This window comes from Panthera onca, chromosome F2 (genome assembly GCF_046562875.1).
Source record: "Panthera onca isolate mPanOnc1 chromosome F2, mPanOnc1 haplotype 2, whole genome shotgun sequence".
Classification (NCBI taxonomy): Eukaryota; Metazoa; Chordata; class Mammalia; order Carnivora; family Felidae; genus Panthera; species Panthera onca.
In genome coordinates, this window is record NC_138356.1 from 67,104,093 (window position 1) to 67,329,802 (window position 225,710).

General features: G+C 44.3%; 1 protein-coding gene across 2 annotated transcripts; it reads left to right on the forward strand.

Annotated features, from left to right (window-relative positions):
* The first annotated feature begins 33,135 nt into the window (after positions 1 to 33,135).
* On the forward strand, positions 33,136 to 197,901 carry FER1L6 (fer-1 like family member 6). Of its 2 annotated transcripts, none has more exons than XM_060611264.3 (41): positions 33,136 to 33,239; positions 69,624 to 69,706; positions 73,998 to 74,118; positions 76,827 to 76,881; positions 76,963 to 77,094; positions 80,621 to 80,683; positions 84,184 to 84,262; positions 85,749 to 85,905; positions 86,498 to 86,684; positions 88,341 to 88,533; positions 96,342 to 96,694; positions 101,942 to 102,050; positions 102,811 to 102,994; positions 107,958 to 108,078; positions 110,627 to 110,727; positions 114,712 to 114,802; positions 117,516 to 117,635; positions 119,340 to 119,492; positions 126,608 to 126,785; positions 130,373 to 130,497; positions 135,450 to 135,584; positions 138,884 to 139,033; positions 148,433 to 148,543; positions 148,806 to 148,967; positions 150,139 to 150,319; positions 152,856 to 153,082; positions 154,757 to 154,879; positions 156,090 to 156,129; positions 157,299 to 157,411; positions 158,674 to 158,805; positions 159,701 to 159,826; positions 164,265 to 164,392; positions 168,459 to 168,629; positions 171,053 to 171,213; positions 173,006 to 173,148; positions 175,733 to 175,821; positions 176,308 to 176,406; positions 179,058 to 179,299; positions 180,736 to 180,899; positions 193,692 to 193,792; positions 195,946 to 197,901. In XM_060611264.3, exons 1-41 carry the CDS (start codon positions 33,217 to 33,219, stop codon positions 196,127 to 196,129), a joined length of 5,610 nt encoding a protein of 1,869 aa, XP_060467247.3. In that variant the 5' UTR covers positions 33,136 to 33,216; the 3' UTR covers positions 196,130 to 197,901. The 2 variants fall into 2 exon arrangements, with proteins under 2 accessions (XP_060467247.3, XP_060467248.3); XM_060611265.3 differs by lacking the exon at positions 33,136 to 33,239 and adding an exon at positions 57,142 to 57,222.
* The last annotated feature ends 27,809 nt before the right edge of the window (positions 197,902 to 225,710 follow it).

Below are 225,710 nucleotides of genomic sequence, written 5' to 3' on the forward strand. Positions count from 1 at the left end.
TGGAAAGATGCCTGTCTGTGGTCACAGTGTGACTTGGGACGATTCAGGTGCCCCACTAAGAGTCAGCGTCCGCACTTCTCTAACACGAGATGCAACGGTTAAAAGTGTAGGCTCTGGGGGCACCCAGGTGGCTCAGTCGATTGAACGTCCAATTCTTGGTTTCAGCTCAGGTCACGATCTCATGGTTTGTGAGTTCAAGCACCTCAACGGGCTATGTACTGACAATGTGGAGCCTGCTTGGGATTCTCTCTCTTTCCCTCTCTTTCTGCCCCTCCTCCACTGATGCTGTCTCTCTCACTCAAAATAAATAAATAAACTTAAGAAAAAAGTGTAGACTCAGGAGTCAGACAACCTGGGTTCAGATCCTGACGCCAGTATATTCTATCTGTGTGACACTGGGCAAATGACTTATCTAAGCTTCGTTTTCTTCATCTGTAAAATGGGGACAACTTTAGTACTTGCCTCATAGAGTAGTTTTTTGAGAATAAAAATGAGTTAGTTTTTCACTGAGCAAAGAGCTCAGAACAGTGCCTGGTATGTGGGGACTGCTCCTTAAAGCTAATACTTCCCACAATATTTGCATGTAGTTGTTTTCATAAAGACGCATGCTATTTCCCTTTTTAAAAAGAATTTTAACAAGGTACAATGTATTTATAGAAAAATTTGCATGCCATAAGTGTGCAGATGAACAAATTCTGCCAACTGGAACTGACCTTCATCATCAACATCCAGATCAATATCCGGAACATCCCCAGGACCCCTAGAGTCCCCCTTTGCCTCTACCAATCACATTCCCTCACAAAGGGTAAACCATTATTCTAAATTCTAACAGCGTAGACTCTTTAATGCTTGCTTTTGTACTGTGCATACATGGAATCATATAGCACGCACTTTTTGTGTGTCTGGCTTATTTCATTTGACATCATATTTATGAGTTCTATACCTCTCCTCTCCTCCCTTCTCCCCCTCTCCTCGTATGTGGGGAGGGAATAAGGTGCTGGTACAGAGGGAAAATACATGGGTGGTAACTTAATAGGAATTTTTAAAAGGAAAATATGCTACTTAGATTAAGATTTGGCTGGGGTGCCTGGGTGGTGCAGGCAGTTAAGCATCTGACTCTTGATTTCAGCTCAGGTCATTATCTCATGGTTTTGTGAGTTTGAAGCCTGAGTCAGGCTCTGCACTGACAGTGCAGAACTTGCTTGGGATTCTCTCTCTCCCTCTCTCTGCCCCTCCCCTGCATGTGCGTGTGCATGCTCTCTCTCTCTCTCTCTCTCTCTCTCTCTCTCTCACACACACACACACAAAATAAATAAATAAACAAAAAAAGAGAGAGGAGGATGTGGTGAGCTTTGCTGTCTTATTTAAAATCTGACACTTAAGAATCCCAAGTGTGGTAAGTTTTGAATTAGTGATTTGGGTTTTGAGGAAGGACACAAAGAATGAGAGTCAGGAAAAAAAATACTTAGCATCTTCTCTAGGCTGTTGCTGGATGAGATGCCAGTTTAACAGAGTTGTTTCATCTCTACAATTTTTTCCTGATAATTTTATGCATCCTAACCGAGGTTCATTCCTTTATGTAACAAAAACACATTCTAAGTACAGCATGTTTTCCATTCCCGGAAAAATGATCCCTGCTGCCTGTGCACACTTTGTGAGTTGGCCCTAAGTGACCCCACTGCTTTTTTCTCAAGCCCAGGTCCCTGCAGGCCAGTGGGTACGGTTGTGTGAACAATAAATAAAAGTCTCTTGACTTGAATGGATATTCATCTTTACTTTTATACTCCAGTAGGAGTCATTGTCTGCTTGATTTCAGGACACAGATGTAATAATTTGTCTCTCTTTTGCCATAGCTGCAAAACCAATTCTGAGCTAATGCATCAATAAGGCAGGAAGTCACCAAAGAGTCGGCAGACATTTCAAGAGGGGTATAATATAAAGAAAATAAAGAGTATAACTCTATAGAGGACTTCATGAGTAACTTAATCAACAATTCAACCAGGGAGGGAGAGTTGAGGGTTGTGACTTATAGCTACAACTGCATCCAATTTGTGGCTGAATTCGGGATTGCTGCCAGGTGAGATAGAATGGTTGTTCGAGGTGGTTTAGAGTAATAGGCAGGAACGTTTTTCCTAAGGAAACAGTGAAGGAAGTTGCTGTTGGATAGGGAAGTGAAGCAGGTAAGATCTGAGGGTAGAAAAGACAACGGACTGGACTAGTTTCTTTTCATCTTCACAAGAGTTAACTTTACTGTCACATGTCATTGTAGAGTTGGCCATTTTGTGAGTTCTTAATAATTGCCCATATATGATCTCCCTGTTTCCTTGTACACGCTCATGGCTTCAACCATTACCTTGCACAGGTGACTCCCAAATTCAAATCTTTTTTTTCTAATTTTTAATTTGTTTTAATGTTTATTTATTTTTGAGAGGGAGAGAGACAGAGCACGAGCAGGGGAGGGGCAGAGAGAGAGGGAGACACAGAAGCAGGCTCCAGGCTCTGAGCTGTCAGCACAGAGCCCCATGCAGGGCTCAAACCCACAAACTGTGAGATCATGACCGAGCTTAAGTCAGATGCTCAACCGACTGAACCACCCAGGCATCCCCCTCCAAATCTAAACCTTGAGCACATCCCATCTCCTGTGCTCTGAATCTATAGAACCAAATGCTGGCTGGGCATCTTCATCTGGATGTCCTGTCATCACCTCCATATGCCGAAAGAAGTAAGTCCAGCATTTCTACTCCTTTGCTGTCAAATCCATTTCATATGGTGTTATCTGACTTGGTAAATGGCACTACCCACTTGTTCAAGCTCAAGGTATAGAACTGGAAGCCAACTTACTCTCCTCTCTCTATTTCTTTTCACATATTCCGTTATTTCTGAATCTTGCCAATTCTAACTTCTAAATACTGCTTGAGTCCAACTGTTCATTCTTTCAAATTCTCATCACCTCTAGGGAATTTTGATTCCTTTCTACTTCTTAATCAAATTGTTCTAATAGTCTTCCAATGGATCATCTGGTCTCCACTCTGACCAGATGAGCCTCATCAGTCTACCTTGAACACTGATGCCATAATGATCAATATTGAAAGCGTATCTGAGTCTAACAACGTATACAAAAAACTATACTCAACAACCAAGTGGCATTTATTCCAGATATGCAAAACTGGTTCGGGAATCAAACATCAGTCAATATTACCTACCATATCAACAAGCTAAAAGAAGAAAAATCAGGGGCATCTGGGTGGCTCAGTTGGTTAAGCGTCTGGCTTTGGCTCAGGTCATGATCTCATGGTTTGTTGGTTCGAGCCCCATGTCGGGCTCTGTGCTGACCACTCAGAGCCTGGAGACTGCTTTGGATTCTGTGTCTCCCTCTCTCTCTGCCCTTCCCCTGCTCATGCTCTGTCTCCCTCTCAAAAAAAAAAAAAACATTAAATTTTTTAAAGAAAAATCACATGATTATACCAAATTGATGCAGAAAAGGAATTTGACAAAATTCAACACCCAGTCATGACAAAAACTAAGAATAGAGAGTGACACCTTTAACTTGATACAGGACATCTACAAAAACTCTACAGCTAACATCATACTTAATGATGAGAGACTAGATGCTTCCCTCTAAGATCAGCAGCGATGCAAGGAATGTCCTCTCTCCCCACTCTTATTCAACATCCCAATGGGACTCATAGTTAGTGGAATACAAGAAAAAGAAATAATAGTATACAGTTTGGAAAACTTTACTTCATATAATATTGCAAAACTTTTAGAAGAAAATATAGAAGAAAATCTATGTGACTTTGGCTTTGGTGATGAGCTTTTCAATACAACAGAAATGTGATCTATGAAAGAAAAATTAGTAGGTTGAATTTGATTAAAATTAAAAACCTCTGCCTTGGGAAAGATACAGTTAAGAGAATAAAAATACAAGTGACAGACTGGGAAAAAATATTTGCAAAGCACATGCCTGATAAAAGCCTTGCATCCAAATTATACAAAGAAATTTTAAAACTCAACAATAAGAAAACAAACCACCCAGTTTTAAAACTGAGCAAAAGATCTGCACAGCATCTAGTAGAAGGAGATACATGGATTGCAAGTGAGCATATGAAAAGATGCTCAAAGTCGTTTTTCATTAATGAAATGCAAAATGAAAGAAAAATGAGATTCTAGTAGTTATCTATTAGAATGGCTAAAATCTGAAAAAGTAGCAAAACCAGATGCTAACAAAGATGTGGGGCAACAGGAACTCTCATTCATTTCTGGTGGGAATGCAAAATGGTATAGTCGTTTTGGAAGACACTTGGGCCATTTCTCACAAAGCTAAACATAGTCTTCATAGATAATCCAACGATCGTGCTTCTAGGTATTTACTCAACAGATGTGAAAACTGAGGTGCGCACAAAAACCAGCACCGGAATGTTTACAGCAGTTTTATTAAATTATCAAAAACTGCGAGCATTTAATGTGTCCTTAAATGGGTGAATGGATAAACAAAGGTGTGCTACATCCATATAATGGAATTTTATTCAGCAATAAAAAAGAATGGGCTATTGAGCCATGCAAACATGGATCAATCTCAAATGCATTTTTCTTTTTCTCTTTCTTTCTTTCTTTCTTCCTTCCTTTCTTTTTTAATAAATATTTTTATGATCTCTGAGGAATGACAGCCATTTTATTTTTTAAAGTTTATTTATTTTGACAGAGAGATAGAGAGCAAGTGGGGGAAGGGCAGAGAGAGAGGGAATCCCAAGCAAGCTCCCTGCTGTCAGTGCAGAGCCAGATGTGGGGCTCGAACTCACAAACTGTGAGATCATGACCTGAGCCAAAATCCAGAGTCGGACGCTTAACCAACTGAGTCACTCAGGCGCCCCTCAAATGCATTTTTCTAAGTAGAAGATGACAGTCTGAAAAAAACTACATACCGTATTATTCCATTGGTGTGAATGGGAACAGCAAAACCATAGGAGTGATAAGCCAATCAGGGTTTGGGGGGGGGGGGTAGCATTAACTAGATGAAACACGGGGATTGTTTTAGGGTGCTGAGACTATTCTGTATCCTACTTCAGTGGTGAATACATGATACCACATGTTTGTCAAAACCCATGAAACTTCACAGCAGAAAGAGTGGACCTTCATATATGCAAATATTAAAAAGTTACTTAAGAGGTTAGAGGATCCCAGGTTGGAATGCAGAACTTGACAAAATAATCTAACTGTATTAACATGTGCAGAACAACCTCACCGAAGGGGTGGGGGTAAAGATGTTGGCCTAAGTAACTTTGGACATGAGTGGAGTCTATAAGACTCAAGTCAAAAGAAGCTACATACACAGTGTACTTTAGGTGAGAATGTTGGTTCCCATCAGGTATGTGTTAGTGCTTCTAAAACCCCTATACATGTATATGAGAGTTTAGCAATTAAGTAAATGAACGGTTGATGGTGGGAGCCATTTTCTCACTTAGGGAGTAAACCTTGGCCATTGGGACCTCTTTCACTTAGATCTTTTTTCCCTATTGACATATCCTTGTGGGTATTTGGGGCAGGGGGTGCACTTCCTAACTTTTTTGCACTACAAAGTGTTCCAGGGTCATCTTGTACAGTTTCTGCATCAGTCCTAAAATCTGCCATTTCCCCCAAAGTGTTCCTCTGCCTCCTCTTATTGGTGGAGATGTGCTTGTTACTACCAGGGTGTTATTGTTTCTATGTCCTTTCTGCGGACAGAGTATATTTATGTACACTACCCCATGTATATGCACATATGTTAAAATATTTCTGCATGGATCCATCTGTATCTGCTTTAAGCTAAACATGAGTCCATTCTGACGTGTCCAGCTTTAGCCCATCATCACATGAGCAACTATCATAGCCAAGAGGAACCTAAGGAGACATGACAACTAAATGTAATGTACCCTGAATGGGAACCTGGAACGGAAGAAAGACACTAGGAAAAACCTAAGGAAGTCAGAATGAAGTGTATAGACTTTAGTTGATAATAACGATCAGTATTGGTTCGGTAATTGTGACAAGCATAACATAGTATAATAAGATGTTAATAATAAGAGATTTGGGGTATGGAAAATATAGGAACTCTCTGTACTTCCTTTGCAATTTTTCTGTAAGTCTAAAACTATTCTAAAATTTAAAAGAAAATTCCATTTCACAAAACATATCTGATAGGGTCATTCCCTGCCGGAAACTTATTTCACCATTCAAGTCACTGCTTCTCTTATAGCCCCATCAGTGACAGCCTTTTATTACCCTTAGTTTCTTCCGTATCACTAGGCTTTGAAACAGGATATTCTCCTTTCTTCTCACCGATGTTCCACATCACTGTTTCCTTCTCCTTCCTGAAATCTTCCAGCTTGAAACTTATGTCATCAGGTTTAAAGTACCTGCTACACTTGTCACTGAAATCATTTACAGATCATATCCCTAACCCCAGGACACTCCTCTTCATTCCTTGAAGATTTAGATCCGGGCTCAGCATCATTCTCTCCGACCCTGCTTCTCATAATGCCTGGTGATTTCAACGTCTGCATGGATGGTTTCTGCAGTATCCTGAGCTCTCAGCCTCTTACCCTGCTCTCCAGTGACCTTGTTCTCTGCTCGCCCTCAGCTTCCCATTCCCAAGGCCATGCCCTAAACTCATCAATATCTGTACTTGCATCCCCTCTGTGTCTCCTTCCACTCAGACCACAGTCTCTGATCTTTATATTTTTGTCCTCAAATACCCCGAATCCAACAATTATTCAAGCCGCTGGCATCCACAATACCTTGACCTGATCATATTTTCCCTGCTGCCTTTTCCCCTCATGTCATCACTTTCCCTCCTGTCAGTTTCAGTTCTGTACTGACCATCTTATACTTGCTACCGTGCACACAGCCTTGGTGCTTTGCTCTGATTTCCTTTTTATTGAGTTCACGTGGCCAAGTTCCAGCCACGGTTAATTACAACTTTCCATCTTTCTTGCATACCATATCCAGTCTATGAGCAAAGCTTGCAGTCCCAAATACATCCAGGAGCTAACCATGTTCACCACCTCTGTCGCTACCCTTCTGGTCTAAGCCACTCTTGTCTTTTGTCTGTGTTAATAGATTTCATGGCTGTCCCCATACTTTCTCCTCTGCAGTCTATTCTCCACTCAGAATCTAGAGTGATCTTTGAAAAATGTAAGTCAAATCATGTCACTCTGCTCAAAACCCTCCGGTGACTCTCTGTGTCCCTCAAGGGTCTAGTCATATTCCTCCCTTGCTCTTTATTGAACAGACCGAATAAGCTCCTACCTCAGGGCCTTTGCACTTGCTGGTTCCTCTTCCTGGGATATCTTCATTCCTATTTCCTGGATAGCTGTATGGTTTGCTTCTTCCCTTCTTCAGGTTTATTCAAATATCATTCTTTTCTTTTTATTTTCTTTTTAATTTTTTTTAACATTTATTTATTTTTGAGACAGAGAGAGACAGAGCATGAACGGGGGAAGGTCAGAGAGAGAGAAGGAGACACAATCTGAAACAGGCTCCAGGCTCTGAGCTGTCAGCACAGAGCTCGATGCGGGGCTTGAACTCATGGACAGTGAAATCATGACCTGAGCCGAAGCTGGCCGCTTAATCGACTGAGCCACCCAGGCACCCCCAAATATCACTCTTTTAGATAGTCTTTCCTCAACCACCTTACAGAAAATAGTGACCTCTTCTCCATTGTCACTCCATCACTTTCTATTCCCTTTACCCTGTTTTCTTTTTTTTTCATATCCTTGTCAGCATCTGACATAGGATATAGCTATGTATTTTTGATATCTTCCCCCAACTAGAATACAGGCTGCATGAGGGCAGGGACTTTGTTTTGTTTTGTTATGTTTCACTTAAAAAAGCCTTAGAATCTAGAAGAGTCCTTGTCAGTATTTGTATGGGTAAAAGTTCTTTACCCTTCAAGGCTCAGATTCCATGTCACTTCTTAAGGAAAGTCTTACCTGATCCTAGGTCCCTAAGGCCTCCCCCCAATAAGTTGTCCATTCCCTCTCTGTTCCCCATACCCTGCACTTAGAGCTTTGTAATGGCATGTGGGTCCCTCTGTCCCATCCTCAGTCCCTGCTGGTCTGTAAGACTTTCTTAGACCAGGTCTTCCTTCTCCTCCTCATACCCTGGTACCCAAAGCACTTGGCCCCTAGAAATGGTTACTGATAGGGTCAGCTGGCTGGCTCAGTCAGTGGAGCATGTGACTCTTGATCTCAGGGTTGTGAGTTTGAACCCCACATTGGCTGTAGAGGTTACTTAAAAATAGAAAAATCTTTAAAGAAAAATTATATACTCTATGTGAGAACATTTGACAAACATCCAGTGGTGTCATTCTTTTATTTATTCTTCATAATTTATTTGGTAATGTTTCATCGGGCCTGTCTGGTACTACTAGCCTCTTTTTGGTTCATGGCCATGGTTTTATCCAACCCTTGTCTATTTAGCAGATTTTTCCACGTCCAATTTCCTCTCTGCTCCCAAAATAGCAGTATAATTTTCTCCGATTGATGCTGTTTCACTGTACAAAACAGTGAAGTTCTGGGTTCACACACCTGAGTTCTCTGGGCTCAGGAGGGGTTCAGAAGGACACTTGGGAACTCAGCTGCCCACAGATGAATGTGCTTGGCATCAGAGGAAGTATGGGGAGCGGTAGAACACTTTGGAAGGGCAGACATGGTAAGGACCACTGTCCCTCTGCTGCTCTGAACGGCAGTTTCCGGACCTGTTCTGTGAGTACCTTGCTGGCAGCCTCATCTCGTTTGAATTTCCCTCTCTCGGGATTTGAATTAGCATTTTCATAAGATTTCTCCAATGATAGGAAACTCGATCACATGTTATGCAAATAATCCTCTAGAATACACATGTGAAATAAGCCTCCTTTAATTTTGTTTACCTGACGCTGCAAAGAAAATGAAATCATCATCTCCCATTAGATTGGACACGGAGTCAGAGAGCTGACAGGGGCCAGACTGAGCAGGACCTTGTAGACCATTGGACACACCTCCCATAGATCTTTCCTAACAAAGCTTTTACCATTAGGAAGGATTACCAGGCGTCGTGGAGGTTGACAAGTTATTTTGGTTCTTTGCATCAGCAGATTTATCTAGCCAAAGATAGTTTTTGCCTTTTTTTTTTCTTTTGTGGTTGTATCTTATATTCATTCTAGTTGGGGGAGAGGACGATAAAGGAAGGGAGCAAGTAAGAGAGAGGGAGCTCTACAGAAATCTTTGTATTGTGAAGAATCTAATGCTTATTAGAATCTATTTTATTATTGTTATTTTTGGGAAAATGGAGGGAGTCCTTTAAGAAGTCAGGCTTAATACTGTCGAGCCATCTTGTGTCACTGTCCCAGAGGGAGCAAAAGTCTTTGCGACGAAAAAAAACAGCTTGCGGGCTGGGGTCACAGCCACACACCAGCCCAGGAAAGAGGAGAGGCGGGAAGGGCGCTGAGAATTACTGCAGGGAAACTGGGGGGGGCTCACTGGAAGCATTTTGCACCCAAATGTGCTTCTTGACCCTTTAATGGCCCAGGAGAAGCTGGCATTCATAGAGTCAAAGTCCTAAGTTAAAAGGGGGGTAATGATGGAGACCTGGATCTCTTCATGATAACCTCGACCCACCTCCCCTCCACTGCCAGAGAGCCTCTGTCCTCCGACTGCCTGGCACCAGCTCCGTGACCTTGTCTGAGTTTTGTCATCCATCAGGCTTATCCCCAAGATAGACAAGTTAATGTCTGTGAAGCATTTGGTATAGTGCTTGGCACATGGCAAGAGTTATGTGTACATTAAATAAAATGCTTGTTTTGGGTTTTTTTTTGCCTTGTCCAAATACTATTTTTTCTATTACTTTTCCATAAACTTTTCCATTTCGCTTTATCTTAAAAGGAAACTTTGTCATTCTTAAAAATGGATAGGCTTGCTATAAAAAGAAAGTACTTAAAAATAAAAACAATGTTATTAAATGATAGCCATATTCTGTGCCCTGCTTCAGGCTCTGAGCCTGAGGCCTCCTTCTCTTTGTGAGATTAGCTATGCTTGGGCATTAAAGATACAGGAGCACCAAAATGAAACTTTCCCTTTGGTGTAATCACAAGGGTCGAGGGAGACAGTTATGATAATTTGATTGTAAGGTTTAATAATATTTCATATCACCTAAAATATATATATTTTAGACATTTATTTATTTTTGAAAGAGAGAGAGAGGGACCGAGGGGGAGAGAGAGAGGGAGACACAGAATCCAAAGCAGGCTCTATGCTCTGAGCTATTAGCACAGAGCCTGATGTGGGGCTCAAACTCACAAACCTTGAGATCATGACCTAAGCCAAAGTCAGACGCTTAATCAACTGAGCCACCTAGGCGCCCTACATCTCACCTATAATAATCTCAGGAACATCAGTATCCTGTGGCCATGTGTCCACCACTATGGGAAACATTCAAATACACACACACACACACACACACACACACACACTTTGGTGCCCAGAAAGAGGAAATGGAAAGGCAAACACACAGCACTGTCTCTTTCCTTGTGCTGGTTTGTTTAAAAGCAGGAGATGGTTCTGCTCCTGCCATTGAAATGGGAAAACCTAGATTCCCTGCCTGACAAGTCCGAGGATTAAGTATGATACAGTTCTGGAAGTTTTGCCTAATGCATAAGAGGACCAAGTCAAGGGATTAGAATGCCCTGAGGTCCTACTCCGTGCATGGAAGCTGGGCTCCATTGCCTGTCATCTGCAGTTTGACTCTAAAACCCTTCCCATAGTTCAACTTCCCACACTGATGGAAGATCTCTTGTGAAGTAATCACATCGAAGTAGCAGTGACAAGTCACAGGAAATGGGGAATGTTCATCTCCGGAGTCATTTCAGACAGTTATCCTTTGCTTATTTACTTTCTAGATTATTGTATTAGTGTCCACTTTTAAGAAATACAAATACCAGGGGTGTCCGGGTGGCTCAGTCAGTGAAGCGTCCAGCTTCGGCTCAGGTCATGATCCCACGGTGCATGAGTTTGAGCCCCGCGTCAGGCTCTGTGCTGACAGCTCAGAGCCTGGAGCCTGCTTCGGATTCTGTGTCTCCCTCTCTCTGTTCCTTCCTCTGCTCATGGTCTCTCTCTCTCTTTCTCTCTCTCAAAAATAAAGATTAAAAAAAAGAAATACAAATAAAATCTTTCTTTACCATTAGGATATTAATGTTTTCTCACAAAGTGCATTAAAATTAAAAAAAAAACTGGGAATAAGAGAAAGAAGAAAATAAAAGACCACTACCTGTAGAGATTTCCACTCTTCCACTGTCTTCCAGCTGAATCTCGGTGAGAGGTAGGGGGGAGGGGGGAGGGAGGTGGTGGGAAAGGGGGGCAGTGGGGGGAGGTAGGGGGTGTTGAGGGGAAGGTAGAGGTAAGACCGGGGAGTTGGGGATAAAAGGCAGGAATGCAGAATCAGCCTGATTCACTTAGGGCCCAAAACGGGAATGTGTTCTCTGTATTTTGATGTTACAAATCAATTAGTGTGATTTTCCTTTAAGATTCTGAGTATAGATTTACATGATGTCCGTGTAAAGGGTAAGTTCCTATTTCCGAAGATGAAACTGAGAGAAGAATCTTTCCTTCTAAAGAGTGGCCTTTCATCCAGAGAACACACACTTGCCAGAGGTGCCTAAAAGGGAAAGTGAGCTTTAGGACCACCTCCCAGCCACCGCCGGGGCCATGAGGCCCGAGGAAAGGGTTACAGCTGTCAGCCTCCCAGACAGACCCAGCATGGTCCTCCTTGATGCTGGGCCTTCACCCCAGAGTGTGAAGGTCCCCGAGGAGCTGGCTCAGCCTCCTTCCGGGAAAAGGTACAATTCCCCCCAAGGGCACGGCCGACTTGGCAGCAATGACATGGACTGGGTGTCACTATTGCATCAGAAAGAGAGTCGCCATAGGTCTCCTTCTTTGTTGGCCTGTTGGGCACATTGCTGGATGTCATCTGCAGCTGCCTGGCACTTAGGGACTTTAAGTGTCACTAGCCTGCCATCTGCCTCACATCATCGCTGAAAGCCAGTCATGTTACACACCTTTTCGATCACTGCTTTTGTATCAAAATTCAAAGGCTCCATTATAACCAAATTGCATCGTCCTTCTTGTATTTTTATGGCCTACAGATGACAACTAATTGAGGCAGTCCTTTGGGGATGAAAGTAAGAAAATCTCATGTGAATGTGATGTTTACTTCAAGGGCATTGGATTCCTGGGGCGCTGGGTGGCTTAGTAAGTTGAGTGTCCGAATTCAGCTCAGGTCATGATCTCGCCGTCCGTGGGTTCGGGCCCCGCGTCAGGCTCTGTGCTGACAGCTCGGAGCCTGGAGCCTGTTTCAGATTCTGTCTCCCTCTCTCTCTGCCCCTCCCCCACTCACGCTCTGTCTGTCTCTGAAAAATGAATACACCTTAAAAAAAATTAAAGGACATTGGATTCCTAAGGGGATTACCTTAAAACCCCACCCAATATAGCCCATACTGCATTTTGTTTTCAAAGCCTCTAATGACCAAGAGTGTTTTTTTTTAAGACTTTTTTTTTTTTTTTTTTTTTTTTTTTTTTTTTTTAGAGCAGTTCTAGGCTTTTAGGTTCACAGCAAAATTGAGCGGAAGGTACAGAGACTTCCCATAGGCCTCTGGCCCCCACACTCGCACAGCCTTCCCCATTATCAACATCCCCACGCCCCCGGTACAGTTGTTACAACTGATGAACCTACAGAGACACGTCATTATCATCCGAAGTGCAAGGTTTGTGTGTTCAGAGGGTTTGGGCAAACGTATAAAGACATGAATCTCACATCACAGTATCATACAGGGTAGTTTCACCTCCCTAAAAATCCTCTGTGCTTTGCCAAGGGCGTTTTGAAATAGATTCTAGTGTAGATTTGTGTAGTCCCGTTTAGAGCAAAGGAATGAGGCGAGACCCCACCTGCGTGAAAACCCCTCGGCTGCCTGTCTCCCTGATGTCTCCCTTCCAAGCCCTTAAAAGGACAAGTTAGTGCAGTTGGTGAAGAATAGTTAGGGTGGGGACCAGGTGAAGATATGCTTACATGGCTGGGAGCAGAGGTTCTGATCTCTCCTTGAGAACAGGGCCCATGTCTGTTCGACTCGTTCGTTCATTCGTTCACTCAAATATTTATGGAGCACTGACGATGTGCTAGGGGAGCACAGTCATTAAACAGGGTAGACAAAGTGTCTTCACAGAGCCAGTAAGGTGGGGGTGGTGAGGGTGTCAAACAATAGCTACATAAATAACACAATTTCTGACGGTGCTAAGTGTTACAGAGGAAATAAAATAGTCAAGAGTGACAAGGGGAGAAGAGGGCTATCGTAGATAAGGTGATCAAAGAAGGCCTCTCTGAAAAGACTTTGAAGCTGGGACAGGAACAGAGAGGGGTGAGGTGGGAACCCAGGGTAAGTGCTTTCCTGGCAGAGGATGGGCACGCCCAGGAGGAAGGAGGTGGGAGCCGCCAACGACACTTGTGTTCCTGGGGTCTACTCAGGGCCCTCGCTCTCAGGAGCTGCTCTGTGAATGCTGGACTATGTCCAGCTTTGGAGGATGCCCTGAGGAAGGAATCAGGGCGAACAGGCACGGTCATGCGGGTGAGACAGGGCCTCCCGGAGAGTCTGCTGGAACAAATCATGACTTTTAAGTGGCCTCTGAGGCATATAGGAGGAGACATATAAACACTCCATGGTATTTGTTAACACCTGGTGGCACAAAATAATGGTGGTTCAGATTCAGGCTAATGTCTTTCCAGGTCCTCTTACACATTAAGTAGCGTTTTGAACGCACCCTTATCCATCCCCTATGAGAAGCGTGCCCTGGGCAAGACCGGTGCGCACCCTTGGAGCACATGGTGAGTTACTCGAGCTGCAAATCACAACAGCACTGTTTGATGCTCCGATGTCCCTGCCTCGGTGCTCCCGTGTCATTCACAGAGAACACGTGTGTGCACTGTCCTGGAGGTGAGCAGTGCTGTGCCCCTGGGTGGGTGTCTCAGGGAAGGCAGGACATAATATCCCTGTAAATGGTCCTCCAATCTTGGGATGGAGGTATGATTATCCACTGCAGATTAGGAAACTGAGGCAGCAAGTGGCCTGCTCCTGACCACGGAGATAGTCAGGGACAGATCTAGGATCCACACCCAGGCCCTCTGCCCCAAGGCCAGAGCTCTACCCTGGGCCACACAGCATGGCTGGGTGGGGGCCGGGGATGGACAGAGAGAAGGGAAGGGCAGAGGCGATCAGTCAGCTGTCATCCACAGCGTGGTCTCTGCAGAGTGTTCTGGAATTCCTCCACAGCAGTTTGCTTCAGTTTTTCTTGACCAGGGGATCCTTGATGTTGCAACTATCAGTCAGGGTCCCAGTCTGAACAGATGGCATGCTCAGAATGAAGAGAAGTTTAGTAAGGGGACTATTTGTAAAGACACAGGCAGGATCTAGGGAAAACCCAAGGGTTAGACATACCCTCTGGTGCTAGTGAGGGCTCTAGAAGGATCTGGGGAGACAGAGAGGGTCTCCTGACAGGAGCTGTGGCCCTTGGACAAAGATAGGGCAGCCTCTGCTGACCTCACGGGGAGGCGGCTGGCCTGGCCTTTCTCTCCTTCTCCCCACATCTTCTGTTCCACTGCCCCAAATGCTGTGCCCACTTCCCCTGAGTCCCAAGTTTCAAAAGTGCAGTGGATTGAATAGCACCCTCTAAAACCTGGTGTCCACCTGGAAGCTCAAGATGTGACCTTATTTGAAAATAGTCTTTGCAGATGTAATTGGGTAAGGTTAGGGTGGTCCCCAAATCCTCTGAGAATCTGCGTGTAAGAGACAGAAAAGAACAGAGAGACCCAGAGGAGAAGGCTAGGTGCAAACGGAGAAAGAGATCGGAGTGATGCATCTCAAAGCCAAGGATGACCAAGGATTGCCAGAACCACCGGAAGCTAAGAAGAGGCAAGGAAGGATTCTGCCCTTGAGCCCTTTGGAGAGAGCAGGGCCTTGCTGACACTCTGATTTTAGGCTTCCAGCCTCCAGAACTGTGAGAGAATACATGTCTGTGGTTTTAAGCCATACATTTTGCTATAAGTTGATACGGCAGCCCCAGGAAACAAACACAGGTAGTGAGGTTTTCTCCTTTCGCTGTCCTCTTGATCCTCTGTTTCTTCCCCAGTAATAGGCAACATGTATATAGTTTGGATCTAGTGATAGACCCTGTTATAATTCCTCCATATGTGGGTTAGCTCGTTGTTATTCTCACAACAACTCAATGAGGTAAGTCCTACTATTATACCCTTTTACAGACGAGGGAACTAAGGCACAGAGTGGGTAAGGAGCTTGTCCAAGGCCACACAGCAAGCAGGAGGCAGCAATGGGACAAACTGAAATTGTATGCCACCTGATAAGGTAAAACGAGAAGATTGCATTATCACTTCTGTGATATTTCTGCCAAAGATGCGTGCAAATTGAATCAGAGGAGACGTCAGACAAACCAAAACTGAGGGACATTCTACAACACTGGTGACCTGCCGTCTTCGAGAATCTATTGAAATACTGACAGCCAAGGAAAAATCGAGGAACGGTTCTGACTGAAGGAGAGCTGAGAGACTTAACAACAAAATGCAGAATGTGATGGTGGCCTGGGTCCTTCGGCTACCAAGGGCAACAGTGGTATTGTCAGTGAGACTTGAATGGGGTCTAAGGGCGAGGTCACGGTGATTCCCTTTGGGTATGTCTTACGCACATTTACTCCTTTAATCTTCATATTCACCCCATGAAGTATTGATTTCACCCCACGAAGATGAGACAGATGAGGCCCAGAGAGGTTAAGTAACTTGCCCAAGGTCACACGAGCTAGGGGGTAGTGGAGTTGGGATTGCCCAGACGGAGTCTGGGATCTTATCACCGCACTAAACTGCCTCTCAGTACAGGAACAAACAATAAACACACAAATAAGCTAAACATACCAAGATGCAGAGGGTGACTGATGCTAACGGAGAAGATTAAAGCAGGGAGTGTGAGGGCTGGCTTTTGACTGAAGCAAGGTATTCAGGGGTAGACCTCACTCAGCAAGAGAGTGCTAGAGCAGAGACCCGAAGGGGCGGAGGGAGGAGCCTTGGAAAACCATTCATCTGCTCGTCAAGTCAAGCTTAGCAAAATTACAGGATGTATTAGCTCTGATGTATGAGCCACTGCTGCGTTCAGTGTAATAAGATACTGAGAATCAAGTTACAAAGAATATATTGATGTTCAGTGCTGGGAAATAGAAATGAGAAGATCGGGACAAACAGGATGGAGAATAAGGATGGTTTCTTAGCCTTCTCGTTGCCTGGTTCCAAGTGAAGGCGGGGGAGGTTATGGTGCACACAGCCCAGGCTGCCTGTGGGGACAGGGCTTCCTGGGGCCCAACAGAGGGCTCAATCTGGAGGCAGCACCTCTAAGATGGATGAGTGAGTGCTGTCCTGGGAGGAGGAGGAGGGGCAGGGTGGTCCCGCAGGAGGTGACAGACAATGAAACCCAGCAGAGGAATGGCAAAGGGCCATGGGGGCTGTGGGTGATGGAGGAGAGCGAACTCAGCTCAAAGCCTTCCCTATTTCAGTGCTAACAACACACTCGCCTTTATGTGTTATTCATTCCAAGTCGAACTGTGAGTCCTTCCCAGAGAAAGGGCACCTGGGTGTCGTATTTGTGACTGGTTTGTACATCAGAGGAAGCCTGGCTTCTTCCTCGCTTCTGCTGGGCAGCTCGGCAAAATCAGGTGGGACACATGGAATTTATTCTCATCATGGTGTTTCATTATGTGTTGTCAGGAGAAACCCGAAACCGTCCTGACTTGACTCCTTTGCAAGGGCTCTGCCCTTCTGCTTTGAATCTAGAAAGATTTGGGGGAAGGATGTGTCTTGGCAGTGATGTGTTGCTTTTCTTTTTGCCTGAAAGGTCACGAGTCTCTCATTTTCTCTTTCATCTTGACGTCCCCCTGCCACTGCCCCTATTTTGCTTTTTGAGTATTGCCCTGATTTGTTTGTTTTCCCTTCTTGAAGACTCAGAAACCATGTTTGTAGTTCTCACTGTATAAAAGTAGTGTCTGAACTAGGTAGAAAATAGTGGTTTTAAACACCTGCTTATGCTGATGACCCAGTCGCAGCCTCTCCCTGAACTCCATGCTCATATATCCAACTGGCTGCTCTACCAAGGTGTCCACCATCTTGGAGACTGGCATCTCCAGTCAGTCCATTACTCAGACCGAAAATACACCTGAGCATCCTCGACCAAACTCTGTGTCATACGTCTCAGAGATGATCCATTAACAAATTGCAAAGTCTCCTCCATCATGGTGTATCCCCCACCTTCCCGCCACCTTCGCTGCCGCCTGTTTTCTCTTCCCTGGAACAACCCAGTAGCCTCCCTCCCAGGCTTATATTCTACCCTTATCCTCTTCAAATACCAATCAGAATGTTCCTTTCAAAATGTGAGTTCAATCACGCCGTCTCCTGATATTCTAAAGCTCCCAGTATTTCTTCTCGGTTCAGACTGTTGAAGTTTTCCCATCTGTAAAATGGGGCCAACCTTGTCTGCCTCATGGGTCTGTTAATGAAGGGAGGCACTTTGGAAAGTGCTAGACCTGCCAGTAATACATGCAGGGCTTGGGATCAGTTGACGAGTGGACCTCCCCATCTCACATGTCTCAAGATTTAAGAGTTATAAGTCAAGCCAAAACCTGGCTTTAGTGAAATATGTTCAATGTTTATATCTTGACACATTTGCCTTCATCCTGATCACAGCAAAATATGTAGGTAAGATGACTGTTTTTATAGGACTGAAATTGGCACAATATCAAGGACAGCTGAATTTAATGGACGATTTTGCATGTCCAAATGGTCTGTTGACAGAGGGTGAGCGATCCATGGAAGGGTAGATAACTCACAGCAAGCTACTTATTTATTCAGCAACAGTTGCTTTTCTTTTTTTCAACGTTTTTTATTTATTTTTGGGACAGAGAGAGACAGAGCATGAACGGGGGAGGGGCAGAGAGAGAGGGAGACACAGAATCTGAAACAGGCTCCAGGCTCCGAGCCATCAGCCCAGAGCCTGACGCGGGGCTCGAACTCACAGACCGCGAGATCGTGACCTGGCTGAAGTCGGACGCTTAACCGACTGCGCCACCCAGGCGCCCCAACAGTTGCTTTTCTTAACCTGGTATCAGCAAACTCACTCGCTTTATTGTTATGATCAAGAGTTTCACATAATTTGTGTTCTGTTGACAGTAAAGCAAGAATTGGCAAACTTTCTGTAAAAGATCAAACGAGAAATATTTTAGGTGATACGGGTTATTTGTCCCCGTCCCAATTACTCAACTCTGCTGTTGGAGCAGGAAAAGACCATGGACAAAACATAAATGAATAGGTTGACTCTGATCTAGTGACACCTTATTTACAAAAACAGGCAGTGGGCTGGATTTTTGCCTGTTCTAAAAGACTAAAAGAATAAAATGCAATTTACTCAAAATATAAAAATTTGAATATATTTTAATCAAAATGTTGCTTAAGGTAAGTGTAAAAATAAAAAAAAAAACCCCTGTGTTTTCTACCTGTTTTAATAGTAATTTTCTTTTTTTAAATGTCTACTTACTTTTATTTTGACAGAGAAAGAGCACAGCAGGGGGAGGGGCAGAGAGAGATGGAGAGAGAGAGAGAGAGAGAGAGAGAGAGAGAGAATCCCAAGCAGGCTCTGCACTGTCAGCACAGAGCCCCACGGGGCTTGAAACTCACCAATCATCAGACCATGACCTGAGCCAAAATCAAGAGTCACTCTGGCACCACTTAACAGTAATTTTCTTCTAAAATATTCAAAACTATTAAAATTACAAAGCAGAATACAAGTACGATTAATGACTATCCAAATTGTAAGTCAAAACTATTTACACAGAGCTGAAAATTTTAATTTAGTGTTTTGAGAACGTAATGATTTCTCATTATTAAATGTATGAAAAGGACACCGTTGGCAAGTTTAACATTCAAAGTCCAGTTAGCTGCCAATGTGAAGAGTTAGCATAATGTCTCAGTGTATGGAGTCTACACTTAGATATGTGCAAGCTTAAGGCATTTGGATTGTTTCACGTTGCAGAATGTTCTCTAGGATCCATGTGCGGCTGTTGGTAATATTGCACTGAATCAGCAAGTACTCCTGGACGGGCAAATTAGAGCGCAGACAGGAGCCAGACAAGGGATGCTGGGCGCCACTGGAAAGGGATACTTAGTGATGCAAGAATCTCACGTTCCCCAGGAGCAGAGATTTGACAACTTAATTAACTTACCTTTTCTCCTACCTAAGCACGGCTGCCACTCAAACGCTCCCCACGCTCCACAGCAGCAGTTGCGGTCACTTTTGGTTTGAAGAACGTAGGGCAGTAGATGTGTGGCAGTGTTGCCCTGAGGCCTGGAGTGATGTGAGTGGCATGAGAAAGGATATGGTATTTGAGAATATGATTCTTGCTGTGCCAGCACCGGGTGCTGCTCTTGAACGACAGAGGCATCCGTGGAATCTTTAATAAACTCTGTGTGTGCGTGCGCGCGCGCGTGTGTGTGTGCGCGCATGTGTGTGTGTGCGCGCGCGTGTGTGCGTGTGTGTTTTGGGGGCGGGAGGGGGACGTGTGGGCTAAGTCATGTCCTTTCTTGCTTTGAGTCTACAGGCGAGGTTGGAAAGCGCTTGGCACGTGTGTGAAAATATAATGGAGTAGACCCGGCCTACACTGCGTACCCGTGAGCTCCCATGCCCGAAGCCCCTTCCAGTAGGGGGCGGGAGAGTGGAACCGGGGCAAGCAACTGCTTCCGAGAGCCACATTCCACAGGAGGTGTGGACGGAGCCCTCGTAGGTTGAGAGCGAAAGGCCACCCGGAGGGCAGCACGCTTTGTAAAAGTAGGGCTGTTATTTGGAGCAATAGTGACTATTTCAACACAGAACAAGGAACCTTGGAAGGTGGTGAGCTCCCGGAGACCAGAGCGTTCAGCAGAAGGCCATGGGGATGGCCTGGAGGGGTCTTCTTGTGAGGAGGTGGTGAAGTCTAAACACCCTCTGAGGTCTCACCCCAGCCTGGGATTCCAAGAATATAAGATAAAGTGCTTGCAGCAGCAAACAACACAGAGAAACAAGAAACAAACAGGACATGGGTGTCCTGGGGTGCTGGAGGCAGCTCATCCCGCCTTGCAAGCGTCAACTATTTATTCAGGAAATTTGAGGAGATGGCTAAACCACCGGTAGCTTGAAATCAGCCATGGTGGGAGTATGTGCACCATGGAAACTGGCAGACACTATAGTTCGGGACTTCCTTTTTCTCTGGAGAGCTGGCTTACCTCTTAATGTCTGGGGGTGCCTGGGTGGCTCGGTCAGTTAAGCGTCCTACTCTTGATTTAGGCTCAGGTCATGATCTCACGGTTCATAAGTTCGAGCCCTGCATCAGGCTCTGTGTTGACAGGGTGCAGCCTGCTTGGGATTCTCTCTCTCTTCCTATCTCTCTGTCCTTCTCTCCCTAACCCCTCTCAAAATAAAGAAATAAATAAATAAATAAGCTTAAAAAAATGCATAGTTGGTCCAGCTATTCAATTTTATTTTAGCTAGCATCTACAAAACTCAGTCAGTAACACTCCCTCTAGCATAAGAATACAGGAACTTGGAAGAAGAGTAAAGCGTCAAGCCCCCTGGTTTGGGGCACAGACAGACCTAGTACTAACCAGCCGCGTGGCCTTGGATTACTTGGCCTCTCTAAGCCTTAATTTTTTCATCTATAAAAGGGGGATAATAATGGCATTTAATAGGATTGTTGTGAGAACGACATGTGATAATTCATGAATAATGATTAACATGGTTCCTGTCACATGATAATCTCTTAACAGATTAATAAATAGCTGTTATGATTATTCTTCTAAGCTATCCATTGGTAAAAGCTTCAGAGTCTTGGGTTTAAATGGCGCAAACTATTCCTGTTTACATGAAGCAACAGTTGATTGAGAGGATATGGCGGCTGATAGGCCTGATGGAAACGCAGAAGAGGGAGGGTCAGACAATAAGCAGGAACCAAGAGAAGCAAGGGGGCTGGAAATTCAGGCAGAATGGTGCCGCAGGGACGGGCCTGGGTGATTGGCCTTGCTCTTGGCCCCATGGCTACCACTGTTTCTGCCTCTCCCAGGACCAACTGTAGGAATGCAGCATCTGTCCCTGTTTCTTTGCAGTCTTCAGTGATAAGGGAGCATAGGACAAGCTGATGGTCTGCAAACACTCCCCCCCCCTCCCCACCCAGGTGGGATGTGTGTGATATTCCTCTGGCACCCCTGGCTGCCCAGGAACAAAGGAAAGGGGAAAAACAAATGGTGAACTGATAGAGATCGTAGTCCTGCAGGACCTAAGTCTCCATCACCCGTCCACAGTGATGTGGGAAACAAAGGCAGAAGGAAACAGATAGAACTAGATTTCCTTATAATCTGCAGCCATTGACAAACACTTGAGGCTGACAGATTGAAATGTTTCTCTAGGAACTCCCTACCGTCTTAATGTTAATACTTTGTTAGAGAGAAGAACAACCCTACCTTGACAATAGCTGGGCCTCCAGTATCCTGGGAGTCTTCTTTAACATATGAAAATCTCACTGGCAACTTCCCCTGGAGTTTACCTACCCCCATAGTATATAACCAGTCTCTCCTCTTGGTCCTGGGGCAACTCTTCCTGCCCACAGGTCCTGTCCCTGTGCTTTAATAAAATCACCTTTTTGCACCAAAGTCGTCTTCAAGAATTCTTTCTTGGTCATTGGCTCCAGACCAAGCTGGACCAAGCCCCAAAAACCTCATCATTAAGTATCAGATTCAAGGTCATGGGCAGATTTGTCCAATTGATCAGTCCTAATCTGGTACCAGTGATTATAAGTTTTGGGGGGATGGTGGGGTTCGTGGGGTCTTGAGACGTCTTTGGTCCAAAAAGGTGATTTTACTCAAGTTAGGGGGACAGGACGCTGTGGGCAGGAAGAGCTGAGCTGGGGTCCTGAAGAATGACTGGTTATATACTATGGGATTGGAGGAGGTAAAGACAAAAGGGAGGCCTCCAGAGGGACTTTGATGTGCTAAAGAGGACTCCTAAGATACCTGAGGCCTTGCTAGTGTCACGCTAAGGTTGTTTTCCCTCCAGTAAGTATTAACATTATGAAAGGAGGGGGTTCCTGGAGAAATGTTGTAGTCTATATTTGTGCCAAGTATTTGCCAATGGGCTGCAGGTTATAAGATTATAATTTTAATTTTACCTGCCATTTCCTTCTTGCCTTTGTTCCCCATATCACTATGGAGGGGTGATGTTGGGGCTTTAGGAAACGGAGTCTATAGGTTTCTGGAGATTAGGCTATTGATAAGACTGCCTTTTCTTGTAATTTATTGAGATATTTGTAAGCTGATGGAGACTCCTGTGTCACTGTGATCTCTATTAGTTAACCATTTGTTTTCTTTCTTCTCCTTTGTCCTTGGGCAGCCAAGAGTGCCTGAGGAATATTACACATATCCCACTGTGGGGAGGGGCAGAGTGTGATGGTGCTAGCTTGTGCTTTGTCCTCAGCTTGCCTTATGGTCCCATATCATCAGCACCTTAATTTCCAGAGGTATTGAATAAAAGTAAGCATCTGATGTTTTCAGGATCTGTTCTAGAAGGTGGGCTCTATCTCCCACCAAAACTCACATCGTGGCTCATTTCCAAACATAGGAAAAATCTGGGCAAGTGACACATGTCCGATACGGTTGTATCCATTTAGGTACCCTGCAGTCTTCCTCCCGTAGTGTTAAAAAACAACACCAGACTGAACACAAATATAAAAACATTCCTCCATTTAGTGTAATTGACCAATCTGAAAACACTTGCACATCTGAAAACACTTTAACCCCTTCTCTAAAGAGAGACCAACGAGTCTCCTGAGTTAATGTCCTGTTCCAAGTCCTAGAGGTCTGATTCAGGCAAATTCTTCCTTTAGTTTTTGGGGCTCCCAACCAAGTAGATCAGGGGTTGGCAAACTTTTCTGTAAAGGACCTTAAGATATATTTTTTAGACTTTGCAATTGTGATATTGTGATTTACAATAAATATTTATTTGGTCTTTGTCCCTGACCCAGACACAGAGGCTCTAAAATCCTTGGAGTCTCCTAAGTGATGAGAGGGAAAAAGGTATCTTTTGTTATGTTAACAAGGTGACTTTGAGGAAGCCCTGGTTACCATGGGAACCAACTATATGAATAGAAGGTTGGAATAGCCAATGATTTAATCAATTGTGTCTAAGTAATGAAGCCTCCATAGAAACCCAAAAGGATGGGGTTCAGAGAGCCTCCAGACTGGTAAACAAGTAGAGATTCAAGGAGATTAGTGTTGCAGGATCTTTTTACCTCAATGTCCAGGGTTCATTGTCTCACCACTTCAAAGGATGAAGAGGTGGGCAAAGAATAAAATGAGCAGCAGGCAAAAGTTTATTCCAGTGTAAGATCAGAAAGTAAGAATAGTGTGAAAACTCTCTTTACAGAGAGGGGGCATTTGAAAGTGAATACCCACGGACGGTAGTCAAGGGACTTTGTTTCTTAGGGTTTTGGTGGGTCCCTTCCCTTCCCCCTTGTTCCTTCTCAGGGGGTAAGCTTATTGGCTAGCGTGAGAAGGGAGATGATTCATTTTCAGAAATGCCAAATAAAAGCTGTGCCATCTAATCAACAATAGGTTTACAACCTATTGGAAATATGTACGAACCGTCCCCCCCTTCCACACACACAATGGAGTCTAAACCCCTTAGACACTTCACTTCCTGGTTCTTCTACCCACTCTCCATTTTTGCAGGCTTATTTTCATGGGCTTTGCAATGAGGATGTGCCAAAGAACAAAGGAGGGACTGAAAGTTTCTGTGTCTCCTCAGGAAATGTACATTTCTTCCAATCAGACTACTTTTTGCCTTATATGGGCATAGATGATGTTCCGGTGAGGCTGTAACTTCTGTAGTGCTCAGCCAATGAGGAACCAGGGGAGGGACTTGCACGCTAGGAGATAAACTGTCTGCTGTAACTGCCTGAGTGTGCCTGTCCATCAGACACCCTCTTCTGCAAGAATCTTGATTAAAGCCTCCCTTCAGTGTGCTCCAAGTGTCCGCGTCCCTCCTTTGATTGGGTCTATGGGCTTATTTCTAATACTAGATAATTCTAAATGCCTAGTCTTTCCTTTGTGATTGGCTTGTTTCCACTGTGTGAGGGGTCATCTATGGCCATACCGTTCCTCGTGGGTCATATGATTTATGGTCCACTACTTATTTTTAGTTAGGTCTTTTGTCAAATTCCTGAGGGAAACCTATGGGGGAGTAGGTGGTGTCTGTTACTTTCTTAAGAGGAACCTTAACCCCCAAAGGGGTTTGCTGTGGTCAGACACTCCCAGCATTGTCCCCAAATATGTGTTTTCCCCCACCCAAGGACCTCAGGTCCTATCCTTTCCCTCTCTGCCTACTGAATCCTATCTTTCCCTATCATAATGGGCACCTCTGATTTACATCCAGTTCGTCGGAAAGACAAGGGACAACGTGGACCTGCTATTGGCATCTCAAGTGGGGGACAAGGGCCAGTCTTACAGGACTAAGCTCTTAACCTGCGGAATCAGATGCTATTTCCAAGCAGATAGTGTCAGAATTGAGTTGAATCGTAGGACACCTAGCTGCTGTCTGCAAATCGCTCAGTGGGGTAGAAAAAACAGATACATAGGAACTGGTATCAGAATTGTGGGAATCTGTGCAGCAGGAAAGCAGCCATAGCCGATCTGTAAATGAATGGATGTGGCTGTGTTCTAATACGACTTCATTCATGAAAACCTGCTGTAGGCTAGATTTGGCCTGCAGTCTGTCGTTTACCAGTCCCTGGGCTAGATTATAAAGTTTGCTATCGCCAGCACACTCTGGGTGTAATAATCAGGCAACATAAAGGGAGAGGGGGCTGTTATCTGTTGTTGTATACACAAACACACACCTAGCACTAAATGCGGGAAGGAAGGACGTAGAGGCACAGGGAAGGGCTATAAGCCCCACTTCACCGAGAGACCACAAAGTCATAGCTGCTGATATCCTTTCCTCCCCTTAGGGCCCTTGCTGTGTCCCCTTGTCAGTCAGCAGCTCAACCACTTGTGGCTCATTATCTTATAGAGCGGCCCAAGTCTCTGTATCGTGTCCAAACTTTCGTTAATTCTGCCTGGGTGGGGTTGGAGTGGTCAGCCAATGACTTTCTCGCAGGGCATGATTGTGTGAGAGGCAACCAGGGGAGTTCCTGCGTTTCAACCATATTCTTCGCACTCTGGGAGTGGCAGTCTCTATTTCTCCTTGACACTCAAAGCTTAGGAAAGAAGTTCAAATGGTCGCAGGGTGAACTGGGGAGACCCTGGGTCCTGGGAGGAGTCACTGAAGGTTCTCGATCTTGTCGCGAGAGTAAATTCAAGGACAGACATGCAGCACGGCAGATGAGTGACATGAGCGGGAAACCTTATTAAAGCGGAAAGTACACTCTTGAGATACGAGAGTGGGAGAGCTGGAGAGCAGAGCTGCACACCCTGGGGGTTGGATCTCTATCTGTTATGAACAGCTGTTAACTAGGGGGTGGGATGTTTATTACTTAAGGTGGAAAGCAGGTTTTCTCGCTTTTTCTTCCCAAGTCAGGGGGTTTCCTGGCCTGGTGTCCAGCCGCTGGGTCTGTCTGGTTAGACCCGGCTTCTGGTGGTGAAGTGCTTCCAGGATGGGACTCAGACCTTCCCAATAGCTGGAATGTTCCGGTTGCTGGCCTCCAGGTATCCTGTTAGGACCTAACTAATTGCCTCCTCTAACACGACTGCGGGCTGAGAAGTAGGTTATAAGTGCTCACTACATAAGCTGGATGTCAGAGTGGCAGTACATTTGCAAAGACTGCCTCCCACATGCATGTCATTCACGATGGATGGGGTGGTGAGAGTCTGCTCTGTTTATGGGTGGCATTGACAAAATGTCCCTAAATGATTTGTTTCCCCATTAGGCTGTGATCCTCCCAGGACATGAGAACAACAGCACATACTTATTTTTGCCAGAACAAAGAATATTTGTTTTGCCCAGAACCAAGCACAGTGCCTGATAAACCGTTAGATGTTTGAAAAATAAATGTTATATGAAAGGGTAATATTAGTTAAAATGTTAACATCCAGAAATATGAGGCAGTAGCTCGTAAAAATGTAACTTGCATGAAATAAGAGGACAACGGTTTTTCATGGACAAATACCGTATGTAAGAAACATGTACTATTTGAGGAAACCGTAGTTCGAGAGTAGACCATGATGTGGGGTGATTGCAGTCCTCACGTGAGGGTGGAGATTGGGGATTACTCTTTCTTCTCTTGAGAAGACCTTGCAAAATACTCTGCCTGTGGGGAGTAGTACTGGCTCAGGGCCAAAGCAAATTTCCTGCTTTTGCTTTTCCTTGGAGGATGATTTATTTAAGAGTTTAAACTTTCCAATCAACAGAACTTGGAAAAATAGTTTGTTTCCTCAGTAGATAAGCAGGGGCGAGAAGCAGGTGGTATTGGGACTAATAAAAGCTCAAGTCTGGTTGAGGAATGGGAAAATATGATTACAGAAGAGTTGGCTTCTGTTGGAAAGTTTAAATGCCGATTGGACTAAATTAAACTAAGTTCATGTCAACAGATATTTTTTGAACATGTCCAAAGAATAAGACATGGTATTAGGCAGTATGAGGGTACGCGCTAAATAAGAGTTTTTGCCCTCAAATCCATTGTAATCTAGTGAAGTCCTTTATGTGGTCAAGCACCGATTAACACGTTTAAGGAAGAAGAAGAGATTAATTTGCATTCAGAGAATCAATATAAGCTTCATGGAAGAATTATTTGAGAAATGACTAATATTTTGAAAGAAGTATATGGGGAAGTACATTTCTGGTGGTGAGCACATAAAGCAAAGGTTGCAAACTCAAATGTCTAAGGGGTCAAGCATAGCACAATCATGAGTAAGCCAGTTGGATGTAACACAATAGGGAGTAGTGGGGATTGTGGCCAATTGGAGAGGGTGTGCCCCATTTAAAGGGATTAGCCACTTGTCAGGTTCAGTTGATTGTTAACCTTGATCTCTTACTGGAAGATCAAGAGAAGCTGGAAATTTTCCTAATGTTGCCAATGGATTAGATAAAACAAAAACCACTATAACATCATGTGATCCAAATCCATCTAAATCCAGTGTGCAGACGGTAATTTACATAAAGACGCAGAGGGAGAAATTTTCAAGCCATCCTTGGGAGCTGGCACTGCTGAATGTGTGCGAACACGAGTGGTCATGAGCAGCGGCAATAAGGCAAAGAGGTGTAAGAACCGGATCTCCCAAGACACTGAATTCACCTTGAAGGAGTTCAGATCTTCTTCTGGGGGCAGCAAGAAGCCTGTGATCCTAGAGGTGATTTGTTGAAAACTCTGTCTTTCTAAAGACTTCTCTGGCTGCCTCTGGAGGAAGGAATCGAAAAGGTTGATGAGAGCAGGGAGATGGGGTAAGAGGATGCTGAGGCAATCCAGGGTGAGAATTGATGAGAGTCTGAATCTGGACTGAAGGAGACTGGTGAGATATAGTAACTGCCAAAAACTATTCCTGATTGGATAGAAAAATAAAGGTTGCTTTCTCTTTCTTCAGATGTTGATTTAGGAAACTGAAGTCTAAGTCCCAGACAGACCACTAACTAGTTTTGTGGCCTAAGGCCACTCATTGTTCTTAAACTTTAGCTTTTCCTCCATCAAATGGTGACAATAATAACCATCTTGTCAACACGGGATGCTGTGGCAATCGAGACAAGCGGAATACCCGAAAGAGCAGCCGCCTCTGTAAAAGACTGTATCCGTGGAAGTGACTTTTATTGGTGTTGTTATAGTCAGCTCTGGGATTCCACATCAGTTAGGACTTTGTAAACATATGGAGGCATGAAACGTTATCCAAAAGTGACAATTTTTTTTTAAAAGATTTATATGAAATGAAAGCATCTGGAGAGGAAAATTTTACTTTCTTGATACTAGCATGATAATCATGGCACATGCTGTGGCTTACAGCCCCTTCTAAGTAAAATGGATCTACCCACTACCTTAACTGAGGGCCCAACCCAAGGCATGTTTGACACCTCAAGCTACGCCTGACCCAGCAGCAGTAGATTCATCTGCTGACCGGTGGTCCAAGATGTGCCCCGTATCAAAAAACCTCTTCCAAAGGGGAGTAATTGTAATTAGCTGAGCCAGGAAAGTCGTTTCTGCAGGGAATTTCAGTGGGGAACTAAAGAGTAAGGCACCCAGTCTATGGCATAAGGACAAAGGGAAAGATGAGTAATATGGCAGACCGCTCCATGGTACAATGGTTGATGGAAGATGGCAAGATGGAAGGACCGCTAAAGATCCAGTGCCTTCTGTACTGCTGACACTGCTTGAAGTCAACAACCACCATTTATTCCCAGTTTCCATGACGCCATGTCAACTTTTATAATTTTGTTCAATAAAATCCCATTCAGTGGGAATCCTTAAAATAATCTTCACCCTTCACTTGACTTAGTTCTTTTTTGCAACCAAAACACTCTCCTACAATACTGTCCCTATTCCTTGGAAATTAGAATAACCTTTTCTTAGGTGTTTGACTTTAAAAACAGAGGTCATCTAAAATTTGATCTGATGTCTTCTAGTGGGAAAAAGTGGTTGAATTAGATGGCATGTGACTGGGTAGACTCCAGAGTTAATGTTAAACACTTAAGAAATGCTGCACTTCAAATTCCACATATATGGAAAGATGGTTGCTTTAAAAAAAAAAAAAGAAAGAAAGAAAGATGTTTTATAACTAGTCCAGGCAATGGCTGGGGGGAAAAAACCAAATTAATTCATGAAGTTGATGGAGTGGAATAATCATGAGCTTCAGAGTCAGAAGCCTTAACCAGAAGTCCAAAACCTGTGACTTCCTGGTTGGATGGATGGACACTGAGATCTCAGGTAAGTTGCTCATTCCTGTAGGATCCTAGGTGTTGATGAATGGAGGCATGATGGTCATGGTGGTAATGATGATGATGATGGCAGTGAAGGAATCCATGAGATAACACATGTGAAATTCCTCATGAACTAAGCTATATGGTTTGCTATCATTAAGGAACTATAGTGTTGGCAATGAAACAGTGACCACATTGAAAAGCAAAAGCAGTTATACATGGGAGAAGGAAATTGACTAATTTCAGACAAGTTACCAGTGAAGAGTTGATATTCTTATCTGACCCCACATGACCGTGATATAGTAGGATGTTTTTGGGTCTTCACCTTTTAAAAGAAAGGTAATATTGGGGCACCTGGGGGGATCAGTCGGTTAAGCCTCTGACTCTTGATTTTGGCTCAGGTCGTGATCTCACAGTTAGCGAGTTCGAGTCCTGAGTTGGGCTCCCACATGACAGTAAAGAGCCCTCTTGGAATTCTCATTCTCTTTCTCTGCCCTGCCCCTGTTCTCTCTCTCTCTCGCTCTCTCTCTCTCAAAACTAATTAACTGACTAAAAAAGGTAATATTAATAATGATGACTGTGATAATGATGCTAATAATAATCACAGCAGGCACCACCTACTAACATTTCCAATGGCCTGGTTCTTGATATTCACTGTCTCCAACCCTCCAATAGCCATGTTATTATCCCCATTCTGCCCATGAGAAAACCAAATCTCAGAGAGATTAAGAAGCTTGATCAGGGTCAACCAGCCAAGGATTCGAACCTGGGTCTTTCTTACTCTGCATCCTGTGCCCATCGTGCTGTTGGCCTAATTAGCTCATTCTAGAACGGTGTAACAGAGGGGCTGCATTGATCCTTGGAGAATGTCTAGCGTAGGCCCTTCTTTTGAGAGAACAGGAAGAGGCCCAGAGAAGTGAAATGGCCTGTCCAAGGGCACACAGCCAGTTACTGGTGAGATCAAATTCTCAGACTCATGGCATCTGACTCTCAGAGCAGTAGGCTGATGTCTACCCTGGGCTGCATCTCTGACGTGCAGCTATTTTGAATACCGTGCACCCTTGCAAACAGTCTGTTTGCTTTATTCCAGAGAATTACAGGGCAAATGTATCCTTCCTGAGGGAACAGCTGGCATGCATGCTGTGGTGTCTTATCACAGCACACCCTGGATTTATGGTGGCTTGCCTCTGGCTTCTGTTGGCTTTAGGGAAGCTATCTGTCATGGAGTGAGCAAATAAGGGAGTTCACGGAAAATCAATCCCTAGATTCTTGTTTATTAGCCACCTCTAGCATAAATGTTACGTGGTGCCTTACTAAGGTGGGAGCGAGGATGACACATTAATATACTTAAAATAGGCAGCCTTTATGAATGTTCATTACCTCCCAAGGTCCTCTGATGCTCATGGTTAAGCTCCAAGTTAATGGATTAAACCCATTTAACAGATGAGAAAATCGAGACCCAGAAATATCAAGAATGTTAAAAAAAAACCCCAAAACCTAGTAAGTCCTGGAGCTAGGTTAGAGCCTTCAACCCCGGGCATGTCTGACACCAAAGATGACATTTGTAATCAACACATGTACCTGCACTGCACCTATAAAGCTTTGCAACTATACGGAATGGGGGTGGTTGGGAAATAAAGGCAGTCTTTGCCTTCACAAAGTTTATAGTCTAACATGGGACATGAGCAAGACTAATTATAATACCCTGTCTCAGAGAGAGCATTAACTTACTCTAAGGCACTCTTCGAAGGGATTGATGAGAATCATCTTTACTTTCTCAGAATGGCTATGTAATGAATTTTTATCCCCATTTTACAGGTAAGAAAACTGAGGCTGACAGAGGTGAAGCAAATACCACACTTTCTGTAGTTAATAAGTATTAGAGTCTGGATTCAGTCCAGGGTCATAGTCACCGTGGTCTAGTTTACAATAAATAAATACATAAAATTCTATGAGAATCCAAAGCGAGAAGCCCATAAAGTTGAAGGCTAATTACACTAAATCCTTAGAACTGACTTAAGTAAATTTTCCTGCCAGCCCCAGTGATCTAGAAAAGCAGAGCAGTGCATGATATTGGACGCAGCATGGTGCAATTAAAATAGAAAGAGGGAGGGGTGCCTGGGTGGCTCAGTCGGTTGAGTGTCCGACTTTGGATTTCGACTCAAGTCATGATTTTGTGGTTTGTGGGTTCGAGCCACATATCGGGCTCTGAGCTGACATGTAGAGCCTGCTTAGGATTCTCACCCTCTCCTCTCTCTCTGTCCTACCCCCCTGCTCTCATGCTCGCTCTCTCTCTCTCTAAAAATCAATAAATAAACTTAAAAAAATAACATAGAAAGAGGGGTGCATGGGTGGCTCAGTTGGTTGAGCATCTGACTCTTGACATCAGCTGAGGTCATGGTCTCACAGTTTGTGGGTTGGAGCCCTACCTTGGGCTCCAAGCTGACAGCACAGGGCCTGCTTAGGATTCTCTGTCCCTCTCTCTCTGCCCCTCCCCCCACCTCTCAAAAATAAATGAATAAATAAATAAACACACACACGCAGACACACACACATACACAATACAGAATGGGAGTCCGAGCTCTGGGTTTAAGACAGTCTCTTCCTCAGGGTGAACTTGGAGGCCATTGTAACCAAAGAAAACGCCTTGGCTCTTTCTTCTGTGTCCTGCTTCCTGTCACTGATAGGAACTCTCAAACCTGGTTTATTTTTAAGAGGCGATTTTTGTTTTATTACTTGTCTCTGGAAGGATGCCCTCAGATGTTAATGAAGACTGGGGAACCTATAAAAGATTCAGAAAATTCTCAAAGGTATTGAGTTTCACTGAAACACGAAAAGGGCTAGTTCTATTTTCCTCATAGCTCCTTCACAGGCATAATTATGTAATTTTCATCAGTAAATTTATTTTTTACATTGCAAAAATCCTTTCCTTCTATTCTTTGAAGTTCCCAATAGAAGGAAAAGCAGAGAGGTATTTTCAATTCAGCCAGCTGTGTCTCCCTTGGGATTTTCCAGCTCTGCTTCTTCTCTTTGAGCTTTGTGGCAGAGTGAAAAGAGCATTGATCTGTCAGGCCAACTCCACTGTTCCTTAGCTGTGAGATTTGGACAGGTCTTCTCCTTTCCTGGGCTCCATTTTCTCTCTCTCTCAAATCAAAGGGTTGAACTAAGCCATTGGTTTTTACTCTGAGTTGTGCTCTCTTGCAAAAGACAGTCAGGGGCTGTGGATTATTGGACAGGATCTAAGAATCCATATGTTGAAAAAGTCTGAAGGCTAGATAAAATCATACCTCACACACATCCATTCTATATGTATATGGAGATGCTCTTCTAAGTAATAAAATGCAATTTAAAGGGCTATAATTTTTGTCATTATGCTTTTTGTAATTAAAATGCAATTAAAACTTATTGAATCACTAATTTTGATCATCATGATTTTCCTAATTGAAATGTAATTTCAAATGTTAGTGAAGTTTTGCTAATTTTGGTCATTATGATGTTCTTAATCAACAGATACTAAATATTCCGTTAATATGAGGAAGATCTGAATGTATCTTTGCTAGTAAGAGTGGAACTTAAAAATTGCACGGGTTGAGAATCACAGGTCCAGATGATTTCTTGGGTTCTTTCTAGGTCTGACATTTTGGGATTCTAAACTAAAGTGTCTAAAACAGTAGACGTGTGGTTTAAAAAATCTATTCAGTTGCACTAGCCACATTTCAAATGCTCAGTAGTCACATGGGTTAGTGCCTACCATATTGATCAGTGTAGATAATGGAACAGTTTCATCATCATGGAAAGTTCTATTAGACAGCCAGATGAACTAAATGATTTTACTACTGTGTTTTCCTTGAGGTGAGAGAGTCTTAACATACAATTCTCAGAAGAATATGAGTTTGAAGCTTGAAGTCGTTCAGCCTTTAGTCCTGTCACTGAAGGGAGTGGGAGAGGGGCATGGTTATGAAACCTGACAGATTGATTCACTCTTCCTGGGCCAGTTTGCCTTTGAACCTTTGAGTGTAATAGGTAACATGATGCTCAGAAGAGCCATGCACACCAAGTGTTGATTCAGCCACACCCCCAAATACTCTCACCCACCAGATTATTCTGAAACTCAGAAGCTTGTATCCAGGATCTGGATATAGCCAGACACCAGGATTTTGCTGGTTCCTAGCCCAGAGGAGCCACTAAGAAGAGGAAGAATGGAGAAGCCATCCAAAGCCAAGTAACATATTTTCTTCTCCTAACAGGAAGGCTTCTGGGTGTGACTGGAGCCAAAGGGCTGGGAGCTGGGGGCAAGGGTCTCCCTTGAAAAATTCTCAAGGGTTGGGGCACCTGGGTGGCTCAGTCTGTTAAGCGTCCAACTCTTGGTTTCGGCTCAGGTCATGATCTCGTGGTTCATGAGTTAGAGCCCCGAGTCTGGCTTTGTACTGTCAGTGCAGACCCTGCTTGGGATTCTCTCTCTCTCTCTCTCTCTCTGCCCCTCCCCTGCTTTCTCTCTCTCTCTCTCTCTAAAAAAAAATCCTCAAGGGTTGTTAACTAAGACTTAACACTTAGTAGGCAAAGGCCAGGGGCCAGGAGGCATGATGTTTTTAAGAGACACATTTCTCCTTCTGATGAGAAAATACGTATATACTATTCATTGTAGAAAATTTAGCAGATACAGAAGCTATGAGGATTTTAAAAATCCCTCATAATACAACTGGAAATAGCCATTGTTAACATTTAAGGCGATTTCCTTAATTCATTGAGCTGGACTATAAAGGGTTTATATTTAAAAGCTTTCATTTTCTGAAACCAAGGCCTTTCCTTATTTAAATGCACTGACCTATAAGCCAACTTAAACCTGGTTTCTTTTCTCTAGCCATGTTCTTCTGCTTAAAGGGTCTCTTTTCTCCATTTGTAAGTGACAGGTGAGGTTTTTCAGGTCATTTTGCAAGAATGATGTCCACTGGCCTCACTCATAGACTTGCTGAGGGAGCTCCTCTGGGCTCAAACTGTCCCCTTATGACCATAGTGACCTTGGGGGAGTTAGTCATGTGACTTACAGCAGGCCTTGGCTTTTTATTTGCTTTGGGGCTGGATAAAAGGGGTCTGGGCACATTTGTATTTTTCATCTGCAAAGTAATTTGGTAGAATTACACGGGTATGTGGTCAGCTCAGACTGGGAGTAGCTTTGGGTTTGTGGTATAGAATGTCTGCTGAATCATTAAAAACTTCAATCATTTGATAAATATTTCTCTTATGAAGATAGCGCTTTACTAGGCCCTGGGCTCACAAAAATTCATCTAAACAGATTATTCTCCTAGAGTGCTTATGGATAAGTATTGATCAATAACAACATGGGTGATTATGATTTGGGTGTTATAGGTGTTATGATGGGGGTATGCTCTTGGTACTGTGAAAGCCCAGGTGAGGAGAACTCCATTTGGGGAGCTCAAGGAAGGCTCATTAGAAAAAGTACACCTAAGCTCAGAAGTGAAGGATGTGGAAATAGAAATGAAGGTGAGGAAGAATGTTCCAGACAGAAGAGACAGCACCAGTAAAGAGTGGGACATGAGAAAGCATGATGCATTTGGAAATGACATGTTCAGGAAAGTGTGTACGATGTTCATTTTATATATTTTGCTGGCAAATGTCTTGAACAATAATGTTTGCTTCAAGACTGGCCTATGCTGATATCTGATGACACATTTCCCTTCCTGCACAAGTGTAAATACCACTGGTATTCTGAAGAAGACCCAGGTCAAGGCCACCTTCCTCAGGAAGTCTTCCTCAATTTCCTCTGGTGGAAATAAGCTCTCCCTCCTCTGAATTCCCACAGAGCTCTTGTCCTTTCTGACCTTTATTAAACAGTTTATAAAACACTTTATAAAACAGTTACTTACAGATGCCTCTCCTTCTACCTTAACTATGAACGGATCGGGGTCAGGGAAAGTCTCCTTGCCTTCCAGAATCTTACCTGGTGCCGGAGCAAAAATGCACTTAAATAACATGTGTGTAGTCAGAGAATTCTGGGCTCCTGACTAGAGCTGGTCTTTTGTGCTGTGTCTCATGTTTGGTTTTTTTGTGTTTTTTTTTTTTTTTTTTTTTGAGATTTTAGCACATTCTCTCTCTCACCGAAATTATTATTATTATTTTTCCAGGCGCCTTCCCTGATACCCTACCATAGTTAGGCTCAGGATAATTTTCAGAAGAAAATAATGGCATTTGATTTCATTTATTCATGAAGAGTGAATTCATTGGGATGAAGGTTTTAAGTGGCATTACGAATAGTGCCTGGAATAAGGGTTCTGCTGTGAGAGGACAGAGAGCAGAATTTCTCACGTGGGTAGCAACCGTTCTAAGTGTTGTGGAGGGTTTTTAGCAAGGCTTAGAGGCAACCATTATGTACTTGCATGGCTGCCTTTGTTGTTAAAATAATGAAATGGTTTCATACCAGCAGGTGAGTAGCTCTTGTCTTAAGCCCACTGAGTGCCCTTCTGACACCCAGTACCCACTTATATCCAGCAATGAATGGGTTAATGCCTGGCATAGTGGGAGGTCTCCAGGCTCGTGCACTAGTGACACGATTGGTGGCATTTTGGGAGGTCAATTCCCATGCCCTTGACATTTTGACTATAACTCCTGATGATCAAGTATATGTCTGTCAGTGATTTTGAAGTACTTCCTCCTGAATAAAACAGGTTTTGGGTGCATTTTGGATAAAAGAGAGCTGATTAGGAAACCAGTAACAGCAATGATTCCAACCATTGACTCTATCATTTACTAACTATATTACTTTAGGCATGTCACTTCCCCTCTGCTTCTGTTTTCTTGTCTGTAAAAGAGGGAAAAGAATGCATTCTTTTATCCACCCACCCATCCATTCATCCATCCATCCACTCATTTATCCATCCAACAAACAACTGTGCCAACCCTAAGCTGGAAATGTTGCCTGACAGTGACCAGACAGAGATTTAGGGAATTCTCTTTGGGGGACCAGTCACACATCTAGTTTTGAAGGTCAGACAAGATTTAAGATTTCTTTTTTAATGTTCATTTATTTTTGAGAGAGAGAGAGAGAGAGAGAGCATAAATGGGGGCAGGAGGCAGAGAGAGAGGGAGGCACAGAATCTGAAGCAGATTCTTGGCTCTGAGCTTTATCACAGAACCTGACGTGGGGCTTGAACTCATGAGCTATGAGATCATGACCTGAGCTAGTTGGACGCTTAACCGACTGAGCCACCCAGGTGCCCCTAGGTCAGATGAGATTTTAAAAGTGAAAGCCTTTAGAATCTGTACAGGACTTCATTGACACGGGTGTTGTCACATTAATAGCAGCATTAATTCCTTTGTACTTACTTAGAGAACAGTCTACGGCCTTTTTTGTGTGCAGTATAATATTTTAGTAAGGCCCTTTGGCACTTATTCATGACATTTGTATAAATCCTGCATACAATTCCAAAAGGACTGTGAATCAGTTTCCATTTAACTAGTATTTGACGAAAACTTCCTTGTTCCCACTGCTACTTTTTTTTTCCAAATCAAAAAGAGCTTCACACTTTTGGCTGAATGAAAAATACTGCGCGGCCCTTATAAAAATGTGAAACAATACAGAAAAGGATATAAGTGAAAGTAAAATGAATGCCAAATCCCACCTGCCAATCTTTTTGATGAAAAATGGCCTCAGAAATCTTCCCATGCCCTTTTTTTTTTTTTTTTTTTTTTACATAAACATAAATCATATCGTACGTAGCGTTCTGCAGCCTACTTCGCTCTGAATGGTGTCAGCACACACCGGAGGTTCTATTACCAGGTAGACGATTGAAAAAGAAGTGTTTAGCATTAAAAAGTGCTGTGATCCCTGTGACTCCCTTCATCACAGCACTCTAGAGTTCTCTGGGTCGAATCCTTTTCTTGCAGTTTTTTTCCCCTGAACTACCAAAGTTTACGTCTGGGTCTTGTACGGACGTACTTTCTCAATTCAGTAAATACATAGCTGCACCACCCTTGTCAATGAGCACATGGAATTCTGTGGTATGCACAAAATTATTTAATTAGTCCTCCGGGGACGGGTTTTTGAGTTATTTCCCATTTTCAGCTAATGCAATAATTTTGTAACAAGCATCCTTCTGTATTCAACTTTGCCCAGTTGCAAACTTCTGCCATCCAACCTTCAGGGTAAACTCCTAGAAATGAGAAGACTGAGGTCAAAGGTTTCTAGGCTTTAATTAAGGGACTATTCGGGGACATGAGGGGTGTATGTTGTGGAAGCTGGAGATTCAGCTGGGGTGGTGGGACTTAAAACTCACAGCACACCTTGAGAACAGAGCAGAAAGTGTTTAGCAGAGAGGTGAAGAACGAACGCTGTTGACTGAAGGGGTCACTGAATGTGAAGTGACCTTGCTTTTGAGTCCCTGAAAATAGCCTGGGCCCTCATCCATGAGGGTATCTCTTTTAGAGAGAGTCTTCAAAAAAATTTTTTTTAACATTTATTTATTTTTGAGAGAGAGACAGAGCGTGAGCAGGGGAGGAGCAGAGAGAGAAGGAGACACAGAATCTTAAGCAGGCTCCAGGCTCCAAGCTGTCAGCACAGAGCCTGACATGGGGCTTGAACCCAAGAACTGTGAGATCATGACCTGAGCTCAAGTTGGATGCTTAACGGACTGAGTCACCCAGGCGTCCCTTATATTCTTTTTAAAGTCAGTTATTGGGGAGCCTGGGTGGCTTGGTTAAGTGTCTGACTTCGGCTCAGGTCAGGAGCTCATGGTTCGTGAGTTTGAGCCCCACATCAGGCTCTGTGCTGACAGCTCAGAGCCTGGAGCCTGCTTTGGATTCTGTGTCTCCCTCTCTCTCTGCCCCTCCTCTGCTCACACTCTGTCTCTCCAAAATGAATAAAACCTTAAAAAAAATAAAGTCAGTTATCTAGGCATAATAATGATGGCGGTGGTGATGATGGTGGTGGTGGTGATGATTATGGTAATGATAGCCGATAACTTATGGAGCACTTAACACATGCCGGGTCCTGTGCTAAGCACTGCCCATGCATTATTTCACTTAACCCTCCCAACTATAAGGCACGAACTAGTGTCATCCTCATGTTACAGACGAGGAAGCTTAAATTTAAGAATAAGAAAGTGAAAACACTCAGTTAATCAGAATATCCAATTAATCGCGACCCTCAACCAGACTACCACGAGAAGGTGAAGTCCTGGTGCTCAGAGACGGCCATCACATGTAGAGAATTTTCTCTGCCCTGCATCTAGAATGGTACCCCTGGGAGAACTGAGAAAGAAGCACAGATCATTTTCTGTGCCTCGTGGCTCTGATGAACAACATTGGACAAGAAAGGCTGCTAGATAGTGCAGGCACCTGTTCTTTCCTCTCAGTTCTGTGTTTCATTCTCCTGACTATTCTCTCACAGCCCCTGTCAAAACTGAATGCGCTGTGTGATGTGGTGCTTTTTAGGTTGTTTTTTTTGTTTTGTTTCATTTTGTTTTGTTTTGTATGCCTCTTTGTTCATAGAAGGTAAGCTTTTGACTTTGATCTAAAAGTCAGTGGGATGTCTAAAGTTCAGTTCTCTCCAAGTGAAATCTTTAGGTTGTTTTAGTTATATACTCCGTTACTGTTATTTGTTATTCATAAATTCTATTCTTGTTTTAAGGTATTGATACATTAGTTAGGATATTGGTTTGGCTGCATGTGATAGACACTAAAAACTGTGGCTTAAATTGATAGAAATGGACTTCTCTTTCATAGAATAGTCAGGAGGGAGGCGGTCCAGGGTTGAAATGGCAGCTCTGATCCACGAGGGTGCCCAGGGATCCTGTTTCTGTCTCCCCTGTGGTTCTGACATGCTGACAGTGTTTCATTCATCTGCACAGTCTGCTGAATTACTCATGTTCCAAGTGGCAGAATGGGGGAAAAGAAAGGGTACAGCATGACCCCTGTCTTTAAGGATGGAGCTGGGTTACAACATCACATTCACGACCCTCCTACTGGCTGATTCAGCTTCAAGGCACCAGGCTGCAAGGGATGCTGAGAAATATAGTTTTGTAATTTCTGTGGCTATAAGCCTAGCTAAAAATTAGTAATTCTATTACTATGAAATAGAAGGAGAAAAGGATAGCAGGGGACAGTATTCAAAAATAAAGCTGAACAGCAATGAGATAAAAATATATAAATAGAAGTTTTAATATTTCTTTTCTGCATTTCAGTGGATGGTCTTGTCCAGACCCCAGAATGTATCGACTCTTCCTTGGAAGCCATTGCCCTACAGGGTTTTCTGATTTTCCAACACATTGGAAGGAGGTCTCTGAAAATAATAGAATGCTATCCTTAGAAACATAAGCTCCAGGACCAGGTACATTATTTGTAATGAAAATACAGGATCCTTCGTTCAAAAATGATTAAGAATTTCAAGATGGAAAAACCAGAAAAAAAAAAAGTCAGCATGCAGCTTGTCTAAGAGCATGGCACCCAGTGCAATGACATAGGTCACATATTCATCATGAGGCTGGCCCAGCTCAGCTGTCACTGGGGAGTGGCAGAAAAGGTGTTAAAGCTCCCACTGACTTCTTACCGTTGTCACATAAGTTATGGCAGTCCACGCTTATAACACAGTGCGGTGTAAATCAACACCCAGAGTGGACCTCAACAGCTAAGTGGTAGAGTGTTGGGGTGACCACTGGTGGAGGCTTTGGGAATATTCTCAGACTTGGGATGCCAGTCATACATTTCTGCAAGTTAGAGACAATCTGTCTTGTGACTTCATTAAATGTTCTTTGCATGACTTCCCCTGAAGGTAGGTTAGTACTATGTTTAGTAACCTGGATGACCTACTTTTCTCTGGGTTCTGGGACAAAGGCTATGCCCATATGCTTTGGAAATAGTCCGTCCATTCACTTTGCCTGCTTCGGTGCACAGTGACCAGAGTGCACACTGTGGGAATGTTGAGCTGGGGCCAGCTCTGGGAGGTCATCACAAGCAGGGCTAGACTGGTGGGATGTCAGTTCAGGTTATGGTTGAGGAGGGGAGACTTGCCAACTATTAGGTCAAGGTTTTAAGAAGGCAATATAAACATGGATCAGAAATTCGAGTTCTAGGAGATTGCAGGTAACAGAACAGACAGAGTATAAGCTGGCTCACAATCCTGTACTCACAATTCTTAAGTCCATACAGCTCTGAAATCTGAGAGTTTTCTCTAGGTTTGGTACAGACTCTTTTGTTGTAGAACCTGATATGAGGCTACTTATTATCTTTATCCCAGTTAATAGGAACGGTTATATGTTTTGCTATAGAAATATTAATACATTTGATTATGCAATGCTGGGCCAGACTCTAATGGGAAATTATTTAGCACTCTCTCGTTTTCTAAAATCAGAAACATTTTGAATTTGTAATACACTGGGATCCAAAGATTTGGGGTTATAATATATAGCATTTATTGAACATACATTATGTGACAGACATTATTCGGAGCACTTTACATGTCTTAATTTCTTTAATACTCATGGTATGCTATGAGATAGATACCAATATTTTCCCCACGTGACTGGTAAGAAATCTGGAGCTGAGAAGTTTTGTAATTTGCCTATAGTCATGGATAATCAGTAAATGACAGACAGCGACAAAGGTGAATGTCTTGGGGGCCTACTTTTATATCATGGAGGTGAGTCATCTCAAGAGGCATGAACGCCAATCTCATTTTGGGCAAAAAGGCTTGGCTGAAATGACTGGGAAAATTAGTCATAATAGTGAATCTATTTGTTGGGTGAGATATGAGGCTTAATGAAAAAGTGTTCTTTCTACTATTTCTGTAGTGAAACTATTCAGGAACAGTTAAAACTGTACTAATCCTTTGGGAGAATCAAGTGACCTTCGGGTGCTAAGGATTCATTGATAGAAGTCATACTTCTGGGAGCACCTGGGTGGCTCAGTCTGTTAAGCATCCAACTTCAGCTCAGGTCATGAACTCGCAGTTCGTGAGTTCGAGTCCCGCGTCGGGCTCTGTGCGGACGGCTCAGAGCCTGGAGCCTGCTTCGGATTCTGTGTCTCCCTCTGTCTCTCTACCCCTCCCCTGCTTGTGCTTGCTCTCTCTCAAAAATAAATAAACCCTTAAAAAATAAACAAAACTTCCTTATTTAAAAAAAAAGTCACACTTCTTTATTTAAATATCCAAAGGGCAACCCAATTTTTATGTGTTAAATTGATTTTTGGCTTCGATTGTAACAGACATACTACATTAAAAACATCTTTACATTAGCTTTTGTGAAAGCACCATTTGTCTTAGTAGAAATCTTACTTTAATGCTTCTCTCAAAAATTGTACTTCTGGATAATAGCTGGGTGGGTCGACTGATAGTATCTTGCTTTATTGAAGCCCACATTATTCAAGGCAGATTCCCAATCCCTGACAAAATAAAAATAGATGACATCTATTGCTTCTTCTAGATGTTCCACACTTGTCTTGGTAAGAGAGATGAATTAGATTAGTTTGACAGGATTTGTTCTTTGTGAGACTTTAGTGACTATCTTATACCTCTGTATATCACTGTGTTTCTACCCACACAGTTTTTGTCTGATAATTTCTTTCCACTGATTTTTTTTCTTTTTGGAAATGGATGCAATGTGTGTATCATGAATAATGGATGGTTTTATTTCTATAATTGCTACAAATGATGATAGGGGTTAGACAGGAGTATTAATTTCTCCATCAACACTTGAATATGAATCAAGAATTTTGTTCATTTGTAAATTACCTTGTAATGAAATTTGGAAAAAAACTTTTCTCATCATAGTTTCTCGATAGATTCTTAATACATGCTTACTTTTGCATACAAAAGCATGAATATTCCAACATGAATAAAAGCGTATTTAATTTTTTGGTGCAAAAATGATACTTAGATGAACTCTTATCACAGCAGCCTGGTGGAGATTCATTGAAGCTTTTTATTGCTGGTAGAATGGAATTTTTCTTTTCTTTTTTCTTTTTCTTTTTGAGAGAGAGAGAGAGAGAGCGAGCTTGCTAGTGGGAGAGGAGCAGAGAGAGAGGTTGCTGGATGATCCAGGGAGGCTCTGGACTGATAGCAGAGAGCCTGATGCAGGGCTCCAACTCAAGATCGATGAGATCATGATCTGAGCTGAAGTTGGATGCTTAACCGACTGAGCCACCCAGGGGACCCTGGAACTTTGCTTTTCTTTCTGACTGCTCTGCATCTTTAAACATCCTGTCCCATTTGTAAATTCTTTCCAAGTAAAAGATACAAACTTGCCTTCCCAGCTTCTCTTGTAGCCGGGATGCCGGCATGTGACCAGGCTGCATCACTCAGATGCTTGCATTTGAGGTTCTGGCTTGAAAGCCAGTGATACAAATAAGCATCAGTGACATCCTGATGAGGAAGAGGGCAAATAGACCCGTTTTCTCAGAGAGGGCAGTTGTAGAAGTTCTGGCAATGCCCTCTTGTTTCCGATGTGGCAGATAAGCTGAAGTGTCTGTGTCCAGAATGGGGTCTATCTAGGGGCCGTCTGTGGTGTGAGATGGGCATAGCTCCTTGCTTTTTCATATTCAAATTTGATTCTCTGGGCCTCTTCCCAAATCTGGAAACTGTCATTCCTTTTCTGTTTAGTCAGGGAGGGTTTCTGTAATTTGCAATTAAATTTCATTGATGCAGCTGAGATATGAGAATAATGACAAGGAAATAGGATTCTTTTGTGTGTATCTCCTTCCAGCTGTTGAAAGATATGGGTAGAACAAGACTCTTTGCCAGGTCATTCTTACTGTCGTCATCATTTACTTAAACTGATTCACTGTTGAGAACAGCAAACTGTAAAGAGTGATGCATATGCAGGCAGACTGTTTCTAAGGAAAATGGAAGATGACTTCATGCTTGTGCAATGACTGGCTATGAGTCTGGAATTTACCAGTGGCCTTAGTTAAAAGATGAGTCATGAAGAGGTCCTGGATAGAGATCTGGAAGGTTCCAGGGTCTTAGTTTGAGATGTTGGTTGGAACAAAGAATACATTTCACTAGAGGCCCATGATTTAATTCTTCCATTCACTTATTCAGTACATATTTATTAAGTCCCTTCTCTGCACAATGCACATGCAAAGTATTGGGGAAACAGTGAATCAGCTAGGGCCAGGCAGATCTTTGTTTGGTGCTCTGGGGGTTCCAAGTATTTCCATACAGACATGAGGAAAGATAACGGGTTTTTTTTTTAAATTATTTTTTGTAACTGAAGATACTGAACAGTGGAGACCTTACATGATTTATCCACAATCCCGTTCAGTAAGTAGTAGAACTAAGAATTGAACTCAATTCTTCTGGTTCCAGAATCCTGTAATTTTTCCAGGATACCAGCCACTTCTTACCTGCCATATCAACTCTCATATCAACTCGGAGAGTCAGGTATCAAAATCTTGCCATTTCTCAAATTTCTTCCCATTTCTAGAAAGGAAACCTGAGCCAAGAAGGGGTTAGACTGGTAAATAAAAAGGTGGGTCTCCCCTTTCTATGGCTTGTAGTCCCTTTACTATCCTTCATTTCTGCTACCCCAGGCTGCCTCTGTCATTTATATGTTGATTGGGAACATGGTATTGAGAGCTGTCCTTGTTGGATGATATGAAGGGAAAATATCCACATCAATAGTACATCTCGAGATGAGGGTCAGGTGCCATAGAATATAGTTAAGTGTGAGAACTGGGGGGCAAGGGTACGAGAAAAGGAACTCTACCTACTTGAGCATTTGTTTCCTAGGGTTGTGGTGTTACAAAAGACAAGGTCCCCACCCCTACTTAACGCCAGAATCTAGTGGGCAAGATCAGTATGTACACAGCTGAGTCATCCCTATTATTAGGTCTGTGCCTCTTGTGTTATTTATGCTATTAGAGGACATGGGTTTCTTTCTTTTTTAATTGAACATTTTGTTGAGATCATTGTAGGTTATGGAGACATGTAGATAACACACAGCTGTAAGAAATAATACAAAGATCTCCTGTACCTTTTACCTAATTTCCCCCAATGGTAATAGTTTACAAAACTATAGTACAATATCACAACCAGGATATGGACATTGATACAGTCCACTGATCTTATTCAGATTTCTCAAATATTACTTGTACTCCTTGTACTCGTGTGAATGTGTATATGTATGTGTGTGTATTACTTGCGCGAATGTGTATATGTATGTGTGTGTATTTAGTTCTCTACAGTCTTTTTTTTTTTAATTTTTTTTTTTTTACATTTATTTATTTTTGAGAGAGAGAGACAGCATGAGCAGGGGAGGGGCAGAGAGAGAGGGAGACACAGAATCAGAAGCAGCCTCCAGGCTCCAAGCTGTCAGCACAGAGCCCGATGCGGGGCTCGAACCCACAAACTGTGAGATCATGACCTGAGCTGAAGTCAGATGCTTAACGAACTGAGCCACCCAGGCGCCCCTCTACAGTCTTATCACCAGTGTTGGTTGGTGAACCCAACACCACTGTCAAGACACAGAATAGTTCCACCATCACAAGGATCTCATGTGTTGTCCTTTTGTATATTTTTAACCACACCTCTTCTCTCCCTGGTTTTATTTATTTTTGTCTCATGTGTCCTTGGTATCTATAAAGTTACTTAATAAATTCCTATTATATGACTAAATCAACTTAACAGTGCCATAAGAGATTAACATATGTAAATAATGTCTTCTGGAGGGCAGGGAGCCATGAAGACAGAGAAAGAGGAGAGGCAGAATGTAACAGTGAGTGGGCATTTAGGACTTGGGCTGGACAGCACAATGAATAATCTCGAGAGGAGCTTCCTGGGTTGGAAGTCCCTCTCTATCACTTACGTCAGAGGTTGCCTTGGGACAAAGGCAATGGCATGTGTACTACCCCGGCCAGGGCTTGCTACATGGTGAGACTTACCTCAACAAACAGATGCTGCTCTGAATAGTCTTGGTTCTCGTTGTTTGAGAGGAGTCTCCAATGACTTAGAATGGAGATCCTGTCTAAATCTGCCTTTGTGAGGAGGTGTGGACTGAATCTTCTCCTCAAGGCTGCTATGGGGGAGGGGGCACTCAGCTGGTGGCCGAGCATGGCTGATACCCAGCCACCACCCCTCTGTGGTTCGGTCATCCTTGCCCCTGTGGCCACTCCCATTGAGGCTCTGGAGACACTGTTTGCATTTTTCACATCTTTTAGAACTTTCTATGGGGGAAATGACATGCCAATGGGCAGTTGTGAATCTGGGGATTAATGAAGGTTCTGGGAGGTTGCTCTCCTGAATAATCAGAGTCTTGTGTACCAAAGACCCCACCAAAACTTTGCACGGTCAGTAGATGAGTTTTACCCCAGCCTTGACTTCTTCCTAAGAAGGGTGTACACAATAATTTACAAGAATCAGCTCCCCTTCCTGGCAACTTCCTCTTTGTGAGATTGGGGAGGGGTGTTGACTCAGGATCTGATATGCGTTGTGTCTGGACCTCTCTTGGTTCCACTGAAATTCCCTCACTGTGTACACAGCTGTTGTGAGAAAATAAATCCCTGTGGGTTACAAGGCTAGAGCACTATCCAAGTTAAGAAACCCTTACAAATCTCCCTGCCAACTATCAAGCCCACTGCGGTAGGCCACCACAGCAAAGGCCTGTCTGGGTTGCTGCAGAGACCATATTCTTTTCTTTTTCAAGATTGGAATCGAACAGAGCCTGGGAAAGTTCCTTCCATCCACAAATTTCTTTTCAAGTGGTGTCATCAACAAAATTTATTGCTTGCTATCCGATATTACTATCTCCATCTTTCTTTGGAGCTTTTTATGAACTCATCAGGTCAGGGATTTAACACATTAAGTATGCACAGTGCACACTTAAGGGTAGGGTGGATAATGAACTGTTTCCCAATTAACAGACACAAGACTTACACTGCTGTTTGCACAAGCCATAGTTTTACGGGGCATGGGGACATTGACACTAAACAATATTGGATCACGAAGAAATCTGTTCTCTTTAAAATTATCTTCCGTTTCTGCTTTTGTCAGAGAAAACATCTTTAACAGCTCTCTAAGATTTGCCAATTCTTTTTTGAATGAGAACAAGCCTCATACTTAGAATCAGTTACAGCTATGGTGTAGCAATAGTGTTTCCCCCACCCAATTTATTTTTAAAGTCACTTTCTGTGAAGGCATGTGTTACTAGTTTACCATTTAAAATAAAACACACAGTATTATTTCATTATACATTTATTTGGTTAATAAATGGTGAGCTAATTTTTTTATTTTTATTTTTTAAATGTTTATTATTTGAGAAAGAGACGGAGAGCAAGCAGGGGGCCAGAGAGAGAGGGAGAAACAGAATCGGAAGCAGGCTCCAGGTTCTGAGCTGCCAGCACAGAGCCCGACGTGGGGCTGGAACTCACAGACCACGAGATCATGACCTGAGCTGAAGTCAGACATTTAACCGACTGAGCCACCCAGGCACCCCCTGGTGAGCTACTTTTAAAAATTAGGGTCAATGATTAAAGAGAGATGTGGTTTTGGCATTTCCTGAAGGTGGCATTTCAAATAGCTGAAGTGGGAAAGCATTGGTGTAATGGAAGGAAGTTTGGACTAGGTGAGAGGAGAACTGGCTTTTTTTTTTTTTTTTTAATGTTTATTTACTTATTATGAGAGAGAGTGTGTGTGTGAGTGGGAGAGGAACAGAGAGAAAGTCCCAAGCAGGCTCTGCGTTCTCAGTGCAGAACCTGACGCAGGGCTCAATCTCACAAACATTGAGATCATGACCTGAGCCAAAATCAAGAGTCAGACACTCAACCAACTGAGCCACCCAGGTACCCTGAGCACTGACTTTTAGAATTAGATTCTGCAGCAAGTATAATAGGACCCTGAGCAACTTACAGCTTCACTGGGCTTCTGTTCCTTTATCTGAAATTTCAGTGGGTTTGCACCTATGAAACCTATTCCTCAAACACCCATTGTCTGCAAAATGTTGTACTTATGAGTGTGATGCTACAGTGATGACCATGGGGTGAATCCTTCTCTCGGGGAGTTTACAGACTAAAACAGAACACAGCCCAAGTTTGATGTGTTAGAGGAGGAGGCAGATAGCCAGCTACCAAGGAAAGCAGAGTATGGCTGAGTTCCGGCTCTGGCTCTGCCAGTTATGACCTGGTTTTCACCAGTCATTCAACTTCTCTGAGCCCCAGGTTCTTCGTTTTGTTTGTTTGTTTTTGTTTTTTTGCTTTTGTTCTTTTTTACCTCCATTAGCTGAAGTCTTTTTTTTTTGAAATTTTATTTTTTATTTTTTAAAATTTACATCCAAATAAGTTAGCATAGAGTGAAACAATGATTTCAGGAGTAGATTCCTTAGGGCCCCTTCCCCATTTAGCCCATCCCCCTTCCCACAACCCCTCCAGTAACCCTCAGTTTGCTCTCCATATTTATGAGTCTCTTCTGTTTTGTCCCCCTCCCTGTTTTTATATTATTTTTGTTTCCCTTCCCTTATGTTCATCTGTTTTGTCTCTTAAAGGCCTCATATGAGTGAAGTCATCTGGTTTTTGTCTTTCTCTGACTGACTAATTTCACTTAGCATAATACCCTCCAGTTCCATGCATGTAGTTGCAAATGGCAAGATTTCATTCTTTTTGATTGCCGAGTAATACTCCATTATATATATTATATATATATATATATAATATATATACACACCACATTTTCTTTCTCCATCCATTGATGGACATTTGGGCTCTTTCCATACTTTGGCTATTGTTGATAGTGCTGCTATAAACATACGGGTGCATGTGTCCCTTTGAAACAGCACACCTGTATCTTGTGGATAAATGCCTAGTAGTGCAATTGCTGGGCCGTAGGGTAGTTCTATTTTTAGTTTTTTGAGGAACCTCCATACTGTTTTCCAGAGTGGCTGCACCAGCTTGCATTGCCACCAACAATGCAGAAGAGATCCTCTTTCTCCACATTCTCGCCAACATCTGTTGTTGCCTGAGTTGTTAATGTGAGCCATTCTGACAGGCGTGAGGTGGTATCTCATTGTGGTTTTGATTTGTATTTCCCTGGTGATGAGTGATGTTGAGCTTTTTTTCATGTGTCGGTTGGCCATCTGGATGTCTTCCTTGGAGAAGTGTCTATTCATGTCTTTTGCCCATTTCTTCACTGGACCCAGGTTCTTGGTTTTTAAACCAATGGCCCTCCTACCCCTGCTCTGTCAGAGGTTTACTTTTCCCTGGGGAGGAGGAGCATCTTTCAGCAAAAGGTGTAGGTCTGGCTGCCCCAAACTGTTGGCTTGGAGGTCTCTGGACACCTCTGAAGCCGATCACCAAAGGTTGTCCCCAGAGCCATTGATGGATCCTGTAAATGCAGTATTCCAAACTGGAGCAGAAGGTACCTTTTCCTTTTGTCGAAATCCTTTAGTCCTTTAAAACAATGTGAATTTCTGGGACCTCGGAGAAGCATGCTTTCTCCTCTGTGTCCTATTCTGACTACTGGATCACTCCCTTGTGACATGTTATGCTGTATTACAACATATTGCATCGTGTGTATATGTATGTGTGTGTGTGTGTGTGTGTGTGTGTGTGTGTGTGTAAGCCTCACACTGGCCTATGAACTTGCAGAACACAGGGACCAGGTCTGCACTCTTTCTGTCTCTCTAACACATAACTCAGTATCTGGCACATAGTAGGCAATACCCAGCTCTTACGTGAATGTGTGCACATGTGTGCATGTGTGTGTGTGTGTGTGTATGTGTGCATGTGCATGAATGTTTTGGTGGTAAAAAACAGTCATAAAATTTGGAAGATAGTTGAATAACAAAGCGTTTTTAAATCAACTTTTTATAAACAGCCTAAGGACAAGTACACAAAACCAAAATAACAACTCAACAAATGATCACAAAGTGAAGTCATGTAAATACCCCTCAGATCTAGAGCTAGAACATTGTGTGCTCTGCCGGCCTTCCTTTCTCTCAATCTTGTCCAAGTGTAACTGCTTTCTTCACTCATCTTTCTTGTAGTTTTTTTTCCTGTGAATTTTTATTTGGAAAAACTTGAAATCTACAGATGAGTTTCAACAACAATGTAACAAACACGGACGCTTTTACCTTGAGAGGGTAATTAACACCTTGCCATCTTTGGCATATCTTTCTCCATATCTTTGTTTTTTGATTGTTGTTGTTTTTGCCTTTTTTCCCCTGGAAACATTTGGGAGTTAGTCATAGGCATCATGATACATAACCATCAAGTATTTGATCATCATCATGTCCCAAGATCAAAGGTATTCTCTTAACTACCATACAACCACTACACTCAGGAAATTGATACAGTACTACTGATATTATGGCTGTAATACTATTGTCCAACATGGTACCAGTTCAGATTTCTCCAGTGGTCCCAAAAGTGCCCTTTAAAACCCTTGAAAGAATTGTTTGGGGGACCCAGAATCCAGACAGGGAGTCTCACACATTGTACTTAGTCATGTTTCCAGGCTCCTTTAATATAGGGTGGTTTCCTGACCTTTTGGTTTTGTCTTATGAAATTGATGTTCCTAAAGACCCATTATTTTGCATATTTTTCTCAACTTATACTTGTTTGATTACTTCTTCATGATCAGATGCAGGCTGAACTTTCTTTTTTCAGAGGAGCAAACAGATAATGTGCCCTCAGTGCATTACTAGGGAAGGCACGTGATATCCATTGACTCATTATTGTTGGTAAGTGCGATTATTTGGTTAAGTGGTGTCCACCAGATTCTTCCCAACAGCCTTTCATCCAATGGTTTTAGCTCCATGGAGATTCTTACCTAATTAATGATTGCTGTAGGGATTGCAAAATGGTGATTTACGATCTTTTTTTTTCTATTATTACCTTTATGTATAAAAAGAGATTTCTCACCTGCTTTTCTCTTCTAACCCCCTCCCCCTCTTTAGCATCAGTATCAGTTTATAGGTTATTTAATGAATCATAATCCATCCCTGTGTTATTTATTTTGATATTCAAATTGCCCCATATTTTGCCAGAGGGAGCCCCTTCACATCGGCTCCTGTGTCCTTTTTACACGTCCCCATGAGCTTTTGAGCACTTTCTTTCTTTCTGGCATAGTAATTTGTTCCAGGTTTATCATAAGAGAGAAACTGAGGGGCTCCTGGGTGGCTCAGTCGGTTGAGCGTCCGACTTCAGCTCAGGTCATGATCTCACTGTCCGTGGGTTTGAGCCCCGCATAGGGCTCTGTGCTGACAGCTCAGGGCCTGGAACCTGTTTCAGATTCTGTGTCTCCCTCTCTCTCTGCCCCTCCCCCACTCATGCTCGCTCTCTCTCTCTCTCTCTCTCTCTCTCTGTAAAAAATAAATAAACATTAAAAAAATAATAAAATAATAAAAAAAGAGAGCAATTGAACTGCCTATTTAACCTCTTATGATTAAAATGTTAGAAAAAACAGGAAGGTGAAAATCAATGCCCAGCTTCCTCACTAGCGAATACAGCCCTGAGCTTTGACAAAACACAGCAGGTTCTAGAGTAGTCTTCCTAATCATTGAAGCCCCAGAAATGGGTTGTGGCAAAGTCACTTGTCTGTGAGAGGCTGCTGGGTACAGACCCTGCTGGTGATGGGCAGGCCCATGGGCTCAGCCGAATGTAATCTCATGAATGCCTGGTCAGCACTGCTCAAGTGTTTCCATGGTAATGGATGACCCAAAGCACATGGTAATTAAAACCACAAGTAGTTTTCAGTCTTGCTTCATGAACAATATGAGAGCATCAAACCAGTTGTGAAATTATGTTTGCTTTGCATCCATTTAAATTTCATCTGCCCTCTCATCCGTAGAGACGAGGATGCTCAGAAAAGGGGCCGATACAAGGAAAATGGAGAAGATGATGAGGTTAAAAATCTCCCAAACTGGTTGATGCAAGGAAAAAAAAAAGTCAAATGTGAAAATGATCCTCCCAAGCAGAGACACTTAGGGTCAGGGACTTCTAGATAGTTTGCATTTCACTTGGCAGATGTCTCTCAAACAATTGTGCAATGCCAGATGAGTATGTGAAAAGAAATAAATATACCTGTGATTTAGGATGGGAAAGAAAGTAACCTCTTGGTCAGAGGTGGCCACGGAAACCTGATATTGCAATAGGAAAAATGTTATTATGGGATGTCCCCAGTAAACTGTCCACATGCTTTAAAATTGCTCTGCACCTGCCCAGTTGTTGTAAGCACAGAACCCCAGAAAATAGCCCACACTTCTTACAGGGCAAGTTCAATGAGAAGGCCAGATCCTGGGGAAGATATGAACAGCAGCTGATTTCTATCCCACAGTGCGTTGCCCTACTTTTTCACCAGAGATTTTCCAGGTCCTTCAGTATTATTTACTGAGTTAATTAAGATGTTTGCCCTCCGCGTTTGGAAAGAGCATTGATATTTTTAGATAAAAGATGGTTGCAGGCTGACCTTTTAAATAAACAGCAGTGAATTTTCTAAGGCAAAATAAGAGTACTGGGACCTCTCATCCACTTGGACCCAACCACCCAGCATTTTCTGGTCTTCCTATTAATAAAACAGATATGTAGAATTCAAGCTTTAAAAAGTCAACTTCCGGAGGATGTTCAGGAGTTGAGCCATTAAACACACAACACTCTTCTCTACCTTGCCCGTTACAGACATAGGTAATCTGCCACAGCTTTAAAACCTTCTGAACCACTTCTGCAGGGAGCCACTGACAACTGATGGGAGCTTATGTTTATTGTAACCCAGATCAAGTTAGCTCCAGCTCACTCTCTTACCTTTTCTTATATCTGCCTGTTGCTTGTTGAAATAATGGCCCCGGTGCAAGATTCCTAACTACCAAAGAACATTCGATAATGTTCACTCTATCCTAATTGACTGAACCAAGAAATAATCTAGTCCAAATATCATTAAAAAAAACCACCAAAAAACAACACCACTGTTTCATTCAAGAAGAAAGGCCACATGCTAAGGCAGAAGGAGTGCTAGATGACTGACAGGCAGAGATCTTGGGTTCCACTCTGAGTTTGACCCATGTTTGACCTGTGTGCCGGCGGGGGGGTCTGATCTGGCCCTCAGTTTTCCTCCAGAGGGAAGGTGTTGGGCTGAATCGCTAAGTTTTCTCCCGTGTACATTCTGCATTTAAAATTTTTGTGAGTGCATGTGCGCTGTATATTATTAATTGGATACACACACTGGACGGGATGCTGAGGGCAAGAAAAGTGAACTGTATCCTGTCTCCATCTCCAGGAGCTTTCTGTCACTTGGTCGTGATGATAATTGCTTGGGGGTCCTCCCTCAGTCTATCCACATGGAATCGAAATCACCCACTTCTTACTGTGTGCAGCAATAGTGGCATGAAGATGCCCTGTTTCTCCTGGATATTTCAGAAGATGATAGTACTTTCCAGAAAGAAACCTGTCCCTTAGCCGCTTTTGGTGATGATTCCCCTGTGCGTTTTGGTGTTAAGTATGATTTGGGCTCTTTGAGACTGCACAGAACAAAATAACATGCAGGTTACCCCCAGTAAGGGAAGCTTGTTCTACGGATACATTGAATATGGGAGAATAAAACAAGGAAGTGTAGAAGTCAAGGGCAAAGGCGTCAGAGGCTCGTCTTGGCTCCACCACCTGTAGGGTGGGGGATTCTGGGCAAATCCCTTGGCTTCTCTGTATCTGTTTCTGTATCTGTATCTGTAAAATAGGGATAATAGTAGCGACCTTACAGAGTTGTTCTGAGGATGAAATGAAACAAGAACATAAAAGTGCTACAGCTCCTGGCATGCCATTCACGCTTAAGTATTAACTTGAGTATTAACATAATTGCCATTATGATTATGATTATTTGTTGTTACAAGCAGAATGGATTCCAGCAGGCAGCCTCGTGAAGGAGCGGAAAGCTCCGTACAGGCCTCCTCTTAGGGATGGGAGCACCACCGCTCAGGAACCAGCAGGCCATTCAGGGCTTACATTGGCAGGGGAGGTCTGATTATCCCTAAGTCCCCAGCCCCCCCCCCCCCCGCCCCCGCCCCAGGGCACCAGCCTTCCTTTGATTCTTTCTTGCATGATCACATGTAGATTTCACGACTCTGTCTCTGTTTTGACTGCTGCTATCACCACCAATTAATTTCTTTCTACCCCTTCCCTAAATTGTGACTTCTGTTGACTCATAGCTTTTGAAGCCATGTTGCTCCTCCCTCCTAGTGGCCTCAGCAGGCTGTCTTTCCCCGCGTGAGTTTGGGCTTCTGCCTTCTGGCCCTGCTCCCAGCATCTCAGCTCTGTCTGACTTGAATTTAAATCTTTTCAGCCATCACTTTTATGACAGGTCACCTCCCAGACTGCTGAGTGACCAGTGATTGACGTCACATGGTTCCGGAATGGCCTGGCCCCTGAGATGGGGCCTATGCGGGTCACAGGCAAGCTCAGCCTAGTCTTTCCAATCCTGTGGACACAAGGGTGAACAGAGACCACCTAAGCTCACCAGTGCTCTTCACACCCAAGTTGGGAAAAGGATAGGAAGGAGTTACAATCTAGTATAATAATTATAATAGTACATATATAGTATTATGTACATATATATAATGTAGCTTTGTTAATGCCTTTCATTTTCCCTTCTAGAATGTTAGCAACTTTAGGAAAGGAATTATTTCTGGTCTTTTGTGTGTGCTTGTGGCCTAATACGGACAACTGGTCAGTAATACAAGTCTAATTTATTTGCCCTTTATTTATTATTATTATTATTATTATTTTTTTTTTTTTTTTTTTTGAGAGAGGGCACAAGTGAGCAAGGGGCAGAGGGTGGGGGGAGAGAGAAGTGGGGCTAACCCAAAGCAGAGCTCATGTTTTGTTTTTGTTTTTTTTTTTTACCTGAAGCCAGGCATGGGCTCACCTGAAGGGAGGCTTGAGCTCACCTGAGGTGCGACTTGAACTCATGAACTGTGAGATCATGACCTGAGCTGAAGTTGGATGCTTAGTGACTGAGCCACCCAGGCGCCCTTAGCTGCCCTTTCAACAAATGTTTAGTAAATTTGCTTCACTTTTCCTTTTTAGAAAATGTTTTTCTACTATCAAAGTAATTTAAGGGTCTCGTTGAAAAGTTGCAATACACAGAGAAGTACGGGAGAGAGGAAAAGAACCAAGAGATTACAGATGACAGAATCAGACATAATTCTAAGGGGTGTTAAGAAAGGTCACTTGCAATCTCTACCATCTTGTGCCAGTGGCTTTCCTTCTCGAATCCCCTGTTTCTTCATCTAAAAAGAAATGGGGCTCACGGTCCTACTTACCTCCTAGATTATGAGGGCTGACTGACACATTTGTAAGGTGCCTGCTATGGTATTTGCCTATTACCTAATGGGAGACAAAAAGAGTGATCGGTTCCCCCATTCTATCTTACCAAGAACATCTTTTCATGACTGGGCTTCTCAAGGAAGGAGAAAAAGGAAAACCTGTGAAGTGTAAGAAGACCGAACCCCAAATAGACTCATTTTTAGGCCTCTTGCCCCTGAAATGACCCTAGATTCCTCTTTCAGGTGCATCTCCTCTAACTGTTTACACAAGGAACGCCTCCTTGGTACACAGAAAGGCATTTGATTTTCCCACCAAGCTTCGAACATGCTGAGCTTTTGCACTGCCAGGGATTTTACAGAAAAGCTGTAGAATAATTTGTGTCACGGATTGTTTCCTTTTCATTCAAGTGTTGAATCATGAAGAGGAGTTGAGGTCCAATCACTGGCTTTTGACACTGAATGGAACCATTTTAATGTTAATTCGCTGAGAAATGCCTACAATAATAATAGGGTTCAATATTCAAACCTGCAGACAATTTAGAATTCATAGCTTATGGTTGAAAGCTTTTCGGTTTACCCATCTCTTGAAGATGAACCTGTTCTAAATCATCAAAATCAAACCATTTTCTAAAAATAGGAATAAAGCTTTAAGGTAAAGGATAATTAAGTTCCTGTTCTTCCAGGGAAGATTACATTGTTGGAGGGTTGCTTGGGTCACTTGCTTTTTCTGCCCATTTTTTTCACCATATTATGGCCCATACATTTGAGCATAGCAAAAGAAGAAAATATCAAATCATCATTTTGAGGCCCTTTGAGCAATGCCAAGGAAAGAATAGGTGTTTCTTTGTTGGAGAGTGAGGCTTAGCAGCATTTCCCAAATTGTGGTCTGTGAAAAACCAATGTTTCAGTCTCCAATTTGGAAGAACTAAATAAAAGTTGTTGTTGTCAAATCAATCTGGGAACTAGATTCTGTGGTACTTTTGTACTTTGGAGGAGTCAATTACACATTAGCATCTTGTTGAATCCAGGAAGTCCTATGAAACTGGGTTTACCCCAGAATTTTCCAAATGTATTTTAAAATGGAATCTCTTTATTGGTGGAATCCATTTGTGAATGACAAGGTCTGGATTAGAGTTCTTTAGGGTGAGTCCTCCAGAAACCAGATTCCAAGATGGCATTGGCCTGCTCAAGATTTATTGGAGAAACAGCTGGGAAGGATCAAAAGGTAGGAGCAGGAGGAGGTGAGGAGAGTCTTTAGACCGTGATACAGGTCTGACATCTGTGACAGAGGGCAGAAAGGAAGGGGAACTTGGGAAGGGAGAATCTTCTAAGAAAGTGTCCTCCAGGTTGATAGGGATTCTTGTGGCCCAAGTCACCCACTGGAGGAGTTCTAGTCTTGCAGGAAGGGCCTGAATTAGTTCACTCACTGTGCTTAGTCATTAGCTGGGAGTAGTCCACGGGCAGCAGGGCCTCAGTGTGGCATAGTAGTGGATTAAAAGGTGTGGGAGCTGGGGCCGTCAGTTAACTGAGTTTCCTGCAGCTGGAGATCTGTGTGGTGCTTTTTCATGACTGCCATATTTTCCAGTTGTGCCCCTTGTTAGCCCTGCAACCTTGAGTAAGTCAGTAGAGGCTTCTGGAACCTAAACAGTCAATCTACTAAATGGGGGCGGGGGTGGGGGTCTGTCCTTCCTGTCTCACATAGCTGCTGTGACACATAGCCACATATGAAAGCTGTTTGTATTCTATGAAGCATTCTAGAAATGGAGAAGATTGTTATTATGGTATTATGGGGAGGTGATAGCCTTTTTCAAGTGCATTAGTTGCTAGAATCCCATTGTAATGCCATCACAGTGCTGAATCTCCCAAGCCTTCTACAGTGCTGGGCATCCAGTAGGTACTGAGTAAATGTTTGTTGAATCATGATAATAAGTGTTGTGAGTTCTCCAAGGAAACAGTCCATGACTATGGCTGTACGTGGGATAATGATTGTAGACATTGCAATGTATGTCCTCTGGCAGGAGACCACATGGTGAAGGCAAAGCACGCAGGAGGGTGGGGGGTGATGCCCGTCGATTCGATCTATACTTGTATCTGTAACCAATATAGCAGCTTCATGGGAAGGGCGCTATTCTTCCCAGAGCGGGGAGGGCTGGAGGAGCGTTGCTCAGCCTTCTCACTTGGCAACATATTCTCTCTTTTGCTTTTCTAAAATAATTCTGAAGCTAATTGAATTGCAAAGACAATTCCCAAACTTCATTCTAGATAATTGTATGGCATCGCTCCCCTGAAGTTCATTTTCCAGAGTTGTTTACCAGTTACATTATTGACTGCTTTGAGTTTTTTCAACTCCTCCTTTGGGGATGAGCCAGAGCTAAATGGTTAAGAGGCAAGCACAGGAAAGAGGGTAAGTGAGGCAGCAGAGGTGATTTCTGACCCCGTCATTTCGTAGCTCATCTATTTGACTCTGCTGTCCTGAGGGGTGGTAGCTTTGTCTATTCCTTCAGCAGCTCAGCATTTTGTTCAATAAATGTTTGTGGAACAAACCAATGAATGAATTACATGTGTATGTGCTGGGTGCTGGGGAGATAACGGTGAATCAGCTAGACAGAGTTCCTGCCCTAATGGAACTTTTTGTCTGATCGTGGTGAACACAACTGAAAAGGAGTCATACAAAAATAAAACTTCGAATTAGGATAAGCAATGAAAAGAAACAGCACCTGCTGGACCTGGGGAAAAGGCCTCTGACAAAGGATGTCGTGACCCCTGGAGGCTGGGACAGCGTGACACTGGCAAAGAGGTGTGCGAAGCTGTGTGCCTTCCAGGCACAGAGAGGAGCATGCGCAGAGACCCGGAGGGCGGGGCAGATTCTGGTTACGCCGCCGAAGGAAGTGGGTGTGGCCGGGGCGGACCGCAGGCAGCAGGAGATGCCGCAGAGAAATGAGGCTTCGAGCGAGCCAGCAGGTTTGTTCATCCGGCATTTCCCTGCAGTGAGCAGTCAACAAACATTTGCTGTAGGGGGACTGCTGTACAGCCAAGTGGTGTGTCCGCCGTTACGATGCGGGCTGGTGTCTGAATCGGACGCAGCAGCCACGTCGGCCACGTCGGCGGGGCAGGGTATCACTCCGCAGACAAAGCGCTAAGTCCAAATTTTAGCAGGAGGGAAGTGAACTTTAGCAGGAGGATGTTTTGGGCTCAGGGCTGCTGAGCTCTAAGGGTCGCCACGACACTCTTCCTTTGAGAAGAACAGATCAGATGCGAGGAGGAGGTTTGGTTCCTTTGCAAGAATTGGGGGTCTGGAGACAGGTTCCCTTCTGACCGTGCGTGATTCTGCTGTGCCACTTGAGCTTTGTGGTCATTGCTTTCCCCGTCTGGGACACGTGAGGCTGGGGCTCCCTGACTTCCGACGATCTTTACTTCTGATTGGGATCAACTATACCATGATCCAAAAACGGGAGGAGGATTGCACAGGAGACCCGCTCTCTTGTGTGTGAAGCCCTGGGCCAAGGCCCATTTCTCTGGGGACAATGAGCAGTCGGCTGGGGATTTTGAATGAGGCCTCCTTGTGGATTACTATTCAACCTGCTCAGTCCTCACCTGCAGAACCTGCTTCCCAGCCTCCTGGCCCACGCTGGGGACCGCCTTCCTCCCTTGGTGTCTGTACCTTGGAGGCACTTATGTCACTGCCTGGCCCACAGGAGCTGACCTCGCGGCCTTCTGCATGAGGCGCTCAGTGCAGCGAAGCCGACGTTCTCTCCTTTTCCGTGGTGCCAAGAAGTGCAAGACAGCAGGGTACCAGTTTCCTAGGGCTGCCATAACAAATTACCACAGACTTGGGGGCTGAAAACCCCAGAAATTTACCCTCTTACGGTTCTGGAGGCCAGAGGTCTAAAATCAAGGGGTGGGGGGGCACCTGGGTGGCCCAGTCGGTTAAGCCTCCGACTTCAGCTCAGGTCATGACCTTGCGGTTCCTGAGTTTGAGCCCCTGCATTGGGCTCTATGCTGACAGCTCTGAGCCTGGAGCCTGCTTCAGATTCTCTCTCTCTCTTTCTCTCCCTCCCTTTTCCCCTCCCCTGCTCATGCCCTCTCTCCCTCTCTCAAAGAATAAACATTTTAAAAAATTTAAAAAAATAAATAAAATCAAGGTGCCGACAGGACCGTGCTCCGTCTGAAGGCTCTAGGGAAGGCTCCTTCCTTGCTTCTCCCAGCTTCTGGTGGCTCCAGTGTTCCTTGACCTGTGTCCATATCGTTCCAATCTCTGCCTCTGTTTCCACATGGCCTCCTCCGGGTGTCTTCTCCTTTTCTGCTTCTCCTAAGGGCACTCATTGAATTTAGGGACCACTCAGATAATCCAAAATGATCTCTTGAGATCTTTAACTTAATTTGCATCTGTAAAGATTCTTTTTTTTTTTTTTTCCAAATAAGGGCATATTCACATTTTCTAGAACATGGATATATCTTTTGGGGTGCCACCATTCTTTTTTTTTTTTTTTAATTTTTTTTAACGTTTATTTATTTTTTTGAGACAGAGAGAGACAGAGCATGAGCGGGGGAGGGTCAGAGAGAGGGAGACACAGAATCTGAAACAGGCTCCAGGCTCTGAGCTGTCAGCACAGAGCCCGACGCGGGGCTCGAACTCATGGACCGCGAGATCATGACCTGAGCCGAAGTCGCCACCCAACCGACTGAGCCACCCAGGCGCCCCTGGGGTGCCACCATTCAACACACTATAGGCAGAGTTTCTGAGGCGTTTGACATGAAAATTTCTTCTTTTTGTTTTCTTCATTTTTATAAACTTGCCCTCTTTGAAATAGGAGCAGGACACAAGTCCCAATGAAATGCCACAGAGCAGAGACCGCAGGCCAGAGGGCCTGAGGACACAGGCTCTGAAGTCAGGTGGCTTCAGTTCAACCGCCAACTCTGTGGCTGAGTTTTGCCATCCACACATTGAACACAATAACAGTTTCTACCTCTGAGAGCTGTTGTGGGACTTGAATAGGTGAAAGCCCTAAGTTAAGTGCTTAATAAATGTTAATTATTATTAAATGAACAATGGGATGTATTATAAATGAGCAGGGGATGGTGTGAAGGATTAGAAGGGCAGGCTGGATGGCTGGATGGTGGCTGGAAAGCATCCAGGGATTCGATATCACCTGGAGCTAGGGTTCTTCTGAGCCCTGATCTACATGGGGCTACCTGACTTGGAATGAAACACATCGGTAGCCCCTCCTCTCCAGACCTGCTCTGAGCTGCTGTGTTTGCTGATTGATATCTTGGGATCTGGCACTAAGCCACGTGGAGAAGTTCAGAGATAGGGAACTGCCGGCAGCCACACACACAGGTGGAAAGTCATTTCCTGGGAGGCACCTGCCCCTTGCAATGGGTCAGCCTTGTGCCTGATACCCATTCCCCTGGGCCGCTGCGTTCCAGAGAGAAGCTTCTCTCTTCCCAAGACTGGCTGGTCGCTGTACCTCCTGCCCTGCTGACCTGACGCGGGTCCAAGAAGTTAGTGAGCGCGAGTGCTTCTGGGCACTGTTAGGAGCCCTCTCTGGTCAAGGTGAGCTTCGGGTTCTAATTGCTGAGCCTCACCCGCACCCTGTGCTGCAGTCTGGGCCGCTGGAAGCCCACAGGGATCTGCCGCTGCTCCTCTGCTTGTTCCTAGAGAGCCGGGCCACCACGGTGAGGCTCCAGAGTGCAGAGCCTGGGCTTCGGTGACAGATGGCTGTGTGTCTGTAGGCAAGTTAGCAGACCTCTCTGAGCTGTGGTGTGCAGCATCTGGGAAGTGAGGATTGCACAATACTTGGCTCTAGTTAGGTGCTTGCAAAGCTGCCGTTTGGGAGGTAGCAAAGAGTGGAGTCTGCCAGGCCAGAGTGAGCTTGCAGCTTATGGCTGTGGCATCTTAGGCAGGTTATTTGACCTTCCAGGCTTCGATTTCCACATCCGTAAGGGAGATTGAACACGTCTATCAGATGGTTGTTGGGATGCCTAAGTGAAAAAAACGTCTGTAGAACCTTAACCCAATGCCTGGCTTATCCTACATGCCTAAGGGACGGTAGCTATTATGACTGTTCCAGAACACTTGGAATAACGATAATAAAATGAATTGAGTAAATTGTACATTGTACAATGGATAACTAAATATTGGCTCAATCCCAGTGTGGTCTGGGAAGAAAAGCATTCAGCTAGCTGTGAGGAAACAGTCTTGGAATGGCCTGAACTCCTTTCTTCCAATATGTTACATTTTTGAAGGCAGCCAAAGAACTTCCAGTGAATTCTTGTGGAGCTTTCTGTATGTGTGCTCTATCTGTCCATCTGTCCATCCATGTGTCCAACAGTCATTGAGCCCTGCTCTGTGCCAAGCGTTGTGCCAGATCCTGAAGGTACAGACATAAACCAGACATGGTGACTGGCTTCGAAAGCTCGGCATGTGGTAAAAGAGAAGGATCTTTTTCAAGTAATTATTATGAGCCATGTGATTAATGCTCTAATAAGGATAAGAGCAAAGTGCTAGGAATTCAGAAGACCGAGTGACTTGTTCCTCCTTGCCAAACCAGAGAGCCCATTGTATAAGAGGAGGTAGCTAAGCTGGGCCTGGAAAAATGGTGTTGGCAGGTAGACGTGGGAGAAGTAACCTTCAATGGAGGGCCTGGAGGGAGAAGAGTTTCATGGGCAAGAGTGTGATGAATTCAGGAAGAGCTGCCATTTGGGCTAATCACAGACTTTGGGGGGTGTCAGGTGCTGAGTTGGTGAGCTAAGGGACATTCATAGAATGTTGCATTAAATTAAATTTAATTAGCATGTGTAGGGTACAGCACATTAGTGTTTACCAACAGAGTGTTGCATCTTTTACCTCATTTGATCACGGCAGCTGTAAGACAGACATAACTTACTTTATTTATAAGGGACATTTTACAGATGAAGGAAATGAGGGCAGAAAGGTTAAGGATTTGCTCAAGATGACATAATTAGTAAGTGACTGAGTTGATATTCAAAGCCAGGGTTTGGGATCCCCACATCAATGCTTTTTTTTTTTTAAGTTCATTTACTTATTTGGAGAGGCAGAGAGACACAGAGAGAGCAAGCGAGCACAGGGGAGGGGCAGAGAGAGAGAGGGAGAGAGAGAGAGAATCCCAAGCAGGCTCCACATTGTCAGCATGGAGCCTGATGCAGGGCTCAGTCTCACAAACTGTGAGATCATGACCTGAGCCAAAACCAAGAGTCAGACACTTACCCAACTGAGCCACCCAGGCGCCCCCAAATTGATGCTTTTTAAAAGTTAAACATTTTGTTGGAGCATGACACATCCAGGGAAAAAACACACACAGATCATAAACATGTAATTTGAAAATTTTCACCAAGAGGAGATAATATAAATAATAATCTTCAAATCAAGCTGGAGAAGTTTGACACCTTCCCAGTATTGCATTTTCCAGTCTATGAGCATGGAATATCCCTTATTTTATTTTATTTTATTTTATTTTATTTTATTTTATTTTATTTTATTTTTGGTAACTTCCAGTGTAGAGGTCAATGTTTATTTTTATGTAATTAAAAATTTTTAAAAAAATTTTATTTTAATTTTTTAAAAAACATACACTGTTCTGTTAGTTTCAGGTGTATAGTATAGTGAGTCACCAATTCCACATAGAGGTCAGTTTTTTAGAATGATTCCTAAGTTTTAAATTTTTGATCCTATTATAATTTTTATTTACGGTTTTAGCTTATAATTCTTTGTTTTTGGTACAAAGAAGTACACTTGATTTTGTATATTGACCTTGTTTCTAGATATCCTGCTAAATCCACTTAGCAACTCAAACAATCAAACTTTATTGACTGGGTAAGTGCCTCCAGCACGGTGTTGAATAGAAGGGGTGTTAGTGAGTATCCTTGTCTCATTTTTTTTTTTAATCTTAAGGGGAAGTCTTTCAATATTTACTATTTTTTTAAAAGTCTTATTTATTTTGAGAGAGAGAGAGAATCCCAAGCACGTTCCGTGCTGTCATTGCAGAGCCTGACTCTGGACTTGATCTCACAAACTGTGAGATCATGACCAGAGCCAAAATCAAGAGTTGGACACTCAACCACTGAGCCACCCAGGCACCCCTCAATATTACTATTGATATGATATGAACTCTAAGGGTTTTTGTAGATATCCTTTGTCATCTTAGGAAAGCTCTCTGCTCTTCTATTTTGTGAAGGTGGCTATGGAGTGGAGACTAGTTTGCAGGAAGGAGAGAGAATGGAAGCAGGCAAACCAGTTAGGTGTTGCTCTAGAATAGGAGCAGTGTAGATGCAGAGAAGGGATGTCCTGGGCTATTTCCTCAGTGGTTGTCAGTTTTTCTAATTTTTATTTAAATTGTAGTTAACATACAGTGTAATATTGGTTTCAGGAGTAGAATTTAGTGACTCATCACTTACAACACACAGTGCTCATCCCAACATGTGCCCCCCTTAATGCCCATCACCCCTCAGTGGTTCTTACTTAATCACTGCTCACCTCATAAAGGTTTCAAAAGAGAAAAGAGCACTAAAGATTGCCAGGGCTCTCTTTCTCTGGGCATTCCACGTAGTGTTCTTTAAGATATTATCAGATGTTTTATGATAAAGGTGTGGTCACGTTAATGTAGAAAAATCTGAATGCTGTGTCATCCCCTTGGAGTGTCACCACAAACATCAGCATTACTAAAGGGTTTGAGACCCTACAGCAAAGGTAGTTATTTAGTTAAGAAAAAAGTTTTTAATGTATATTTATTTTTGAGAGAAAGAGAGAGAGAGTGAGTACAAGCGAGAGAGAGAGTGAGTGAGAAAGTACAAGCAGGGGAGGGGCAGAGAGAGAGGGAGACACCGAATCTGAAACAGGCTCCAGGCTCTGAGCTGTCAGCACAAAGCTCAACGTGGGGCTTTAACTTGGGAATGGTGAGATCATGACCTGAGCCGAAGTCGGACACTTAACTGACTGAGCCACCCAGGTGCCTCCTTTTTAAAAAAAAAATTTAAGGTAGTTATTTAATTTAATATAGCACCATCCTTCTGTCTTCAATGTCCATGGCACCAAAAAATGAGGTTCAGAAGGCATTTCCTGTGTCCTTTCCTTACCCATCATGGAGTTAATGACTCTCACTTGTACGTCAGTGTAGTGGCATCCCCGAGGTTATAACCAAGCCCTTCTCTCTCACTGTTATGTTCAAAACCTATTGAGACATAGGCCCACGCATCAAATAGGGATCAAAATATCATGTCTATTGATGGTAAAGCTAGATTGGAGATTGGAGGAAGGTGTATGGATTGGAATCCAGGTTAGTTTTCAAATAGGTTACTGAGAATCAGATGAAGTGGTCCGCCCAGGTACAGAGGGAAGAAGCCCTGCCTCAGCGACTTACTTCCACTTGACGTTAGGGGCAGAAAATAGAATACAGATGCGACAAGGTGGACCCACAGAAGGGAAAACCACACGGGAATAGGAACCTTGGACCTTAACACAACCCAAGAGCGGAAAATCACATGATGGATGCCATCTTCTTGCCATTCTGCCAAGATGAAATCAAAGAATGTATGATGAGAAGAGGAAGGTTCTGGAAGTAAAGGAAAGGAGAAAGCCTGGAAAGGGAGGGAGTTTGAAGACTCCTTTATGCGGAGACACAGGGAGAGAGAACTGCTTGTTTCAAGAGGGAAGCTGCCTGTAGTCTATTTTTGAATTAGAGGTTGGTTCTTTTGTCTTTAAGACAACAGAGATCAGGGCTCTAATTAGCCTGGTTGTAAAGAGGATGGAATAAGAAAAATGAATATTTTCATAGGGGCCCAAGCAAGAGAAAGTTTGGGGCTGGAAAGAATTCAGCAGCCCTATTTATACTGCCTGCCAATATTTATTTCTGTGGTTTCCTTGCGTTCTGACCAACCCGGTCATGTGCCAATCTTAGCTATAGAGGAGAAGGAATAGGACATCAGTGGCCACAGGTTGAAAAAGGCTCCCCCAACCCTTGGAAGATGGCATCAATAGTGGGCCCTGTTGGCATCCTGCGGGATGGGCAAGATGCATGTGAGGGAAAAGTCCCCATTTCCCTGAGGCAGTCCTACAGCAGCACCCTTCTACCTTGCCCTTGAACATTTGGCAAAGCTCTCTGAAGGGCTGTCAGAGGCTGGCTTAACCAGGCTGGCTCTACACAAGGTGGCTCTGAATTATTCCTGAGTCATCCTTGGTTCAGAGAAACCACTGGAGGAGGGATTCAGTAGCATCCTTGGAGGTGCATTTCCTAGACTCAGCTGACTCTTGCAGGTGAAATATCAAGGTTCTTGGTGATTGTCTGTGGAGTTGGTGACGTTTGAATCTCCTTATGATGGCCTCTGAGGCTGGAATGTACAAAATGGGGGCCTAACAGAGAAACATTCATTTACCGCAATGAGGTAGGAGATTGCAAATCACAGTAGAGAAAACTGGTTCCCATGAGATTGGGAGTCAGGGCCCAATCTCTTTACGCCATTGTCTGGGACACTTTGGACCCAAATAGAGGACTGATCCTTCTCTGTCTTAAACTGAAGGACTCAGTTCCTCCAAGAATGGGTTGATCCTGTGCAGAGTAGAGAAGGCAACCAAATTGTGGGCCAGTTGTCAGGATGGGGGTTGAGTGGAAGACGAGCTGGGGTAGGATGATAAAGTCCAGCCCACCAAACAGATTCACCAAGTGCTCTGAACTTCCTAAGTTTCACTGCCCCCCTTTGATTAAAAATTTGCCTTTGAACTTCCTTTAAAAAACGTGCACTTTCTCTTTGTGAGGAGAGTTCACTGGCACTAATTACTTAAGTACAGGGATTTGCAACCCTACTTCACATTAGAATGACCTTGGGAACCTAAAAACTACCAAGCCATTGGCCTTGCTGCTGACCAGGGAAATCAGATTCTCCGGGATGGGATCTGGCCGCAGTGTGGGAGACAGTTTTAGAAAGCGCCTCATATGAGTCCAATATACAGCCAAAGTTGACCATCATTGCCTAAAGAAATAAGATATAGAGCAGGCAAGTTGCTATAGGAAGATTATGGGGAGAGAGGAAGAAACATTTCGGTCTTGGCAAGGCAGGAAGACACATGGATTTATATTTTAACAATCTTCAGTCAAAAGCCAACATAATGGCTATTTCTATATTTGGTGATTTGCCTTTAATGAATATATCCCAGGCTTAAAAGTAAGATGAGTACACAGATCAGATATTCCCAAGAAGGTATTTCTCCGTAGGCAACTGGGTATTTATCCAAGGCTCTCTGGATGACCTCAGAATGGTGGTAAGGCTTGATTTTGCTTTATTTTTAAGGTAGTCCTGATTCCATACAAAGCCATTCTTTTAATAAGGAATTTTAAAGTTTATAAGAGTTTGCCATATAAATCAATTCATAAATCAAAGTTGTTTTTTCCACACTGGATGTTATGACTCTGTGTTTGGAGGGTGAGGTGCACAGATGACCTGTATCCCGTGACCTTAGGTGGGAGGAGAGCAGGAGGGGCTAGTAACAGACACATTGGTTGACTCAGCTTCGTGTTTGGTTGTTGGGCCTGAGCTGCTTCTGTTCCACATTGAAGGTAGAAAAGGTGACTCCGGAAGGGGAATTTTGTGATGCAAGTGGAAAACCACATGGAGACCCTCATTGTGAGCCATTTCCTAATCTGTGTCCAGTGAGCCATGGACATGAGATTAAATTAGTTATTTGTAAAGCTCCTAACCATTCAGCATGAGCACTGAATGGGGTCATAATACATAACATCCTACAAGAAAAGCAGAGTTAATAACTTTATTGCCACTTCCTGCAGAAGAAGAGCCTGAAGCTCAGAGAAGTCCCATGGCCAGCCCCACTGGCGTAGTTAGAAAATGGTAGACGTGAGACCCAAACTCTAGTTGTCCAGCCCCTCTTTCTGTGTGCCAGGCCGGCTGCCTCCCCGCGGGGCCGGCTCTGTGGTTCAACATGGAGTGATGCCCACCTGGAACAGATGTGCTGAAGCCAAAGCCTAACACGTGCACTGTTGTACGCTCTTATTGTTTGGATACAGATATCGGAGTCATGGTAGCTTTCACCCCGAGGAGACCAGGTTGGTATGGGGGTTTCTGTGTGTCTTGACTTACCTTGGGGTGGCCCTGGGAGGAGATTCAATAGTTCTGATACCAGAGAGCCGCATCGCTTTTGTAAAGTGGGAGGGTTCCCTTGCTAGAGTCCTCAGCAAGCCGAGAAGGAGAAGGGCGGTTTGATGGCCGTTGCCCTGGGGACTTATTTCCTCATTTACTGTCCGATCCCAACATACTGGCTAGAAACCCCTGACAACCTCTTGTTTGTAAAGATGGATAATAATAGCATCCGTCTCGCGGTCTGTTGGGAGAACCCTAGGAGATGGTGTGTGTAAAATGGTGCTCCTGGCACATAGCGTTAATACATGTTTAAAAAATATTGAACTCAGGGGAATAGTGCAGCACATTTCCGTGTCATCAATGTTGTAATGCAGCATTTTGCAGTGGGTTTTACACTTTCCAAGCCTTGTTTCCTATTTTAACGCCACCCTATGAGTTGGGTAAGAAATGTCGTTGGGTCATGTGGGAATGAACCATGCTCATCTGGGTTAAGTGGCTGGTCCTAAATTCAAGAGGTAACAGGCGATTCAAGCAGGCCCGTGGGCCGTCTTCTGTCACTGGTTCACTCTCTGCTGCCCAATCTGCCCATGGCCGATTATTCTGGGCTGCTGAGCCATGCCTTCTCTCTACTGCAGATGTCACAGGGCTGAGGAGGAAAAATCAATTTTCATCAAGAAGCCTTTCATGCTGGGAGTCATGCTGGGAGTGCCCTTGATGACTGACTCAGGGTTTCAGGCAAACAACCTTGTGCGTTTGTGAAACAAACATCAAGCCATCCAGGGGAGCTGAGCTGATAGTAAATCCGTTGGGCATTACTGAAAGGCTCTGCGGCTTCCTTGGTGGCTGGGTCTGAGCTGTGCCTAGAAAAGAGCTTCTCAGCATTGGGTCTTCTACAAAGCAATTACAAATTTCTGAAAGTGGCTCCAGACATTGGTATGTTTTAAATTTCCTGAGGTGCCCCTAGTGGTCAGCTGGGCCAAGAGATCTTGGTTTCAGAGGGGGCAGGGGCATCTGTCTTTCTCTCTTTTTCTGCCCTCGCTAGCAACCTCGGGCATGCTTCAGTGCCTCCGTCACAAGCTGCCTGATGGGAGATGCAGAATGCCAAGGCCATCTGTGATGAGGATGTCAGCTTCCTAAAGGAACATCAAGTCTCCCTGTGGTAGATACTGTCATTTATGAGTAGTGACTTCCTGTTTGCTGATGGAAGAAATTCAGCCTTTTCAAATATGCCTCCATGAAATGATCAAGGCATTGAGTCGCTGGGGACCACAATGGCAAGTCAGGGTTTGGAAGGTGCTGGCTTGGGCCCTCTGGTAACTCTCTTTTGAAAACAGGAAAGTTATTGGAAGTTGCCTTTAAGAAATTTCAGAAGAGGGAAATCCTCCTTGTGTATGTTCCTCTGAGATTCTTGGGATACTTAGAATGATTTGCATCACAGATGATGGCAAACCAAAGAGGGGGAAATGCTACCTGCAAAAAGGGCACATTCTAGCACTTTCTATATACCAGGCACTGCCTTCAGTGCTTTGATGACTTCACCTCATTTTTAGTCTCACAGGTCTGTGAAGCAGGTACGTTATTATTCCTTTCCATAAATTTGTACCCGTGGGGAAACTGAGGCAAAGAGAAGTATGTGACTTGCCCAATCCATCGATGTCTTGCAGGGTTCCAGAGCCTGTTCTTTCCATTCTACTGTATCTCAGGGTCTTAAAGGACCCCCAAGATCCCATAAACCACTCCCCCTCTTCTGATGTTTGTTCTCTCTACAACATCCTTTTCTGGTGGTCACCAGGCCTTTGCTTGCCCACCTCCAGGAACAGGGAACTCACTGCTACCCAATGCAGTCCATTTCACTGTTCAGACAACACCAATGTGGGGGGCTTCTTAATTTCTCAGTTGAATTAAGGCAGAACATAAAAAGAGTAAATAAATAAATAAGTAAATTAATAAATAAATAGAATGAACATCTGTCACCTAGTAGCTTCCATTCATTGGTCTTAATCCTATCCTTTATGAGAAGAACAAGAATACTAACATTTATTGAGCAACCTGTATGTTCCATGTACTGTGCTAAATGCTTTACTTTTCTTATCTTGTCTCACACGTGAGGGCCCTAAAGTGCAGAGAGGGTCAGCCTGCACAGATAGCACCGGGACTAGAACCCTGACAGTCTGATGTGGAATCCCTGCTCTGAGCTCCTCGCGAGTCCTACCCACATGAGCAGCACACTGGACGTCGTTGATGGCCCTCCACTCTCTTCACATGCAGGACTGCAGGATGTTCCCTGGGAGGCTTTGCTGCTCTCCCCTCCCTTCTCCTTTCTGCCCTTTTTCTTCCTTCTCCATCCTCTGGGGGGCCAGCTCACCAGCCTGCCTGACTCAGGGCCAGGACTTCCCTCTGAACTGGGTCCATCATTGTACTGTCCTGTGTTCGGTCCCCCTCAACTCCAGAAAGGGCTCTCTCAGGAGGAGTGTCCAGAATGCTTCTGTTGTCTGTCAAGATGGAGAAGCAGGGCTCTTTCCTGGGATAGAGGGAGGCCCCAAGTAGCTTCTGCTCACAGCTAATAATGACAGTAATAATAGAAGCTAATATTCCAGGCACACACCATCAGTGTCAGCTGAGCTGTGCACTTGTGGTGGGACCTCACAGGGTCTCGACCTTGGAAATAGTATGGGAGCGTGGCTCTGGAGAATGTGTTCACTCTGCTCAGGGAAACCTGTTCAGGCCGCCCACTGGCTCTAGTCTGGGTTCTGAAATCAGACAGACCTGGGTTCTGGGTAGCTTTGATGCTCAGAGCTGTGTGACCTTAGAAATACTACCTACCCTCTCTGGGCCTTGGCTCTTCATCTGTAAGATGGGTGAGAGGGGGGTTGCTGTGTTGGCTAAGTGATGTCATTCATTTTGAGTGCCTGGTACAGGGAAGTGAGGAGAAATGGTGAAATACCAGCCGGTGGTGTTAGTATTCATATTCTGCGTCATTTAAGTTCTAGGTGGACCTCATGATTTCTGGTGAGGTTTCATGGTTTCTGCAAATGTAGAGCTGTCTGAAGAGCTTGTTGGTTCTTCCTGACTTGTCTTTTGATCCTCATCCACCAGGGTGAAAGAGGAGGCTGGTCAGCTTCCAGGAAAACTCAGTGTGTGTGTGTGTGTGTGTGTGTGTGTGTGTGTGTGTGTGTGTGTGTGTGTTTTCTCCTAATATGTCTGAATGACTTGAAGTTACTGTTACAATGTGGTTTAGTTTTTCTTCTTCTTTTCAGAAAGGGGATGTTTGGGCTCAAGCTGAAGAAGAAGAAGAAGAAAGCAGAGAAGGGGTTAACATTAGCCAATAAGGCTGCTCAAGGTGAGGCTTTTGGGGGTGGGGGAAAATGCACTACTCTGGCATTGGGAGCCTACAGGTCTCATAGAGTTGACACCTCCTTGGCTGAGAATGGAGCTGTCCCTCCGTGGAAGCGTGGAAGCCAGGTGGGGGGTGTGCTACCTGCTGGGTCTTCAGGCCCTGCTGGTCACAGGTGCAATCCACCCCAGTGCTGCTGGTCACCTGGTCATTGGGCCCAACAGGGGTGGGGCGGACACCTGCTGGGCCATGGAAGGGGACCCCAAGGAGACGCAGTGACAAGGTCCAAGCTCCTGTTTCTCTTCTCATTTGCTCTGTAGCCCAGGATAAGCCACTGCACAGCTCTGATTCTGTTTCTTCCTTTGTCAAGCGGGTACGATATGGGTTGCTGGGCTGACCTCACACACCATGGGGAGGATCCAGTGAGATTTTAAAAATAAGGGTGAGGACAGCAGCTGCTACGGGGGAGGCTCTGCATTTATTGTCTCATTTGACCCTGCCATCATCTTACCAGTGGGTGTTGTTATCCCAGGTTTACAAATGAGGTTGCAGAGATGCAGAGAGAGTAAGTAAAGTATGGGAAGGACAGCGGCAGAATTTGCAGGGCCTAGTGTATGAAAATAAGAACGCAAAGCCCTTGCTAAGAAATTATTAAGAGTTTGTGGGTGGCAATAGCAGAGTGCTGAGCTCAGTGTGACAAGGTCCTTCGGATCACAGGACCCTGCGTGGAGGCACAGACCCCACAAGCCTCTCAGGCTGGGAGCCCAGAACCAGGAAGCAGTGGCGTTGGGATGCACGTCCTGGCTGTCGGACTTGTCGCCCTCAGAATGGGCGGCTTGCTTCTTCGAAAGAACAAATAAATCCCCAAGTTACAGTGTGAACCGTACGTACCGATGGGGCCAGGCCTGGCATCAGGTAGACACACGTTTGTTGAGTCAAATAGGATTAACTGCTTCCGATGGACAGGTCTGCGGTGGTCTTCCAGAGACTTCTGAGTGGCCCTGACAACAACCAGCGTGAGGCTAGCTTTCTGGAACATTTACGAGCCCAAATGGTGCAATGGGTCTGCTGTGTCTTCACCCCTCTCGTCTCCTTGGAGGGACCCATTGGGATGGGATGGGAGAGGCATTTTAAGTGGAGACAGGACTTAAAGCTTAAAGAAATACTTGTCTGTTCAGTCAAATTGAAGGTATCAGGGAGTAGGTAGAAAAGGCTTTTAGGTCTTTCCTGGTGTCTTTGAAACTGTGACCCTACAGTAGGTCCTGGGGCACAAGGTTGAATGAAACAGTCCCTTACTTTCACGGTGTTACGAAAAATAATATTTATGACACATTTAACAAGTCCCTGCTGCTTTTTATTTGACATGCATCATTCATGACTCTGAAATGTAGGTTCTTTTGCCCCTATTTTACAATAGAGGTTCAGAGAGGGTGAGTGCTTGCCCAAAGTCACACAGCTAATAAGTGGAGAAGCCAGCTCCTGAGCCTAGGTCAATCTTATACACGGGCCTGGGTTTTCCTATTCCATGGGTCAGCCTCCAGTTAGGAGCCTATAATGACCACGTAGGGAAGGAAAGAACAAGGTGGTGGAGATTTAGGGCAGTCAACCTCAGGCATTTCAGAGAAGCTGGCTCCTATGGCTCATTCTAATTAGAGTTGTCAGCCCAGAAAGCAAACAGGGCAGAGAGGAATCAGACCCTTCCTAGAAAGTAAATAGCATTCATCCTGCTGACTAGGGGCTTGCCCTGTGGGAGACTGACAAAACAAAGTCCATAGAACTGAGTACACTTTGGTCTTTCCTTTTGGGACTATCCTGGAAAGTTAGGCTCTTCTGGATGTAGCATTTGGAGATTCTCAGAGTCAGTGGGTCTCATGTCTGTGTATTTGAGGCATAGTGGCTATATCTTAATTTCATAAAATTCCAGTGATCCTAACCCATCCTTTAACTAGTTATCCAACAGAGTTTTTGAGTACCTCCCATGATCTTCCATTCATGCGTTTACTCAAGAAAGACTAACGGAAGTTCCAATGAGTGTTGGGTCCTGTGCTAGATTCTATTCTATATGATGGTGAACATCGGATAGATTAGAGAGGGGCTAGCCCTGTGTAGGACTCTTCCGTTTGTCTTTCCAAATCAATTCTCCACCTGTCCTCAGCCCCAGGAGGCTGACCTGTATTGATGCACAGCCCAGGTCCCTTTCCCGATGGGGCGCCCCAGCAGGAAGTTTGAGGGACGGAGGAGTGTGAGCTCAGGATTCATGGTTGGATGTGCCCCTCAACGAAGGGGATGGTTACTGCTCTTTATAGGGAAGCCAGCTGGACCTGACTTCCTCTCCTTCCAGGTTCTGGTAACTGCTCTCCTCATTTTGGGGTCTTCCAAACAGATACAGTGTGGCTGCTCTGAGCCTCAGGTAGCTGCACAACCCTTTGTGATTTTCCTGTACCCACACCCGTGTAAATTACCAAGTCCTCAGATCATTCTGTTCTGGGGGCACCCTCTGTTACCTATTGGGACCTGAGGAGGTACCTGAATTACAAGGTGAGAAAAGTGCTATAAAGAAAATAGAAAAAAAAGCATCTCTGTGGGATGGGTAACATTGGCCTTGCTTCGCTTTATAGATGAGGACAACAGGGCTGAGAGAAGATCCTCAAGTTAGGGTGTGGCAGGGCTGGGATTTCCACCCAACCTTTGGGGCCAGGGTTTTGAACTACACCATGCAGAGTCTCTTAGTGCATGAGAGTATTCCACACTGTCTGTTTTTTACCAAAAACCTGGCTGAGAGGTGGTTCCTCAGCTTTGCTACACATTAGAATCACCTGGGGTCCATGTGGGGCGGTGCACCTGGGTGGCTCAGCTCAGGTCATGATCTCGTTTGTGAATTTGAGCCCTGCTTCAGGCTCCGAAGTGGCAGTGTGGAGCCTGCTTGGGATTCTCTGTCTCTGTCTCTCTCTCTCTCTCAAAATAAATAAACAAACTTTAAAAAGAAAAGGAATCACCTGGGGATTTAAAACATCTTGACATCCAGGTGATATCCCAGATAAATTAAATCAGAATCCCACAGTGGGGGAAGAGATCTAAAGAATATGTTTACTATCTATTCATTTAAATTTTTTAGACACTTGTGCATTCCTTTCCTGTGGCTGCTACAACAAATTACCACAAACTGGGTGGGTTAAAATAACCCACAGTAATTTTCTCATAGTAATGGAGGCTGGAAATCAGTATCACTGGGTGGAAATAAAAATATTGGCAGGGCCCCATCCCCTGGGGAGTATCTGATTCCTGCCTCTAGTGTTCTTCTTTTTTTTTTTTTTTTTTTTTAATTTATTTTTGGGACAGAGAGAGACAGAGCATGAACGGGGGAGGGGCAGAGAGAGAGGGAGACACAGAATCGGAAACAGGCTCCAGGCTCCGAGCCATCAGCCCAGCGCCTGACGCGGGGCTCAGAGCCTGACGCGGGGCTCGAACTCACGGACAGTGAGATCGTGACCTGGCTGAAGTCGGACGCTTAACCGACTGCGCCACCCAGGCGCCCCCTCTAGTGTTCTTCTGATGGTTATGATGGGCATCTGTCCCACCTCTGCCTGTGATTACATTGCATTCTTCTGTTCCCTGCCTCCCTCTTGTAAGGATATATATTATTGCAATTAGGACCCACCTGTATAATCTAGGATAATCTCCTCATTTCAAAATCCTTCATTTAATCACATCTGCAAAGACCCTTTTTCCAAGTAACATTTACAGGTTCTGGAGACTAGGACTCGATATCTTTGGGGACTATGATTCAACCTAGGGCACCTTTCTACTCAAAATTGGCCCTCAGACAGCAGGAACAGATCTACATGGGACATTGCTATTGGAAATGCAGACTCTTGGGCTCCACCCCAGACCTACTGAATCAGAATCTGCATTTTAACAGCTTCCCAGGTGATTCTTATGCACATTAAATTTTACTGATGAGGTTCAGAGGGAATAAATTACTTGTCTGAAATTCCACTGTGGCAAGTGGAATGCCTTGAAAGCATGTCTTTGAATTCATAATCCAGTTTTCTTTCCATAATACCATGCATATAAATCTACTCTTTTTTGGAAATAGAAGACGAATTTACTGTTTAGGAAAGTTAAGGTATGTGCCTGTCTTTTCTGCCAATAAAATGTTAAGTTGCATACTGGCAGGGACTGTCTGGATGTCTTCATGTACCCCTTATGGTGATTAGCATAGCGCTGGACGGTTGAGGCTCAGATCACCACTGTGGATCATATTTGACAGAGTTTTCTTCCTTGTTTGCTTCTCTAGATGGCCAGGATGAAGCAGAAGCGTCACAGGAGGGGCCTTCACACCAGGAAGGACCGGGAGGAGATTTAATTTATGGTCCTGCGTCTGTGACCCCTGTCCCTGCAGCTCCTCCAAAGAGAAGGTACAGTGCTGGTGCAGGCAGTCAGCACACATTTACTGGGCACCTCCATGTGCAGGAACCCCTGCAGGCTCTGGAAAACAGACAATAATAACTGATCACTGGTCACAAGGTGCCAAAGGTCTAAGGCAGGAAGACAAGAGGTCTGTATGTATTCAGTTTCCTCCATGGCAGTGCTGGCGTCCTGATAGTGGTCAGCCTTCAGCAAGCCAGGGTCCCACCTTGACCAACTTCTGCTCTTAAATCCCCTGAGTTAAGGTCTCATAATTCAGCAATGACAGCAACAACAGCAGGCAGACTCAGGAGCTGTCCCTCACCTGCTCTTTAATTCATCAAGGTGCCAGGTGTCTTAGCTCTGTGTTTGTCCCAAATGTTTGTACTACCCGACAAAAAGTCAGGACAAACTGGCCTTCGTGCCTGTGATTTGCTCTGTCAGTTAGCAATTGATGTGTAACACTCCCAAACTCAGAGGCTTAGTGAAAAATTTGTTGCTCCTTATGAGTCTGTGGGCTCGTTGGTTAGTTTTACTGGTTCTAGACTGATACACATCCACACTTGTGTGTGCGTGTGGTCATTTGGTAGCTCTGCTGATTTTAGTTTGAGTGTTGGCTGGTAATAGGCTGGTCTCAGATTGCTTCACCTGGGACCACCGAGCTCCCCTCGATACGGCATTAGATCCTCCAGCAGGCTAGTCTGATCTTGTTCTAATGGTGGTGATGGCAGAGTTCCGGGAGAAGGAGTATGAGTACATAAGGTCTTTTGAGCCCAGGCTTGGAATTAGCATGAGTCATTTCTGCTGCATTCTATTAGCCAGTGCAAGTCTCGAGTCCAGCCCATGTCAGAATGAGGGACAAGTCATAAGGCAAAGAGCATTGTTCCGAGGAAGCTAATACCTGGGGCTATCAATGCCTTCAGTCTACCATATTTGTTTATGTCTATTTCTTACTCATGGTAATTCCTCATGCCATCCCTTCTTTGTCCACTCAGAATTCTTATTGTCAGTAAAGCAAATTAGTGCTTCCCTGTATGGCAGACTGAGTTGTTATTACTGGGCCCTACAGGATGGCACACAGTAGATATGTGGGTAGAGGGGGTTGGGAAACAGCTGGAAATCAGAGATGGTGACAGCTGAGAGGTTGACTCTTTAAAGGAGACATGAAGTTTGTATGCACATACTCACTGCGGTATCTCCTTCCCCCTTTACTGCACCATGACAACCATGGCCCCCTAAGCTCCCTGACTCAGGATTTCAATTACTTTGAAATATCCTTGAAGGGATCCCTTGCCATTTATCTCACCAGAATAACAGCACCGCATGGAGGAGGGCAGGAGAAAAAGAAATAGGGAGTAGACTTTTTCTTTTTCCCTGGTCAGTGCATTCTCCATCAGTTGAAATTCTACCCACCAGATAATGCTCATTGACATCCAACCTCTGCAGTGAAGTCTTCGTTGCTTACCTGGGCTCTCGGGAACTTCTCTCTTCTCTGAACTCCTATCACGTTTTTTTTTTTTTTTTTTTTTCTACAACACATTTTACACTTAAGAGTTTTTTCTTGCCATGCTTTGGTCCTCTCTCCCTTGGATAGATTGCTAGCTCTGTAACGGCCAGGATGATGGCTCATTCATCTGTTTTTTTCTCTGAGACCAGCACAGAGCTTTCCCACAGTAAATGATCAATGCGAATTTGCCATTTTATTAATGAACATATATACCTTTTGCTATGTACTCTTCCCTACATACATTATCTCCTTTCAGCCTCAGAACAACACTACATGGTAGGAATTATTATGTCCATTTTCAGATGAGGAAATTAAGGGTAACGTCACAAAATTGGGAAAAATAAATATTTTAATTCAGATCAGTCTGAGTCTAAAGCTTTGGGATTTTTACTAGCCTTCTTTGTTCTCTACTGGACTCAGTTGTAATCGGCAGAAATGGAATGAAGTCAAATGCAAGATGGTATTGTTGGAAAGCAGGAGAATAAAATCCAATAGGAACTCAAGCTCAGTTCATTTCCCACTCATTGCTGCCTTGGTGACAACAGGGATCCGTCACCTCTTTCTACCGTTATCCAATTTCTAAATGCCCAGGTGTTGTGCATCCGTTTCTAATTCCTTACGACAGTCCAGATAAATGAAATCCCCTGGAATGTGAAATCTCACTGGCTTGGCATCTGGGTTGCTCCTTCCGATTTTCTCTTTTACCAATTCTTTCAAAAGCAATCACAAAACTCAGGATTGTTTTACCTACTATAAATGGCAAAGGCGTCCTGTGGATAGGATTGGACAGGAAATAAGGGAGATCTTTATGCAGACCCAGCTGTGCTAATGACTTGCTGAGGCATCTGAGTTTCTCATTTTGTAAAACCAAAAATAAATGATGCTGGTGATCATACGCACAATAAGAGTTGACACTTATTCTCACCAAGCACTGGGTTAAACCTTTACATGCATTATATCATTTAATTGTAGCCATTATCTCATGCGGTAAGTACTATTATTAGCTTCATTTTTAAGATGGAGAAACTGAGTCATAGAGAGGTTGAGTCACTTGTTCATTTACATTTTATCTCTTCCAGAGATGGAGAGAGAATATGTGATACAGTATAAATAAAAGCACTTAGAAGTACCTGGGAAAATATTATCAAGGCTTATGGATCCCAAGTATGTTCTTATTTAATGAAACAAATACGTTAAACTTTCTTTTAATAGATCAAAGCTGTCGACTAAGATCCATGATGGGGAGATCAGATCCCAAAACTATCAAGTAAGTGACAGTCTGTCCTGTGTCTTCTTGTGTGAATGAACAGCAAGGTCCAGAGTGCATATCTGCTACTTTGTGTTGTAGATTGCCATCACCATCATTGAGGCCCGCCAGCTGGTGGGTGAGAACATTGATCCAGTTGTGATCATTGAGGTTGGGGATGAGAAGAAGCAGAGCACCGTGAAGGAAGGAACCAACAGCCCATTTTACAATGAAGTAAGTCACGGAGGTCACCAGTATCCTCTCCACCAACACTCCCTGCACTGCCACCTGGGGTGTTCTTTAGCCAAATAGAAAAACTGTGTCCCTCCTCGCTGCTTCCCACCACTCATCTAAGCCCTGGAAAATTCTCTGAGCTCCTTGCAGACAGCCCCATAGAGTTTCACAAAAAGATAATGGAAAGGAGAGATGAGGAATTCCCACTGATTTTAAATTCATTGCTGTGTTTTCGAAATACCCCATTTTCTTGTCTCTTTTTTTGAAATTTATTCTTATATCTTATATGATGATCTTCATTCACTATAAGGTCTGGTTTTATATTCAATAAATGTATTGAGTGTTGGTTGTAAAGAAGATAAACATTCTTTTTCATGAAAGAGACCCTCGAAATTTAATTATTAATTTTGAAATAGACATGTTGCATCGGAAAGTAAAATAGTCATATTTTTCCAAGCAGTGCAGAAATTGTGGACATCAAAGAGAGGAAAGCATCAAAGAGAGACAGGAGGCTTCTAAGTATTATACACACTGAATTATTTTTTTTTTAATAAAAAGATTACACAGTAAAAAAAATGGTAAAAGATAGAGTATAAAATGATATATGATGAAGAATATGCATCCCTCTGATCTTTGATCCCTTAACCCCCTTCCTCTTGCCCTAGAGGCAGCCAACCTCACCAGGCATTTGTGTACCCTTCCAGAGATATCCCAGGCATGTATGTGAGTACAAATAAATATTATAACCAAATGGTAGCATTCTGTCCACACTGTACTGGACCTTGATCTTTTCACAAAACAATGTATTTTAGATGATATTAGAGGTAATATCAAGACATATAGTTCAGTCTCATTTTCCCCTCATTGGTGTAGTTTCCCATTGCATTGATACACCATAATTTTCTAAACCAGTCAATCTCTCATTGATGGATATTAATTTTTTTCATCTTTCGGCTACTACTTATACTCACATTAATATGGCATAACTGGGGCAAAGAATATGCGTATTAAGAATTTTGAGGGGCGCCTGGGTGGCTCAGTCGGTTAAGCGTCCGACTTCGGCTCAGGTCATGATCTCACGGTCCGTGAGTTCGAGCCCCGCGTCGGGCTCTGTGCTGACAGCTCAGAGCCTGGAGCCTGTTTCAGATTCTGTATCTCCCTCTCTCTCTGCCCCTCCCCTATTCATGCTCTGTCTCTCTCTGTCTCAAAAATAAATAAACGTTAAAAAAAAATTAAAAAAAAAAAGAATTTTGATATCACAAAATGCCCTCAAAGAGGTAATAATTTATACTCCAACTAACAGTGCACAAGAGTGCCTATTTCCCCATAGTCACTTTGACACCACGAATTACGAAAAAAAATGCAGCAAACTCTTAATTATTTCCCTAATGGGAGTAGTGATTGAAAAGGGAGACCGTTGGTAATGAAATCAACAGAAAATGGGCGAATCGGATTTGAGCTGTTAACTGCTTTCCTTGTCATCCATCACTCCTGTCTCTAAGCCTTTTACCATGAGTTGTTTCCTTCCTGTTCTACCCCCAACTCCATAACAACTTTTAGCATGGATGGGACATAAAATAATGTGTATGAAAATGCTTTAAAACTGCAAAGCTCTACAGGTTTGTTAAATGCTGTAATTAGTATTTTCTTTATGCATACAAGTCCTGGATCTAAATTACATTAAGTTGGGACCAAGTGCGATCAGTAGACACTCAAGTAAAAATATAGAAGTTGAAGTAAAAACTTTTGGTACAGTTGCACTAAAAACCTTTGTTACAGCGTTTGCCTCTAATTTTCAAGCCAAAGGCCATCAGATGTTGAAGGAACCAGTTAATAGTGGCTAGGGAATATTTTTCAGCTATAAAAATGTGTGTGGCTCAAAGGTCTAGGGAACCTGTGTGAGGCAATTGAGTTTGAAATGTGAAATGCAGCAGAAAGCAATAAACATTAGAACTAATTTATTGGTCCACGGAACCCACAGCATCTCATACATCAAAATAAGAAATTTCATGTGGGTTTTCCACATAAAAGAAATTCTGAACAATAAAACTCTTTAAAAGTTTGATATATATATATATATATATATATATATATATATCTTTAAAAGTTTCATAACTTCCTGAAATGTCATATGTATTTTCCCATTTTCTTAAACAGAAGACATGGAATGTAATGTGACCTGTCATTGATATCTAAGGACCGCCATTTTGAAGGTCTCTTATTATGGCGTGTGATGGCATCTTTCATTTTCCACATTTTGGTTTTTCTGTTTTTCCCTGTAAAAGCAGGCTGTGAGCAGAGAGCTCTCCCATTCCTACTACTGTCCTGTTCATCTCTAAGGCCCTTGTGTTATTTCTCCACAACGAAGCTCAAAAACATATAAAAAGCAACTTTCTGGCCCTGCCTCCCTCACCCCAACTAGTCCCCCAAAAGACACAACCCACAATGAGACACCATCCCAGTGTTCTAAATCTTAGGAGAATACAACTTCACATTTGGGAGGTACTCAGTAAAGTTCAAACAGTGAAATATCTAGTACTTGAACCCCTTGTGTGATAACTTCTGGAGAAATAAGCCGAGCTCTCAGGTCCATCAATAACCAGCTGTCTGAATCTAGGCATGTCTTTTAAATCCTTTGGGCTTCAGTCTTCCTTTGTCTGTAGAATATGGAGACTGGTCTAATTTCTTCGACTCTGAAATTTAACCACTTTTTTGGGACGCCTGGGTGGCTCAGTCGGTTAAGCGTCTGACTCTCGATTTTGGCTCAGGTCATGGTCTCACAGTTCGTGAGTTCGAGCCCTGCGTCGAGCTCTGAGGGAGACTGATATGTCTGTCTCCCTCTCTTTCTGCCCCTCTCCTGCTCTCTCCCTCTCTCTCAAATAAATAAACATTAGAAAAAATAAAATTCAAACACTTTCTTAAAATTAGAAGTTTTCCTTGTCCATAATTTCTTTTCATACTCTTCCTGGTCAATCTTGGGAATATCACAGCAATGTTTGAAACTGCAAAATCCTGAGGAAATTAGATTTTAATCAAGTTTACCCCATATTAAAACCACATTGAGATATGATTTTTTATCCATCCTTATTAATAGGCAAAAAATTTAAGAGAATTGATGATATAAAGGGTTTACAGGGTTCTGGGGAAATGGTATTTTTGTATGCTGGCAGTGAGAATATAAAATGGCTTGGCCCCTTTGGAAAGAAATTTCACACTATCTATTAGAAATTCACATGCACATAAGCTATGACCCAACAATTCCACTTTTCATGTCCATTTTAGAGGAAAAATCACCTATATCCTGGGCAAGTATGGGGTGAGAGCATTTTTTTTTTTTTGCATTTGAAAACAAAAAGAATTTAGGTGACCTTAAATAGGAGATGACCAATCAACTGATGGTATATTCATGCCACTGAGGACCATGCAGCAATTGGTTAGAATTATAGAAATCTACAACTACTCCAGTAATAAGGTTTTTAGATGCAAGTCTGGAATTTATGGTCAAAATGAATTTTATGTTTTATAGTACTTTGTCTTCGACTTCATTGGACCCCAAGTGCATCTTTTTGACAAGATCATCAAAATCTCAGTAAGTGTATCATTGGTGATGGAGGGGCGGGGTGATGGAAAAGATTGTAGGCATTGGGAACTCTCTAGAACAGCTCAGCCTGTGTAGGGGTGAATAGGTTTGGGAGGGGTGAGTGTGGGTTGGTGAGTTCAAAACAACAGGATAGAACATGAAATAACTAGTGTGGAGGAATTTGGGAAGGAAAACCTCTTCAAGGAGATCTGTGCTTCCTGGAAACAAGCTATAAGCTACTCTCAAGCCACCATGAATTGAACTGTGGAGTTTACTAATGTGGGAATGTGAAATACATGCTTCAACGGCCATCTCTACGATTGCCATTTTGAATTGATTTCTTTCTTTTTATGAAATGAAATGTGAGTGTCTCTCTCCTGGGATGATATCCACACTAATGATAATTAATCACAGCACTCCCCACTTGTAGTTGGTAATAAATAGAGAAGTAGGAAAAAGCATCAGGAAGGAACCACATATATCAGTGATGCTGGATCAGAGAATGTGATTTAGAGCAAGTGGTTGCCATTAGGCTTCTTCATAGCTGCCTGAGAGTAGACTTTAGGACCTGCTCATGTGGGGTCGTGTCTGCTGCATAGACCCTTCCTCAGCCCTGCGGAGTGAATTCCTGCCTCCACAGATCATGTCTAAACAGCAGAGATAGAGAAGATTCTTGGTCTGGCCAATGATGCCTTACGAAGGTGGTCCACCATACGGAGGGCATGAATGGGAAGGGAAGGTGCCCGTGCTGAAGCCGTACTCGCCCAGATGAGAGAGCACGGGGGCCAGACGGAACTCACGCCAACCTCACGCCACTCACTAAAGAGACAGAGAGACCAGCGGGTGACAGACTGCATCTATCTCACCCCTCTGAGAAATCACTGCTTCTCCCAAGAAGAGGGTAGCATGGTTATGCATCCCTGAGAGAGGCGGGGTGGGTGGTACAAAGGTTAGTGCTCTCCTCCTAATGGTTCTAAAAGGACAGACCCTGTACTTTATGTGACAGTGCAAGAAGCATGGAGAATGGGGAAATGTTTTCCTCCACAGTGACACCAACTCTAATCAGAATTTTAAGATGGCAAAAATTGTCTCAGGGACTTCCTTGCCTGTCCTTGTCACCCACATATTCTATTCTATTCTATTCTATTCTATTCTATTCTATTCTATTCTATTCTATTCGTATCACATCATATATTTGATATTATATGTATGCACAGTATTATATGTATAACATATATAAATACTGCATTAAGTCTTAGGTAATAGTGGAATTATTATATTCTCTTTCTCAGGGGCACTTGAAGAATGTGACTCTTGAAGAATGAAAAGTTGTCAAGAGCCAAACATTCTTAATGTGAATTTCAGGCATGAGGACAAGTGTTGCAGAAGATATTTCAGGACCTGGGGCACGGCCTAAGACTTTGTTACATTGCATAGCTCAGGCGACCATCTGTTTGTGAGATGGGCAGTGTAGGTGGGTCCTAAGGAACTGTCTAGATTTCAGACAAACAGTGACTAGCTAGATTTTTATACCGTAGCATAGATAAGGGTCATGACTGTCTGTAGGACAGTGGATTTTTAGACCGAGGACCAAAGCTGGTGTTGCCTATCTTTGTTCCTCTAGCTTGGAAGAAGAGAATACTTTGGGCTCCCTAGATGACTCTTAGGGACAGAAACCAAAGATTTTACAGGGAAAAGTCCCTTGGAGGGGAGTGTTTAATACAAGTTTTTGGCTAGTCCATGAACTAAAAGTCAATGTGCCCCAACAACATTGGACACGGGGGACGAAGGAGGGAGTGCAGTAAGCAGGGGCTATTGGGATGGCCACGCTGTGGCAGACCTTGGTGGTGCTAAAGACCATCTTCCCTTGACAAGCAGCCCCTGGCATGCAAGGCCCCAGCAGTCTGTGTGTGCCATTCCCTGAAGTCCTGGTAATCTAATGCTTGACCACACCAGGCTTCCCTGGCCCTAAGACTGGGTGGATGGATGATTTGAAGAGGCCTCCTGTGTTATTTAAAGACACTTTAAACAGGCTCTTGCTTCCCATCATCCCATCAAGCCCACAGGGACCCAGATGCCTTTGACCTGAGAAGAGAGCCTGAGTCAGGCTTGTGTTCTTGCTTGGGCCTTTGGGAAGCCACATTAGCAACTGCAAGCATAGGAGGTTTGGAGTGAGCTTTGTATGTGTGGCCTTAAATAACTCTTCCCCTGGAGCCAAGCTGTCTTTGCTTCCCCTCAGTTATCTTAACTCGCTTGTAAAGTTTGGGCAAGGGAGCAAGGGTGGAAAGGGAGATGGGAAGGGCTGTCATTTCTTCATTTCCTGAAGTCCATTGAATTGATTTATTCTTATTGCCTCTGCCAAAGGGAGCTTAGAAACCACAAAAGTCTCCTATTCATATACATCATTCAGTCAGTGAATCATTCATTAATTCACTGAATGTTTATTGAACACGTATGATGAACAAGGCCATGCATGTGGTGGGTAGGAGAAAGTAGGAAACTGTCTTTGATTTAAGGAACTCAGAATGTCATAGAAGGAAGCCCAGAGGCCATCTAGTCTATAACTAGTAGGAATCACTCTCACCACCTCCATGACATGGGGTTTTGGTGCACTGCGTGGTTATAGCCAGTGATGGGAATTCACTATCTCCAGAAAAACCTATTCATTGCCAGAAAGTTCTGTTATACAAACTGTCCTTATAGTGAGCTGAGTCTCTCCTTCTGTGGCTTGGAAACCACATGGGGAACTTACTCCCTATTATAGATGGCAGGATTTCCAAGATTGGAAAACATTTAAGTTACCATTACCCCTTCTCCACACCCCCGGTTTTCTCTTTTCTGGGTTGAAGGTTAAATTGCTCCTGCTTCTTCAGTAGTTTCCCATTCAGCGTGCCTCCTGGACCCGGTACCAGCTCTGCTGCTTTCCTTTAGAACTTCTGCATCTTGATAGCACTGCATTACAGTGTGTTGCTGTAACCAGCCAGGCACCCTGCTGACTTCTGATCTGATAAAATATTGAGGATGACCACTTCCCTTGTTCTCACTATTGTACTTCTCAAAGCAATATGTGATGAGTTCTCCGAGCAAGCTGTGCGCAGAGTGTTATGAATGTTTAGGGGAGAAAGAGGACTTTCAGCTGAGGGGGATCAGGGAGGGCTGCTTGGAGGAGGGAATATTTGCTCTAGACATTGAAGGATGGGTAGAGTTTCAATAGGCAGAGATGGGTTGTACTAGAGCTTACTTTGGCTTAAAAAATAGTTTTCAAGATAGTGAGATTTGTTAGATGTCCTTTGCTAGCTGAAAACCTGCCAGGAGGAACAGGTACAGGTGAGATAACTTCCGGCTGCCCTTTTGACTTGATGACCAAATGTCATTGTGCTCCAGATGAGTGAAGGCCAGACAAGCGTCAAGGTCTAGAATCCTCGCTGAGGTATCACGAACCCATTTCACAGATTTATCCTCAAAGAGAAATCTAGTGCGGCCGGACTCACTGCTCCATCTCTCCTCAGGTCTTTCACCACAAGCTGATAGGAAGCATACTGATCGGTTCCTTCAAAGTAGACCTGGGGACTGTGTACAACCAACCTGGTAAGAAAGCGTCGCTTCCCCATCTCTCCCTTACTCATCTCCAGTTTACCACACCTGGAGGTCAACTCATTCATTTGCCCGTCCACTGACCCATTCATTCAACAGTATGACACTGACCCATTCATTCAACAGTATCAACACCAATTACACAATTGGAGCAACACCTGGCTCTTTTCCTCAAAGTTCACAGTCTAATTGCAAAATTGTCTTTTATGTCCACATTTCTGAACAGTTCTCCCGCCAACAAATTCGATCTCATTTACTGCTGTGAGGCAGACACAGGAAAGGTGACACACGGGAGTTCCACATTTGGACTCTGGAGCCAGATGACATAGCTTCAACTTTTTTTTTTTTAACGTTTATTCATTTTTGGGAGACAGAGACGGAGCGTGAGCAGGGGAGGGACAGAGAGAGAGGAAGAGAGGGAGACACAGAATCTGAAGCAGGCTTCAGGCTCTGAGCTGTCAGCACAGAGCCTGATGCGGGGCTCGAACCCACGAACTGCGAGATCACGATCTGAGCCAAAGTCGGACGCTTAAATGACTGAGCCACGTAGGCACCCCTATGGAGCCAGATGGCTTGGCTTCAAATACCACCCTGCTGTTTCTGGTTGTCCAACCTTGGGCAAATGACTTGACTTCTCTGCACCTCAGTTTCCTCATCTGAGAAAATGAAGATAAAAATAGTGCCTCCTTTCTGGGGTTGTTGCATGCCATATAAGGATTTGCTATGATAATTCTTATCCCTGATTTATAGAAAGTGAAACTCAGAGAAGGCAGGTAATTTGTCCAAGGTCGGGAGTGGATAAGTAACTGGGCCATCAACAAATACAGATCTTTTCTTACAAGGCCCCTTCTCTTCAAAAGTAGTTGCAACTCACATGAGCCCAGGGGGCCAGGCCTTGGGTAGAGTGCAGTGGGTTAATATGTTAAGGGGTGCTTCAGGCTGTGGGGAACAGGAGGGCTCACAACCCACAGTGGCTACTCCGCTCCTTTACCACCTGCTGACATGTGGAAATGTGCATTCTGTATTGGCAGATCTAACAGTTTTTTTCAGATAAGCCAGAAGTCTAGATTTTGTAAGAGATATTAAAGTTTGGATTGACAGTGTAGGCCAAACAAAAAGATCCACGAGTCACATTTACAGCCTGTGAAATAGTACTGACTTCTCTACTCCATTCATGTCCTGTCATAGCCGTTCATAGCCTGTCAGAGCTAGGAACCTGTCCAGGCAATTAGCACTGGGTTGGAGGCTTTCCAAATACCTGTGGCAGGTTGGAGAGAAAGACAGAGAAGAAGGTGGGAACAAAAGGAGAGGAGGGAAGGAGGGGAGGAGCGGAAGGAGGCAGCACGAGGCTGGGGAATACCCTGATGAGCTGCCCCCTCCAGGGAACAGAGCTTGGGAGGCCTTGTGTGTGGGATGGAACTGGCTGCACCTGCTGGGTCCAGCCGTGCAGGGTATCTGAGCTGTCAGGATGCTTTTACAGGTCATCAGTTCTGTGACAAGTGGGCCCTGCTCACAGACCCTGGCGACATCAGGACGGGCATGAAGGGGTACCTGAAGTGTGACATCAGCGTGACTGGGAGAGGCGACATCTTAAAGACCAACCCCAAAACCTCCGATGCCGAGGAGCAAATAGAAAAGTGAGGCGGGTCTATCCAGGGCCACTCAAGACAAATGAATGATATGCCCGAAGTTGATCTGTCTTTCCCCTCCCTCCCTCCCTTTCCTGGTGGGTACATGAGAATTGCCAAATTCGTGCCTTGTCCACCTGGGATTCTACTCTCTCAGAGGCACCAAGACGTGTCTTATCAGCAGTGTCACTAGCCTTTGGGAGATCAGCTTCTAGGACAAGGACAGCCTGTCTCCCCATAGAGATAAACTGTTCTTGAGTTTATCCTATTTATCTGGATTTGGTTGATTTTTCTTTGAAGGAATTATACTTTCAACCACTGGTTTATGAAATGGGAAGACTTAATGCACTTCTTTTAAGGTGTGGTGTGGAAGATGGTGTTTACTCTATAATTTGAGGACTGGAATGAGTTTGCTTTCACTGTTTTCATGTCCTTTGCTGCCACTTACACCACAAAGAAAACTCATTTTAGCGATGAATCCTGATCTTTTCAGTATTTTCTCCTATATCACGATCCTTCTTTCTACGTCCAGATTGCTTCCACTTTTTCTGTTCTTTCAAGTGAGAGAGGTTTTTATTTTTTGTTTTTGTTCCCCCTCAAGGAACCTCTTGATCCCTCAAGGGTTTCCATCAGAGAGACCCTGGGCCAGATTCTATGTGAGACTCTACAAAGCAGAGGGGTTGCCTAAAATGAACTCCAGCATCATGGCGAACGTCACCAAAGCATTTGTGGGTGACAATAAGGACCTTGTGGACCCCTTTGTGGAGGTCTCCTTTGCTGGGCAGATGGTAAGGAAACATCGTCACCAACAACGGCAAACCCAGGCCAGAACTCCACTCTTTCCCCAGGACATTTCTAGTCAAATGAAATTAAGTTAAAATAAAAATTAGGAAGTGCCCTGCGAGAGAAAGCTTGTCATAAAAGGCATTGAATCATGTGGCAGGTAAGTGGGAGGGTGACCCACTTACTCTCTATTTGAGATCATAGAGAGGAACTATGGGGTATTATGATTTAGGGCCTAGGCAGACAGACCTCCTTCCTCACCTCTGGCTATTCTTCGAGCTGTTACCCAGGCTCTGTAGCATTGCCATCTGCCTCCCAACCTGCTCCCCAGGCTTCCCAAGTAGTCCTTGTCCTCTGTAAGCCTGGACATCTCTGTTCTCTGTTGTTCCCTACTCAAGAGCCATTGGAAGTACCAGGGCCTAAGCACATGGTCACAGCTTAATCCTTGTTGGCTGGACATTGAAGCTTCAGCTGGCACATATGGTGTCTATCCTTACAATATATGCTACCCTAACCCTCCTCTTGGCAGGGTGAACACTGGAGTATTTTTTACCTGAACCCCTTGACAGTCCTATAGAACATCACCTCCATTTTTATGATGAGGAAACTGAGGTCCAGATGGGGGAAGTGCACAAAGCCCTTATAAAAGCCTTTTTCTAAGACACAAACTCAGGGTCTAACTATATCTGCTGCATTCCTAGAGATGCATGGAACAAGTTATGTTCATAACATGCATGTTGGCTTGATCTTGTAATCTTGTGATTACAAGGACTTCCAGAGGGCAGGACCCACCATTATTCCCTTTGTCCCTGATGCCTGGCATGGTGTCTGGTGCGGGGTAGGACGTCAGCACAGTATTCCTCCCTTATCTGTGGTTTTGCTTTCTGTGGTTTCAGTTACCCATGGTCTACCATGGCCTGAAATTATTAAACGGAAAATTCCAGAAATAAATGATCAATGAGTTTGAAATTGCACACTGTTCCAAATAGCGTGTTGAAATTTCGCGCTATCCTGCCCCATCCTACCCAGATGTGAATCATCCCTTTGTCCAGTGTATCCACACTATTGTTGGTCACTTAGTAGCTGGCCAGGTTATCAGGTCCACTGTGGTGTTATGGCAGTACTTGAGGTCAAATAGCCTTATATTACTTAATAATGGCCCTTGGATGCAGGAACAGTGATCCTGGCAATTCGGATACACCAAAGAGAAGCTATAAAGTGTTTAAGCGAAAGTTGAAAGTTCTTGACTTAATACTAAAAGGAAAGAAATCATACGCTGAAGTTGCTAAGATCTATGGTAACTTTTATTAGGGTATATTGTTTTAATTGTTCTATTTTATTACCAGTTATTGTTGGTAATCCCTTACCGTGCCTTATTTATAAATTAAACTTTATCATAGGTATGTACATAAAGGAAAAAGAGTGCATCTCAGGTTCTGTCTGTGGGTTCAGGCATCCACTGGTGTCTTGGAATCCATTCCCCCGTGGGTAAGGGGAGGCTACTATAATGTTCCTGGGTACAACATATTTCCATGGGTATCGGGTGGAAGCAGGTTCATTATGTCTGGCAACTTGGTTTGCCAGTTGGCTTGAAGTCAGGTCAGGTCAGTGACATCTTTCATTTCCTTCAACAGCTCACATCCTGCTCACTTTGTTTTTAGGGGCGAACTACAGTGCAGAAGAACTGTGCTGATCCTGTGTGGCACGAACAGGTTGTCTTCAAGGAAATGTTCCCTCCTTTGTGTCGGAGGGTAAAACTCCAGGTGTGGGATGAAGGCAGCGTGAATGATGTTGCATTGGCCACCCATTTCATCGACCTGAAGAAAATCTCCAGTGAACAGGACGGAGATAGAGGTAAAGCCTCATCTGTCTGACTTGGAAATGAGGCCACAAAATAATTGGTTTGAAGCCCTCGTCGTTAAAACAAGAGGATTGGAGCAGGCAGTGTGGTAGGCACTTGTAAGCTCTGTGTGGTTTGTGGTTTGGGTTTAGGGCAGTAGGTCGAGCCGGGCTGTGGGAGCCAGGAGGCTTGGTCCTGGTCCCAGGTCTTCCACGAACATTGCTGTGTGGCCTTGAGGAGTCACTCCCTCTCTTTGGGCCTTAGGTATCTTAAATGAAAAATGAAGGGTTTAGATTAGATCAGATGTTGACAGGCTATGGTCCATGGGCCACATCCAGCCTGCCAAATATCTTTGTATGGCTCACAAGCTAAGAATGTTTTTTTTTTCAACATATGAAGTTTATTGTCAAATTGGTTTCCATACAACACCCAGTGCTCATCCCAAAAGGTGCCCTCCTCAATACCCATCACCCACCCTCCTCTCCCTCCCACCCCCCATCAACCCTCAGTTTGTTCTCAGTTTTTAAGAGTCTCTTATGCTTTGGCTCTCTCCCACTCTAACCTCTTTTTTTTTCCTTCCCCTCCCCCCATGGGTTTCTGTTAAGTTTCTCAGGATCCACATAAGAGTGAAACCATATGGTATCTGTCTTTCTCTGTATGGCTTATTTCACTTAGCATAACACTCTCCAGTTCCATCCATGTTGCTACAAAGGGCCATATTTCATTCTTTCTCATTGCCACGTAGTACTCCATTGTATATATAAACCACAATTTCTTTATCCATTCATCAGTTGATGGACATTTAGGTTCTTTCCATAATTTGGCTATTGTTGAGAGTGCTGCTATAAACATTGGGGTACAAGTGCCCCTATGCATCAGTACTCCTGTATCCCTTGGGTAAATTCCTAGCAGTGCTATTGCTGGGTCATAGGGTAGGTCTATTTTTAATTTTTTGAGGAACCTCCACACTGTTTTCCAGAGTGGCTGCACCAATTTGCATTCCCACCAACAGTGCAAGAGGGTTCCTGTTTTCTCCACATCCTTGCCAGCATCTATAGTCTCCTGATTTGTTCATTTTGGCCACTCTGACGGCGTGAGGTGATATCTGAGTGTGGTTTTGATTTGTATTTCCCGGATGAGGAGTGATGTTGAGCATCTTTTCATGTGCCTGTTGGCCATCTGGATGTCTTCTTTAGAGAAGTGTCTATTCATGTTTTCTGCCCATTTCTTCACTGGATTATTTGTTTTTAGGGTGTGGAGTTTGGTGAGCTCTTTATAGATTTTGGATACTAGCCCTTTGTCCGATATGTCATTTGCAAATATCTTTTCCCATTCCATTGGTTGCCTTTTAGTTTTGTTGGTTGTTTCCTTTGCTGTGCAGAAGCTTTTTATCTTCGTAAGGTCCCAGTAGTTCATTTTTTCTTTTAATTCCTTTGCCTTTGGGGATGTGTCAAGTAAGAAATTGCTACGGCTGAGGTCAGAGAGGTCTTTTCCTGCTTTCGCCTCTAGGGTTTTGATGGTTTCCTGTCTCACATTCAGGTCCTTTATCCATTTTGAGTTTATTTTTGTGAATGGTGTGAGAAAGTGGCCTAGTTTCAATCTTCTGTATGTTGCTGTCCAGTTCTCCCAGCACCATTTGTTAAAGAGACTGTCTTTTTTCCATTGGATGTTCTTTCCTGCTTTGTCAAAGATTAGTTGGCCATACGTTTGTGGGTCTAGTTCTGGGGTTTCTATTCTATTCCATTGGTCTATGTGTCTGTTTTTTGCCAATACCGTGCTGTCTTGATGATTATAGCTTTGTAGTAGAGGCTAAAGTCTGGGATTGTGATGCCTCCTGCTTTGGTCTTCTTCAAAATTACTTTGGCTATTCGGGGCCTTTTGTGGTTCCATATGAATTTTAGGATTGCTTGTTCTAGTTTCGAGAAGAATGCTGGTGCAATTTTGATTGGGATTGCACTGAATGTGTAGATAGCTTTGGGTAGTATTGACATTTTGACAATATTTATTCTTCCAATCCATGAGCATGGAATGTTTCTCCATTTCTTTGTATCTTCTTCAATTTCCTTCATAAGCTTTCTATAGTTTTCAGCATACAGATCTTTTACATCTTTGGTTAGATTTATTTCTAGGTATTTTATGCTTCTTGGTACAATTGTGAATGGGATCAGTTCCTTTATTTGTCTTTCTGTTGCTTCATTGTTAGTGTATAAGAATGCAACTGATTTCTGTACATTGATTTTGTATCCTGCAACTTTGCTAAATTCATGTATCAGTTCTAGCAGACTTCTGGTGGAGTCTATCGGATTTTCCATGTATAATATCATGTCATCTGCAAAAAGTGAAAGCTTGACTTCATCTTTGCCAATTTTGATGCCTTTGATTTCCTTTTGTTGTCTGATTGCTGATGCTAGAACTTCCAACACTATGTTAAACAACAGCAGTGAGAGTGGACATCCCTGTTGTGTTCCTGATCTCAGGGAAAAAGCTCTCAGTTTTTCCCCATTGAGGATGATGTTACCTGTGGGCTTTTCAGAAATGGCTTTTATGATCTTTAAGTATGTTCCTTCTATCCCGACTTTCTCGAGGGTTTTTATTAAGAAAGATTGCTGAATTTTATCAAAGGCCTTTTCTGCATCAATTGACAGGATCATATGGTTCTTAACTTTTCTTTTATTAATGTGATGTATCACATTGATTGATTTGCGAATGTTGAACCAGCCCTGCATCCCAGGAATGAATCCCACTTGATCATGGTGAATAATTCTTTTTGTATGCTGTTGAATTCGATTTGCTAGTATCTTATTGAGAATTTTTGCATCCATATTCATCAGGGATATTGGCCTGTAGTTCTCTTTTTTTTACTGGGTCTCTGTCTGGTTTAGGAATGAAAGTAATACTGGCTTTATAAAATGAGTCTGGAAGTTTTCCTTCCCTTTCTATTTTTTGGAATAGCTTGAGAAGGATAGGTATTATCTCTGCTTTAAACGTCTGGTAGAACTCCCCTGGGAAGCCATCTGGTCCTGGACTCTTATTTGTTGGGAAATTTTTGATGACTGATTCAATTTCTTCGCTGGTTATGGGTCTGTTCAAGCTTTCTATTTCTTCCTGATTGAGTTTTGGAAGCGTGTGGGTGTTTAGGAATTTGTCCATTTCTTCCAGGTTGTCCAGTTTGTTGGCATATAATTTTTCATAGTATTCCCTGATAATTGCTTGTATCTCTGAGGGATTGGTTGTAATAATTCCATTTTCATTCATGATTTTATCTATTTGGGTCATCTCCCTTTTCTTTTTGAGAAGCCTGGCAAGAGGTTTATCAATTTTGTTTATTTTTTCAAAAAACCAACTTTTGGTTTTGTTGATCTGCTATATAGTTTTTTTAGATTCTATATTGTTTATTTCTGCTCTGATCTTTATTATTTCTCTTCCTCTGCTGGATTTAGGCTGTCTTTGCTGTTCTGCTTCTATTTCCTTTAGGTGTGCTGTTAGATTTTGTATTTGGGATTTTTCTTGTTTCTTGAGATAGGCCTGGATTGCAAGGTATTTTCCTCTCAGGACTGCCTTCGCTGCGTCCCAAAGCGTTTGGATTGTTGTATTTTCATTTTCGTTTGTTTCCACATATTTTTTAATTTCTTCTCTAATTGCCTGGTTGACCCACTCATTCGTTAGTAGGGTGTTCTTTAACCTCCATGCTTTTGGAGGTTTTCCAGACTTTTTCCTGTGGTTGATTTCAAGCTTCATAGCATTGTGGTCTGAAAGTATGCATGGTATGATTTCAATTCTTGTAAACTTATGAAGGGCTGTTTTGTGACCCAGTATGTGATCTATCTTGGAGAATGTTCCAAGTGCACTCGAGAAAAAAGTATATTCTGTTGCTTTGGGATGCAGAGTTCTAAATATATCTGTCAAGTCCATCGGATCCAATGTATCATTCAGGGCCTTTGTTTCTTTATTGACCGTGTGTCTAGATGATCTATCCATTTCTGTAAGTGGAGTGTTAAAGTCCCCTGCAATTACCACATTCTTATCAATAAGGTTGCTTATGTTTATGAGTAATTGTTTTATATATCTGGGGGCTCGGGTATTTGGCGCATAGACATTTATAATTGTTAGCTCTTCCTGATGGATAGACCCTGTAATTATTATATAATGCCCTTCTTCATCTCTTGTTACAGCCTTTAATTTAAAGTCTAGTTTGGGGCGCCTGGGTGGCACAGTCAGTTAAGCGTCCGACTTCAGCCAGGTCACGATCTCGCGGTCCGTGAGTTCGAGCCCCGCGTCAGGCTCTGGGCTGATGGCTCGGAGCCTGGAGCCTGTTTCCGATTCTGTGTCTCCCTCTCTCTCTGCCCCTCCCCCGTTCATGCTCTGTCTCTCTCTGTCCCAAAAATAAATTAAAAACGTTGAAAAAAAAAAATTTTAAAGTCTAGTTTGTCTGATATAAGTATGGCTACTCCAGCTTTCTTTTGACTTCCAGTGGCATGATAAATAATTCTCCATCCCTTCACTCTCAATCTGAAGGTGTCCTCAGGTCTAAAATGAGTCTCTTGTAGACAGCAAATAGATGGGTCTTGTTTTTTTATCCATTCTGATACCCTATGTCTTTTGTTTGGCGCATTTAGTCCATTTACATTCAGTGTTATCGTAGATAGATATGGGTTTAGAGTCATTGTGATGTCCGTAGGTTTCATGCTTGTAGCGATGTCTCTGGTACTTTGTCTCACAGGATCCCCCGTAGGATCTCTTGTAGGGCTGGTTTAGTGGTGACAAATTCCTTCAGTTTTTGTTTGGGAAGACCTTTATCTCTCCTTCTATTCTAAATGACAGACTTGCTGGATAAAGGATTCTCGGCTGCATATTTTTTTCTGTTCAACACATTGAAGATCTCCTGCCAATCCTTTCTGGCCTGCCAAGTTTCAGTAGAGAGATCAGTCACGAGTCTTATAGGTCTCCCTTTATATGTTAGAGCACGTTCATCTCTAGCTGCTTTCAGAAATTTCTCTTTATCCTTGTATTTTGCCAGTTTCACTATGATATGTCGTTCAGAAGATCGATTCAAGTTACGTCTGAGGGGAGTTCTCTGTGCCTCTTGGATTTCAATGCCTTTTTCCTTCCCCAGATCAGGGAAGTTCTCAGCTATTATTTCTTCAAGTACACCTTCAGCACCTTTCCCTCTCTCTTCCTCCTCTGGAATACCAATTATGCATAGATTATTTCTCTTTAGTGCATCACTTAGTTCTCTAATTTTCCCCTCATACTCCTGGATTTTTTTATCTCTCTTTTTCTCAGCTTCTTCTTTTTCCATAATTTTATCTTCTAGTTCACCTATTCTCTCCTCTACCTCTTCAATCCAAGCTGTAGTTGTCTCCATTTTATTTTGCAACTCGTTGATGGCATTTTTTAGCTCCTCCTGGCTGTTCCTTAGTCCCTTGATCTCTGTCGCAAGAGATTGTCTGCTGTCCTTTATACAGTTTTCAAGCCCAGTGATTAATTTTATGACTATTATTCTAAACTCACTTTCTGTTATATTGTTTAAATCATTTTTGATCAATTCGTTAGCTGTTGTTATTTCCTGGACGTTTTTCTGAGGGGAATTCTTCCGTTTCGTCGTTTTGGCTAGTCACTGGAGTGGTGCGGGACTGCGGGGCACTTCCCCTGTGCTGTGGTGTATAACTGGAGTTGGTGGGTGGGGCCGCAGTCAGACCCGATGTCTGCCCCCAGCCCACCGCTGGGGCCACAGTCAGACTGGCGTGTGCCTTCTCTTCCCCTCTCCTAGGGGCGGGATTCACTGTGGGGTGGCGTGGCCCGTCTGGGCTACTTGCACACTGCCAGGCTTGTGGTGCTGGGGATCTGGGATATTAGCTGGGGTGGATCGGCAAGGTGCGTGAGGGTGGGAGGGGCAGGCTCAGCTCGCTTTTCCTTTGGAGATCCGCTTCGGGAGGGGCTCTGCGGCCGGGAGGGAGTCAGACCCGCCGGAGGGATGGATCCGCAGAAGCACAACTTTGGGTGTTTGCGTGGTGCAAGCAAGTTCCCTGGCAGGAACTGGTTCCCTTTGGGCTTTTGGCTGAGGGATGGGCGAGGGAGGTGGCGCTGGCGAGCGCCTTTGTTCCCTGACAAGCTGAGCTCTGTCTTCCGGGGGCTCAGCAACTCTCCCTCCCGTTGTCCCCCAGCCCTCCTGTTCTCTTAGCAGAGCTGTTAGCTTATAACCTTCCAGATGTCAAGTCCCGCTTGCTGTCGGAACATACTCCGTCCGGCCCCTCCGCTTTTGCAATCCAAACTCGGGGGCTCTGCTTGGCCGCCGCCCCTCCGCCCCGGCTCCCTCCCACCAATCCGTGTAGCGTGCACCCTCTTCCGTGGGCCTCTCGTCTGCGCTTGGCTCCGGAGACTCCGTTCTGCTAGTCTTCTGGCGGTTTTCTGGGTTATTTAGGCAGGTGTAGGTGGAATCTAAGTGATCAGCAGGACACGCGGTGAGCCCAGCGTCCTCCTACGCCGCCATCTTCCCAGGATTCCAACCTTATGATATTTTAAGATTAGTTATTTTGAGAGAGAGAGAGAGAGAGAGAGAGAGAGAGAGAGAGGCATGCCCAAGTTGGGGAGGGGTGGCGAACAGGTCGGGGAGAGGAAGAGAGAGAATGCCAAGCTAGCTCCGTGTGGTCAGTATGGAACCCTACTCTAAGAATGGTTTTAACATGTTTAAATGGTCCAAAAATACCGTGCCCCCAGCTCAGTGATAGGAGCGCATGGTCAGGAGTATTGCAGGAAGGTGCTGCTGACTGTGCATTCAGAGAGCCAGGGAGGGAATAGAGAGTCCCAGCTAATTCATCAGTCAGGAGAAAGGACTTCTACTCTTTATTTGCAAAACCTAAATTAGCCGGTGATAACTTTCTAAATATCTCCCCAAACCCCTCCATACTTAAAATCCCAAGGCAATCTTTCTCTGCATTACAAATCTGTGTTAATTGATAAATATACTTATGCACATATATGTCTGTGTATGTGTATATATGCACGTATATACTGAAGGCTTAGCTTAAGCAGAAGACAAGATTTACATGTTTTTTTTTTTTGCCAGTCACAGTGTGACACCATAGAAGAGCCTCAATAAATACCCATTGTTTAAGTCTCCATATCCTGGAAGGGTTTGCCATGGGATTGTTTTATGCAGAACACACATCCTGCCCACCTTCAGAATTTCTCAACTCGACGTTAACATGTTTTACTCCAACTTTCCAGGAACATCTTGATGGTATTCAAAGACAGGTATAAAAGTGTTTTCAAAATTAGACATCAGGGGCCATAAAATCTTTTTATCCCTTTTAACACAATATCTCTGCTTCTTAAAATTGACCCTTCTTTGGGATAAAATCTCTCTCTCTGCCTGACTCCTCTCCATGCCTCATTAGCCTGTTTTATTTGTTCTTGAAACACAATGTAAATCTCTTTCTTAGCACTTACAAATATTTACCATTTAATATTCCTTTTTGCTCTCTTCTCCACTGGGCTGTGTGTTTAGCACCCACACAGTGCCCGGCACATGTTAGGAGTCAATAAATATTAGATGAGTGAATGAACCGACCGCGATGCATGTGGGCATTCATAGCATCATTACAGCTGTGAACACGTGTAAACATGTGCATGCAAGGACTGGAAAGAAATACAGCAAATATAGCAAAATGGCAATTGTGGCTCTTTTGGGGATGGGATATTCTATAAATATTTTCTCTTGTCTTTTCTGTATATTTTACATTCTACACAGGCATGCACACTGTTCATAAAGCAAGAAATAATCAACTTGCTTTACCGAGCAACTAAAGCTTGGTTTTTGTAGGCTTTCTACCGACCTTTGGACCTGCCTGGATTAACCTGTATGGCTCACCCAGGAACCACAGTCTGATGGATGACTACCAGGAACTGAATGAAGGCTTTGGAGAAGGTGTGTCGTTCAGGGGCAGAATCTTGGTGGAAATTGCTGTGGAGATCCTCTCAGGAGGGGCACAGGAATCTAAGTTTTCCAAGGCATTCAAGGATCTCAAGTCGTCTTCTAAGGACAAAGACTCCAAGTCTTCCAAAGGCTCCAGTAAAGACAAGGATGATAAGACTGATGGTGGAAAATCCCAGCAGGCTTCAGACAAGACCAACTCAACAGAGGTCGAGGTGGAAACTTTCGATGCACCCCCTGAGGTAGGTCTGAGCACTGCCCCTGTGAGGTGAGCCCAGAGTGGAAGCATCACCGGCCAGCTGTTCCCATGGGCCCCCAAAGGCATGCGCAGGTCTCCTTCTGCAATCCGCTGCCTCTTCCTGACACGTCCCAGTCATCTGCTCGTGATAAGTTCCTCCAGTGTCCCCCCAACACACAGATTCCAATGGGAACCAAAGGAAAGGGAAATAAAAGTGTTCTAGGAGACCTGGTGGAAGTAGGTGGTGGGGGGATGGACTGAGCTCCACACATGGCCTCATTTTGTTTAGTTTGTTAGAATAGCATATGCTCTGGTTGTGAGGCATTGTGGGATAGGGAATGAAGAAGAGGAAGAGTGGGTGACAAGTTGGGATACAAGAACTTGAGAAACCTATTGCCCTGCCCAAGCCTGATGGGGGGGGTGGGGCGGGAATCACAATTCAAAGGAATGCTTATTTCTGTGTATTACTCAATATTAAGCATGTTAGCATTTTTTCCAGCCTGCTTCTGTATGATGCGAAAGAGATCTGGGTCACCAAGATGAATACTAACTGTGAATATCCCCTCAACTGTTTAGATTAGTAAGAGTAATTTTTGGTTAAGCAAATGAAGGAACTTGTGTTTTGTCAGTAGCAGAAGTGAGTAGATTCCAGCTCTCAACTTGGATGATCTACCTCTGGGGGTGTATCTCTCAGGTCAACCAGACACTCACTTTGGGTGGGGAAGAGAGGCGATGGCTGGTCTGGGTCGGCTTAGCCCTGGTAGAGCCGCTTATTTTTACTGCTGGGATCCAATACATCTTAAGATACAGTGTGGGGGAGAGGTTGGAGCCCAGGGTTGGAAATCTTGGATATTGGTTCTATTCATGGCTCTGATAGTAGCACCTCTCAATGTTTCAGTTTTCTCATCACCACAATGCGGTAGTAATAGTCTCTCTGTGATAGTCATCTCCTGGGGGTAAATGAGGGAGTGCCTGTAAAATGGTCAGCAGGGTTCTTTGCGCATACATGGTAGGCAGGCAATACATTTGCTGTTGCTGTGACCAGTGTTTCTATGGTTTGTTCCCACTACAAGTGGGCAGCTATTTAGAGCTCTCTACCCTGTTGTTTGGACTTACTTTGGGTATTTCGTGGACCTCTCCTGTTCTCCCTTATGAACTTGTATATTGGGAAATATTCTTTGTAAATGTGTACTGTCAGGTTGTTGTGTTTAAGATTGACATTGCCTTGATGTGATTGTATTTATGTGTATTTTTTCAGAGTATATGGAAACTTTGGAAATGACATTTTTTGGACTTGGCCAGAAACTGTGGGTACCTTAAGTAGCCACCCATGCCAATATCCCCTGTATCTGACTCCGTGGCAGTCTTTCCTACTGTTGAGAGACCGGCCATTCTTTTCTAAATAGAAATTGCCAAGTAGGAAGGGCCTAATAGAAGATTTTCTCAACCCAAGTCAATATCTTGAAGATATTTTGCTAATACCACCTGAAAAAAAATTCTAGCTGAAAGCAAGGGCATCTGGGAATTCTCATAGAGTGTACATTTTCTACAAGGCCAAGGGCCCATCTTGGCTGTTGTGTAGAAGGAGGTAGGGAAGAGAAATTCAGGTCTCATTCAAACCCTTACTTTTCCTTCCTTCTCTTTTCATCTTTGCTTCTTGTTTGTGGTCAGTTTCTTGCTGGGTTTATTAGTTACCTTTCACTATATAACAATCACCCCCAAATTTAGCAACTTAAAACAAACATTTATTTTCTCTGCGGATGAGGAGTTTGGGAATACCTTAACTTGGTGGTTCTGGCTCCGAATTTTTCATGAGGTTTCAATCAAGATGTTGGCAGGGGCTGCAGTCATCTGACAGCTTGACTGGAGCTGCAGGATCTACTTCCAAGATGGCGCACTCACGTGGCTGTTGGCAGGGGGACTTGGTTCCTTGTTGGCTGTTGGCAGGAGGCCTCAGTTCCTCACCACATGGACCCTTCATTAAGTGCTTAGTGTCTTCATGGCAGCTGGCTTCCCCTTGAGTGGAGCAGGTGATCCAAGAGACAGCAAGGCAGAAACTTCAATGTCTTTTATGACAAAATCCATAGAAGCCACACACTGATATGTATGACACATTCTAATTGTTAGAAATGAGTCACTTAAGCCCAGCCCACAGGGGAATTAGGGAGGTGAATTGGGCTCCATCTTTTGAGGGGAGGATTTTCCAAGAATTTGTGGACCTATTTTAAAACTACAGTATTGGGTTTCTACCTTCCCCAGAGCCTCAATAGCCCAGAGCTCACCTTACCAACATGGTGAGGTCACCTTCTTATATCATCTTCTTGTTTAGCTCACCAGGGTCCTGAGCTCTTCTCTCCCTTGCTGCAGCCACGCTCTCATTGCGTACCTGGACAAATGAGATCCCATGATTCTGGTTTTTCCAACTTACCCTCATCACTATCATCAAAGCTTATCTCCCTATGCCAAGCTTTCACAGAGCATAGCTAATCTAACAGATGATGTGCTCATTTTTCTAAATTGTGTAAACACGTACTGAGTAGCTTCTTGTTTAAACATCATCCTCAATATTGGTAGGAATACATGTAGAGTCTGACTCCATGGAAATTATGATACAGAAGGGGAGGTAAGATATACAAAATAAATGTACAGGAAATAAAAAGTGATGCGTGCAATAATGAGCTACAGGTAAAGTGCTGTTATTTCCTGGAGTGAGTGAAGTATAATAATTAAAATGCTGGGTTCCCAAGCAAGACAGCTGGATTTTAGATGTGGCCGAGTGGCGCAACCTCTGGAGAAACATCGCCTCTGAATCTTCGGGCAAGTGACTTAAGCTCCTTCTGCTTATTTCCGATAATAACCTCTACTTCCTAGGCTCAGTGAGGATTTAATGATTTAACATATGCAAAGTTCTAAGAACACAGCCTGGCACGTAGTAAGTGCTCAATAAATATTAGGCATATTTGGTAACTTTGAGCAGATATTTTAACCTTTCAGACTGCATTGTCCTCCTATTTACGCAAGTAGAATAAAAGCATCTCCCTCTTAGGGTGGTTATGAGAATTATATGAGATAGTAGGTAAAAGTCTTAATACCACATTTGACACGTACTAAGAGCTCAGTAAACATGACCGTCATCATTTTTTCCAGCTCAGGAATCAAGGTATGCTTCCAAAAGAAAGGACCGTTTGAGTTAGACCTGGAAGGATGGTTGGATTAAGAGATGAATTCTGGGGGTGCCTGGGTGGCTCAGTCGGTTGAGCAGCCAACTTCGGCTCAGGTCATGATCTTGTACTCCGTGAGTTCGAGCCCCGCGTCGGGCTCTGTGCCGACAGCTCAGAGCCTGGAGCCTGTTTCCGATTCTGTGTCTCCCTCTCTCTCTGACCCTCCCCCGTTCATGCTCTGTCTCTCTCTGTCTCAAAAATAAAGAAACGTTAAAAAAAAAAAATTAAAAAAAAAAAAAGAGATGAATTCTGTCTGTCGACATACCACGAGTACCATTTTTGTGGCGTTTGTGTGTATAGGCTTTATACAAGGTGCTCCATGTGGATGGTCTCATTTCTGCCTCTGTAGGTCCTATGACAAAGTTGGTTTCACAGACAGGGAAAATGACACCCAGGGAGTGGACATGACTTGCCTGAAGTCAACCAGCTAGGAAGTAGCAGGGTTGGGATTTGAAAAAGGGTTTATCTGGCTAAGGAGGCTGCCATCCCTTTTCCAGTCTACATGGCTTACGTTCCCACCAGGTCTCCAAATCCTTTTTAACCTCCTCCCAGCGGGTAAACTTGGCCCCAGGAAGGTGAGATATGTGGCTCTATTGTAGCCAGTGGATACAGTGGCGGCAGGTGGGAGGGGTGTGTGCTTTGTGACTAAGATCCAACATGGGGCCCCCACCCTGTCCAACATTTTCTGGTCAGTAGAAACATTTCCTCCTAAGCCCAACAGCAAGGAGGCTCCTGTGTGAAGGAAGGATCACCCTTTGAGACCTGTTGGCTCTCTGTGGGACAGGGCTCAGGGCTCTTGACTGAATGGGGCTCTTCAGCTCTAAAGCCACAACTGCTTCTTTTCCTTGGATGAACCTTATTGGTTTTTCCATGGAACGTAACAAATCCAGCTGCGAAACCAGGAAGCCCCGACTGTACGGCACTACATCCAGCCTCTTTGCTCAGAAACGTGATGCTGTGTCTTAGCTACATCTGCTCCCTGAACCATCAGCTTGTTCCACATCAACAGGGGTCCTCTCCAGACAGTGTGGTTACCTTGGCATGGCTCCTGTCTTGTGACCTGTCATGGTCCTCTCTTCCACAATGTAGGCTCCTTGAGGGCAGTCTTGGTGGAGACCAGACCTCAAATCTTGGCTGGCTTTAACTTGCTGTGTGACCTGGGGAAGCCCCTTAGTCTCTCTGAGCTTTAGTTTATTTGGATAGAAGGCAGTTGGATCAGATGAACTCTAAAGCCCTTTTCAGTGTAAAAGCAGCTGTGATCCCGGGACTGAGCACCCTCATGCCAGGAATTGCAGTGCTGATAGCTCGTCCTGGATGCACTGGATTGGCTGATGCTCGCACAAGTACCTAGCCCTCCTGTCTCTTTCGTTTGGGCTTGTGTTGTTTGGGGAGTAAGGTCTGTCTTTGAGCAGCACCAAGGCGTTGGGTTAGCACATGTCGGAGCCCCAAGCGCACTGGGTCTGTGATCGGAATACTTGGGGAAGTCACTAAACCTAACCTTAAGTTTAGTCTCCTCAGTTTCCTTACCTATAAAATGGGAATGATCCAGATTTTGACCTCTCGAGGTTCTGAAGAGGAAAAAACATAATGTATGTTGTCATCCTGTATAATCCATAAAAAGATGCTCCAGTGTGAAGTTCTGATCCTGTGACTCTGTTTGTTTTCTAAACGGCTGTTCACCTGAAGGTGATTTCAGACCTGTGTTTTAACAATAGCACCACAGAAAGATGCACATACCAACCTTTGCCTTTAAAATAAAAAAAAAAGATTTTAATCGCAAGGTAGGAGCTCCGAAGGTTGAGATTACATCATTCTAGATAAATGGCTGGATTTGGATGTGTGATTTGTAGGTCCTGGTTCCTGCCTGTCTGATCAGTAGGGAAATGATGTGCCATTTCAGGCTAACATTGACATTCAGAAAATGCCTGAAATGCCTACAATTCACCCTGGACCAGTTAACATCACTAATTCAGCTTATTGGTAGTAAAAAAATAGATCCAGGCCTGTATAATATTTTTTTCTTTCTATAGATTATACCAGAAAAATATGAGGAATTTTTACTCTTTGGAGCATTTTTTGAAGCTACCATGATTGACCGGAGGATTGGAGATAAACCCATTAGCTTTGAAGTTTCTATTGGTAAGTACAGATACATGCGGTGCTTGGCACATGGCATTGACTTTATACCTATTTCTTGAATAAATGAGCTAGTGTCTGACATGGAGATGATAGAATTCTGGTGGAAGTTTGCACCTCAGAAAGAAATGAGTAATTCTTCGTTTACTCTAGCGTCAATATGTAAGGGATGGATTTATTTTCATACTTTAATAAAAGGACTAAGAGTATAGTTTGGATTCAGACAGACTTGGATTACTAATTTTGGTTCCATTACGCCTAGGCTCACTTAATTTCTCTGAGTCTCAGTTTCTTCATCTATAAAATGGGAATAATAATTCCTCATAGAGCTATTGCAAGAGTACAGTGGGTTAATACATGCCAAGTCCTGTGCATATTGTAGTTGCTTTTATTGTAACTCCCAAAGATCTTCCTGGGTTGATGCACATCTGGGAAAACCTTTCCAAGAAAGAGCATTCTATTAGAGAATGGCTTGATTCATATTGGGAGCGTCTCCTTTACAGGAGCAGAAGGAAGTGGAGATGGAATCCAGGTAACTTGTGACTTGAGTAGTTTTTGCAAAAGAGAACATAAGATGGATGAAGGTGATGGCCCATCGTCATTGTCAATCTCATTTGTTTGGTCTGACTGTCATTCTTCCCACCTTCATACTGAGATCTTACTTCTCTGCCCTGCAAGGATATGACCGTGGATCCCCTAGGCCAAGTAGCCTGATTCTGCTTGTTGATACCTGGTCTCTCTCCCCTTGCTGCTGCCTCTATAGGTAATTTTGGGAACCTGCTTGATGGAGGGTCCCATCATGGGAGTAAGAAGAAGTCAGCAGAATCAGCTCAAGAAGACATCCTCCCATTGCTGCATGAAGGAGAAGGGGGTGCAGCCCATAATGGTGCCATCCCTGTGGTCTCCACCACTCACCCAGAGAAGCCACTTGTGACAGAAGGGAACAGGTAGGGGACACAGCAGTGCAGAGCATCCAGGGTTCTGACAGTGGGAGTCCGACCTGTTTCTGGGGCTGTTTGATTCAGTTCTTCCCTAAGATCAGAAACATCATTTTTATTTTATGGGAGCAAGGCACAGGCAAGGGCAACATGGTCAGTCTCACTGTACTGAATCTTTCGTGACATGTTGACAACTCTCCAAATGCCACATCCAGGTAATTCATCTAAGGGCAGGACAATGATGATGATGACTGTCCTATCTATAACTGTGAAGCATAACCAGGTAGGAAGGTCAGAATTTAACATTTCAATCCAAATCCTGTTAACAGTTACTATACTCATCTGAACTCTGTGCTATTATGTATATTTATTTTTAACAGAGAGAGAGAGAGAGAGAGAGAGAGAGAGACAGAGCATGAACAGGGGAGGGTCAGAGAGAGAGGGAGACACAGAATCTGAAACAGGCTCCAGGCTCTGAGCTGTCAGCACAGAGCCGGACGCGGGGCTTGAACTCACAGACCGCGAGATCATGACCTGAGCCGAAGTCAGACGCTCAACCGACTGAGTCATCCAGGCGCCCCCATGAGCTCTGTGTTATTATGTAAACTCAACTCAGTGGGATTATTGGATACATCATTTCTTATCTTGTTTCTGCCACAGTCAGACTGAAGAACTCAAAAAACAACTGTCAGCCACCAAAAAAAAAAAAGACCATTTCAGAAAGCAGCTGGGGCATCTCCATGCACACTCACTGATCTTTAACCCACATAAACTTTCAGCATGCAAAGAGAAGTAAAATTCTAGAATTCTGTTGGAAGAAAGTGGTGTCAAGCACCAACCAAGTGATTTGTGAGAGGAAGGGGAAGTCACACACAGCGAGAGTCTTCTGTGTTCTGAGCCTTGGGCCATGAGGAAGAGCTTTAGGATCTCATCAGGTTCTCCTGAGAGAACATAGTACCCCCCCCCCCCCGCCCCGCCTTTGCCCGTGAGGAGATTGGAACATTGCTGGCGTTCATCACTCTCTCTGCTCTTCCCGACCTAGACACGGCTTTCCGAGCACTGTCAGGATCACAAGGACTCCACGTGCATTTCCCCAGATGGCCCTCTTCCCTGAGCATCAGATCCAGACACCCTCCACTTGGGTGTCCCAAAGTTGTTCACCAGGCTCATGCCTTCCCAGACAACTTGGCTGCTCTTCCTATCTTTCCCATCTCATGGACTGGTCATCCCACTCTCTGAGTCCTCTGAACCACCAATCAGAAAGTTACCAGCTGTCCTCTTCCCCTTCCTTCCCGCATCTAGTCAGCAATGAAGTCTGGTAAAGTTTGGCTCTCAAGTATTTCTCGTATCGATTGTCATCTCTTTAATTTTGGCCATTGGCATCTTTGACCCGGATTATCCTAAAAATCTCCAACCTGGCTTGGATCTTCAAGAAATTCACCAGACTCTCTGTCAGAGCCAGTTACTCCCTGAACTGACATCATTCATCGGCTGCCTGTGGCTTTCAGGTTTATTTTCAGAGGCCACAGCTTGTTGCCTCAATCCCCATCTACTTCTCTACCACCGTCTCCAGTCACGCCCCAAACTCCGCCTTTCCTCCGGCCACACTATGTCTCTGATGGTTCTCCAAATGTGTCCTGCTGTTTGCTGCTTCTGGGCCTGTGAGGATGGTCTTCCCTCTGCCAGGCAATAAGCCCTCTCCTCAGAACTGTTGGCTCCCGTTACCCTTCAAGGTGAAGCCCACATTCCCTTCCCTGAATCCCAAGTCTGATTTGGATTTCTAGACTCCTTCCACCAAGCACCAATCACATTGCATTAAGATGTTTTTACTTGTCTGTCTCCCTATTAGACTGTGGACACTCTGAGGGCAGGGACCGTGTCTTATTTACCTGTGTATCTGCTCCTTTCTAAAGCCTGGAACACAGTAAATCTTCATAAATGTTTTGGAATGAGTTAAGGAATTACTATACCTGGGTTTGCTACAAGGTACTATGGAGGCAGAGAGAGGAGGCAGGTAACTTACTTTCCCTGGGGAGGAGGTGAGGAGTTGAAAAAGGGCACAGAAAAGGTGACATCCTAAAAGGTGAGAAGGGGTTTAAGCAGTGAAAAGAGAGTATTTGGGACAAAAGTAAAAATAATCTTAATTATTCATCCCCTCATTTTTAAGTGTGCCCTATATTTTCTAAATCCTGTCCTCCCATGGACCACCTTCTTTGGAATGTTTTTTTGCTCTCTGGCAGGCATAGTTAGTTGTAAACCCTCCTTTCCACACAGCAACGAGGATCCCAAACTTGGGATGGCCTTTGATGGCTTCTCTGTCTATTCTCAGAACTGAGGAGATCAATGAGTGGGTCCTATAACTGGATCTGCAACTCAGGGAAACGTTTCTGAAATACTCAGAGGCACTCTGCATCCTTTCACTGGAACCAGGCAGTAAAAACCTCCCCACCTTGTTGAACTAGACCATTGGTGACTATGGGTGAGAATGTCAGGAGATCTAATGTGAGAATGGTTTGGGAGGAGATGAGAAGTCTCAAGGCACCCTTGGATGGACTTTATATTAGTGCTGGCCAGCGGGATCAAGGAGACCCAAATGAATCATGCTGATGTTTCCTGGGTTTCCGTCTCTCAGAAATATTCCTCAGTCACTATATTGAGGCTCTGCCTACCTAGTGGCAAACCAGGGTGGCAGTAGCTAAATTGAAAGATCCTGTGTCTATACCACACCCATATGTGCGTGCACACACACATGCTTGCACATGCACATGGTCACGCAGTTGATTTGTGTGTTGCCTTCATTAAAGTAAATTAAACTCCTTGTGTTTGGTCTGGGCTTTCCAGTTTTAGAAAGCACATGCATTCACCTACAATTTATGTATTAGGCTGGAGTTCAGGAATGAGACGAGAGCACAGGACATCCCATGGCAGTTCATCATCTCCTTCTCAGGGCTCTAAGGCTACCCTTGCCCAAAGTCACAAGCCTGGTCTGGTGTCAGAGCAGCCATTCAAACTGGCAGCCTTCTCTTTCCACTGGCAGCACGGTGCCCTCATGGTGCCCTCCCATCTGCTGTGCTCCATCTGTACTGTTTGCCAGAGACCACAGCATCGCAGTCCCAGACCCAGTAAGACTAGGAGGACTCTGGGAATCAAAGAGGAGAAGGCCCTGAACATCATTAGCACAAAATAATCTGAGCCACAGAAACCTTGGAACAAAGGACAAAATCTGGGTGAGAATGTATTTTCTAGGATTCTCGGTGCAGTAATTTTAAAGGAGATGAAAGCATTTTAATTTCTAACTTTTTAATTTATTTATTTTTTGTTCTCCTGCTGTAATAACAACCCCAGTCTCAGCCAAGAACTAATTTGGCTTCTCTTCTAAATGGACACCTGCTGGTTTATCTTCTACAGAAGAGACACCGGACACCTTTGCTACTTTTATGGTCTGCAGAGGAAATTTGGGTTGGACAGCTAAAAAGAACAACCATCCATTCTTTCAGGCTGGAGTCCTCTTCAGCTTTTTGGGATGGAAACAGCTTTCTCTCCCTTGGTCTCTCCTCTGTCTGCCTCTATGGGTGTGTGACTCCAAACCCTGTCCATGTTTATCAGGCCACATGTCTCACCCTGCCCATTTTGAGAACTTTGCCTTGGCCTTCCTGTCACATTTCTCTTTTTGCGGTCCCAGATGTTTCTGGGAAAATTAGAGGGGCTTGGGGAAAACCTAGTCAAGAATATAGCTGCCGTGGGGCGCCTGGGTGCCTCGGTTGTTAAGGGTCCGACTTCGGCTCAGGTCATGATCTTGCAGACTGTGGGTTTGGGCTCTGCGTCAGGCTCTGTGCTGACAGCTCGGAGCCTGGAGCCTGCTTCGGATTCTGTGTGTTCTCTCTCTTCCCCTCCCCCACTAATGCTCTCTCTGTCTCAAAAGTAAATAAACATTAAAAAAATTAAAAAAAAAAAAAAAAGAATATAGCTGCCCTTAGGGAACATCAACTTTTTGCCACACTTCTCCCACCTTACCTGCCTTACCCCATCCCTTTCCTCCCTGGGAGCCAAAACCGACAAATTAGTTCCTTGTTTTGTGTCTTCGATCTCCCACTGTTAGCTGTCTTATTCTCATCAGCATTTAAGCATATCCAACTGCCACCCTTAAACACTTCCTTTGGCTCCACATCTCCCCATCTGGCTACTTTGCTATCCCTCTTATCCCTTCTTAGCCAAGTAGGCAACCTGCATTATCAGCACCATGGCCTGGAAATAGTACATATTTGATTCATGGATGGATGGATGGATGACGGGTGGATGGATGCATGAATGCATAGATGCATGCATGGATGGATGGGTGGATGCATGGGTAGATGAATGCATGAATACATGCATGCATGGATGGATGGACAGATGGATGCATGGATGGATGGATGGATGGCCATATGGTTGCTGCAGTTTAGATTCTTCATCCTAATTAATAATATATTATGCTCTTACAGTTTTATAGCAATTTCATTCACGTCTGTTATCTCAATTTATTTTCACACAGTGGATAGCTTACAGACATTAAAATGAAAATGTTGGTTTTTCTCTCTCCTCTCCTCTCCTCTCCTCTCCTCCCCTCCCCTCCCCTCCCTCCCTCTCCTCTCCTCCCCCCCCCTCCCCTCCCTTCCTCTCCTCTCCTCTAATCTGGAAAGAGAAGTTCCTCCTTGAAGAAGGCTTGCTTGATAAACCCTGCCCCCTGGTGCTCAGCTCTAGGCTTTGTCCTGCGTCTGATGGCGGTAGCTGTTAGTACCTTTCCATTGTAGCCATATATCTGTTCGTTGTTTATTGTTCATGGGTCCCCAATTAGAACACAGTGAATAATTTGATTGTTTTGTCACCACCCTTCCCCACCCCACAAAGACCATACAAAACATGAACATGTGGCTGGAATTGCCTGAAAAATACCAATTGCCAACTAACTTCAAGACCTAACCTGTTTTCACAGGAATTACAACTATTTGCCTTTTGATGCCAAGAAGCCCTGTGTCTACTTTATCAGTTCTTGGGGAGACCAGACGTTTAGGCTGCATTGGTCCAACATGCTGGAGAAAATGGCAGACCTGCTGGTAGGTGACTCTCACAGGTGATGGATTTGAACATTGGGCAGCTGGAGGCAAAAGGGACCTTTTCATTCACACAGTAGAGGGTCTTGACCTTAATTTAAATGCAAATAAATTGTGACTGCTGCACGAGGGCACATAGTTTCTACCTTCTGGACCTAAGGGAATGAGAATACGTTTTGACTTTAAATAAAACTGTCCGGATTAGAATCTCTGTTCTGCTTCTTAACATTAATGGACCTAAGGATAGACTGTTTTCCTAATCAGGATATTAAGGCAGGAGATAGACAACTTTCTCACAGAACTGATGGAGCCTGGCTTCAACTGATAGAAAATCCTACACCCTTCCCATGGCAGAGAATTGCCTTTACGGTGAAGTCCTGCCACTTCTCCAGTCCTGCCTGTCACATACTTTCTCCCTTGTCCCAAGCGCACTGGACTTTTTGTTTCTCGAAGAAACCCAATTCCTTTATGCCTCATAGCCACCTCCATGATGTTCTGTCTGCCTGAGCTACTTTTCCCTCCACGCTTTGCCTATGTAACCCCTTAACCTCCACAGCACAGTTTCAACTACTTCCTCAGAGAGGCCTTCTGACTTCTCCCCCTTACTCTCTCCTGTAATACCCTGTGCTGTACCTTCAGGGCTCTCCGGATTTTACAATTGATTGGTGTGTTTATTTGGTCAATAACCATTTCCTACTGTTCTGTGGCATCTGGCATAGTACCCGGCACCTGAAAGGGGCCAATAGTTATTTGAGGGATTGAAGGGAAGTGTTTATAACAGGGCCAATATGCAACGGCTGCCAGATTGTTCCACCCAACCCCAGGGAGGAAGGCACCCCTGGGAACTCTGCTTCTCTGGGCTCTTGAGCCTGCCCTTCGTGGTTTCTTTGTGCCTGCTCTCATATTTCTCTTCTCACACCACACAGCTCATTGGGGCGCCCTCTACTTTCTGTCCTGCCGTGCCTCACCAGGTGACCCTCTCATTCCATGAAAGCCTATGCTAAGGAAAGAACAAATTTCTCTCTCTCTTTTGCTTTATAATTCTGTCTCTAGTTGTGTGAAACAAAGCATTGCCTCTGGTCTTGGGGATTCCAGGCATCATGGAGATAAGAGTCTGAGGGCGATTTGGTGTCACATTATGTGGAGGCCACAGACTTGCTTTGTAAGGCTGGTTTTGCTTCTCCTTCAGGCAAAATATCTTAGACAGTGTATTTATAGAATTAATCCAAGCAATGCAGCAGCGCTGGCCTGGAGGAGGGGTCCCTCTGGTTCTACAGGGTCTATCCCACTCCAGTAGGTAAACGCAGTTACCGGGCGCGGAGGGGCATGGTTTGCTGTAGGCTGGTCCCGCCTCTACTGTGGGCCCAGCGGACCAATCCTCGAGGCCCCACCTTGGTGGTGGTGGGGAGAAAAATGGCGTCCCCCCAGTCTCTTCTCCACCACCCGGTGTTCCAAATCACTCCTTTGGAGCCATCCTCATTGTGTCACGGTCGCAGACGAGACTCCTGTGCCCCGGCGCTTGACAAACCAAAGCAGAATGCCTCCCTAGAGGCCATAGCTGCCTTTACCATTCATTTCCAATTCCTTTCTCAGTGCCACATCCCTGCCATGCTTGGTGTATCATGCCTAACATGACTGAATGTTTGTTTACTAAGCACTAGGCACCGTCTGAAGAAGTCCACACCTCTCTATGGTGGTGCTATAGGTGGGCGCTCTTATCAACTGACTTTGCACAAAAATGGGCATGCGGGGGTTAGTTCAGTCATAAGGATAGAGTCTGGATTTGAACAGAGGTTGCTTGACACTGCACCTATATTTTTAACCACTCCACAATTTGCCTGTTCTTATAGTGAAGGGGGAAGAGGGAAACATATGTCCCCAGACATCAGACTTTGATGTGTAATACAATTTTTATAGATTCTGGCAAAGCAGTGATAACATGCCTTTTGAGTGCCGTATCCCTCCATTGAGTGCCACTGAATGGAATACTAGAATTTAGGCCTAAAAAGAAAAGTATGATTATTAAATACACAAGCATAAAGCCATTGTCATATGCAACCTGTCCTCTTCTCCTATACCACCTCACCCGCTGCCCCAAACTCCTATAATCAGAAGAATTGATGCCCTTTAAATCAGGATTATTCAGTATTACTATATTCCCATATAATCAATTGACTTGAACGTTGCTTTTGAAGTTTTTTATGTCATATCTAATTTGATCTCCTTTGTTAGGTATTTCCTGACATGAGTTTCCCCCCACGGTAGACGCCAAATAAAGGATCCCCTGTTAGGAAATGATCTGGAATAGGAATGATGGGTTTGAGCAAGGCAGGAGAAGACTTGTCTTTGGACTGATTCCAATGAAGAAAAGGAAGTTTCAAAGTTAGAATGCAGCAGCATTTCCCAGTTCAGACACAAGAAAATGAGGGAAACCTTCCTTCATTTCTAAAACACAAAATCAGCAAAATATGTCTGAGATACTTCAATCAGGGTCTCCACTACAGGGTCTCCTTCTGCCCCTCAGCCCTCTACCCCTATGGTTCGTTTCCAGGAAGAAAGTATAGAAGAAGTGAGAGAATTGATCAAGATTTCAGAGAAAGCATCAGAAGATAAAATGAAGATGGTGCTCAGTGACTTCATCAGTCAAAGCAGGTACCGGGAGAACAGCTGGCATGTGGGTTGCTGAGCTTATATGGAATCAGCTTTTAATTACCTTAGAAAATAGTTGATTTCACATGCATTCAGAGAGGCATTTTATAGTGTTCTATCCATCTTTATTTCGTTCAGTAATTTAGCCGGCACTTGTGGGCTCACGGTTGCTTCCTGACACTTAACTAAAGCATAAAACAAAGGAAAAAAAAAAAAAGAAGAGGGAGAAAAGAAAGACTCACTGCAGAGACTTTTTAATGAAGCAAGAAAAATGCTAGTAATGTTATGCCAAGCACGCGTCTACATCTGGTAGATACTCAGCAACTATTTGACAATTAGATTGGATAATAAATCAAATACTATTTAGTAGAATTTTTTCAGATAACATAGCAAACACCAATTAAGGACTCTGATTCCAGGTGGCAAACAATAATAATAAAAGATTTAAAAATAGAGCATATTAGTTACCTATTATGGAGTAACAACTCCCAAATTTAGGGACTAGACAGTATGTATGATCTCTGTTTCTGTGGGTCAGGAGTCCAGCTGTGGCTTAGCCACAGTTTAGAGCCTCTCAGAGACGCCAATCAAGGCATGGGCTGGGGCTGCAGTTACTGAAGGCCCGGTGGGCAGGCTTCACCGCCAAGCCCACTCACATGGTTTTTTGCGAATTCGGTTCTTCACGGGCTGGTGGATTGAGGACTTCAGTACCCTGACTGCTTGTTGGCAGTCAGCCTCAGTTCCTCACCACGTGGGCTACTCCAGGCTCCTCACGACATGGCGGCTGACTTCATCAGAATGAACAAGCAAGAAGAGTCAGAGCATGCCAGCAAGATGGAAGTCATGGTCTTTTATAACCTAATCTTGGAAGTGACCCCCCCATCACTCTTGACATACTCTACTATGAGCAAGTCACTAGGTCCAGTGCACGTTCAAAGGGAGGGAATTACACAACGGCAAGAAAAGCAGGAGAAGGTCACTGGGGGGACCATTGTAGGGGTTTGTCTACTACAGAAGGAAACAACCTGGATTAACTCTTGAAATTAATTAGGTGAAGAGTTGGGCAAAAATGAGAATTTATCATAATGACGGGCACCTGGGTGGCTCAGTCAGTTAAGCATCGCTTGATTTCGGCTCAGGTCATGATCTCAGTGTGGTGAGATTGAGCCCTGTGTTGGGCCCCACACTGGGCATGGAGCCTGCTTAAGATTCTCTCTCTCTCTCTCTCTCTCTCTCTCTCTCTCTCTCTCTCCCTCCCTTTCCCCCTCCTCCCTTGCTCATGCTGTCTCTAAATAAAAAAATGAAAGAAAGAAAAGAAAAGAAAAAAGATTAAGTCGTAATGGAAGCAATGAGAAGGGGTGGAGATTCATTTGATGGAAGGCAAAATCTAATAGATAGGGGGTAGCTAAATAGCTAAATTCTGGTGTTTTGCTTTATAAGTTCTGTCTTTGCTAATCTCTCAGTTACCCATCATTTTTGCTTTATAAAAGGAAAGCAAACAAATAAATATATAAATTTCTTTCTATCTTTATTTCTTTCTCATTTCTCATTATAGAAGCAATATCTCTCAGTGTTGCTCCTGCTGTGAGCTAAGTGTGACCTGCAATTCTCTTTGAGCATCTTTAAAAAGCTTCATGATCTCATATTTCTAGAAACTGTTTGTGGGCAAATTATAGCTCAATAATTTTCTATATTAGGGGGCTACTTGGGGTGATGATCATTCCCCTTTCCCTGCAAGTTTACAAGCAGCTGAAAACATATTTATGAGGGTCAGACAGAGATCAAAATGTTAGTTTTGTATTTGGTAAACTTGGATTTGAGAAAGCGGCTTGGACCTGAGGTCAAGGTGGGCTTCCTGTTTCCTCCCCGCTGCGACCCCTTCATGGTGAGGCAGCTGGACTTCTGGGGCTTCTCCCCAGGAAGGGACAGGTCACTTGCCACAAGAAGGTGAGGAGGCCGTCCACAGGTCGCAGCAGGCTGGGTATGAAAGATGAAGAATGAACACAAACAGGTGCCGTGGTCATTTACTCCAATTTGATTGAGGGAATCAATGATTTTTCCCCCTGTGAGAAAGGGAGAGAGAGATCAGAAGTCAGAAGTGTCCACCGTGTCTCATTAAGCTGGTCCGTTCGGGAGTGGAATGGAGTTTCTTGTGTGTCTCAGAAGGTAGACGTGTGGCAACAAGATGCCTTCTTCAAAATATAATTCTTCATATTCTTTTTAAACATTAAGGGAAAATGGGGTGCCTGGGTGGCTCAGTCAGTTAAGCATCCGACTTTGGCTCACGTCATGATGTGGTTCGTGGGCTCGGGCCCCCTGTCGGGTCCTGTGCTAACATCTCAGAGCCTGGAGCCTGCTTCGGATTCTGTGTCTGCCTCTCTCTCTGCCCCGCCCCTGCTTGCTCTCTCTCTCTCTCTCTCTCTCTCTCTCTCTCTCTCTCTGTCTCAAAAATAAACATTAAAAATTGTTTTGTTTTAATTAAAAAATAAATAAATAAAAATTAAGAGAAAATGTCACTTGACTAGTATGTCCAAAGAGAATTGCTGGTGAGGTTTCCGACTCTGACGTAGGACCAGGGAGTGTGGTGTTTTCCCCTTTTGTTTCCTTTGTTGTTGATCTTTCTCTTCACAGTATTACATGCTCATCTTACCAAAAGAAAAAAAAAAAAAAAAGGTAGGAATGTATGAAGAAAAAGTGTTCTCAATTCTCTCTCCAATCCCATTTTGCAGAGACAAGTTGATTTGTCCTCCTGGATTTTTTTTCCTGTGCATTTGCAGACCCACACATTCATGAAAACACTATATTTTTCCACAAATGTCACACACTTTGTTCAGCAGGTTGCTTTTTCACTCCACAAACTAGCACTGGAATCTTTCTACAGTTGTATGTGATGGTCCTCAGTAGTTAATTGTGTGATATGTGTCACTTACTTAACTGGTCTCTGATATATTAGTTGCTTCTAATTATTTTGCTACTATAAACGATGCTACAGTAAGCATTACTGTGTAAACATATTCTTGCAAAATTTTTCAGTTGTTTTTGAAGGACAGAATTCTAACCTAATTTTTGGATCAAATTATATAGACGTTTAATTTTTGGCAAGTGCTGTCAAATCGTCTCTTAAACAATTGGTGGAGGAGAGTGACTATTTCCCCACCTTAACTATTATCCAATAGGTGAAAATGGTATTGATTTTAATTTGCATTTAACTTTTCACTAATGAGGGAAGTATCTTATTTCCCTATGTTTTAAAGCCTCTTATATTTCTTCTTCAATTACATGCATAACCTCTACCACTTTCTTATTGACCACATTTTTAACATCATCCCTCCAAGTGTTACTACTCGTCATTGGTAGGGTTTTTAACGTGGGAGGACGTACTCCAGTATGGAGTCTAAAATATTTTTTACATACAACTTTTCAGGAAACTCTTGGTGTGTGTTAAATGTGTAAGATGATGGAAAACTGCATTATTTTACGTGTGGTGTTACGACCTTGGATAGCAATCACAATAGATATGTATATGAAACCAAGTAGGAAAACAAACCTCTATTCCCCAAAATTAATGTGGGGTCTGGGGATCATTTCCAGTCCTCACTTTGTCTCTGAGAAAAGTTAGTGCACCATTGCTTAATTCTTTGGTTTTTTTTTTTTTTAATGTTTATTTGATTTTGAGCTAGAAAGAGAGCGAGTAGGGGAGGGGCAGAGAGAGAGGGAGAGATCTGAAGCACTGACAGCAGAGAGCCAGGCCTGATGCGGGGCTCACACTCACCAACAGTGAGATCATGACCTGAGCCAAAGTCCCACACTTAACTGACTGAGCCACCCAGGTGCCCCCACCACTGCTTAATTCTAAATGAGAAATCTTGGTTCTGTGGCTCCATCAACTTTCCCATTGTATTGCAGGAAGTGTATGTGCAAATCTCTGGAAGTACATAAATGGATTTTCACTAAGTAGGTTTCCAAATTGTTATTCTTCTCTTATAGGGCCTTTATCTCTGAAGCAGAAAAGAAGCCCAAGATGTTGAACCAAACCACTTTAGATAAGAAACGACTTACGCTCTGTTGGCAGGAGCTGGTATGTGAAAATCTATTTATACTTTGAACAGAATTAAAACATGTGCTTTAAAAATAAACCTCATGGATGAGGCATAGGTCATAGACCAGATGAGGATAATGTTCTAAAGGTTCTACATCTGCGTGATGTAGAAGCATGAGTGAGAAGGGGATATATGGGTAAGTTGGAAAGGAATGAGCATTTACTGAATGTTTATAAAATGATCTAGAAGCCCACCAGTCCTATATCCTATTCTGATGGATTTCCTCTTTGACCATTTTCTCGACATTTATATTTTGTCAAAGGCATAGACTTCTTTGCCTCACAAATGGAGAGACCAAACAATAACTGTTGTTCCCTGCTCAGTTTTCTTCCATTAAAAATTGTGAAGAGGTGTAAGCTTTCTTGACATCAGGGCAGGAGCTGATACCTCTCTGTGCCCTGGAGAACCCGCACAGCTCTGCATGCCTCACAGATCCTCAGTCCCTGTCGAATGAGTGATGGTTGAGAAATGCCAGACCAGGTTAGACCCTGGCTTATCTCACCTCGAAAATTCAGCTCCAGCAGTGGCACCAAGGGACATTTTGTAGGAGGCCGTGATAATTCTGCAAAGAAAAATGACTTGATGTTTGACTGGTCAGGGGCATTTTGAAGATGCAAGTGGGGCTCAGCGAGATTAAAGGATTTTTTTTAAAGGTCACAGTTAATTAATCATCGTCTAGACACTAAGACCCAAGTGTCGAAACTGGTTCACCTTTCTTTCCAGGATAATAAACAAGGGTTTATGTACTCCTCCTCTGTACTCCAAGGGAGGCCAGATTTTCACTGTATAGATCTTCCTCCTGCCCCATTTCTTCTTTAGCCCCTCCGGCTGTCTTTCCCTGTCTCTGCAACATCCATCCACTACATATTGCCCACAGAGCTCTGTATTGAGAAATACAGAGTTTTCTCGACATCCAACAGTCCTTGACCCACACGAGTCCACGCATTCAATATCTTGTAGTGGCCCAGCAGTCCCTCCTCATCTCTGGACCTGTATTTCCACCCTCCCAGTGGACACATCACTGCTTGTCTCACAGCGCCTCCAACTCAACCCATCCTATTAAACCCATCGGCTTCCAATCTGACTTTGTTCCACGTCCTCTGTTGGCACGACCAGCTGCACTTGTTGCTCCAACCAGAAGCCTAGACTCAACTTTAAATCTTTACTCCTAACCCTCCATAGTCGATCTGACCACAGGCCCTGTTGCTTCCTCCCCTTAAAGACTCTGGAACTTGTTCCACTTCTTCATCCTCAGGGTTGCTGCCTAAACTGAGTTCCTTAGCACCCACTAGGCCCAGACCGTGGCTTCCTCCAACCCAGACCACAACCAGAATGGTCTTCCCAAAACACAAACCTGATTAGATCGCCATTGCTTCAAAAATCACTGGCATTTGTCAGTCCTACATACCTTCTATCTGTAATTGGTTCCTCTGTCTGGACTTTCCTTTCTCTTCTTATCACCTGATGAATTCCATTCCTTTTTAAAGACCCAGTGTAAATGTCATGGCATCTATAAAACCGAGCTCTGCCTTTCCCTGGTCCCCTGATGTTTTGCACATATATTGCTTTTAGCTCACCAAACTGTCAAGTCTCAGGGAAGGAAGCCTGTGTCTTCCCCTGTCCTAGGCCTTGGCTCCTAGGACAGTACCTGATACAAAGCAAGTATTTAGTCCTCCTGGCCAGCATGTACCTAAGGCTTCCTATGTGCCAGGCCCTGTGCTAGGTGCTGGGAACACAGTGCTGTAAGTACTTGGCACTCGCCCCTGAGGAATTGATTGATTGATTGACTTAGTCATTCTGCAAACACGTATTTAACACCTGCTATGTGTCAGGAACTCTGCCATACACTGAGAATAAGTAAGAACAAGGTAAGAACAAACCAGAGGAGTTCCCTGCCCTAGTGAAGTTTATATTTGAGGGGAGTAGACGGAAGATAGAAAGGTAAGCAACAAATAAACAAAATGATTACAGGTTATGGTTATGAAGGAAATTTTGTAAGGCCGTGGTGATCAGGAAAATGTGGGGGACGGGACGCAGTGGTGACATTGAGGCTGAGGCTTGGGAAGGAACGAGCCGTGCAGAGTCCAGGAGGAGCATCTGAACAAGAGGAAAGCCCATGCACACCAGTCTTGAGGTCGGACTGAGCTTGATGTGTTCTGGGCCTTCTTGAGGACCAGTGTGCCTGGGGCCCAGTGTATGAAGCGATACAAGATGAAGCAAAGAGTAGGCAGGGCCCACTCACGCAGGGTCTCAGAAATCACTATAAATGTTTGGGATTTCCTCTGTACAAAAACACGGCTGAATGGATGTTCCAAACTCTCAGACGGCTGTGAGGAGCAATGAGGATTAATTCAGCAGGTAGGGCTTTGCCTGGCACAGGGTAAGAGCTCAATACATTTTAGTTACTGGATTTGGGTCCTGGCTAACAGAGCCTTGGGACCTTGACAAACCTTTGACTTTTCCAGGCCCTGGCTTCTCATCTATCAAACAAAGGTGAGATGATATTCACTGCCTCCGTATGTCTATGACATTTCTATTAAATGGGCAGTGTGCACACTGGCAGACCCTGAAACAGCCCCATGAATGGCTTGGTGTGGAACTTGACAAGCACCTTCAGGATTCTCCAGCGACAGGACAGTACTTATGTCCAGATATCTAGAAAAACCCACATGGACTCCTGTCTTGTTTCAGGAAACAATGGCCAAGGAAGCCAAGGCAATCATTCAGCAGCAGAAGAAAAAATTATCTCTTGATGAAATGATCCATGAAGCCGAAATCTTTGTGGAAAAAATCCGCTTCCTTGTTGATGAGGTAATCAACTCTAAAGGCAAACTTCCTTTGGGAGATTAGAACAGATATATTCCTAGTGAAGTTTGAATGTTTGATAAGGACAAAAGGCAGAGAGCAATGCTTTCTTCTGAGCCCTGCAGAGCTGAGCAGTCACTATTAGTTTAGGCATGAGAATGGAGATTTTTAAATTAAGCCAAACATGTACAGCTTTATTGATTTTTTAATGAAGCCTGAGTATTCAGCAGAAATAAAAAGCTTGTTGCTTAATGGAATCAAGAAAAGTCAAAATAAGTATGGGACCTTTGATTAGTTTTCAACTGTAAGTGGACTTAAACTCATATCCAGTAAAAGTCAGAACAGCTTCTCCTTTAAAGTCAGTTGTAAACAGTATCTTTTGTGACTTCTAGAATGTTCTAAAAAGGTCCACATATTTGCTTCTGTCAGATGCTGGGTTTTTTATGGGAAGGTTTCAAGGAGAGGTACAGAACATTACTGCTTCTGTCAATCTCAAAAGTTGTATATCTTGTTGCAAATCCATCATTCCCTGGGGACATAATAAACAGTGAGACAGGAAGTCATTTTAACAGATTCAGGAATTTTAATAAGCACCCAGAAGGTTCAAACCAAGCATCAGGACTTTAGGTCTGTGAAGGACCAACCCTCTGGCTAGGGAAACCTCCTCACTGATGTTTCTGTTTCCGTATAAGGAGAGAAGGGATGCCTCTTGGAGAACAAATTATGCCAGAGGATTATGGGGTTAGAGAGGCAGAGCACCCACTTCGAGCCCAGGAAAATAAAAGCGTACTTTGTGACAATGTACCTCCCTTTTGATTGGGTAGCTATGTCGGCTCAGAAATATGCATTTCAAACACAACATAATGGGCCTCTTGGCAGGGAATTCTGTAATTCCTATCTTGATTAGCTCGATTTTAAAGTAGAATTTAATGTGCAAGTTAGTCAAATTTCTCCTGAATAACAACCTAAAATAGAGCTAAAATACTTGGCAACCATATTTTAGGTCTAAAGTCCCTTGTAGAATTGTTTTTCCTTCCTTAAGAGCAAATAGAGGGGTGCCTAGGTAGCTCAGTCAGTTAAGCATCCGACTTTGGCTCAGATCATGATCTCACGGTCCGTGAGTTTGAGCCCTGCGTCAGGCTCTGTACTGACAGCTCAGAGCCTGGAGCCTGCTTCAGATTCTGTCTCCCTCTCTCTCTGTCCTTCCCCCACTCTCACTGTCTCTCTCTCTCTCTCTCAAAAGTAAATAAACATTAAAAAAAAAAGAGCAAATAGAAAGACATTCATGGATTTTTGTTTTTGCTTTTTTAAAAAATATTCTGGAAAGCTACCTGGCTCTTAGGAGAACCAATGTTTGAGGCTAAATCATTACATGATTACAAAAAAACAACAACAAAGGGGAAGATGTTTGTTCCATAGATGGAGAAAAGCAGGTCACCAAAGATGCCAAATCATGGGTCCAACTTGTGTCTCCTCAAAGCACAATAGCCAAGTTGGACATATGGGGTTTGTATGTACTTAGCAGTCATGACATAAGGCTTTCTCAAAGAAGCTACACTTAACGTGCTTGACTGCATAGATGTTTAAGTGCCTTGATGGTTTAAGTCACAGAATGTATTTTTCAGACAGGGACTGTTTCCGGGAGGAGAGTTCTGGAAGGGTACTTGTTAAGCACCAACCCATCAAATCCATTCCCCTCTGTTGCCACAGCCACAGCACACCATCCCCGATGTCTTCATCTGGATGCTCAGCAACAACAAGAAGGTGGCATATGCCCGCATCGCCTCCAAAGACGTGCTCTATTCCCCTGTCGGTGAGCAGATGGGCAAACACTGTGGGAAGATCAAAACTCATTTCCTCAAAGTAAGTCTGCACTATTTTTGACTCAACGATAGGAAATCTCTGCTTTTCCTGAGTCTCTCAGCATTCTTCATGTGTGTCCATGTCCCTGACTTTTCCCCCAAACTTTCAAAGGTCTGAGGACAGACAGCTGAAACACCTTGTCTCCTCTTGATTCAAATTGTGATTTAGTAGACCGTCTTGAGGCTGAGTATTCCCCAGTTTTCCAATTACCATGTCAACAGACATAAAGTTGTTTGTTTTTTTTTTTTAATGTAGCAGATGTACCTCAAGGTTGCTTTAATTTTTATTTCTTTGGTCACTAGGAAAACCAACCATTTTTCTATTAGTTTTCTCTCTACCTTTTCTCTTGTGTGATTTGTCCATGGCATCTCTTCACATGAGTTCATCTATGTTTAAAAAAAGAAAAATTTCAAGGAAAATGACAAGAGAAAAGGTTTGTATTTCACAGAACTGGCAGTTCGGGATTCCTGGTGGCTTCCAATTGTGAAATTTCATCTAGGTTCCCTGTACCCTTCATGAAGACCGGTCACCTGATGCCTCCCCTGAGGCCTCACAAGTGGACAATCATAGGTAGAATCTCTGGATGGATCCTACTGTTTCTTAGTCAAAATTGGAACCTTTCTTGGAGACCCTGGGTATTCTACCTATACTATAAATTTCTATCCCAGAAATAGACTTGAGAAAATATGGAGAAAGAGTGGTCCAGGGGCTTGACACACACCAGTGACTGACAAGAATGTATAATTTGACTGACTAACTGTTCCCAACTTAGAGTAGATTTTCCTGGAAATTGTAGTTCTGATTTCTTGGTACAACATAATTATCTTCCACTGCCTGAGGGGGAGGGTGAGAAGGCTTATTAACCATGCTGTATGAAGAACGGTGAAGAGATAACAGTGTTTAACTGAGAAGAGAAGATTTGATGTCTTGATAGAGATTTTTAGTGTTTGTAGGGCTACCACATGGATGATGAGTTGAGTGTGTGTGTGTGTGAGTGTGTTTCCAGAGGACATAACCAGGCCACATGATAGCTGTTACAGGGAAATGGTTTCCTATATGGAGGTCCATATTTGGTCTTAGTCCCTTTGATATAAATATGGCAATGGGCAGCTAGACTGGGTAGCCTCTAAGTGCCATCCAAATGTTAGAGTCTCCCTTAGATGTGATTATCAAATGTTGCAGACAGAAGAGGCAGCAGGGGATAATGGCTTAATCCTTAGGCTCTGAAATGAGGTGAATCTGGGTTGGAATTTGTACTAGTTTATCAGGGCGGCTGTAACGAAGTACCACTAAGCGGCTTAAACAACAGAAACGTATTATCTCACAATTCTGAGGGTTGGAAATCTTAGATAAAGGTATTGGCGGAACCATGCTCCCTCTGAAAACACTGTTCTAACTCCTGGCAGTTCTTGGCTCATAGGAGCATAACTCCAGTCTCTACACTGTGCTCTCCCTGTGGGTGTCTCTCTTCATGCGATGTCCTTTTTGTAAGAATCACACTCCAGTTTAGGTTCGTGTTAACTGTATCTTCCATGACCCCATTTCCAAATAAGGTCTTATTCTAAGCTACTGGGTGTGAGGACTTCAACGTCTGAAGTTTAGGGGAATACAGTTTTTAACCCACTACAGAATTCTGGGGCAAATATTTACGAGCTGCATGACCTTGGGCAAGTTACTTAACATCTCTGTGTCTCCTATTCCTCATCCGTCAAATGGAGGTGATGCTGAGGGTTAAGTGGATAATTGCCCATGAAGAACACAGAGTGTGTATCATCCAGAGTAATCGCTCAATCAGTGTTGGTGTTCAAACAGATGGGCATCCAACATCTAGAGGATGTTTCTGGAATTGTATGCCCCTTCATATCTGGTGAAGTATTTGTGGCTCGTCATGTATGTTATTTTCTGTCATGTGGATAACATGATTTTTAAACCAATCCCTGTGAAACTGTAACCGGAAAAAAAAATGTTCACTCTAGTTATTTACCGCAAATGTCAGGGCTTCTCTTCAACTTTCTCCATCCAAGGGATTCTGGGGTCACGAGAAACATTTGTCCTAAAAAAAGCAAATTGTTTCAGAAAATGCTAGAAAATCAGTGTAAATTTACTTCCTCCCAAATATTTTGATGTATGCTGGATTTATTTAAAATTAGAACAAAGAACAACTGTCAAATAAAACCAGAGGATGGACATAACTGAGAGTTCAGAACCTTCACCCTGTGGCCCTGGCTGACGTCTTTGTCTGTTATTTTCTTTCTGCCGTTGGGATTACTTTGGGGGATAGCTTTTTAAATGTCGTTGAATTCACTTGCACTGACTTGATGAAACATCTTGATAAGATGATTCAGCAAAACTGTTTCCATTCCTGATTTGATTGTCACTGTTGCTATTCATTCCCTTTCTCCACCTCTCTTTATGCCCTTTTCTCTTCACCCAAATGGTAAATCTGAAGAAAGAAAGAACAGCATCAGGGAGGCAAAGTGTTTACCCTCCTGCCACTCACTCTGGTTTCTTAGCTGAGAATTAAAAGTGCAGGAAGACAGAGCATAGAATGCAAACATCCAAAATCTCTAGGCCAGAGTTTCCTCAGAGTTTATGCTGTGGAACAGCCCTCAGCTCTGTGAACTTCCATGTTCAAACCCATTTGGGGGGTTGCAGGTGCACCCTCTCGTGGGGTCTCATGGTGCCCATTAGCTGGTAGAAGGCTTCCAGAAGTTCTGCAGTCAGGAAACATCTTTATCTTTTACAGCCCACGCTTGCCAACCTTATTCATCTAGAATAGTTATTTACAAATGTTGGGAAACTACTTTTACTAGGGGTCCAGTTCAGAGAATGTTAATCTAGAGGAAACTAAAATGCGTTATCTTAAGTCACAGAGCCAAATAAATAGTAAATAGTAATGGTAAATCATAGTTCCTGGTTCCATGATCTTTCTCTTTAAAAATTTTTTTAAAAAATGTTTATTCATTTTTGAGAGAGAGAGAGAGACAGAGACAGAGCACGAGCGGCGGAGGGGCAGAGAGAGAGAGAGAGGGAAACACAGAATCTGAAGCAGTCTCCAGGCTCTGAACTGTCAGCACGGAGCCTGACACGGGGCTCGAACCCACCACGAGATCATGACCTGAGCGAAAGTCAGAGGCTTAACTGAGCCACCCAGGTGCCCTATCTTTTTCTTTTTTTCTAACTTAAATATATTCATAATGCTATAGTGGACAGCAGAGTGGAGTCACTGGAACAAAATTTGCTAAGCTCAGCTCAATCCACCATCCAAAAGAGCAGAGCTCTCCCACTTGGGTCTCATCCGCACCTTACCCGTAGTGGCCATCGGGTGGAAAAGCACATCCGTGTCCAAAAGCAAACTCCCTGTAGGAGGAGCTGGATGTGCTCAGAGTCCAACAAGAGGGTGACGTTCCACTTTCCTTTTCTCATTGCCTGGAATCATGGCTCCATGTGAGTCCTGCCCGCTGGACTCCAGAGAGCCCCTCCTTGGCCTTGCCTCCATCTTTATCCTGTCTCCTGAGTCTAGTCACTTCTCAGGAGTCCCGCTTTCAATCCACTTTTCCCTAGGATGCAGCACAAAGTGATGACTGGGTCCTGCCACACACAAACATCAACAAAGCAAGCAAAACCTCTCTTTCTGATACTGGTTGACCAACTTCAGCACACTTTGTGTGAATTCCCATCTCTTGCTCCATTTTCTGACTTGCCAAGACTTCCCCTGTTTTTAAAAGCCAGCCGGCATTCACCAGGACCTCTGGAGGAGGTGGGTGGGGCTTGGGAGAGGCTAAGACTGTAGCATTCTGTCTCATGCAGTTGGTATACATTGGTGATCGTAGTTTTTCAACGCACGTTTGCTTTCTTTAATTATTTTGTTTCCTCTCCCCGCCCCACCCCCCCACCACCTTACCATGCTATTCTCAAAAGGAAAGACACTGCAGTGGATGGTCAGGCTTTAGGAGCACACAAGAGAGAAAAGCAACTGGGGAAGTGAGGGAGCCAGGGGAAGACACCCCAGGCTAAACATGCACATGCAGTTGAACAGGAGATACTCTTTCTGAAAGCACTTAGGAGCATGCTCAGTCATGTTGCGGGGGTTCCAGCTGGGATTCCCACGTGAGATATCCTGCAACGTCTTGCAAGCAATTTCAGTTTGTGTGTTTTTTAAACGACGGGTAAACTGCAAACTCTAGGAGTCCATTAGTGGTCCTTACGTAACATTTCCCAAGATGTTAGCTGAGTTATTGGTCCTAATCGCGAATTCACACACCCGTGTTGTTTTCACAGCAGCAGGAATGAATGATGCTTTTGCTGTTGTTTTACTTTAAGAGTAAAGCAAAGGATATCAGACCTGCTTGGGGCAACGCAGATAGGAAGTTAAGTCTTGTTCAAGTACTTACCACTGAGGTCATTGACCAGCAGGATCAGCACCATCAGGGAGAAATGCAGAATCACAAGACCTAGTGAATCAGAATTTACATTTTAGCCAGACGCCCAGGCAGTTCACGCAGATAGATCAGTGTGTGAGGAGCCCTGGCTAAGAGGATGGGCTCTGGAGCCGGGTAGAGCAGGGTTGAGTCTTGGGTCATTCTTGCCTCTCTCTGTGATGGTAGACACTCATCTTAACCTCTCCGAACCTCCATTTCTACATCTTCAAAGTACACATAATAAAGATATTTACTCTTCCTTCACCATGAAGATGAATGATAACCTGTGGCTTGTTAACAGTATGTAAGTACTAAGACACGGTGCGTGCAGGGAGAAACATGAGAGAGACCTAGGACTGTGTAAGCGCTCAACATGCGTGAAGCAGGATTGTTATTAGGAAAATAAATTAATGAGCTGACAAATATTTATTGAGTACTTCATGAATGCCAAGCAGTCTTTTGGGGATGTCACTGCGAACTGACAGATAAAAATCCCTGCCTTTGTGAATCGATATCCTAGTGATATCTACAAATGGCAAAGGGATTACTTTTTATTACAATAGAATAACCGTAGGCTCTCATAAATATTTGTTTTATTGAACAATGCTCAATGCATTTTAGCTATTATTGTTATGGTTATTACAGAAGTGATGAGTTGAGGATTATTTCTTATAATTTTTAAAATTATGAGTTGCAGAGCGGTTATCTTTACCAACAACAAAATGACCTTTTTTTTTTTTTTTTAAGCTGAGTAAATAATGGCATCCCGCTCCCTAAAGAATAAAATCTGAACTCATCCACATAACAAGCAGGATTCCTCATCCTCGTCTGTGTCATTCTTTGCCCCAGATCTTTCTTTTCTAAAAACTTTTAGCAAATCCCCTCCTGGCATGGAGTGAGCACTCACTAAACATTAGCCTGTATCACCACTGTTAGTTCGCACCCCTGTGTCTTTGTTCATGCCTTCCCTCTTCCTGGGATGCTTCCTCTACTGGTCCAGCTCCTGAAGTACCCACTAAAGCCCAGTAAAATGTTTGACTCCTAAAAAAAATAGAAACACCTGCTCCTACTTTTCTGTTCCCTTCGTTTCTCTCTTACCCTTGACCTTGCATTGGAATAAAGGACTGCAAGTCGGTTTCCTTGTGAGCCAATGAAGGGAGGCTCGGGGCGGCGGGGGGGGGGGGGGGGGGTGTCTTGATCATTCTGATGCCTTCCTGACCCCACCGCTTTAGTGAGGCCTAATGGCCCTTCAGGTAGTTGCTGAACTGAGTTGCTGAAAATCCATTTAAGGGACCTGCAGAGCGAAGAGAAAGGTAAACAGCCATGCTCAATTTTGGATTCAGATGCTCTCCACAGGTGCCTTGGAAATTGTCAGAGCATGCTGTGGCCTCTCATGTAGGATTTTGTGATTCCTTCTGGAAAAAAGGTGGTGCCGAAGAAAGTGGACAATATCGATAGGAAATCCTAAGAAACGCTAAGTGACACTTAGAAAAGTCAACGAAATCTGGAGAGGTAGCTACTCTAAGAATGAAGATTTAGGCAGCAGTTCCGAACACAGCCACGTCTGGGGTTGGGAACCCCCTCAGTGGGGAAGGAACCCCCTACTCCTGGTGACTGAGGAATAAAGAAGCCACGCTACACTGAGTTGTATCCTCCACATGTTGAGAACACGTTCACCCACACACATTCATCTGTACGTGCACAGATTCAGACCGCCTACACGAATACACACGTGAACACGCAGATGCAAACACACATAAATATAAATCCAGATCCGAGTACGGTCAAAGGGGAGCATGCAGGGTGGAAAAGGAATTTGAAACCACACTGCATGGGCGGGGGACGAAGGGACTAGAGATGGTTAGGCAGGAAGAAGGATATGGTAGGGCGGGTAGGTCCCTTCAAGCACATGGGGGCCTGGCCTATGGAAGAAGCACATGAGTCCCTCTGAACGAAGCAAAAATGTAGATGCTGTGGTTGGGATTCGAGGTGCTTGGAAGTTCTGGGAAGGGATATTTCTTTCTTTTTTGGGGGGCGGGGGGAAGGATATTTCAGCTCAGTGTGGGAAGAGGCAAGCTTTGGGGGTAGAGTCTGGCATCGAGATATGGAATTACCTCCTCTGGGTTTTGGTCCTGGTTCTGTCACTTGAAAGCTGAGTGATCTAAGGGAACTTCGTTAACCTCTCTGAGCCTGAGTTTCCTCATACATACAAACAGGGGCAATAATCATACCTTCTTGGTAGATTTAAATGATCCAAGGCTCAGAAGTGCCTGTTTTAGCTTCAGGCCCACTAGACCTGGATCCTCCTCTGGGACTGTGCATGGTGGCAACTGGGGTCATCAGTCTCATTTTGATACGAGATTACGGGGCGCCTGGGTGGCTCACTCGGTTAAGTGTCTGACTTCAACTCAGGTCATGATCTCGCAATTTGTGAGTTCGAGCCCCGCATCCAACTGTCTGCTGTCATTGTAGAGTCTGCTTGGGATCCTCTGTCCCCTTCTCTCTGCCCTCCCCAGCTGTGCCCTCTCTTTTTTCACAAATAAATAAACATTGAAAGAAAAAAAAAAAAGATTATGTCCTGAGAACTGCTCTCTGAATACCTGCCCTGGGTGTGTCCCCAGATCCACAGGACCTCTTTTCTCAAAGAGTGAGCCTCCTCCTAACAACGTGGTCTTCCTCGTAACCTTTCCCCAGCTTCCTGGAAAACGGCCGGCTGGTTGGTCAGTGCAAGCGAAGGTCGACCTGTACCTGTGGCTGGGCTCCACCAGACATTCCGGTGCCATTTTGGACAACTTGCCAGCAGGCTATGAAGCAGAGATGTCCTCCAAAGTGGCTGGCACGCATCAACCCCCGGCCAGCCTGCTCTACCCAGGTATGATGCCCACCTGACAAAGAGGGTCAGTAGGTGTATCCAGTGGGCTTCTGAGAAAACAATGAGAAGGATGGCATGCATGGGCTGTTTGCACATTATTTTAGGATCAGCTCATTTCCCTCTTAAAATATAGTTTCTAAATTTTCTTCCTTACCTTCCAATTGTCCCATCTCAAAAGAATAAAGTGAAATCGTTAAATACATCTGGAGTAAAAGTTATAGTTTTCTGCTAATGGAGGGCATTGCAACTTGAGTTTCTTGGTAGGCAGATCATGTGGACTGAGTTTGCATTTGAAGCAGAAGATGCCTTTTAAAACACATCAGTAAGTTCTTATGCTGATATGACCTGTGCAATTCCTTTTACATGGCACTAGGGTTTTGACCTGTAAACAGCGGGCGTTTGCATTTGCCAGTAATGACCCAATGGGAACTGGTATCACTGGGGTCCCTTGTGTTTCTTCAGCTTGGTTCCTGATGTGGTCACTTTGAGAAATTCAGCGTGCTTTATATAATCCTTTCTTCTATGCAGATAGTTTCTATGAGTGCCATTATGTTTACATTTTCATATCATTTTGGATTTTGTTATAAGTATTAATGTCTTACAGTAGCAATTTGCTTTCTCTTTCCAAATTGCTTCAATTTACGGGATCTTTGCTGCTGAATTCAGACAGAATAGATGACAGTTTTGCCTTAACTTCAATTGAAGTTAAGTTTTGAATCGAGCCATTGTTGGAAACACAGGAGAATTGTCCACAAATCCAGGCTTTCTTTGTTACCCAAGACTCGTTTGATGTTGGTTGACCTTAACTGCCAATGGAATCCAAGTGGTTCCGTAGTTAGAAGGCTCTGGAGATATTTATCCAGAGGTTCAGCTCATGATTTCTGTGCCCGGTGTCAATGTATAAGAATAAGGAAAGCTCAGCCCTATTTGGAAAATGCATGGCCCATACAATGTACCAAGCATTGTTCCATCTACTTTATGAATTATATTGAATTTACTTGTCACATAAACCCTGGGCAGTTTCTTCATTTTACAGAGGGAGAAAGGATGTATCAGAAATGCTTGGAATTGTCCAAGATCACACAGCTAGTAAATGACGAAGTCAGCTTCTCCAAACTCTGCTTTATTTCCATTGCTTTCCATCCTGTCTTTAAAGAGGTCTCATCTTGGGGCATCTGGGTGGCTTAGCTGGTTAAGCATCTGACTTCAGCTCAGATCATGATCTCGCAGTTCACGAGTTCAAGCCCCATGTTGGGCTCTGTGCTGACAGCTCAGAGCCTGGAGCCTGCTTTGGATTCTGTGTCTTCCTCTCTGCCTCTCTCTCTCTCTCTCTCTCTCTCTCAAAAATAAATAAACCTTTAAAAAATAAAAAAAAAAGAGGTTTTATCTTTGGGTGAAAGACACTCATATCAAATTACCTTCTAATTTCTATAGATTCTATCTCTGGAGATCAAAGGTACCCAGACATATTGCTGTCCCAGCTGCTAACAATTCAAAGGAGAAGAAAGACTTTTTCAAGAGCTTTCTGATCCTCTGCAGTGTGTTATTTTCATGGAGTGACCTAATAAACTTTCTCCGCTGTGCACTGACATTGATGGCTTTGGCTGCCTTCCAAACCCACTGGAGAATTTTGTTTCTTCACTCACTTGGTGCTTCAGAAAATATCCATCCAGCCAATAATTAGCTTGTACCTACATATGGCAGGCATGGTGGGAAAATTAGTGGGGGATGTAGAGATGAGAGAGGGGTCATCTGGCCCTCGAGTGGGGGCAATCAGACACATCTCTACCAACCGCAAGTAGAAAATGAACTACCACACAAAAGATGGATCACCAAATTGGGAGAGCGAAGAGGAAACTGACTTTATCAGTCTAAGGGACAGAGCTGATAAGAGGTTTCAGAAAAACAAAAACTTTGACCAAATAAATGGTTCCCCCTAGCGTTGTGCAGCATACTGCCTACGTGGCTGCAGCTGGGGGCTCTGAGGGACACCCAGGTGGCCCCAGCTGCCACCGTCACAGGTCACATTACAGTGAACAATAGTAACAGCCACACCAGCATCTTTATACCACTTTTAAAGTTCTTCCCATGTGTTGTCAGGCACCTAGTCCTTTGATCTCCTACATTAACCCTCTGAAGAAATATTTTTACCCCCATTTTATAGGTGGCAAACAAAGGCACAGAGAGGGTTAGTAACTTCGTGTGAGTCCATGTACAGACCTGTGTGACATAAGCCTAGGAGTGGCATGGGAGGGAAGAAGAGGGGGCATCTGCACCCTTAATTTAACAAAGTAATGCTAGTCAAACTGGTATGGAAGAGTTCCTGCCTCCCAGTTCCCACATCAATGCAAAACACTGATATCCTGAACACGGTATAGTATTGCCTTTGGGGGAGACAGGGAACAGGATTGGGTAAGGGGGTAAAAAGGAGCAAGTGAACATAAAAAACAAGAGGGGCTTTACAAAGCCCCATAAACCCAGGAATATGACAAGTCAGCTCTTACTTGGGATGCCCCCACTGAACCCTCATCTGCCCTCACCTGCAGCCCCCTCTCTGCTCCCATCCTGTCCTCAGATGTGCTCACTCCTGCCTTTAATTAACCTCCGTGCCCTCTGCCTGTATCTCTCACAGGACGCTAGTTCCTGGCCTCCTGTCACTGGGATGTGGATGCTGGTCTTATATTCTGCCCTCTTCCTGGGGCTCCCCGAGGGCAGAGGGCAAGGGCTGTCTTAGCCACTTCACAATCCTTAGACCAGACCGTACCTGGTACGCAGTAGGCGCTCAAGATGACATTGGCTGGCTGAATGGAAGAATGGATGAGTGGTTGACTCGAGTTTATGGAAGCACAAGCTATTAGTGGAGCAGCCCCTTTCTTACACACACGTGCACATGAGGGCCAGTGGAAACAGGAGAATTACTAAAACACAAAACGTGGTCTTTTAGAGGGGCGCCCGGGTGGCTCAGTTGGTTAAGCGTCCAACTTTGGCTCAAGTCATGAACTCACCATCCGTGAGTTCGAGCCCTGCGTTGGGCTCTGTGCCGACAGCTCAGAGCCTGGAACCTGCTTTGGATTCTGTGTGTGTGTGTGTGTGTGTGTGTGTGTGTGTCTCCACCCCTTCCCTGCTTGCACTCTGCCTCTCTCTCAAAACTAAATAATAAACATAAGAAAAAAATGTGGTCTTTTAGAAAGAGAAGGTGAATTTGGAATCTGACAGAAATGAAATCCAGGCTCTGGCATTTGATAGCTCTGCAAACCTGGAAAACTTGTGTAGCGTATTTTGTGAGCCATTTCCCTTATACATGTACGGGGATGATTATGATGATTATCTATGTAATCACAGGGCTCTTATGAAGATCAAAACCCATGATGTGGTGAGGCGGCCAAGGAGAATGCCTGGCTCCAAAGTTCCCCGTAGATACCCCCTCTCCCCCTTTCTTCACTGCTTCTGTTTCAGTCTAGAGGCGGGTGGTGCTCCCAGTCTTGGCCTCTGGACACACTCACAGACGCACACGGCACACAGACACCTGTTCGTACTCGCTGTTGGGGAGCGCCCACTGATGCCTGCCCGTTTCCATTTGTCCACAGCCCGGCATGTCTTTCAGCTGAGAGCGCACATGTATCAAGCTCGGGGCCTCATCGCAGCGGACAGCAGTGGACTCTCGGACCCCTTTGCCAAGGTCACATTCCTTTCCCACTGCCAGACCACAAAGGTAACCAGGGAAGCCCGCCTGCCTTCTCATGGCCCACAGCTGATCCGCAGCAGAGCCCAGCAAAGAAAACAGCGGGGGCATGTTGCAAATACCTGTGTCTCTGGGTATGTTGATTTCAGACGCCAAAGCACATGTGCAAGGAAGGATTGCTGTGCAGAAGGTCTCTTGTTCCAGTGTGACCCATTGTCCTGCAGCCGAGATAGCACACACCCGTAGTGAAGGAAGGGGGCTGGGGAAGAGGGATGAGGAGGAGAAGGGCACATCTAGCCCACCTGCCCAAGTGCTGGGCACAAGGCCAAGTTCAGTGGGGGAACAAACACGTGAGAAAACAGCACACAGACATGGCTGCATGAGGCTTATGAACCAACGTTTATTGAGGGTTCATGGTGGGGAGGAGCGTTTTCCAGTTTTGTAGTCAGGAATCCCTAGACTTTGCACTGTTTTCTTTCTACTCACCAGCTGGGGGATTTGGGACACTTTCAAATTGTGCAATGTGGTGTCTCCCTCTGGAAAACACTACTTCCTAATGGATGGTGTGAGAATTAAAGGAAGTGGGTCTACACTGCTTTGCTCTGGGCTCTCTCCCTTTCCTATACACTGAGTGCTGAAAAGTGAAAGTGTTCCTAATCAGTGGACATCCAGTTGGACGCTTTTCCCATTAGATCATATTCTCCAAGGACTGACTCTGTTCTTTGAGGATTCTGTGTTCTGAGAGAGGAGAGTTCACAAAGGATTTGCTCATCTCTGGGAGTTAAGACAAACACCAAGGGCCCAAAGAGACCTGAGGTTATGTTCTAGGTCATCTACTCTCTGGCCACATTTACTCACTAAACCTCCATCTGTCGTCTTAAAATATGACTGTTGTCAAGATGCCCAGAGTTAAGTGTATAAAGTGATTGATGAATGGAGGCCGTTGTATTGGCTAATGTTACACGGGCTGACATTTCTCTCCAAAGTGAGGCCTGTAACCTGGGAGATTGCGTTTGATTTGTGACCTGCAGACTGAGATCATCTTGTCCATTTCTCCATCAGCTGCGGAGTTTTTGCTCTGTGACAGGTCCTTGCTGGGCTCGGGGTCTGCACCATGAAATACGCCATAACGTGGGGCTATAGAAAGACTTCCAAGAGCCACGGGAGAGGGATTCGTTCTGTGGGGGTGGGAATCGAGAGAGACCCCAGAAGGAAGGTGACCCCATCCTCACTTAGTGAAGGAGCGTGAGAACACATGAAGCATGAGGGCTCCAGACTACTTTCTCTTCTCTGTGTTTTCAAGGGTAGTGCCTAGCTCAGTGATGACAGTATAGACTCTGGAGCCACATTGTTTGGGTTCAGGTCTAAGCTCTTTCATTTGCTTGTTGTGTGACCTTAAGCAAAGCTCTCACGATGATGACATTGTATCTATTTCCCAGAGGGTAAACCACCCAGGACAATGCCTTGCTTGTAATCTTTATGTGACTCCTTGTTATTGTCACTGAGGCTTCCCACCAGAAGCAAGGAGGATTCTCAAAGGGTGGACCCCTGGGGCCTTCCTCCATCTGCCACAAAACTGTGGGGTTCCAGGCCCTGGTGATCTCGGGGCCCTGGACGGGGAGGGGGTTTGAGTGAGCTCATTGGGCTGCTATGTGATTATCTTCCTATTTTGCCTCTCTATACAGTAGCTTTATTTGATTCAGACTTATATCTCAAAGGAACAAATGGCATTTATCAAATGATCGTGTGAAAGGGAAAACAGCTTCTGTTGAGGCCTGGACTTTGCCTCTATACTTTTGAACCAAGTACCTAATTTTTGTCAGTAATAATAGCTGCCATTTATCAAGAGCTCCCTACATGCCAGGCATAAAGCCAAGCATCTTATATGCATAGTTCACTACATCTCATGGCAGCCTAAAGGTGGATGTTATTAGTGTCCCCATTCTGCAGGTGAGAAAGGAAGGCTTAGGGACTATATAGGTGGAAGGTGGTAAAGCCAAGATAGAAACCCACGTTGGTCCAGTTCCAAAGCCACTTTGCTTTCCATTTGGGTAAGTAAGGGCTCTGGATTCCCTCTGCCGTTTCAGTGCCATGCTGCCTCGGAGCCTGTGTGTGACGTGCCCCGCTCTCGCACCCTTCATGATGGAGAAAGCTGACCCTGTGGTCCTAGCTGAGCTCCACCGTTCACCCGGTAGCCCGTGCCTGAACTGACCACACAGAGCTCAGGGGGAGCAGTCTCAGCAGGCCTGGTCCCACAACCAGTCCTCTCTAAAATGACGTGACGATCTGAAATATTTCAGAAGGGACACCCAGTTATTCCAGAGGTCACTGAGGATGTGGGATTTAGAAATCTCATGGCGACCAAAGTATAAAGGGAAAGGGAGACAGCTCCCCAAAGAGAAAGGCTTCGGAGCCAGAAGGGGAGAGGGACTAAGTGGCTTGAGAGGAGCCTCAGAGGACAGGAGAGGACATGGCAGAGGGTGGGGAGTGTGGAGCCTGAGATTTCAAGCGACCAGAGTCCTGAGGACACAGACAGTCTCTTGTTAGACGTGAGTACCCAGTGCACCAAGACCGGCATGTGGCAGGTGTTCAGTAACTGCTTACCCATTCATAAATACTGTGGTGGGGTCGAGTCGGGTGGGGAACAAGCACTTAGTGAGCACCTACTGTGTGCCAGGCATTTAATACGCTTTACCTCAGACAGTGGTCATAACAACTCTACAAGGTAGGCGCTAACCATTTACATGAGGGAAACTATGGTTCACGGGGGTGAAATCGCCTGCCCAGTTGGACAGAGGCAGGTGATGAAACCAGGGTTCCATTCCAAAGGTATCTGATTCTAGAGCCACGCTACATCTGTAGTCTCTCACTCCTTCTTCAAAGTGTTAGCTAGTTGCTACCAAAGTCTCCCAAACGTCATCAAATACGGTCACAATGCAGAGCTCCTTAAGGAAGATCTGAAGAGGTGGAGCTTAGTCATGGGCACCTTGGCAGAGAAGTGGGACAATGTACTTTTGTTTGGGTGAGCTTTTGGGGGACCTTTGGAAGGTGGCCACATTGTCCTTGTACTCATGGGAACAACTCTGAGGATAGGCCAATATCCATGCATTTATTCATGCGAAGAGCTCTTGAGCACCTGTTATACGCAGGATGCCATATTGGTGCCCAGTACTGTGCCTAGCACATTGTATGCTGAATGTATTAATAGATACATGTTGAATGAATGAATGCTGGCCTCTGTAATCTTATCAGGTGGTATTTATAACCCCAAGTGCCAAGGAAGCCGTCGAAATATTTCTACAGGAAAGATGCTGTGAGGATCATAAATTGCTTTGGTATTACATTTTTGTATGCGTACTGCGAAAGAGTTTGCATTTCTATTTTTAAAAGCAACATAAAAACCCAGGTTTCTTTGTGATGTCAGATAGCCATACAGGATAACCTTGCATCGCAACTGTATAACTCCTGTTCATAGGTTAGACGAAGCCATTTTTCTCCTGTCCAAAAAGTTAAGGTTTTCTCTGAGATGTTATGTCAGAAACATCACTGTGTCTGAGGCATAGACGCAAAAAGCGAGCGAGGAAGGAAATTGTGGAATGCATATTTTTATGACTCACATAAAGGAGACGAATAAACAATTCTCTCCTGACCACAGTGCCAATGGTTTAATGTCTTGGCTAGAGATGACTCCTGATGTAAAAGTCTGAGATGACAGATTTATTCTTTGGAGTCCAGGAAGTTAGCTGGGGCTAGGTCTCTCTCTCTCTGGCTCGCCTGGCATGCGCAGTGAGAAGTAAGGGTGTAGTTCAGAGGGAGTGTGGAAATTCCCCAGGACCCAGCAGCCATTGTGCTGTGTTCACCTGTGAAATGACCCGTTTGTCTGCACATCCTGGGAAAGGGGGAAATGTTCCAGGACTAGCCTCACACATTAACAGCCTAGTTTCTGCCCAGATGCAGAATCTACCCATACTGCAGACAGCCCTGGTCTTCAGCTCTGTGAAACTGGCAGGTGTACAAGTATCCACATAACTAGAGTAGAGGATACAAGACCAATGACACCCCTCTGAGGGTAGCAGTTGAATGGCCTGGAATGGGGGGCTGTGAACCACTTTTGGGTGAGGCACTCACAGCTCCCAACCAATAATGCAGACTGTTGTCCTCTGTCCTTTGGTACCTCCATCTGTATGATGGACACAGCCAATTACCAATGTCACAGTTTGCCATCTTAGAAAAAAAGATGTCATGCAAAATGGTGAAGGTCATTTTGAAGACGCTGGTTCGTTCAATGCAAATGTCCACAAAACAGTACAATTCCATGCAAGGAATATTAGAGTTAACCCCCACTTTGAGTATTTGAGGACAAAATTTTATTTGCTCGTAAGTGAAGCATCACTAGATCTCCTTCATCCTCAATTTGCCCTCCCATAAAACAGAGATAATTTTAGCATCTACTTGGTGAGGGTGGATGAGGCTAGCAGCCTGGGCTTTGGTACCAGATGAGCCGGGTTGAATCCCAGTTCTGCCACTTCCTGGCTCCAGACAAGTGAGCCTTGGCTTCCTGATCTGTAAGATGTGAGGAGGTAACTGTATCCACCTCCCAGGACAGTTGTGAAGTTTGAACGAGGCTGTGCATGTAAAGGGCAACAGCTGGTACCCAGTACTCAACACAGGGGAGCTGGTGTCGCCAGCACAGCGCTACTGGGAGGATTGAGTTGAAGTTATGTATGCAAATAAGGTGGTAATCATTGCAGGGGCTGTACTCATGAACTTCTGTAAGCTCTCTGGGGCAGGGAATCTGCATCCCCTAGCATCTAGTCCCCAGTGGTAGTACATCGGTTTGTGTCATCACTTGGATGTTAAAGGACTGAGCGAGGATGACGAGGTTCTCTTTGCCCTCCACAAGTAACTGTCGAAGGAATGCACCTCGCCCCCTACAACCCTATCGAATGAGCTTTTGCTTTTCTTTTGGCCCCACCTTCCAGGTCATTTCCCAAACCCTCTCCCCAACCTGGAACCAGATGCTGCTGTTCAATGACTTGGTGCTGCACGGAGACCAGAAGGAGCTGGCGGAGTCCCCGCCTTTGGTGGTGGTGGAGCTGTATGACAGCGACGCGGTGGTGAGTGTCCCGGGCAGTGCCGACTGGGCACTTTATCTAACCAGCCTGCGACTGCTCAGGGCTCTAGAGGTGCCCGGAGGCCATTCTGGGAAAATGATGATTTACAGAACCAGGAATGTTGGTGATGATCATTTGCTGTGCTAAAGGGCTTTTCACTCAGGTTTCCCATTAGTTTGCAAGTAGAATAGGATCCGGGTCACAAAACTTTAGTGGACACACTCTTCTTCAGGAATAAGATACTTGTATAGAGTCACCTGCACGTGTACCCAGCCCCCGGGTGTCCTATTGCTACTCAATAGAAACGCTGAGTAAAAATGTCCAGGCATCTAGAAAACCAGAGGTGTTTACTGACCTTGCTTGGCTGGGGGGACCTGGGTGGGTATTGTTACCAAGTCAGCCTTTGTAGCTGGGTCATCTTTCTCTTGGTTTTGCTTCCAAGCCCTGCAACAACACATTCATCCCTATCCCATTTCCGTTACGATGTTAACCAGACTTCTTCCTCTCCAAAGATGTCTGCGTTCTCCACTGAGTAGATTCAAAAGCTTACTGGAGGATTTTTTTTTAATTACTATGACAAAAGTTCTTTTTTATTTTATCATTTTTTCTTCTTTTTAAAAAAAAAATTTTTTTAACGTTTATTTATTTTTGAGACAGAGAGAGACAGAGCATGAACGGGGGAGGGTCAGAGAGAGGGAGACACAGAATCTGAAACAGGCTCCAGGCTCTGAGCCATCAGCACAGAGCCTGACGCGGGGCTCGAACCCACAGAGAGTGAGATTGTGACCTGAGCCGAAGTCGGACGCTTAGCCGACTGAGCCATCCAGGTGCCCCTTTTTCTTCTTTTTTAAATTAAAAAGTCTAAAGGCAAAGGCTTATTTATTTTCTTTGATGTCTTTACCTCCTTGGGAAGTTGCAGAAGCACAATATATCAAGTACAACAGTCGTTCCAAGAAGCCTTGCTAAAGCCCCGTCACGTCCTCAAGCATGCTGGCAGCTCTGACCTTGATTCAAGGTCAGAAGAGATTAGGATGGGAGAATTATAGAAGGTGAGCGGGGATTTCGGAGAGCACGAACCCCCTCTTGCTTCCTGGAGAAGGAAACAGAGACCCAGGAAGGTCAAAGGCCTTGTTCAAGGTCACAGGTAGCTGGAGGTAGAGTCAGAACTTGAACCTAGCCTCCTGTGTCCGAACTTTCTTGCATATGTGGGACTATCTGTAGCTGTATCCCTTCAGACACACATATTCTGCTTTTCCAGAATCACTCTCTCTGTACCCTGTTCCTCCAGCTATAAATTGGAGCTGTCAATTGTATATATTTAGGGAATATGAGTTCCACTGTTGGGCATATAGTACAAATTTTCTGTAGAGATAGTCACAAGATAAATACCTTTTAAATTTTGTTGCTAACGACATGGTTCCATTCCTAACTACTTTTTATTTGAAAACCAGGAACAATAATCAAGCATCTTTGCAAACTCTTAAACCAACCCGCGTGGCTACATGGATTTCCCTTTGCTTTTCAGACCTCTTCCAGAGCCCCGTTCTACAGTTACCTTCCTGAGCCCCACCCAAGCCAGTCCCTTCATAGAAACACAAGCCTACATTCTCACACTGAAATGAAAAGGAAAAGTAGGAGAGAAAAAATATATGAAAACTTTGCCTCTTCTTTCTGGAGAGATACATGTAGGTGCCTAGAAGGTTCTGTTTACACCTGCAGCTACACCGAGCCCCCAGCCCTATGGTGATGATCAGATGATTACATTCTGACTCTGCCAGAATGTGGCTCCAATCTAGAGCTTTCTCTCACTCTCGTAGCTTGTGCCCTCATTAGGGCCTGCTGCCTCTCTAAGCAATGCGTTTATATTTGGCAAATTAGTTACTTGGGTTTAGCTTTACTCCTTTGTTTCCAGGGCAGTTGTACTTAATTATTCCCAGCTAGGATCATGACAAAACAGTTCGACAGCAGACCGCTTGTGTCTTGACCTGTGTCATGCCATAGCTCCACCACGAGGGACAGTTCTGACCCCACCTGTGGATACCAGCAGGCAGCTTTGTTTGTTTTAAAGTCAAAAATAATCACAAAATCATCAAATAATCATTAGTTGAAACTAAACACCATTTCCGCCTCAACCAAGGCTCTCTCTACAGCCGGGAATGCAGGTGCTGGTTTATGAGTCCAAAGGCAGTGGAGCAGGGCAGCTGCTAAACCCAGCGTCAGCCAGAAGAGAATGTGGGCGCTGGCCTTGTACTTTGGAAGTCACTAACCCAACAGCTTTCACTCAATAAATAGGTGATGAGTGCCTGCCCTGTGCTGGGGGTCACAGCAGTATGTAAAACAGGCAATGCCGCCACATGGAGTTTACATTCCAGCCATCCCTGAGATAAATGGGGAAGCAGCCCCAACCTCCAGCCCCATGCTGCTCCTGGGGGAAGCCAGCCCCAGGTTCTTGGGAGCAGGTATGGGAAGAGACAGGAGATGGTGCTATCTCATAGTGTTTTTTTGTTTTGTTTTGTTTTTTGTTTTTTGTGGTTTTTTTGGTGCTCGTAGTTCTTAAAGAAACTTGCGGTCCGTATATATACATACATACAAAACTATCTTAGTGGCCTCTTTTATTACCAAGAAAAATAGAGCAGAACTGCTCTGTCACCTGAATATACTGACCTTCATCATTATCATCATCATCATCATCATGGCCATAGTCATCATATTACCATGTATTGAGCGCTCAATGTATACCAGTCACTGTGCAAAGCACCTACATCATTAAGTCAAACCTCATGGCCCCATTAACAAGTAGTATTTTTAATTCCTTTTAAGGCATGAGGCTCAAAAAAGTTGATTAAATGGCCCAAGGCCATAGAGCTGGAAAGTAGCAGATTTGGGAACACAGACTCAGGTGTGCCTGGACTTCAAAGCTCACGTTCCTGACCACGATGGTGTCCTGCCCTGGAGAGCTTTGGGAATGCTTGCTGCCACCTTATTTCTTCTTTTCCCTTTCAAGTCTACCCTAGATAATCATTTTAACTTTCTTCCACTGAACTCTATATGCTGAGAAGAGAGAACCCGTAACGGCCTTGGGCCCAGAAGTTTTCCCTGGGAGCCCATATGGAATTTCCTGACCCCCACGCCTTGGTAAGGGGTAAGAGGCATTTGGCAGAAGAAGAGAGTGAGATAGTAGCAAGAGGGAGACACTGAGGCTGACGGCTTTGTCAAGATTATTTTTTAAAGTGCACTGATGCAGGTCAGAACCAGGTAGCTAACCATCGGGGACAAATTCCTTTCTTTTCTTTCTGCCTTAGGGGAAGCCAGAATATTTGGGGGCCACAGTGGCTGCTCCTGTTGTGAAGCTAGCTGACGAGGACTATGAGCCACCCAGGCTGTGCTATCACCCTATCTTTTGTGGGAGCCTCTCTGGAGGGGACCTCCTTGCTGTATTTGAACTGCTGCAGGTAAGTGAGCCAGAGGTCATTGGCCCCAGACATCTACCTCGTCTTCCCGGCCAGAGCATTTCCATGAAGCTGTGCTTGGCCACTCTCTGCTGTCCTGTGTCTAGAGGGGTCTCCTTCTCAGGATCTGGGAGCCGCCACTCAAGAATTCAGGTGACATGGGCTATTTCTAGAGCCCTTGTGCTGTATAGGTCAGAGTCCCAGGATGAAAACTCCTTCTGGGTTTGGCCAGCAATGCTTGAGCAGCCCTATATGCAAATCATGGAGTTCATACAGACCGTGGGAGGATATGAGGGAGGAAGGGAGCAAACTCGTGGGCACTTACCACGTGGGATGTTCAGTGCCTCATGTAACTTTCATCACATAGACCTCCCTCAAGCCTTTTGAGATAGGTGTTAGGATTCCCATTTTCCACACTGTAAACCGAGAATTAGTGCAATTGTTTGCCCTACTTCATCATTCATCTAAGACCTGAAATGAGACCTTTTTTTTAAGAGAGAGAGAGAGGCAGGCAGAGAGAGAGGGAGAGAGAATCCCAAGCAGGCTCCACACTCAGTGCAGAGTCTGACATGGGGCTCAATCTCACAACCCTGAGATCATGACCTGAGCTGAAATCAAGAGTCAGATGCTTCACTGACTGAGCCACCCAGCAGCGCCTGAACTGAGACCTTTCAAGCCTTTTGCTCCTTACACTGCATCACATAGTTTCCTGAAGACAAGGGAGCTCTTAATCAGTCCCACTAAGGCATAGGGGAATTTATGAATATGTGCCTTAGAAGCCTTTTCCAGAAAGTAGAGGCAGGATACTGGGGTGGGAAGCTGAGACTCTCAGGTCTGACTGTCCAGTGGAAAACCAAATGGGACACGGAGAAGACGTGGAGAAGAAGTGATGGGGCCCGGGGGGCTGTTTTAGAGACCATTGCATTCACTGAGGCAGGTGGCACTATCCCTTTGGGTCAGACCAGTTCCTCTATAGGCAAGCCTATTTTTCAGAAATCCCATTTTAAAAAGTTCACTTGGTAGAGAACCTAGAAGGCCAGCACTCCTAACACAGAGAGATAAGGGAGAAGGAAGGGTAAGAGAGTCGGATCCCATGGGTGTGGATCTCATTTCCACCACTTAGGTAGTACGTGACCTTGGGTAAGCTACTTAATCTCTCTGTTTCACTTGCAAAATGAGGATGATGATCAGTGTCCTGAAAGTGCCTGGCATGGAATAAACACTCAACTAAAACCACGTATTTTATTATTAGTAGTAATAGGTCATGTAATATTAAAGCAAAATGTCTAGTCCCACCTGCTTATTTCAGGTGAAGAAATTGAGCTGGGTAGAGAGGTAACAACTTGCTCAACACGGCAGGTCAGGGCCTAGAATCTAGGTATACTGATTGATCCCCCTGATTGCTGGGGAGCCTGGAAAGCATGATGGAGCAGGGATAGCCGAGAGGCTAGGCACCCTTGCATTCAAATCCAAAGTGCCCTCACCTGCAGCTGGGGCTTGAGTATAGCTACAGGGGGGCTTGAGTATAGCTACAGGGGTGAGTTCAAAGAATCACCCCACTTTGTGGTCTGGTTTTTATTTTTTTCCATTATTTTTTTTAGGGAGAGAGAAAGAGAGGGGAAGAGAGGGAGAGAGAGAAGGAGAGAGAATCCTAAGCAGGCTCCATGCTCAGCACTGAGCCCAATGTGGGGCTCGATCCCATGACCCTGGGATCCTGACCTGAGCAGAAATCAAGAGTCAGATGCTCAACCAACTGAGCCCCTCACGTACCCCAGAGAAGCACTTTTTAAGGATAGAATGGTTGCCTTAGAGAAAGACTGAGCTCTCTGTCGGGGGAACTGAAGCTAAGTGAACCCTAGGAGGACAGAGTAGTAGGAATTCAGGCATTGACTCCAGCCCTACAATGGCTGCAGCCTCGGAAGGTAGGAGTGAGGACTAGAAACGTGTTTGTCTTACAAGTCGTAGGTTCTAGGATCCCAGGATGACAAACCAAGAGAGATTCTAATAAAACCAGCTCCCACCAAATGGATGCGTGTTACACAGAAGCATTTGCTGTTAGAACTGAAAATGACCTTCGAAACCAGCTGGTCCCATCTTTCCTCAAGTGAAAGTCCTGGCAATTGTGGGCTTTCAACGACCGATTTTAGGTTGAAAGCAGGTAGAGCATGATAAATAATACTGTCAAACCAGTATGGAGGGAGTTTTGCCCTCCCCCTCACCCCCAGGTTTACTGAGATATAGTTGACATGTAACGTTGTATACGTGTAAGGTGTACAACATGATTATTTCATATAGCACGTATTATGAAATGATGACCACGATGGAAGTTAGTTACCAAATCCATAGCTATCGAACCTCACATAATTACCTTTTCGTGTGTGTCTTAGCAACTTTCAAGTATCCAAGTTAACTGTAATCACCATGTTGTGCACTGGATCCCCAGAACTTATTCATCTTATAATTGGAAGTCTGTACCCTCCAACCAGCAGCTCCCAATTTCCCCCACCCCGTCTCCCACCCCCTGTCCGTGACAACCACCAGCCTACATGCTGTTTCTGGGAGTTCAGCTTTTTTAGATTCCACATGACAGTGAAATCATACGGCATTTGTCTCTTTCTCTGTTGACTTATCTCACTTAGCCTGACGCCCTCAAGGTCCATCCATATCGTGGCAAATGGAGTTTTGATCCTTGTATCTACTTCCAGCAGAAATTCCAGTTTGATGCCTGTCCATCTAGAAGATCTCTCTCTTCACTTGCAACCTTCCTTTTTAAGAAAGAGCACAGGCTTCAGGCTCAGAGCCTTTAAAAAAGATCGACGTTACCAATAGGAACATTTCCCAAAGTCTCTGCTTCTTGGGACACCAGTCCAAATATAGAGAAAAGAAAGTATAAGAGATGTTTCACGGCACATAGTCCAATAACCTGTTTTGTTTTCATTGGTTTTATCTTTAAAGCTGCTTTTCATTTACAGCAAGTGGTACTTTTTTACTTAGCATCAGAAAGTTCCCTTTTTAAAAACAAAATATGCCTAACAAACATGTTCACTGGATGAAAGTACAGGCGATAAAAGAAGCAGTAGAGGAATGGCCAGCTTGGGAAAACCAGATCTGAGGCTCAGGGCTTAACCAGGCTGAGGCTCAGGGTCAACGGACTGGGATTCAGTCAGCTGCTCTTTTCAGGACAGGAAGCTGCCTGACGAGCTCTGAGACTGAGTCCCCTAGTCCCTCAGTGAAGGGCTGGGTGACTGATCCCTACAGGCCCCCTGAGGGCTTGGCACCCTGGGTTTCATGGTCCTTCCTCCCTCCCTCCCTCCATGCTGAGGACCCCCCTCGCCCTTCCTCCCTCCCTCCCTTCACGCTGAGGGCCCACTCCCCACCGTCCTCCCCCCTTCCCTTCATGCTGAAGGTCCCCCCTCAAAGATGAGGGCCCCCCTTCCCCCTCCTTCCCTCCCTCCCTCCCTTCATGCTGAGGGTCCTCCTTCCCCCTTCCTCCCTCTCTCCCTTCATGCTGAGGGCCCAACTTCCCACCTTCCTCCCCCTTCCCTTCATGCTGAAGGCCCCCCCTCAAAGATGAGGGCCCCCTTTCCCCCTCCCTCCTTTCCTCCCTTCATGCTGAGAGCCCAACTTCCCACCTTCCTCCCCCCTTCCCTTCATGCTGAGGGCCCCCCTTCCCCCTTCCTCCCTCCCTTCCTCCATGCTGAGGGCCCCCCTTCCCCCTTCCTCCCTCCCTCCCTTTATACTGAGGGCCCACTCCCCACCTTCCTCCCCCCTTCCCTTCATGATGAAGGTCCCCCCTCAAAGATGAGGGCCCCCCTCTCCCTTCATCCCTTCCTACCGCCCTTCATGCTGAGGGTCCCCATTCAAAGATGGGGGTCTCCCCCCTACCCCCTTCCTTCCCTTCATGCTGAGGGCCCCCCTCCCCCTTCCTTCCTCCCTCCCTTCATGCTTGGGGTCCCTCCCCAAAGATGAGGGCCCCCTTCCCCTCCCTCCCTCCCTCTCTTCATGTTGAGGGTTCCCACTCAAAGATGAGGGTCTACCCCCTTCCCCTTCCCTCCCTCCACTGCTGAGGGTGCCAGGGAAGATCCTGCTGCTTCCTGACAGCTGCATTAATTGTCAGAGGTGAGCAGCCTGGGAGATACAATTCATTAAGGTTTCATTAGGACTTCTCATTTCATTGCTTGTTCAAAAAGTAATTTGATCAGCGCGACTGTCTTAGTATGTGGATCCGGTACGTGCTGAGAAGGAAGAGCTGGAAAATGCCTTCATTTGTCACCAGCTGCTCTCAGTTTTCATCTGTGGGTGGTTTGCTTCAGCCTCTCCACCTCCATTACTGAAACACTTCCCTGTCTCAGAAGGATTTGGTAACCTGGCTCTTCCATGTCCAGACTGAATTAAGTGTTTCCATTTCCTTCCCCTACCCAAGCCCGCAGCCCCCTGTCCGTCCGTCCAGTGCTGGCTCATTGACCCCACTGTTCGCCACTGTTCTCTGCCTGGAAAACTCAGACTCCGCTTTCATTCTTCCCTTTGTGTGTGCACCCTTAGCCAGGCCAAGCCCGTCCTCGAATGGTTTCCATCTTCCCTGCTGCCATATTCCTCATCAGGAACGTGGCATTGGCCTCTTTCCTGGTCTTCTAGCTTCTTACCCCTTTCTTGTTCATTTCATCCTCCACATTCCTTCCAGAAGACAAGTTAACCCATTTCACTGTTGTCTTCAGAAATCGTCAGTGGCTCCCTGCTTCTTACCTCCAGAAACATTTCTTAAAGTCTATTTTGTGGAATACCAAATACAGTCCCTCTACACACAGTGAGGAGACACTTAGGAAAATGCTTCATATTATATCCCTCTTGGGGATTTGGAATATTTGGAATCCTATTACCATGGTAAACACTCAGAAGATCCAAACGTTTCTAAATGTTGTGACTATGAAACTCTGTGTGTGTGTGTGTGTGTGTGTGTGTGTGTGTGCGTGTGTGTGTGATAAGTCTTCATATCTCATGGAAAGGAAGGAGAATAGGAGAATGTCAGATCTCTGTAGCTTGGCATTCAAGCTCTCCCAAAACTTGTCTTCAAACTGCTTCTTCAGCCTCACACTTCCTCATATTACTCTGCATATCTATGGCCTCTTGATGCCAGGCCACTCTGAGTTCCCTGGCCTCACCTCACAGGTGCGTTCCTCTGTTTGTGGCCCTGCTGTTAGCCCATCCAGAAAGGTCTTCCCTCCGCCCACACCGGCTTCTGCACTGCGCTCTTCCATTTAAGATAATGGTCATCACCAAAGTTCAGAACAAGAGATGCCTCCTCCGGGAAGCTCTCCCCATCCTCACCTCAGTCAAATCAAATGTTTTCTACCATTCTACAGCACATTGCCTCTTTTTAAAATTCGGGCTATGGTAAGGCCAATTGTTTACAGGCTTATGTCCAGTAATCTATAAGTGTTTTGAAGGCAGGACTATTTCAATCATTCATTCATGCAAACACATGTTATTGAGTGTTCGTTATGTGTCAGGCATGTTCTTAAGAATAGGGGTACCTGGGTGGCTCTGTCAGTTTAGTGTCCGGCTCTTTATTTCGGCTCAGGTCATGATCTCATGGTTCGTGAGGTGGAGCCTGTGTTGGGCTCTGTGCGGACAGCGCGAAGCCTGCTTGGGATTCCCTCTCTCCCTCACTCTCTGCCCCTCCCCCACTCATGCTCACGCACGCCCTCTCTCTCTCTCAAAAAATAAATAAACATTAAAAAAAATGCATCAGTGAATAAAACAGAAAACTCCCGCCCTCATGGGACATATATTCTAGTGAGGGGAAGACAATAGAGGATACTATGTAAATTGTAAGGTAACAACAGTGTGATAAATGCTAAGAAGAGAAGGTAACGCACTGTGAGATGTGGAGTGGAATGTGTGTTGGGGGAGAGGGCAGGGTCAACATTTTAGGCATCCAGGGAAGCCTCACTGAGAGAGTGGTATTTAAGTCAAGACCTGGAAGGTCCTGGTGAGTAGGCCATGCAGGTGTATGGGCAAAGAGCGTTAGATGCAGAGGGAACAGCAAATGCCAGCCCCTGAAGCCTGAGTACGCCTGGCATCTTCAAGGCCCAGCAAGGACATCAGTGTGGCTGCAGTGGAGTGTAGACGAAGTCAGAGGAGGAAGATCACATGGAGTGCTGTAAGGAGTTTGGCTTTTATTCCATAAAAGATGGGGAGCCAAGAGAGGATTTTGAGCATCTGACTTATGTTGAAAACTATGGATGCTGGATTGAGTATATGTTGAAGGGGCCCAGGGGAAACAAGGAGGGCGACTGGGAGGCTCTTCAGGTAATCCATACTGGAGGACTGAAGAACTTGGATCAAGAGTGTAGCCATGAGGGGCACCTGGGCGGCTCAGTCGGTTAGCGTCCAGCTTCGGCCCAGGTCATGATTTTGTGTTCGTGGGTTCAAGCCCCCTGTCAGGCTCTGTGCTGACAGCTCAGAGCCTGGAGCCTGCTTCAGGTTCTGTGTCTCCCTCTCTCTACCTCTCCCCCACTCATGCTCTGTCTCTTTCTCTCGAGAAATGAATAAACATTAAAAAAAAAATTAAAAATAGTTTTTAAAAAGTGTAGCCATGAAAAAAGAGGATTCTGTGCAGTCCACAGGATTGACTGATGAATTGGCAGTAGAATGGATGAGAGTCCTCTCCACATCACACGTGGAAGCCAACACTAATGTTTCTCTCATAGGAGACCCTCGATACAATATTTTCAAACATGTTTCACTTGCTCACAAAAATATGTAGAGAAAATTGGAGCCTAGGACGATATTGTTTTCCTTGCACAAGGATTGAAATTCGCTTTTGAGGTCATTTGGGGCACTAGGAATCCTAGATCGCCTGAATCCAGCTGAAGAGTAAGATGGTGTGCATTTGAGCTTCCGCCTTTGCCGTTTCCGGTTGACGCTTGCTTCTAGGGAACTTGCACGTGCCTGAGTGTGCTAAGTGCCCTGCATGCTGTCCCCGACGTTCTTCACAGCAACCCACGAGTTAGATATCATGATCTTCGCTTCACAAAGATGACGGAACTCAGAGACACTGAGCAACTTTGCCAAGTTCACACAGCTAGCAATCAATGGAGGTCTAGACGGTACTGCCCACGGCACCAAAGGAGAGGGCTAATGCAAGTATAAATGATGGGCTGAGGGACCCGGAGGATGCAGAAGGGCTTCTGAGCAGCAGTGACTTTTCAGTCACTGATGAGCAGGGCTGGGACTAGGGCCCTGAGAGTGGCACCTCCCTAAATTTTGCTACCCTAGGTCTTTGTCCTGGCCCTGCATCTGGACCTCCTTTGAGGTCCTGAGATTTTGTCTCCACTGGGAAATTAGAGCTGGGATATCAGCTTTTGGACCAGCCTATTCAACCCACCTCCAATGCTTACATCTTGCCTTCATAAGGGTTCTTTTCCTTTTTTAAAGTTTATTTATTTATTTTGAGAGAGAGTGTGTGTGTGTGAACAGGGGACGAGCAGAGAGAGAATCCCAATCCCAATCCCAGTGCAGGGCTCGAACTCACAAACTGCTAGATCACGACCTCAGCTGAAACCGAGAGTCAGACGCTTGACCTACTGAGCCACCCAAGTGCCCCGTAACGATTCTTTCTCTTCCTCTGGGCCCAATTATAAGCCAGCAGCTGACCCATTTCCCTGTGAAAATGTCTAATTTTGGCTGGGAGCAGAGTCATTCAGTCTACACCGCAGTGTGGAGCCCTTCAAGGTCCGTGTTGAGCTCAAAGGCATCTGTCAGGCACCGTGGGACAGACCTTCTTCAGGACATTTTCCAGGGGCCCCGGATGAGGAAACATGTGGTACTTTTACAAAAGCCCAGCCAGGGGCCCCATCGATGCCACCACCACAGCTGTTTTGGGGCTTTCCCCCCACAGCTAGAGGAGCAGTTAGCTCTCTCGGGGAGGCCAGGTTTTGCAGGCTGAGTCGCTCACGGCCGGGCAGTACTGGGCGCGTGTCCTCGTGGCTTCCAGCACCTGTATGTCATCTGCTTCCGCAGCTTCATTGTCCTCGGCCTGTTTGGCCTCCACGGTGTCTTCTGTCATCTTTGTCAGAGCTTTCTTATAATTACCTCAACCACAACTGCCGTTGCCAACTAGACTGTGTCTGTGAAGAAATGGTGATACGTTGTGCTTTGCAGGTTTTGATGAGCAGTTAAGCTTTTCCAAGCATATGGAGCTGACGTGTCAGTCAGCCAATAAACATTTATCAGGAACCCACTGGATGTGGAGTTCTGCTCCAGGGGCTTAGAGATGAAATGAAGTAAACAGAGGCTTCCTCTTGACCAGGTCAGATAAGCATGCCCCATGCGTCTGACCCGCAGGGGGCTTGAAGGGTCATCTGGCCTGATATCTGAGGCCCAGAGAAGGGAAGGGACTCACACAGGGTCACACAGCAGGGCCCGGTGTCCAGGCTCAGTCCACTGCTTTTGGCACTAAGCTTCCACCGAAGACACACTGTATTCCAAGGACTGAAGGGTAGGTAGGAGAATGGCCACAGAGACGGGGGTCAAATCAGGGACGGATTTGGGGAAGATGTAGGCGTTAGGCCAGGTCTTAAGGGCAGTGTGGCATGCTCACTGGAGACTTGCCAAGCCCTTTGTGTGAGATTTCAGTGGGACACAGCAGTGATCCTTCCTGTAGTTTCCTTTTTTTAAAGTTTATGTATTTATTTTGAGGGAGACACAGAGTGCGCGTGGGAAGGAGCAGAGAGAGAGAGTCAGAGAATCCCAAGTAGGCTCCACGCTATCGGCGCAGAGCCTGACGCGGGGTTTGAACTCACGAACTGTGAGATCGTGACCTGAGCGGAAACCAAGAGTTGGACACTCAGTCAGCTCAGCCAGTCAGGGGCCCCCCTCCTGTGGTTTCTGTACGGCCAAGTGCATACCACATGGCACCTTTCCCTCCTGGAGGTCTGTCTTCAGAAGACTTCATTTCTGTTTCACTGATGAAGACGTAGTCTCTCCTTGACTAACTGTGAATCTCTTTTGTAGTAGTGCGTTGTGGGGGTGTGCTTAAGTCTCAGAGCTCAGAACCGGATCAGAGCCCTTTTCCGCCCCCAACCCCTGTCATTCGGTGACATGCCATCCTCTTGTGAGGACCTCCTCTATATTGTGGGCTTATCGAACGCTAAGCCTGTTAACTTTGTGGCACGTCGTAAGTGCTCACTAAATGTTGGTCACCTGGTGAAGGTATCGATGAATAAACATTGGTTAATGAATAAATAATCAAGTGTGGTAAAATGCCCTGTCTTGTCTCTACTTGACCCTGGAATCACTACTTTTGCCGAGTGAGTGTCGTGTGGGTGAGGCGGTGGCGTAGCGGCTGGTCTTCCTTGCCTCTCCCCGACCTTCTGACCAGCCCTTTGATCTGTGTGGTAGGTCCCGTCATCCGGGCTGCAAGGACTTCCTCCCGTGGACCCGCCAGATGTCACCCACATCTACCCAGTTCCTGCCAGCATTCGGCCAGTGCTGAGTAAATACCGAGTGGAGGTATGGTGCAGGGGGAGACTGACTCGTTCTTTGGGGCTAAGGAGGGCAGTGGTGCGTTGGTCTACACGCCTGCATTGTCTGAGGGGAGTGCGGGGTGGAAATGAGGCGTGGGTGATGGGACACGGCTTTCAGGGAGCTGTCCAGCCCGTCCCAGAACATACCGTAGTTCCCGGGGCAGCGGGTCTGACTTCCCACAGGCCGGTGCCGTGAGCTGGCTCCTCCCTGGGTCCCCGAGTGACAGCTCTGTGGGTCTTCCCGCCAGGTTCTCTTCTGGGGAGTCCGAGAAATGAAGAAGGTGCAGCTGCTCTCGGTGGATCGCCCTCAGGTCCTCATCGAATGTGCGGGCCGGGGAGTCAAGTCCTGTGTGATCCAGAGCTACAAGAACAACCCGAACTTCAGCATCCAGGCAGACGCTTTCGAAGTGGTACAGCCTCCCCTTCTCCTGCCCGCTCGTTTCCTTCATTTCCACAGAGGGAACCCCCGCTCCTTCACTTACTTGGCTTGGGGAGATGCTTTGCAGTTTGGGGGTGTCCACTACCTACGAGGCACAATGGTCTAATTTAGTGAAAAGCGGGGCTCTCAGGATGGGATGAGACAGACTTTTATTACTGCTGCTGTGTCGTTTTGTTTTTAAAGGTTCGGTAGATCAAGGCAGGTGACGGTGGTTCCCAGAGTGTGGCCCCCAATTCCTCAGCATCGGCATCCCCTGGGAACTTGTTAGAAATGCAGATTCCCAGGCCCCGCCCCAGTATTGCTGAATCAAAACTGCCGGGGGCTGCGGCCCAGAGCCCCCTGGCTTAACGAGTTCTCTGGGTGATTCTGATGCGTGCTAAAGTTGGCGAACCACTGGCCTAGAAGCTTCCTTAATGAGACTTATTTTAGCAGTTGGATTTTTAAAAAATTATTTGTACGTAGCGTATCAGTGGCTTACATGCAAACTTCTGTTTCTAAAGTGACGTTTTCTGACCCCTGCGTTTCTGTTTATGTCAATATTTCAACACACATTTTTGGGCTCTGATCTGGAACTAACTGTGAAGGTTTGCTTTGTGCGACCCAGTTAAGCTCCAACGGATGCATCTTCTAAATTAGTGGAGACTGGAATTGTGGAATGTGCACGGTGTTCACAAACCTTTCACTGTCAGGCCTCTGGGACCCCCAGGGGGGACAGAAGAGGGAGGGTGCTGGCCCGTCACCCTCAGCTCCATTTGTCATGCATCCACTTCTGTCTGTTTTCTTGGGCCTGGGTCAGTGTTCACTTGAGTTGAGAGTTCTGCTGGTAAATAATGACCAAACAGGCTTGAAAACTATTGCCATAAAGAGTTTGGCAGCCTGTGAATTTTGTAATTTACACCTGGAATGACTTGTTAGTGCCACATCCCTCTTATTATGGGTAATGATTCCCTGGCTTGGAAGGCAATGCTCTAGACTTCTGACTAGCTGCAGCGGTGACCTAGGGGGACAGAATGACAAGACAGGGACAGAGGGAAGATGGGTGCCTGGGTTGCTTTGGTTCGGTCCCTAAACAGGTCAGCAGGGTACCAACCGCTGGGCTCAGTGAAGCAGTGTCCCCACTTCACCCTGGCCTCTCCTCCCAGGAGCTGCCTGAGAATGAACTTCTGCACCCGCCCCTCAGCATCTGCGTGGTGGACTGGAGGGCTTTCGGGAGGAGCACCCTGGTGGGCACCTACACCATCAACTGCTTGAAGCAGTTTTTGTGTAAATCCAAGGAGCCCCTGGCCCTCACCTCACAGGTGGACGGAACCCAAGCTGAGCAAGGTAGGAAGTGCCTTCTAGATTTTCTGGAGCTTCAGACTCCAAAGCCGTAGTGCCTGCAGTGTTCTGCTATGGGACCGCACGAAGAGGATGCCCCACGGTCAAGTCAAGCGGAGCTTTCTGAAGACTTTGCTCCCACAGTGCCCTCAGCTCCTTTAGCTGCCAGATTCCAACTCTAAGAATGACACCAGGGTCAGCTCCTCTAAGAGGGCTTCCACGAATATTACTCCAGCTCCCTCCCGCCTCTGCTCCCTGACATTTTTCTTTGCTTGCTGTTACTTTGATTTGTTCCATTTTGGATCTCAGGGGCAGAGTTGAGTTAACTGCACTTCTCTGTTCATGCTGTGCAGTCATCATTGGTCTGGTCCAAGCTTCTGTTTCTCTGTTTCATACCACTGCCCCCCTGTGCCTTATTCCACATCCCTTCTCCCAACCCCCTGCCCACCACAGGCCCCACACTGCCCCTCTTTGTAAAATTCCAGTCCATTTAATCGACGTATATAATATGATGCTATAATCTTCATTTGGTTTCGTACTCTTTTTGCTCAAAGCTATGCTTTAAAACCTATTCATGTTGCTGCGTGTACATTAGCTTGTTACCCCCACCTGCTGATCTACCCCACACTGCTTTTCCTTTCCCCTGAGATTGGACCCCTAGGCTACCTCCACCTCCCAACTTCCACAAATGATGCTGTTGTGAATAGTGAGTGCTGCCCAAGGGAGGATCCTGCGGGGGATTTTCTTTGGAATATACATCCAGGAGTGAGATTACAGACTCACAGGGAATGTGCAGATGTAATTCCACCAAGTACTGCTAGAGGGCGCTCTAGAGAGCTGTGCTGGTCTACACCAGTCTACATTGCTACCATTCTGCACCTGGAGTACCATTTTCTTCTTCCCCAATACCACCTGCCGTTATCCAAATTTCTGAGTTTTTGTTTTGGTTTGGTTTGGTTTTTGCCCCTCTGCTGGGTATAAAGTAGTATCTCATTTTTATTTTAGCCTGATTGTCTCTGATTACTACTGAATTTTACACATCTCTTCACATGCTTTTGCCGTCTTGATCTCCCTCCTGTGACTTGCGTGCTCACATCCCTGGCTCATGTTTTATGTGTTTTAAAAAACATTTGATTTTTTTGTATATTCTAGATGTTAATATCCTGTCGATTATATCTTCTCCTAGTCTGATAACTGCTAACCTGCCTGTGGTCTCCATCTTTGAATAGAAATTCTTAATTTTAGTGTAATCCTATCCGTCTGAATTTTTAACTTTATGTCTTGCTCTTTCAGAATTTTGTTAGAAAATGCTTTCTTAATTCTTGGTCACAAAAATGTTGTTTTGTATTTTCTTCTATTAGTGTTATGTTTTTAACTTTCACATTAGATCTTCAGTTATTTGTGTTTGTATATGGTTTAAGATAGGGATCCTGCTACAGTTCCCTCCATAGGAACATCATCCCCCCACCCCACCCCCAAGAGTATCCTGACTTTCCCCATTGTTTTGTGCTGTCAGCTTTTTCATGAATCAAGTAGCCATACATCCCTAGTCTATTTTTGAGCTTTCTATTCTGTCCCACTGATCTTTCCAACTCTGTGCCCAGCACAGAGTAGATGCCCATTAAGTGTTTGTGGAATTGCATCTGCATTGAAAAGTTAGCAACTGGGGAAGAGAAACTCTGAAGGCCACGCAGCCATGGAGGAGCCCAGCTGGGAAATATTTCTAAGTACTGGATTCTACGGCACAAAATGGAGACAAGAGGACCCTTGGCAAGAAAGGACAGTGTTATGACCTTTGTATTGGATTGACAGTCCAGTTAAAAATCTCACAAAGTCCAGGAACCTACCCCTATGTCTTGACAAGCACATGTTCTCATGTGCCCAGAGTCAAGCTTGCAGTTAGGAGTTCACAGACCTCTGGAGCCTCCAAAGTTTCTTGGAGTTAACTGGCGCTGGGAAAAAACAATCCGTACAGAGGGTCTGTGTCCTAAACCTTGATATGTATTTTCCTTATGACCACAGTTATTTAAAATTAGTCTGAAGGATCAATAGTAAGTACAGCCATAATCGATTCCTGATGCCTTACATCATGATCTCACTTATCCCCCAGTGAGATGGGTTGGGGTTTTTTTTCATCTTTTCTTTTTCATTTTTATTTATTTTTGAGAGAGAGAGAGAGAGACAGAGTGAGAGTAGGGGAGGGGCAAAGAGAGAGGGAGGCACAGAATCGGAAGCAGGCTCCAGGCTCTGCGTTGTTAGCACAGAGCCTGATGTGGGACTTGAACTCACAAACCCGTGAGATCATGACCTGAGCCGATGTCAGATGCTTAACTGACTGAGCCCCCTAGGTGCCCCGGGTTGTTTTTTTTGTTTTTTTGTTTTTTGTTTTACTGTCATTTTATAAATAAGGAAAATGAGATTCAGAGATGTTACGAACTTGCCGTATTTGAATCTAGATCTGTTTGATTCCCAGGAATGGGTCTCTGAAATGGCCACCCTGTTTAGCAGCCCAGTTTCCTGACCTGATGTATTTCCATTTCAGCTGCTTCAGATTCGCTGGTAGCTGCTGAGCCCTCTGGATCCCTCAGCTCCTCCCAGGAGCCGCCAACAGATCAGATCTATGTGGATGTTGAGCCTCCTCCCACCGTGGTACCTGACTCTGCCCAGATTCAACCAACCAGCATGGTTGACATCCCTGACTCATCTCCTATGCTTGAGCCTGAACCCAAACCTGCAGACGAGGAGGCACCAAAAGATGGCAAAGCTAAGGTCAGAACATAACCCCTCTTCGTATTTACAAGGCTTTGCACTGGAGGCTTGATACGAATCCTCCCACCTGCCAGCTGTGTGACCAGGAGCAAGGAACTTCGTGTTTCTGAGCCTCAGTTTCCTCATCCGCAAAATGAGTATACTGATACCTACTTCACAGCATTGCTGTAGAGTCAGAGAAGTCAGTGTATATGAAATTCAAGTGCTAGTCAACTGTGGCAGTCATATTTAATTGAACAGAAACTGCTCTCAATTCATTAGCATGGAAAGACAATAGTTTCCTTCCTTATCTAGGCCTATTCCGCAAATATTTAGAACCTACTTTGTACAAGGACAAGCAAGACCAGAAAAAAAAAAAAAGCTAAAGTCTCTGGAATCTAAAGAGAAATGAGACTCCTCATCCTCAGCTGAGTTTCTGGAAAGCAAGATTAAGAAATACACAAAGAGCCATAAAACAAGAATGTGATGAATCTTTCTAAGTCCTAAGTTTGAGTGCAAAATCCGGGTGTATCAACCAAATGAAGAAGGCAGTGGGTTTTTTTTTTAAGTTTTTAACATTTATTTAATTTTTGAGAGAGAGAGACAGACAGAGTGTGAGTAGGGGAGGGACTCAGAGAGAGAGAGAGGGAGACGCAGAATCCAAAGCAGGCTCCAGGCTCTGAGCTGTCAGCACAGAGCCTGATGTGGGGCTCAAACCCATGAACCTTGAGATCATGACCTGAGCTAACGTCAGACACTTAACTGACTAAGTCACCCAGGATCCCCAAGAAGGAGGCAGTTTTAAGAAAGCTGAGGGATTGCCTGCCCAGCAAATGGTAAAGGCTAAAATGAAAAGCAGAGTAAGACAGATTCATGGATATTTGCTCAGGCTGTTCCTATCTTACCTATGTTCATTGTGACCCTCCAGGGCACCTCAAGGGGTTCTCTGCACCCCACCAGCATTGCACCTGCCACTCTATGTTGGAATCCCCAGTTTAAGTGTGCGTTGCCACCATAAAAGTGTGGGCCCTGCCAGGTCACAGATAATTTTTTAAAAAATCCTTGTGCCTCCTGTACTCGATAAAGTGCCTGGCACATTGAAGGTACTCAAGAGATGTCTGAGAGCAAACAGATGATGAGTATGTGATGAGTCTGTCGTAGGACCACTGTCTTCTCCCCAAATGCCTCCTTTCTGCTGTTTACGTATCGTCGTCTCTCCTACACTGCCTTACTTATGTTGTTGGTATCGCTGATTTGCACCCATTCGAATTAGAAATCATGCTAAAGGGAAATTGTCTACATGATGTCACTTAATCCTCACAACAGTGAAGGAAGCAGGTATGAATGCCCCCTAGTTGAGGACACTGAGAATCTGAAAATTTATATTAACTGCTCGGCAGCTAATGCCTTTTCTGCCATAGCACACTATTAAGATCCCCAAATGTGGGGATAGTTTCTCACTCCCCTTGGGTCCCCAGAGCCAAGCACAATATCTCACATTTCTGTGTTTAAATAATAATAAATGTTTGCCGAATAAATGAGTGAATGGATGGGTGGGTGATGAAAGGGTCATTTACTGAAGTGGTACAGAGAGCTTCAGCCACAAAATCCGCCCATGCCTCCATCTGTTCTGTTCTTCAGGAAACCAGCCAGCCACCAGGCCTAACTAATAATCCATCCCTCATTCCTTGCCAGAATGTCAGGAAACCTACCCGAAGGTCAACCAAAAGGAGAAAGAGGACCATAGCGGATGAATCTGCTGAAAACGTCATTGACTGGTGGTCCAAATATTATGCCTCCCTGAAGAAAGCACAGAAGGTAGGGTCTCCCCTGGCTGTGACAGTCAAGGGATTTGATAAGAAAACACAGCACCCTCCACCCCCCTCAATTCCACATTATCCCCTTTTAGATTCCGCTATAGGTAGGGCCTTCTCAGGTGTGATGCTGTTAATTGCGGAAAGCTTCAAAGCCTGGAAGGACCAGGGATCCCGAATTGCAAAGTCTTCACCCTCTGGCCGGGGCTGACCCTCGGATGCAGGCTCTGTTGTCAGTGCTGGAAGGATGTTCAGTCTGGCATAGCATCTGGAGATCTTCCCCCACGTCAGACTCATAAAGATCCAGCCACAAGCAAGGGGGTCTCTAGATAGATGGGCATAGCAATGGGGGCTTCAGGTGCATCCGGAGATACCCGGATCAGAGGGCCCCCCAGTCTCCAGCAGGATTCTAACGTCATATGGGAAGCTGTCAAGAAGAGGCAGAGGACCTGGCCTTAGCGAATGGGAATAATCAGCAGGTTGCCAAAGCAGGGCCTCGTGCACGTGGAACAAGAAAGGGATTGAGTTATAAAGCAGGAGAACCACTGGAAAGTGGGTCAAGAGATTCAAGGGAAAGCCCAGTGGCCGAATTTGGTAAAACTTCTCATCCTCAAGTCAACAAGGAAAGGAAAATTAGTCACATGTATCATCACATTCAATTGAATAGAAACTCTTCTGATTCTTGCATTTGGAAAGCCCGTAGTGCCTTCAACTGGGACCTCCCATGAATACTGATGTGTAGTTAAATAAACAAACCAAATGGTGGTCCCTGCCTCCCAACTCCCTCCTGCTGCTGCACGACCACCTCTAGGGAGGGCTCAGCCCTCTCCCCTTGCTCTGCTAACCTCCCCTACCCCTGGGACAACCCCATGGCCTGGCATGACAGCAGGTAAGATCCATGGTGCAGACTGGATGATATTCCAGAGAGGTAGAAAAATAGGGGGAGAGAGGTAGTAGCTGAGAAGGGGCTGGGCACAGAAGACAAGGAAGTGTGCAGCTTGCTGGCTCTTTTCTTGGACACGGGGGCACCTCTTCCATAGGGCCGGCCATCTCGCTGTAGTCAGGTTCCAGGTCTGTCAGCGAGACTTCACTTGGGGACAGTTTGCATAGTCTTTTAGGATGGCATCTCTCAGAATGCAGAGGGGCTGTTTGCAGTCAGGACCCACACATGAGGCATGGCAGTGTCATAATCTTGTCTCCTTCTTCTCTCAAAGGAGAAGGAGAGCAATCCCACGGAGAAAAGAGGCAATGCAGGTAAGGTGCTGTCCTGCAGGTATGTGAGTGTGGAATCTCCCACTGGGGAGAGAAAATTTCTAAAAGGAAGCAGTGAGAAGCATGGTAGTTCTCTGCTCCCTCGTTTCCCAAGTGAGTAACAATCTCTGTATAAAGAACAATACCGTATAAAGGTCACGTAGCTAATTTGAGCTGGACTGGGACCAGGTCCCAGGGCTCCTGAACTCAGTTCAGTGCTGGAACCGCCCCTCTGGCTCCTGCCTTGATGTAGAAACAGCAGGGCAAAAGCAGGAGGAAGCTGGCGTGACGGGCCAGCACCGGTGTGGTGAGCTTTCATAGAGGCGACCTGGATTTTAGGTTCCCAACCCAGTTTACGAGGATCGGGTAGATCTGGCTTGGTAGAAATTCAGATGAAAGAGGCCGGGATTTGAAATGACCTACAAGGGTAGGCCTTGGCCTAAAATCAGTAGTGACAGCAAGTGGCCGGTGCTGTTTCAGGTGAGCTTGAGAGAAATAGGAAAACCAGAACCAGGCTCACTCGGTTCCTTGGGCCACTCCTAATTGGCAGATTTAATCCCAAGACCAGCCTCATGACATTAGCAATAGTATCTTCACTTTGCAGATGATGAACCAGAGGTTCAAAGAGGTTGAGGAGCCCGCTCAAGATTACATGGCTGGAAAATAGCAGAGCCAGGGGTCTGCTTCAGGCGGTCTTTTCCTTAGAGACTGCTCCTGGAAGATTCCTGAGTAATCTCTCTAACTACATTTGTGACTTGCTGCAAGACCCTTAGCATATCGAGCCTCAGGTTGCTGAACTAGTTGAATCTCAAGTCCCTAAGCAGATCTAAGAGGAAATACAACTAAAAGCTTTGGAGGCTGTCCAACTTGAGTCTGTTCTTAGCTAGTTGGATGACTGGGCAGCTTACTTACTTCCCTCTCTGTGCCTAGTTTAATGAATTCCTACATATACCAGGACAGGCCAGCACATTGCCTGGCCCCGGGGGGGATCTGATGTCATTGCATTGCTATGTGAGTGACATCTCCTCCCAATCCTGCAGCGAAATGTTGCTATTTCTTTTTGGAAACAAAAGTCATGACATACATGCCAGAACAAAAGGAAAGAGGGAGTTTGACTTTGTTCCTTCTCAACAGCCCTGAGAAGCCTAACAATTTCCATTAAATACCCACAGGGGTGAAACCAGACGAGGTGGTGGTGAATATAGAAGATGGACCAAAGAAGAAGAAAGACAAAATGCTCAAGAAGAAACTCAAAGAAGAAATCCCCAACCTGGCGGTCTTGCAAGTGTGTGGACACAGCCCTCTTGGCCATGGATGGGGTGGGAGGCTCTGGAGGCGGGTTCTGTTATTGCGTCAGTCAACCCTAGTAATGCCTTTGTCTGAACTAACTTCCTTTGTCTTCATTATAATCATGGATGCAGAGAAATGAACCTTAACAAGCATGCAAGCCCAAACAATGGAGCTTGCTAATTTTCTGTTTTCTATGTCCTCATATTAAGAAGGGGCATAACTTATATTGGTTAACTTGGATCCAGCAAGGTAATTTGCAGTGGATGAGTTCCCCTTGGCTCAGCTCTCAGAGATGGACATTATCATGCTCAAAACATGATCAAAATAGCAGGACTTTTAACTCTCCCTACAGTCAGCTCTGTCAAACCAATCTTAACATTAGTCAGAGGCTATTAGCTAGAGGCATATTTATGAATATGAAAATTGGGAGCATTGAGGCTCCTGGTTGGCTCAGTCAGTTAAGCATCCAACTCTTGATTTTGGCTCAGGTCATGATCTCATGGTTCTTGGGGTCGAGCCCTGAATTGGACTCTTCACTGACAGCATGGAGCCTGCTTGGTATTCTCTCTCTCTCCCTCTTTCTCTGCTTTCCCCCTGCTCATGTGCATGTACACTCTCTCCCTCTTTATCTCAAAATACATAAGTAAACTTTAAAAAAAAAGAAAAAAAATTGGGAGTATGAAAATTACATATAACAAATTTGGATAAGTAATTTTGATAGGAAATTTGACTATGTGATTCAATTATATTACCAAACCTAAAACTCAACTTGATTTTGCATTTCTAAAGTGTATATACATAACTTCACACTTGAAAAATCCATGACTGTATGTATGGTAACAAAAACATATATTCTGTCACCTTATGTGTAAAGAATTAGGTGCTTAATGAACATTTACTGATTTGAATGTCTTCAGAATATTAGTCTATGTCCAACAACCAAATGACATCAATTCACTATAAAAAAGTTTCTCATATTTATAGCCATATAAATTTTTTTTTAATTTTGGTGTAGCCACACTTGTTGGAACTTCAAAGTTCATCCAAAAGGTTTTATAAATTTCAGAGTGGTAGCTAGTTCTAGGAGTGCTGACTCAATCATATTCCTTATCTTGCTAATAATAAATTAACAGTGGCTTGTTAGATTTTTCCAGTGGGTGTATATCAAGGCTGGTTTTGGAGAATCTTGGCATTTCTCATTTAATCAGTCCTGGGCCTTCCTTCCTCTGATCTTACTCTTCTCCCTTCTCCCTAAAGATATATGATGGTGACCTTGAGAGTGAATTCAACCATTTTGAAGACTGGGTGAAAACCTTTGAACTCTTCAGAGGCAAATCTACAGAGGATGACCATGGCCTCGATGGGGACCGGGTCATAGGGAAGTTTAAGGCAAGTTCCAAGTTAACTCTTTTATTTGTGTCTCCTGTCTGTAAAATGTCAGATATGACTCAGTTCTGTTAATGAGACTGCGGTGTGGGAAGTGTGTAAGAAAATCCCTTAGTCTTTACACAAGACCCTTTCTAGAACTCAATAAGGCTTAGCCCTGTCTTTTGAGATATTTGGTTTGTGGCCAGGGAGGTGAGTTGGAACTCAGTCTGATGGGATATAAGGAGATAGAGTTGTTACCTAAAAGGATCACTGAATTTTATTTTGCTTCTTCCACCCCTGACCTGCCCAATATATGATCTATACAGATCTACCAATTGGATAATTAAACCATCAAACAACACTAGCCCTTCATTCTGGCAGACTCCTGGTGGCAGTACCACAAAGCAGGGGTCGGCACTTACTCTGAACTGCGGTGTGCTGGGCCATGTGATGCAGGGCAGCACGTTGGAAATAGTGTAGGTACCGCAGTTCACCACTCTTCATAATCCTAGCTAGCTTCATGATCTTATACTTGACCTCCCTGAGCCTCAGTGGTGGCATCTGAAAATAGGAAATACTGCAGTCAGGCTTGAAGGAGGTGGTGGGAGAAAGTACGAGCTCAGTGCCCCTTTGTATAAGGTACTCAGCATCCTATCTGATGCTCCTGTTTATGTTCCTCACGTGACAATGTGAGGAGGGTGTCACTGCACCAATACCGATTCCCTGATGTCCCGTGAAGAAGCTCAGATACAAGCAGGTTACATGAGTTGCCTGAGGACACCCAGAGGCAAGGGTAATGCCAGCCCAGGTCATGCTGGGTCCCAGGCGATGCTCATTTTCCCAGCACTATGCCCTCGATGGCTTTTGATGGCCACATGACCGTCTTGTTTCACTGAGTCATGCTTTGCGGTTCCAGGGCTCCTTCTGCATCTACAAGAGCCCCACGGATTCCAGCATTGAGGACTGTGGGCAGCTGAGAATCCAGCAAGGGGTTCCTCCCAACCACCCGGTCAAAGTCCTGATCAGGGTGTACATTGTCGCGGTAAGCCACCCTTGTTTACTCTGAGGGACTGTCTTAATCTGCTCCAGCTGCCGTAACAAAATAGCACAGACTGGGTAACTTAAACAACAAACATTTATTTCCTCATGGATCTGGAGGCTGGAAGTCCATGATCAAGGTTGTCCATGATCAAGCCATAAGAGTTGGTTTCTGGTAAGGTGTCCCTTCCTGGCTCGTAAATGGCCACCTCCTTACTGTGTTCTCACATGGGTTTTCTTCTGTGCGCATGTATGCGCACACACACACACACACACACACACACACACATGCACACACAGCAAGGGTGAGTGAGTGAGCAAGAGAGTGTGAGAGAGAGAGACAGACAGACAGACAGGGAAGGGGAGACCTGGTATCTCTTCCTCTTCTTATAAGGGCACTAGTCCTGTTGGATTTGGGCACCACCCTTATGACCTCATAGATCCTTAATTAGCTCCCTAAAGGCCCTATCTCCAAATACAGTCACATTAAGGGTTAGGGCTTCAACACAGCATTTTGAGAACACACACTGCAAACCATAACAGGGGTATGAAGTTTGGTTGGTAACATGCACATTTGCTGGCTTTTCACTTACGGAAGATACTTCCCGGGCAGGTAAGACAGCTCTGGGTGGCTTCATTTGCTCTCTGTGGTTGCCTGATAGCTGGAGAGAAAACCAAATTAAGGCTGGAACAGGAAGCTCACAGGCAAGAGAGCAGAACCAGGGCCGACCAGGGCAGCCGTCCCTGTGAAGTCCTCCCCCGTGGCGATGCCTCTCCACTGTTGCAGTGAGAAATTTCATTTCAAGTGTATTTGCAAGAAAAATATTGCTTCTGCTCTAGGCTTCTTGCTTTCTGATAACGAGAGCACTACACTTTTTTTTCTTTTTGTAAGTTTTTGTTTAAAGTCCAGTTAGTTAACATACAGTGTAATATTGTTTCAGGTGTACAATTTGGTGATTCAACACTTCCATACATCACGCGGTGCTCATCAGGACAAGTGCCCTCCTTAATCCCCATCCCCTCTTCCCCCCGTCCCCCCACCCGCCTCCCCTCTGGCAACCAGCAGTTTCGTCTCTACAGTTAAGAGTCTGTTTCTTGGTTGAGAGCACTACACTTTGATTATGAAACTTTTTGACCTGATTGCCTGGAAGCTTGGGGCCAGATCTAATGTTCAATCAAAGCAAATCTCTGCTGAGCCTTTGTGGCTCATGTATTTGTTTTCATCTCCTGCCCTTGGAGTTGATTTTCATAATCTTATTTGATTGCAGTAGTCTTATTTTATACCAAGTCCTTGCTTAAATTGCCTACACCCTTTTTTAGAAACATAAATGAAGCATAAAACAAAGATAAATTATTTGCTAATACTCAGGGAAAATGAAAATGTTGCCTTTCCATGATGCGGTCTCCATGTGTCCTCTGCAGCACCATGTGTCTGGCATGTTCTAATCATCAAGGATGTGGTGATCAAAACAAAACAAAACAAAACAAAACAAAACAAAACAAGGTCTCTGCCCTCAAGGAAGTGACAATCTAGTTGGAAAGATTAGAAGTACTTATAAAGAATCATTGGCAGTTCTGGGTCATCTATATTAAACACCCACCCATAGGATAGTTTAGACTACCTTTTCAACATTTTGTTCAGGAGGTCACTCATGGCATGGGAGAGATCATTAATATGGATTCCTCAGGAAACAGACCCTGTGTTCAAATAACTTTGAGAAATAGTGCACATAATAATTTTTCCCTTTCCCAACCCCTGAGATGCACAAAGCCCATTAGCACATTCAAGGTATGAGAGAATTCCAGAAGGAAAGAAGCCTATTTAACTATTGAATATTTAGCAGCATTTCCTAAACTTCTTGCCCCACACCTTCATTCCCCCCTCTGCAGAAAATCCCACAGAACTATGGTTCTCTGGAACGTATTTTGGGGAATCCAGAAATAGAGGGTAGGAACAGTAGGAAGGAGAGGGAGAAATATCTTGGACCACAGAGATTGGAGAGGATTATTATTTATTTGCTCATTCGGCAAATATCCACAGCACGCATTTCGTGTGTCTGGTATCCTATAGACAAAGGCCAGGAGTACGGATGAGGCTCCTGCTCAGGAAGCAGCATGGGGGTGGGAGGGTGTGGGCTGGAACTGGAGGACGGGCGGGGCTTGGACAAATGGAGAGTAAGTCGGTGGTGGCCCTGGTTGCAGAGAAGATAGATTCCCTGCAATTAGGGACAGTCAGTGAGTTTCACTGGCAGTGCTAGTAACAGTGATTGTGTGATTTGCTCTCTCACGCTAAGATTTAATCAACGAACTAAATAATAAGTTAATTTCGTTTAATAAAACATCCAAAAATGTAAAAAATAATACGACTTAAAAGTTACATCGAGGGGCGCCTGGGTGGCTCAGTCGGTTGGGCGTCCGACTTCAGCTCAGGTCACGATCTCGCGGTCCGTGAGTTCGAGCCCCGCGTCGGGCTCTGGGCTGATGGCTCAGAGCCTGGAGCCTGTTTCCGATTCTGTGTCTCCCTCTCTCTCTGCCCCTCCCCCGTTCATGCTCTGTCTCTCTCTGTCCCCAAAATAAATAAACGTTAAAAAAAAAAAAATTTAAAAAAAAAAAAAATAAAAAAAAATTAAAAAAAAAGTTACATCGAAAAAGAAATCAAATCTCCTCACCTCTGCAATTCTATGCCCAGAAATAACTTACTTTTCTTATGAATATGTAAACACATCCAGATCTATAGTTGACCCTTGAACAACATAGTGGTGAGGGGTGTCAACCCCTCTTAGTGGAAAATCCATGTATAACTTTTGACCCCCCCAAACTTACCTCCTAATAGCCCACTGTTGACCGGAAGCCTTCCTGATTACATAGACAGTCAATTAACATGTATTGTGTATATCATTTGTATTATATACTGTATTCTTACAGTAAAGTAGGTGAAGTGTCTCACTCTTGATTTCAGCTCAGGTCATGGTCTCACGGTTTGTGAGTTTGAGCCCCACGTCGGGCTCTGTGCTGACAGTGTGGAGCCTGCTTGGGATTCTCTCACTCCCTCTCTCTCTGCCCTCCCCCACTCGTGCTGTCTCTCTCTCTCTCTCAAAATAAATAAATAAACATTTAAAAAAATCATAAGGAATAGAAAATACATTTACAGTATTATGCTGTATTTATTGAAAAAAAAAAACCTATGTGTAAGTGGACCTGCACAGTTTAAACCCATGTTTTTAAGAATCAACTGTATTTATACTAGCCTATAGCTACATCCAAGTATTTACTTAACAGAGTCTTGCTTCATGCATTACATACTAATCTCTCTCTTTTTTTTTTAAGTATCACCTGGATATTTTCCAGATCAGTACATACAGGTGTTCCTCTTTTTTGTAGTAGCCACCTAGTGTTTTCTTGAATTAATGTAGTATCCGTTTATTCATCCTTTCAACAAATCCTAAGACGCTGTTCTAGGTCCTGGAGATGATATAATGAATGCGATAGACCGTGCTCTTGCCCTGATGGAGATTACATACCAGCCAGGGGTGGTGTGGGGATGAAGACAGCATAAAAAATCAACAGAGGAACGGATAAATGAGATGAATGTCGGAGATAACTGCTACGTAAAGAATTAAAATTCGGTGATATGACGAGAGCAAATGAGGAAAGGGGTGTTTTGGATTGAGTTTCTCCCTAAGTAATTGACACACGGGTTGTTTACAAATGTGGCTCTTAAACAGTGCCCAAATGAACATCCTGGAAAATAGAGCTTTGTGTGCTTATACATTCCATCTGTAGGCCAGAGTCCTAAAAATAGGATCGTTTCTCACTCAGCTCTCATCTCTGCAGAATTTCTCCATTTTATCACTCCTCTCCAGCCCCCTCGCCGGGTCTTCCCTTACAAAGCATTTCCCTGTGGTGAGTTAAGGCCCAGCTTGTCTGGAAGCAGACCTCACTCTGAGCAACAGACCATTACTCACCTGGCCAGTGCTAAATGCAGGCCTGATGGAGTCATGGATTCAGAGCCCATCAGTTGTGGGGTGAGCCTTTAGGTGCCCCCTTCCCCATGATTTTACGGATAGATGCCCAAGATCACATAAGACATGGGATCAGAACTCAAAGTCATGCCTTCTGGCTCCTGTCCAGCTTGGTGCTCGTTACTCTGTCAAGTGCTACTTTCCACTGGGCAGATGACTCTAGGGAAGGTTCGACTTGAGAAAAGCTGGTAAGTTTTCTTTCAGCGGCAGAATGGAGAGGCTAAAGCGGTGGCTCTTAACCTTGGCTGCACACTAGAATCATCTAGAGAGCTTCTAAAAGTCCCAAAGCTCAAGGCCGATTAAATTAGAATCTGCGGATGGAACGCGGGCATCCATATTTTTTAAAACTCCCAGGTGATCTGAGTGTGCAGGCAATGTTGAGAACCACTGGGCCACAAGGGTTCTCTTTCTCCTCTTCAGGCATTTAATCTCAGCCCCGCTGATCCAGACGGCAAAGCAGATCCCTACATTGTGATCAAGCTTGGCCAAACAGAAATCAAAGACCGGGACAAATACATCCCCAAACAACTGAACCCAGTATTTGGAAGGTCAGTGGCTATCTGGGTCATGATGTGCCGTCCTGTGTGCATTTGCTCCTGCTGTGTTTCTGTGGGGGGACTGCTGTGTATGTTGTATGTCTGAGTGAATGTGGCAAGAGGTTAAGAGCTGACCTCTGCCTTTGGTAACAGCCAATCAAACCTAACCTTAGTGGAGAAGGGCCAGATTCTTTCCTTGGTCCCTTTAGGAATTTGGTTATGCCCATAGTTTTCCAAGAATGGTTTTCCTAGATCTCAAATTTAAGAGGCACCTTGAATGGTCATCAGATTCAGCCTCCTTCCTTTGGACAGAGAGATTTCCTTTTTACAAAAGGCAAGTGCAGCCCAGAAAGGTTTAGAAACTTATTCAAGTTCACACAGCTCATGAGTAGGGGAGAAGGGGCCACACCTTTGGTCTTTTGTCTCCTATCAAAGGGATTTTCCATCCTATAATTTTGCAGCTCGTTTGAGGTGACCCCTGAAGTAAACCAATTGGACTGTGTCCTCTGCTTGTGTTTTGCTTTCCTGCGAAGTGTTACAACAGGCGTTGCATTTGTGCACGTTCAGGTGGATGAGGTGTTCTCCAGTTCACAGCAACCCTACTGCCCCTGTTTGTCTTCTAACAGGAGGCGGCACATGTTTGTGTTCCCTCCTTGGGTTTGTGGACCTGCTACCTATGGAGTCAGGTAGATGTGGGTTACGTTCTGCCACGTATAGGCTGTGTAACTTTATGCAGGAGACTTAACCTCTCTGATCCCAGATTTTCGATCAAACACTAATAATGACACTTGACTCCCAGTGACCTTTAAATGATTAAACATACAGCACGTTGTCCCCACTAGCACATAGTTGATACTCAGAACACATTTGCTTCCTTCCTCTCCCCCGTGATAATCATTTTAGCAATGGATTCGTCCTAACTTTATTCAATTTCTCTTTTTCTTGCATAACAAGGAGCGTGAGATGAACTCTCCATCAGCCTCATTTAGGTTCATTTACACTTTGGTGATCACAGTGGGCGCTCTGACATTTGATCAGAACCAACCTTTTAACACTTTATTGCTCTGGAGGAAATGAAGCAATAAATGATCTTGCCTGTTCCCATTAATGAGAATGAGTAAAACAGTGGTGCCAGGGAAACTTGCCCTTGCTTCCCTGATGCAGAGATGACCTTTATTATTGCCTTCCTTTTCTGTAACTAGCACTTCATTTCCCAGGTCCTTTGTAGTCACTTTTTATTAGCTGCTTCAGTGCCATGAATTAGACTGGTTTCATGACCCCCGTTTATGGCTGTGGTAAACAAAAGAAGAGGATGATGGAATATTCCCTCCAGCCTCTGGCACGGTGGTACCTCTTCTGGAAGCCCTCCATGCATAGATGTTTTGTTGGATGCGTTTCTCATTGTTACTCAGGGACAGAATTTGCTGGCTCAGTCCTGCGTGTTCCAGCAGGCAAAGTAGAGGGCCCCTGTGCCTGACCTGGGGTCTGGGGAATCCCTCTTTGCGACCTCACTGAATGAGGATGTCACAGGCTCCACCCCGTGATGCCCCCAGCACCTTGCCTGCTTTCCTTTCCTTCATAGTCTCTGACATACCTTGATATGCTTCTGTGTTTTTTGGCTGTCGCTCATTTCCCCACAAGAGGGTAAGCTCCATGTGAGCAGGGACTTGGTCTAGTCTTTTCAATGCTGCATCCCTAGGACCTACAACAGAGCAGATAAATGCTCAGCAAGTATTTGTAGAAAGAATGCATGAATGAATGAACAGATGGATGGATGAACCTTCAGTTTCCAGTCGGATTTAATGGGCCCTGCCACTCTGCATCATCCTGAGGTGGTGCATGTCCACAGACTTTGGCATTTCCTCATTTTCTTAACTCACAGTGCCTGGCACACAGTGAGTGCATAATAAACGTCAAATGAACAAATGAATACATAAAAGAATGGATGAATGGGACATCTTTCCTCTGAAGCTTAGAGGTACTGAAATGTTTCAATAAGGCTCCATTTTTACCCATTTCATGATGCTTTCCCTCTCTCTTTTTTTTTTAAGTCATTTCTATACCCAACGTGGGTCTCAAACTCACAACCCTGAGATCAAGAGTCGCATGCTCCTCTGACTGAGCCAGCCAGGTGTCCCAAGGCCTCCTCATTTCTCAACCGCCGTTATATTTAGAGGTAGTATCTCATTGACACACAAGTTGATATAAGCCTAGCTTTTCCCCCAGTGACTGGAAGTCCAACCATGGTGAGCTATTTTGGGTAGCTCTTTTAATGACACTCCAGTGAAAAGTCAGGAGAGGTTAATCTATGAACACTCCACTTGGGAAGACGGACCAAAGCAACTGGGTCTTCTGTCATGGTTGCTAGGGTAGTTAAGCACTTAACAAGTCTTCCTTGCTGGTAGCAGCTGTGTGACAGCCAGCCCCAGAGATAGTGGCTGGAGACTTCCCTGTGAGACACGTCCAGAATATCAAGTATAGTTGGGAATCGACATCTTGGAGCCCCAGGCAATGCTGTGCCTTCCAGTGGAAGACATGTGGGTTTCTTCCCCGCACAGCCCTATCTCTAGACCTGCCGAGTCTGTTACAGTCAGTGGAGCTGTGGTGTTTTTGCTTCTTTCTCTCGGGAGAGGGTTAATTGGCTCAGGGCTGTGCTAGGATTGCAGTGGCTGCCACAGTGGAGGGTGAAAGCCAGGGCTAAGTGGGTCTGACCGCAAGGCAGCAGCCCAGACAGGCCTGCGGACGTGGAAGGAAGTAACGGGGCCTTCCGTTCTCCCTTCCTCCCCTTCTCCTCTTGGCCCCTCGCTCACAGACCAGCCCACCCTACCTGTCCCAGGGCAGCCAGAGTTAGAAACAGCTGGAGAACACTGGTGCATCCTTGACTGTGCTTTCGAGAAGACACTTCGCCAAATCCACTCAAAACGTATTTCTTAATTATCTCCTCTAATGCTCAGCAGCATGGATAACACATTGTCCCAGGAAACCCCACAGCACTGTTTTTCCTTTCAGCACCTTGCATTGGTGTGGCATCAGGGAATGAGCTTAGAGCTAGGGGTCAGGGAGCTGGCACTGATCCTAGTTTGACCTGATTAATGGTCAGGTGCAGGCAAGTCACTTATGTTCTCTGGGTGTCAATTTCCTTATCTGTAAAGTGAAGAGGTTGGATATGCTGATCCCTGAGATCCCTTCCAGTTCAGAGGAACATTCAATTGTGTGCTCTCTGCAGGAAAAGCAAGGGCTTCAGCAGTGCAGCTGAAGGAGGCAGGTAGGTCTCTGTTGTCGAGGGGCTCAGAATTTTCCAGAGATGGCTTTGTAGTCCTGCAATTCTGTTTTTGGGATTTTCCATCTTCAGAGGGGTTTTCATTTAAAACAAACTCAGCTGACGTTCCCTGACAAAGGAACAATGAAGGGGAAAGGGAATGGCAATGATTGGGGACCAGTTGAATACCTGGACGCTAAATGTGTGGTTTGTGTGAACAATATCACATGTAACGACCATGCTATATTGCAAAGAAGACATATTGATCCCCACTTACACGTAAGGAGGCTGAGAGGGATGAAATAACTTTCCCAAAGTTTTAAACCTGAGAAGTTGCAGATTCAAATCCAGAGTTAGAAGTTAGGGGACACCTGGGTGGCTCAGTCGTTTGAACTTCTAACTCTTGATCTCCATTCGGGTCTTGATCTCAGGTTTGTGAGTTCAAGCCCCACGATGGGCTCCCCGCTGGGCATGGAGCCTACTTTAAAAAAAAAAAAAGAAAAAAAAACATTGGAAGCCAGTTCTGTTCAAGAGCAAACACTCCAGATTTCTCACACCCATCTTGCCGTCACCCTGGATGATTGCAGGGTGCAGCCCATGGAAGGGGAGACTATGGGCTACTGGAAACTGACCACAGAATTGGAAATTGATCGAATCTCAATGAAACGCTAAACCAAATAAATACCTGCTAAGTATTCGTTGAGTTGCTGAGTGTTGAGCGAGTTCTTATGAACCACAGGCTAGCTAAAAGCAGAGCTGGCAGACGCTCCCTGTGTTGCCAGATGTTGTTGACTCCTAATGCCTTTACTTGGACCACAGGTCATTTGAGATCCAGGCCATGTTCCCAAAGGAGTCCCTGCTCTCCATCCTCATCTACGACCATGACATGATCGGGACAGATGACCTCATTGGTGAGACCCGGATCGACCTGGAGAACCGCTTCTACAGCAGACATCGAGCCATCTGTGGCTTGCAGAGCCAGTACGAGATGTAGGTTCTTCCTGCGGGGAGCTGGGAGGTGGGGGCGTGGGGGGGGGGCACTGCTGGCGTTCAGCAGCCGTGCCTCACACTGGCCTGCTCTGGGAAGGCCAGCTGGAATGTGCCAGAGGGGTTCCATGTCAGCAGGGCTGGTTGGGGAAATCGTTCACTGAACTCCAGGGTTGGGGCTGGGGAGGCAGTGCTGATTTAGAACCCAGGGCAGGGTCTTCAAGAGTCAAGAGCTAAATTATACACGTTCACTCAATTGGCCGGGCCCAGTGGGCAGACTTCCCTGGCGAAGACTGATGTTAGGAGAATTATTAGCAGAATACAAATACCCAAATCCCAGTTAATTATAATGAACTCTCCTGAGTTTTAGGATATGGCAGACACTACACCTCATTCAGTTCTCTCAAGCCCGTGAGGTGCTATCCCTGCCTTACAAAGAGGGAGGAGTGGACCCAGCTCTCACTCTTTACGATGATTTTGAATTCTGCTTCATTTCAAAGTATAAGCTATCAGCTCTATATTTCTTTAAGTGTGTTTTATCTGTTATCTCCAGAAAAAATAAAAATCTTACGAATGTCAGCCAGGAAAATATAAAAACATTCATTAGATTTCCGTGGCGTAATTTTAGAAATAGTTTTCTTGAATGTAAAATAACATGTACTCATTGCAGAAAATCGAGGAAATACAGAAAAGTACAAAGTTATGCTCAAACGATTCCACCCAGACATAACTTATATAAAAAAAAGTCTGCAGTATTTCCTTTCAGGATTTTTCCTATGCCATTTTCCCCCAAAGTTGGCCTCATACTATCTATCCATGTCATTTTGTAAGCTGCTTGTTGTCACCTACTCTTGTGAGCATTAGTGACACTAATTTAGTGTCATTAAGTATTTTTTGAAATCATTATTTCGATAGCCTAGAAATCCAGGTGAGTTTTGGGGACTCGGGTGAATGTATAACACACACACCCCCGCCCCCGCCCCGGGGTGTTTACACATCCAAAGTACCTGAGAAGGTGCCGTTCAGAGAATGGTTGGCTCTTCTCGCTCTGAAGTCAGGGGAGGAAGCCACAGGCCAGTGTGGTGTCTTTTCTGTTCAGAAGAATTTCCTGATGGCAGAACTAACAGAGAGCAGGGTAGTTTAGTCAAGGGAGTTACAACCTTCATTCAGTACATTTTTAAAAATAGGGGCGCCTGGGTGGCTCATTCAGTTGAGCATCTAACTCTTGATTTCGGCTCAGGTCATGAGCTCACGATTTGTGGGTTGGAGCTCCACATGGGGCTCTGTGCTGGCAGCATGGAGCCTGCTTAGGATTCTTTCTCTCCCTCTCTCTGCCCCTTCCCCACTCATGCCTGTGCTCTCTTTCTCAGAAGAAATAAACTTACCACAAATAGATGAGAGCCCCCCCAAGAGCACCCCCAAACAAAAACAAACAAGAGCACCTGTTTCTGGGGAGGCCTGTATGTATGGCTCTGGGCATGGCTTGGATGAAGTTTTCAGGATCCTTATGCCTCTGGCACAATGTAGGAAAACTGCTTTATAGTTATGTTTTGATTTATTTAAATACTTAAGTTTCATTCTGATGGATCCTGTGTCCCAATGAGCAGAGAAGTCAAGCTCGTCTTGGTCATGGCTCATAGGGAGCATTTCATTGCGAGTTAATATTTTTTAACCAAACAGCTGGTGTTTAAGGGAAGAAGGGGTTGGGAAGATTGAGAAACTAACCACCAGGAAAATCCCTGATTAGAGAAACAGCACACCGACTCGCTACCTGTGACATGAGCCTCCACTAGGATTTTGGTGGGGGAAGAGGGGGAGAAAGGAGCAAAGAAATTGAAGGGATGAGCTAGGCTTTCCTCTTAGAAGAAGTAGTCAAATGGCACTTCTGCAAGGGACAGGACGAAAGCAGAACTGCATGCCAAGAAACCCATAGGGACAGAGAACAGATGGCTGGCTGCCAATGGCTGAGGAGAGGCAGGGATTAAGGAGCAACCACTTAGTGGGTACAGGTGTTCTTTTGGGGTGATGAAAAGTTTTTGAAACTGGACAGTGGTTGCACAACATTATGAATGTACTGATGCCACTGAGTTGGTCAATTTTATGTTATGTGAATTTCCCCTCAATTTTTTTAAGGTACATTGCTAAAACAAAAACAAAAACAAAACCAAAATCAAGAACTACCTTAGTGGACTTTTATGTCAAGCTACTCAGAAGTCCTGCCTTTCATACAAGCATGCAGATGCTGAGGTATTGACCACCAAAGAGAGAAAACAAAACAAAACACATTAGCCCCAAGTGTATGGAGCAGCAAGAAATCGGAAGGAAACCACGGATCCTACTTCGGTGGTCCTTTTACTGGATACCTTGAGGGTATCCTCCCAGGGGAAGGCAGGCCTCACCCTATCCATCCTTCTTCCTCTTTTCAGAGAAGGATACAATGCCTGGAGAGACACCTCCAAACCCACCGAGATCCTCACGAAGCTCTGCAAAGACAATAAACTGGATGGACCCTACTTTCGCCCTGGGAAAATACAGATAGGAAACCAGGTCTTTTCTGGAAAAACAGTCTTCACAGAGGAGGACACTGGTAACTCCCACGGTGTAGCCTGCTGATGTTGCTTTTCTTTTAAAAAGCCTGCTCCGGTGGTATTTCTGGCTGGGGACTGCAATCATCTATTGTAAAGTAATTCATGCTCGTGGTAGAAAATCACTCCTAACCCTCAAATTCAGAAATAAGCATGCTGCATGCTGGTGTTATGACAATTCTCCTTCGTTCCTTGAACTATTATTTATAATATTCCCTTTTAAGGCTGTGTCCTTTATTTACATTGTGTCCATTGTTTTGGGGGGGGGCAATGCTACCATGAACTTCCTCATACATATTTTTGCACACTTCTGATATTTTTATAGCACGTATCACCTAAATAGGAGTGTTGCGTTGGAAGGTTAGGCAGTAACCTCAAAATAAATATTATATAAGGTAAATCATTGGACACGATCCAAATTACCCTCACACATATTATACCAGCAACTCTCTTATTTCGCTACCAAGAAGCAGATTTTCCGTATAACATAGTGGGACATACCAGGAAGATCCCAGGGAGGCTTTCTTAAATTTTGGACGAGAAAAGAAAAGCCACGTTTACTTTAACGACGCAGAACAATTCTTGTAATGCCGTTCCAGTCCATTTGATGCAAATCCATAGGTGCCAGGCTACATACCTGCAAAACCTAGGTTCAGAGCGTCCGATGCAGAGAACCCAATTAAGGACGTATTTCCGGATCTTTTCACACTGTTATGTTGATCCCACCACTTTGATGCCAACATTTCTTTTCACCTTGTTATTTTGACTTCAGAAACTTCTGGAAAGTTTTTGCAGGCAGAGTACTTGACATTTGAATAGTGTGTTAATAACATATTAATGAATTTTTGTTGAGAAAAATATTTTTTCACAATATACTCTATTAAAGCCAATTTCGTTCCTTGGTCCATATTCTACATTTCACGATGAAACCATGTTTTTGCCTGCCAGAAATCTGAAAGGATGTTCATCAAATCTGTACTCGGCTGATTAAACTTTATGACAAAAGATTTAGTTCATTGATTATGTGTTCATTCCCATCAACTTTTACTGATTGTAATTATTGCTGTTATGAGATCTGCCTGTGTGTGTGGCCTTTTTCTAAAACCAAGCTCAACTTCCAGATGTCAAGTTAGGCCATTCTGAACTTTACCAAAACAATTTGATTTTTTTCCAACAATTTTTGTGTTATTTTTGCAAGTACCTTTTCTACCAGTAGTTTTTATTACGTATTGCCTTCTTTGATAAGACGACAGAGCAGAGAACCTTTCCTATGAGCAGGTGTGTTGCTAGAAAGGAGCAACAATGAGGAAAGACAAGACCTCCATGCACACATATTGTGTGATTTCACCGCCTTGTACAGGGTCACCCTGATTCACCAGGCCCTCTCACACTATGGCATTAGCAAACAATCTTAAATCTCCAGGAAATATACCCTTTCCAGTGTCTTGAAGCCAAGCTTGTAGTTCATAGACTCTAGAGAAATCTGATTCAAGGGGCAAATGGAGCCCCGGACTCTGAGACCTTGACTGCTCTCTGGTCTTCTTCTCAACCCATCTCACTTCCCATTTTCTAAACCTCCTGTCTCTTTCCCTTCCCTTCCCTTCACTCCACCCCTACCTCTTTCCATTCTCTTTTTGTCCTTGTTCTCTTTTGCTCGTTTGCTCTCTCCCTGTGCCTCAATATATTTATTTAACCTTTAAGGAAGAGTTTAAAAGTGCACCCGACAGCCCATCACTGTTCCATTGCAAGCGCTTATGGCTGACAACTGTCTTTATTTCTTTTTCTTCCATGCAGATGAGACGGTGGAGTCTTACGAGCACCTGGCCCTCAGCGTTTTACATTCTTGGGAGGATATACCAGAGGTTGGGTGTAGGCTGGTTCCTGAGCACATAGAAACTCGGCCGCTGTACCACAAGGATAAGCCAGGAATGGAGCAGGTAGTGGCCAAGGCAGTTCTGGCCCCAACTGGAGTGTTCATCCCCAAGGGATAGGGCTTCATCCCTAAAAGTTAATCTTATGTGCCCTAGAATAATGGTTCTCAACCAGGGACAATTTTGCCTCCCTGCCCTAAACATTTAGCAATGTCTGGAAATATTTTTGGTTGTCTCATGTGGGTGGGGGTACTATTGGCATCTAGTGGGTGGAGGTCAGAGATGCGACTAGACATCCCATGGTGCACGGACGGCCTTCTGCAACAAAGAATTATTCAGCCCAAAATGTCAATAATGTTGAGGGTGAGAAGTTCTGCCCTAAAGCCAGAGTTGGATTTTAGTGCTTTTTGCTTTTTTAATGGATTTGATTATCAAACTCTGGAAAGAATGCTGATATTTGAGAAGCCAAAACCCGTCTGATACACCCAAGACCTTGTCCAGAATCTATCGGTAACTTCACAGTTCACTAGTTTTCCCAGAGAAGGAATAGCTGGTGACTTGTTTTGAAGAACTGGCAAGAGGAAGTGTGTGGAAAAAATAACCAGAGATCTGGGTTATGAGTGAGAAGGGAAGAGAAGATCAACTTTATTAAGAGCCTTCTTAATATGTACATATTAATCATAGGTACATAATTAATATGTACTTATGTACTAAGCCCTTTACATAAAATCTCACCTAATTAGGATGACCATAGAATTGTTTATCCAAATGATGACCATTTTCAGAGTGAAAGAGGCCACCAGGGACACCACCAGGATTTTCCTAGACAAGTAGGGGCATGTGGGCCACCTTACTCTTACTCCTTAAGCAGCCTCATGATGTACTTATTATGATCCTTACTTTTAAGATGAAGACATTGAGGTTCAGAGAGTTTAAGTAACTTGCTCAAGGTTAATCGGCAGCTAAGTAGTAGAGCTGGGGTTTTACCCAGGCAGTTTGAGTTATAGTCCTGTCCCAGCCCTGGACTCACTCACCGTGTCACTTGGTCAAAACATACAAGCTTGACTCTAATGGAGCAGGAACACCCACACTGCTATTTCAGTGGTGTTGGGGTGTAGCACTAGTGACAGCACGTGTGGGAGAGTGCCTTGAAAAGATAAGCTCTTATCACATGTGGAAGCCTATGATTGTTTCCTGAAATTTACTACCAGATATTTAAAATCTTTTGGTTACTGGTATCTTTTATTTTACTATGTGGCTTTTTGGTTACAAGTGAATGTTGATATCTCTTTAGGATTGTAATCCTTCGTTAATTGGTCCTTCTCTTCCCAAATGCTCTTTGCTGACATTGTCCCTTCCCCAGGAAAGCTCTTGTCTTTTCTAGCCAAAGCCTCTCCTTCACCTAAATCCTACAAATCCTCCCTGCTCTGTTGGAAGCCTGCCTTCCTTTCTTCCTTCCCTTCCTTCCTTCCTTCTTTCCTTCCTTCCCTCCCTCTCTCCCTCCTTCTTCCTTCCTTCCTTCCTTCCTTCCTTCCTTCCTTCCTTCCTTTCCTTTCCTTCCTTCCTTCTTTCCTTCCTTCCCTCCCTCTCTCCCTCCTTCTTCCTTCCTTCCTTCCTTCCTTCCTTCCTTCCTTCCTTTCCTTTCCTTCCTTCCTTCTTTCCTTCCTTCCCTCCCTCTCTCTCTCCTTCTTCCTTCCTTCCTTCCTTCCTTCTTTTTTTCCTTTATTCTCTTTCTTTCCTTCCTTCCTTCCTTCCTTCCTTCCTTCCTTCCTTCCTAACTTCCCTTCTTTCTTTCCCTTCTTTCCCTTCCTTTTTTCTTATAAAATCTCCCCTGACCATCCCAGTCCTTATTGGTAACTCACCTTCTTGCCTGAGCTGATGGAGTACTTAGAATGTATACAACAGAGCTGACCATTGAATCCACTGCACCTTCTTCCCACATGGGCTCTCGGATCCCTTGCAACAGGGTAAATTCTGACGCATGGAGTCCAAAGCAAGGGATGGGAGGCCTTATTCTGCCACTAGTTAGCCACAGGATTCATATCATTTGACTTCCCTGAGTCTTAGTTGTTTTGTTTTAATGTGTCACACGGGCATGTGGCAGGGTAAGCAGTAATGGAGATAATGATGTTAAGGCACATTGGAAACAATGAAGCATGATCCTTCTGACAGATAGTATTATCTTTTTAGTCCTTAGGAGTTTATAGAAAAAGCAGAGTCTCTGGAGTCAACAGACAAAGGTTGAATCCAGACTCTGCTACATATTGTCTGTGTAAATATGGGCAAGATGTGTTCTCATCTGCCAAGTAGGAATAATAACATCTACCCACTGAGGATATTGGGAGAATTGATGTAATGTTTATCAAATGCACAGCACTGTGTCTACCACATTGTAGGTGCTCAATAAGGGTTAGCTTATCCTTTACCTTCTTCTTAACATATGCTCTAATTCTTAATAGAAATGTAAGTCCTGTCTTTGTCAACAAATATTCTAAACGTGTATAATATGAATAATATCCATATGGCATGATAAGATATGATATGATATATAGCTAATATCCATTTCTAGTAAAGGGATATGTTAAAACCATGAAGTCAGTTGCCCATGCAGTATCCCCACCAGAGTTAAAGGAGATCTTTTCTTAAAAAGGGCCGCCTGCAGATGTGGGTGGACATGTTTCCCAAAGATATGCCTCAACCTGGACCTCCAGTTGACATCTCGCCAAGGCAACCGAAAGGGTAAGTCATCTGCAGCCCTACATTCAGGGGAAGAGACCATGGTGGCAGACTAAAAGACCATGACATTTGATCAATTACATTGATTCTTGCATTGTAACATCGGTTACATTGATCAGTTGGCACCTGATAATCACATCTCATTCCCATCTGGCCATTTACAGCAGGGGCAAGTGATAGTAATGGTAACAGTGGTGATGATTAAAATGGTGGCCCCTGTTTTACGTAGGGGCTACGGAGCTTCAATATTCTGCAACATTCTGAAAAACATCAGCTAATGGAAGGAATTTCTGCTCAGAGAACTTCATGTCCTTGGTGATTCAAGCTGGGACACTTGGTTTTGATGGAACCAAGACCTTAAGTGTTGATATTTTTGAACTTGGTAATGTTGAGGAAGCCTATAGACTCACAGGAATTCCAGAATCCCATAGACACCAGCTGGTTCAGCTTTCAAGGTCTTCAGCCTAATGCTGCCTTCCCTTATCCCAGGTATGAATTGAGGGTAACCATCTGGAACACTGAAGATGTCATTTTAGAGGATGAGAATATCTTCACAGGACAAAAGTCAAGTGATATTTATGTTAAAGGGTAAGGTCATCAACAAACTCCATGCCCCCTTTTCTTCCCCTCCTTCCTCCTTTAACCCCTAACTGAACCTATGCCTCCTGGAAGATACTCCTCCCACCTCCCATAGAAGGAGTTCATCTTACTCACCTTCTTAGATAAGGTCACTTCCTTTGTCAAATATTCTTTGGTCACTTTGCTAAGAATTATTATCTTATAAAAATATTTTGTGAGGAAATCTTATATAAACATCTCTTTTCAGTTAAATGTTGGATACCTAAGCTTTTTGAGTGACATTCAAAATACCTTTACACCTGAAACAAGTAGAGAGATGTGGCACAAATGATGAGAGATTCAGTGTTAAGGACATTGTAAGACTAATACAGAAGCTAAAAGTCACACCTTACTCTTCGCTAGTTCTACCAAAAGGAAAGATGCCAACCTAGAACTCAGGAAACCACATTTTCCCCCTCTCCCTCCCTCCCTCCCTCCCTCCCTCCCTCTCTCTCTCTCACTCTCTCTCATATTGGCTATGACACAAACACCTTGGTAGGCTTCCTTTAAGCCCTTAATCATGGAGGGAAATGAGATGGTAAAGTGATTCAAACATGTCCCCTTAGATAAAACCCATCTCAGAAGTAGTGAACTCATCTCACCTCGTTTTGGTATCTCTTTGCCTTCTCCAAACAAGAAACGTTTTTCTTTGTTGACTCCATTTCTAGTATGCCATTGAATCTTGTCCATTTTGCTTTACAAATAGTCACCAGCACTGTCCATTCTCCCCGTCTTCACCACACCACAACCATTTCCCTCCATCATTTCTTGCTGGGGCCACCGAAGTACCAATACCATGTGGCTTGGTCTCTCCGTATTCACTCTTGACTCTGATAATATGTTCTCTATGTTGAACCATGGGTTATCTTTTCAAAGCATAATCTGATCAAGTCAACCCTATACTTTAGGCTCTTTAATGACATTCTATTTTCTCTGGATAAAGATTTAGATCCCTAATATGTCCTAAAGTATCCTGTATGACTAGCCCCTCCTATCTCTACAGCCCCATCTTGTTTTCTGCTCTTTAGTGATGCTGAGCTTCTTTCCCTTGTTATATGCACATCTCTCAGTGGTGACTTCTGCCACCCCCTCCATCCCTCTGTCCCCTTCCCTCTATGGCTACAGCTCTATGAAGGCAAAGGCCATCTCTGTGTGCTCCCATCACTCCTCTAACAGCTAGCACACTCCTTGGCTCATAATGGATACCACATATAGATTGGCTGAGGGAGCACAATCTTTACCTAAATAATTGCATCCATACTCTGAGTGGTACCACTCCTCTGGGATGTGGAAGTTCTTTATCTTTCCCTGACTTGTGGGGAAGGGATGTCTGCTTTCAGAAAGCAAATGGTTTGGAATTATCAATTAGTTTGAATTAAAAGCACCTATTTGCCCAGTAATTCACCATGGATAAAGCACTAGGGGAAAATGTATTAATCGCAGCTTACTCTTAACTGAGGAGGGAGAGCAGATGACACTAAGAGGAAATAACATTACATATAATTTGGAGGACACAAAGCACTTTACAGCTATTACCTCATATAATTCTTCAGAGCAACCCTACGAACTAGGTGCTGTCATTGCTGCTACTTTCCAAATGAAATAGAGGCACAGAAGGGTTGGGTAACTTATCCATGGCTTTCCGGGTAGTAATGGCACAGCCAGGATTAGAATTCAGGTAGGTGCAGACAGGCTTCTACCCTCCGTGCCACGTTGATCCAGACCTCTGGGTTTTTGAGGCCCAGAACCAGAGAGGAGGGGGCCAATCATAGGGCTGACACCAGGGGTCTAAACCAGACCAATTAGAGAGGCCCCAGGGCAATGGGTGCAGAGGTGGTACCCTCACTAAGAGTGCCCAGAGGGAGAGGAAACTCAGATTACACTTTCCTTTCACATTTCCTGAGTTTTCCCTCTTTTTTTTTTAATTTTTTTTTTTAACGTTTATTTATTTTTGAGACAGAGAGACAGAGCATGAACGGGGGAGGGTCTGAGAGAGAGGGAGACACAGAATCTGAAACAAGCTCCAGGCTCTGAGCTGTCAGCACAGAGCCCGACGCGGGGCTCGAACTCATCGACTGTGAGATCATGACCTGAGCCGAAGTCGGACGCTTAACCGACTGAGCCACCCAGGCGCCCCTTTCCTCTTTTTTTTTTTAATGTTTATTTATTTGTTTTGAGAGAGAGAGAGAGAGAGAGAGAGAGAGAGAGAGAGAGAATCTCAAGCAGACTCCACCCTGTCAGCACAGAGTCCAATGTGGGGCTTGAACTCATGAACCATGAGATCATGACCTGAGCTGAAACCAAGAGTCAGCTTAACTGGCTGAGCCACCCAGGTGCCCCTGAGTTTTCCTTCTTTATTGCATGGGGCTTCAAGGCTATCCCAGAGCAATTGAAGACATTTCCCAAATCTAGCTTAGAATGAGAATCTTGTTTCTGTTTCAGACCCTTTGACTCCTATTTGTCTCTTTCAGATTCGATGGAAACTTCCATCTGAATCTAACTATATCATAATTTGAAAACTATGAGCTGTGGCCACATTAAACTAGCTAAATCACTCTTGATTATACTGATGCCTGAATAATGGACTCAGAGTGTGTAATTCTTTTTCTGTGTTCACTCAGGTGGATAAAGGGTTTGGAAGATGACAAGCAGGAGACAGACGTGCATTACAACTCCTTGACTGGCGAGGGGAACTTCAACTGGCGCTTCCTGTTTCCATTTCAGTACCTCCCAGCTGAGAAGCAAATGGTCATTACGAAGAGGGAGAACATCTTTTCCTTAGAGAAGATGGAGTGTAAGACACCAGCCGTGTTGGTGCTTCAGGTTTGGGATTTTGAAACACTGTCCTCAGATGACTTTCTGGGTAAGCCAGTGACTTCGTAAAGCTCGTATTAATATTAAGGGTTTTGTCCCAGTTTGGGGAGAGTTCGGTCTGATTTAGCTACAAGGATAATTTCGGTGCAATTTATGATAGCAAAAAATTTAGAAACACTCCAAATAGCCATTCGTAGGGGATTGGCTGAATAAGTTACAGGGCATCCTTATGGTGGAAGATTATTTATTTATTTATTTATTTAGCGCAAGTGGAGGAGGGGGAGCGAGAGAGGGAGACACAGCATCTGAGGCAGGTTCCAGGCCCTGAGCTGTCAGCACAGAGCCCGATGTGGGGCTTGAACTCACAAACCGTGAGATCATGACCTGAGCCGAAGTCGGAAGTTTAACTGCCTGAGCCACCCAGGTGTCCCAGAAGATACATTTCAATCAGATTTAAAATCATCTTTACTCTACCACTAAGAAGCCTATTAAATTTTGAGCTAGTTACTAGTCCCCTCTGTACCTCAGTTTTCTCCGGTTGTAAAATGGAGATAGTAATATTACATACCTCAGAGTGTGTTTAGAGCTGTACATGTGATAATATAATTTAAAAACTCATACATAATAAGCACCCAAAAAGTGATAATCCTGCAGCCATTAAAAATATTCATTTAGTGAGTTGGAAGTTATACAGGATGCACTAAGTGAACAAAGAGTGTAGAAAAAAATCCCCTTTCTGTAAAATATATGTTTATATGTATCAGAGGCAGAGGTAATCAGGGACAGGCAAAGAAACAATGACTGTCATAGGATAAGAACTAACGAGCAGCAGTCAACTTTGGGGGGATGGCATTTTATGGAATATTTTTCTATTAATTTTTTGCTTATGTGTATGCTCTAAATGCTTATAATTAACAAATATTATTTCTGTACTAGGGAAAGGTTATTTAAGAGAGAGAGACAAAATACTCTCATGTCATTATCTTCCCCTCTGTAATATTCACTCATCGCAAATACTTTGGGGGAGCCCACTAAGTCTTGGAGAGTAGCTACAGAGATGATAAGACTTGGTCCCCCACCTGGAGGGGGTTAGTGGGACTCAGAGGAAAGTGAGCTGGGGGAGGAGGTTCTTATAGGTGGATCCACATTAAGGCAGAGGAGAGCTCAGAGGATAGGCACGTAATCCCCACATACTCGGAGTAGATAAGACGCCCAGCAGCGATGACACCTGACACTGAAGCTTGAAAGTTATATATTGTAGCTCTGCCCCTGTCTACTACCTGCTACATTTGGTACATGTCTTGGTCATATTTGTATCCCCAAAACCTAGCACATGCTAGTGACCCCATGTGTACTGGTTGAATGACCAGTGAGTGAATGGATGGATGGATGAATGAATGAATGAATGAACGAACGGGTGGGTGAATAATTGGTGGTGATGGATTCTAAAGCCCTTCTGTAACTGTTAAGGGCATCTCTTCACAGGCTCCCTGGAAATGAACCTCAATAGCTTCCCCCAAGCCGCCAAGACTGCCAAAGCCTGCGATCTCGCCAAGTTTGAAAATGCAAGTGAGGAGAGCAAGATCTCCATATTCCAGCAAAAGCGTGTGCGGGGCTGGTGGCCTTTTGCTAAAAGCAAAGAACTCACAGTAAGTGGTAGCTGTAGGAGAGGGGGTTGGGAGGCAGACAGGGGACACCATGCTCTTTAAGTGAGTCATTTTGTAAACTTCAATTGGAGTGCCTTGAAGTGGCACAGAGTGCTTTAGGGCAAAGGTTCCGCTGAGAAGCAAGAATTTTGAAAATTTTATAAATGCATTAAGCTTCTGTATTTCAGCATACTTGATTTAATAGCCATGTGAGGATGGTTTTCTAACTTCTTGGCTTGAATGTATGCCCCCGGCATTATTTTTTTCCCCAACGTTTCTTGAAATTATGCATGAAGTCTTGACTAATATACAGTTTTAATGGAATGACCTCATCCCTTCACCCTTAAATGCAGAGACTCCATTTTAAGAGTGATCCAGACTTTTAAAATTACCTTGAGAGGGTAGCAGCAGGGAGAGCCATTTCCCCTTTCCCTGCGTTGCCAGCCCAGTCTGGACTGTACATGGTGCAGGGGCTCAGCCCATTCACAAATATTGTGAAGGGAGTTCTTGCAGCCTTCTTGGTCTTCCGAAAGGGAGAGTGGATGACCCACTTGAGAAAAGGGACTGCATTGGTGGCCCCTTTCTGTGCTGCCTTCTCCTCCTGGAGAGAACACATTCTCCCCTCCTCTCCTGTACCTAGTGGCGAAAGCACACCTGGGTTGTATCCCTTGTGGCCACACTTGGTTTTCTCTCGCTGCTCTAGCGGCCCAGTGAGGATGAGGCAAGGATTCCCTTTACACCTGACTCAGTAAATGGCTGGTGCTGGCCTTACTCTGTGGCATCTAGTCTTATTGTGTTTTGGAGGAGGTTTTCTCTTCCTGCCATTCTCAGTTGAACCGCCTCTGATTGGTGAGGTTGGGTCAAGAGAATGAGGCTGTAGGCAGGCTCATTCTTCCCCCTCTGGCCAAGTACACGTTGAGGGTTTATTGCATGGCCGCTTCTGTACTCTGTTCCAGGCCTCATGGCTTAGCACGTTACAGATGTTCAGTCAATGAATTGGTTGATGAATGGGTGAATTCAGAAATAGAGGAAGCATGGCCACCGTGTTCAACCAGCTCAGAGTCTCGCGAGAGGGACGGATGCGTTAACAACCCCATCGTGCATGACGTAGTCAAAGCGTGTATGACCCAGGGAAGGAAAAGAGAGGAGGAAGGGAACCTGATTCTCTTTGAGGATGTCGAGGGTCAAGCAGAGCATCAGTTTTTCAAGAACAAAGGATGACGGCAAGGTACTTTCTTGATGAAGAAGAGGGTAGATAACTACTTCAAGTAGAGGAACCAGGAGGGGTGCAACATGGAGGCACCAAGTCTCCCCACATGGAAGGCTACCTGCCCACCAGTCAGAGTTGCCAGAGTGCGGTATGAGTTTGGGAAATGGGATTGCCAAGTCCCCAAATCCAAATTCGTGTGTTTTGACATAATTGCTGCTTCTATAAAATAATTGACAGTAATTATGTATGCATGATTACATAATGGCAGTCATTTATTCCATTTTTATAGCCCTTTAGAGTTTGCCAAGTATGTTCAGATCCCTTCTGTTATTTCATTTGACCCTAGTTGACTCTCTGTTAGTTTCTGTGTCACTTACTTCTTTCATTTCATGCAACACATATTTATTGAGCATCTATTAAGTGATAGGCCCTGGGAATAAAATATGAGTAATAACAGACATAGCCTCTGCCAGCATGGAGCTTACAGTCCAGCCTCAAAGACTGACACACACAAATGCAGTCACTCACAGGCACACCAAGAAAGCAGATACTTAACAAGGACCGGGGAGGAAACAACATGCTGAATTAAAGCATATCCACTGCAGGTATTTGCACTCCCTATGGTGGTTGGAGGCCTTTCCGTGACTGTGAAACTTTTAGGTTGAGGTCTGAAGAAGGAAAAGTAGTCGTTTTCCGTCAGAAAAACACAGAAGGAAATGTGTTACCAAGTAGACACCACAGGCAGAGGCCCTGAGGTGAGAATAAGTTTGGTGAGAGGGAGAAACTAAAATAAAACAAACCAACCCTCCTCCCTCCCCTGACCCCGCCATGAGCAGAGCATGGGGAGGAGTGAGGGTGCAGCAGAGGGGAGACCAGAGCCGGATCATGCAGACCACGGCGCCATATTGAAAAGTTTGGGTTTTATTCTCAGAGCAATGGGAAGCCACTGAATGGTCAGGGAGGTGAGAGGATCTGAATGGCAAAGGAAACACACGTCCTCACTGTTTATATGGACAGTGAGTGGGAGAGGGTCACAATTGGAGAAGGAGAAGAAGTAGGCAGAAATGTAGGAAGATAATGATAAAAATGGACTTGAAACATAAACCCGGAGAAGAGACTCTTTGGAGAAGGACAGTTGGGTTACTGTGTCAGATGCCCTTGAATGGTCATATAAAAAGCAGAGAGTTGTCCATTGGATTTAGCAACCTGGAGGTCATGGCGACCTTTTGAAAGGGACTGTTGTAAAGGCTCACAGCAGCACTATTCACAATAGCCCAAGAGTGGAAATGTCCAAAGGTCCCTCAACTCATAAATGGATAAACAAAAGGTGATACAGCCATACAATGGAACATAATTCAGCCATAAAAAGAAAGAAAGTGCTGATACAGCCTCCAACATGGATGGACCTGGAAAACATGCTCAGTGAAAGAAGGCAGTCCCGAAAAACCACATACAATATGATTCCATTTATAGGAAATGTCCAGAATAGGTAACCCATAGAAAGTAGATTGGTGGTTGCCAGGGGCTGAAGGGAAGGGGAATGCAGAGTGGCTGCTAACCGGCACAGATTTCTTTTGGGGGGTGATAAAAATGTTCTGGAATTAGTGCTGATGGCTGCACAGCTTTGTGATTATACTAAGATCTACTTTATTGTGCACTGCAAAAGGGTGAACTGTATGGCATGGGAATTATATCTCAATATTTAAAAAGCAAGACCCGGGTCGCCTGGGTGGCTTAGTTGGTCGAGTGTCTGACTTTGGCTCAGGTCATGATCTCAGGGTTCATGAGTTTGAGCCCCGCATCGGGCTTGCTGCTGCCATTGCAGAGCCTGCCTCAGATCCTCTGTCCCCCCCCGTCCCACCTTTCCCCTGCTTGCTCTCTCTCTCTCAAATATATAAATAAAAGGTGGTGTTGGCAGAATGGTGAGGACTGACACAGGTTAGCACGCAGTGTGGAGCGAGTGGGGATAAGCTAGTGGAGACAGCATGTGTAGACTCTGGAAGCCTTCATAATTCCACCTTCACTCCTACCCTCAAACTGCGCCAGCCACCCTCAGCTACCCTCGTTCCCCAGCCGCTCCCTGTTCGGTCCCATACCCTTGCTCTTGTGTCAGCTGGTGCTTCTGCCTGGAATGCCTTGGCTCCCTTCTTCTCGGGGAAAACTCCTCCTCCTTACGTATTTTGAGACTCCTTTGAGCAGTCACCCCCCTCTGGGAAGCCTCCCCGGTACCCTGGCTGGGAACAGGCTTGCCCGCCTTCATGCTTCCAGAGCTCTGGTCACACAGATTTGCAATTGTCTGTATGTGTCTCGGTTCCTCTGCTGGGAGCAACCTGAGTCCAGAGACTGTGCTTTCTCTTTTTGTTCCTTTTCAGAAGTTTTAGGGTCTAACGTGGTTTCTGGCGCATAGTACATGCTCAGTAAATTTTTACTGAACGAATCAATCAATTCAGAAACAATTACAACACTGACCCAACGATCAAAGAGATTATATGATTTCCTTCTCTTTTTATTCAGCGTACTGAGCACATAGAAAGTGTTCAACAAATCCTCTTTGAGAATAAATACATCAGCACACATTACTTGTAAGGCTAAGTGTCACTGTAGAAACCAGAGGATAATGTGCCAAAGAAACAAGGGAAAAGAGAGGAAGGCTTTAGTGGTGGGAGGTTCAGAGGATACAGATAGGTTGTTTGAGGACATACAGAGAATGGATGAAGGGGTGTTTAGGTTGTGAGAGTCTGTTTTTCTAGACTGCATTAAGTATTATGCAGTGGTTAAGACCAAAGATTGTAAAAACAGACAGCTTAGGTGTGAATCCTGTCCTCTCCTAACTAGCTGTGTGACATGAGGCAACTTACTTAATCTCTCTGTGCCTCAGCTTCCATATCTCTAAAGTGGGGATTCATAATATGTACGTATCTCATGGGGTTTTAGCAGATAAATGAGTCCATATACATTAAGTGTTTAGAACCGTGAGAAGAAACGAAGACCTACTGAATGAGAACAGGCTCTTTATTTAGAGCTTTGCTATGACAAGAGTCAGCTACCATCATCCAGGTTTGATGGAGATTCTGAGACAGGGGAGTAGGGAAGCTTTCTGATGGAAAAAAGAGAAGGCTTCAGGTTTGCTCTGTTTGGAGGTTGTTGGCAGGCAGAGTAACTGAAGTGGGGCATCCTATGTGACCGGATAAGGGAGGATATTGAGGGGGGCCCAAAACTAGGGAATCAGCCTCAAACAGGCAACTTGGAGATGGGCACCCACAGAAACTGGGTGGGAGGGGTGCTGTGCCCCTTGATGTGTAATTTTCAAAGAGATGGCTCCCAGGTCTTCGGGAAAGGCAGTTCCTGGGTGTTAAAGACAAAGAGCCTATCTAATATTTAAGAGGATTTATATCCACTTCAAAGAGAGGTGAAAGGGCTTACAATTAGTTTCTACAGTGATGCTCTTAGAAAAAGGAGAGGGAAATCTCTTCCTTTACTTTCCACAGGGAATGGTAAGCCTTTTATTTTTAATTTTTAATTTGGTTTTGTACTTATACATCCTAAAGGGAAAATGAGAATTGACTTCATCCCCACCCACCCGGAAGCCCACAATCCCGGGTATAACCCAGCTGCCCCTCATCCTCTCTCTCCCTAAAGGAACCAGTAACCACACTGAGGAAGCTAAACCAGTAGCCCCCTCCCTGTGTGGCAGGGAGCTGGACCAGCTGGGAGTAAAGTGGCGAAATGGAAAACCTCTGTTGGGGTCCACCACGTCCTGAGGTCCTTCCGTCTCCGAGTCTCAGTTCCCACGTCTGTAAAAGGAGTGGGTTGAACTGGGTGCCTGCAAGGTGCCTTTCTAGCATGGACACCCTCTGCTTCCGAACTCCCCCGCCCCCCCCCCCCTTCCTGAAGGCAGCAGTCAGGAGGTCACCGTTCCATTCCAGTCACCAGCTGCCCAGCAGGGATTTGCTTACAGCCCCTGCCACCTGCCAGGCTTATTTTTAAAGCTGCTTATCTGTACACTCAGGCAGTGTAATTTAGACATTTGGATCACAAAGCTCCTAGTGTGGAATTTGGCTGTCCTTATAGTAAGAAGAACATCTCCAGGTGGGATTTCCAAAGAATGGGTGCCCTTGGGACGAGGGGAATGTGTATTGAACAGGTGCTTCATGAGACACATTGTACTGTTGCATTTTATGTGTTATCCTACTAAAAGCAACCTTTGAAGAAATCACTTCTTTAGAAGATGAAGATCAAGAAGTTTCTTTTACAGGTTAATCCTGTAAATTGACTGCTAAATAGCCCAGCTAAGTCTCAAGAACACCGACAACTAAAACTAAAAGGATCCACATAAAGACAGATACCATATGTTTTCACTCTTATGTGGATCCTGAGAAACTTAACAGAAGACCATGGGGGAGGGGAAGGAAAAAAAAAAAAAGAGGTTAGAGAGGGAGGGAGCCAAAACATAAGAGACTCTTAAAAACTGGGAACAAACTGAGGGTTGATGGGGGGTGGGAGGCAGGGGAGGGTGGGTGATGGGCATTGAGGAGGGCACCTGTTGGGATGAGCACTGGGTGTTGTATGGAAACCAATTTGACAATAAATTTCGTATATTGAAAAAAATTAAAAGGGAGGTTTCTGTGTTTCTAGTTTAGCGTGAAAACAATTGTCAGTAGCTACGATAGCCACACGCTCATTCACTAGACGGTAAAGGTTCAACAATGAATAAGACAAATTCCTGGCATCCAGAAGTTCACAGCTTAGCCGAGGAGGTGGTAGACACACAGATCATCTAAATAGTATGTAACCAATTCAGATTCTCTAGGAGCAGAGTGGATATTTTCATGTGAAGATTATTTTAAGACAGAGTAGGTAATATGCATTTATAGGAAATTTAAAAGACACAAGAATGTAGAAGGGAAGAAATAGTACCCACATGCACACAACCCAAAGAAAGCTATTGCCAATGGCTTGGTTATTCCCAATTTGTGTGGATTTTGGTCAATATTACATAGTAGTGATCATTCCATATTAAAAATAGTGTCTTTGTGGGGGGGCTTGATGTCCTATTGAGCATTCCCCTACATTGTATTATCAGTGTTATTATCAACTCTGTATTCTCAAAATAGAAGTGCTCAAAATAGTTTAATCTTTGTGTTTTTCTTCAACATTTATTCATTTAAAAAAAGTTAAGCATGTAGAAACGTTGAAAGAATAGGACAGTGATCGACCATATATCCACCACCTAGATTCAACACTTGTTAATACTTTGCCGTACCGATTTTGTCTATATATGTGAGTATATAGTCTCGCCTTCTCTCCTCTCCACACACACATGTACTTATTGGCTGAACCATTTGAGAGTAAATTGTAGACATTCCAACACTATACCTTGTTAAAAAAGATACTCAAACAGATAAATATAACGATCTAATTGGCTTTATTAAACAATTCATGAATAGGGTCGCGTCCATCTAACAAGTAGGGGAACTCCCCCAACTTAAAAGGAAGGTTTTTAAAGGCAAAGAGAGGGCATAAAGAAAGGAATTGATTAGCAGGAAATGCATTATTTGGGCAAGGTGCCCTCCTAAGAGGAACCAAAGGGGGTCTATCAATAAATTTCCAGATTGAAATTCCATATTAGCTGATTGAAGGTTAAATTCCTGGGTTGGGGAGGGGACTATAGTGAGGGACATATTAAGTCTTGATTTGTTGACATGGGTCTTAACCTATGGGCCTGTGGTTTTCTTTTTAACCATTCCTGAATACTTCAGCATGCATCGCCTAAGAATATGGTCATTCTTGTCCATAACCACAGTGCCATCATCACATATAAGAAGTTAATAATGATTACCTAATCTGATATCCATACCATATTCATTTTTCCAGCTATAAGGAGGATACCCTGTTACCCTCAAAATGTATTTTATAGCTCTTTCTTTTTTCAAAACAGATCCAGTCATAATTCATGTGTTGCTTTGGTCTATTTTGTCTTAGAACAGTCTCCCACCATTTTTGTCCCCGTGACATTACCTATTTGATGAAAATAGGCCTGACTTGCCCCGTTGTTTTCTCATGATGAAGCTTATCTTATTCTCTGACCCTACATTTCTTATGAACTAGAAGTTAGGTATAATGGCATTATCAGGTTCAGGTTAAACATTTGTGGTAATACTTAAGACCTGATACTGTTTATTTCATATTGAATCATGCCAGGAGGCACATGCCCTCAGATGGCCTCACTAGTGGTGATGCTGCGTTTGCTCACTTGGTCACGTTGGTAACCATGAGATCTCTTCATTGTAAAGGTACATTTTCCTCTTTGCAATTAGCAAGTAACCAGTGGGTGACACTTTAGTACTGTGGGAAATTACTGTCCTGCCACCACCTTTCACCCAATGGTGATCTTGATTATTTCATTAGTGTTGCACAATGATTTCTCTAATCCTTCCTTCCTTCTTTACCCATTCCTTCTTTCTTTCCTTCCTTCCTTTCATCCATCCATCCATCCATCTCTATTTACCTATCTGTCTGTCATCTAGCTATCTAGGTATCCACCCACCCAGCCAGCCATCTATCAATATATCCCTATCATCTTTCTATGTGTCTAATTCTATCATTCTTTTTCCATTTATTAGTAAGAATTCTGAGGAGGGCACTTGTTGGGATGAGCGCTGGGTGTTGTATGTAAGCCAATTTGACAATAAATTATATTCATAAAAAAAGAATTCATCTGTTAAGAAGAGCTTTCTCTCAACAAATGGAAATAAATTATAGTCACCACCTCTTCGAGAAAAAAAAAAAGACAGGATAAATGTTTAATTCTCTTCATCAATTACCACATTTTAGAATCAAGGATCGGTTCAAGAGAAACCAAAAAATGAGATTTTTTTTTCCCCCTTGCATCTTTTTCCCCTGGTATCACTATGGACTTACGTATTTAAAAATATTTTTTCTAGTTCTGCAAAGGACCTAGGAATGAAATCACCGAGTAGTAAGAAGACTTCTAGCAATTGGATCCTGGTTTCTAAATACCCATCTCTACTGACAGAACCAGGTATCTTTGGCTGACTCCAGGTCTAGGACAGATAGAACACAAGATGAGCCTGGGACGTATCCTTGTGACAAATAGGACAGTTTGAACATCCAACAGAATAATGACTGTGCTTTGCATATTAAGCTTTTTCTGAGTTTTGAATTATTTTCTTAATTTATCTGCCCACAAATGGCATTTCTAGAGTATGATTATTTAAGGTAATATACACACACTCACATGGACATTACATGTATGCATGCATATATGTGTGCATATACATGTATGTATACATGTGTGTGTTCCTCTCCCTAAAGGACTTTGCCACACACATCCCCACCATTAAAGTATGAAAATGCTTTAGCTCATACCAGTGAAAGTCGTGGTTTTAAAAAAATGTTTATTTATTTTGAGAAAAAGAGTGCAAGTGGGGTGGGGGAGGGACAGAGAAAGAGGGAGGGAAGGAATCCCAAACAAGCTCCAGGCTCGGCACAGAGCCTGACGTGGGGCTCGATCTCACGACTGTGAGATCATGACCTGAACTGAAATCAAGAGTCTGACCATTAACCCACTGAGCCACCCAGGTGCCCCAAGAGTTGTGCTTTAATAAGCAATCATTATTGGTGAAGAAGGCATGTCTGACCTAAAGGACCCCACCCCTCCCAGGGCATCCACTCTCTGAGCTCGGTGAAGTTTGAAGTCCATAAATAACACGCTTAGTACAACCAATCCAGTCTTTTCAGGACCTTTCCTTATCATTTTCTTCCATCCATAGATGTCATTAGGTTAACAGATAGTTCTCAAGCTGTCCATTTTTTTTCTAGCTCTGATTGAAAATTACATTTGGAGGCTATTATTAGCTTAAGACCTCTCCTTGGTGCTTGGTTGAATGTCAATAATTAAAATAAAACTGGGAACCCTGTGTGTGGAGAGATATGGAATGAGGAGTGGCATTTAGCAGAATATGTCAGTAAACACTTTCTTCCTGCTGCCTGTGTGATATCAGAAAAAATGCTCTGTGACCACTCGAGCAGGGCGGGGAAGTGGGGGCAAGGCTCTTCGTGATGATAACCAATGACTTCTGTGCCTAGGGCAGAATTAATTTCATATTCTCTGCTTCAATTTTCTTTGCATCTTTCCCTCTGTGGGAATCAGGATTTTCTCTGGGTGTTTTCTATGGGGGAGAAGATGTTTCCTGTCAAATTATGTGTTTCCATCCATGAAATAGTGTTGAAGGTAGCAACTATAATTTTTTAAGAGTTTACTATTTACCAGGCACTAGGTTGAACACTCTATACGTGTTATTTCATTCATTTTTCAAAGCAAGTCTGTGGGTAACATCTCAGGACAGTGAGTTGGAAGCCCGTAACTCACCCAAGGGAGCACAGCTAGCAAATGACAGAGCCGAGTGTCAAATGCCGATCTGTCTGTCCCAAATCCTATTTCACTCAGCTTTTACACTATGCTATGGTATGCTACACTGTAATAATCCTTATGCTACCCAAGGTCATCCCTTAGATGGAAGCCAAAAACATGTTACAATGCCTGGGCCACGGCAGTGACGATGGAGCTTCTCTTGAACATTTCAAAAAAAGACACATTTATTCAGTGTTATAAATAGCTTGTTTCTTTTCTTCCACAAAAAAGGGACTCTTGGACACATTAAATAGCAGAGGATACGATTTGGTGTCATAGCACCTTGGTGCACATCCTGGCTTTGTAACACAAGTTAGCAAACATCGTCTTGGTTTCCTCAGCTATAGAATGGGAATAAAAATGTTGTCTACTTTGCCAGTTGTCAGAAGGTTTAAATGGAATAATGTACATGTGAAGCACCATGCAAGTTATACAGCACAGTGGCTGGCCTGATTATTAAACAGTGCACAACGAAGAGGCAGCTGTGACCCTCTTACCCTCTTACTCTGGTCCTAACTTATCCACGGTTGACTTTTGTCCTCTCTACCAAAATTCTGGAGCCCAGCAATTGGCTAGCAACTCTTAAGCTGACTCTCAAATATAGAGGATTTGGATGAGGTTCCTAGCATATAAATATAATGCTCAGTAGAGCTTATTAGGTCACCTCTGAAAGACCTCTGGAAATAAGCCCTTTCTGCGTATTGGAAACCTCTCTGCCATGAGTGGTAGGCTGGCCTCTTAGGTTTCTTCCAGCCGTCAAGCCTTGCAGGGGCTCCTGTCTTTCATGAAAACTAGAATTTGCATTAAAGCACATCTGGCCATTTGACAGGTATGGAATCTGAGGCCCAAGAAGACAAATGCCTTTAAGTGACAATTGTGAAGCCATGAGCCAATCATCTTATGTTAGAGTTAGGAAAGTCCTTGTAAAACTTTGAGTCCAATTATCGGGCAAATCCATGAAGAAGGTGGGAGGCAGCCTGCTCTCATGAAAAGAGCATGAGGTTTGGCATCATACAGACCTCGGTTCAAGTTCCAGTTGGTTGGCTTATTGCCTGTGTGACTTTGGGAAAGTCATTTGATCTCCATTGCTTCATTTCTCCATCGATAAAAAGGAGACCTACTTTGCTTGTTGCTGAGATGGGTTGATGGATCAATTGAAAGGACGTAGGCAAAGTGGGCATCCAATAAACATTGCAATCACAGTTAGAGTTATAGTATTATCACTCTACTGTTGATACAGGCAGAGTGGTGTGGGGTGACTAGAATGGACAGAAGCTTTATATTCCTTCTTCCTTGGTTGGCAAATGTTTCCTGAGTAGCTATGTGTGCAAGTCATTACGTATGGGGGTCAAGGTATGTCAACAGAAATGAGAGACTACATATACACATACTTTTAAGGAAAATTTCCGGATCATAGGACATGTAATGTGGTCTGAGTTGGGCCAGGGTTGTAGTCTAAAGAATGGATGAGACCACCTAGATTTGAACTCATGACTTCACTTGTAATAAGCCCATTGCATTTCTTGACTAATTCAGACATCCATGCCACTGCCTCTTCTCTGGGTTATCTTCTCTGGCTTCAACCCCACCCCAGATACAGTACTCCTCTCTAATTTCTCCCATGATTACATTTTTGTGGTTGCCAGCAACCATCCTGCTTGTTAAGGAGTCCTGATATTTTGGGGGTGAATAGGTAAGTTAACATAGGCCCATTGGTTCATCAGAACCTTAAATATTTTTACTGGGATAGGAAATCAGGTTATGCCCCATCCATATGTAATTCCAAAAGACAAACTTTAATGATAAGCGTGGGTCTAAAATACTTCCATGATGTTCCAGTCCCCTACCAATTCTGTGTCCCTCCTATTACCTTGAATTTCAATCCACAAAACCGAAGGAGAAGAGATAAGTTCTCCTTCACCAAGAACAGGAGCTCTAGGAGATCAAGGATCCTATTTTTCTTTAAAAAAATTTTTTTAGCTTATTTGTTTTTTGACAGAGAGAGAGCAAGGGAGGGTAGAGAGAGAGGGAGAGAGAGAATTTCAAGCAGGTTCTGCACTGTCAGCACAGAGCCCAACACAGGGCTCAAACTCACGAATCATGAGATCATGACCTAAGCCAAAACCAAGAGTCAGATGCTTAGCTGACTGAGCCACCCAGGAGCCCCAAGGATCCTGTTTTTCTTAATCATTAAGTTCCCATTGTCTAGAACAGTGCCTGACATTCAGGGGGTTCCTAAAAGTAGTGAATGACTGAATGAACAAGAAAGAATGGCCCTTCCCTTTTGCAGTGGTCCTGTCTCACCCTTTGATAACCCAAGACTTAGATCAGTGCCAGTAACTGGCACAGCACTCTGAAGAAGGACATGACAATTTTCAAACCAGAAGGGCTGATTCTTACTGAAGGAGAAGGAAAGAGGAAGTGCAAGAATAGAAGGATAATTCTGGAACAATTTGTGGAGACAACAGAAACAATGAAGGATGACAGCCATTTGGCAAATGTAGGGCCACACCCACCAATTTCCTCTGGAGAGCTGACAGAGAAGAAAGATTGTAGCAGATTCAAAAGGGTTCTGTCACTTAAGTAATTAGTCCCCTTTCTAATTGCTACTGGGTTTTTCTTAAGTTTATTTTTTGAGAGAGACAGAAACAGTGTGAGTGGGTGAGGGGCAGAGAGAGAGAGGGAGAGAGAGAGAGAATCTCAAGCAAGCTCCATGCTGTCAGCGCTGAGCCCGACACGGGGCTTGAACTCACGAAACTGAGATCATGACCTGAGCTGAAACCAAGAGTCAGATGCTTAACCAGTGGAGCCACCCAGGCATCCCTAATTGCTACTGGGTTTCTATAGTCAGATATTGATTGAACGATTACAAATGAAATAGCACGTTCAACCAAGTATATATGTGTCTTATGTGTACAGGTGGGACCTCTCCCTTCACAAAACTCAACAGCATCATCATTTCAGAGCTTTCACTGTTCATCGTAAAAATAGCTTCTCCCAGAACCAGAAAGGTAATGATTTTTCTCAAACTAAGGCAGCAGGATAGTCAAAATACTCCCTGGCATTCTCCCACACTGTACACTTCTAGAAGGTTGGCATTGCTCCCAGCAGCTCTTTGTGACTAGAAACTGAAACTTTTGTCTTTGTGCAGGGCAAGGTTGAAGCAGAGTTCCACCTAGTTACGGCAGAAGAAGCTGAGAAAAATCCTGTCGGAAAAGCCCGGAAGGAGCCAGAGCCCCTGGCCAAGCCCAAGTGAGTGGGGTCGTGTGTAAGAGCATCAGAAATGGGAAAGGTCCTTTGCAGTCCCCATAGCCGAGGGTGGGGCAATTCTCTAGAGGGTCCCTCTGGCAGGACTGAGCTGCAAGAAGGCAGCTAATCCAGGTAGCTTTTGTTGTGATAATTGAGAAATACTCTAACAACAATACAGGCTGTTCGGAAAATGGAGAGGGTGCCTTTCTGTGATAATGGCATATAAGCGTTTCTAGAATAATTTCGTATATTTTTTTCTACTCTTTTTTATGTGAATATGAATTCTACATGTATTTTTTTCTACTTGTTCTCAAGTTACACATACACAATTGTCCTAATGTTTCATTTATCCTTGCTGCAAAGTTTTGCATGGTTGCCATAGTGGTCATGATTAGGATTTTTTAATACCTATGGAATACTCTATAGATTTGATGCCCATAACTGACTTGGTTACCACCCCATAATTGGATAAATTTACTTCTTTCTTTTTCCATTATTGTAATATGATGAAAATATTTCCCTTTTATAAGTTACTACTTTAAAATGAATTCCCAAAAGTAGAATTACTAGAAGAAAGGGTTACCCTATTCAATTTAATCCGTGGTTACATATCAATTAAAAAGTAAATACACACACACACACACACACACACACACACACACACAGTAAATATAGGGGCATCTGGGTAGCTCAGTCGGTTGAGCATCCAGCTTCAGCTCAGGTTATTATCTCATGGTTTGTGAGTTCAAGCCCTGCATTGGGCTCATTGTTGTCAGCACAGAGCCTGCTTCGGATCCTCTGTCCCCCTTTCTCACTGCCCCTCCCCTGCTCAAGTGCTCTCTCTCAAAAATAAAATTAAACAAAAAAACATTAAAAATTTTTTGTATTTAAAAAAAATTTTTTTTAACGTTTATTGTTGAGAGACAGAGAGACACAGGGCGTGAGCAGGGGAGGGGTAGAGAGAGGGGGTGACATAGAATCTGAAGTAGGCTCCAGGCTCTGAGCTGTCAGCACAGAGCCCGACGCAGGGCTTGAACTCACAAACTGTGAGATCATGACCTGAGCCGAAGTCGGTCTCTTAACCAACTGAGTCACCCAGGTGCCCCTCAAATTTTTTTTAAAGTAAATATATGGGGTGCCAGGGTGACTCAGTTAAACATCCAACTCTTGATTTTGGCTCAGGTCATGATCCCAGGATTGTGGGATGGAACCCCGTATTGGGTTCCATGCTGAGTGTGGAGCCTCCTTAAGATATTCTCTCTCTCTCTCTCTCTCTCTCTCTCTCCCCCCCCCCCCCCCCACTCTTCTCCCCCACTCGCACATGCTCTCTCTCTCTCTGTGTCTAAAAATTTTTTTAAAACACTGAATACATGTTGGGGCACCTGGCTGGCTCAATCAGTACAGCATCTGACCCTTGATCTCAGGGTCATGAGTTCAAGCCCCACGTCGGGTGTGGAGCCCACTTTAAAAAGTAAACATATGTAGATATGAAATATGTATACAAAATACTCTTTCAAGTTGTATTTTCCCTACCCTTCCTGAGACCCCAAGCATCCGAAGACAAGTGGTCCCTTCTCTGTCCCTACTTTTGATCTATCATAGTGTTAGAAACATAATGAGTACTTATTCATTAATTCAAAATTATTTGTTGAGCTTCTACAATGTATACCTACTAAAAAAACACTTTGAAGAATACTGAAGAAATGTAAGACCTAAGCTCTGTCTTCTAAGAGCTTCCAATCTGTTTAGGGAGATTCTGTTCTGTTTAGAACAGAAGACCGGTATGCTAGGTTCAAAAAGGAGCTACGTCGAGTGATAGATGAGATAGGGATTTGGAAGGAGGGGGATCTTCAGGGACCAAAGTGGTCAAGGAGGGCCTCTTGGGAGAGGTGGGGCTTGAGCTGGTCAGGGTTGGACAGACGGAGGGTAGTCAGACTCTTCCCTCCTCCAGACCAAGCTCTGAAATGATGCAGGAATCATTATCACCCAGAATGTTGGATTGCTCCTGCTTCAAGGCAACATGGACTTCTCCCATTCCCAGGCATCTCCTTGTGGGCCTCTAGAAAGTGAGAGTCAGAAATACTTCCCGAGGTCTGGAGAATCCTCTGTGTTGACGTCATGGCCTCTTTCCTGATTTTCTCTTGCTTCCCTTGCAGCCGCCCAAACACCTCCTTCTCCTGGTTTGTGAGCCCCTTCAAGTGCCTGTACCACCTCATCTGGAAGAATTACAAAAAGTACATCATCATCGGTTTCATTCTGATTGTCCTCATCATCTTCCTGGTCCTCTTCATTTATACCTTGCCCGGAGCCATCAGCCGAAGGATCGTCGTGGGCTCCTAGAGAATCTTGGAGGACCCAGACCCTCCCATTCTACTTACTCTCTCTTCTTCCTCATTTCTAAATGTGTGAGAGCATGTGCTCTGTGCAGGCACCCATGCTGGGTGCTGAAGGAATGAACCCAAAGGCCCAAGAACCAGTCCCTCTTTCTAAGCACAGATCAGCCCCTCTTGGAGAACATGGGAAAGGAGCCCCTCCTCCCTGCCTCAACCCCTGCCACCACCTTTTAAACTCACGAGCCTTAAGCCATGTTTCCACCCATGGGCAGCATGAAATTATGACTCCTTTGCCTCAGAGTAATCAATGGTGACCTCAAATTGACTTAGGTGAATGTTTTTTATGCAATTGGTTTTATTCTGAGAGATCTGATTCTGGGTCTGAGATTTATTGAAATTTCTTTTTTTTTTTTTAAATAAAATTTTTACAGCAAATAAACTGAAAACATTTTAGCAAATTACTAGACATTTAACCCGTCCCATATATCTTAACCTCGTTTAATCCTTACAGTTTATAGAACACATTCACTTACTCAGGCCATGAAACTGGCTTGGAGAAAACTTTGTATCACCTAAAATACTTTGTTACTGAAGTTCCCATCTAGAGATGAGGTGTTGCTGGTTTTCCATCAAAGTCAACACTGGAAAGAATATTTTCAATAGTAATGAGTTCTCGAGAAACCCATTTGGATTTATGCTCTATGGCGATTTCCAAGTGGGAATTTTATGAATATGAAATATAATTTTGTGTGAGTATGCATTGGGGGAGGGGAGTGGCCCTCCACGATAGCAGTAGAAATTCTCTTTAGCCAGATATCTAAGTGCCACCAAATGTGATATTCCCAAAGACCATGATATGAATGACCATCCTGGGCACAATTTAGCACTTAGTCTAACCACCATATGTAGTAGGTACCATTATGCCACTCAAGCACAAATTAATTTCAAAAGCAGTCCCAGAAATTAATATCCTACACACTCGTCAGATGGAGCCAAGTTTTTTGAAAGGAAACCTCTGATTTTCGAAGTACACCGTGTAGATCTGCTACCCCCTGTAAAGCAGTGGAAGTGAGGGGCTGGTGTTCTCAGTTAAAATAAGGAAACAAAGGGATTGGAGTGTTTGGTCTCGTACGCAAATAAATATGGCAGCCATTGCTTCTTGTGAACCTGAGGGGCCATTTGGCAATATTGAGGAGGCTGGATTGGGGTTCCTGCTCCACACCAGAAGCACCAGGGCTACTGTTTTCTTTAGATAGTCTTGCACCTGTGTCACTCTTATAAAATGTAGGATATTAACTGCCATATGGAAAGTCGTTCTAGAATGTTCCTGGTCGGTCAAAATAAGATTGAAGCATATTCTGCATGATTTTAGACTTAGTGTCGTTCATTAAATTCTGGCCCTAGGTGCTCACTGCCTGGTAACTAAAATGCCCTATTTTCCTGAAGGGATGAAAAATAGAGCATTTATGGCACTGGCAGCATTTCCTAGAACATGCTTATTCTTACTATGGAATAACACAGGCACCAGCAACGGTGTAGTCAAAAATACTTGATGGCATGGAATGTATACACTGAGTACATTGTAAGTAAAAAAATATGTAAGTTACAAACCCACGTACAGCATGATATAAAAAGAAAATATGAAAACAGGTATAGATAAAGCCTGGGGGAATATGCCAAAATGTTAACAGTGATTAGGCAGCGGTATCTTCCTAAAACTTCTAAAATAAGTATGCATTATTTTTAATATAAAAGTTTTAATAAATATAGATTTAAATGTGGTCATTTAAAAATAGTTGTTGAGTGTCTTTTGTGTGCTGGGCAGTGGGGATATGGTAGAAATAAGACAGACCTAGCCCCTTCTCCGTGGATCTTACATTCCAGTACCTCAAGATATGGTTTTATCTTCAAATTATGGGGCATCCAATAAACACTGAGTAAGGAATGTGCTTCACGGATGAGGTTCAAGAAAAAGGACAACATACAGCTGCGGTGTTGTTTAAAAGGAAAAGAACACCGTTATTTTAGGACAGAACTAGAAATGACGTATTATACTTTCTGCTGGATTCTGGGCAGTAAAATGATAAGTCAGCTTTTGACAAAGTAATGCACATCGTTCAAACACACACACACACACACACACACACACAAGCTAAAAATTGAAAATCCTTCAAAGTTAAATAGAGTTCATCAACTTTGCTTTGATGCCCAAAGATGTCTGAATGCTGAAAAGCCTTTAGCAGAAGTATTTGAAACACTTGCAGATCAGATGGCATCATAAGAAATGCGTGAGAAGTGGCAGGCAAGGATAATTTTGGAGTCGGCTGTGTCTGGTGCTCTATACATAGGTTATCACTTATAGCCCGTCCTGTCCTGTGTGTAAAAAAACAAATAAAATATAATGTTCGAGGCCTAATTTTGCGGCCCTGGACCTAAAGATATTACCGTTTAAAAATAAAAATTAACAGGGAAAAAAACCCATTTCCCAAGAAGTTGCCCTGAGTCCCTATTTACGTTCTCAAAAAAGATGAAATGTATTCATTTGGCAGATCAGAGTTTTTCAGCTTAAGTCCATTTCAGAGCAGTTTTATTTATGTGTTTGTGTTTTCTTTTTTACAACATGTGAATCCTTTCCCCCAACCAAGCAAAACGAGATCAATACCAGCAACACCACCACCAAACAACGCACAGGATAAGATCTCCAATTCTGTGTCCCCAGTAGTTGAAACGTGTGGTACCTTCCTTGCTCTTTCCCTTAAAACACACGGAAGTGGGAAATTACAGGACTGACTTCACAGCTGGGGCCGGTTGGTGTTTATTCATGCAAAAGGTAACTATTGAGCTCCGTCCTCGCTCCTGATGCTATGATCAAAACTGGGCATGCAAAAGTACACAATCATAGAAAGTAAGTCTCTGCTCTTGAGGACCACAGAATTTGATGGAGAGAAGACATTAATCAAATAGTCGCACGCATGGATAATCACAGACTGAAGGACTGACCGGGGCAAAATGGGAATGGAAAGACGCAGATCTCACTGAACTAAAATCCAGGTGATGGCAGACCTGCCTTCCGTCCTGGAGGCTCTAGGGGACCATCTGTCTCCTTGCCTTTTCCAGCTTCTAGAGGCTGCCTGCATTCCTTGGCTCGTGGCTCCTTCCTGCACCTTCAAATCAGTGATGTAACACCTCTCTGTGCCTTTCTCCCGTACTCACGTCCCCCTCTGACTATAGCTGGACAAGTTCTTGCTTTTAAGAATGCATGTGATTACATTGGACTCACCCAAGTAATCAGGGAAATCTCCCCATCTCAAGGCTTAAGGTCCTTAGTCACATCTGCAAAGACCCTTTCACCTTGTAAAGTAACAGTCACAGATTCTGGGGATGAGGACTTGGACTGTGTTTTGGGAGGAGTTCTTATTTTGTTTACCACATGGAGCATCACACAGGCATTGTGATGCATTCGAATTTGGAAGTTATTTCAGCAGAGGCTGGAGAGTCAGAATGATTATGGTGCATGAAAGAAGGAGGCTCCGGAGACGCTTTCTCTCTTAATAAGATGTTTCCATTTGTCGTTCAGCCTCTCAAGTGACAATTGTCTCAGGAAAAAGGAACAACTGCTTCCCGACTCATTAAAATCCTCTCAAGCACAGTGGATGAGGCACCTTCGGAGCTGGGAGGGGAAGGACTCGAATTTCCGCCCCCACCCCTGCCCCAGGAGTTTCCAGACCAGCCTGGAAAGTTCAGCTTTTCTTTAATGCAGCAGCACCTCCTCACATGTCAAGAGCTAACACGTGTCTCTACTCTCCCTCATTTACGAAGGGCCATTTGAGAAAAGAGCACTCTCGATTCTTCTGAGTCTACCGGGAGGAAGAAAATGGGCTTTGGAGGCTGAGATAATTGTGTGGAAACCAGAGCACAGGCTGTGTGACCTTGGGCAAATTACTCAACACTCCGAATCTGATACATAAAATGCAGACAATGTCTATCTTGTAGGATTGTGGGAGTTTGGGCATGTGGGGTGGGGGGTGGGGTGGTTCTCTACTGTGGATGGAAGTGGAGAAACACTTTTTACCTGTTGTCTTCCATATCATAGTATCCAAACGAATGATCGAATGATCGCTATTTAAGTAACAGACAACTAATGTTTGCTGAGTGCTATTACAGTTTACAAAGTGATGCATGTATTTTCTCACTCATTCTCCCAGAGGTCCCATTGCATAGACAAGGAGACAGCTCCTGGGGTTTCCAAGATTACCAAGCTCATGTGTAGCAGATCTAAACTCCAAGCCCACACCTCTCCCTCCTGCCCCCCTGCTCTGTGCTCTCCAAGAGGCTGCGTGATGATTGGTGTAAGTGGGTGAGGCTGCCTCCAGTCAGAACACTCCTCAATGACTTTTTACGGTTCATCCATGCCTGGGGGGTTCAGCCACGATCCCTGAAATATTTCAAGTGTGTTCAATGCAGCATCACGGATGCATGTTGGAGTCTCGTTTTTTTACTTGAACCGCTGCGTTTGATGGTAAGGGAATGTAAACGCATCTTTCATTCATGCTACCGCAGATCTTTTCTACCTTCTTTTCTCGTTTTGCCACTTCTGGTAGTGAGAAACCCCAATGCAGAAAACAATGCAGACACTTAACTGAGCTCTTTACAGGCATTGAACTTAGATTTGGAAGTTAAGGATGTGAAGAAACAGACATGGTAGAAGGAACTTAATCATACCAGAAACTGCTAGCTGCATACCAAATATCATTTTCTCCTTCTTTCTTGGTAACAGAAGGCCAGCTGTACTGGGGCAGCAATGTGCTAAGCTCAAGCAGGACGTCTGTCTGTGTCTTGCTGTTGGGGGTAGCTGAGGCTACGTGAGCATAGCTCAGTGGGTGGGGTCACAGGAAACCTCACTAAAGGGGGTTGACTCAGCTGGCAGACCCTTTGTGCCTCTTCCTCCTTCATCGCACCTGCACTGTGGGCGTGATGGCTGGGGCTCTATCAGGTATCTTGGATCATGAGGCAACCTTGACTATGGAAGCTACCATGAATAGTGGGGCAGAAAGGTAGAAGAGGTGCAAATCCCTGCTGATTGTGGGCTCACCAAACCATTCCTATATGGACTATGTCCGGACTTTTATACATGAAAGCAAAACCAAGCCTCTCTCTTCCTAAAGCCACAGTTATTTGGGGGTAGTCGTTGTTTTTATTGTTACATGCAGCTGAACCAAATCCTAACTGATACAGAGAAGCTTTTCTTGACCTTACAGAATTGGCAACAGTTTATTCCAGGACCTTGTCTGAATCACTTCACCACTGAGCAGTGAAGAACCAGGCACCCACTGTCCCTTGTGAAGACATATTATCTTCTTTCCAAGTTGGAGCTGAGCCCCAGGGAGAGTTTCATGCCATGAAACTCCGCATTTTAGAACCAAATTGAGCAGTTAGAATCTCCAAGTGAAAGTTCCTTTCCTTCCTTCCTGAGCTTCTCTTAAATCTCACCTTTAAAAAAAATTTACTTATTTTTCATTTTAGTAAAATATATGTAACATAAAATTTACCATATTAACCATTAATTTTTTTTTTTATATTTGTTTATTTTGAGAGAGAGAGCACATGCACGTCCATGAGCAGGGAAGGGGCAGAGAGAAAGAGGGAGACAAAGAATCCCAAACAGGCTCTGTGTTCTCAGTGCAGAGCCCCAGGCGGGGCCGAGTCTCACCAACCATGAGATCATGACCTGAGCTGAAATCAAGAGTTGGATGCTTAACCAACTGAGCCACCCAGGCGCCCTGCATTTTAACCATTAAAAAAAATTTTTTTTTTTTACATTTATTTATTTTTGAGAGGGACAGAGAGAGACAGAGTGCGAGCGGGGGAGGGGCAGAGAGCGAGGGAGACACAGAATCCGAAGCAGGCTCCAGGCTCCGAGCTGTCAGCACAGAGCCCGAGGCGGGGCTCGAACTCACAAACTGTAAGATCATGACCTGAGCTGAAGTCAGACGCTTAACCCACTGAGCCACCCAGGTGCCCTGTAACCATTTTTAAGTATACAGTTCTGTGGCATTGAATACATTCACATTGTACTACAGCCATCACCATCACCTATCTTCAGAACATTCTTCATCTTGCAAAATTAAAACTCTGTTCCCATTACACAGTGACTTCCCGTGCTCCCCCCCCCCCCACCCCCAGCCCCTGGCAACCACCGTTCTACTTTCTGTCTCTATGAGTTTGAGGAGTCTAACTACCTCATGTAAATGAAATCATACATAATTGGCCTTTTGTGACGGGTGTATTTCACTTAATATAAAGCCTAGAGGTCCATCCATGTTGTACTATGTGTCAGGATCCCCTTTCTCTGTAAGGCTGAATAATATGGACCTTTTGGCCATATGGACAATATGGACATGGACCTTTTGGCCATTGTGAACAATTGCTACTATAAAACGAGTATACAGATATCTCTTTGAGACCCTACTTTCAGTTCTTTTTGGACGGGGAGCAGGATATGCCCAGTAGTGGAATTGCTGGAACATATAACAATACTCTGTTTAATTTTTTGAGGAATTACATTTCTGTTTTCCATAAGGACGGCCCCCTTTTATGTTCCCACCAGCTATGTACAAAAGCTCTAATTTCTTTACATCCTCAACAATACTTGTATTTTTCTGAGTTTCTTTTTTCATAATAGCCATCCTAGCAGGTGCAAAGTGATATCTCACAGTTTGGATTTGCAATTCCTCAATGAGTGGTGATATTCAGTATCTTTTTGATGCTGGCAGGCCAGGTCCAAGGACCCAGAGTGGGATCCTGCAGGACCAGCCAAGAGGGTCCTCGGTTGCACGCAGGATAGAAACCAAACACGAGCCAGAGAAAGTGAAAACAGAGTTTATCGAAAAGTGTGACAGAAAATACCAGACAGAATGTCTGGGAGACTCGGAAAGGAAAGGAGAATGAGTCCTGTCGTCACTTGGGGCTGGGGGTTTATTTGGAAGAGGGTCCAGGGAACGTGTTCCTCCAGGAATCTTGACTGAGGTTTGTTTGAAACTAATGTCCTAGAACATGTTTGGGATCTGGCTCTTCTTAGATGTTACCGGGTGTTTGGGGGCCTAGGAGAAACTCAGAGAATGACGAACGCTCTTCCTTCCCCCTTGGAGCAGGAACGTAGATTCTTTGGCTTTTACTTGGATGAAAAATATAGGACATGGGTACATGGAACCTAGCGGAAAAACAGCAGAGACAGAGCCTTTCTAAAATGGAATCCCTCCAGCTTTCCTACCTTGTTTTCATGTGGTTATTGGTCATTTGTGTATCTCCTTCGGAGAAATGTCTGTTCACATCCTGTGCTCATTTTTAAGCTGGGTTGATTTCTGTTGTCGAGTTTTAGAAGCTCTCTCTACATTCCGGGACACCTGGGTGGCTGAATCAGTTAAACTGCCAACTCTTGGCTTCAGCTCAGGTCATGATCTCACAGTTCATGAGTTTGAGTCCCGTGTCAGGCTCTACGCTGACCGCAAGGACAGCAAGGACAGCGCGGAGGGTGTGGAGCCTGCTTGGGATTCTCGCTCTCGCTCTCTTTGCCCCTCCCCCACTCCTGCTCGCGCTCTCTCTCTCTCTCTCTCTCTCTCGGTGTCTCAAAATAAATAAGTAAATGAACCTTTAAAAAACTAAAAGAAAAAAGAGGTTCTTTCGACATTCCAGGTATTACTCCTTTATCAGATATGTGATTTGCAAATATTTTCTCTCATTCTATGACTTGCCTTGTCACTCTGTCCATGGTGTCCTTTGACATACATTTTTAAAAATTCTGATGGAGCCCAAGTTGCCTTGTTTTTCTTTTGTTGCCTATGCCTTTGGTGTCCTATCCAAGAAATCACGATCAAATCCAGTGTTCTGCAGCTCTCCCTCTGTGTTTTCTTCTAAGAGGTTTAGAGTTACAGCTCTTATATTTGGGGCTGTGATACATGCGGTGTTAATTTTTGTATGTGGTGTTAAGTAAGCACCCAATGTCATTCTTTTGCACGTGGATATCCAGTTTTCCCAGCACCAGGTGTTGGGAACCTCACCTATGAAGTGTTTTCTGTGCTTCATTCATATGTAGCACCCCTGGTAGCCGATCTTTATTGCAGCAAGTGTGCTAGATATTTTCATAATCTTCTTGAATCCTGGTGATGACTCCGTGAAGAGTCTATGGTCAGGATAGGCCGGAATGTATTGTGGTAACACACACTCTCAAATCTCAGAGTTTTACCTGAATAGTTTTTCTCACTCACAGACTTGGCTTTGGGTCTGAGCAACAACCCACACGTTGGCCCAGGATTCCATAGGGACCCTCCATGTCAACATTGATTCCACGATTTCTGGATCAGGGAAAACAGTGTGATGAGACCCCAACATTGACCAGTCAATGCTTCCACTCGGAAATAACACAGGATACTTTCACCCAGGGCTCATTGACCAAAACAGTCACGTGGGCAAACCCGACTTCAAGAGAGCAGAGAACTACAGCCCCCTCGCGTGTTCAGAAGTAGAGAACCAGATATTGGGGAATAATAGTAACGCTTTCTACATGCAGGTATGACTATTCCCAATTCACCGATCAGAAATTAGGGAGTCATAGCTAATTACGAGGCACTTCTGTTCGGTTTTAAAACCACATTCTCTTCCTGTTCCCAACACAATAGCTATTACATTAGAATACACTGGATTATAGATTATTTTCTCCCTAGAGAATGATGAATTTTCTGCCTGCACCAGCCTTTGTGATGTCTATGATGATTTAATGACGCTGCTTGCTAACTGTATGCAACATATTTTCAATAAAACAACAAAATTCAGATTGTGGTGAATCATTGCTGTGGTTTTCCTGAGCTCCTTCACCAGAACCGTTTACAACTCCTAAGAGTCCACCCACGGCTCTTAGGAGATAGCCAAGGGCCCTTTTCTCCCTCTGGCATATTCCGGAAGTTCAGCTGGGTCAGTTTAGGATTCGGGCACATATAGGCACAGTGGTGGCCACTAAATGGAAGTATATTTGCGCTGATGCCAAAGTTCAATATGCACTGATGTCAGTTTTAAAAATACGCATCAGGAGTACGCGACCCTCAGCCCCTCCACCCTCCCCTCCCCTCCTGCAATCACGAGGTTGCTCTCTGTATTTACGAGGCTGTTTCGGTCTTTATTCTTTTTTCTTTTGTTCTGTTTTTCAGATTCCACAAATATGTGAACTCAAATGGTATTTGTCTGAACTGATTTCCCTTAGTATGATACCCTCTAGGCCCATCCACATTGTTATGAAATAGGTGAAGGGGATTAAGAGGTACAGATCTCCAGTTATAAAATAAATAAGTCACAGAAATGAAAAGGAAAGCATAGAGAACGGAGTTCATATTGTAATAAAGTATGGTGACAGATAGTAACTATACTCATTGTCGTGAGCACTGAGAAATGTGTAGAATTGTCAGATCACTGACACTGTAAACCCGAAACTCATATATGTTGTGTGTCAACTATACTTACGAGAATAAAAACAAAAACAAAAACAAAACAAGAGGTACATGTCCTTTGTTCACATCTCTCCCATGACTCAGATGCATTTTCTCTGGCTCTAGAATCAATATGTACTTGTCACCATGCCTTATTTACCCCTGAATACTGAATGTCCTCAGGTCCTATCGACCGGATGGGCAGTAACGGTAATAAGGCCGAAGTCATGACTCTCCTGATCCACTTGATCTATAGAAACTCAGCCTCCTCAAAAGTCTTATTCCCTCACTCAGCCCCAGAAACTTTAAAAAAAAAACTTAAACAAGGCCTGGGACAGGTCACCCACCATCATTTCTAGCTACAGGGGTAGGAACAGATAAGAAGGCAGAGACAGAAACGGGTGACCACGTGACAAATGTTGGCCAATGACAGATAGTAAGAAGTCTACTGGCTGGCACTTTTGAAATGCTCTGGTTTACCCGCCAGAAAGAGTGGCACAGCTTTTTTCCTTTATCCTATCCCCTGATTCCTTCTTGGAATGTGAATGTGATCACTGGAGCTACAGCAGCCTTCTCTCCACATGAGGACAGAAGCCAAGGCCAATCCGATGACGGCCGCAAGAAGCCCTCACTCTGCTCTGCTCCCCTTCAGGATTCCTGCCACATGGGAGAAAACAAACCACGGATCTGTTAGGTTTTCTGTAGCTTGCAGTCAACAGCAATCCTAACTGGTACAGAGTGGCAAGGCACGTGTCTCCAAAACTACAGATGACATTAAATTGTCTTTAAGAGAGGGGCGCCTGGGTGGCTCAGTCAGTTAAGCGTCAGGTCACGATCTCACAGTCTGTGAGTTCGAGCCCCGCATCGGGCTCTGGGCTGACAGCCCAGAGCCTGGAGCCTGCTTTGGATTCTGTGTCTCCCTCTCTCTCTGGCCCTCCCCTGCTCACACTCTGTCTCACTCTCTCTCTTAAAAGTAAATAAACATTAAAAAAAATTTTTTTAAATTGCTTTTAAGGGAAAACACACCCCTTTGAGTGAAGATGGGGGAGGAAGGGGCAGGGCAAGAGGCAGGGACTGACCAGATTCGGGAGCAGAGTCAGCACAAAGATACCTACCGTGGTGGCCCATGTTCTTGAATCTTCCCGTCCCCGCCACTGGCACCACTCACGTATAAACAGAGGCCAGGCAACTCATCTTTGACAAAGCAGGAAAGAACATCCAATGGAAAAAAGACAGTCTCTTTAACAAATGGTGCTGGGAGAACTGGACAGCAACATGTAGAAGGTTGAAACTAGACCACTTTCTCACACCATTCACAAAAATAAACTCAAAATGGATAAAGGACCTGAATGTGAGACAGGAAACCATCAAAACCTTAGAGGAGAAAGCAGGAAAAGACCTCTCTGACCTCAGCCGTAGCAATCTCTTACTCGGCACATCCCCAAAGGCAAGGGAATTAAAAGCAAAAGTGAATTACTGGGACCTTATGAAGATAAAAAGCTTCTGCACAGCAAAGGAAACAACCAACAAAACTAAAAGGCAACCAACGGAATGGGAAAAGATATTTGCAAATGACACATCGGACAAAGGGCTAGTATCCAAAATCTATAAAGAGCTCATCAAACTCCACACCCGAAAAACAAATAACCCAGTGAAGAAATGGGCAGAAAACATGAATAGACACTTCTCTAAAGAAGACATCCGGATGGCCAACAGGCACATGAAAAGATGTTCAACGTCGCTCCTTATCAGGGAAATACAAATCAAAACCACACTCAGATACCACCTCACGCCAGTCAGAGTGGCCAAAATGAAGAAATCAGGAGACTATAGATGCTGGCGAGGATGTGGAGAAACAGGAACCCTCTTGCACTGTTGGTGGGAATGCAAATTGGTGCAGCCGCTCTGGAAAGCAGTGTGGAGGTTCCTCAGAAAACTAAAAATAGACCTACCCTATGACCCAGCAATAGCACTGCTAGGAATTTATCCAAGGGATACAGGAGTACTGATGCATAGGGGCACCTGTACCCCAATGTTTATAGCGGCACTCTCAACAATAGCCAAATTATGGAAAGAGCCTAAATGTCCATCAACTGATGAATGGATAAAGAAATTGTGGTTTATATACACAATGGAATACTACGTGGCAATGAGAAAAAATGAAATATGGCCTTTTGTAGCAACATGGATGGAACTGGAGAGTGTGATGCTAAGTGAAATAAGCCATACAGAGAAAGACAGATACCATATGGTTTCACTCTTATGTGGATCCTGAGAAACATAACAGAAACCCATGGGGGAGGGGAAGGAAAAAAAAAAAAAAAAGAGGTTAGAGTGGGAGAGAGCCAAAGCATAAGAGACTGTTAAAAACTGAGAACAAACTGAGGGTTGATGGGGGGTGGGAGGGAGGGCAGGGTGGGTGATGGGTATTGAGGAGGGCACCTTTTGGCATGAGCACTGGGTGTTGTATGGAAACCAATTTGACAGTAAATTTCATATATTAAAAAATAAGAAAAAATAAAAAAAAAATAAAAAAAATAAAAAAAAAAAAAAAGAGAAAAAAAAAAATAAAAAAAAAAAATAAACAGAGGCCAGGGCAGGGGCAGGAGCAAGGGAGAAGCTAAAACCATAAAAACTCAGGAATTCAGTGACTTGGTCATTTGGTGAATTGGCTTTTAGTAAATTAGCTTTCAGAGATTTGACTGCCAGCAAAGTGACTTAAAGCCTGTGTTTTTGGTTGGAACTACTGCCATTCCCAGAACTGCCCTGCCTCCCACACTAGCCAGAGCAGGGCTGCGGCCGGGCTGAGAGGGATGATCCCTCCCCGGCTCACTGTATGCTCGGGAAGGGCCTGGCGGGGGGCTGCGCTATCCCAGAGCCCTCCGGGGATCTCAGCCCAGTGGCTCCTTTACCTCCCCACTCTCTCTGGAGCATTCAGGCATCAGCCCCGGAGTGGGGCACAGAGGCAAACCCATGGGGAGGCCTGGGATTCCCGCACACCGGCCTCCCCTCAGGGGGCTGGGGTTTTGATGTGGGCCAAGCTCTTTGGTGCTTGCCCCTCCCCGTCCAGGGTTTATTCTCTTTCAGGAGGCTCCTAACTTCTCGTAGGAAGAACCCTGGGCAGGTGTGTGAACCACAATTTTCCAGACAGGCCTTGTATGGCTGACCCCCAGCTGAGGCTCGAGCTGAGAATGCACATCCCAAGTTCCCAGGGCTGGTCTGGCATATGACAGGAGGTCAGTAGACACTTGTTCAATAACTGATTATAATAATCACTGTCCTCTGTGGAGGGCCTACTGTGTGTCTTGCGCTGAGCCAGATTCTTCATTTTCATATACCTCAGTTCCCTGAGGCTACCGTGACCCCTCTTCTAGAATAAAGAGGAATAAGGGAAATAAAATTGATCTTCCAGAACTGGGAGACCATCCACTGGAGGAAACTGGTCAGCCTAAGAGGCAGGTCAGCCTCAGCTAAAACTTAAAAATAGGTAGGATCTCTGGGCTGAAACAAAATAAAGTCACTCTTTATCCAAAGCATGGGGTAACATGGTCATAATCGCCTGGTAGTGTTTCATGTTTCCGAATTGCTTGCTTTTGGGGAACCATCTTTTTCCCACCTTCAGTCCATCTGGTTTTAGGTGAAAGTAACTTTACCTCCCTGCCCTCAGACCTTGGACATGTATCCTGGACTTAGCCTGTGAGTGTTAAAGCCCAAGGGCGCAGTGATTCAGTGAGTCATTCAGGGTTGTCCATGTGACCCCAAAGCAAGTGATTTAGAGTCATTCCTGGGACTATCACTGACCCTCACTTTTGTGTGGAGAGTGGGGAGGGAAATTTATGCTAAGTGCTTACCGGAGGATAAAATCAGCCCAGAGGAAAGCATCTCAGAGGAGAGAGAGCAAGAGGGAGAGAAAAAAACCAAACTGGATCCAGCCATGCCTGAAGCACATACCTACCCCTGAGCTTCCCAGCTACTTCAGCCAAGATATTTTGTGTTAAGCTAGTTTGAGTTGGGTGGGTCTAAGACCTGGTCTGAGTACCCCGAGAGCTCTTCAGGGGGAAGACTTGCTCATGCTTTCACATACTCTGGTCCGGCTGGCAAAGTCATGTCTACGCTTAATGGACATCATATAGCATCTCCAGTTTTCTCGTTCTCCAGCCCAGATCTATCCATCTCCTAGGATCCTCAGCTAGATAAATGACACTTCCATGTACATATCTGCCGAAATCCCGAGAGGTGTCATTGGTTTTACTTTTACACATACCCTCCAACTTCCATTTATCAGAGCCTGTCAATAGGGGGCAGACGCCAAACATATCCATATCCTTCCGCGGTTCCTCGGTTCTTCTGCCACCATCATGGCTAGCCTGACGGTTGCAAAGACCTCTCAACAGGTATCCCTGGGGCAGCCAAGGTGATCTCCAAACGTGTAGATCAGGTCTGGTTGCTGCCCGGCTTCCAACAATTCATTGCTCCGAGGAAGAAGGTTAAGTCTGTCCACTGGCCCGTGAGCTCTGTGCACTCTGGCCCTGCAGCCTCGGTGACCTTTCCCAGGCCCCTTGCCCCCCTGCTCATTTGCCCCAGCTTGCCTGCGTCCTTCCTGTTCCCTGGCCTTGCCCGGGGCCTTACAGCCCCTTGCGACTCTGTCCTCCTGGAACATTTGTCTCCAGGGCTCCCCATGCAAGGTTCATCCTTATTTCTCTGGTCTCACCTCATGAGTCATGTGTCTCCTCGGAGAGAGACTCTTTGGCTTATTTGCTTTAGGCTCATGTCTCCCTGGTGGGGATGGCAGCTCCGGGAGGTAAATGTTACCCCACCCCCACAGTAGAGACTGTGAGACCAGCGTCCAGCATTGTTATTAGTCAACTTCAGCTCCAGGACAGATCGTGCAGATTGGGGGGCTAAACACCGGGAATTAATTTCTCATAGTTCTAGAGGCTGGATGTCTGAGAGCGAGATGTCAGCAGGCTGGCAGGGCTGGCTTCTTCTGAGCCTCTCTCCTCGGCTTGCAGATGGCCGTCTTTTCCCTGTGTCCTCACACGGCCTTCCGTCCACGTCCATCTGTGTCCAAATCTCCTCATGGGGACACAAGCCACATTGGATGAGGCCCACCCTAATGGCCCCATATGAACTTAATTACCTCTGTAAGGGGTCTGCCTCCAAATACAGTCCCACTCTTGGGTCCTGGGGGTTAGGACTTCAACATAAGAATTTGGGGGGAAACCAATTCAGCCCATAACAGGCGTAAAGTAGGCCCTCAACCACATTCGTGAAATTAGCGCGGTGATCTTCTCCCCACATTAGCCAAGGTTTGCCTTCTCCGCCCTGCACCGGCCCCAGTAACCTCCTGTTGGAGATCTGGCCTCCTGGGTGACTAGTCGATCCGGCTAATGCTAGACGTGACACACGTACTTTTCGTTGTAAACGAATATGGCAGAATTCTGCTGTTTGTCACCATCTGTGGTGCTCTCTAATCAGCATGGACAGTTTCTAAGGCCTATCTTACCCCTGCACAGACTGCTCCAGCCCCAACCTTCAAAAGCAACAACGGTCAGGTCCTGGGATGCAGTAGATGAGGGTGGGTGGGGGCGGGGCGCGGGTACCACTGGTGTGGTCTTCCCTGGCTTCAGCACCCCCTCTCCTGATTATTCCTATTTTACAGCTGATCAGAGAGGTCAGGCAGATTGTACAAAGTCACCCAGCCAGTAAATGATGGGAGAATCAGAATTCACATCTGGTTTTCTCTGGCAGCAAAACCCCTGCGTTGTCATTGTTCTACAGTTCTTGCTTCTGCAGATGGATATGGAAAAACAAGTGGCAAATGACCCCCCCCCCCCCCCCCGCCAATTCCCCGGGGGCGCTGATGTCATTCCTCAACGGGGAAACACTTGCTGCTTTGAAAAAACGTGAGCATGGCAACAGCAAAACCTGAGCAGCCTGACAGAAGCAAGGAGCAGATGGAAGTATCTGGTGAGGCTTCAACTCAGACGCCCCCTCCTCACATCTGGAGCCTGAGCCGCAGGGCCCGAGCCTTGGCAGCCACATTTTGGCACTTTCCCCGGGCCTGGATCTTGTCAACCAGGATTCCAGAAAAGACTGAATAAAGAACGAGTAAACGTCAGGAGTGCGTCCTCCCCAGGGTCAACTCCTTCCAAAGCAGCGCTGCCCGTTCACCCTGGCCTCTGGTGCCACCGCTGGACTAGGTTTCTTTTTGTATCATAAGCCCCGCCAGGTCTAGAGCCGAGCCCGTGAGGAAACGCCACGCAGCCTGGTGATTAAGAACAAACGTGGGCGTTGACGTAACAGAAATCTGATCTCAATCCAGGTTCAAACACTTCACCTTCCTTGTGAGATGTCAATGGGGATAATAGTCCCAATCATGTTGTTCAGCTATGAAGAAAAATGTGATAAGAAAGTCAAAGTCTTAGCACAGTGTGAGTCTCAACAAAGAATATTAGAACCTTGGGGTGCCTGGCTGGCTCGGTTGGTTGAGTGTCTAACTCTTGATTTTGGCTTGGGTCATGATCCTAGGGTCATGAGATCGAGCCCCGCATTGGGCTTCTCACTGGGCGTCCAGCCTGCTTGGGATTCTCTCTCTTTCTTTCTCTCTCCCTCTCCCCCAACCTCAAGAAAAAAATAAAAAATAAACATAAAAGAATCTTAGAACCTAGACTTGTGGCTTGGGTCTTGCATAGTGATCTTCTGGATATTGAAGTTATTTTCAGGAGTTTAACAGCCATGTCTTCACTACTTCTTCCTTCCTTCCTTCTTTCCCTTATTTCTTTTTTAAGAATGTAAGACACTCATAGACAAGGGTTTGAATTCCAGCTTAGCTGCCAGTCGGCTGTGTGACCTTGGACAATTGACTTCACCACTTAAAAAGGCAATTTCTTTTTTCTGAAAAATAATAGTAATGGCTATTATTTAATGGGCCACACACTCTGCTACAGGGCGTTAATACATTATGTAATTTAATCTTCTTAACCCAGTGAGGAAGGCATTTTCCCTAATTTAGACATGAGAGGCTTAGTAACTGGTCAAGGTTACTCAGCTAGTGCAGAGCTCAGTCAGGATTTGAATCCTGAACTTCTAGGCTTTAAAACTAATGCTCTTTTGGGGTGCCTGGTTGGTTAAACATCTGACTTTGGCTCAGGTCATGATCTCACGGTTTGTGAGTTCGAGCCCTGTGCTGACAGTGGGGAGCCTGCCTGGGATTCTCTCTCTCTTCCTCCCTCTCTGCCCCTCCCCCACTTTTGTGAGCATATGCGTGTGTGTGTTCTCTCTCTCTCTCTCTCTCAAAATAAAAAAAGAAATATTTAAAACTGATGCTCTTTCACCTGTCCCCCCTTTCCCCATGAGGATGACCATACTCTCCCTCCCACAGGGCTTGGTGTGAACACAGAGACAGGGGAGGCGAAACTGCTTTCTGCATTGTAGAAAGGCAAAGAAAATGTCAGTTGTTATTTGATCTCGCATGCTGGCTCCACATCTGTCCTCCCTTTGGGACCTGTCTCTCAACCCACAGCATCTCCGGGGGGAGGAAAGTGTCAGCCAACCTACAGCTCTGTCCCTCAACAACCTCCTCCTCTGGACCTGGGGATGGTTGCCTTGGGAACCGAGTGATTTCCTTGCCGGCTGCCCCGAAGACAGGCACACTGGGAAAGCTGCCAGAGACGGGCTCCTGGTGGATTATCTGGTGCCCAGGCCGTTGGCTTTGGTGGTCTAAGACACCTGCTGCTTGGGAAGAAGCCAGGAGGTATGGGGTGGAAGAAAAAACACATAGAAATCTGAGTAGAGACCAAAACTGAAGTCAGGAAGACCATCCAACCGAACCCTGAATCTGAAGTGTCCCAGACAGAAAAGAAGAGGATGGAATACAGAAAGAAGACGGGCCAAAGTGTAGGGTAGAATCCAGAGAAACTCCCACTACTCAGAAAATGTCAGGGCCAAGCCTCTTCGAGGAGGGTGGGAACCCTGGCTACAGCCAGGAGCTGCGGCCAACATGCTGAACCTACCCAAATGAGCAGGTTCAATCCACCCTTGCCTTTTGTCTCACAGCCCCGGGGGAAGGAACTTCAGGATGGGTCAGTTTTGTTCTTTATAGATTTATTTTTTCATGGCAGTTTTATTTCATGGCACAGTCAAGTGGGAAATACAGGATTCCCATGTACCTCTGACTCCACACATGTACAGCCTCCTCCTACTATCAGCATCCCCCACCACAATTATTACAACCAATGAACCTTTGCTGACACATCGTTATCGCTCAGAGTCCATAGTTAACATTAGGGTTCATTCTTGGTGTTGCACACGCTATGCATTTGGACAAATATATAGTGACATATACGTCATATATGTCAAATATATGCCTCCACCCATCATTACAGTATCAGATGGAATAATTTCACTCTCCTGAAAACGCTCTGTGTCCCCACTTGGTCATCCCATAGAACCGCAGCTCTTTTTACTGTCCCCTTGGTTTTGCCTTCGCTTGGGTATCATAGGGCTGGAATTATATAGCATGTAGCCTTTTCAGCCTTTCCCCTCACTCAGTAACATATTTTTAAGGTTCCTCCACGTCTCTTCATGGCTTAATAGTTTGCTTCTCTTTAGCACCGAATAATATTCCATTATCTGGATGTATCATAACTTATCTATTCACCTACCGAAGGACTTCTTGGTTGCTTCCAAGCTTTGGCCTTTACAAATAGAGCTGCTATAAACATCTGTGTGTAGGTTTTTGTGTGGACAGTAGGAAATACCAAGTAACGCGACCGCTGAATCACATGGTAAGGGTATGTTTAGTTTGGCTAAAAAAGAAAACGGCCAGAAATGAGTCAATTTTGATGGTAAGTGTTGTTCAGACACGAGAGAGCTCCTCCAAAGACGGTGTCTAGATAAAGAGTAGGGTACCACGATGGTGGAAGCAGAGATGCAGACGAAGGGCAAGTAGAAGGCAAAAATGGTGAAGACTGACCCACCCCCTTCACAACCGCCAAGGCCAGGGCTAGAGACCTCATCTTTGCTTGACCTTCATTCAGCCTTCGCTGAGCCAGAGCTGCCAGCTCAAGTCACACTTGCCCTCAGGAATCACCAACTGGTTGTAAGAATCACGAGTCATTAATCCAATTCACTAATTATCCAATTGGCCCCTGGACTTTTCAGTACTTTAAAGGGGTCCTCCTGCCAAGGCACTGGTGTGTTGGAGACTGGAACTATAAATTACTCGTTTGTCTTCCTTCCGGACTATAACCAGTTGACAGTAGACACAAGGAGCCAAACAGGGACCAGGGACTCAGTTTTATCAATGGCAGCAATGTCCCCTTGCGTTAAGTCATAGCTTTCGACCGCACAATCCCCTGCCCGTGCCCTGCACGGAAGGTGATGGGCCAGCAGAGCAGGACGAATTTACAATCTACCACTTTGGTTTTTTTGCTTTAGGTTCTGCTAAGGAAGATGGAGAATGATGAGATCACGAGGCTCACTGTGCCTGGGCACAGATCCCACAAGAAGCAAGAGCCCTGCCATGAATGAGCAGTGACTGGAACACACCTTGCCCAACAGAGCGATGCACTGCTGGGAGTCAGTCTCTTGCTGGCTCTCCAGTGGATGAGTCGGTGCTCTTACTCTCTGCTACTGGGGTGGGAGAGAGAAACCTACCATCCCTGTTTGCCTGGCACTGAAGTGTTGCTGTGATACGGGATTTGTAATACTAAAACCAGGAAGTCTCTGGCAAATCGGGACAAGTGGGTTAACTTACATCCTCCTCGAGCCTTAGCACATGTGTTCTTTCTAATGAGGGACAACAATGTGGAGAGACGAAGAGGAGGGTTTCTCCCTACAGTGACTCCAGCAGCACCCCAAGGCTGATGAGAACTGGGGTAATTAGGGGATTGGCATGGGTGTGGGGATAATATTTGGGATGTGATACCAATTACATCCGGCGTTGCTCTCTGTGTGGTGAGACGATGTGTGATTTTTATGTTCTTTATACTTTTCTATTTTTCCCCCAAACTTTCTGCAATAAACATGGGTAGCATGGTTATCAGAAAAAAGAACTCAATTATAATTAAGCAATAGGAATACAAAGAGAAAACCAGTAATTTAAAAAATAAACCCATTTTTATTTTATTTTTATTTATTTATTTATTTTTTTAATATATGAAATTTATTGTCAAATTGGTTTCCATACAACACCCAGTGCTCATCCCAAAAGGTGCCCTCCTCAATACCCATCACCCACCCTCCCCTCCCTCCCACCCCCTATCAACCCTCAGTTTGTTCCCAGTTTTTAACAGTCTCTTATGCTTTGGCTCTCTCCCACTCTAACCTCTTTTTTTTTTTTTCCTTCCCCTCCCCCATGGGTTTCTGTTAAGTTTCTCAGGATCCACATAAGAGTGAAACCATATGGTATCTGTCTTTCTCTGTATGGCTTATTTCACTTAGCATCACACTCTCCAGTTCCATCCACGTTGCTACAAAAGGCCATATTTCATTCTTTCTCATTGCCACGTAGTATTCAAAACTAAAAGGCAACCAACGGAATGGGAAAAGATATTTGCAAATGACATATCGGACAAAGGGCTAGTATCCAAAATCTATAAAGAGCTCACCAAACTCCACACCCAAAAAACAAATAACCCAGTGAAGAAATGGGCAGAAAACATGAATAGACACTTCTCTAAAGAAGACATCTGGATGGCCAACAGGCACATGAAAAGATGTTCAACGTCGCTCCTTATCAGGGAAATACAAATCAAAACCACACTCAGATATCACCTCACGCCAGTCAGAGTGGCCAAAATGAACAAATCAGGAGACTATAGATGCTGGCGAGGATGTGGAGAAACGGGAACCCTCTTGCACTGTTGGTGGGAATGCAAATTGGTGCAGCCGCTCTGGAAAGCAGTGTGGAGGTTCCTCAGAAAATTAAAAATAGACCTACCCTATGACCCAGCAATAGCACTGCTAGGAATTTACCCAAGGGATACAGGAGTACTGATGCATAGGGGCACTTGTACCCCAATGTTTATAGCAGCACTCTCAACAATAGCCAAATTATGGAAAGGGCCTAAATGTCCATCAACTGATGAATGGATAAACCCATTTTTAAAATGTGATCTTTTGGTCATTTTCTCCTGTACCCAGATGGGGTGTGTTCTGAGAGGCAAAGTTACATTGATCAAATGGTCCAGAACAACGAGTAAGGAAAATGAGAAATGTGCTCCAAATTTTCCCTGGATGACCTTAGATTATCCAGTGGTCATACTGCAATTTTTAAGAAGTCTCTGTTCCCCTACTCTTCCCTTCCCAATCATAATCTACTGTAAGTACTTATCTGGATTCTCCCAAAACACAAACTATATTATCCTATTCTTCCCCAAATACCTTCTCTGAATTGAGGTTGTAATTTAATGGTATGCCCTCCATTTAAGGAGCATTTCCCATCTTTCGAGCAAGGATGGCCAAAGATATAAATTTGTTCTATTACCTGCTTAACCGAGAGGAAAGTCTGAAGAGATGGATTTTTGGTCTCAATTCAGCTACTTTCTAAATGTATGGCCTTCCATGCTACCCAGACTCAAGCTCTTCATCCAAAGAGTGGAGCTGGGAGGCACTTTTCTCCCAAGCTGGAGTGGCCCTGGGGGACTCCATCAAAATCAGTGAGCATGGAACTCTCTACACACTGCAGAATTTTGTCCAAAGATTCACAACTCCATATCAAGGGACTGGCCTTTTTGCCTTAGGGGCCAGGAAACATAGAAACAAATTCAAATGGAAAATAAAGCCATTCATTCATTCATTCATTCATCCATTTATTTATCCAAAAACCGTTCCTAATCACCTCTGTGCTTAGAGCTGGAGACCCGTAGATGAATAAGGTCATCTCTAACCCGGGACCGAATCTGTGAGGTATAGTTTTCAGTGGTATTGCCAGCTCCCAGACCACTTTCCACCCACTCCTCTTAGTTCTGGGATCTGGGACCATAAGGAGACAAATCTTATTGAAAAGCAAAGCTTCCAAACACTTTTCCCCTGGTGACTGATAGAAATTCGCATTTTCTTTCCTTTTATCCACAGAGAAAAATAAGCACTGTAAAAATGATGAAAGCCCTTCAGTCAGGAAACTGGACTCAGACCTAGAAAAACCAGACTGTAAACACTTGAAATAGTAGAGAGAAAAGATCTTCTCTAAAGAGCTTCCGTGGGGCATCCAGTGGAGAGGCTGAAAATAAACCTTTTGAAAAACAGAACAGGTGGGTCTCAGCCCCTTCATAACAGTTTATTGCAAACTCTATTTCAAGCTCTATCTTGGAGCAAAGAAGTAATTAAACACACAAAGGCAGACATGCTCAGACAGAGGAACACCCACTCCCGGAGGACTGAGGCAAAGGGAAGACAGAGATGGCTTGCTTTCCCCAGGACCAGATCTTCTGCAGAGGTAGGCAACACTCCATGTAATATGCTGGCTGCTGGAAGCCACCCAGCTCCCTAAATACCACGTCCCACTCCAACCTGCCTTATGGGTGTCTGAAACTCAACCCCACTGTAATTGCATTCTTTTAGGTTAAGATAGTATCCCTGTTACATAAACCACACCAGGTGTTGGTAAGAGTGGGCAAAACCGGGCAAATCAAGTTCCATGTATTTGCAGGAAGTAAGGAGGTTAGCAGTGGACAAGTTTTCTCCAGGATGTCTATCAGGAAAATGCTCAAGCCTGGGGCTTCTCAAACTTCAGTGTGCCTCAGAACCACCTGGAAAGACTGTTAAAACAGATTGACCCCCCCACCCCTATGTATCCTTGGCTAGATAAAGAATTCCAAGTTCAAAGGCATATATCCCTAACACTTTGAGGCTGACCCTCTCTTGTCTGCTGGCATCTGATGTGGCTAAGATTTCTCCATCTTATTGTAGTATGCTGTTACATAACTTAACTTTTTTATTTTTATTAATTCTATGTGACTGTGACTATTTTTAAAGTATTTTTTATTATTTCTATGTCTTGAAATGAGGGCATTTTTTTTCTCCCCCATGCTCAATCTATTATCTTGAGTGAGAAGTCTGAGCACACACTCTCAATGCTTTTCAATTCCAGGAAACTAGCCTCAGGACATCTCCAAAAGCCCAGAGATCAATTTATAAAACTCACATTGTTAATTTTCAGAGAAATCCCACAGTTACCATTTCTGTTATGTCTCTGTATTCAGGAAGCATCGTGTATATATGGCTTGTCTAGATGCTTCTTTATTCCCTTAATTCAATTTAATATTTAAAGAAGAAAAGAAGGGGAAACAAAGCCATGTGTTCAGGCTCTGATCTGAGGTGAATAATAGCATATATTTCCTACTTCTCAACGTTACTGTGGCATATTTATCCCAGGAAAATCAAATCCATAGCTTACCAACTAGTCTGTTGTTCCATGGGAGCAGGGTGTCAGGGTCATTCACAACCATAACCCTTGTACCTAGCACAGTGCCTAATATGTAGGGTTATGTACGATCTGTTTATTAACTGAATGAATAACTGTAACGAGTAAGTAGGATGTATTTGACTAAAGCTACATCTCACTTGAGGAAACCAGGGGCCAAAGTCACATCCAGTCACCAGAGTTAGGACTAGAACCCTGAATTTCTGGCATGAGCCCAATTCAAAACACCCCAGAAGAAACAACACAACTATGCTGATGATTTACTGACTAAACATTTCTCCAAAATGTGTCTTATTCATCTATGTGCTCATATGAACACATAAAAGATACTCAATAAGATGTTTGTTGATTATTACGGTGAAATGAAAGTTTAAATAAACTATTCATTTGTTCCTTAATATTTTTGCAGTCATGGAACATCCTAGAATTGAATAATAGTGGGAAGAACCCTCTCCCTGGAAAAATACACATCTGTATACATGCACACAAACACATGACATTTTGCATCAACTTCAAAAGGTTCCCAGAGCTCCTAAAGCTGAGTTAAGCCTTAATCCCTTTCAAAGTCATGAAATATTAGGGCTTAGAAGGAGCCTCACCAATGATTGATTTCCATGTCCTCACTTCTCAAATACAGAACTGAAGACTAGAGACAGGGAGCTACCAGTAGATTGACTTTAGAGTGCCCTCAAAGAAGGCATGGGGTGTCTGCTTTGTGGACGTCCCCCACCCCCCTGCTCCACCCCGGGAGTCAGCTGGGGAAAGAGACGCCACCTGGAGGCAGAAGTGAGCCCAGCTTCATAGCTCCTTAGGAGAAGCCCTCGGACCAGAATTTCCAGCCCATTGCCCTTTCCATGACCAATGTGGTCCCACAGAGTCTCTTGTTTTTTCCTCTTCTTTTTCTTTTAATTGAGGTATAATTGACAACATTATATTAGTTTCAGGGGCGTAATAGAATGATTCAGTATTTGTACATACTGCAGAGTGATCACCATGAAATCTAGCTAACATTTGTCACCATACGTCAGATGAGAACCTTTATGAAGTATTATCTTAGCAACAGCAAAGTCCCTTCAAACTTCCCCCCTCCACCCTCCCAGCCAGTTGTTCTCTCATCCTTCCCTCTGGGCCTATTTTCATGGACTGCTTTCTCATATTACATTCTTTTTTTTTTTTTTTAATTAAAAAGGAATCACAATTTCAGCCTATAAAAGTGATAAATAGTTAGATTAGGGTGATTGAAACCAAAAATTACTTGTCTATGTCCAGTGTGAGTTTCCCCAACCAAACTCTTTAAAACTCAATTAACTAATCAATCAGTCATGACCGTCATTCCTTCCAACACTGGGAAAACAACATGTAAATATAACGAGCTAATGGGACAAGATAAAAGGTGACATTTAAAATCATGCCCTGAAATGTCATGAGAGGTTTGAGTAAATCTTTGTTATGCTAAAATAAATAAAAATAAAAATAGATGAAAAAAAATAACGTATCTGTGGAAAGAGATGGGCACTGAGCAGAATTGAATTCTGCTGTTACCACACTGTGATTAAACCAAATGAATTGACCCTTTCAGATAATAAAAATTGTTAACTGCTTCAGAAATTTAATTACATAATGACTGATGAAACAGGTTCATCTCACAGAATTGGAAAAAAATCAGACAAATGACAACAAAAACTCTTGTGGTTAACCCTGCAAAGCTCCCTGCCCCCCATATATGTATATATATATATATATATATATATATATATATATATATATATGTATTTTTGAGAGTTGGGCCAGTGGCAGAACCCTGATCTCAGGGCAGGGCAATAACTAATCAAATTATACATCACTAAGTTACACAGGCTAGATTTCCAGATAAGGTACCATGTCTCTGTTTTGGCTTTTCTGTAAATATTATTGGTGAGTTTTGTTTTCAGCAATGACTGACTGGGTTGTGTTGGACCAACCATCCTGCTGAGAGCCATAAGAGAAGCCAGACAAAATATAAAGAACACCTGTTCAAAGGCATCAGGAAACCACCAAGGCACAGAGAATTTAGGGCCAAGGTCTGGCCAAACCAAAGGGAGTGCGGTCAGGAAATAGAGCTCCTTCACTACTCAATTCAACTGTTGATTCCAAAAAAAAAAAAAAAAAAAAAAAAAGCTGAGCCTAAGAGCCTGAATAGAATTTTTGGGATTCTCATAGGACTAGAGGGAAATAAAATGGCGTTCACAGTGCTTCAAAAAGGTGGGGCTTTGAAAAACATGCAAGGTTTTTCATTGGACAATAGGAAGGGCTGTGTCCTAGGAGTAATGGTAAATGGGAATTAGAATATCCCAGGGACTGAGGCTTCTCATAATCTCAATCCCTGATTTGATGAGGTGATCTGCCCTTAGTTTAGCTCAGTTTAGGAAAGTTCTGAGGAACAAAACACAAATGTGACAAGAAGAAAACAAAGAGCAAAATGTCCGACTTAAACCCAGCCATATAAATAATTATATTCAATAAAAATGGATTGAACTCTGCAATTAAAAGGCAGATATAGTCAAATTGGATTAAAAGGCAAGCTCCAACTTATGCTGTCTATGAGAGATGTATCTTAAATACAAAGGCATGGACAAGTTAAAGCAAAACAATAGAAAAAATACGTCATAAAAAAACTAAGAGGGCTGGTATGGTTATACTAACATCAAATTAGATGTCAAGACAAGGAACCTTGCCAGACATAAAAGAGGACACTTCTAAATAATGAAAGTATTAATTCATTAAGACATAACAATCCTAAATGAATATGTATCTAATCATAAAGGTTTAAGATACCTGAAGCAAAAATTGATCAAAACTAAAAGAAAAAAAAACTAATCCAGAGTTACACCAAGATTGTCCATATTCTTTTCTATAATGTCTTAATACATATTAAAAGATTAAGATCTTATATAGTATATTTTTGGCCAAATTGAAATCAAAATTGAAATTGATAACAATGTCTTCTAGAAAATCTAGAAATATTTTAGAAAATCACCCAAGTACTTCACAACAAGAACACACTTTTTAATTAAAAAATTGTTTTAATGTTTATTTATTTTTGAGAGAGAGAGAGAGAGAGAGAGAGAAAGAGAGAGACAAGAGTATGAGCAGGGGAGGGGCAGAGAGAGGGAGACACAGAATCCGAAGCAGGCTCCAGGCTCTGAGCTGTCAGCACAGAGCCCGATGCAGGGCTCGAACCCCCGAACCGTGAGATCATGACCTGAGCGGAAGTCAGACGGACGCTTAACCAACTAAGCCACCCAGGCACCCAAGAACACACTTTTTTTAAAAACAAAGTTGGCTACATTGTTGAAAAATGTGAATGTGTGATGTAATCACAAGTTTACAAATACTTCTAGAAGTCAGTAACTTGACACTTCAATTGACCAGTTTATATCTTTCTCAAAAGTAAAGTTAACATTCATTCTTTCAAAGTGTAACAATAGACAGACTTCTCAGAAGGGAGGAATCATTACAGGAGCCCTAGCATTGACATTTCAGTTTAGGATTATCTATAGGGCATATTGTATATATGCACATATAGGATATAGATATTTATGATATAGATATATATGATATCAATGATACAGATAATATATATCAGATATGTCAAATTAGTATCTTTTTTTACTCTTAAAATATATATGTCAAAGTTGAAATTTTATACATATAAATTGTATATGTATAAAACATATTTAGGGGTGCCTGGGTGGCTCAGTCCGTTAAGCGTCCGACTTCAGCTCAGGTCATGATCTCGCGGTTTGTGAGTTCAAGCCCCGCGTCGGGCTCTGTGCTGACGGCTCAGAGCCTGGAGCCTGTTTCCAATTCTGTGTCTCCCTCTCTCTCTGACCCTCCCCCGTTCATGCTCTGTCTCTGTCTCAAAAATAAATAAACGTTAAAAAAAAATTAAAAAAAACCATATTTATATATACATTATACATGTATATGTATGTATAAAATTTCAACTTTGACACGCAATTTTTTTCTGTTTTATTTTATTTTTTAATTCATGTATAATTAACATACAGTGTTATATTGGTTTCAGGTGTATATTATAAGGATTCAACAATTCTATACATTATTCAGTATAATAAGAACACACTTATAAATGATAAAAAATACAACATATCAAAATGTGTGAAATGCAGCTAAAACGGTATCTAGGAGGAAATGTACAGATTTAAACACTTATATTAGGAAAAAGAAGCAAATTAACTCAAAATGGATTACAGATGTAAGCCTAAGACCTGATACATAAAAAGCCTAGAAAAATACAGGGAAGAAGCTCCTTGACATCAGTCTTGGCAATGATTTTTTTGGATGTGACACCAAAAACACAAATAATAGAAGCAAAAATCAACAAGGTGGACTACATCAATCTAAAAACCTTCTGCACAACAAAAGAAAAGATGCACAAAATGAGAAAGCAATCTACAAAATGGAAGAAAATATTTGAAAACATAAAATGGGTAAGGGGATAATATCTAAACATTAAGGACCTCCTGCAACTCTGTAACAAGAACAACAAAAACACACAACTGTAAGTAAATCTACAAGCATCTCAAAATAAATTTAAATTTTTTTTAATGTTTATGTATTTTTGAGAGAGAGAGAAAGAGAGAAGGTGCAGAGAGAGAGAGGGGGACACAGAATCTGAAGCAGGCTCCAGTCTCTGAGCTGCCAGCACAGAGCCTGATGCGGAGCTCGAACCCACACACCGTGAGATCATAACCTGAGCTGATGTCGGACGCTTAACCTACTTACTGAGCCACCCAGGCACCCCAAAATAAATTTTAATTTAAAAAATAAAAAGATCTGATTAAAAAATGGGCAGAGGAACAAATAGACACTTTTCCAAAAACGACATTCAAATAGCCAACAGGTATGTGAAAAGATGCTCAACGTCACACAGCATCAGGGAAATGCAAACCAAAACTGCAAAGAGGTATCACCTTGCACCTGTCAGAATGGCTATCGTTAAGTAGACAAGAGACAAGGGTTGGTAAGGATGTGGGAAAGAGGGACCCCAGTACATTGATGGTGGAAATGTACCTGGGTTCTGCCACTATGGGAAACCCGTATGGAAGGTATCTGCATTCTTGTGTTTATTGCAGCATTATTAGCAACAGCCGAGATATCAGCACTACCTAAGTGTCCATCAACAGAAAGATAGATAGTAGAGATAGATAGAGATAGAGATAGAGAGATAGAATGAGATAGAGATAGAGGCATGCCACAGGATATTATTTAACCATGAAAAAAAAAAAGGAAATCCTGCAGTTTGTGACAACGTGGATGGCCGTTGAGGGCTTTATTCTAAGTGAACTAAGCCAAAGACAAATACTGTATGGTATCACTTATAGGTGGAATGTAAAAAATCCAAAGTTGTGAAAACAACCACAATGGTGATTGCCAGGGGCTGGAGCAATGAAAGAATTGGAGAGATATTGTTTAAGAGTACGAACTTGTAACTAGGAGATAAATAAGTCTTCGAGATCTTATTCACAATAACTGTATTATAATAACTTCAAAGTTTCCGAGAGTCTAGAACTTAATCATTCACATAAAAAATAATAATTACGTACTGTGATAGAAGTGTTAGCTAATGCTATGGTGGTAATTATATTGCAATACATACACGTATCAAATCGAAATGTTGTATACCTTAAACTTACAACATGTTATGTGTCCATTATATCTCAATTTTAAAAAGAAAAATTTAAAATAAGTCATCCCATTTCCACCTCAAAAAGTAAAAGAAAAAAAAAGCAGTTCAACCCAATGTACAAGAAAAAAAAATAAAGATCCGAAATCAATGAAATAGTTAACAAGGAAAACAAATCGAAAAGTTCACAAAGCCAAAAATAGTAAAGAAAAAACAGGGAGAACAAAATTGTTAATATTAGGAATAAAGGAGGGGATATAACTATATATCCTACAGATATTAAGAGGATTATAAGGAAATATCATAAACAACTTTGCCAATAACTTTGGCAACTGGACAGATTCTTTGGGCAACACAGCTGATGGAAACTAACAAGAAGAAATGAAGGACTCCAATACTGCTACATCTATTTAAAAAATTGAATTCATAATAAACATTGTCTCCACAGAGCCAGATGGAGCCACTGGTAAATTCCATCAGACACTTACGTAAGAAACAGCAGCAGAGTGTGTCAACGGTTTAAGAGTCTCAGTAGTAGATCGCTGGTCTTCCTCGCTGGTGCTACCATGCACGTGAATCCCAGTCTCCGTCCCCTTCTTCCAAATTCCAGATTCCAGGGAAGAAATTTAATCACCTCGGCGTGGGTCAGGTAGACACCTCTAGAAAGCTTGAATCATCCATGGCCATTAGGGTGGGGAGCACGGGCACTTACACAGTACTGACCGGGGCACTGGGACCGACTCTACGATCTGACATGCTCCTGGAGAAGAGGGGGTCACCCCAGGCAATCACCCCAGAACACCTACACACTGCACCTACTGGAGCCTAGCTTGAGAAACACTGCCTGCATCTGACCTCGGAGAGAACAACTAGCATCCAAACTGTATACATTGGTGCAGTCTTGTCATCTGAAAACCGGTCCCAGGCACCATGAGGTTTCAGGCACAGTGAAAAAGACAGAGTTGATCTAGTAACACATGAGAAGATCAACCAACGA

Coding starts and splice junctions, on each gene's coding strand:
- FER1L6 (XM_060611264.3), top strand. CDS start 33,217: ATGGAGAAGCCATCCAAAGCCAA. Junction 88,534..96,341: donor TGAACAGGACGGAGATAGAG/GTAAAGCCTCAT, acceptor TGGTTTTTGTAG/GCTTTCTACCGACCTTTGGA. Junction 102,995..107,957: donor CTTGTGACAGAAGGGAACAG/GTAGGGGACACA, acceptor CTGTTTTCACAG/GAATTACAACTATTTGCCTT.